The 288,358-nt window shown below is 38.1% G+C and overlaps 2 protein-coding genes and 1 pseudogene across 4 annotated transcripts; 1 reads left to right on the plus strand and 2 right to left on the minus strand.

The window, feature by feature from the left end:
- Nucleotides 1-7,093: 7,093 nt before the first annotated feature.
- PTPN4 (protein tyrosine phosphatase non-receptor type 4) lies at nt 7,094-226,398 on the minus strand. 3 transcript variants are annotated; one of them, XM_059166618.1, is made up of 27 exons: nt 225,800-226,398; nt 187,721-187,875; nt 140,192-140,299; nt 124,800-124,842; nt 124,623-124,722; nt 120,227-120,271; nt 119,912-119,964; nt 119,422-119,542; nt 115,411-115,498; nt 98,281-98,369; nt 78,340-78,403; nt 74,844-75,016; nt 66,107-66,175; nt 58,230-58,355; nt 55,325-55,483; nt 45,133-45,292; nt 42,035-42,118; nt 41,887-41,943; nt 38,031-38,187; nt 33,920-34,086; nt 32,785-32,875; nt 32,640-32,701; nt 28,826-28,972; nt 26,648-26,776; nt 24,177-24,325; nt 21,739-21,874; nt 7,094-14,854 (listed from the first exon to the last, which is right to left on the minus strand). In XM_059166618.1, exons 2-27 carry the CDS (start codon nt 187,856-187,858, stop codon nt 14,768-14,770), a joined length of 2,802 nt encoding a protein of 933 aa, XP_059022601.1. In that variant the 5' UTR covers nt 187,859-187,875; nt 225,800-226,398; the 3' UTR covers nt 7,094-14,767. The 3 variants fall into 3 exon arrangements, with proteins under 3 accessions (XP_059022601.1, XP_059022603.1, XP_059022604.1); XM_059166620.1 differs by having other exon boundaries at nt 124,623-124,701; nt 225,800-226,397; XM_059166621.1 differs by lacking the exons at nt 124,623-124,722; nt 124,800-124,842; nt 225,800-226,398 and having other exon boundaries at nt 187,721-187,861.
- On the minus strand, nt 21,933-22,053 carry LOC131828286 (U4 spliceosomal RNA; annotated as a pseudogene).
- On the plus strand, nt 173,009-173,660 carry LOC131826922 (nucleoside diphosphate kinase B-like). Its single transcript, XM_059166631.1, is given in 2 exon segments — nt 173,009-173,164; nt 173,167-173,660. Coding segments are annotated over 2 exon segments (453 nt in total). The 5' UTR covers nt 173,009-173,142; the 3' UTR covers nt 173,598-173,660.
- Nucleotides 226,399-288,358: the final 61,960 nt, after the last annotated feature.

Consider the following 288,358-nt stretch of genomic DNA (forward strand, 5'->3'; position numbering starts at 1 on the left):
AAGTATAATTCCTCTTTCACATCATAACTCTTTAAATAATCAAGGACATTTGTTCCAAACCTGCAAAATCTGCTTCTCTTGTGCTGATTTCCAACAAAGAACTTCTTAACTTTTTTTTTTTTTCTCCTGAATTGGTCCACACTGGTGGGGTCACTCATGCCAACGTATTCTGAGCAGAGTGGAGCAGAGGGAAGTCCAACATAAGACTCTGTTCTCTTCAGAGACTGAAGGACCCCTGCATTCCAAAAATTCTCCATTGAGAAGAAAATACTCTCAGGGGAGTGGGTATCATAAAAAAACTCTTTTATCAGACACTAGATCAAAGAGAGCATTTCCTACTCAAAAAATGCACACAAATAAAATAAATTAGAAAACAAACCCTGTCATCAGGAAACACCAATAAGAGCAAGAATGCTGTAAGCAGACTGCAGAGACTCTCAACTTCAGAAGCTAAAACATCTAAAACAACTTTCAAGTCTGTTACGATAAAGATGATGCTACCTTCCTCACAGGGGAATAATGAGCGTTACTGTCAGAAAACAAGTTATCTGAAAATGTTTTCATAAGTGCACAACACAACATATAAGACAATGTAAATGCCACAGATGAAGGAACAAAAGTACCTGGGAATGCAAATAGAAGATGATGGTCTACGGAATGGACTTAATTGTGCCGAATTTCATGTGATTGAGTCTTTCCCTTTACCTGGTTAAATCTTTCCTGAGCTAGAACCTCACGTTTGAAAGTCCATCTTTTCTCTCTTTATCCCTGGAGGGAGTAAGATCTTAAAGAAGCTCCCACTAAAGTATTAGCCATACAGGCTAATTGAAGGACACCTTAAAAGAATGGGGGATGACTAGGGGGTAGGTATGCAGAAAAGGGACACAGAAGGGTGAATTGAAGATAAGTTACTTCTTTCTCCAAAGTACTCAGGCTTTTTCCCTACATCTGGAGATTCAGGGCAAAAGACCTAAGTATTCATGTTCCATGAATCCATATTTCGGGCATCACTTTGTTCAGCATTATTTGGAAAAGAGTCTACTGATTTGGTGGCCTATGCTTCCTATTTATACTGATAAGGAGAAAACTTCAGAAGGCCTTGGATGGCTTTATGCAAGTTCATAATATTGGGTAATAGGCAGAAATAATAACTTCTTGCTATTTGATTTGCCTAATGGTGAAATGATGATGAGACCAAGAGAGTCAAGGGAAGAAAAAGGAAGGAGCCAAGTCTCAGTGATTTTTCTAAAAGTTAATGTGCATTTGTCTCTGGCATATCTTTTTAGAAGGTTTAAGTCTAGGATGGAGCCCGAGTCTGCATTACCCACAAGCTTGCAGTTTGTTGATACTGCTCAATCGTGGGTACACTTTTCGTAATGAGGTCTTTCAACTGACTGCCCCACACCTGTGACTACTGGCCCGACATCAGAGTCTGTGAAGGCAATAGAAGAAATAGTAGAAGGATCTGTGGAGTCTGTGAAGGAAATAGAAGAAATAGTAGAAGGATCAGTGCCAGTAGCTCACTTGAACAAGGATTCATTTTTTCTGGCATTAGTTTTCTCATCTATAAAATGAGGTAATTAGAACAGATGATAGGTTATAATTCCAATGCCTCATACCTATGAATGTGACTTTGATTGGTCTTTGCATATGAAATCAAGTTAAGATGAGACCACTTGAGCAGATCCTAAACCAATATGGCTGGCATCCATATAAGAAAGAGGAATTTGCCCCCCAACCTCCATATTTATAGCAACATTATTTATAATAATTAAACCCAAGACATGGAAATGATCTAAGCAGCCATCAGAGGATGAATGAATAAAGAAGGTGTGCTATTACAGGGACACCTCGGTGACTCAGTCAGTTAAGCATCCAACTCTTGATGGGTTGTGTGATGGAGCCCAGTGTCAGGCTCTGCACTCAGCAGGGAGCCTGCTTGAAGATTCTTTCCCTCCGCCCTTTCCCCAACTCCCACGAGCACACTTGCATTCTCTTTCTCTCTCAAATAAATAAATAAATCTTAAAAAGAAAACCTATGGTATATATACAATGCAATATCATTCAGCCATAAAAACATGAGGAAATTCTACCATTTGCAACAACATTCATGGAACTTGAAGTTATATGCTTTGTGAAGTAGGTCAGACAGAGAAAGACAAATACTGTATGATCTCACATATTTAGCCATTGATCCATTGATGGACACTTGGGTTGCTTCAACCTTTTGGCTATTGTAAATAATGCTGCTATGAACACGTGTGTGTGTGTGTGTGTGTGTGTGTGTGTGTGTGTGTATCTTTGTGATCTAGTTTTCACAGCATTTGGTCATATACCCAGAAATGGAATTGCTGGATTATATGGTAATTCTATTTTTAAATTTTCAAGGTACAACTATCCTGTTTTCCATAGTGGCTGTACCATTTTACATTTCCACCAAATGTGCACACATCCTCACTAACACTTGTATTCTCTGATTTTTTTTTATCATGGCCATCCTACTAAGTGTGAAGTGGTATCTCATTGTGGTTTGGATTTGCATTTCCTTAATGATTAATGAATGATATTGACAACATTATTGTCACAGACTATATCTGTATATATTGTATGCTCATTAATATAGATTCATTATTACTTTATGCATATGTCTATTACATCATATAGGAAAAAGAGAAATGTAACCAACCATGCTAAAAGTACAATAATATTGGTTTTATTTATCTATGTCAATGTTATTTACTTTTATCAGTATTATTTAGTTTTTCTTATGACTTTAAGTTTCTATCTAGTTTCCTTTCATTTCAGCCTAAAGTACTACTGTCTCCAGCACTTATTTTTGGATAGATTTATGGGTAATGAACTCTCTCAGTATTTTTATTTAACCTGTAAATGTCCTACTTTCTCCATTATTCTTAAATACTTCGAGCGCTCTCTCTCTCTTTTTTTAAAGTAATCTCTACACCCAACATGGGGCTTGAACTCATAACCCTGAGATCAAGAGTCACACGCTCTACTGACTGAGCCACTCAGGTGCCCCTCTCTTTTATTCTTGAAGAATTTTTTCCAGATGTGAAATTCTTGGTTGATACATTTTCCCCCCAGAATCTTAAATGTTATCCCACAGTCTGATGACTTCCTTTATTTCTCACCAGCTGTTGATCTTCTCTAAGATTCCTCTACCTCATGAGTTACTTCTCTCTTGCTGCTTTCAAAATTCTTCGTCTTTGGGTTTCTTAAGAAAAAGATTTTGTTTCTTTATTTGACAGAGAGAGAGAGAGAGAGAAATCGAGAGAGTACAACTAGGAGTGATAGAGGGAGAGGGAGAAGCAGACTCCTTGCTGAACAGGGAGCCTGAGGCAGGGCTCAATTCCAAGCCCCTGGGATCATGACCTGAGCTGAAGGCAGATGCTTAACCAACTGAGCCACCCAGACACCCCTCCCCTCATTTTTTTTCTTTCTCCTCATCACATGAAATGATTTCAATCATCTTATTTTCAAGTCACTGCTCCTTTTTTCTGGCTGTATCTGCTATTGAACCTCTCCAGTGGGTTTTCATCTCAGTTATCTTACTTTGCAATTCCAGAATTTTGGGTTTTTAAAAAAATATTTAAGTAATCTCTATACCCTTTGAGGGGCTCAAACTCAGGACTCCAAGATCAAAAGTCACATGCTCTACTGACTGAGCTAATCAGATGCCCCTGTTTGGTTCCTTTCAATTCTCATTTTGTCCAAATATTGTTCTCCTGGTTTCCTTCAGTTCCTGTCCATGGTTTCCTTTAGCTCATCGAATGTATCTAAGACAGTTGACTTCCCATCTTTGACTAATAATTCTGTGTGGGCTTCCCTGAAGAGGATTTTTGTCAAATTCTTATTATTTTCCCCCTGTGAATGGGCCACAATTTCCTATTTCTTTGCAACTTTGTAATATAATTTTTTTGTTGAGAAGTGGACATTTTGAGTATTACGTTGTGAGAACTCTGAAAACCACACTAGAACCACAGGTACCCATCCCTACTACTGCCTGCAGCAGGGATGGAGGATGGTAGTTGCTACAGTGTGAAAGGCTGAAACTTTCCCAAACTTACCAGTCTTGTCATCAGCAATTTCGTTGATGCTGCAAATATCTCAACTAGATCCAGAACTCCAAAAATATTTACTCCAGAGACTCTCTGCAAGCTAGTCAGTTGTGTAAGTGGAAGGACAGATTCTTGGAACTTTCTACTCCACCATCTTCTAGAACATTACTCCCACTCAGTTCTTTTAAAAAATATTTTATCTCTGCTGTCCTCTACATCCATGGCATATTAATCCTACTTACTACATGTTTCATTATCTTTTTCTTCTCATCTTATCTTCTTTGCCATTTCCGAGTCTGTTTCTCTTAAATGATTTTCCCCCCTGGGTCATATTTCCTTGCTTCTTCCTATCCATAGTTTTTCTTTGGCTGCTGATCATGACAACTTTTATTTTCTTGACTGATATTTATCTTTTTTTTTTTTTTTTTTTTTTTTTTTTAAGAGAGGGACAGCAGCATAGGAGCAGAGAGAGAGGGAGAGAGAGAATCTTAAGTAGGCTCCACACTCAGCACAGAGCTGAATGCAGGGCTGCATCTCATGACCCTGAGATGATGCCTGGAATCGAAACCAAGAGCCAGGTACTTAACTGACTGAGCCACCAATCGTCCCTTGAATGGTGTTTTATATAGAAATATCTGGGGGTGCCTGGATCTCAGTTAAGCTTCTAACACTTGGTTTTGGCCTGGGTAGAGATCTAGGAGTTGTGGTACCAAGTCTGGGAGGAGCTCTGTGCTCAGCACAGAAGAGGAGTCTGCTAGAGATTCCCCCACCCCTTCCTCCTCCTCCTCTACTCCTCCCCACAACTCACAGCCTCTCTAAAATAAATAAAAATCTATAAATAAATAAATAATGACATGGACTTAGTATGTTAGGCAGTTAAGTAACTTGTGGATTAATCATTTTGAAGCTTGTTTTAAAATCTTCTAAATGAGTCCAGAGTAGTTTCTACCCTACAGCTTGGTTAGCCTCATTTCTGAAGTTTAGCCTTTCTTGGGTTTTGGTTGACTACTCTGTATTTTCAAAGAGGCTTCTCCTCCTCCACTCCATCTGAAAAAAACTTGAATTATTTTCATCCTTTGTGGCCAGTGCTAGAAATATTCAACTTACAACTTGGTAATTATCTTTCCTTAGAAGTTTGTCTGACCTAATGGGATTTCACTGTATTCCAAAATATTATTCATTCTAGGACACAAAGTGACTTCTATGTAAATTTATTGAAATCTTTATGTGGTTTACTCCTCTCTGGAATTTTGCTCCATACCTTCTAACAGCCCCAACTTCCCAAGATTTTGACACCTGTCTCCCAGGTAAATAGATTATCAGTCTTGTTTGGGCTCCATATTCCTGCATCAGTTTTTATAAAGGGCCTCGGCAAAGAAAACCTATCTTATTGTATGGTTCACCTCACTTGTTTGTCCTTTCTCAGGAATTATAGTCTTCTTCAATTTTTGTCCAATATTGCAAATTTGTTTCCTATATTTTGTCTTATCTTCCAGTTGTTTACACCAGGATGACGACTCTGGACTCTATTACTCCCTCATGGCCCAAATAGCTTTTTGTTGTTTAAACAGACCAAGTTGCACAAAGGATCTGAGTAAGCAATTCACCAGAAAAGAAAAATGCATGGCCAATAAACATATAAAAATGTATTCAATTTTGCAAATCATATTTAATGTTATTACATGAGAACATTTTTAAGAGTCATAATATCCACTATGGGTGAAGGACACAGATGCATTATTGTTGAGATTATAAAGTGATACATATATATCACTTTATAATTGGAAGCCAATTTTGACAGTATCAATAAAAAGTTAAGATATACTTAATGAATCCAGCAATAGCACTTCTAGGTATTTACTCAGAAATGAAAGCATGTGTTCACAAGCAGATTTGTAAAGGAATGTTCATAGCATTTTTTTTTTTTAAGATTTTATTTACGTATTTGAGAGACAGAGAGTGTGAGCAGAGGGGAGAGGGAGAAGCAGGCTCTTCAAGCATGGAGCCCAACATGCAGCTCAGTCTCAGGACCCTGGGATCATGACCTGAAAGGCAGGTGTTTAACTGAATGAGCCAAGCAGGTGCTCCACCATTCAGTAAGTTTTAACAAATGTGTGTATTTACGTAACTCAAACCCCTATGAGATCAACAGATACAAATTTAACAGTTATAAAATGAGTAAGTGACGGGGATATACGGCAAGGTGACTACAGTCAATAATATTGTATTGCAAATTTGAAAGTTGGTGAGAAAGAAAATGTTAAAAGTTCTTACCATAGGGAAAAAGTATTTTTAACTCTGTATGGTCTCAGATGGTAAGTAGACTTATCGAGGTGATCATTTCGCAATGTATACAAATGTCAAATCTTTATTTTGTATACCTGAAACTAATATATTGTATGTCAACTATACTTCAATTTATAAAGAAATAAAATTATAAAAATTATTTTTTTACTTATTAGTAAGTAATAGCCCATTTTATTAATATAATACAGTTTGCTTATCAGCCTCCTTTTAATGGGTAGCTTGACTTAGATTTTGTGGGATTTTATCAATAAAAGCGCTATGAACAGGGTGCCTGGGTGGCTCAGTCAGACATTTATGACTGTCAAGTGACTAATTTCCAACATCTCATATGAATAAAACATTAAACAACCTGATATAAAAATAAGCAAAAGATATCAAAATGGAACTTAGAAAGGTCCCTTATTTTGACAAGACCTTATGTTAAGGAATACAAGAAGAGCTAGTGCTGGGAGAAGAGAGGAGTCAAGCTGTGGTCACAGTGAAGGAGGAGTATTTCCTCAGACATCCTTTAATCCTCTAAATCCCTTTTAGTTCCTTACTTAATAATCCCCCATTCCTGCCCCCATCCCACATACAGGCACCAGTGAACCAGGAATTCTAGAAATAAATTTTGTACTTAGTATATTCTGTTCCTTCTGATCACCCATTAATGAATATAACCATTGTTAGACAAGCCCAACAACAAAAAATAATCTTCAAGACTCCTATACTTTAAATTACTAAAGCACATCTTTATTTTGCAATTGAACAATTAAAAGTCACAGCTAGTTTTTTCACGTTTGTACCTGAACAACTATTTTTCAATCAAAATGAAATATGGCCAACAAAGTATGTGTAATAGCATTTCACATAACGTAAATTGCTCTTAGGACAGGAAGAGTTTTAATGCAAACTGGCCTTTTTATCCGTCTGCTGTTAGTGTTCATAGATTTCTTTTTACATGAATAAACTGCAGGAATTCTAATTTTTCACTGAAATTAAGACAAATACACAAGGCCTTTCAAGCATACAGTAAGCTGTAGTGACAGATGCAGAGTAGAATTCCAAATTATCCAGTGCTGACCAAATTCAAGCTTGCACGTTTTAAAGAACCCTAAGCTTCTTTGCCTCTTTTATTTATGGAAACAAATCATATAGAAAGAGCTATTTTTGTGAAACGGGGGAAGATAATTTAAAAGATTAAGGGGCTAATTCCATTTTGCTACTAGTTCAGTACAATCAAACGTGAAATGACAGCAGAAATGCAAAATCATATTTTAATTATGAAATAAACTAAACTTTAAGTGACTTTTTGCCCTTCATATTTACATATAGCACCTGTTACAAGAAAAAAAAAAACCAAATTAATACTCCCTCTACAAAGAAATTATTTGTAAAACTACTACTTAAAAGTTTTTTATCACTGATGAGTATATAGTAAATTATGTCCTAAAATTAAGCCTACACTGTAGAAAATAAAGACTAGCTTTTCTCATTTGAAAAGAGTACAATATGGATTGTAACTGCAATGTCCTGATGCTGTGAGAACACTGGGTGGACAGTTTTTATTTTTTTAAGCACATATATTCTAATGATAGAAAATGAAAACAGCTTAATGTAAACTGTTTCTAGTGTCTTAAATCCTGCCCCTTGACATGTATATGAAGTGTCAGGACTTTGCCCTCTTCAACTTACTTGTGGTGCAGTATTGACTTGACCCCTACCTACGACTTAAAACCAAACAAATGGATATCCAAGTATACATGTAATGTACAAAAAATGCAAAGCAGAACCGATCACTGTAAACCAAACCTGGTTGAAACTAGCTGAAAACTCAAGAGTCCAGCATGACAGTCAACTGGGTAGTCTTAACTGTACTAAATAAATTACAGAAAAGTGGCAAAGCTAACATCACACAAGTTAACTTTTAAATATCAAAAGATCAAGACATCACTGTAAAGCATTTTACTTGGGTCCAATCCAATGAGCTCTACAAACTAAACCATTAGAATTTTTTCCATATTTACAGAACTCCTAGATTTTATTTTTAATGTATAAATTAAGTCAGTAGTAGGTATGAAATAAAGTGCTACTATTTAAAATTCAAGAAATCATTTAAGCTTTGAAATTTGACCTACTCTACAGGATACAAGAAAGACTGGATGATCTTGTGAACTCACCAAAGGGTTGGAAAAGATGGGTGCCAGAGAATTTCAGAACTGGATTGGTATTGTAAGGCAAAAAACTGCAACACAACTCAGGAGGAAAAAGCTTCTTTTAAATAAAAGGCAAAATGGGCTCAGTCATGGCTATAGATCTGGGGAAATCAAACGTCAGCACCTATTTGGGTTTAAGGTTGTAAACTGGGCTGACCCTCCTTGATGACTTTATGGTGACGATTTCATTTAGCAAGGTGGCATTTCAGTTAGTTTATCACAAGTAATATTTACTAAATTTTGGAAACTCTGAGGGTTGAGGGGGGCCCAATTGTAATCTTTTAACAACAGTTAAAAAATAGGTTGTGAAGAAAGCTACCACCTTATAGTTGTTCAGGGTATTTACTTCAAAAAGGCTACCATAAAATGAAATTAATTAAAAAGTGGGAGGGATGGAAGCAGAAGTCAAATAAAGGCCTCAGGGAGTCGTTTAACAAGTGATAATTAATAAATACTGCCCTTTAAAGAGATGGTTGAACAAATTAATCATGCCTAAAAGATGGTTAAAAATGTAGGGTTTTTGTTGTTCAGCTGAATTAATAAATCCTTAAGCATCTAAGACACCACTGTTACAAGTCAGAACTGGGCTCAGTGGTCTTATCTGTCCAAGATACAGATATAAAAAGGCAAAACTATTTGTCAGTGGCCTCTATACATATTTACTGTAGTAAATCGGAGGCACAGATTTCTGGTTTCACCAAAGTCACACTTAAAACAATGTCCTCATTTGTGGCTGCCACAGCTGACAATGCCTGAGAACACTCCCTCACGGTAAACACATGCAGCAGAATGTTTACCCTCACATACAAACACCCTTCCACACTCCAGAAGTCTGCAATTATTTTACACTTAAAAATAGTAAGCACAAATTTTTCTCCTCTAGAGCAAAACGAAATGAAAAAGAATGTACATTATATTTGAAATATGCTTCAGTGATGATTGCTCTTGTTTATAATGAAAATTACATTTTTCTTCTAAAATTGCATTTTTTATAATGAAGTAGAATATACTCCTTTACTTTTCTTCAATCCCTTGCTGACTTTTTTAAGCAAAGAGTATCCTTAGAATCAAGTCATAATTCAAATAATATTTCAAAGATACATTCATTTTTTTACAGCATGAAAGACATACAAATATTTTTTCTTTTTACACAATAAAGCAAAAGAGGTTAACAGTTTCAATCTCTTGTTCATAGAAAAATATTTTCTCTATCATTTACACAACAATAAGTAGGAAAATTCTACAGTGCTTAACTGAAACTTCTATGAGCACAAGGCTTTTAAACACTTTCATTCTTTTATTTGAAAATTTAAAAGGTTTCAGGAAGTTAAACATTAGGACTTCCAACTAAAATTGTAGTCTTTAACTTGTAATATTATTAATACCTCTCCCTTTGTAAATTAAAAAAAAATTTTCTCCTTTATGCATTGAACCATATCTAGGCAATGGATTACACCCCAGTAGATAATACTTATGGCTGCCCATTTAGCTTGGATTGCTAAAATAAAAATAACAGTGACTATAAAACTTTAGAAATCAACAGTAAACCGCAGCAGAAAAACATACAAACAAATAGCAGCAAATTTAGAAATGGAAACAGAAATAAATATTTGGTTACCCAGGACAATTTCACAAGATTATGAATTAAAATGTCTAATTTCTGGCTGATACAGGACTTGTTTTTGATAATGCTGAAAGGCTTACTGTACTAATTGCTACTACAAATAAATGAAGTCAGAAAATAATAAATGAAATTGGTATATAATAAAAAATTGTTAAAAGCTGTAGACATTGTAAAGTAAGCTGAACACCCCCCCCCCCCGATTTTAGGGATTAATTTCATGGGCTCTTTATAAAATTGCTGAATTTATCCATAAGCGGTTAGCTTTCAAAATGTTTTATTCACTAAGAACTTTATAAAACAGTTGCTGTAACTTACGTTGTGATCACACTGAGATACCAATAAACCTTTGCTAGCAGATCAATAATTCTGATATTTGAGAAAAATCCAGTGGGTTTTAATAACATAGCTGTTTTACTTGGAGGAAAGAACACACACACAAAAATGACTGCAGAAATTGTGGTTGGATAGTTAAAGCAAATGTGGGAATTAAGCAATGATAATATAGTTACTCTGTTGATGTGGCATAAAAGCCAGCTGTGACATAATTCATCTTTTTCATGTCATATTATTAAGAGATGTTTATTCCAACAAATATTTACCATAATGTATTTACTCTAAGTGACTTAAATGTAAATTCACCTAAACTACAAAATAAAAAAGATGTAAACATATCCCACCTTACTGTGGTATAAATAATTTTTATGAATTCAAAACTACTTTGGCAACCTTACTATCAGAGTATCTTAAATATTCAAAACACAGGTATTAAATAGAACATTGTTAAAAATTCTTGTTTCTTTCTTTCTTCCTGATAAGATTATAAAATAAGTAATGCTTTAGTTCTACTACATGTTCACATTATGAACATAAATTATTTGATAAGTGGTGGACATATATTCTAAACTCTAATTCTATGTTTTAAGTACTTTTAAAAATTAGCCTTCTAATTTACATTTCGTAATGTTTTCATACTGCATGTGTATCAGCCTAAATACTTTACAAAAGCTTATGTTCTATCAGGGAAGCATGACTAGCAAACTGAGTCAGGGTCCTGATTAGGATCACCTTTTAAAGCCTACTTATTTTCTAAATTAAGTGACATTTTCTAGGGTCATCATAGTTATTAAATGAAAACACTGCCTGAGTAGAATTCTTGAGCTTAAACAGACTAAAAATTCACAAGAATTTGTGATATCATGTATATTGCCTAAAATAATAGAAGGGGAGATTAGATAAAACCATTCAAGTTCCTTTCAGCTTTCAAGTTAGAGTATTTTTAGCAGAGACAGGAGACTCGCTCAAATACGTGATTAGACCTGATCAGATGTGCTAACAGATTATAAACGACTCTGTATTTAAAATAATCCTTTACTCCTGTTAGCATCAGCCTTTATGAAACATGTAAATATATAAACACACAAAAGTGTGTGTTTTAATGGCTTACCATACCTTTGTAAGTTTGACCTCAGTTTTTATATATACATTTTCTCTTTACTCTTAATCAAAATAACCAACCCCTTTTCCCCTCCTACTTGTGCTAGCAGGCCACACGAAGGAAGTTATTTCTTACACTGTTTACTCAGCCTCTATTTTGAATGGATACACTTGTTTAACAAATACTACCAATTCTTCTTGTGAATGTAAAGTCTATTCCAAAATATTCCTCATGCTTGTACAGTGTTGACACAAATCTGATGCTCAATAAAGTATTTTTAAATTGAACATGGTAAAACCATCTTAAATCAGAGAGGAAAGGTTTTCACAAACATTTCTTAGCATGTACAAAATCCCTTGATTCATCAATACGTATTTCCACTTGTGAGCATTGACTTCTAGAGTGTGTGTGGGGGGGTGAGCAAACAGGGGAGTTATGGGAGAAGGGGGAGAGTAGTTACAAGAAATCTGACATTTTATTATACAATTATTACAGTGATATGAATGGAATCTAGAACTACTTGGCATATTAAACCTAGGATTATTCCCAGAACCCTATTTATATTGATAAACAGGTTAAAAAATTCCTAGGTGTAATGGATGAAGTCTTATCTGATGGGTGAACAGAAGTATTATTAGCATATCCATTTTAAGAAGCTGTGAAGTATAATTTAAATTTAAGATCCTAATAAATGTCTTTAAAAATGGATCTTTCCTCTGTACATAAAAATATTGACAGAAGGTGGCTTCCAGATGAAAAATCCATGAGAAATTTAAATGTAATTCTAAACTTCTAATATTTATCATTTAAAGACCGGAAATAATGATTTAAAAAGGCAACAGTGCTCATTGCCAACAAATTATTAGAGTTTATCTCAGAAGTGTAAACAGAACTCTAAGTTAAAGATCACACCAACCATGACGTTTATCAGTTTATATCTATACAACTGTATCTTTTTATCTTTTTACTCAGTGGTTGTCGTATTCTGTCCATACAGTTAGAACAGATTTTAATTCAGGTAAAAACTGTCAAAAGTTTTTGATTATGTAGACCCTCAACATGATATTACTTGTTCACTTTCCAACTTATCATGATGTCATACAGCAGCCTAAATTATATTTATCTGTTGGTAGAGAATGGAATGTTCAAATAAGATGATTACTTACTAATTTATAGTTTCTTGGCTGTTGAAATCCAGAGATAGGAGAATTTCTGACATAAAGGTTATGTTACTTTTCTCTTAAAAAATTAAAATATTTGTAGTAATTTATTTGATATCTTAGCCAAGATATCAAATAAATCAAATAAATCTTGGCTAAGATATCAAATAAATTATTACAAATATTTTAATTTTTTTACAAATATTTTAATTAATGTCAGGACTTAACTTCCTAAAATTTATTATTATGGATTTGGAATATTTGAAATATCATTTTGATTACCCTGAAGATTTTTAAATGTGCATTCCCTCCCTCATACTAAATGGCATTCTAAAACTATACAACTCCAAGTTTTATCAAGACTGTATAGAAGTATTTGGAAACCACTAGGAAATTAATCAGTTTTAACCATAATCCATATAATTACGCAACATGACATTTCAATAGGTGAACAAATTTCCAATTGTATTGAAGTTGGGCAATTTTGAAGTTCTATCTCTCTATAGACTTAAAAATCCTGAAGAGGAAAATACACAAATCCTTAAAGGGAATCAGATCCTCCCCATCAGGCTGAACAATCAAAACTCTCCATATTAACATGCTTATAACTTAACAAGTATATATAAACTGGAGTAATATAATTGTATGCAAAAAATGACAACAAAATCCTCATTTCAATTATCAAGGGATTACATTTAGAAATAAGTCAATAATATTTCATTCCTTGTTTGTAGTATCCTAACCAACAGACCAGTGTGAAAAAACCTGAAATAAACTGAATGTTTTAGAGTAATAATTTAGACAGTGATAAAAATAATTTAGCTGAAAATATGAATATGCTTAACTTTAATGTGCATATTAGGTGTCATTTCTAAAGGTAGGGATAAAATAAATAGAAAATTTGAGTAATAAAGCATCTTTTGACTTGAGCTGCTAAACTGTAACACTTGTCCTCAGGAAAAGAGCAGCAGAGTGCTCACTCAGTAGAACACAAATTACCTTTTGCTTCTTGTTGTAAAATACAGGAAAACTGAGTAAGAAATAGAATTTCCATACCCTTTTTTGACTGTGTAACTTGTCATACAAGAAGCTATGTTTTAAAATGTGAACTGATTCAAAATGCATAAAAATGTAAATGTACAATATACATACATACCTCCTAGTGGGGTCAAATGAGTGCCTTTTCATTAGACATACAAAGACGTCTCAAGGCACTTAAGGGGTTAAGACACAATGCATGCATTCCTTTACAACAAGTATGTGAAATCACATGATTTGGAGTAAGCCAACCTTATGATAAATATAAGTTACATTATTAAATTCAAGAAAATGAGTAGATTCATATTTATATTTTCTATAAGATGCTGGTAAATGGACAATGTGCAGCATTTCCTGGGAAAAGCGAATTCCATCTTTCTTCTCATGGACAGCAGGTCTCTGCAGGGGGAGTACAGGGGAAGTACAGGGAGAGATGTGCTGCATCCAGAGGCAGTGTATTGGCCAATACTGAGAATGATATTGCTAAAATTTAAAGAATAAAAATCTGGTAGCCAGTACAGTAATAAGTACATGAATCACTGGGAAACACCAGAGCTGATTTCTGATGTTTACTTCTTTTTGCTTTCAAGATACAGGTGTATAACAGAGATGATGAGAATTCTGAGCCTTGTTTGTGGCAATTCTACCAGAAGGGGACTGCATGGCACCACCACAATTTTCATAGATTACCCTGAACATACTCAGTTATTCACTATTTGTTCGGAGCAAAGCATGAAATAGTCTTCAAACATGGGAATTATAGATTTTGAGAGAGTGACATTTTAAACATAAAGTGCAACAGTGCTGAAGTTTTCAGTTTTTGTTAGTTCTTCATTTGTTTTGTCTCAATGCCATTTCCTGCAAGCAGAATTATGGCACAGTGAATATAACAGAAAGCGGTTTTCTGACACATGTCCTAGACTTTTGTTTTCTTATTTATTTGATGATGTCGTTAAGGGTTTAACAAATCCTTCTTCATAAACTTTCAAAATAGCTTCACATACAAATCTGTATTGACTCTGAAAAACAAAAGAACAGAATTGATCAGAAAAAGGAGAAAACAACAAAAAAGGAAAAACATCTCACTTGTTTGCTTATAAAAGAAAGGCAAATAAAACTGCACAGAGATACCATTTTTCACCAACAGAATGGTAAAAAATAAAAAAGTCTGACAACATATTTTGTTGGCAACACACTCAGACATTGCTAGTAGGGATGTACAATACTACAGTTTGGCAGCATCTAATAAAATAACATTAATTTACCTTTCACCCAGCAATCCCACTTCTAGCAATCTATCCAAAGATAAACAAGAAAAAGAAATTGAAAACATACATTCATAAATAAGCCTATCTGCTGCTAGATTATTTATAGTAATGAAGGATAGGGACAATCCAAATGGCTATCAGGAAGGTCCTGGGTGAGTAATGCGTGCCACATTCTCACAGAGGAATATGTGGTGGAAGACTGGGAGGGGAAGGAATAAAAGTCTACTGGGGATCATTATAAAATAAGTCCAGAATACTTGTTTTTCTTTTTTAAAGATCTATTTATTTGTTTATTTATTTGACAGACAGAGACCACAAGTAGGCAGAGAGGCAGGCAGAGAGAGAGGGGGGAAGCAGGTTCCCTGCTGAGCAGAGAGCCGATGTGGGGCTTGATCCCAGGACTCTGGAATCATGACCCGAGCCAAAGGCAGAGGCTTTAACCCACTGAGCCACCCAGGCATCCCATAAAGATTTTATTTATTTATTTGAGAGAGAGCACAAGTGGGGGGAGGCAGAGGGAGAAGCAGATTTCCTGCTGAGCAAGGAGCCTGATCCAAGACTTGATCCCAGGACCCTGAGACCATGACCTGGGCTGAAGGTAGATGCTTAAATGACTGAGCCACCCAGATGCTCCCCCCCAACCCCCAGAATATCTTGTTCAGTCAAAATAGCACGGCAGAGAAAAGTGCACACAATATATTCTCTCTATAAAAGAAAAGGGGGCATACAAATGTCTATCTGTCTCAATATATATGTTATAAAACAAAAGGAAGGACAAATCATTAAAACGTGGTTTCCTATAAAGGGACAGACAGAATAGAGCACAGGAGAGGGGTAGGGACAAGATTTCATTGAATATACTTCCTTATTTTATAGATTTTATTTTGGAACCACATAAATACACTCCATAATTAGAATATTAATTTAAAAAATCTCTGTAAATTGAAAATAACATGGAACAAATCAATGTGTCTATCTAGTTGACAACATAACCACACAGAAAGGAGCTATTTCAAGGCACTTTGTAACAGTACTACGAATACCTCATAGACTATATTCAAAAAGTGGAAAGAAATGAAAATTCTTTTTAGTAACTATTTTGTCGGTAGCAGTAGTGTTAATTTCGTTATTCTGAGACTGCTATTATATCACGTGTAATAAAACAAATGAGTATTTTTGACAGTCTAAACCTTTCATTGCTGATATTGTAGAGAACCATGATTCTTGTTAAAGATGAATGGGTGTAAGATGTAAAGTAGACCATTAAAAATGCAGTCATCCTGAATTTGTACTGGAAGCATCAGTAAGCATCAGTATTAACTCCTGAGTTTGTTTTCTTAACTCTGGCAATGAAAGATTTCTACAGACAGATTCTAACACCAACCGAACAGCATAAAAACACCTACCGCTCAGAAGGTGGTCAATTTCTCAAAAAAAAAAAAAAAAAAAAAAACCCCAGTACTTTTGGGGGGAAATTATGGATTCTAAAACGGGGGGAGAAAGTACAAGCTGGGGCCTGGATATCTTTACTAATAGCAAAGAAGCTAGGGTCTTGGCAAAAAAGCTTAGGAGCCAGGCTGAAGAGGTTCCTGCTGGCCCAAAATGGGGCAGTTTAGGCATCATTAAAAAAAAAAAAAAAAAAAAACTACAATGGATTGAAATATATCACATATATTTAAATCTATGATTTCAGAATAATATCAAAACAAACTAATTATCAGGTCACCACTGGAAGAGGCAAGTGGACCAACTCATTATATTAAAAACTTATAATGGGAAAGCATTAATTGTTTATCTTGCTTTTCTTGTACTGCCTGTATGTACCACCTGTTAACCAACAGCCGATGAAAAGTTTCTCTTTAAAGAAAGCAGTATTAAGGTTAATAAAGACAGAGGGAATAATAGACTATCACCACTTTTCAAGCCCCATAAGTTAATGATGCAGGCACTTATCGCCCAAGGCTACTAACATCATAAAAAGAAAGACAACCAGACATTAAGTGTCTCTCTCTCTCTTTTTTTTTTTTTTTGAAGATTTTTATTTATTTATTTGACAGAGGGATGAAGAGAGCACAAGTAGGCAGAGCTGCAGGGAGAGGGAGAGGGAGAAGCAGGCTCTCTGCTGAGCAGGGAGCCCGACGTGGGGCTCGATCCCAGGACCCTGGGATCATGACCGGATCCAAAGGCAGAGGCTCACTGACTGAGCCACCCAGGTGCCCGTAAGTGTCTCTTGAAAGAACAGAATATCCCCTAATTTGTTCAAGTCTATAGATCCATTTACCACTTTTAGGAAATACAGAGAATACTCAGTTTGTTTATCAAATAAACTGCAAGAAAAAAGAAAGAAATGAAGGAAGAAGTGATAGCTTAAAAGAGATTTAGAAGACATAAAAACCAATCAAAATTTTGTGAATTGTATCTGAATTCTGACTTTATACAAACGGTAAAAACAAAACCAAAAACTTGTTATGTACGATATAATCCAACAATTTAATTTCTATATATACATTATCTATCCACACACACACACACACACACACAGAGACACACACACACACATAAAACAAGATCTCAGAGAGACACTCATATATCCAGGATCATAGCAGCATTATTTACAATAACTAAAGGGTAGAAACAACCCAAATGTCTGTTGGCAGATGAAAGGATAAACAAAATGTAGTCTATACACAATGAAGTATTTTTCAGCCTTAGAAGAAAGGAAATTCTTACAGACGCTACAACATGGATCAACCTTGAGAATATTATGCTGAGATAAGCCAGCCACAAAACAGCAAAAACTGTATGAATCTACTTATATGAAGCACTCAGAGTAGTCAAATTCACAGAAACAGGGACTAGGAGGAGAGGGATATGGAGAGTTGTTGCTTAATGGACATAGAGTTTTAGTTTTGTAAGATGAAAAAGTGCTAGAGATAGGTTACCCAACAGCGTGAATATACTTAACACTACTGAACTGTACACTTAAAAATGGTTTACAGTGTGTATTTTACTATAATTAAAAACGCATTATGTGTGAATATAGATATAAAAACCTCAAGGAAATACTAGCAAATCAAATCAAGCATCATATAAAAAAAATTGTACACTATGTCCAAGTAAGATTTATCCCCAGAACACAGGTTAGCTTAACATTGAAATCAATATAATATATAACACTGATAGAAAATGAAAACCACACGATCATTTCAATATATAAAGAAAAAGCATTTGACAAAACCGAACACATTTTCACAACGAAAACACTCAACAAACTTGTAACTAAGGGAACTTCCTCAACCTGATAAAAGACATACCTAACAAGACACTTAGTAAGTGAAAAACTGAAAGCTATCTCCCTAAGACCAAGAATAAGACAAGGATGTCTGGTTTTACCACTTTATTTACCACCGTACTGGAGGTTTTAGCCAGGCACTTGAGAAAAAAAAAAAAAAAAAAGAAAAAGAAAAAAAAAAAAGAAAAAGAAAAGAAAGGGATCTAAATTGGAAAGGAAAAAGTAAACTACCTCTATTTGCAGATAACTTACTGTATATAGAAAATCCTATGGAGTCCATTTCCACACATAAAAAACTTTTAGAGTTAAATGATTTCAGAAAGGCTTCAGGACACATGATCAACACACAAAATCAATTTTATTTGTATACCCAAGCAATGTATACTCCACAAATAAGCAAAAACATTTTCCCTTAAAATAGCACCAAAAAGACAAAACTTAAGAATAAATTTGTCAAAAGAAGTACAAGACTTGCACACTGAAAACTATAATACATCACTCAAAAAAATTAAAGAAGACATAAATATATGAAAAGAAAATTTGTGTTCTTGGATTGGAAGACGAAATATCATTAAGATGGAAACACTCTCCAAAATAGAGAGGTAGATTTAATGCAATCCATATCTTGCTTTTCTTGCAGAGAAAACAAACTAATTCTAAAATTTATACGGAAATGCAAGGGACTCTGAATAGCCAAAACAGTCTTAAAAAAGAGGAACAGAGTTGGGATAATCACATTTCTTGACTTAAATTTTATTACAAAACTACAGTAATCAAGACCGTATGATACTAGCATTAGAAAAGGCATACAAATACAAATCAATGGAAGAGCTGAAAGTATAGAAATAAAGCCTTACATCTGTGGTCAACAGATTTTTGACAAGGCGCACAGAGACAAGACAGAATGGCCTTTTTCAACAAATAGAGCCAAGACAACTGGATATCCACATGGAGAAGAATAGACTTGGAACCCTACCTCAAACTATATGTAAAAATTAACTCAAAATAAATCAGACATATGTATGTGACAGTGAGACTATAGAACTCTTGGAAGAAAACAGAGGAATAAACCTTTGAGACCTTCAGTTTAGGCAATGACTTCTTAGATAGGACACCAAAAACATATGTGATTAAAAAAATATATAAACTAGACTTCATCAAAGTTAAAAAAAACTTCTGTGCTACAAATGATATAATCAAGAAAGTGAAAGAGCATGGAAGAAAATATTTGCAAAATAAAGATCTACAAAACACTTTCATTCAGAGAACATAAAGAAGACAATATAAAGAAGTCTTACAGGTCAATAAAATGACAAAAAAACTGAACTGAATAAAAGGCAAGGGGCAGCTGGCTGGCTTAGCTGGTAGAGCGTATAACTGCTGTTCTTAGAGTTTGTAAGTCTGAGCCCCACGATGGGTACAGAGATTATGTAAAAATAAAATCTTTAAAAAAAATAAAATGGAAGGGCACAATATTTAGACAATTCTCAAAAGATATACAGATGAATGGCCAAAAACACATGAAAAAATGCTTGAGATCATTAGCTATTAGGGAAAAGCAAATCAAAACCATAATGAGATACAACTTTACGTTTAGTAGGATGGCTAAAGTAGAAAAAAGACAGGGTGCCTGGCTGGCTCAGTCAGTGGAACATGTGACTCTTATCTCTGGGTTATGAGTTTAAGACCCATGTTGGTGTAGAAATTAATTAAGTAAAAAAAAAAAGATAGTAACATGTGTTGACACCCAAGAAAAATGAAAACATATTCACATAGAAACATATACACAAATGTTTATGGTACCATTATTCATAATAACAAAGGAGTTGAAATGATTGAAATGTCCATGAACAGATGAATGGATAAATAAAATACAATATATTCATACAATGGAGTATAATGTAGCAACCCACCCAAAAAAAGAGAGAGAAATGAAATACTGATTCATGCTACAGAATGGATCTTTAAATATTATGTTAATTAAAGAAGCCAATTACACAGAAGACCAAGCTGTACGATTTCATGCATATGAAAGGTCGAGAACAGGTAAACCTATAGAGACAGAAAATAGATTAGTGGTTGCCTTAGGGCTGGGTGGAGGGGAGGGTGAAGACTGTATCAGGGAAAACAGGTATGGGGTTTCTTTTTGAGGTGATGAAATGCTCTAATACAAGCAGTGATGACTGCAAAACTCTGTGATATACTAAAAACAAATGAATTGTACACTTTAAAAGGGAGAATTTTGTGGTATGGGACTTATATTTCAATAAAGCTGTTCTAAAATTTAAAAAGACCTAATTTATAAGAGACAAATAGAAATTTGACTACAGGTTATTTGATAACATTAAGAAATTATTGTTAATTATACTTATATGTGATAATGGTATTACGATTTTGTTTAGAAGATACACTCTGAAATATTTATAGACAGAATGATCTGATGTCTAGGATTTGTTTCAAATACCAGGAGAGTAGGTGAAACAATATGGCACATGTTGTTGGGTCTCAGTATTCAACATAGTGTTCTATTTTATTTATTATCTACTCTTGTGTATGTTTGAAATTTTCTATAGTTAAAAGCCAAAAAAACCCAAACCAAATGAAAGGCATTTCTTAGATCACATAGGTTAATTCACTTCAGTAACCTTAGTGCCACCAACAATGCTAACATTTCACGATGGTTTAATATAAAATATAATCTTAAGGTTAAAATTTCATGATTCCCCTTTTGATTCCTGGAATGTAATTCAGAGTCTATGTAGAATACAATAAACTAATAGCTTAACTTTCATGACTTTTGTTGTTGTTGTTGTTGCAGCTCAAGTTCTTACATTAAAAAAGAAGGTGATTTCACCACAGCGGTTTTCATCAAGAACAGGTCTACCAGGATTCTCCAGTTCAGAGATGCTATTGTTCTTGGCATCCCACCCCACCTGACTAACAAACAGATGGAAAGCTCCCCTGTACCTGATAAGCACTCAAGAATTAATATGATAAGGTGGTACTGGCAAACAGTTTCTGTAAAAGACCAGTTAGTAAATATTTTGGGCTTTGCGAATCATATGGTGCCTGTTACAACTTTTCAACTCTGGTATTTTAGTGTGAGAGCATTCACAGACAATATGTAAACAAATGGGCATGGCTGTATTCCAATAAAACTTTATTTACAAAAACAAGTAGCAAGCCAGATTTGGCTTACAGGCAATATTCGCCAACTCCTGTGCTAGGGATTATTGGCTCCTGTCAGGGAATTAAAAAGAAAAAAATACGGTTTGCCATATACACTGATAACAAAAATCATCATGTTGAGAATACACATATGTACATGAAGTACAATACTTACAGGTGTCTGGATCATCATGGCTCGTTGATCTCTCATTGTTCTTACAATGTCTAGTGGATAAACTGGTTGATTGCATTCAATGAGACACATGGCTGTTTCCATAGTAATAAGAACCCCAGTTCTTCCAATTCCAGCACTAAAAAAGACAAGTAAGGGGCAGTCTCATTGATACTATTCTGTTAAACTTCTTGTGGCTTTTGTGCTGTACATTAAAGTACTGAGATACAACAGAAGAATTACTTGATTTTTTTTAATTAGCAATAATTGTGCCTTGAATAAACCTCATTGGCTACGATACTGCCATGGCACAAAGCTTATTATTTTATTTTTTTTAAAGACTCCATTTGTTTATTTGACAGAGATCACAATTAGGCAGAGAGGTGGGAAGCAGGCTCCCTGCTGAGCAGACAGCCCAATGCAGGGCTCCATCCCAGGACCCTGAGATCATGACCTGAGCAGAAGGCAGAGGCTTAACCCACTGAGCCACCCAGGTACCCTATTAATATGATTTTAATTTAAAGTTTTATATTATAAAGTAGAAAGCCAACTAAAAAATACTTTGTGAAATTGAAATACATTTCATACTTAATACAGATTAAATGGTTTGTATCTACCCCTTCCCCACTTTAGTTGTAAAAATGTTACTGTAAAATTACATTTCAGTTTTAAAAATCTGAACAAGGTATATATGTTTACTGGAGCAGCCTCCCTTTAAAATACAAAATAACAGGACACCTGGGTGGCTCAGTCATAAGTCGTTGCCTTTGGCTCTGGTTATGATCTCAGGGTCCTTGGATGGAGCACCACATCCAGCTCCCCACTCTGTGGGGATTCTGCTTGTCTTGTCCCTCTGCCCCTCCCCCTGCTTGCACTCTCTCTCTCAAATAAAGAAAATCTTAAAAAGAAAATAAAATTCAGGACGCTTGGGTGGCGCAGTTGGTTAAGCATCTGCCTTTGGCTCAGGTCATGATCCCAGGGTCCTTGCACAGAAGAGAGCCCACTTCTCCCTCTACCTGCTGCTCCCCTTGACAAATATGCAAAATTAAAAAAAAAAAGGCAAAATAATAAAATTACAATAATAAATCATTAACAAATGTACAAAAGACAGTATTTTCCACATTCAAATCAGTTTTTTTTTTTTAAAGATTTTATTTATTTATTTGACAGAGAGAGATCACAAGTAGGCAGAGAGGCAGGCAGAGAGAGAGAGGAGGAAGCAGGCTCCCCGCCGAGCAGCGAGCCCGATGCGGGACTCGATCCCGGGACCCCGAGATCATGACCTGAGCCGAAGGCAGTGGCTCAACCCCCTGAGCCACCCAGGTGCCCCTCAAATCAGTTTTTAAAAGCAAATCTAATTTTTATTAAATTTTATAATGGGATAGTCAAGAACAACTTTTTGAAGTATTCTCTGTGAACAAAATAGCTATAGCAGCTGTTGGGAACTTAGAATAATAAATGGCCAAATGTGTTAATCAATCCCGCTTGTTGCCTCTCAGACATTTTTCTTTTTTTAAAGATTTTATTTATTTATTTATTAAGAGAAAGAGAGAGAGAGAGATCACAAATAGGCAGAGAGGCAGGCAGTGGGGGAGGGGGAAGCAGGCTCCCTACCGAGCAGAGAGCCGGATGTGGGGATCGATCCCAGGACCCTGAGATCATGACCAGAGCCAAAGGCAGAGGGGCTTAACCCACTGAACCACCCAGGCGCCCCTACCTCTCAGATATTTGGTCTACAATCTGTTTTGATGATCTAAAAGACTGCTGTTAAAAAAGTGCTGGGAAGTTTAAGGATGAGGAGATACCTTTATTTATTCAGAGGCATCAATACAGCTTCTGAATAAATCACTCTAATAACACAGGCAGCTAGAATTAAGGATAATTTCAGTTTTCCAATCTGGGTTATAGGAGTGAAGGCTGGAGTCACTGTATCCAGCTGTTTAGAAGGTAGAGTATGAAAGGAAGAAAGGACGGCCTACCGCTGTTCACCTGGAGCTCTTGGGAGTGGCCAGTCCGAGAGAGGAGAGGACTTAACAAATGTCCTGGGATGGGCCACAGCGTGGGTTGGAGTAGTACACTGTGAGGAGGAAATCTAAACCTTGGGCTGCAAATGAATGCCTAAATATTGGACTTCATCAAATCTAAGCTACCATCCATTGTAAGACACCCAGTGTCTGAGATGTTAAACTCAGAAAAACTTAAAACTTAGAAAAGCTTCTAAGAATCAGTCAATGAAGTATTATTTTTACTTTTTATGATAAAGATTCTGACAATCACTTGTTGGAACATACCCTTAGCTTTCTAGCTTCAGATCATAGCTTTGGGTTCCCTCTAACTACCACAGTGAGGATCAGAAGTTAAGGGCAAAATAAAATACCCATTCCCTTTTAAAAGTGACTTATCAGGTCAACTATTCAACCATAAAAGAGAAAATAGCATACCTGCAATGAACAACAATAGGTTCTTCCTTGCCAGCCCTCTTATTTCGTACATGACAAACAAAATCCAGAAAGTCACTTGAATCATCAGGAACTCCATGGTCAGGCCAGGCTATGTACTGAATCTGAGTGAGTTGACGACTCTCATTTTTCTAAGTGTAAATGAAAAATTATGCACCCTAACTTATGAATTATCTTTAAAATATAAATATTCATGTCTTTAATTTTAGAAGAAAAGCAAAAGAAACTATTCCCAGTACCCCCCAAAAGTAATGTATAACTTTAATAAAACCCAAAATTTCAATGAAAAAGAAAGAAACTATTTTACAGAAACAGTTGTGTCTATTAATTGTCAGCTACTCGTATCACTATTCTTCTTACAACTCAATCTCTCTGCATTTGTATTTTTCAGATGAGAAGGTAATAAACAGGCAAAAACAAGTTAAGATACAGAGAAATGTTTAAAGAATAAACTAAAAAAGTGTTAGGTGAGCAAAATTGTAGGGAAAATTTAACAACAAGCGAAGTTGGGCTAATTCTAAAAAGTACCTGAAATAATGAAGATTAAGAAAATAAAATCTCAAAATAAATGTAGATTAAAAACTGGAGCTCACAAAAACACAAAGTCAAATCAAGGCTTAATTATTTTTTGGGAGCCAAGAATCAGTAAAATAGAGTAAGGTATTATTGAATGCATACATCTTGGTTTAAATATTGACTCGGCTGGTTAAGGCACTTAATATTTCAGAGCCTTATTTTCTTCAACTGAAAAACAAAATAACATCTATACATCACAGGAATAGTGTTATGTTGAAAGGATTCTATGAAAGGATCTCTGAATCACCTAATTCAGAGTGTTTGGAACCATAGTCTCAGATTTCAACACTATGAAATCTGGTTACTGTCATTTACATTGAAGGAGGCTTCCAGAAAAGACCATTAAAGTACAAAGTAATTAAGAAAAGGACTAATGAATGAATTCCTAAAGAGACTCAGTACAACTTGATGACTAATTTTTCAGAATCCTGAGTAATGAATTGAAGGTATCTAATACAGACTGCCTTTGATTATTACTGTTAACAAAAGAAATTAATGGTATCAATAATTGTAAGACTGGGTAATGTTAAATGGATATTTATTATGTTCTGGGGTATGTCTGTCTGTCCATCCATCCATGTATATATGTATTTGGTATGTAAAGAAATGTATATTCCCAACTGTATTTGTCTCAAACTTTAAAAATTAATTTGTGTCTTGGCATAGTTTGCAAAGTACTTAGCGTTTGCAAAGAAAAGCCACTGTAAGTTTATAAACTGCCATGGGTAACCTATTGGTGGAGCATAAAGAAATTACACTGAAGATATAAATATTATTTTGTAGGGCCAATATACAGCCTTTGATACCCATTTGGGAAAATGAAGAAATGTCTTATTGACTTATCTTGTTACACTGGACCATGAGCTAGCTACACAAGCCCTAAATCCATTCTGATGGAATCTCTAGTTCTTAAGATTTTGGAAATTTAATTTTTTATTTTTTGTAACTTTGCTTTATTCAATGCCAGATTCCTTTATCATAAATCTCCACAACTTCTGACTTCCTCCCTTTGGGTCAGTAAAGCTCTGTCTTGCTGGGCTCCTTTACTCATACTCAGGGAAGTGGAGTGGGATGGGGAGGGGAATATGAAGCTTTCATTTCCAAAGGCTAACCACAGATGGGACAGGCATGGGTATTCAAAGTGTGTGCTATTTGCTCTTCTTTAGCAATTACTTTTTCTTCCTCTAACCCCCTTCAAAACCAAAGGTGACTACAGGGAAATATGTAGCTGCAAGCAGTGAAAGTGGAATGTACTATCTTTAACAGCCTGACAAGACTGGCAACATGCCATGCTCTTCACTCATCTTTCAACTGAGTTACTAAGTCATCATTTACTAATCAGTTTCTATTTCTGGCTCTGGATTTGGAAGCCAAAGAGGAGTGACTCAGGTGGCAGTAGAAATTAGCAATTACAAAGCTATAATCTGCTGTCAGAGGATTGTGCCTACAATCATTTCCTTCTTAATACTGGGGAGACTGTGAGATTGCACTCCTTTACCCTTATACAAAAAGGACAATAATTTGATAACGCTCAATTATTCTTTGTATTTCCACAGACGTACTCAAATACTTTATTGATATTACTGGCAGGAAGAAATCAAACAAAACCCTGGCATAGCTTTTATGAATAGCCAAAATAAGAAGAGTTATAAGTATTATTTACTAGACTTTTTTTACTGACCATATTTATCTGGAGAAACTGAAAATACATTTAATATAGTAGAATATACCTCATAAGATTCCAAAGTGTTCCAATGAAGCAAATTCAATAATTTTAAATATTATTTCCTAGTAACCAGGACTCAAAACATTTTCAGCTTTCAAAGTTTTTACCTTGAACATAACCGTTCCACTGAGTGGATATCCTGCCTTCCTACCTCTTGGTTAAACAGTGTCATCTTCCTGAAGATATATGCTGTGTTTCCTTCTTCTGAGTGGCAGGTAACTTGATAGCATCCATAGGATGAACTTTCTGTGGGTTCTGGCCAATACTGGTGACACTTTACCTGACATCAATAGATTTAAGAAAAATATATAATTTACGTTCTCCAATTTTAAAATGCTTTAGTTTTTAAAAACTTTCAAGCCTACAGAAAAGTTGTAAGAAAAATTTGATGAATCCTCATATATCCTGCACCTAGATCTGCCAACTATTAAAATTTTTCATTTTTTCTCTTTTTAATAATAATCTGCTTGGATATATTTTGAGACTGCATATAGCCTGTTAATGACAAATTTTCACCCAATGTTTTATCATTCTTGATTAATGCCTGCCTGAATATATACTACTATGTGAGTGGCAAAATAATGAACTAAATCTGATTAATTTTTAGATTTAAGTAAAAATGAGAAAGAATTTCTAATTAAAATGCCTATCTATTTATTTCCATAATTAGGATATTTTTAAAAAAAAGTTTTACTGTCATACAGTTCAAATACCATATACTTCTCTCACTTAAAGCACACAATTCAACTGTTTTTAGAACTGTGCAACCTTCAACACAGGCACTTTTAGAACACTTTTCACTCCCCAAAGAAGTCCCATACCCACTAACAATCACTGTGTGTTCCTCTATCCCAACCCCTTCTTTTACTCTGAACCTAGGCAAGTATTAATCTGTTTTCTGTCCTCTATGAATTTGTCTGATCTGGACATTTCAGATAATGGAATCACATAGTGTGTGGTCTTTGATGACTGCCTTTGTTCACTTAGCAAAAATGTTCTCTAAGGTTCACCCATGTTGTAGCATGTACCATTTCTTCATTTCTTTTACTATCAAATAATATACAATTATGTGATTACCTCACATTTTATTTGTTATATTTGGGTTGTTTCCACCTTTGGCGATCATGAATAATGCTGCTATGAACGTCTATATACAAGTTTTTGTGTAGACATATGTTTTCTTTTCTCCTGGGTATATCAAGGAGTGAAAACTACTAAGTTATTAACTCCATAGTTTAACCTTTTGAGGAAATGACACTATTTTCCAAAGTGGCTGCATCATTTTACAAATCTACCAGCAGTATAGGAGGTTCCATTTTCTCCACATCACTGAAAACACTTAATAACACTTAGTATTACCAATCTTTTTTTTTTTTAACTTAAATTGTTATTTATTTTTAAACCACTTCCCACCTCTAAAACATTTTTTTTTGGTAAGGTGAGTGCTCATTTTTTATTTTTTTAAATTAACATATAATGTATTATTAGCCCCAGGGGTGCAGGTCTGTGAATCATCAGGCTTACACACTTCATAGCACTCAACATAGCACATACCCTCCCCAATGTCCATATTATCTATCATTTTTATTTTAGCCATCCTACTGGATAGGAAGCATGACCTCTTTGTGTGTGTGTGTGTTTAAGATTTTATTTATGTATTTGTCACAGAGACAGAAAGAGACCCAGCACAAGCAGGAGGAGCAGCAGGCAGAGGGAGAGGGAGAAGCAGGCTCCATGCTGAGCAAGGAGCCAGACACAGGACTAGATCCCAGAATCTGGGGATCATGACCTGAGCCAAAGGCAGACAGATGCTGTGCCACCCAAGCGTCCCTCTCTTTGTGGTTTTGATTTTGTATTTCCCTGGTGACTAATGATGCTGAGCATCTTTCATGACGTTACTGGACATTTAAATATCTTCTTAAATAAATGAATGAGTAAATGAATAAATGAATAAATAAATATCTTCTTTTTAGAGACATCTACTCAGAATGTCTGGCCAGTAATTAAATTGGGTATTTATCATTTCATTGCTAAGCTGTAGGAGTTCTTTATATATTTACATACAAATCCCTTATCAAATACATACTAATTCATTTAGATAACTGATAGTAATAGTGGCTAACACTTACATATCACAATCATTATGTGTTAGTCACTATGATTTTAATAATACCACAAGAAAGTTTAAAGGTTACAAAAAAGACTAAATCAATGTGAATATTTTGACCATATATGCAATGTAAGTTGAAAAAAAGTCCAAGAAAAAAAAAAAAAGAAGGAAAGAAAAGAAAAAAAGCCAAGCAATGTGTAAGATTTAAGTATGACTTACTCTGCCACGTTCAACTTGTGTGGTCAACATTACAACCATAGAGGAGCCTTGTTCCCAAGTCATCTGCCAAAAATCTGTACAGGTGTGTGGTAATGGCCCTTGACAAGCAATATACTGATTTATAATGCTAGAAGAAGGGATTTCCATCTAAAAAAGCAAAGGACACAGAACTCAAGTGTTTTCATTTTTATTTTTTGCCTTGATCAAGTATATGAAAGTCATCCACCAAATAATAACTGAATATAACTAATCTCAATAAACTGCAAAGTCAGTAAAATAAGCCTTTACCTAAAAAGACAAAAGAGGGAAACAAACCATAAGAGACTCTTAATGATAGAAAACCGAGGGTTGATGGAGGGAGGTGGGGGGGAGAGGCTAAATGAGTGATGGGTATTAAGGAGGGCCCTTGTTACAATGAGCACTGTTGTGCTGCACGTAAGTGATGAATCACTAAATTCTACTGCTGAAGCCAATATTATACTATATGTTAACTAGAATTTAAATTAAATTTGAAAAAGAACAACCCCCCCACTATCTTTATTAATAATTTATCTGTAGAAGAAATTTCTCAGTATTATATATCTTTTATTTTTTTCCAAAGCACCCTTAGAGGTTTAAGAGCAGTTTTATAGAAAACCCTCTTTTAGGGTGCCTGGGTAGCTCAGTGGGTTAAAGCCTCTGCCTATGTATGGCTCAAGTCATGATCCCAGGGTCCCAGGATCGAGCCCTGCATTGGGCTCTCTGCTTGTCAAAGAGCCTGCTTCCCCCTCTCCTCTCTCTGTCTGCCTCTCTGCCTACTTGTGATTTCTCTGTCAAATAAATAAATAAAATCTTGAGAAAAAAGAAAACCCTCTTTTTTTTTTATTTTTTAAAAAATTTTATTTATTTATTTATTTATTTATTTATTTTTAAATTTTTTATTTTTTATAAACATATATTTTTTATAAACATATATTTTTATCCCCAGGTCTGTGAATCACCAGGTTTACACACTTCACAGCACTCACCAAATCACATACCCTCCCCAATGTCCATAATCCCACCCCCTTCTCCCCAACCCCCTCCCCCCGGCAACCCTCAGTTTGTTTTGTGAGATTAAGAGTCACTTATGGTTTGTCTCCCTCCCAATCCCATCTTGTTTCATTTATTCTTCTACCCACTTAAGCCTCCATGTTGCATCACCACTTCCTCATATCAGGGAGATCATATGATAGTTGTCTTTCTCTGCTTGACTTATTTCGCTAAGCATGATACGCTCTAGTTCCATCCACGTTGTTGCAAATGGCAAGATTTCATTTCTTTTGATGGCTGCATAGTATTCCATTGTGTATATATACCACATCTTCTTGATCCATTCATCTGTTGATGGACATCTAGGTTCTTTCCATAGTTTGGTTATTGTGGACATTGCTGCTATAAACATTCGGGTGCATGTGTCCCTTTGGATCACTACATTTGTATCTTTAGGGTAAATACCCAATAGTGCAATTGCTGGGTCATAGGGCAGTTCTATTTTCAACATTTTGAGGAACCTCCATGCTGTTTTCCAGAGTGGCTGCACCAGCTTGCATTCCCACCAACAGTGTAGGAGGGTTCCCCTTTCTCCGCATCCTCGCCAGCATCTGTCATTTCCTGACTTGTTGATTTTAGCCATTCTGACTGGTGTGAGGTGATATCTCATTGTGGTTTTGATTTGTATTTCCCTGATGCCGAGTGATATGGAGCACTTTTTCATGTGTCTGTTCGCCATCTGGAGAAAACCCTCTTTTAAAGGCAGAGACTTGGTACAGAAATAAAAATACTTGTTTCTAAACACCTTATTGGTAAAATTTGCAAGGAGCAAAATTTCTGCCTTTTGTTTTAGTTCAGATTTTACATATATATAATACACGTAAAAATATCAAAGAAGTATTTTAAATTCATTATTTTCAGAAAGAGATGAGTCATCATCCTACTACATTTTGAGACTTAATGAATAAAGAAGTAAGATGACACATGCACCATGGCACTAGAAGAATACTAAAGAGTGAACAGGTAAAAAGTTCTTCCTTCCTATTCCCAGCCTCCAGTTCACACCTAGGAAAGCAATCCTTTTTTTCTAATTTCTAGTATTTCCTTTCAGAGATACTCTCTATATAGCACACAAATGTAAATGCAAAACTGTTTTCTGTAAAACATAAAAAGTAGCTTATAATGTTGTTCTGCACCTTGTTTCTCTTTTTATGCCTTATCTTTGAGATATCACATTAGTACATAAAATTTTATTTTTAAAAATTTTAAAAATTTTATTTTAAATTTTATTTTAAAGTACATAAATTTTATTTTTATTATTTATCTATTTATTTGACAGAGATCACAAGTAGGTAGAGAGGCAGGCAGAGAGAGAGGGGGAAGCAGGCTCCCTGCTGAGCAGAGCGCCCGATGTGGGGCTCGATTCCAGGACCCTGAGATCACGACCTGAGCTGAAGGCAGAGGCTTAACCCACTGTGCCACCCAGATGCCCCTAAAATTTTATTTTTTCATGGCTCTGTGTATTCCATAATTTATCTAATGAACACTTAAGTTGCTGGTAATCTATTTGCTACCATAAACAAAGCTGCACTGAATATTTCTGTAAACTTAACATTTTTGTTAGTTACCTCTCTGAAGAGGCTGTACCTATTTATACTTCCACCAACAATGTATGAGGAATGCTTATTCCCTGATAGTCTCCTTAATATACTGATATTCTCTCATCCACACTCCTTGTACTCTGAAGTGTAAGTTTGGCCTGTTTTGGGTACACCTGACCTAATCTGGACCATCTGACAGCAGTATCTGACTAATCTAAGGCTACTTATAGTCTTTATGGAGTATAAACAGTTTGCTATTGAGTTTCAATACACAGATTACAGGTTAATGTCTCATAATCTGCTAGGGATGTTACTTATTACAGGCTATGGTATAGCTGCTGAATAATCTTTAAAAAAAAAAAAAAGATTCTGAATCCTAAAGTATATTTGACCCCAAGATTTCAGATAAAGGAAACACACTTGTAAATGATATTGTTACACTCTTTGATTATTTCAAGTCTAAGAGGTGAAAAATAGCAATTCCTTCCAATTTTGATTTGCATTTTTCTTTTTGTGAGTTTAGACAAGAGTTGAAAGTCTTTCCCTTTCTGGGATTTTAAGCCATTCTCATAGATTTCCTCCAGGTACTTACATGATTCCATTTTTTTTAAACATTTATATTTTGATACATCTAAAATCTGTTACATCAAGAGTGAGTAGGTGAAGTCTTTATAGATAAATGATATGAATCATGGATCTGTTTCAAAACAACCTGGATGTGTAAGGGCATGAGCAGTTGACAATTGTTGAACTGAGTGATATATATATGAAGGTTCATTGTACTTTTCTCCTACTTTTGTATGTTTGAAATTTTCTACATTGCAGAGTTAAGAAGTTAGTAATCCTTTTATCCCACTAGAAGGGAAGGAAAACCTCCTAACAATGATATAGTCTAGATTACATCTAGATATATTACTCAATCCATTCACTAGATAATCTATTTTTATCTTCAATGATTTAAAAGACCATCTCCACCATAAACAAAAGTCTAGCAATTATTTCAGCCTATTTCTGGACTATTCTATTCCACGGCTCAAAGCATATGCTAATATGCCAGTACCAAACTATTTTTTTAACATTAATTTTATACTATTTTTAAGTATCTGAAAGTGTTAATATTCTCTCAAGGTTAAAAGGAACCTCAAAGTTTACAGTAGTCCCTCCAACTCCCAATGACAAAGGTATAATAAAAATAAACTTACGTTTATATAATTTGCATTGATATAGTCTTCATTACCCTTTAAAATGACCCGTGTAGCATCATCTGAAAAAAATTGAAAGAAAGAATGTTTTGATAAAGTTATGATAAAAGATTAACCTTAACAAATAGAGATAGTAGGTACTTACAAGGCGAAATATCTCTGTATCTATTTTTGGAAATATTTTGAGGTAATTTGGCACAAGACATTGTCATTCCAGGTTTTTTCCGATATAGTTGCTGGGGGGGGGAAAAAAGGAGGGGGCATATAAGGTGAGTCCAGCAAGCCATTAAGAGATTCTGTTTTGTTTTTCAGGATTATTTCTATGCTAACAACAAGCATTGTTTTTTCCTTAGGATACCTCATCCATAAAATGATGTACCTTAGGCTAGTAGGAAACTGCACCAAATCTGCGAAGCTGAATTCTACACAATTTCTGACATGAATTATATATTGTATTTTTTTAAATGATAAAACAATTGAAAACAATTTTGCTTACAGAAAAGTACCTGAAGTTATGAATAGCAAATCTGCAGAGAACATTTAGGTCCCATTTAATTTGGAGAGGTTTACATAGTATATGAACCAAGAACTTCTTTTTTTTTCTTTTTAAAGATTTTATTTATTTATTAGAGAGAAGGGGACAAGCGGGGGAGCAGCAGAGGGAGAAACAGGCTCCCTGCTGAGGAGAGCCCAAGTCAACTTGGACTCGATCTCAGACTGGGGGTTCATGACCTGAGCAGAAGGCAGATGCTTAACCATCTGAGCAGCCTGGTGCCTGGAATGAAGAAAGTCTTAAAAGAAAAACTGACAGGTTCCAAATGATTTACAGTCACAAATGTTTTACAGTCACTTACCAATAGCACATATTTTAGAGCAACAAATATTAATGATCACCAACTAGACACAAAAATTAGAGAAGGATGAAATATGATGAGGTACAAAAGTTATTTTCTTTTAACTCAGGATTTTTAGCTCTACCATAACCTATCTTCATCTGCCACCTTTCATAAAAATAGCTACTGAATCACAGAAAAAATTTTAGTTTGATGACAGGCATAAAATCTCCTATTCCTCTCTTTTAAATAGATATTTATATAACTACAACTAGTATTTTGGGAGCAATGTTTAAGACTATGTATTTCAGAACATGTTTTTATGTCAAATATATCACAGAATACCATTTTAGTTTATAAATTATAAACGATAGATTAGGCAGTTAAGAGACCATGAAATTAATTAGAAAATATGGCCCAACATCCCTTCTATACAATATTACTTACATCAAATTGTGTTAGGACTGTTCCAGTGATGAGCCCCTCAGCTAGCTGTATCATTGACTCCCGCAGGGAATGGTCATCCTGATGGACACTATCTAGTGGGGCTTTCTCAGGAATGTACTGGAAGTCTGGCTCATTTTCTAGCTTTTCTTCCACTACATCATATACAGCTAAAAAAAAAACAAAAACAGAAACAAAAAAGCCACATGGGAATCTTAATCAACTGGCAAAAAGAATTTACTAGATGTGTTCTTTCATCTGTGTCAGGAAAAAGAATTCATCAGATCAGAGTCTGGTGTCACTGTGTAAGGGACAAAGTGGCTGTTAAGTTAAACTTTGCTGTACACCTTTAGGGAAAAGAAATGTCATTGGCCATATTGCTGAAAATGTCTGTAACTTGATGAGACAATTAGAAAAAGAGGAGCTGCCAAGAAGCAGCTCAGAACAGACCTGCCCTTAAATTTTGGACCTAGATTAAAAGTAGAAACAGAGACCTATATACCATACATCCAGATATGAAAAGACACAAATAACTTGAATAGAGTGCTAAACAAAACCTTCGACACATCTACAAAACCTGGGAGGCCAGAATACATGATCATGGTAGTAGCTTTCTGAAAATAAAGGACAGGAATTAATTTTTATAGACTCTACAGCAGGAGAACAAAAAGTACCAGACGCCAAACTCTTGGCCTGTACTCTGCCTTACTTTTTTTCCCACCCTGAACTCCATTCTTTAACACAGGAGCATATGAAAATATGTGCGAACTTACCAGCCCTATGTAAGCTTGTACTCCACTCCTCTGAAAACTGCTGCCTCTTAGCTACCCTGCTGGCCTTGGGGTATACACACCATGTGATCCACCCCTGGAAGAATGGGATCCCACCCCAAGAAGTGGGATCAGAGCTATCTGGACAGAGAACTGACAGTCGAAATGATGTGGTCTAGAAAAGCAGGAGTGGTCACAAGTGATGGCTTGGCATACCCCTTGGTCCCACAAAATCCTGATCCCCGCAGATTTAAGGGCAAAAGCTGAAAGACAGCCAGAGTAGAACCAAGCTATGGGGCTCTTTTGCCCATGCTTAAGACATCTGGTTCCTGTTCAGATGTGTGCACTTTTGAGAAGAATAAACTTCTGAAAAGAAAAATGAAAAGAAAAAAAAAGTATGATTGCATTTTGTCTAAGAAGGAGATTTATTTTTTTTTATTATTTTATTTTTTAAAAGATTATTTATTTATTTATTTATTTGTCAGGGATAGAGGGAGACAGAGCGAGCGAGCACAGGCAGACAGAGAGGCAGGCAGAGGCAGAGGGAGAAGCAGGCTAAGAAGGAGATTTAAAGGAAAAAAAAAAACCAGAAAAATAAGCTGTCTGGTTTTTTGGTACTTTTTGTAAATACAGTTTTAAAGTCTGATTATACATTGTTTTAAATAAAAAGGGACATGACAGACTCAAACTGAAAGAAAATACAGGTCCTAGTCCAGATATTTTCTTTTTTAGAGAAAGCACGCACACACGGAAGTGGGAAGGGTCAGAGAGAGTGCATGGGTAAGAACCTTAAGCATGCTCTACCCCAGCACTGAACCCCACACAGAGCTATATCCACCTCACAGCCCTGGGATCATGACCTGAGCGGAAATCAAGAGTTAGATACTTAACCAACTGTGCCACCCAGGCAACCCCCCAGTCCAGATTCTGACAACAAACAACAGAAAGATCTTTTGCAAGAAAGAAGAAAGATCTTTTGCAGGAAAGGAGAAAAGAAAGATCTTTTGCCCTAGGAGGTTTCCGCTTGTAATTTAAAGTATAAATAAAGTGATTTGGAACTGCAAAAAGACATGCCTTTTCCATTATATGGAATTTTGTTCATATTCTGGTTCTGTGTAAATCATTAATTTGTGAGTTGATAACTGAATGTCCTGGTGCTAAAGTGACTTCAACTATAAAATGGGGATAATATATCTATCTCATTAGATGGCTGTATAGATTAAATGAGAATATACAAAATAGTCCAGGTGTAAAACTTAGCATTAAGTTCCTTAAGATCTGTTATCAAAAGAAAATGGAACAAACAAAATTTAGAGAATATTATCCTTAGTATAAAATTTAAGTTGCATTATGTGACAGAAAATGCCTGATAATGAATCACCTAAAATTCAGGTCTAAATAAAGGAGTCAAAATAGAATGTTCTGTTGAAGTCCTTTGAATTTTCTCAGAAAGCCAATTCCAGACCATGAAAGCAGAAAAACACAAAGTAGAGAACATAAAATGAAAATGCCTGTTTGTGCCCAAGAGACAAAATGAGTTCTGTATTTTTCTTTTTAAAATGAACTCTCCTGGGGCGCCTGGGTGGCTCAGTGGGTTAAGCCGCTGCCTTCGGCTCAGGTCATGATCTCAGGGTCCTGGGATCAAGTCCCGCGTCCGGCTCTCTGCTCAGCGGGGAGCCTGCTTCCCTCTCTCTCTCTCTGCCTGCCTCTCCATCTACTTGTGATTTCTCTCTGTCAAATAAATAAATAAAATCTTTAAAAAATAAATAAATAAATAAATAAAATGAACTCTCCTGGAAAACTTTGCAGGGTTGGGTGTGGTGGGGTAGGGAATGGGTCGACTTTAACTATATTTTACATCCTTATGGTATATACTCAACAACTGGTAGCAAGGTATTAACCAATAATTACTCTTATGGCTGAAACTATGATTACTGGCAAACTGTTCAGAACAAAACTAGAAGAATGTGTCTAAGTGCTGGGATATAGGCATGTAAGAATTCTTCTCTGAGGGGACTGATAAAGTGTTATGGAAACTTGAAACAATGCCCTGTGAACGCTGAAGGATGTGGGATTGTTAAACTGGAGAAAGGGGGATTTAACTTATTCTGATTAGTCCAAAGGGACAGAATTAGGAACAAAGAGACTGAAAGAAGGTGAATTTTTAGTTCAATTAAATGTTTAGGCTACCCAGGGAAAGTGACCTGCTTTAGGAGTCACTGAGTGCTGTCCGCTGCCAGGATGATGTTGAAGCTGTTGTAGAGGAAACTCAGGCAATAAGCAAAACAGCTAGAGTGCATGGTATTAAAGCTTCTACAAACCTGGGACTCTGGCTCTGAATTAAATTGGCTGTCCAGATAAGAAATGACATGATTAGGCTACTGGCATTGTCTCCTGCCAACAAAGACAGGATTTTTACTTTATTTTATTGATTGATTGAGTTTTCCCATTTATTTATTTTTAAAAGATTTTATTTATTTATTTGACAGATAGAGATCACAAGCAGGCAGAGAGGTAGGCAGAGAGAGAGGAGGAAGCAGGCTTCCTGCTGAGCAGAGAGCCCGATGCGGGGCTTGGATCCCAGGACCCTGGGATCATGACCCAAGCCGAGGCAGAGGCTTTAACCCAGTAAGCCACCCGGTGCCCCCAAATTTATTTTTCTTTTAAATTAAGTTATTATCAGTTTTATCTAAGATTTTACTTGACAGAGAAAGAGAAAGCCAGAGAGTGAACACAAGCAAGTGGAATGGGAGAGGGAGAAGCAGGCCTCCTGCAGACCAGGGAGCCCGATGCTGGGCTCGATCCCAGGAGCCTGGGATCATGACCTGAGCTGAAGGCAGACACTTAACGACTGAGCCATCCAGGCGCCCCCAAAGACAGGATTTTTAAAAATGCTTTAACTACAGCTTGTTACAGAGTGTTCTAAAAGTGGTTCAAAATATACTCATCTATGTAACGTGTTTGCTGCATACCTACCACTACTAAAGCAACTGAGGGAAGTGGGAGGCCATTTTAGTTATGGTATTCAGAAGAGGACTTTCTAGGGATGGCAACTGAGCAGAGACCTGATGGAAGTGAGGGTAAAAGTCATATCAAAATCAAGATTTAGGGAGAAGGAAAAACAAACAAACAAAAAAAGCCAGCAAAGAATAGAGTGAGCAAGACTGTGGTAGGTTAAGTGGCCAAGATCTCCATTTTAATCCAAGTGTGAATAGAAGACACTGTGCTTTGAGCAGGACACTGCATGACATTACTTATGTTTTAAAAAGCCCACCCTGGTTGTTCTGTCTAGTAACAAACACTAACAGATTATAAAAATACTCAGTGCTGCATAGAGTACTTACCATTAGGTCGAACCAGGAGTACAAGTTCCCCAGAATGTCTCTCACAGCTAGCTTTAATAAACAGGACAACTTGATCATGGGTATGTTCTGCAATGTCCCGACCATTGATCAGCACAACTTGGTCCCCTTCATTCAATCGAGGGACACAGAGGTCAGCCTGTAATGTAACATAAATAAGGTTTCAGATGTGCACATAGCTTTCTGAAAATAAAGGACAGGAATTAATTTTTATAGACTCTACAGCAGGAGAACAAAAAGTACATAAAGAAAAGCATCTATCCATTTATTCATCTCTTTGTAAAAAGCAGAAATCGAGCTTTCCCATGAAGCTTCTACTTTTCTTCCTTTTTCTTTCAACAGCTTTACCCCTGATGCCTTATTAAATGCCTAGATATACAGATAAGACTAATGGCCTCGAGGTGCATAGACAGTGGCAGCCCTTACTCTCCAACTGTCCAGGTATGTACAAATTGCAGTTACTACAGTTCAGTTAAATAATACCAGTCTCCCAACGAAGTTCAAATTACAGTTACCACAACACATTAATTGTGAAAACCTGTATAAAGTACGAGCTTTGCTACTAGCTCACGAGTCCACAAATCACTACATAGACAACAGATACACATCACGATCAGCGACCAATCACATCACTTCTTTCAAAATCTGCAGGTGATCTGTTGTTGTGCCTCTGTTACTCAGCTCATGCAGAGACAGCAAAGCAGGTATCTGCATCACCTCCTTGTCTCCCAGGGACAAACCCATGTAAATCTAAAGAGGCAACTGGCCAGAAAAGTTAAAAAACACAGCAAAGAAACAAAAGAGTGATAGTGGTGGAAATAAAATTCAAGCTGAACATAAACCACTGACAGTGGAGATACTGACACAATTACTGTTAGAGAGCCTCCAGACAGGCACTGAAAGGAATTTGGTGGTCACATTTCACAACACTGAAAATGCACTGATAAAATGCTGGAAGTGAATTCAAATTTAAAAACGATCTGGACAATTTGCCAACATAAGAAAAGCGCCTCCACTGTATTTTAAGTTATATGACAAAAAGGGCAACATTCCACTGTTCAAAGTACTTGTTGTAAGTTTCCACAAGGATAAAGAACACTTTATTTCTCAGTGTTTCTAGTGTAGAGCCTGCTTAAGATTCTTTCTCTCCCTCACCCTCCCTTCACCTCTCTCTACCCCCACCTCTAAAAAAAAATTAAATTAAAAATTAAAAAAAATTAAAAACCGGATCAAATATACATGTGGAACAATATGCATTTTCCATCATTTACTCATTTCAAATGCAAATGTAATTAATTAACATACAATGTATTAGTTTCAGAGGTAGAGGTCATTGATGCATCAGTTTTATATAATACCCAGTGCTCAGTATATTACGTGCCCTCCTTAATGTCCATTACCCAGTTGCCCTATGCCCTCTCCCCTTCCCTCCAGCAACCCTCAGTTTGTTTCATATGATTAAGTTTCTTATGGTTTGTTTCCCTCTCTGATTTCCTCTTGTTGCATTTTCTATAATGCTATCTTATGAATATATTTCCATACTTATATGGAGCTACATCACTCATCATTTCAATAGCTGTAAAGTAGCATACAATTTATTTCACCAACTCTAATGAGGTACATTTTGGTCATCCCATCTTTATTATAAACAATATTACAATGAACATCCTTGTGTATCCTTTGTTTCCTAGTCCAAATTCTCCATTAGAGGCAACTGCTAAAAGTGGAATAAGTGGGTCAAAAGATATGTATTTGATTTAAAAAAACAGAGTTTAAATTTGTTTTTAGTAAAGTTATACATCACACAGCTCAGAAAACTGAATAGGTCTATAAGATTACTAAGACAAGAAACAATTTCTTGTACTCCTTTGTACCATTCTCCCACGCCAGGCAACTTCTTTCAACATTTTACCTACATCTTTTGTATCTAGTTTGGTATCTCTAAATAACATCCTCATTTTGTGTTTTCTTCAGTTTTTTAATTTTATTCTTATTTTTTTAAAGATTTTATTTATCCCTTTGAGAGAGAAACAGAGAGAGCACAAGCAGGGGGAGAGAGAGAGGGAGAAGACGACTCCCTGCTCAGCCAGGAGCCCAGACACGGGGCTCGATCCCATGACCTAGAGATCATGACCCAAGCCAAAGGCAGATGCTTAACCATCTGAGCCACCAGGTGCCCCTTTAATTTTCTATTTTAGACATTATCTACAGGTGAGAATTAGCGATCTTTAATCTTCTCATCTGTAGTCTGTCCCAAATACATATTTCCCATTAAGTATGTACTAATAAATAATTTTGACTATTTCCTCTATCTATGTCCCCATCCTTCACATACAGAATAGGTTCAGGAGGCATTTTATACATCATACCCCTATCCTGTCCCCACTGCCCACAAGTGATTTGTTGAAAAGTGGACATTTGCTATGAGCTGGATCTGTGAAGGACTTACTTCCCAGGAGTCTGTAAAATTGGACTGAGGTTTAATCCCTCTAGGTGGCTGGGCTGGTAATATATGAATCTGGAAGTTACTATTAGCCCATCATTTCAACTGAGGAGACTAATGGTAGCTATACAATTTCTCTTTAGTAGAGATGCAGAGGTCACAGGTCACAATAGAGATGCAGGTGATATTATAGGACTAACCTGAATCTGTTACTAAGAGCACTCTTTTTATTAGACTGAATTTCATTTAGAGGAGCGAGAGAGATGAGGCTGATTCCCATACAAATTGGTTTGCAGTGAGAGAAAAATGGAACATGCAAAAAACTAGAGATGAAATATTTAGAGTCCTGATGTTCATTTTAAAGTTTGTTGTTGTTGTTGTTTTCCCTAAAGATCTGATGGCAATCCTATCCTTGGGTTTTGTGAGAAAACTCTACAGCTATATGATTAGGGGTACGACTTTGTATTTATGCTCAAGCTAGGGATATCGTAGAGTACTCTGTTATTTGCAACCAACAAAGTCCTTAACAACCAGAACCAAAACTATGTATCATGATATCCCTGATCAGTCTTGACTGTGATCTTCAAACTAATTTTAAGGTTGCCGTGAAGCACCAAAGAAAGTATAACTGGCCTTTTTCTCTCAGGGTGCTGGTCTATACCTTTCCTAGGACAGAGAGACAGGTAAATGATAAAAGGTGCTGATTGCAAAGTCCTTGAAGACCATTTAGGTCAAGTAGGCAACAACATAAATGGGAATTTGAAAGTAGTATTTGTTACATACACAAGTAGTAAAGATAACACATCCACAATTAAAGAGTTATCCTTATGATGAGCAGAAAGTTCTTGAGTGCTAAAGGTGAATGAAGGGTACAGACGGGTTCATCATAATGGGTACCTAGACTTCCCTATACTTTTGTTTAAAATGTTTAATATAGTATTTTTCTTTAATATGTTTCAGTGAAAAATTTAAAAACTGTTCTATAGGGAAAACACAGGTATCATTTCTATTTAAAGTAAATTTTTTAAACAAAAAATAGGCACATAGACTGTAGATAAACAATTTTAAATGAAAAAAAAAGCAAACAAAAAAGAAAAACAAATATTATACTGTCTACATTTTGCTATTTGAAGGAGTTATTTTGACAGAATCTTTTAAAACTTTAGAAACACTTTCAGTTATATATAGCTTCTTTACAAAAACAAGGGTTTTTAAAAAACTCCTATTTACTAGAAATAAAAACGAACTTCCCAGCAATTTAAGAGATTTAGCCAACATTTGATACTTGAGGAATTAAAAGAAATGATTAATTTATTCCTTTATTTAAACTAATAAAAATTAAATGAGTACATTTTCTTGAAAACAGGATTTACTTGCAAGATTCAGATAACTCACAGGTGTTCCTGGTGCTACTCGAGACACAATCACAGGCATCTTCTGATCATACCCTCCCTGAACAACAGAACAAGTCAGATATCAGCCAAACATTATAAAATAAACACATCTTAATTTAAAAACCTGTACAATGTAAATTCTAGATTACCTTTACATTGAATCCAAACCTTCCATTTTCATCAGGTTTCATTCTGATTAGAACAAGATTATCTTGTGGAATACCACCATTAGGCTTAAAAAGACAAAAATAAATAACTTGTAATTTTGCCCATTTATAATCTCCCCTCAAAGATATACATGATATACATGATGTATACTTTTTGTGTGTTGATATTATCTGTAGTGTATAAAAATCACAATTTAAATTCCAATGTTAACTTTGGAAAGTAAATTTTGACTAATAACTTGCAGTTACACCAACTAGATATAGACTCCTTGCCCCTGCATGCTAGGCTAAGTTTAAGGAGAAACAGGCATTATGAATTAAGTTATTAACTGCAATACCTCTGGAACCTAACTCAAAGCTCTGCATACAATAAGTGTTCCTAAGTGTTACATGAATTCACACTCCTTCCTCTGCTTTTTAAAAACAGTTTTATTGGGAAATAATTCACATTCTTCCCTATAATCACTTCTAATTATATTACCTTCAAACTGTCTTTCTCCTTGCTCTAGACCCAGGCCCTCTTCCAAATTGCTATAGCAATTCTCTACTCTTCTACATTATCCATTTCCTCCACCCTTCAGAGAAATACTCTTACTTCTCCCCTCCCCAAACAAACAAACAAACAAAACCCTTTTTCTCTGGATTCTACTTCCCTATCTGTCTCCTTCCTCTTGCTGTTAAAGTTCTTTAAAAGAGTTGGCCACATTTGCTATCTCTATTTCCCCTGATCCCAACCTCCCACAGTCACATTTTTATCCCCAGTGGATGGAGCATCAAAACTGTTCTAATTAAGGTCACCAAAGAGCTTCACATTGCTAAATCCAGCGTTCAACCGTCAGCCCTCATCCTACTTGACTTGCCAGTAACACTTGACAAAACTGGTTATTCTCTCTGTGACTTTCTTCCCATCAATCAGTTAGCCAGTGGACTCGTTTTCTTCCTACCTTGCTGTCTGCATCTTCTCAGTCTCCTTTGCTGGTTTCTTCATCTCCCTAATGTTGACATTTTGAAGGACCAAAGGCTCACTTTCTAGAACCTCTTTTATTTAGTCATCTGCACATACCACACTCCCTTGATGTTGTCTTCCTGTCTTGTGGTTTTACATACTGTCTACAAGCCACCAAACCTCAATGTTTTAACTCTAAGTTGGACCACTCCTTCACCTCCAGAAACCTCTCTGTAAGTGGATTTTTAGTAGCCACCTCAAACTTGGCATGCCCCACACTACTCTCCCAATAGTCCACCCATACCTGCTCTACATACAGCAGCCTTCCACATCTCGGAAATTGGCAACTTCATCCTACTAGTTGTTCGGGCCCAAAACTTTACTGTTATCTTTGATTCCTCTCTTTCTCCAATACTCTACACACAGCCCCTCAAGCGTATCATGTTAGCTCTGTTCTCAAACCACCCAGAATACAGCCATGTTGTCCTCCTTCCACTGCTGCCAGCCAGATCCAAATCACCCCACATCCCTGGAATACTGTACTACCTCACAACCAGTACCTTTACTTCTGCCCTGCTTTCGGTCTGTTTTCAAGATAAGAGCCAGACTGATACTGTTACAACTTAAGGAACATCATGCTGCTTTTCTCCTCAAATGTGTCCAACCCTTTTTGCTTCCTATCTCAGATTAACTCAGGGATAAAAAACAAAATCTTTAAAGGTTGTGGGGATTTGGCCCTCTCCTCTTCATTAGCTTATTTCGCTTTGTCCATACTGACTCCCTTGGTGTTCCCTGACCGTATCAGTCACACTCCTTCCTTTGTACCTCTGTTCCCTCAGCTCACCTGCTCTTCCACTAGATAGCTCTATAACTCATCACTGAATTCATGCCTGGCTTCCACTATTATAAGCTGTGGCACTCTACTCTTGAAATTCTCTGACCTCTTCCTGCTTTATTTTTCTCCTTAATCTAATATGCTATATATTTAAATGATTTACCTTGTTTACAGTTTGTCTCACCCTTATCCCCAGAATGTTAAGTTCCTTGAAGGTAGAATTTTTTGGTTTTTTTTCCTCCCTATTTTATTCCGATATATTCCCAACAGCCTATAATAATATATGGTACACAGCAGGTACTCAATAATTAATTTTTGCATGAATGGACAAATTAGACTGTAGATTATTTAACAGCAGGGACCATGTCTTATTTGTCTTTATATTCCACTATCCTCCAAAAGTACCCAGTACATAGAAAAGACCTCAATGACTATGAACGAATTAATGATACATGAGAATCACCACAAAGATAATACCATAGCTGTTGTTCATTTTTGGGAAGGATTCTCATCTTTTTTTGATGTTTGTGATGGTAGAGCAGTAAGTGTCAGAGAATAGAGCAATGAGAATAGAGCTGCCTCTTGCTTTTCAAACTTTAGATACAAAAGGGCGACGAGAGCATGGTCACTGAATCTTTTAGTATTGCCAATCCCTACTGCGGACCTCCAATCCCTACACTTTATTTTATTCCCTGATGTCCCTGTAAGTTTCCTGAAATACACCCATATTTGTCTGTTTTGATACTTCTTCATGAACACAGTGTATCCCTAAAATTTACTGGCAAATCTCACCTTTGCTTTATTTACATCTACTTGAGAAAGCAATGAAAATTCATAAATCAGAGGATTCTAAAAGTTACCATTTTCATGTGGCAAAAGCATATTCTCTAAGGGAAAAATACCAACATAATTCATAAATATATTTTACAGAACAGAGAGTAATCATATACTCCAGGGATCTGTACTCAATTTCAAAAAGTTGATGAAAATGAGACTCTCTGCATTCAGTGAATTATATAAAAAAGTCAGGGGTATTTAATGCATTAGTAGCATTTGTTCTGAAACGTGTGTTTTGCAAGACTAAAATCAACATAAATTTGGCAAGAATGAACTTTTAGAACAACGATAAAAGGAAATCCCACAATTGAGTTATATCATGGCAAATTTCATGAGCAACATATGATGAAAAAGAGGAAGTACACTAATATAATTTACAGACAAAACATACCACAGTATAAATAATTTCACTTCCGATTAAAAAATTTCAAAGAAATGTGAGAATATCTGAAAGGTACTTACAGTAGATTTTTCAGGGGAAGATGGAACATCAAATGTTTCGTTAATATGGTTTTCTAGATCTTGTTGAGAATGTGAATAATGAATTTGGTTCCAGCTATTTTTCTTTGATTGTTTGGGTGGTAAAGCTGGAGGCTGCCCATCTCCAGGGGTCTCCTGTGATCTGGACAGGAAAAGGGGAAAAAAATGAGTATTTGGAAGCTGTCTTCTAGAACTGTTATTTTAAAAGCTAGGGTCAGGGTGCCTGGGTGGTTCATTTGGTTAAGCAGCTGTCCTGGGCTCCGGTTGTGGTCCTGGGATGAAGCCCCACATGTGACGCTGGCTCCCTACTCAATGGGAACCTGCTTCTCCCTCTATGCCCCCTCACCCCCGCTGCTTTTCTTGCTTGTACTCTCTCTGTCAAATAAATAAATATCTTTAAAAAAAAAAAAAAAAACCTAGGGTCAAAAACAAAACAAAATAAAAGCTAGAGTCAAGCAACTCTAATATTTACAATGTCGAGTAGGAGATAAGCTTTAAATACCATGTTTACAAGAGACACCGTTTAATAAACCCTTTCTTAACTTGGAAGTTTAAATTGTACACTGAATTCCCTACTTTATCAAATCTGTAAACAATTCTACATAATAATCAAATACACTTTAAGGATATCACGATGAAGATATCTATTAATCTACTATAACAGTACACACACTTTTCCTAAATACTTTTTAAAAATAAGGTTATCAGTGGAGTCACATGGGTAGCCAGGGAAAAAGGTAGTCAAAGGGAAATCAGAATGGAGAGTTGAACTGTCCCACAGATAAAACACCTGGTACAATCTAGAGAACTTGTTATTGATCCACTTTACTTAGAAATAAAACACAAGGGATGCCTGGGCATCTTGGTCAGTTAAGCATCTTCCTTCCGCTCAGGTCATGATCCCAGGGTCCTGGGAACTGAGTTCTGCACTGGGCTCCTTGTTCGGGGCGGAGAGAGTCTGTTTCTCCCTCTGCCTACCATCCCCCTGCTTGTGTTCTCTCTCTCTCTGACAAATAAATAATAAAATCTTAAGAAAAAAAGAAAAACACCATTCATGAAAGAAATGAACTGCAACAAAGATTAGAATCTGAGTAAGAGTGCTGAGCTCACTAAGGAGATAAAACAGGACAAGACATTGTTGGAGCATGTAATTTAAAGAAACAAAATTCAATTAACATTAGGGAGCATAAGCCTCAATTTGTGATGGCAAAAATTGATAAAAAGAGCTAGGCAGGAGAATCTTCAAGGTAAAAACAGTAGCTTTTTAAAGAACCAGCATAGTGTATGTAAAAATATTACTTACGAGTTTTCCACAAAGGCCAGAAGGGGGAACCAGTGGCTCAGCTAGCATCCTAGGAAGCACACATCCATGGAGGTTGTGAGTGAGAAAAGTGAGGCAAGGGGAAATAGTTGGTAAGAGTAGTGACCATTTCTGAGGTTATTATTTATCTCTGTGACGCCAGGAGGTCTTTGGGAAAAGAAAATAATTACTGTCCCATTGCCCAAGGTCTCAGAGAGCGAAGCTGCTGTGTCAAGTTGCATGGCTGCTGCTATACTATTCAGGAACAGATTTCATTCAGTTTCTGCTTTTTTGTTGAGGGAGAATAGTTGCCTAAGATACAAGCTGTAAGGTCCTGAGGAAGTGGAACTTCATTAGACTGTATTATTGTTTAAAAATCATTCTCCACCCTCTCTGGTTGACATTATTAGGCTTGGCCATATGAGTTGCTCTCTCCAATGAAATGTGAGTAGAAGTGGTCACTTTTGAAAGGACACTTTAGGAAACAGCTCATGATTTATTGTGCTTTTCTTTTTCCTTGGCCATGAGACTAATCATGCCCCACACAAGAGTGTGGGTCTTGGAATGGACATGACATGGAGTAGGGACACAGATGATCCATGATATACATATAATGTAAGAAAGAAACAACGTTTGTTGTTATGAGCTGCTATGAGTTGGGGTAATTTGTCACCACAGCATAATTTATCCCAAGAAAATGGATACAGAAATTAGTGTCAGAGTGGCTCTTTGATACATATGCTCTCCCTAGGTAGAGAAGGTTGTGAAACTTACTTAGAGTCTCACTGCTAAATATCTGGTAGATACAGGTAATGAAGCTAAAAATTTTATTAGTGCCAAGGAAGTCAGCCAAGTTTTGGTTTAAATGTATGGTCCTCCAGAAATGTTCGTCTTAAGAGAAAATACAGTCATTCCAAATTTTCAGAATGTAAAATAAAATTTAATCATTAGGGGCGCCTAGGTGGCTCAGTTGTTGGGCATCTGCCTTCAGCTTGGGTCATGGTCCTGGAGTCCTGGGGTCAGGCTCCGCGTTGGGCTCTCTGCTCGGCGGGGGCCTGCTTCTCCCTCTCCCACTTGCCCTGCTTGTGTTCCCTCTCTCACTGTGTCTCTGTCAAGGAATAAATAAAAATCTTAAAAAAACAACAACAAAAAACCCAAACTTAATCATTAAAAAATAGGTAAGCCATAGTGCCCACTCAGTCTAACTTTCTACATAGACGTCTTCAGGGAACAAAATGCTCTAAATTCTGAAAAGTCTGTAAGGACTGCATCAAAGAACATACTCCCCCCCCCCCCCCCCAGCAAAGCCTTCTTTGAGTCTACCTTGATGGTCAGGGATTCCAGGTACCAAGCCCAATAGTTTTATTCTATTAGTTTCAACTGCCAAGAGCCCAAGCCTTTAAGATCCAATACATCAAGTGTTGCTAATCCAGGAAAATGTTCCCACAGATGAGAACAGGGACATGGACCTTAAACATGGCCTGCCGGAAGGGATCAGGACACAAAGATGGATATCCTCTCACATAACCTCATAGATGTGACATTTCTAAAAAGCAGTTGATCAAAAGCCTCTAAGACTTTAAAAAAACCAGAAGTCACTGGACTCCACATCTATCCATCAACAGGTCTCAATCCCTTGCTTAGGGTTAAGAATGACCAGGTGAATAGAAAGTTTTTTTTTTTTTTTTTTTTTCTAGTTTTGCATATAGCTATCACACCCAGGAAACAGCCTCAAAACTGAAGATCTACAGGGCATAGTATAAGGTTGAGATCAGAAGGGAATGGAGTTAGAGCAACTTACTTTATTCTTAGTCTAGTAAACAGCCTAATATGTAACAATTCTAAAATATACAACAGGGACAAACTCAAGCCTGACTTGTAAAGCAGCATCTTAAGTGAGCCAAATCTGATGGGTATGGGTATAACAGTGACAATGCTCAGTTATAAGATAGGTAAAGTACTGACATTATGGGACATTCTGCTAAAACTGTTTAATCTAAATTACTGGCACTAAAGATTAGGCATATACAGTCAAAAAAGCCCCAGGAGTGATTTTATTATGCACTGCTAATTAGAGATCATTGTCCTGTAACATTGGTTGCATATTCATGGCCGGCGGGCGAATTTTGGCCAACATAATTTAGCCCATTATTTTTTCTTTATAAAATATGAGTTAATTGGCTACATTTAAAAACTTACATATGTATCTGGATTTCCAGAATGGAAAATCTGGAAGCTCTGGAAAAAATGAAACTGCATTATCACTGGTCAAAGCCAAGAATCAGCTGTTGCCTTTAGATGGGCCATGAGCATCCCAGCCCACATAAATCCCACCCAGGGTTACTTCTGAGATTCCAGTAGGTATTTGAGTTGAACCTCTCCTTTAAACATTCAAAGTCCACAGGAAAACAGAGAAAGGAAGAGAGCCAAGCACACAGGCTTGAGCTGGGATTTAAGCCAAATTCTAAAGAAAAGGTGAGCGAATGCAGCATGCACAGCAAGGATTAGTCAAGACAGAACATAGGAAAGAACACTGTAATTTCAGACTTCAGGAAAAGGGCTATCTGCTTTCTCTCATTGTTTTAAGTAACTCTGGTGTTAGAATAACTTCTCAGAGCCTGGTCAGGCTCTCCAGATGTCAGACTGTTGCAGAGGAACAGACAGGTCTGGGAGCTTTTACAAACTAATTATGTGCTTTCCCAGTAATCCCAGTAACTAATTGCCCTTTTTATGTCTCCATGTCCAATAACCAAAGTCCATCTATATATAGCTATATATATCTACTTGCGTCTCTAACCAATACAGTCTATCAAAGTAATCAAGGATGTCAGTACAGAATCCTGAAATTCTTAATTTTTTAAAAAAAGATTTTATTTACTTGACAGAGATCACAAGTAGGCAGAGAGAGAGAGAGGGAAGCAGGCTCCCTGCTGAGCAGAGATGCGGGGGGCTCAATCTCAGGACTCTGAGATCATGACCAGAGCTGAAGGCAGAGGCTTAAACCCACTGAGCCACCCAGGTGCCTCCTGAAATTCTTATTTTGAACAAAGGTCATCAATTACATTTTAAGACATATTCCAAGTGTATTAATTCAATTGATCATAACAAATAACTTCCTACTTCATATCTAATGTAGAAATCATGAGTATAGTTAATTTATTACTTACTCAATTACCTAGGAAGATGACTTTCATAGGTAAACCATGAATTATAAATTAAAATCCATTTAAAATAATTTCATAAAATAAACCAATTCTTAAAAAAATAGCGTTTCTAGGCAAAAAATAAAACCCCCCACAATTGCTAATTATAAAAGAATAAAGAGATATTATATACTTTGGAAGAACAACCAGGCAGCATAGTGGAACACAGCCACATCAGAAATAACTCCCCTGGAAAAAAAAAAAAAAAGAAAGAAAGAAAGAACTCCTCTGAGAGAAGGGACCTATGACTTAAAGAGAAAGCCAGCATCTATCAGATAGTTTAGACAGGACTAGGGAGATGGGAACCAAAGAAAAAAGTGTTCATCAGAGCTCTGGCTGACATCTCATTCAAGTGGAGGTAATCCTTTGGCTTTGAAGATGGGAGCGAGAAAAGAAAAAAGACAGGAGCTAGAAAAGATCTGTTACAAGGAGAGTATAGAAAGAAGTATAATCATAAATGGATTATTTTGTTACTTAAAAAAAGAAAAAGTGGCAAGGTAAGCCCTACAAATTGTGAATAAAAGAAAATAAACAATGCTGAAAATTCAACTCTATATACATACCACTCACAGAAGCATAAAAAGTTTACTCTAATTTAAGACTAGAAAACAAACAAAATCCATATTCTTGGTACAAGCTAATACAAACTTGCCAGGACTGATGGCTCATTTTAAGATTCTAATGTTCGAAGATGTATACCAGGAACTCAGGTCTCATTCAACTATAGTCCCGAGTGCTATCCAAGTTCTCATTGGGGAGTAACCCTACTATACTTTACTTATACCATGAAAGATGCAGATAAAATTCTGATTCAGAATTCAGGCTTCCTGACATGTTGGCTAATTTATAGTGACAATCACAGTATTTAAAAGTAAACATCACTGAAAACTGGTTATTAATTAATGCTCAAGGCAATTTAAACAGTGCATATAAACTCTCAGGGATACGATAAATATGAGAATAGAATTGAAAATGTCATATTACCGTATCAGTAGGAATCTATTTCAGAATCAAGGTCCCAGACCTGAGATACTTGGTTTCAAACAAACTCCAAGTCCCTGACCTTAGCTCTCAAAAGTGAGTACTAGAGATATGTGCCAGAGGTAGACAGCAGGTTAGGTACACTGCAGCTACAGTAGTCCAGTGACCTATGTACCACAAGTACAATGTTAAATACAGTCTGCCCCCTGAGTCCCCAGAGCTCAATCATCTCCTCCCATAACACCTCCTTTGGTTCTTTTATTTCCTTGTCCTCGAATGGTCTGGTATTTGCAGAATACATAATACAGATGACCCTTGAACAACACGGTTTGAGATGCACCAATTCACATACACATGGATTTTTTACACTACAGTACTGTAAATTTTGTTAACATTTTTTTCTCTAGCTTACTTTATTGTAAGACTATGGTATCATATTACATGTAACATATAAAATATGTGTCAATCAACTGTGTATATTCTCAGTAAGGCTTCTGGCCAACAACAGGTTATTAGCAGTTAAGTTTCTGGGGAGTCAAAAGTTATATGTGAATTTTCAACTATATGGGGGTTGGTGTCCCTAATCCCCATGTTTTTCAAGGGTCAAATAATATGTTGCTAGACTTGCTCAAGGTTGGCATGGGAATTAGGTTAAGCTGAGTGATGACATAAAGTTTTCAGTGGTAGTACCTCAGAGGAGCAAAGTGAAGGCAAACCTTTAAAGACTAAGTGAAAGGAACTGATAAAGCTGCGGTGACTCACGAGACTAGAAAGGGACGGTCCAGGCAAAAATAGTTCAGGGAAATGGATTTGATACTTCAGGATTATGAAATCTATAAAGAGTCTCTTGTGATTAGGTCTAAGGATAAAGCTAAGAATTTGGAAAATTCCTCATTGTATTCAAGCAGACATCCACATTTCACACATGTAGACAGATAAATGGCTGATAATATTCTTAAAGGCTGCCAGTATATCCCCCCAAACTAACTAGAATTATACATTATAGTTAACATCTACTAAGCACTTTTTCTCTGCTTAACTATTATACATCTAATTTACCGTTCAAAGCAACCCTATGAGATAGATATTCTCATCCTGTTTTTTCACAGGTGAGGAAATTGAAGCTTACAAAGATAAAATGACTCACCCAAGGTCACATAATTAGAACTGATGGAACCAAGTCTTAAACCCAGCCTGAATCCAGAGCTTTGCTGATGCTATAGTTACACCTTAAACAAAACAACTATAAAAGGCAGTAGCAAAGTTATTTTAAATCAGAGGTTTCCAAACTTTATGTAGCAGTAGACTCTCCTCCAAATAAAACGCTTCTCAGAAGCCCATATATAAGATATACAAAAGCTAAGCAGCTCTCCTGACAGTATCTGAGGCCTCCACAGAACTTACCAGTGCACACCCAGAACAGGACGACCCTCTGTCATGCCATTTGGTCTTAAGTGGTTAACACTGCTCTGTATTTTAAGTTCTAACAAAAACGACTTATATTTAAATGGAGAGAATGCAAGACCAGAAGAGATCTGTGCTCTAATAACATGCATTTTTACTTTAATTGAGAACATATTTCTAACTCAATGGTTTTAATATACTTAAAACCAATAATTTGCCTAAAATGATGGGGGGGGGGGAGGTCTGAATGGGACTGAAGTTTGAAACATGTTGTTCATAATTTACCCACGTGAAAAATTTTGTGGGCAAATCACTATCTATGTTAACTTTTTGACTTAAGAAAGGAGATGGGGAGATGGGACTAAAAGTGTTCCAAAGCCCAACTCTCATATTGCAATTTTTCAATACAAATAACTTGCTTATCTTCAACTTTGACATTTTAAGAAATGTTACGTGAAGAGCAAACAATGAAAATATTAAAGTGCACCTTGTTGTCAGCAGAGCAAAATACTCTAACATAGCAGCAAAAGATTTGTTAAAACTGTCAATGAAGCCAGGTAGGCAAAAACTTTGATTTAGTTGAGTCCAATCAGCATTAAATTTCCTCATGAATGCTTCAACAGCAGCAGTGAAAGCAGCTTTGTCTGCAGTCAAAGCAGCCCTCTGTTGCTGTCTTTAACAACTCATATGAAAATAAATAAAATCTTAACCACCCAACTGACATGCTTTGTGATGATTTTGTAGAAACGTCCAAGCTTCCCTGCTACATATTAATGGGAGTATATTAACATTTGTGCTGTGAATTTACTAAAAAAAACACCTGTTAAGTATTTTCAAATTAATTGAAGGTTATTATTCTTCTCAGAAAATCACAAACTAAAACAGTCTAATTTTCTTTGAAACATTTAAAGAAAGGAAGGAAATGGTAGACTGAAGTCTCAATCGCCCCTGCCTAAAAATGGTAACTTTATACTAAGCAGTATAAACAACTTTCTATTTGTTTCCATAATAAACGTACCCCTGAGTTAATAGTGTTTTCACCTTGTGAAGCAGGTGGCCTTACCCAGTGACTAAAGTCTGGACCCAGGTTTCACCTCAAAGGCCCTGTACTCACTCAAAAAACAGGGAGTGGTGAAATGATCTCAAGATATCTTTCAATACATATTAAAATGCTCTGAGCTTCATCGAACACATTGTCCAGATTCTTTCCACATTTGGCCAAAACTAAAACCTACGGATTCCAAGTTGTAAAATATTTTCTCTGGATTACAAATATCAGCCAGCAAAGCAACCAACCAACCAAAAAAGCCTTGTCTAAGACACAAAGTTCTGCTGGTTGGCTCAGGTAGGGAAGACTTGAATTTCAGTTCTGTAAACTGGGACAAGTGCTATTAAGTGTGTTTTTTCTCATCTACAAAATGGGGATTACATGTCTTCTCTATTTCATTGAGTTGTCTTAAACAGATAATTTCTGAAGCTAATCATTAGCAACTAATTTATTTGTTTACCATTAAGCTTATCTTTTCAGACCTCTCTCATTATTCTTAAGGTGAAAACTGGCTGAATTTTAAATGCAGCATTAAGAGATTCAAAACTGAATACAAACACATAAGCCTCATAAAATACATGTCTGATGAGAAAGGTCCAAGCATCTGAAATTCTTGTGGATCAGGATGGGGAAGCAAGATAATGCCTATCTGTTCTGAACTTGTACCTCCATTTAAAGTCAGGAAGCCAGAACAAAGGTTTTTATGATTGACAAACCTATAAAATGTACACATGGAGATACTCAATTGTATATGTATGTATATGTGTACGTGTGTCTGTATGAAAAGGGCTCTTCAAAAAATGGACTGAGATAATTCTGTTAGGTCCTGGGGAGTTATACTGTTTTATTCTGCAGTAAGATGGGCTTTTGAGATTCCTCTATATGCTTTATTTCTATGTGCAGAAAGTATATCATTTTTAAATTTAATCAATTAACATCTCAATCATGTGCTTAGTTACTATACTTTTTAAAGTTTCAGAATTAGAAAATACATGATTATTAAAAATCAAAATATACAATGATAATTTTTAAGGTAATCAAAAATTAGGGATGCCTGGGTGGCTCAGTCAGTTCAATGTCTGCCTTTGGCTCAGATCATGATCCCAGGGCCCTGGGATAGAGTCCCACTTGCGGCTCCCTGCTCAGTGGGAAGCCTGCTCCTCCCTCTACCAGCCACCCTGGTTGCAAGTGCACAAGTGCTCTGACAAACAAATACATCTTTAAAAGAGAAATTAAATTTCTACCAGCCTTGCCTCCTGTCAACTCATTCCCCACATGTGTCACTGTGTAATGTGTATCTGTCCTATTCCTTCATTCTTTTTACTATACACACGCAATCAAAATGTTTTACCAAAGTATGTTACTATGACTAAAATTCCACTTGTCTTAATAGCTTAGCCAGTCTTCCTTGGCTGGCCCTATAGTGAGGACAACCACACCTCCTCTATATCTTGTCATGTGTTCTGGAGCTCCTATACCTACCTGCTTTGCTAATCAGTCCATCTACTCTTCCACCATCACTCTCAAACCCCCTCTTTCTTCAGGCCTGATATATATCCTACACCCTTCCTTCTCAAAAATTAATCTTTTTACTTCTCTATGTGCCTTACAAGGAATTTTACTTTTTCCCCCTAATTCTCACACTGTTTTTACTTACATATGGACTAATTGCATTATATAAATGAATAAATCAAATCAAGATACTGTATGTTATTGTGAAGGTAAGCATGTTGTACATTATACTGATGGGGTATAAATACTGAATTATGAAGTTGAATTTATATACCAGTATGTAATATGAAATAGGAATGAATTTTAAATAAGATGCGTGCATATTCTCTACAACTTATTTCAGTATGATTGTCATCTTACTTAGTTCTCCTCTGCTACTTAATTTTTCCCATATTGTCTATTTATTCTTATGGTGAATGAAAAATACTAAGAAAACTCTACCTTTAATATTTCACTGCCTGACCATAGTGCTACATTATCTGTAGAAAATAAAGGTTTAAGAACATACTAAGTCAACAAAATAATAAGAGGGTTTTTGGTGGGGGGAGGAGGGGAATACAAAGAACTCTCAAGAACAAATACGCACATCTGCAAATACACAAAAATTTTAAAACACTGCATAAAGAAATGTTTGTATCAAATACCCTAATTTCCCAGATTATTTCAAATGAAACAATCTGGGGCATTATTATTTATAAGAAGGAAGCTAAATGAAAAACGTCTTACGGTGATGATTCCAGAACGATGCTATTAGCTTGGGTTGAAGATGGAGATCTGTGATTCACAAATACTTCACTTGGGGAAGTATGAACAACATGGTCTACCAAATGACCAACTGAAGATGGTCGTAACCGGGTTCCCTCTTGTGTGAATGCAGAATTTCGACTACATAAAGAGAAAGAAAAATTGAGTGAAAATGTGCTTTAATTCAACTTTTTCCAGTTTTTTACTTATATGATTACATTAGAAAGTGGGTATACGTTTTAACACTAACCACAATGATTAAGCAAAATCTCTGACAAAGATAGTATGATGTAAACAGAAATAATACCACATAGGAAGTCTAGGATCTCAACTAAAGTCAGTGATCGACCACAAGGGTTTTACATGTTCCATCTATTATGGCTACCAACCTTAATGTCTAAAGGCTTTAGTCACTACAACTTAGTGTCTTAATCAGCATTTACACCTCATTTCATTGCCCTTTGCTTTACTGCCTCTTCTTCTTTTTAAACATTCATTTCTATTAGAGAGAGAGAGAGAGAGAATGAGAAAGAATGCACTGACAGGGGAGGGGCAGAGAAAAAGAATCTCAAGCAGACCCCCTGCAGAGTGCAGAGCCTGATGCAGGGCTTAATCTTACAACTCCAGGGTCATGACCTGGGCCAAAATCAAGAATCAGACACCCAACTGACTGAACGACCCAGGTGCACTTCTTCTTTAAAAAAAAAAAAAAAAGTATTGAAGGTTTGCAGTAACTACATGAAGCAAGTCTATTGGGTGCCATTTCTTCAACAGCATTTGTTCATTTTGTGTCTCTGTCACATTTTGGTAATCCTTCCATTATTTCAGACTTTATTGTTTTTGTTGAAATAATCTGTGATCAGTGATTATGACTCACTGAAAGCTTAGATGATGGTTAGCATTTTTTAGTAATAAATTGTTTTTAATTAAAGTATACACACTGATTTTTCATATTGCCATTGCACATTTAATGGAATACAGTTGAGTGTAAATATAACTTCTGTATGTACTAAGAAACAAAAAGATTCAGTGACTTGCTTCATTGCAGTGGTCTGGAACCAAACCTGCAGTATCTCCAAGGTATGCCTTTATAAAATAAAGGAAGAGAATAAATAATTCAGATATATCTCTGGTCTGTATTCTTTTTTAAATCCTTACAGAAGTTTTTTATTTATGGGACTTTTTAAGATTCCTAAAAATAAATAACATATTTCTATCCTCATAAGTGACAGTCACATGAATTTTAATTTTCATTACTATCCTTAATTATGACATTTGAATGCTTATTATGTGCTAGGCAATGTTCTAAGCATTTTACATATATCACTTCATTTAATTCTTGTAAAAATACTAGAAGAAAGACAGTTATTATAATTTGTAGATGAGGAAAAAGGGACAAAGAGATTAATTAGCTTACTCGAAGTTCAAACTTTCAGTGATTCCAGGGTCCATGCACTTAACCATCACACTATACTGTCTCTTCAGAATTGAGAAAAAAACCTTTTCAGATCATATCTAAAATTGTTTCTTTATCTAGGAAGTTTAATCAGAGCTACTGCTAATTAACTCACTCACTCATCTTTCCTCTGTGTTCTGTAATCTGCTTTAATTATTTAGTGGTAACTAGTAACAAATGGAGAAATGGTTGGCTAAAAAATGGACCAAAAAAGATGGTTCTGGATTTTCTTCAAATAGTTGATTAGCCTCTGAATATATATGCAGTATTTTATAAAGAAAGGTGATTTAGCAATCTGCAACTGGTAAGAGAAGAACTTGTGAGTCTACCTTTTTAGCAGCTTAGCAGCTAGGAAAACATAAAGGTATGAGGTAATGTTCTCTAACCAAACTTTACTTGTGTTATGATAAAAGTTTATTCTTGGGCTGAAAAACACCCACTGGTGACACAAATTTTAGAATTTAGTATAGGGGTGGGTGGGTCAGCTGGTTGAGTGCCCAGCTCTTGACTTCAGCTTAGGCTGTGATCGCAGGGTCAGTCATGGAATCAAGCCTCACATCAGGCTCTGTGCTTAGCACTGAGTCTACTTATCCCTCTCCTTCCGCTTCTCCCCGCTTGTGTTCTCTAAAATAAATAAATAAAATCTTTTTTAAAAAGTAGAATATAGTACACATTTATTGGATATTAATGTGTTTAAAATATTTCCAAAGTTAGACAACTTCAAATATTATATTCCATACCAAAACTTAAAATATTTTGCATTCCAACCTTTTGGGTGAACAAATTCTATGAATACACTGACATCTATTTATCATTATGTAATTACATACATATATTACATATAATACATTTATTAATTCATTATAAAATTAACATCTTAAACAGTACAAATTGATTATCTTATTATCTATACCAACACATACAGTTTTTGTTAGAAATACTAGAATGAAGTATACAAACAGTAACCGGTGAATAATACGGGTTTCTTAGCGCAAATATGGCTAAGCTTGTAGGAACTTATGTTGGAAACCCATTTTCCAGACCAAAAGTAGAGGAACAGCTGGGATAGGAGGTTAGGTAAGATCCACATTCACTTTGCATTTTCAAACAATATATACTTCCCTAGGAATTCTGAAGAGCCTCATGAAAAAGGATTACATCAGTAACAAACACACTTCCAGATTTTAATTCTACTAATAGATCTCGATTTATTGGGTAGAGACCCATACTCTACAGGAAAGTGAACATATGTGTTCAAATGTTCTAATCCCTCATTCGATGAGACTTTTCCATGCCACTCATGCAGTAAGCTGCAGGCTATGAGGAAATAATGCTCTAGAGCAACAAATATCATATTTGACTAAGATATTTGAATGTAAAGATTTATATATTTTGATCTTCAGGCAAGTCTACAGTTAAGTCTGTACTTACTGATTAGGAGTTCCAGGTGGAGATCGTGATGGAAGGCTCTGTGTTTCTAACCTGTCATCAGATATTGAATTTCTGCTTACTACTTCCCAATCCATCAATTTCCGTGCCAAGGGCTTACTTGGGGATCTGCAGAAATAATTTGATATGTAAAAATTTTTATATTTATACCCCCAACTATAAACCAAATCTTAGAATTTGTCTTGATAGATCATATTCTAGATGAGTAAACATAGTTTACTTGAAAGAAATTTAATGCATTTAGTGGCTGTTTACACCATAACTTCCTAAGAAATTAAATCTGGAAGGAAAGACATGCCAAGGGTAGAAGAGAGAACAGAGAAAAGAATAAAGGAAAAAAGCAAAGGAGTAGTTGGCTACCAAGTTATCTCAATATTTATACTATAAATATTGCCTACTCCAGAGTTTCAGAAACTTAGGTCATCTTGTGATGTATTAAACAACTGCTAGCATATCATCTCCTATATATCCTTAAATCTACACCCTGATCCTCTACCTTAAAAACAGAGGACAGGAAAATGATAATCATATATATTACAATTTTTTACATAATATAAATTATATATAGTAGTAAGTTAGTAGACTGTTTTTTAAAAAAAAAAATTTAGAAGGTTAACATTCTGTTTTGTGGTAGGGAGTAGAAGACTACGTTTTATTACCTATTTATATACTGTCAGCTACCACAGTGATAAAGATGAGAACTAAGTAGTCTTTTCAGAAAAGATATGGACCTTCGCAGAATATTAAAAAAAAAATTCAAATTCCGATAGTGGCCAAAATTCATGACATCTACTTTTTGACACAGAGCGTTAATATAAAGGTTAATATAAGGAATTGTGTGGCTTACATAAAAACACGAAATAAATCATCTTGTAAGCTGATAGTTTTATATTTCATTAATAAAATCCACTGAAGCACATAGAAATAGACTGGACTAAAAAAGCACAGTAACACTTACCAAGAATACTGACTAAAATTTGTAGACATAGTTGGAAACATTAAAATAATAAGTAGAGCATACTAGTTTTTGACCTTCCACAAGACAAAGCATGTATTTATGCCTAAATATCTAAATTTACCAGTATAGCATATGACCCTAGATCCTTTCCTACCTCCTACATTTTATTACTTATGAGTATCTAAATTTCAGTGCAATGTTTCAGTCTATTAATTTTATTAAACCACAAGTATCTTAAATTACTTAAGAATCCAAAGCACACAAGTGCCCCATCATTTTGGTTATTCACTGCCAAAATCTTTTACAGTTTGGCCGAATGACATCTCCTTAATTTAAGAACATACAACGTTTCCTAAAAGAGCTGCAATGCTATTGATTAAAAAAACAGGGCACTGGCTCAGATTTCATTTTTCATGAATTCCTACTTGAAGACAATCAGGACACTATTTAGCCCAACATCCTAATATTGCTGTGCAACCTCATATTCCTTTAGTCATAATAAAATGGAAAAAAAAGTATATCATTTCATGCATTTGATTTTTAAACTGAAGATTACTAAAAGAAACCTTAGCATTTACTGCTCTTCTGTTAGCCAATTATTGAAGATAATAAGCTATTCATTCTCATGTATTAGATTACTAAACGTAAACTGTAGGAGTTCATAATCATTAGGTAGATCAACTACTTTCATTTTCAAAGACAGGGAAAAAACCATTTGAAGGAGGAAAAAAATCTAGTTATACTCACCCAGTATGGAGCATCAGAACACTTTACTGTTGTTAATAAACTAAACATGGTTAGAAATGTTCTGCATTTAAAACTAAATTTCAAGTGTTTTATTAACAGCTTTAACCTCAGAGACCCACCCACTCAAGCTTGCTGTCTATGTTTCCTGTTGAATGTGGAAATTTCAGAGAAAAAAATACCACACTTCATCAGTGTGTTTGCAATGTGGTAAGTATATTTTCTGACCATGGCACTTTATTTTTTTGTTGCATGTGAACATTCTTTTGCTTTCTTCTTAGATTTTATATGACAACTGAAGAAGTGTGAAAGCAATTCAAAGAGTAGATATACTGGGGGAAAAAAATAAAGGAACTTATTTATTACTGCTGAGAAAACAAACTTACATGGAACCTTTAAGGAGAAATCTTTCTATCTACATACCACCAATTAAAATTCTAAGAAGGACAAGAACTCTAAAATTGTCCAATAATTTAACAGAATAACTCAACGACTGCTAAAACCATGAGAATATTTTGGTAGATATGCATCAGGTCATCACAATAAGCTTGTGATATATTATCAAAACAACCCTAGAGAAGCTTAAGTCTTTTGGAAACTGCAAGATCATTAAAACAGTACCATTAAATACAACTTTATCCCTGCTGATGACTTTTTTTGGGAAAGTTTTTATTTATTTACTTGATAGAGAGATCACAAGTAGGCAGAGAGGCAGTCAGAGAGAGAGGAGGAAGCAGGGTCCCCGCTGAGCAGAGCCTAATGCGGGGCTGGATCCGAGGACCCTGAGATCATGACCTGGGCCGAAGGCAGAGGCTTAACCCACTGAGCCACCCAGGAGGCCCCCTGCTGATGGCTTCTTATTCAAAGGCAGATTCACGAAATTCCATATTAAAAAAGAACTGGGGGGATGCCTGGGTGGCTCAGTTGGTTAAGCAGCTGCCTTTGGCTCAGGTCATGATCCCAAGGGATCCCACATCGGGCTCCTTGCTTGGCAGGGAGCCTGCTTCTCCCTCTGCCTCTGCCTGCCATTCTGTCTGCCTGTGCTTGCTCTCTCCCCCTCTCTCTCTGATAAATAAATAAAATCTTTAAAAAAAAAAAAAAAAAAAAGAACTGGGACAGTTACTTGAGGCTTCTCATATTGGAATTTTAGCCCACTATTCATCAAGTAATGCATATTTGTTTTATAAAATAACCTACTGTGGGATGCCTGGGTGGCTCAGTTGGTTAAGCAGCTGCCTTCGGGTCAGGTCATGATCCCAGCGTCCTGGGATAGAGTCCCACATCGGGCTCCTCAGCAGGGAGCCCGCTTCTCCCTCTGCCACTCTATCTGCCTGTGCTCATTCTCTCTCTCTCTCTCTCTGACAAATAAAACAAAATCTTTAAAAAAAATAAAATAAAATAACCTATTGAACAGTTTCTCATTTTAATAATGCATATACAAAATGAAGAATTAAGATGCAGGTATAATTGTGCATATGAAGAATTAAGATGCAGGTATAATTGTGCATATTTCTCAAGGTCACATATGATCAAAATATCAAAACACTAAAACTTCTATAAAGTAATTTGCATGTGATATTAACATTAATAAATACATCTATAATTTGGTATTAATATTAGGATGTCATTCTATAGTGGACCAAATTACCAAATCATGTTTACTATTTTTATAAATATTAAGCAAGAAAAAAATTTAAGCTTGTTGAAAAAGAAGAAAAAAATCTATGTTATTAGGTGTATTTTTAACAAAAAATAATCAGAAATGTATTAACTTTTTTTTTTTTAAAGATTTTATTTATTTATTTGACAGAGAGAGAGATCACAAATAGGCAGAGAGATAGAGAGAGAGAGATGAGGAGAAGCAGGCTCCCTGCTGAGTAGAGAGCCCTATGCGGGACTCGATCCCAGGCCCCTGGGATCATGACCCGAGCCGAAGGTAGAGGCTTAACCCACTGAGCCACCCAGGCGTCCCAGAAATGTATTAACTTTGATTTTAATAAGTCTGAAAGAAATAATGCAAATAAAGTGTAGTACTAAGAACCCGAATATCTTTTATATTAAAACAACAAAGTTAAGAGGAAGTAATTACTTCATTCTTGAGAAATTTCAAGAAAAAGAATTTCAAAAACATTTTCTGTACATTTTAACTTCCAAAGGGTGTTTAGGAGTTTCTAACTGGAAACAAGGGTATCTAAGACTGTAAGAGGAAAGGTTCCGAAAATTTCAGTAGCCATGTCTATTAGGGTACACCTCTCTGGTTTTACTTTCTTCTTTCCTCCCTTCCCTAATAACCAATTTAACCAAATAATCATTACTATGACACTAAGATATATATTTAATAGAGAAGTGATTTTAGATTTAGATTTAGAAGTGATTTATTTCATAATTCTAAAAAACAAGGCATAACAATACATCAAATTCAGATCTTTAAACAAATGTTGAGACAATTTACATCATTCAAATTCAAGTAAATTTATCACAGCAAAATGCTACATAGCCCTGACCAGCTAAATCCTTCATCGCATTTTCAGACAGTCTTCCTCTTGGGTAGATTATTCATAGATAAATGAGGATGAAGATAAGCCAGGAATGAAGAAACACAATGCAGGTAAATTTTATTATTCAAACACATAAAAATCATGGTTGAATAATCTTTTGTTTCAAATGTCCTTACTCCAAGGAACTTAAAATTGCATTTATTATTTATCTTTACAAGCATTCCAGTGCTGGCAAGGAGTCAGATAGGTTTAGCAATGACTGCAACTCCAGAGGCAGGAAAGTGACAGTTAAAAGGAAAAATCATAAAGTTAAATCTACAGTTTAGGATAAAAGGATTTAACTGTTTAAAGATTTACCCTCATAAATGACTAGATTTTTTCAACATAAAAGAGAGTACCTATGACACATTAAGTGACAAAAATAAGCAATAAAAAGTGTGAAATAATTTTTAAATGACATATATATATATACGCATATATCTCTGTGAGGATATACAAGGCAAAATCTTGAATAGTAAGTACCAATTGGGGGGAGGGGCGAGGGTAAGAAAGAATTTTAAGCAGGCTCCACATCTAGCAGAGTCCAAAGTGGGGGTCCATCTCAGGTCCCTGAAATCATTACCTGAGACAAAATCAAGAGCCAGACACTTAGCCAACTGAGTCATCCAGGCACCAACCCCCTCCTCCCACAATTTTTAAAAATAATCATGTTGGGTCATGATTTTTCTTTATATTTTTTGGCATGTTGGAGTTTTTTCCTTTTCTTTCTTTCTTTCTTTCTTTCTTTCTTTCTTTCTTTTTTTTTAAACAGGGGAAACCTTGAACCCAGTTGAGTTTCCCACATTTGGGGAAATCACAGGGGTCAGAATGGCCTGAGTGCAATTTACTAGTCTCCACCTGAGAGAACATTTTTTGTGATTATGGTTATCTTCCCTGCCACATAAGTATTGGTATGCTGGAATTTTAAAAAAATAAGGAAGTATCACTTATATAAGTAGAACAAACAATAAAGCAATTTATATTTTTGGAGAGAGAAAAGAAGAAAATAAATTCCTTTTACTCAAGAAACACAAAATAGGAAGGTCTTTTTGATGAAGACTAAGCAAAATTAAAGTAAAATCAAAAGCAAAATTCGGGGCGCCTGGGTGGCTCAGTGGGTTAAGCCTCTGCCTTTGGTTCAGGTCATGATCTCAGGGTCCTGAGATTGGCCCGCATTGGACTCTCTGCTCGGTGGGGAGCCTGCTCCCCCCACCCCCTCCACCTGCCTCTCTGCCTACTTGTGATTTCTCTCTCTGTCAAATAAAGAAATAAAATCTTAAAAAAAAGAAGTTTAAAAAAAAAAGCAAAAGCAAAATTCTATAATTAAAAATAATTAAAATTCTTATGCCTCCAATGGCAGTAGACACCAAGCAGATGAATTTTTAAATTTTTAAAGATTTTATTTATTTGACAAAGACCACAAGTAGGCAGAGAGGCAGGCAGAGAGAGAGAAGGGTGGAAGCAGGCTCCCTGCCGAGCAGAGCGCCCGATTCGGGACTCGATCCCAGGACCCTGAGATCATGACCTGAGCCGAAGGCAGAGGCTTAACCCACTCAGCCACCCAGGCATCCTGAATTTTTTAATTTAAGGACTTATCCTCTAAGCCATTTCCACTGAAAAAACACTGCTTCATTTAAAACACATCTACCATACTACACACATTACTACAAGAGCTGGAGCTAGTTCAGTGAATAAAACAGACAAAACTCCCGCCCTCATGGAGCCTACAAGCTAGTGGGAGAGAAAGATGATAAAGGAGGTCATCTCCCACAGTTCTGAGAAAGGAAAGCAGCCAAGCATTCACCTATTTCATGCAGAACAACAAGAAATATTCTGTAAAGGTTAAAAGTGTGGGTAAGAACTGGGAGGCGTGTGGGAGAATCCTGCTACATCCCTTACTATCTCAGTTAAATTATTCAAATGTGCAGTGCTCAGTTTTCTCACCTGTAATGGAATTTACCACACTGAATTATGGGGATTGTGAAATCATACACAAAAACTGCCTGGCACAGATAAATACAAAATTCATGTAAGCCACTATTCGGTTCACTGACTATCTTCTGTCCACTCACATCCCCATACAGCTGACTCCATCACAGCAGCTAGAGTGATTCCAACTGTCACTCCACACTCCCATATGTTTATTATGGAACATTTCAAACATTAACAGAAGTACAGAAAGTAGTTCAATAAATAAACACTGCACTCAGGACCCAGGCGCAACAATCATCATCATAGTCAATCTTGTTGTCTCCCTACCATTTACTCAAACTCTTTCACTTCACTGATTCTGAAGCAAATCCTAGAAATCATGGTATTTATAAATATTTCAGTTTGTCGCTGTAAAACACGACAAGTCTGCCAGATTGTTAAAAATGCTAGTCAGTTCATATCCTTTCCAGTGGGGGATCTCAGCCCTTAAATCCAAAGTCCTTACCATTATCTTACATGGGGTCATACAAGTTCTGGCTGCTGCCTACCTTCCTCTCTAATCACCTTCTCTAGGCCTGCCTTGCTCTTTCTGGTCCATTACTGGCTGGCCTTCCTCTAACATGACAAGTGGGCTCCAGCTCCACGTCTTGTGCTGGCTTAATTCTTTACTTACATCAGGTATCTGCTGTACCAATTAGAATTTAAGCTCCATAAAACTAAGCTGTGTATTTTGTTCTTCACTATATTCACTATATTCCCAGTAAAGTACGTCTTTGATAATTATTTGCTGCCACCAATCTGGTCATTCTTCCTCCTTTCATTTATTGGATAATTCTATGAGAATGTAGCTCGCACATCTCAAACTAGACCTGTGCCAGTTTAACTCCTTTTTCCAATACAAATCTGTTCTCTTTCTATAGCCCCTTGTCCACCTTATATCACTCAAATATGATGGCCTTTCCATATACTCCTGTCTCCAACACACTTCCCTCTAATTGATTAACAATTTCTTCTAGTTCTACCTACAAAATGTTCCCCAAATTTGTTCCCTAGTCTCCATTTCATCACTACTGTTTTAATTCACTTGAATTTTTCACTTCTTTTTCACTTGGGTTACTGCAATAACCTTTAATTGGTTTTATAGTGCTGAGTCCTTACTTCTAACCCATTCTCCATCAAGGGCTCTTAAACCTGTTTTCTAAAACACAAACCTGACTGTCATTTCACTCATTAAAAAACAAACTGGTTATAAACAGCTCCTAAAAATACAAAGATAACTAAGTGGTACCCAAAAAAATAAATTTATTTCTTAACAATGTGATTTAAAGAAATGGAAATGGACTGAATAATATATGAAATTAATCATTATGTTTTTCAAAAATTTTCAAAAATGTTTAAAAATGTGCACGAAATCGACTTTCTAACAAAATGTTACATTAATAATAAAATACTTGATTTAGGCTGGTCAGAACTATAATGCTTGGCACAGGGTTAATTTTACTCATGTAAAAAAACAAAAAAAAAAGGGAATGAATAAATTAGACAAATCATTACTCCTTTAACATAACTTATTACTTAATTAAATAAAGGATCATGTGATAATTCTGTAATCACATTGGAAAAAGTGTTTTTAGTAATTTTTATCTTTTACAAGCAATTTAGACACTGAAATAGAAGAGGTGGCTTACCTTGCAAATACCCTGTCTTTATTTGCTTTTTCTTTGCCATACTGAACTGACTGGACTTCAGTTCTCCCACTGAAATACATAAACATGCACAATAATAATATTTTAAAGAGAACACTAAGATAAAATAACAACACACACATGATTATATTACAACTTCATAAGAAACAAATTTCTAGCAGAGAAAAGGTGGCAGAGGATAAGAAGAAAAGACTGGACTAAATTCCAGTTCTACCTGAATGGATGAAGCTTATTTACAGCTCCACCATTAGTGAACAACAATGTATTCCATAGACACTCCATTTTCAGATACTCTGTTAGTTGAAAATGACTATCACCCTCACACTATATGTTGGGTCTGTGGTTTAGTGTCTCTACTACTCCTTGATGAAGGACCCGAAACAGGAAGAATCCTAAAGATTCTTACTCTTTCCTTGGACTTTTCTTTCTTATCTACTGATAATGATAACAGATATGAAGACTGGTTATATCCTCAAATCCTTCCTTGTCCAGACATTGGCAACTCCAGACTCTTGTATACAGGAAGGACAGAAATATGGTTGCAAACTGAAGCCAATCCGTGTAGCAAGCACATAGTTTATGAGTGGAAACTGAGCCTCCTCTGTGGTAAACCAATGTGTTCAGACCAAATCTGTTACTAAAAACTTGGTTTTCGGAGAATTTGCTACTTGACACATCACATTATTTAAGTGTGAATAGATAAATGTCCAATATATCAAATATAACTATTTACATATGTAGATACCTAGTTCATATAAAAAAAGCCAAATATATGTTTCTTTCTCCCCCTCCCCAAATATAGATTTCTAAAGCAAAGTAAGCAATTTTAATAACATCTTCTGTGGATAAGTACAGATTCATGTAAACAGAATGGTCTATCTGTTCAAGTTTTAATGGAAAAGTCAGAAACCTAACCATGATTTTTAAACTTAGGTACACTGAAGTTTCTTAAGAAAATATATTTCCTGTAAGTAGGATAAAGTATTGGGTATTAAGGAAGGCACATATTGCATGGAGCACTGAGTGTAATGCATAAACAATGAATTTTGGAACACTGAAAAAAAATTAAAAAAGGATAAAGTATACTTGCAATTGTGAGCAAGGTAACAAATTGAGGTTCACTATTGTTTTGCATTTCCACTTTAGAACAACTTTAATCCACTGGATGTTTTGGAAGAGAGGTAATAAAGGTTTGTATTTCAGTAGGTTGATGGAGCAATTAATAAATTCTCTGATATATGAAATTCCATCTCTCAGTCTAAATAACGTATCAACATTTTAAGTCTTAAAAAAGTTCTAGTATTTTTAACCATTGCTTATTATAAAGGAAAAAATATTTATTTAATGCATACCCATTAGGGATAAGACCATGTCCAGATAAACATTTGTCATACTGCCATTCCTACCTCAATTACAGTATTATCAACCATTTTGATGACTAAAAGGTGTTTTGGATGTTTTAAAAGTATGTAAGGACTACAAACATAAAATTTAACTTTTACAATGATAAACGTACATGGTTTATTTATAAACACTAATTTAATTTAATGTTAACTGAGCTGTCATAGGCCTCAATCCTCCTCCTATGCTTGGCTAAGTTTTGTAGGCTTGCTAGTCAACAAACTATTTTCTAGGTTCCTTTGTGAGTTGGTTTTCTATTAGGTTTTACATTTTCTCTAATGGGTGATCAGAAAGTAGAGGGAGTCAAAAGCAGAAGACTGGCAGACACTGGTGACTGCTGTAACAAGAGTGGGAACAGGATGCTGGGAGAGACAGCACATACATGTTATGTACCATCCCTGATCAAAGCAGCACCTCTTGGGCAGATCCAGAACTGACTGTGGCAATGGCTCTAATAGTAAAGTAGCAATTCTAGGCTTACGGATTCCAGCCTAGATGTAACACAAGTTTCTGAGCCTTAAGCATGATCCATTTTTCCTGTTTACTTCTCTAAAACTCTCCTTCTTCTCCCTTTTTGTTTTGCTAGCCTCTCTAATACCTTTGTAACTGAGTCCCTCAAACTGCTTTTATTTGAAAAATGAAAAGGACTTCCTATGTGTCTGACTGATAACTTACAGTGAAGAGGATTCAAATGGGAAACTATTACTCAAAAGGCTAAAAAGGCATTAACAAGTTGACTTTTGTAACAAAAACATAAATGCAGAATTGAAATATGGGGGAGCATTAGAGGTTTATATTTCCTATTATCCATAATATTGTTCTTTAGGGGTTTAATATTACTATTATTAGAACAAAACACAAAACTGTACCATAATCTAAAAACACCAAATTCTGATAGTAAGATACTTATTTTTAGGACAATGAGAAAATGACAACTGGTAGAAGAACACAGGTTCATTATAAGTAATTTCAGCAATACAGAGGAGCAAAACAAAAATATTTTTTAAAATCCCAAATTAAAAAAAGAAAATTAAATTAGAAAAAAATAAACCCGCCAAATTTAGTCAGAGTCTTTTTTTTTTTTTTTTTTTTTAAGATTTTATTTATTTGACAGAGAGAAATCACAAGCAGGCAGAGAGGCAGGCAGAGAGAGAGGAGGAAGCAGGCTCCCTGCTGAGCAGAGAGCCCGATGCGGGATTCGATCCCAGGACCCTGAGATCATGACCTGAGCCGAAGGCAGCGGCTTAACCCACTGAGCCACCCAGGCGCCCCCCCCCTTTTTTTTTTAAGATTTTATTTATAGTCAGAGTCTTATCCCTAAGAAATAATCTCCATTATCAGCAGGTAAAAATCATTTAGAATGATATCTATATACATAAAAAATGCTAAAAATAGGGACATAATTCTATTAATACAATGATTATGCTAAATATCCCACTTTTAATGAAAACAGTATTAAACTTATTTCCCTTGAACTAAAAGAATACTGCCATTCACACATAAAGAAAGAAAGATTAGGAAAACCTTAAGGAGTTGGTGTTATAAATATTTAATCTTTGTTAATATGGATTCTCATACTTCCACTAGTCCCTTGCTTCCTCATTTTATTATATTGTTATTTTTACTTTATCAAAGTTTATAGCATTTTAATTTTCTATAGTCATAATTCTGATAGTTGTCAAGGATTAGTTCTATGTTTAAATGACCTAACCTTCATTCTTAGTTCTTTTCCAAGAATCTTTTTTTTTTTAAAGATTTTATTTATTTATTTGACAGAGAGAGAGAGAGAGAGAGAGATCACAAATAGGCAGAGAGAGCAGGCAGAGAGAAAAAGGGGGAAGCAGGCTCCCTGCTAGGCAGAGAGCCCGATGTGGGGCTTGATCCCATGACCTGAGACAAAGGCAGAAGCTTAACCCACTGAGCCACCCAGGTGCCCCTAAGATTCTTTTTGAGTCATGCTGACTTATCTCTTGGATGACTTAATTTTCTTAAAGAAGTTCTTTTCTGGATGCCTGACTGGTTCAGTCAGTAAAGCTTGTGACTCTTGTTCTCAGGGTTGTGAGTCAGAGGCCCACATTGGGTACAGAGATCACCTAAACATTTAAAAAAAAAAAAATTTCCCCCAGATGGGCTCAGAGATGTTCTATTCTCTGAGGTTTTGTATATTTGATAATGTTTATTGGCTTTAGACTTGAAATGCAGTTAAGTTTAGTATTTTTCAGTTGCTTTTTTTCTTTAGGACGTGGCAGACAAAGAGTGGCTCACATTATAATAAAAAAGAATACCATAAACTTTATGCCAAAAAATTCGTTAACTTAGAGGAAAGAGATAAATTCCTTGAAAAACATGAACTGCAAAGCTCACTGAGAAGAAGAAAACCTGAACTGCTTTATATCTATGAAAGAATTTGAATGTGTTGCTCAAAAGCTTCCTATAAACAAAACTTCTGCCATAGATAGATTAATTGGTAAATTGTGCCAAACATATATTTTTTTAAGATATTATTTACTTGAGACAGAAAGAGTGAGCGTGAGAGAGAGCACGAGCATGGGGAGGGGCAGAAGAAGAGGGAGAAGCAGATTCCCTAGTAAGCAGGGAGCCCAACACGGGGCTCCAACCCAGGACCCTGAGATCATGACCTGAGTTGAAGGCAGACGCTTAACCAACTGAGCCACCCAGGTGCCCCCTGCCAAACATTTTAAAAGGAAATAATACCACTACTACAGAAACTTTCCTAGAAAACTGAAAATGAGGCAACACTTCCCAACTCATTCATTGAAGTTGAAATTACCTTGACACCAAAACCTGACACTGATATTACAAGAAAAGAAAACTACAGAGCAGTATCCTTTATGAACATAGATGTAAAATTTCTAAACAAAAATTTGGCAAACTGAATAGAACAGGATAAAAAAAAGATAAAAAATTATGACCAAATGGGGTTTATCCTAGGAATGTGGGGTAGGGTTAGCACTTGAAACTCAATGTAATTTATCATACAAACAAATTAAAAAGAAAAACCATATCATCTTTGTAATAGTTGCAGAAAAAGCATTTGACAAAAACCAGTATTCTAACAAAAACTTCCAGCAATTGAAATATCGAGGGAACTTCCTCAACAAGCATTGTATACAACATCTATGAAGGGCCTACAACTAATACCACACTTAGTAGCAAAAGACTGAATATCTTCCCCCCCCACCCCCCAAGAAAGGAAAAGACCAGGATATTTATTCTCACCACTTCTATTCAGCACTGTACTGGAGGTTTTAGCTGGGGGAATAAGGAAAGAAAAGAAACCAAAAGGATCAGAATGGAGAGGAAGAATTGAAACTGTCTTTATTCTCTACATAGAAAATCTGTTGGAAGCTACAAAAAAGCTCCTAGAAAAAGTGAGGTAAGCAATGCCTTACTACTGAAATCAGATCAACATTAAAAAGATCAACTGCATTTCTGCTTAATAGTGAACAATATGAAATTAAAATTGAAAAAGACCTTAAGAAATTAAGGATAAATTTAGCATGGACCTGTGAAACTTGTAAACTTGTGAAAGACCTGTACACTGATAAACTGAGAATAGTAAAAGATAACTTAAATAAATAAAAGATGTATCATGTTTCATGAGTTTGAAAACTCAATATTTTTAAGATGTCAATTCTCTTGAAATTGATCTATAGTTTCAGCACAATCCCAATTAAAATCCAAGACATGGTTTTTTGTTTGTTTGTTTTTTAAGAAAGAGAGAGAGAAAGTGCATGAGCCGGGAGGTGGAGGTGGTAGGTAGAGGGTAAAGGGAAAGAGAATTTCAAGCAGGCTCCATTGCTCTGTGCAAAGCCAATGTGGGGCTCCATCCCACAACCTGAAGATTAGGACCTGACCTGAAATCAAGAGTTAGACACTTAACTGACTGAGCCACCCAGGCGCCTCCCCCAAGAAGTCTTTTTTGTAGAAACTGATCAGCTGGTTCTAAAGTTCAGATGAAAATGCAAAGGACCTAAAACATTTGAAACAACTTTTAAAAAGAAAAAAGTTGGAGCACTAATACTACTATATTTTAAGATTTACAAATGAATCCAAAAATAAGTCCACACAAATATTGAAAACTGATATTCAACAAAGGGGTAAAGGCAATTCAGTGGAAAAAGAAAGGGCAATCCTTTAAAAAATGGTGCTGGAACAACTATCTATCCATATGCAAAAAAAAGAACTTTATCTATTTTTGTTTATATTTTAAAACATATACAAAAATTATTTCCAAATGGATCAGATTGCTAAGTGTAAGAACTAAAACTATAGAAGTCTTAAAAGAAAACAGAGGAATAAATCTTTTCAGCCTTGGGTTAGGCAAAGATTTCTTAGATATGATGCCAAAAGAAAGATCCATGAAAGAATACAATGGTAAACTAAATTTCACCAAAATTGTGTATTCTACAGAAGAGGTAACAACAGGCTTGATGAAAATGTAATGGAACTCTCACAGCTGGTGGGTACATAAAATGGTAAAAACAGCCTTGAAAAAATGACTGGCAGTTTCTTGTAATCTAGCCACTGCACTCATAGGTATTTAACCAAGGGAAGTTAAACCATATAAATACTTCTACATGAATGGCCACAGCAGCTTTATTTTTAATAGCTCAAACCTGGAAACAACCCAAATGGGGAAACAGTCACTTCATATCCATAAGTAAGTGAATGGATTAACATATTGTAATATAGCTATACAGTGGAGTAATACTCCACAATAAAAAGAAACGAACTACCAATACAGACAAGAACACAGATGAATTTCATCAGAATAATTATGATGAGTCAAAGAGGCTGGACTAAAAAGAGTACGTAATATATACGTTTCAATTTCTATAAAATCCTTTAAAATGCAAGCCAATTTATAGAGACAGAAAGCAGATCGTGGCTGCGGGGACAAAGAAAGGTAGAAGAAAGAGGTTACAGAGGAACATGAAGGAAAAATGGGGGAAGATACGCTTGCTATCTTGATTATGGTGATGGATTCAGGGATGTAAATAAATCTACAAACATCAAACTTTAGATGCTAAACATGGTAGCTTACTGTATACCAATTAGACCTTAATAAAGCTGTTTAAAAATATAAAATTTGCCACTATGAGGCACATATTCCAAGAGCAGTAACAGCCTGAATGGCAGATATTGCTCCTCACCCTGCCAATATTTTTTTTTTTCTTAGATTGATCTTTAGTTTGTTTTTATTAACATCTGTGGTTGAAATTACATCCTCTTTCAGTGATTTTTCTCCCAAACTGGTTTCTTTAACTGTCTATTGTTCTTGTCATTTTGATTAGATTTTGTTTGCTGTGGTACAGATTGGGTAAAATCTTTTATTTTTTTCTCATTGTATCTGACACCAATCTGAATTACAGTCAAAGGCAGGTTACTATACTCTATGCATTTCTGTTACCTAGGAGATATGGTGTGTATACCTTTATGGTATGTCGTATTTTCAAGGACAGAGGGAAGGAAGAATTCTGCTAAAGAAAAGTGTAGTCCTTAGATAATAACCCTGATGGTCATTTAATCAATAATTAAGTTTATTGAGGGACTACTACACTATTTTCTCAATGGAGATTTCTTCTGCCCTTCCCGAGATTTAGACAAAGCTTTAAAAATTTTTTTCTTCACTTTCACCAATGATACAATACTTGTTTTCTCAGTCCGTCCATCCATCCATCTACCCATCCATCCACCCATCCAAGTAGGCTCCAAACCAAGCATGGAGCGGAAGTGTGAGGCTTGAACTCATGACCCTGAGATCAAGACCTAAAATGGGATTAAGAGTCAGACGTTCAATGGACTGAGCCACCCAGATGCCCCATCAGTCTATTTATTTTTAAATTTACAAGTACCATCACCTTACTTTTCTCAAAATTGCTTTTAGGAAAGGTACAGAAGAGTTAAATATGACACCACTTAAGAACCTGCTGTGCCATTTCTGTGATTAAAGTTTCCTAATTCTGTTTAAGTGTCGCTTAAGAGTATATTTAAAAGTTTTATGCTGTTATTTTTTCTGAAATTACAAATTGGGCATTTATAAATGTTTGAGATTTCTGGGGCATTCTCAATATTTCCACATGAATATAAAACATGAATTAATCTAACACATAATGATAAAAGGTTTTATTTACTGAAGATGGAAAATCTTTTTTGAAGCAGAAACAGAAATGGATAACATTTGTTTTAATAAAAGATTATGAATGACTTTGCTATGTAATTTTTTACCAGGTTGCACTTAAAAACTAGCTTTCATGGGTCTTTTAAGAACTCCAGAGGCAAAATTAATCAGAACTTCTCCAAATTTAGAATTATCCCTCAAAGACTGTTTCCTTCAGGAAAAATAAAAGCTATCAAGAATAAATAAAGTTTTAGGAAAAGGAATCTGGGGTTAATATTCAATGACTAAATGTGAGTTTTGCATAATAGGTGCCTGAACTCCTTATAACAAAAGGGTTTAACAAACTCATACATAAAAAGCAAAGTATAATTATTCCCCACTTTTTCAAAGTTTGTGTTATGCCACTTTGCTTTTACAAAAAACAGGGAGAAAAAAGCATTCAGCATTTGTTCTGTAGCAAGCCACTGTAGAGGCTGTGCACACGGCAATGAGAGTACCCCACCAAGATCTTTCCAATGAAGCACACTCAGCATCTCAGCATTAAGCCACCAAAGCCACATATCTGAACTGTGTCTTTGATCATCTGTGCTTTATCTCCATTTATTTTGTGCATTTGTTGGTAAGATGTGTCCTAAGGTGTAAGAAAAAAAAAACTATGAGAGGTCATTCTTGGGGTCTGGAAATGCTAAATAATTTTTCCATATAAACTAATGGTAATGGCTTCTTTATGCCATTTGACTTACAAAAGGTTTAACAGGAACATTCTACTTTTGGATAGTGAGGGAAACTGGCAATTATATGCTCATGCAGAAGATATTTTTGCTTTTACAAATAAAGATGTCTTAGAACAAAGAAAAATTTTCATATAAATATTTAACAAAGACACTATGGAATTCATAACATGTCTAGAATGTAAATAATTAGGTATGACTGATTTACTTTAGAAAATAATGTTATCTTGTTAGAAATACGGTCAATGGAAAAGGTTTCCCCATCTGGTTGGATCACAATAACCTTTAGAACTTTTTGCTGATCTATATACAGTGTCCACGCTCCAGAGATTTTGACTCAGTAGGTGTGTATGAATTATACACATAGTATGATTGATTACAACAGGCCTTTAAAGTGAAGAAAAATCCAGTAACAAAGCATTAATGCACAAGCAATACTCACCAGTACCGAAATTTTGAACCTAATGTAAAATAATGTGCAAAAAAATTCTTTTGAGGTGGAAGTGGTCTGTCCAAACGGAAGAATGTGTGATGTTCTACACATGCTTTCCACAAGTTTTTGCATGCTCTGTAATTCACCATATTAAATCCCAATAACGTTTCTCTAGATTCATGCTGTAATAAACGACAAAATGCAGAGAATACCAGGAAGACATCAGGATCTAATGTTCCATTTAGTTTACTTTCTGCAGATAAATATTCTAGCCTTACAAACAGCTAATCCTTATAGCACAATACTTTTATTTGCTTATCTAATAAAACAGCAGTAATATAAACGTAAAGGTTAGCAAAATGTGGATCTCACCTCATTCTGTAATATTACGACTCTTAGGACTTTTATTTTAGAACACAATCAGAAATAAGTTAAAGACCAATATATATCTGTTTTCAAAACTTTCTAGCTATAATTCTATTTCAAAATATAACCCTGGCCCATGAACTAAACTTTAAGATACACTATCACACCTATTAAAAATATTTTAAAATTCATAAACCTATCTAGATTGTCAGTACATAGGAATATTCATTCAGTACTTCTGAACACTATAATGCAACTCAACTTTTAAGGTATGTGGCAACATAACAGAATCATTTCTTTAATTTTTCTCTAAAAGTTTGGCACAAATTACTATTTCAATGGAATTGAATTCACTGAAGTAAATTATATATAGTAAGGCACACAGGTTTTAAGTATATAGCTCTGGTTTTCACACAATGAATGCAACCATTTAATACCCAACCAGAACAAGAAATGGATTATTACCAGCAACTCTGAAGTACTATTTGTGCTTCCTTTCTACAGGATTATCTTTTCAAAGGTAATCACTCTTCTGACTTTTATCACAATAGATTATTTATAGCTGTTGAACTTTATATACATGGAATCATACATACATGTCTTTACGTCTGATTTCTTTTGTATTATGCTTCTATATTCATCCATACGGTTGTGAAAGTCATTTTCATTCTATGTAACATTCTACCATATGCGTATACCAGTTTATTTATCCATTTGTTATTGATAGACATTTGATGTTTCCAGTTTGAGGATATAAAGATACTGTTATGCATGTGCATTTCTATTGCTGGATTATAAGATATTTGTGTTCATCTTCAGTCGATAATGCCCAAGAGTTTTCCAAAATAGATCAATATATACTCCCTCCCTCCAGCGGTATATCCTCCACACAGTCACCAGCCACTTGCTTATCAATATTTTCATTAATCTGGTGAATGTGTAGAAGTATCACATTTTGGTTATAATTAACACTTCCCTGATGACTAATGAGGTTCCACACCTTCTCAGGTTACTGGCCTTGTGGAAGACCTCATTTCTGAAGTTTATGTTCGAATCAGTAGCATATTTTTGGATTGGGTTGGATATATCACCAACGGTGTGGTGTGTGTGCGCTTGTGTGTATATGATATACATATTCTGTGCTACTTCACTCCCTTAATGATGTCTTTTGGTGAATACAGTTTTAATTTTAACACAGTCCAAGTTATTGATCTTTTCTTTTAAAGTTAGTTTTCTTTTTATGTCCTGTTAAATGTTTGCCTATCAAAAGATATGAAGATATTTTCGTAGCTAAAATACAGTAAGATGCCCATGTATAAACATTAAACTACTATGTGAGAAGATAATATGCTTAAAATACTACTTCTTGATTACCAAAGAATTCTTAATTATGCTTAACTGGCTTTATAGGCTCTAACTAATAGTTTACATATTGTACCACACTCCATAAATAATGCAAAATGATAGAGGAGATCTTACAAAGAGCAGTTTGCAGTAATGCTTCTCAGAAGAGTAGATCTAAGAATCATATATGTTTTTTTGACACTTCGCATAGTTCAAAAATTCTGTGTGATTCTGACTTTCTACTAATCGTATCTGGACAATTTGTAACAAATTTGCAACAAAAAGCACCCCCACATTTTGTACACAATAGATACAAAATACTGTATTGAAAGATAAGTAGTTTGTATAAAGTTTGCTTATTTAAAAATAGGTATTTCAGAGAGAAACATTAACAAGGCAACATTCTGTAGACTATGACTATATACACTCTTTAATCAGTTGTTAGATGACTTTTGTTGATGTTATCTGTGGCTAAACATATTCTTAATGATATACAACCTTGAAGAATAGTTGTGAGGATTAAATGATATGAAAACAGCTGTGCAATTATCACACATTAAGACCTCAATAAATATTAAATACCACAACTATTATTGCTAATAATAATAGTGTTAATAGGAAAAAAATTAGAAAAATTCACTTCTACATTGCATTATACCAATATAATAATTTAAAGTATTTGTTCACTAGTACCCAGATGTTTTGAAACATGTACAAAAATTTTCATTAGCAGCATTAGTCATAATAGCCGTAACAGGGAAATGCCAAAATTGTCCATAAACATAAGAATGAATAACTTATGGTATATTCATTCCATATAATACCAAGCAGCAATAGGAAAACTATTGTTTTGTGCAAAAATATGGATGATTTCACAGTGTTATGGTTAGATTTTATTTTTTAAAGTTAAAAATAAGCAAACTAATCCATGGTGATACAAATGAGAATAGTATTTACCTCACAGGAAGGTTAATAAGACAAAGGGGCATCAGCTCCAGTAGCAATAATACCAAGGTGGTGGTAATGTTCTACATATTAACAGTATTTATTCATTACATACTTACCAAAAACACCATCCTTAATATTTGTATACTTTTCTGTGTAATTCAATAAAACTATAGAAAAAAACTTTTATATTTTTGAGTATAAATAATAAATCAGGCACTTTAGATCATTATTCTGATAAAATGCAGCTGACCCAAATATTTTTAAGGTTTCAAATACATTTTACACATACATGCACACACTACCATCTTGTAATTTGCATTAATTTGTTAAGATTTGTAAGAAATAATTTAAGGATAAATTATTTAAATTTTGATTAAATAGGTAAAATCATTAACAAGGTCAAGTTCTTTCCAAAACCGTATTTTCACAATAACTCAATGTGGGGTGTGTGTGTGTACATATAAAATTCTCGGTTATCACCCTCATGAATAGACCCTGGCAACTGACAACATGACGATGGAGATCAGTTTCAAAGTTCAAAAGAGAGCAAAATGGATATATAAAAGAATTTTAAATCAGGACTGTAGTGACAGTGTGGAAATAAACATAATTCACATAAAATGTGAATTAACTAACTCCTACACAGTTATCAACAATATTAATAACACTTTCACTCATACTAAAAGTTTGGCCATGAATGACTTCATTTCTTAAGACTTCATTTATATATATATGTATTTTAAAAAGGCTTCATTTATATAAATATTATTCATGTTTGTTATTTATATTTATACAAATATTTGTAAGTATATTCATTTATATGAATAATTATTAGAGCACTACTCACCACTTCTTTTCTAAGTTGAATAAAAAACTGTTTGCACTTAAATGAAATTTTTACAATCTTCAACCTGGATAAAAAGAGAATGAATTGGATTATTTAAAATACTGAATAAAAATAAAAACACTAGCTTAATAATGCTTAACTGTATATTCAGTAACTAGCTTAACTGTATATTCAGTAACCCCTAAACATTCAATCATATATACACACATTACCTAAGAAATCTAAAGACTTTGGTGCTTCATGAAAAGAATTAGAATTTATATACTCAACTAAGGAAAGTTTTATCAGAATAATTGCTGTGAACTATGCCTTTCTCAATTTTATATCTAGAGAAATACATAAAAATACATGTAACAAATTAAAATTTCAAGATATACTAATAAGAGATACCAAAACTACAAGCAGTTTTCTGGTTCTGTAAGGAGTTTAGAAATCACCACTCCACTGTAATAAGTAAAAAGCTCAACAGGTTCAGAAATCAACGTCTCTTGGATTCATGAGAGAGGGGAGGCGCAGGACTGCTTGCTGCTCCCAAGATTTGAGAGTCTAACAGGTGAAGACAGAGAATTGCAGCTTACCAGAGCACAGACTCACCGAACAGAAACTGCCAGAGGAACCAGAGCCAGAGGAACCCGAACTGTAATTTAAGAACTGCTGGAGGCTCCATGTGGACAAATTCAAGAGTGAAAAACTCCAGAGGGACTCAGTTACAGGGGAGGGGAGACCTCCTACAATATTGCGAAATTTACCTCTAGGAGTCCAATCAGATTCAGAGAAAAATACCCTTGAGTTTCCAGCAAGGGAAGGGAAAAAGAACGATCTTGAAATATACTAGAGCACTCTGTTCTTAATAAGGTCTGCCTTCAGGGGAAACTAGTTAGCCAAATCCTCACCTGCTCGGGTACTACCAGAGTTTAAGCAACTTGGGGAAGCCTAATTAGCTCACTCATGCCATCCTATCCCACCTAGCAGGGAAGGAAAAAAACAGAGAAACACTTGTGAAGTTCACAGTCTAGAGGCAACGGCTCTCTGAAACACTGAGAGGTAATCACAGGATACAGAACACTTGCCATCCCCCTACACCTCACAACAACATTACTAAGAGCCTATTTATAGCACTTCCTTTCACTGGAAAATCATGTCTGGCTATCGAAAAATTACAAGGCATACCAAAAGGTAAAAACACGATGTGAAGAGACAAAGCAGAATCAGACACGAAAGAGATGTTGGAATGATCAGACTGGTAACTTAAAACACCTATGATTAATACGCTAAGCGCACTAATGGATAAAGTAAAAAGGATGTAAGAACAGATGGACAATGTAAACACAGAGATGAAAATCATTAGGTTTCATTAGAAAGACAGCCCCCGCCAAATGCTATGGGTAAAAAACACTATCACAGAAACAATACTTTACTTTTCTTTTTTTTAAGATTTTATTTATTTATCAGAGGGGGCGGGAGAGAGCGAGCACAGGCAGACAGAATGGCAGGCAGAGGCAGAGGGAGAAGCAGGCTCCCTGCTGAGCAAGGAGCCCTATGTGGGACTTGATCCCAGGACGCTGGGATCATGACCTGAGCCGAAGGCAGCTGCTTAACCAACTGAACCACCCAGGTGTCCTGAAACAATACTTTTCATGACCTTATTAGTACACTGGACACAGCTGAGGAAATAATCTCTAAGGCAGAAGATATATCAATAAAATCCCAAAAGCCCCAAAAGCAAAGAGAACAAAGACTAGAGAAGAACCGAACAGACTACTCAAGAATTGTGGGACAACTACAAAAGATGTGACATACAGTAACATATGGTAATAGAAATACTGGAAGGAGAAGAGAAAGTAACAGAAGAAATGTTTGAAACAAAAATGACTAAGGAACTTTCCCAAATTAACATCAAATGCCAAACCACAGACGAAGGAAGCTTAGAGAACACAAGCAGGATAAATGCCTTAAAAACCATACCTAGGTATACCACAGTTTTACATTACAGAAAATTAAAAATAAAGAGAAACATCTTGAAAGAAGTCAGAGGAAAAAACATCTTACCTACAGAGGAAGAAAGGTAAGAAGAGTTAAGTCCAACTTCTCAGAAATCATGAAGCAGGAAGAGAGCAGAGTGGGTAAAGTGTTGAGAGAAAAAAACCATCACCCCCAAATTTCATATTCTGTGAAATTATCCTTCAAGAATGAATGAAAAAAAAATTCTCAAAAATTGGGGGAATTTGTTGGAACGAGACCTGCCTTGCAAGAAATGTTAAAAGAGAAAAAAAATTATATAGGCCAGAAACTTGAATCTATATAAAGAAAGCAAAAACACTGAAGAAGAACTAAGTGATGGTAAAATAAAAATTAGATTTTTCTTATTCTTAACTGATCTAACATATAAGTTTGTTTGAAATAATAAAAGCAAAAATGTATACAATTATGTATGTTTATGTACATATCATATATACACAATTATATACTTATATATGTTTATGTATAAGTGAAATGATTGAAAGCAATGATACAAGGGACAGGAGGAAGGAATTAGCATACTATTATTTCAAAATAGACTTAGACTAATGTAAATATAATTGCAAACTCTAGAACAACCACTAAAAACAAATAAAAGTAGTAAAACTAATAAGCTAGGAAAAGAGAATGAAACCATATAAAATGCTCAATTAAAACAAGAATGGCAGGAAAACGAGTGAAGCACAAAAATGGAAACAAAAGAACAAGGGCAATAAATAGAAAACAGTAACAAATAAGGCAGATACTAATACAAATATATAAAAAATCCTTTAAAATGTCAATGGGCTAAATTTAACAATTAAAAGACACATTGTCAGAGTGGCTCCAAACACAAGACACAACATATTTTGTTTAAATATAAAAACATAGATAGGTTAAATGCAAACAAATGTATAAAAATATACCATGCTAAAACTAGTTTAAAAAAAGCAGGAGTACTAGGGATGTAATGTATATCACTGTGATTAAAGTTAAATAATACTGTATTATATATTTCAAAGTTACTAAGACAAATCTTAAGAGTCTCATCACAAGGAAAAAGAATTGTAATGGTGTAGTGATGAATACTGACCAAATACACAGTGATAATCATTGTGCAATATATACAAATATTGAATCATTACTGTATACCTGAAATGAATATTCTGTTATATATCAATTATATCTCAAAAAAGCAAGAATGAAAGAAAAAAAGAGCAGCTCTAATATTTACAAAAAGCAAGACTTCAAAGCAAATAGTAATTGAGGATAAAGTAGGGCATTCCACAATGGCAAAGGGGTAAATTCTCCTAGAAGACATTACAAAATCTTAATGAATATGAACCTAACAACAAGAGGCAAAAACTGATAGAACTACATGAATACACTATCATAGATGGAGACTTCAACACCCCTTTATCTGAAATGGACAAATTCAGCACACAGAAAATCATTAAGGACATAGCTGAACTCAACAATACTATCAAATGGATATAACTGACCTTTACAGATTACTTCTTACAATATGGAAATATACATTTTTCTCAAGCTCATCTGAAACATTAACCAAGACAGATCATATTCTCAGCCATAAAACATACCTTAACAAATGTCAAAGAAGAGAAATCACACAATACCTCCTTTCAAAGCACAGCAAATTAATCTAGAAATCTGTAACAAAAGAACTACTAGAATCCTAAAATGCCTGGAGATTAAATAACGCACCTATAAATGAAACAGGAGCCAATAAATCTCAAGAGAAGTGAAAAATTATTTGAACTAAATGAAAATGAAAACACAATCCATCAAATATGTGAAACCTGGCAAAGGCAGAGCTTAGAAGGAACTTTAGGACACTAAATGCATATGTAAGTGAAGAAGAAAGACAAAAAGAATCACTAATCTAACTTTCCACTTTAAAAAAAAGAAGAGTAGAGGGGTGCCTGGGTGGCTCAGTTACTTGAGCGGCTGACTCCGGTCCTGATCCCAGCATCCAGCTCTGCACTTATTGGGGAGTTGGCTTGAGGATTCTCTCCTCCCTCTGCCCCTCATCCCTGCTTCCACACTCACTCTTTCTTTCCCGCTCAAATAAATAAATAAATAAATAAATAAATAAAATATTTTTAAAGGGGGAGCAGATTAAATCTAAAGAAAAAAATAAAAGAAAAATCGTAGAGCAGGAATCAATGAAATTGAAAACAGAAGACCAATAGAGAGTTATCAATGAACCCAAAAGGTATTTTTTCAAAAAATTAAAAATTACTAATATCAGAAATGAAAGTGGACATCAATACAATTAAAAGCATAATAAAAGAACTCCATGAGTAAGTCTATGCCCAGAAGTTTGATAATCTCAATGCAATGGGCCAATTCTTCGAAACAGATGATCTCCCAAAACTCACAAAGAAAGAAATACGTGATCTGAATAGACCTGTATATATTAAAGAAATTTAATTAACAATGAGCAATCATTAAAAAAAGAAAGCACCAGGCCCAGATGTGTTCACTAGTGAATGACCAAGCAATTAAGAAACTATACCAATTCTCTACAGAAGGAAGGAATACTACTAAAGTCATCCTATGAAGTTAGCATTACCTTAATACCCAAACCAGACAAAGACATTACAAGAAAACTAGAGAACAATCTCTCTCATACTCAAAGATTCAAAATCCTCAAAATATTAGCAACCAAATTCAACAAATATGTATAAAAAGAATTATAAACCAAAACCAAGTGGGACATATTCCAGGAATGCATGGCTGGTTCAACATTTAAAAATCAATATAAACCGACACATTTAAAGACTTAAAAAGAAAAATCACATAGATATATATGCAGAAGAAGCATCTGATGAAATCTAACAATGATTCATGATGAAAACTCTCACTGCAGTAGGAAGACAGTGAAACTTTCTCAACTTGATAAAAGACTTTCCAAAAAACACCTACAGTTAACATTATACCTAATGGTGCAAACTATAAGTTTTCCTAGTAAGATCAAGTAAAGAAAGGATGTTTCAATTCACCATTCCCTTTCAAAATCATATGGGAATCCCATGTTAATGCAATTAAGGCACAAAAAGGGAATGAAAGATACTGACTGGAAGGAAGACATAAAAATTTGTTCGCAGGGCGCCTGGGTGGCTCAGTGGGTTAAGCCACTGCCTTTGGCTCAGGTCATGATCTCAGGGTCCTGGGATCAAGTCCCACATCGGGCTCTCTGCTCAGCAGGGAGCCTGCTTCCCTCTCTCTCTCTCTGCCTGCCTTTCCATCTACTTGTGATCTCTTTCTGTCAAATAAATAAATAAAATCTTTAAAAAAACAAAACAAAACAAAACAAAAAAACTTTGTTCGCAGATGACATGATCATTTATGTAGAAGATCCAAGAGAACTGATGAAGAAATCCTGGAATTAATAAGCAATTTTAGCAAGGTGCAGGATACAAGATTAATAAAAAAGTAAACTTCTTCCTATATGTCAATAATGAACAAGTAGAATCTGAAATTAAAAACACAGTAATATTTACATCAGCACCCTCAATTTATAATTTATGATTACAGATTTATGAAATACTTAAACATAGTTTTAAAAAATATGTATTAGGGGTGCCTGGGTGGTTCAGTTGGTTAAACAGCTGTCTTCAGCTCAAGTTGTGATCTCAGGGCCCTGAGATCAAGTCCCCAGTTGGAACCTGTTCAGTGGGAAGTCTGCTTCTCCCTCTCCTTCTACTGCTCCCCGCTGCTTGTGCTCTCTCCCTCTCTCACTCCCTCTCAAATAAATAAATAAAATCTTCTAAAAAAAATAAAAAATACATATTAGAACTATATGAAGAAAATTATAAAAATCCAAAGAATGAAATCAAAGAACTAAATAAATTCGAAGACCCTCCATGTTTATGGATAGAAAGAATGAGTACTGTGAAGATGTCAATTCTTTCCATTTTCAGATTCAATGTAAGCGCAATCAAAATCCCACCATTATTTCGTGGATATTGACAAACTAATTTTAAAGCTTATATGGAGAGGAAAAAGGCCCACAGTAGCCAACATGATACTGGAAAAGAACATCAAAGTTGGAAGACTGACACCATCTAATCTCAAGACTTACTTTAAAGTTACAGTAATTAAGACCTTATGGTACTGGTACAAGAATAGACAAAATAGATCAATGAAACAGAACAAAGAACCCAGGAATTACCCCCCCATAAATACATTCAAGTGATCTTTTTTTCTTTTTTTTTTTAAAGATTTTATTTATTTTTTTGAGAGAATGAGTGAGACAGAGAGAGAAGGGCCAGGGGGGAGGGAGAAGCAGACTCCCTGCTGAGCAAGGAGCCTGATGTGGGGCTTGATCTCAGGACCCCAGAATTATGATCTGAGCCAAAGGCAGATGCTTCATTGACTGAGCTACCCAGTGTGCCCTAAAGTGATCTTTGAAAAAGGTGCTAAAGCGATACAATGGAGCAAAGACAGTATCTTCAACAAATGGTGCTGGAATAACGCAACATTCAAGAGCACAAATATGAATCTAAACAAAGACCTTACATCCTTCATAAAAAATAACTAAAAATGGATCAGAGACCTAAATGCAAAATCAAAATATAAAACTCCTAGAAGATAACACAGGAAAAAACTTAGATGACCTATGTATGATGATGCTTTTTCAGACAGAACACCAAAAACATGATCCATGTAAGAAATAATAAATAAGCTGGATTTCATTAAAATCAGTAATTTTTGCTCTGTGAAAGACAGTATCAAGCAAAGTAAAAGACAAGACTAGAAGAAAATATTTGTAGAGGACACATCTGATAAAGCACTAGTATTCAAAATATACAAAGAATTCCTAAAATTCAATAAAAATTTAAAAACCCAATAAAAAACTAGCCAAAGACATTAACAGACACCTCAGTACAGAAGATATAGAGAGCAAATAAGCATGGGAAAAGATACTCCACATCATGTCAATAGGGAAATGCAAATTTAACAGTAAGATACCACCATGCACCTAAAGAATGGCCAAAATCTAGAACACTAACAACATTAAATGTTGGCAGGGATGTGGAGCAACAAGAGCTCTCATTCATTTTGATGGGAATGAAAAATGATATAGCTGTTTTGGGACACAGTTTGTCAGTTTCTTCATATTTGTACCATACCATGAAGCAATTATACTCCTTGGTATTTACTCAAAGGAAACAGGAACTTACACATACATTTAAAAGACTGCACATGAGTATGAACAGCAGTTTTACTAATAACTGCCAAAATCTGAAAACAACCAAGATGTCCTTCAGTAGGTAGGTACATGAATTAACTGTGGTACATCCAGATAATTTCACCTTTCCAAGTGTATGAAAATTATTCAGCTCTACAAAGAAATGATGTATCAAGTCACAAAAAGATGGGGAAGGAACTTAACTCCATATAACTAAGTAAAAGAAGTCAATCTGAAAAGGTTACAAAATGCATGATTTCAACTACATAACATTTTGAAAAAAGCAAAACTATGGAAAAAGAGAACAATGGGTGACAGAGGTCAGTGGGGGAGATAATTACCCAGGGTACAGAGAATTCTTAAGGCAGAAAAATTATTCTGTAATATATTATAATGATGGATATACATACATAATTATATATTTATCTAAATCCATAGAATGTACAATACCAAGAGTGAACCCCAATGTAAACTACGGACTTAGGGTGATTATGATGTGTCAATATAAGCTCATCCTTAGTAAAAAAATACACCAATATAATAAGTGATGTTAATAGGGGGAGGCTATGCATGTGTGGAGATAGGAGATATATGGAAATCTCTGTACACTCTTCAGAATTTCACTGTGAATCTAAAACTGCCTCTCCCAAAACAAAATCTTTTTAAAAAATTAAATAAACAAACAAAACTATAAGAAATATTTGAGAAGAAAAAATGTTAAAGATTCAAGATCTTATGGAATAACCCTAAAAATATTTTTTTTAAGTGTAATGATTTTTTATTTTTCCTTTCTATGTTGCCTTTCTCCTTCTATCTAAGTCATATAATCCTAGAAGAAGGGAGTTCTCAAAGCTTCATTAGTATAATCAATACCAGGAAAATAAATTCGCCTCATTTTTTTAAACCTTTTATTTTTTTAAGATTTTATTTTATTTGACAGAGAGAGACACAGTGAGAAAGAGGACACAAGTGGGGGGAGTGGGAGAGGGAGAAGCAGGCTTCCCACTGAGCAGGGAGCCTGATGTGGGGCTCAATCCCCGGACCCTGGGATCATGACCTGAGCCAAAGGCAGATGCTTAAAGACTGAGCCACCCAGGCGCCCCTTTTTTAACCTTTTAGTAATACTCAGATCTTGTTTTAACCTTCATACCTAAGAGGCCAAGAGATTCAACCTTACTTTGCAAAACTTGCTTTGGGATCCTGGCCCAATCATCTAAGTAAATATTCACATGGTAATGCAAGTTTGGATATTTATGACTTATCATTCAAGAAGCTCTCAGCAGAAGATAGAACAACGATTCAAAGATAACACTGAAAGTATGAGCTCAAGGGTTATAGCAAAAAAGAAAAATACTACAATAATCAGGGTTCCAGAAGGAAAAAAGAGGGAGAAGAGGGCTGAGAGTTTATTTAAAGACATAACAGTGAACATCCCAAACCTAGGGAAAGACGTGGACACAGAAGTCCATGGAACTAACAGACCACCCTAGTATCACATGCAAAAAGGCCCTCTCCTAGATATATTATAATGAAACCGTCAAAAATTAATAATAAAGAATCTTAAAGGCAGCCAGGAATAAAAGAATGTAACCTATAAAGGAGTCCCCATTATGCTTTCAGTGGATTTCTCAGAAGAAATCTTACAGGCCCGGACAGAGTAGAAAGATGTATTAAAAGGGTTGAAAGATAAAAACTGCCAGAGACAGACAAGAATCCTTATCTGGCCAAGTTATCCTTCAGATATGATGGATAAATAAAGGCTTTCATAGACAAACAAAAGATGAGGGAGTTCATCAACTCTAAAGCTGGTGAAAGGAGTTCTTGAAGCTGAAAAGTTGCTAATCAGTGACATAAAATATACAAAAAGTCCACCATACACTTGGAAAGGTGAAAAATATAGTCAAACTTAGAACATGCACAACATAAGCTCCATTTTGACAATACTAATATAAAAGGGAATAGTAAAAGGGTGAAGGCTTTGTGGGTGTTTGAAGACAAGATGCTACCACCCTAAAATGAACTACTTTATTTCTAAGATAAACTCCACTGTAATCACAAAACAAAAACCTATAGTAGATGTACAAAAGCCAAAGAAAGAGGAAACAGATATACAAAAGACAGAAAAGGGAAAAAGAAAGTAATTAATTTAAATGAAGGTATGCAGAATTCCTATCAAAGTACCATCCATCTTTTTCAAAGAAATGGAACAAATAATTCTAAAATTTATATGGAACCAGAAAAGACCTCGAATAGCTAAAGGGATATTGAAAAAGAAAGCCAACGTTGGTGGCATCACAATCCCGGACTTCAAGCTCTATTACAAAGCTGTCATCATCAAGACAGCATGGTACTGGCACAAAAACAGAACCATAGATCAATGGAACAGAATAGAGAGCCCAGAAATAGACTCTCAACTCTATGGTCAACTAATCTTTGACAAAGCAGGAAAGAATGTCCAATGGAAAAAAGACAGCCTCTTCAATAAATGGTGCTGGGAAAATTGGACAGCCACATGCAGAAAAATGAAATTGGACCATTTCCTTACACCACACACGAAAATAGACTCAAAATGGATGAAGGACCTCAATGTGCGAAAGGAATCCATCAAAATCCTTGAGGAGAACACAGGCAGCAACCTCTTCGACCGCAGCCGCAGCAACATCTTCCTAGGAACAACGCCAAAGGCAAGGGAAGCAAGGGCAAAAATGAACTATTGGGATTTCATCAAGATCAAAAGCTTTTGCACAGCAAAGGAAACAGTTAACAAAATCAAAAGACAACTGACAGAATGGGAGAAGATATTTGCAAACGACATATCAGATAAAGGACTAGTGTCCAGAATCTATAAAGAACTTAGCAAACTCAACACCCAAAGAACAAATAATCCAATCAAGAAATGGGCAGAGGACATGAACAGACATTTCTGCAAAGAAGACATCCAGATGGCCAACAGACACATGAAAAAGTGCTCCATATCACTCGGCATCAGGGAAATACAAATCAAAACTACAATGAGATATCACCTCACACCAGTCAGAATGGCTAAAATCAACAAGTCAGGAAATGACAGATGCTGGCGAGGATGCGGAGAAAGGGGAACCCTCCTACACTGTTGCTGGGAATGCAAGCTGGTGTAACCTCTCTGGAAAACAGCATGGAGGTTCCTCAAAATGTTGAAAATAGAACTGCCCTATGACCCAGCAATTGCACTATTGGGTATTTACCCTAAAGATACAAACGTAGTGATCCAAAGAGGCACGTGTACTCGAATGTTTATAGCAGCAATGTCCACAATAGCCAAACTATGGAAAGAACCTAGATGTCCATCAACAGATGAATGGATCAAGAAGATGTGGTATATATACACAATGGAATACTATGCAGCCATCAAAAGAAATGAAATCTTGCCATTTGCGATAACATGGATGGAACTAGAGCGTATCATGCTTAGCGAAATAAGTCAAGCGGAGAAAGACAACTATCATATGATCTCCCTGATATGAGGAAGTGGTGATGCAACATGGGGGCTTAAGTGGGTAGGAGAAGAATAAATGAAAGAAGATGGGATTGGGAGGGAGACAAACCATAAGTGACTCTTAATCTCACAAAACAAACTGAGGGTTGCTGGGGGGAGGGGGTTTGGGAGAAGGGGGTGGTATTATGGACATTGGGGAGGGTATGTGTTTGGGTGAGTGCTGTGAAGTGTGTAAACCTGGTGATTCACAGACCTGTACCCCTGGGGATAAAAATATATGTTTATAAAAAATAAAAATTATATTAAATGAAGGTATGCAGAAACTGAGGGAAAAAAACAATGGAAATAAAAGAAAACTAGAAAGGAGTAAATGAAATGACATTTTATATAAAGTTCTTACCTATCAATGGTTACTTTAAATGGAAAGAATTGAATTCACCCATGAAAAAGCAGAGTGGCTTGACAGATAAAAATACAAAATTGAGCTACAGGAGTCCCTCAAGAGATTCTTTTCGGCTTTAAGGATGCACATCACCTCAAAAAGAAGGGATAGAAAAAAGATACTCTATGCAAGGGAAAACCAAGACAAAAAAAAAAAAATATATATATATATATATATATAATATATATATATATATATATATATATAGAGAGAGAGAGAGAGAGAGAGATACTCTATGCAAGGGAAAACCAAGACAAAATATATATATATATATATATCACAAAACAGACTTCAAGCCTAAAAGAGTAACAAGAAACAAGGAATGTCATTCACAATAATTCACTATATAATGATAAAGGGATCAATTCATCAAGAAGATATAATAATTTTAAATATATATGCACCCAACATCAGAGCACCGGAACATATTACACAAATACTAACAGATATGGAGAAATAATACACATACAGTAATAGCAAGAGACATTAATAACCCACTTTCAAAAATGGAAAGATCATCCAGACAGAAATTCAATAAGGGAACAATGGACTTGAACCATATATTACATGAAATAGATCTAAAAGATATCTCTAGAACATTCAATCTAACAGCAGCAGAATACACATGATCTTCTCAAGTACATACAGAACATTCTCAAGGATAGATCATATGGTAGGACACAAAACAAGTCTTAGCTAATTTAAGAAGACTGAAATCAAACCAACTATCTTTTTTTCCAACCACAATGTTATGAAAACCGCAATCAACAATGAACAATATGAGGAAAGGTGGAAAAACTACATACAAGTAGGAACTAAACAACACACTCCTGAACTACAAATGGGCCAAAGGAGAAATGAAAAAGATAACCCCCAAGAATATCTTGAAACAAACAAAACATAAAATAACAAAATATATGGAATGAATGCTGTAAAGCAGTTCTGAGAGGGACCTTTACCGCAATAGATGCATATACCGTTAACCCTTGAACAATGTGGAGGTTAGAGGCACCATCCATGTTAATTACTAGTAGCCTACTATCTACCAAAAGCCTTACCAATAATATATAATCAATCAACAAATATTTTGTTTGTATGTTCTATGGAAGACATACTATTTTTTATAATAAAGTAAGCTAGAGAAAAAAAATGTTAAGAGAATCCCAAGAGAAAATACTGTTTACAGCACTGTATTTATCTATATTTATCAAAAAAATCCACATACAAAAAAAAAATCCACATACAAGTAAACTATGCAGTTCAAATCCATGTTATTCTAGGGTTTCCTCTATTAAGAAATTAGATCACTAATGAAGAACCTAACTTTGCACCTCAAGGAACTAGAAAAAGAAGAACAAGTTAAGCTCAAAGTTAGCAGAAGAAAGAAAATAATAAAAAAGATCAGAGTAGAAATAAATGAAATGGAGATCGGAAAAAACAATAGAAAGATCAAAACTAAGAGTTGTTTCTTTGTTTTTTTTTTTAAATAAGATATACAATATTGACAAACCTTTAACAAGACTAAGAAAAAAAAAAGACTCAAATAAATAAAATCAGAAATCCAAGAGGAAAAATTACAACTGATACTACAGAAATAATAGAATAATGAGACTACTGTGAATAAATTAGATAACCTAGAAGAAATGGATAATTTCCTAGAATCATTTAACCTACCAAGACTGAGTCAAGAAGTCAAGTCTGAATAGATCAATATTAAGAAAGAAGTTTGAGGGGTACCTGGGTGGCTCAATGGGTTAAAGCCTCTGCCTTCGGCTCAGGTCATGATCCCAGGGTCCTGGGATCGAGCCCCAAGTCGGGCTCTCTGCTCAGCAGGGAGCCTGCTTCCCCCTCTCTCTCTGCCTGCCTCTCTGCCTACTTGTGATCTGTCAAATAAATAAATAAAATCTTTCCAAAAAAAAAAAAAAGAAAAAGAAAGAAGATTGAATTAGTAATCAAAAACCTCCCAACACAGAAAACTCCAGGGCCAGATTTCTTCACTAGGAAATTGTACCAAATATTTAAAGAAGAATTAATGCGAAGCCTTCACAAACTCTTCCAAACAAATAAAAAGGTAGATTCCCAAACTCATTCTACAAGGCCAGCAACAACCTGATACCTAAGCCAGATAAGGACACACTACAACAAACATACCAATACCCCTGACTGAACACAGATGCAAAAATTCTCAACAAAATTCTGCCAAACCAAATTCCAGAACTCATTAAAAAAATTATACACCATGACCAAGTAAAATTAGTCCCTGGGATGCAAGGATAATTCAACACATGCAAATCAATAAATGTGACATGTTACCTTAACAAAATGAAAGATAAAAATCATATGGTCTTCTCAATAGATGAAGAAAAAGTAGTTGACAAAGTATACCTTTTCATGTTAAAAAACCTCAACAGGCTGTATGGTCAACATACTAAACGACATATACAACAAACCCATAACTAACATTATACTCAACAGAGAAAATCCAAATATTCTCCCTGCCAAATCAGGAAAAAGAACTCAATACTGTTCCTATTCAACATAGTACCAGAAGTCCTCACTACAGTAATTAGGCAAGACAAAGAAATAAAAGGCATCTAAATAGGAAAGGAAGAAGTAAAATTGTTATTGGTAAATGATACAATGATGTATGTGTTAAAAATCACAGAGACTAGGGGCGCCTGGGTGGCTCAGTGGGTTAAGCCTCTGCTTTCAGCTCAGGTCATGATCTCAGGGTCCTGGGATCGAGCCCCGCATCGGGCTCTCTGCTCAGCAGGGAGCCTGCTTCCCTCTTTCTCTCTCTCTCTCTCTGCCTGCCTCTCCATCTACTTGTGATTTCTCTCTGTAAAATAAATAAATAAAATCTTAAAAAAAAAAATCACAAAGACTCAACTAACAGTTGAATCTAATCAATGAATTCAGTGAAGTTGCGGATATAAAATCAAAACATAAGAATCATTTGTGTTTCTATATAATACCAATGAAAATCTATAAAAAAGAAAGAACTATCTCATTCACAACAGCATCAAAAACAAAGAAATACCTACAAATGAATTTAACCAAGGTAATAATGATCAACTCAAGAAAACCACAAGACTTTGTTGTAAGAAATCAAAGAACCAAACAAATGGTAAGATGTTCCATTCCATGTTAAAAGACTGAGAGCTTAAGTTGTTAAAATGTCCATGCTATCCAAAGGTATCTATAGAGTCAAGACAATCACTATCAAAATTCCAATGGTATTTTCCACAGAAACAGAAAAATCAATCCTAAAACTTGTATGGAATCACAAAAGACCATGTACAGCCAAAGCAATAATAAGAAAGAAGAAGAAAACTGGAGACACATAGCACTAATTTCAAACTATACTATAATGCTACAGTAATTAGAACAGTATAGTACTACTATAATAAACACACAGACCAATGGAGAGAGTGAACCTAGAATTAATCTCCAACATACATGGTCAACTAATATTTATAGGGAGCCAAGAACACCTGATGAAGAAAGGATAGTCTCTTTAACAAATGGTGTTGGGAAAACTAGACAGCCACATGCAGAAAAATAAAACTGGACCCCTATCATACACCATTTAAAAAAATTAACTTGAAATAGATCAAAGACTTAAGCACAAGACCTGATTCCATAAAACTCCTAGAAGAAAATAGGGAAGAAGTTCAACATTGGTCTAGGCAGTGATTTTTTTGGACCTGACACCAAAACACAAATAACAAAAGAAAAAAATATAAAACCTTGTGCACTGCAAACAAAATTTCTCTGCAAAGTGAAAAGGTAACTTACAGAATTGGGAGAAGGTAACTTATAGAATGGGAGAAGGTATTTGCAAACCATGTACTACATAATGGGTTAATGATCAAAATTTATAAAGAACTCATACAACTCAATAACAAAGAAAGAAATCTATTAAAAAATGGACAGAGGACCTGAATAGACATTTTTCCAAAGACATACAAATGGCCATCAATATCCTCAGGGAAAGATACTCAACATCAATAATCCTCATGGAAATGCAAATCAAAACCACAACATCCCTTTATACCTGTCAAAAGCCTAAAACCAGAAATACAAGAATTAAATATTGGTGAGAATATGGAAAAAAGGGAAACCTGTGCACTGTTGGTGGGGATGCAAATTAGTGCTGCCAGTTTGTGGAAAACAGTATGTAGGTTCCTCAGAGAATTAAAAAATAGAGATACCATATGATGCAATAATTCCATTACTGGATATTTACCCAAAGAAAACAGAAACACTAATTCAAAAAGATATTTGCAACCGTGCCCCTAGCTTGTTATTGCTAGCTGCATTATTTTTTCATGAAATCCATCTACACCCCCAGACCCCAGTGTTAAACTTCTGCTGCTGCTCTTCAGGAATGCACAACTTTAGGCATGACGACAGCAGTCCTGAGAGGACAGTGGTACCAATCATCCCATTCTTTCAATAAACATATCCAGCTGTAAAACACCCCCAATTACCAATACATTGCTCTACTGTTTTCCACAATGCCCCAGGACATGAATCCTTTAGAAACTAAACCAATTAAATTATGGTGTCTTCAAAGGAACAGTTTGTGCTGTAGGTGTTTGAGGATACTATTTCCTTTAGTTTCCATGTTTTTGTCTCCCCTGTTGTCTTCAGGTTTTTCTAGAGACTTTCTTTAATAATCTGAGCCTTGTAGTTATTTAAGTTGAATTCTCCTGTTATATACAGGAGCCACGCTAATGTGGCAATAAGGTGAGGGGTGGTTGGGGAAAAACTGTTCTTCAACTTATGATTAGGACTCAGTGGTTTAGTGGTCTGTGCTACTTGGTTATAACCTTCAGTGCTTTTCAGCTCACCCTCTCCTTGGGTGACAAAAAAGGTATAACGTAGGCTGGAAATAACCCACTTTGGTTATTCTCTGGTAAAATCCATGCTGGTTAAGTATGGGTAAAACAGATTTCCTTGAGGGCAGACCTTTGCTAAGGAGAAGAGAAAGCTCTGAGCATATTTCAAAATGGTTAATTCCCTGCTCACCCCACCTTCCCCTCCAGAAAACTAGTGGCTTTTTCAACAGTATTCAATTTGGGAACCCAGTGAGGTGCCAGGTGGTAGTGAAACTAATGAAAGTGTGGGGACCTTTGTAACGCTGGGCCTTTAGGAGTTTTCTTCTCTCAAGCCAGTCTTTGCTCAGTCTCTGGGAATTATTCAATTACCCTTTAAGTATTCCTAGCAGTGTGGTAGTATGTTCTGCCATGAGTAGTCAGGATCAGAAGAAACCCTTATGTTCCATGATGATGCAAATATAGTGGCTTTACCAACTTTAAATCTCATCTATTCAGTTTAACTCTTGGAAATATAATTTAAAATTAACAAAATATACTTTCCAATCAGTATCTTAAACGTTGACATCCTTTTTTAAAAAAACCTAACTTGTATGATAAAGACATAGAAGTGTGAGTTTCATTTCTCAACATTAAACTAGTTCTAAGCATATTTACCAAGAAAGTAATATGCCAAATCCTTACAGAATATGTGGGATCCTTCACAATCTGAATCTAATTTCTCTTCTACACAACATCTTCTTAAATTGATTCCTTTGCTTCTATCTTCAGTAAAGACAACTAAAGGAGAAGCCAAATAGCTCATCATTTCCTCAATTTGCCATACCCTTTCTAACCATTGGGTCTCTGCAAATGCTTGTTACCTCTACTTTAATTCCCTAAATCCACATACCTCTTCCACACTTTCTTTTTCACTGGGGAAATTTTCATTCACCCTTTAAAAACAATCTCAAATATCACAGAGCCATTAAAAAGCTACCCCCCCTAGAGAGATTGAATCCTTGTAACAATAAAAAAGGAATATATATATATATATATATATATATACATGTATATATATATATATTCACGTATGTATATATATATATATATATACACAAAAAATAAAGAAAATTTCAGATCATCACTGTCATTTAAATCCACATGACCTGAAAAGAATTTTTTTCAGATTCTGACATTTATATAAAATGTAAAATATAATGTAACTTATTTTTTAAAATTGTCTTTAGCAAAATCAGATATATATTAAAGTCAAAGATGTGCATTTATCATTTTACTGTTGTAAAAACTGATGATAATTATCTTCTCTGAAGATTTTAATTACATTTTTTCCCATCATTATTAATTTTTTAAAAGATTTCATTTCATTATTTGCCAGATAGAGAGAGAGAGAGAGAGAGTGTACACAATCAGGCAGAGCAGCAGGAAGAGGGAGAGGGAGAAGCAGTCTCCCCAGTGAGCAGGGAGCCTGATGGAGGACTTGATCCCAGGACCCTAGGATCATGAGTTAAGCCAAAGGCTGAGGCTTAATGGACTGAGCCACCAGGGGCTCCTTATCGTTATTAATTTTATAATTAATTCTTACATATCCAATAATAGGCAGGGGCTATGCCTTGAATTGTTTTATATCCTCTGAACACACCAGGGTTTGAATTACATAGTTAAGCATTTAAAAGATGTGAGATGAAACATTAAGTGATACTTAGTTTTCTTTTATGGGCTTTACAGAGGTGTTATTTACGTAATATATAATGAAATATACCAATTTTAATGAACAATTCAAAGAGTTTTGACAAATGTATTGTTATGTAACTACCAAGCACCAAAATCATCATATATTATTTGATCACCTCAAAATGTTCCCCTGGTGTCCCTCTGCAGTCAATTGTCTCCTCCCATTTTCAGTTCCTAGCAACCACTGGCCTACTATCTCTGTAAATTGGGTTTTCCAGAATTTCATAGATATAGAAACAGAGTATGTGGTCTTTTGTGTCTGGCTTCTTACACTTAGCATAGTTTTGAGAGCAAGGTCATCCGTATAGTTTGATGTATTAACAGTTCTTTCTTTTTATTGCTTAACAGTATTCCACTGTGGAAATACACCATAGTTTGCTTATCCTTTCACCAACTAGTATTTGTAGGTTTGTTTTGTGTTGCTATAAATAATGTAGCTATGAACATCACTGTAAAAATTTCTTCCATTTAGGTTTTCATTTCACCTGGGTAAGCATCCAGGTATAGAAAAGCTAGATTACATGGTAAATCTAGGTTTAACTTTAAAAGAAACTGCTAGGGGCGCCTGGGTGGCTCAGTGGTTTGGGCTGCTGCCTTCGGCTTGGGTCATGATCTCAGGGTCCTGGGATCGAGCCCCGCATCAGGCTCTCTGCTCCGCAGGAAGCCTGCTTCCCTCTCTCTCTCTCTCTCTCTCTCTGCCTGCCTCTCTGCCTACTTGTGATCTCTGTCTGTCAAATAAATAAATAAAATCTTTAAAAAAATAAAAGAAACTGCTAGTCAAAGCTGGTACTCTAGTTTGCACTCCTACCAGGAATGTAGGAGATTTCAGGTGCTCTGTTTCTTGCCAGCATATGGTATTGTCAATTTTTTTTTTAACTGGAGCTATTCTGTGGGTGAGCAGTAGTTCACTGTGGTTTAATCTGCATTTCACTGATGACTGAACATCTTTTCATGTGCTCATTTGCCATTTGTATATGGCCTTTGGTGGAAATGTGTATTCAAATATTTTGCCTATCCTTTTTAATCAGACTGTCTTCTTATTACTGAGCTATGAAAGCTCTTTATATATTATTAATAGGTCCTTTATCAAATACGTATTTTATGAGACTATCATCGTCTTTAAAGTACCTTTTGAAGAGCAAAAGTATTTAACTGTCTGATGGCCATTTCATTTTTTGTATTTTATGGTTCATATGTTTTTGTGACCTACCTAGGAAATCTATATTTTTTAAACAAAGCTGTGACTATTTTCTACAATAATTGCTTCTGTCATTTATCATATTTCTAATAAAGTATTATGAAAGTGACTAATTACAAAAATCTATTAGATAAAAATCTGATAGTGAAAAATCAGGGCCAAATCTTTTAAAAGGAAGTATCTTAGAGAAACACATTAATAATAATGTACTTCTTTTGTATTTGTCCTGCTAAAGAAAATCATTACATTTATTTTAAAAAACCAGAGCTACTCATATAAGACATACAACTGATGTGATTTTTATGATTTTTATTTATCCCCTAAAGGAAAGTGGCAGATGCTACTTCTCCTTTTTCCTCACTCTGGGATACAAAAGTAACAGTAGATGAATCATCCTGGACAATGAGGACAACATGCTAAGGATAGTACAGCAGTAAAACTGAAGAGAGATGGGTTTTAAACCCCAGGAGCCACCATATTTTCCTAGCCCCAATTTAAAACACTGTGACTGTGGATCATAGATGCAGCAACAATGCCCATGTTCCAACTAATAAACTAGCACCCCACTGAAAGTACTTAGATGGAATACTGATTTAAAGCAATCAACATGGTGTAAGACACAGAGTAAACATGATAGTATTAGCTATTATACTATAGTACAAATTCAGAGATTCTCTAAGAGAAAAATTCATGAAATAGTATTCTCTACGAATACTGCACTGTCTGGATTATGCATACTTTAAAATAAATAATTAAATTATTTTGGTATTCTCTAGTACATCTGAGGTGGGGTAAGTTGCATGACAACGTTAATATAGTTTAACAACCACTTTCTTTCTTCTCCATTTTTTAAGTTTTATTTAAGTAATCTCTATACCCCACGTGGGGCTTGAACTCAAGACTTTGACCAAGATCAAGAGCGCCACACTCCTCTGATTGAGCCAGCCAGGCACCCCAACAATCACCTTCTTTAATATGGATTATTATACTTGGTAATAAAATGATAAAAGCATAAGTATTGATGGAAGTTCTTACCATGGAAAGATATTCATTCGTACCCTGTTCTTATAAATCAGAATTCCTCCTGACATCACTCCAATCATAATTTCATTGTTACTTTGATCCTTCAAAAAAAGAAAATGACAAATCTAAAATACTGGGCTTTTCTTGTTAAAGATATAGATATATATATGTGTGTATATATACATATATTTTTTTTAAATAGGATAAGTTTTTCTAACACAATATAACATTTTCAAAGTCAGCACATAATTGCATAATATTTATAAACCCATATGGTAATTGTTACCTCATAAAAACAAAGAACCTATTTCACATCAAACTTAAATGTTCCATTATTAAAATTTATTAATCCAAAGTAAAAATGATCTTGCGATTTTCCATATCTTTAAACTGAAACTGAGTTTTGAGATAAGGAATTGAAAGCCTTTTCATCTTGTAGAATGAAGAGCTAATACACATTTTTCCATTTCCAAAACTATTCTGACATTTACTATGTAAATATAGTGCTAGGACTGCAAAAGTGAAAAAAACATGGAGAAGTTCAGAGTTTGGTAGAGTGTAACCTATAATAAAACAAGATTCCTAATATAATGATAAATCATATAACTAATATAATACAACAAAAACATCACGGCAGTATATACAGTAGGGAACTACTATTGGAGAGTTTGAAACAAATTCCAGAAAAGAAAATTTGAACTATGCTTTGAGGAAAGAGAGTTTTCATGATAACTGATTCAACTTTAATAGCTAACCTGCACTACTAAAAAAATGAGTAGAATTAAATTCTCTTCTCAGATGCTAATCAACTTTGAAATAGTTTTGCTAATGGCTAAAAGATTCTACAAGTAAGCTAATACAGCAATAATGCTTTTACCCCTTATCTATTCATATGCTTAGAAGAGAGAACTACTTGATGACATTATAATTAACATTTTTATAATTGTGTCCCTCAGGAAAAAAATCCTCTAAAATGTAGTTTCAATAATTTCTACTTAAATAATTCTTTAAGGAACACCAATTAGAAGTTTGAACCAAAATGGCAGGCTTAATATATGCTCCTATTGCTTCTTCTGCTCCCAATCTCATAAGACATGGGAGAAGATACATGACAACAACCTATAACACTTGACGGTATATAATCAATGGACCAGACATTTTGAGGAATTTGTAAAGATGTAAGAGGATAAAATCAGATTTAAGGAAAGAAAAATTAAAGAAGACCACAGCCTAAAGTATACACAGAAGAGAAAGTTCTATTTCGAGGCAGAAAATATAGTCAACAGATAAAATTTCACAGACAATGAATAAACAAAATAAAGGGAGCCCTCAAATTACTGTTAGGATGATCAGGCAGAGAGCAGCTAAGGTAACTAGCTACTACCAACCCTATAATCCTGCCCTGTCTGGATTGAGCTATGGAACACAAAAGTAGGTGCAGCCTAGAACAGTGAATGGTGAATGTAGAAACTGAAATGAGAGCGATCCTCAAAATTAATAAAGAACTCCAAAGTGAGATAGGCAAACTATAGACATGTTCATTCTGGCAAAAATTCCTCCCCTCTTCCACAATCACCTAAGGCAGGCCATAGCAAAGACAACCTAGACAATATCCCAAGCAAGTGAACTAGGAATCACAAATACAAAAGGAAGTACGCAACCAAGGATCACTAAGCAGTTGAGAAGAGCCAATACCATTAAAGAGACATGCAAAACTCAAGAAACAGATAAACCAATCTAGGTGCTATGCTGGCAGAAAAATGTTAGAGGGTTCCCCTTTCTTCACATCCTCTCCAACCTTTGTTGTTTACTGCCCTGTTCATTTTGGCCATCCTAACTGGTGTAAGGTGGTATCTCAATGTAGTTTTGATTTGAACCTCCCTGATGGCTAGTGATGATGAACATTTTTTCATATGTCTGTTAGCCATTTGTAGGTCTTCTTTGGAGAAGTGTTTGTTCATGTCCTCTGCCGATTTTTTGACATGATTATCTGTTTTATGTGTGTTGACTTTGAGGAGTTCTTTATAGATCCTGGATATCAGCCCTTTGTCTGTATTGTCATTTGCAAATATCTTCTCCCATTCCGTGGGTGGCCTCTTCGTTTTGTTGACTGTTTCCTTTACTTTACACTTTACCAAACTCTGAACTTATTCCCAGGTATACTGTGCAGAAAGTTTTGATTTTGATGAAGTCCCAAAAGCTCATTTTCACTTTTGTTTCCTTTGCCTTTGGGGACATGTCTGGAAAGAAGTTGCTGTGGCCGATGTCAAAAAGGTTACTGCCTATGCTCTCCTCTAGGATTCTGATGGATTCCTGCCTCACATTGAGGTCCTTTATCCATTTTGAGTTTATCTTTGTGTATGGTATAAGAGAATGGTTGAGTTTCATTCTTCTATACATAGCTGTCCAATTTTCCCAGCACCATTTATCGAAGAGACTTTTCCCCACTGTATATTTTTTCCTGCTCTGTCAATGATTATTTGACCATATAGTTAAGGGTCCACATGTGGGCTCTACAATCTGTTACACTAGTCTATGTGTCTGTTTTTGTGCCAGTACCATGCTGTTTTGGTGATCACAGCTTTGCAGTAAAGCTTGAAATCAGGCAATGTGATGTCCCCAGTTTTGTTTTTCTTTTTCAACATTTCCTTAGCAATTTGGGGTCTCCTCTGGTTCCATTCAAATGTTCCAGCTCTTTGAAAAATACCAGTGGAATTTTGATCAGGATGGCACTGAAAGTATAGATTGCTCTAGGCAGTATAGACATTTTAACAATTTTTATTCTTTTAATCCATAAGCATGGATCGCTCTTCCATCTTTTTGTGTCTTCTTCAATTTCTTTCATGAGTGTTCAGTAGTTCGAGTACAGATCCTCTACCTTTCTGGTTAGGTTTATTCCCAGGTATCTTATGGTTCTTGGTGCTATAGCAAATGGAAATGATTCTCTCATTTCTTTTTCTATATTTTCATGGTTAGTGTATAAGAAAGCAACTGATTTCTGTACATTGATTTTGTATCCTGCCACATTACTATATTGCTGTATGAGTTCTAGTAGTTTGGGGGTGGAGTCTTTTGGGTTTTCCATATAAAGTATCATGTCATCTGCGAAAAGAGAGAATTTAACTTCTTCTTTGCCAATTTGAATATCTTTTACTTCTTTTTGTTGTCTGATTGCTGTTGCTAGCACTTCTAGTACTATGTTGAACAACAGTGGCGAGAACAGACATCCTTGTGTTCCTGATCTCAAAGGGAAGGCTGTCAGGTTTTCCCATTGAGGATGATATTCACTGTGGGTTTTTCATAGACTGATTTTATGAAGTTGAGGAATGTTCCCTCTATCCCTATACTTTGAAAGGTTTTAATCAGGAATGGATGCGGTATCTTTTTTTTTTTTTTTTTAAGATTTTATTTATTTGACAGAGAGAAAGAGGGATCACAAGTAAGCAGAGAGAAAGGGGGAAGCTGACTCCCCGCTGAGCAGAGAGCCCGATGCGGGTCTTGATCCCAGGACCCTGAGATCATGACCTGAGCCAAAGGCAGAGGCTTAACCCATTGAGCCACCCAGGCGACCAAACGGATGCGGTAACTTGTCAAATGTTTTTTCTGCATCAATTTAGAGGACCATGGGGCTCTTCTCTCTTCTCCTACTGATTTGTTCTATCACATTGATTGATTTGTGAATGCTAAACCATCCCTGCATCCCATGGATAAATCCCACCTGGTCATGGTAGATAATCTTTTTTTTTTTTTTTTTTTTTAAAGATTTTATTTATTTATTTGACAGAGAGAAATCACAAGTAGATGGAGAGGCAGGCAGAGAGAGAGAGAGGGAAGCAGGCTCCCCGCTGAGCAGAGAGCCTGATGCGGGACTCGATCCCAGGACTCTGAGATCATGACCCGAGCCGAAGGCAGCGGCTTAACCCACTGAGCCACCAAGGCGCCCCGGTAGATAATCTTTTTAATGTACTGTTGGATCTTATTAGCTAGGATCTTGTTGAGAATCTTGGCATCCATATTCATCAGGGATATTGGTCTGAAATTCTCCTTTGTGGTAGGGTCTTTGCCTGGTTTGGGGATCAGAGTAATGATGGCTTCATAAAGAGTCTGGAAGTTTTCTTTCTGTTTCTATTTTTTGAAACAGCTTCAGGAGAATAGGTATTATTTCTTCTTTGAACGTTTGATAGTATTCACCAGGGAATCCATCAGGTCCTGGGCTCTTGTGTTTTGGGAGGTTTATGATCACTTCTTCAATGTAGTTACTAGATATTGGTCTATTTAGGTTGTCAATTTCTTCCTGATTCAGTTTTGGAAGTTTCCAGGTTTCCAGGAATGCATCCATTTCATCTAGGTTGCTTAACTTATTGGCCTATAACTGTTGATAATAATTTCTGATGACTGTTTCTATTTCCTTGGTGTTAGTCATGATCTCTCCCTTTTCATTCAAAATTTTATTAATTTGGGTCCTTTCTCTTTTCTTTTGGATTAGTTTGGCCAGTGGTTTATCAATCTTATTGATTCTTTCAAAAAACCAGCTTCTAGTTTCATCAATGTGTTCTACTATATCTCTATTTTCTCTCATTGATCTCTGCTCTAATCTTGATTATTTCCCTTCTTGTGTGGGGTTGGCTTAATTTGTTGTTGATTATCCAGTTCTTAAAAGTGTAAAGAGAACTGGTGTATTCTGGATTTTTCAATTTTCTTTGAGGGAGGCTTGGATGGCTATGTATTTCCCCCTTAGGACCTCATTTGCCCTATCCCATAGGTTTTGTACTGATGTGTCTTCATTTTCATTGGTTTCCATGAATCATTTTAAGTTCTTGATTTCCTGGTTGATCCAAACATTCTTAAGCAGGGTGGTCTTTAGCTTCCAAGTGTTTGAATTCCTTCCATACTTTTTATTGTGGTTGAGTTCCAGTCTCAAAGCATTGTGATCTGAGAATATGCAAGGAATAATCTCAATCTTACACTGTTGGTGGGAATGCAGGCTGGTGCAGCCAGTTTGGAAAACAGTTTGGAGATTCCTTAAGAAATTAAAAATAGAGCTACCCTATGACCCTGCAATTGTACTACCAGGTATTTACCCCAAAGATATAGATGTAGTGAAAAGGGCCATCTGTACCCCAATGTTCATAGCAGCAATGGCCACAGTCACCAAACTGTGGAAAGAATCAAGATGCCCTTCAACAGACGAATGGATAAAGAAAATGTGGTCCATAAATACTATGGATTATTATGCCTCCATCGGAAAGGATGAATACCCAACTTTTGTATCAATATGGATGGAACTGGAGATTATGCTGAGTGAAATAAGTCAAGCAGAAAGAGTCAATTATCATATGCTTCACTTACTTGTGGAACATAAGGAATAACATGGAGGACAGTGGGAGATGGAAAGAAGTGAACTGGGGGAAACTGGAGAGGGAGACAAACTATGAGAGACTGTGGACTCTGAGAAGCAAACTGAGGGTTTTGGAGGGGAGGCGGGTAGGGGGTTGGGTGAGCCTGGTGGTGGGTATTAAGGAGGCACGTATTGCATGGAGCACTGAGTGTGGTGCAAAAGAAATTAAGAAAAAAAAAGAGAGAGAGAGAAAAGAAAAAAAAATTTTTTTAAAAGGAAACAAATGTTCAGATATATAATTCTTAAATTATTAATTTATTATAATTAAATTATAATTATAATTTATATACTATAAAATTATACATTTTAATATAATTTAAAATTAGTAACTCAAAATCTTAAATTATAGCTATCTAGATTTGAAGTGGCAATTCCCAAGGTGATGCCAGAAGTGGGCAAGATCAAACAAAACAAGTCTTATGCCCTTAATAGACACAAATGCTATTCATTCCATTGGACTGGAAAATGCACAATGACCACCTTATTTTAAAATATCTTTGCTTTTCTTTTTATCACTTGCTACAATCTAATATTACACTACAAATTGCCTTGTTTGATTGGTTTTTTTTTTTTTTTACTCTTCTTCACTAGAACCTAAGTAGCAAAGTTTAGGGTGTTTGCTTTTTCCATTATTGTATTCTTAGGTGTACAAAAGTGCCCTGTATACTTAACCCATGAACAACACAGGTTTGAACTCTGTGGGTCTACTTATATGCAGACTTTTTTCAATAAATATATTTGAAAAATTTTTGGAGATTTTCAACAATTTCAAAAAACCTGCAGACAAACCATAGTCTAGAAATACAAAAAAAAAATTTTTTTTTAAAGATTTTATTTATTTATTTGACAGAGAGAGATCACAGGTAGGTAGAGAGGCTGGCAGAGAGAGAGAGAGAGAGAGAAGCAGGCTCCCCACCGAGCAGAGAGCCCGATGTGGGACTTGATCCCAGGATCCTGAGATCATGACCTGAGCCGACGGCAGTGGCTTAACCCACTGAGCCACCCAGGCGCCCCGCAAAAAAAAATTTTTTAAAAGGTATGTCATGACTGCATAAAATATATGTAGATACTAGTCTACTTTATCATTTATCATAAAACACACATGAATCTATTGGAAAAATTTACCAAAACTTCTGCACATTTACATGGCACCATTACAGTTGAGAGAAATGTAAACAAATGTAAAGATACAGTATGTAATCAGAACTGTACATTATTTACTACAGTACACACTGTATTACTGTAATAATTCCATAGCCTCCTGTTGCTATTGTGAGCACAAGTGTTGCCAGTACCTGCTTAAAACTGTGTGACACTAATCATCTCTGCGTGAGCAGTTCCATCTCTTCAAAAAATTGCATATAGCAGTAAAAGTGATCTCTTGTAGTTGTTGCTTATTTTTCAATGTGTTTAGTGGAATACTGTAAACCTCCAGTAACATCATGGGACCCATACAAAGTGCTACTTAGTGATGCTGGAAGTGTTCCCAAGCAAAGAAAATCATGACATTACAAGGAAAAAGCTGAACTGCTTGATATGTACCATACACTGAGGTCCGCAGCTGTGGCATTTATTAGTAAGGAAGAGAAGCAAGCCTATAGATTTTAAGCAGAAAAAGACAGACTAAGTCTGTTTTGTGCACATCCAGTTGGGTTTTTGATTAGGACTGCCTATATCTATAAAGCTGCTAACCTTCCACATTTGAAGGGAAAAGATGAATACCATCTGCCAGTTTTTGGCTGTACAAGAAGGCCTGGACAACGAGAACTCATTTTCTAGATTGGTTCCATCAATGCTTTGTCCCTCAATTAAGAAAGTAATTTGCCGGGACGCCTGGGTGGCTCAGTTGGTTAAGCAGCTGCCTTCGGCTCAGGTCATGATCCCAGCGTCCTGGGATCGAGTCCCACATCGGACTCCTTGCTCAGCAGGGAGCCTGCTTCTCCCTCTGCCTCTGCCTGCCATTCTGTCTGCCTGTGCTCGCTCTCTCCCCCTCTCTCTCTCTGATAAATAAATAAAATCTTAAAAAAAAAAAAAAAAAAAAAGAAAGTAATTTGCCTGTAAGGGACTGCCTTTTGAAGTTCTTTTGATATCGGACAATACCCAGGATATCAAAGTATTCTACTTGCCCTCAAACACATCTCTAATTCAGCCTCTAGGTCAGGGGGTCATAAGGACCTGTAAGGCTCATTACACATGGTCTCTATGGAAAGGATTGTCCATGCTACAGGAAAGAATCCTGGTAGAATATCATACAACTTTGGAAAGCTCACACTATTGAGGGTGCCATTGTTATAAAAAAGGTTGTGAAAGCCATCAAGCCCGAACTAAAAAAAAATCCTGGAGAAAACTGTCCAGATACCACCTGTGCATGACTTTATAGAATTTACAATAGAGCCAGTAAAGAAAATCATGAGAGAGATTGCAGATATGGCAAAATGATGGACGGTGAAAGGTTTAATGCTATGGACCTTTGAAGAAATTCAAGAGCTAACAAACAACATATCACAAGATTACCAGTAGATGACTTGAGTAGAGGTTTAGTGCTTCCAAACCAGTGCCAGATAATGAGGAAGAATAAACAGTGCAGCAAATGAACTGATATTTGACAATCTGGTAGAAGAGTTCTGATTATTTAAGACTGCTTTTGAGTTCTTTTACAACACGGGCCCTTCTATGATATGAGCAATAAAATGAAAACAGTGAAAGGAGAATTAGTACCCTCAACTTCTTTAGAGAAATGAAAAAGTAAAAGAATAAGTCAGAAATTACAATGCATTTTCATTAAGTTACACCAAGTGTGCCTGCCTCTCCTGCCTCTCCCTTCCACCTCCTCCACTTCTTATACCTCTGCTATCTCTGAGACAGTAAGACCAAACCCTCATCTTCCTCCTCAGCATGAAGATGACAAGGATAAAGACCTTATGACAGTTAACTTCCAATTAATGAATAGTAAATAATCATCATGCCATTCAGTTAGTAAACTTATCTGTTATATCTTGTGTGGGTATCTTTGTGCAGAAATCTAACTGCACAGCAAGAACTAAATATTTCTGTGTCATCATCATTGACAATGTCTAAGTATCTGCCTGTAGAACATCAAGCTCAAGACTCATATGGAAGTGGATAGCCTATCCTTATATAAGAATAAACTCAGTAGTATTTAGTATAAAGTTAATGAGGTGTTAGGTTTCTTAAATTTTTTTAAAAGAATTATCAGAAAGAGACAGAGAGCACATGTGTGGGGGATGAGCAGATGGAGGTAAGGGAGAGAATCATAAGCAGACTCCTTGCTGAACACAGAGCTGAATGGGGGGCTTGATACCAGGACCCTGAGATCATGACCTAGGCCAAAAATCAAGTGTCAGTCGCTTAACCAACTGAGTCACCCAGGAGCCTGAGCTTTCTCAATGTTTTATAACTTTGCTTTCAAAAAATTACATTATTGTGCAGTATGCCTCTTTCTCTCATAATTGGAGAGACTGCGTTTCAGCCTGTCATCACAGGTAAGGAGATTTTTTTAAATTAACAATGTTTCCCATATTGTATTAGGACTATAACTGTAATACTGTATGCCATAAACATTTTAAAAGGATTCATTCTTTAGTATATAGGCTACACTACCATATAGCATCCATACTGCTACTTCTTCATTATTAATGTCTGAATCATTACACCTTATGAATTTCTTTTTCACATTAACTTTTCATTTTTGATGTCTAGTGTTAGTAATACATTTAACGTCTACAGTGTTTCATATCTTTAAGTTGATGTAGGTACTGACACATCATCTTATAAACAGAGTACACTTATCAATACAGTCCTGTAAATGTATTTTTTCCTCATGATTTTTTTTAGTAACATTTTCTTTTTTCTAGTTTATTTTAAGAACATAGTATATAATACATACATATAACATTGAAAATGTGTGTTAATCGACTATGTTATCAGTAAGGCTTTGGGTCAGCAGTTGGCTATTAATAATTAAGTTTTTGGGGGCTGCTGGGTGGCTCAGTCAGTTGAGCAGCTGCCTTCAGGTCAGATATGATGCCAGGGTCCTGGGATTGAGCCCCGTATCGCATTCCCTGATCAGCAGAGAGCCTCTTCTCCCTCTCCCTCTGCCTGCCACTCTGCCTACTTGTGCTCTCTGTCAAATAAAATAAATAAAATCTTTCAAAAAAAGAGAAAGTTCTGGGGGAATCAGAAGTTATATGAAGATTTCTGGCTGTACTGGCGGAAGAAGTAAGGGGCTGACACTTGGAAACTCTGTGTTGTGCAAGGGTCAACTGTACTCGTAAGTTAAATGAATGGATTTATTTAACTTATCCTGGATGCCTGGGTGGCTTAGTCAGTTGAGCATCTGCCTTTGGCTCAGGTCGTGACCCCAGGGGCAGGGGCTGAATCTCATATCAGGCTCCTTGCTGGGTGGGGAGCCTCCTTCTCCCTCCACCAGCCACTCTCCCTGCTCTCTGACAAATAAATAAAATTTATTAAAAAAAGAAAAAAGAATGATTGCTATCATCAGTAGGAAGTCTCAGCTATTTAGCTTGGCACTGAAGGTCTTTAAACAACCATCTCATCCCATTTTATCTCCCCCTTCCAACTAGTTAAAAACTGTCTTTTCCTAACAGGCCAGTTCCAGGATGTCTTGTGTACACATAACTACATATTTCATTAATGCAGTTCCCATTACTTCATGTCTCTCTGACACATCAAACTAAACCAGATGGAGACCATCTTCTCTGTGAAAATTTCATTAGCCCATATCTACAAGTTTCTCACCTGGATATTTATCTGTTTCTTAAACCACTCATCTGAAACACATAAATACAGTCAGCTATGTGACAATGGCTGGGATAGTATATATATAAAGGACTGCCTACGGTAAACTACCTGTGGGAAAGGGCCAGTTAGGTTTGTTTGTTTGTTTGTTTAAATTTCTAATCTTTCAGGTATTAATACTTCTAAAAACTTTAGTGATCATACAGTTGGTGTCAGAATGCTACAAAGGTTTCTCAATTTCTGAATTTATCCTGGACTAGTAATAAATAGTTCATAGATCATTGCCAGTCTGTGGTCATACTCTGAGCATCAATGAACCATTATATAATTTTACATTGCTCACAGAGCCTGGTTCTCAAGTAAGTGTTTCTCAATTGATTACTGATGGTAATATCCTTATACTTACTTAGGCACAATACTAGAGGAAATGTTTCATATAATCCCTGATTATAAATACTTATAATGAGCTTTATAGATATAGTTACCTATGGAACTTAGATTAAATAATGATTAAAAGGGAGAGATCACAATATGCAGTGGCTATATGACTTGACAATGTAAATTTAAAGCAACCACAAAAAGTTGGGGAAAATTTTTAACCATTTCAGTAATAAATGATATGGTGATATTAAAATTATAGCTTTAAGTGTAATGTGCGATGAAAACATAATTAATTGTGGAATATTCTAATTCTGGAATCCCTTGGGTCCTCTAAGAATTAAAATATTCTGTGTATCTCAATATAGGTTTGTAGAAACAAAGATTCCAACTCTGTACACTTAAACAGCACAGAAATAATGACAAACTAGTAGGAATGAACATTCTTATCAGTCAGATTGAGATTTTTAAAATATCATTTTGCATTAAAACAAACAAGGACTTCTTGAAAAAATAGCTAATTCCTGGTCTATGGCAGTAAATAGATAAAATGAGCCTGAAACATCTTAAAATACTAGATAGCATGGAAGCTGACTACAAAGGTCACGTCAAAAGGACTAAAGGATCAAAAGAACAAAGTAACAAGAAGGGATAATTTGAGCTTCAATAAGGAAAAAGATGGTAAAATACTGAAACCTGTCAAAAATATTTAATCTATGAACAAACGATACTATTTTAAAAATGTATTTGTATATCTGTAAGGATGGGAGGGAACCAATTCACTAACCTGAAAACTCAGCAAATAGGAAAGAATCAAATAGCACTTTTCCCTGCTTTTCATATACGAACTGTGCTACTCAGTAATCAAAGACTAAAAGAAGGGAAGGAACTCCCTATAAAATATCCCAATGAATAAGTAAAAACAAAAAAAGAATTAAGATTTTCTGTTTTGCTGCCTCCAGTGAATTAATGGATCCAGGCACTGAACATCAATGGTTGTTAACACTAAAAAAGGGAAACCTGGATGTTATGTACCTCCTCACAAAATAATACAAAAAACGGATCAATCTAATTCCAAACATGCCTCTTGATCAAGCTGCAACCTAGAAGAAATACACAGAATAGCAGAACATGTTGAATTATACCATGAATATATATGATCAGTAAAGTCCACACAATAAGAAATTGAAGGTGAAATGATCAAATTCTTTCACAAGAAAATTTTAAGAAAGGAAGGATTAACAGATTTAAAGCTACCAGTTTAAAAAAAACAAAATGCAAAACCAAGTTGTATTATCTAGGAAGGCACACTTGGGTGATAAAACCATAAAAAAAAAAAATACAATTAGGGAAGAGACTGTTACTGGGAGAGGGCTCAAAGAGTGTTTCTGAAATGGCTGGCTAAAACCTACTGCCTATGGCGTCTGGGTGGCTAAGATAAGCCTCTGCCTTTGGCTCAGGTCATGATTACTCAGTCCTGGGATCAAGTCCCACCATCAGGCTCCCAGCATCTCCCTCTGCTTCTCTCCCCTGCTCGTGCTCTCTCTCTCTCTTGCTCTCAAATAAATAAATAAAAATTTTAAAAAATCTACCGCTTGACTTGCAGATGTTCACTAAAATATAGTACATACTTGTAGTTCTGTTCTATTTTAGAAAAGATTTAAAAAATAGCAATGTAAAAGGATGAGATTTCCGATATGAGTAGATCTTCTAATATTTTCCACATCCTCAATTGTTCATTTCATGTTCCCCTGTAAGAGCCATCCCTCCTTTCCTTTGGAGACTCCTGTTGTAAACATAATCTAAACAGCTAGGACTACGTATTATTCCAACCTGTGTATTGTCACATATGAAGAGTAAAGTAACTCAGTCCCACTAAAATTTTATGTATTGTGGATGGGGGCGACATTAATTTTAAGTCCTATGGGGTAGCTATTAAAATAATTCCCTTAATCATTTGTAATTATAAAATATTTCAAAAACAATATAGAAATATCAAGAAGTCAATGAACATCCCTCACCTTCTCTGTCTCATTCCCCAGAGATAAATACTTTGAGATGTATACTCTTTTAGATCTTTATGTTTATTTAAAAAATACGTATTATATATATACACAATTTAATAAAAACTAGGATATATAATTCTGCAATTTTTCTTTTGCACTTAGCATTTCATAGACATCTTTTCATATCTATATACCTCTAACTCATCAATTTTTATTGCTGCATATTATTCCAAAATATGGATTTGTCATAATTTCTTTTTTTTAAAGATTGTATTTATTTATTTGACAGAGAGAGATCAGGCAGAGAGAGAGAGAGAGAGAGAGGGAAGCAGGCTCCCTGCTGAGCAGAGAGCCTGATGCGGGACTCTATCCCAGGACCCTGAAATCATGACCTGAGCCGAAGGCAGCGGTTTAACCCACTGAGCCACCCAGGCACCCTTGTCATAATTTCTTAACCATTTTTGTTCATTCAGAGTGTTTCTAATTTTTTAGTATTACAAACAATATTGTAATAAAAATCCTTAAACACATTAATTAAAACACCTATATAAATATTCTAAAGGATGGAATCTAAGAAAAGGAAGTGATTAAAAAGATTATATTCACCTCTGCTGTTCCTTGAACTGCTAAGCAACCTATTTCATGATCTATGACTGATGTTTCCTCCCCTAGGTATATGCATTATACCTTCTGTTTAATCTTCTCAGTGAGGGTGGCACTGATACCCTACTTCTGGTTGTCTCCATCCCCTTTCTCAGGTAATTTTTCTCCATAGCAGCTATTACCATCTATTATTTATTCAGTTAACTAAAGAAAATTGAGTATAATGTATATATAGTAAAATATACATATCTTAAATGTGCAACCCAAAAGTTTACATGTATACATATACATATATATACACACATCTTTGTAACCATGACAAACTAATACACATATTTTCAAAATCCAAGAGGGCTCCCTCATGAGCCTCCCAGCTAATAAAACCCTTCCAGGAGTGACTGCTATTCTCACTTCTATCAGTACAGACTGGTATTTTGCCTGTTACTGAACTTTACTCCCACATAACACCTGCTATGTATTCTGATGTACTCAATTACTTTATAATCTGTTCTGCCCAACAGAATGCAAGCATCGTAAGGGTTTGGTTTTATCTGCCTTACTCACTGCTGTACCCATAGTGTATCTAGAATATATAGTTTTAAAAAAACAAGAGCAAGAAAAGAAACAATGAACTTAAATAATGGGCAAAACATCTGAATAGACATTCATCAAAGATACAATACTCAACATAATTAGTCATTAAAGAAATGCAAAGTAAATCCATGTAAGATAAAACACACCTATTAGAAAAGCTTACAAAGAAACAAAACAAAATGGACAGCACCTCATATCAAAAAGGATGTGAATAACAGGAACTTACAAATATTGCTAGTAGGGATACAAAGTGGTTCACACACTCTGGAAAACAATTTGGCAGTTTCATATAAAGCAAAATAGACACTTACCATATGACCCAGCAACCCCACTATGGGGTTTTTACCCTACAGAAGTAAGAACTTAAATCCACACAAAAATGTGTAAATGAATTTTCTGCAGTAGTCTATTAATAAAAAACAAAAACAAAACACAACTACCAGAAACAATCCAGATGTTCTTCAATGGGTGAATGACTACACACAAAAAGGAATTAACTACTGAAATACATAATAACTTGGATAAATCTCAAATATGTTACTGTAAAAAACCAGTCTCAGAAGTTTACATAACAAAGGATTCCGTTTATGAGACATGGCGGAAAGGATAAAACTATGGAGTCAGAGAACAGACCAGTGGTTGCCAGGGATCGGGGAAAGGAGGTTAGATTACAAAGGAGTAGCACAAGCAAGATTTTGGGGGTAATGGACTATGTGGTAGTAGTTACATGAATCTACACATGTGCTAAAACTTACACACAAAACCAAAACCCAAATACATTATTTTAAAAAACAAAATACCCTGTTTTCTCCCCCCAAATCTTTTTCTCCTGAGGTTTTCATTCTTCTTTTTCCTCTACATTTCCTTTTCCCTTATTCATAATCTTCTAGATATACAAAATGTTCTTATTTTCTCAAATATGCCATGATCTCTATTGATTTCAGGTCTTTATTCATATTGATGGTCCACAGTGAAAACCACTCTCTTGGCTAATTCTTTTTCATTATTCTGGCTTCAATAAATTACTTCTTCTAAAAAGCCTTCCCTACTCTTTGTTCCCAGGCTGGATTAGATATTCTGTCATATAATCCCATAGTATTCTGTACTTTTCCCTTCATGTTTTCACATATTTAATTGTCAATACATGCTCCATTTCCTTCTCCCCCACCATTCTGCAAGCTCCATGAGGGCAGGAATAATTGATGTTTTGCTCACTAAGCAACTCTTTGCACCAACACCGTGGAAGGGACCTATCAGACCCACCTCAATGAATGCTCTAAATCCTGTTTATATTTTGCAGATTGCTATAAATAACTTGTTCTACTTTCTGATTTTCAATCTACATTTTGAAGCAGTCAGAAAACATCTTACCTAATTTTTCCAAATAAAATATTATTTCAAACACACTTTCCCTTGTGACAGTGAGTTAAAACTTAAGTATTCTCTTTATATTTACTCTCCCTTCCACTTTTTTTTTCCTTTTCCTTCTTGTTCAGGGTGTTGTAAAATTCCCCTTCACATTCAATGAACATCTGCATGTTTTCTTCTTGAGTTCTTGGTATCCACACACAACAGAAACATCCTTTCCTGGCATTTTTTATCAGTACAAATACATTTCTAAATACCTTTGATCACTTAAAACTTAAATTAATTTAATGTTACTCTACATTTACGGCCTTCTTAGAAAGGGTTTTATAATCTAATAATTTAAACAACAAAAATCCTAATCAAATCCTCAATCAAATCAAATCAAACAAAAAATCCTTAATCAAATCAATAAATAACATGGTTAATTATGTATGAGATCCAGCATGTCACTTAAATTAAAAAAGAAAAGTCTTAACACTCTTTGTACTTCATTGACAGCAATCAGTGAGATCAGAAAGCAAATTACACTACCTTTACAAAACTGCTAAGAACTAAAATGACTGAATTTAGTAATTTTTTTTTAAAGATTTTATTTATCTATTTCACAGACAGAGAGATCACAAGCAAACAGAGGGGCAGGCAGAGAGAGTTGGACCTCCAACTCTCCAGGACCTGGAGATCTCCTCCCAGAACCTGGAGATCATGACCTGAGCCTAAGGCAGAGGCTTAAACCACTGAGCCACCAAGGAGCCCCTAGTAGCCTTTTTATTGTTAACCATAGTTTACTTCACATATGTAAAGCTCCACAGTTTTAAACTTTATAATGATAAAAAAACAAAGTCGAGTTATACAAATATTGAACACTATGTTACATTTTGGAGAACAATGTTAAAATATAACAACCCCCAAACAGGTTGAGGGGGGATGGAGCACATTTTTAAAGAAAACAAAAAGTTCAAGAGAGCCTTACCTACACATTTTAATAGGAATCAGACAGATTACCAAGTTACAAGCATTCAGAATTACCAGATACAGTCAGGTGAGGAAAGCAAGTCATTCAGTTTTTTAAAGAAGGGATTGACCTAGCTTCGTGAAATGTAAGAATTAACACTCCTCTCTTGAAGATCATGGTCAGGTGAGGCCCTCAACAATAAAACCACTTCATGGAGCACACACTGAATGTGTACATTAAAATAAATTTAAAATATCTATCTAAGGAAAACTTAACTCCCTTTTAGGCTGTTATTCTTATTAGGCTTAGCAATTTGTCCCAAGAGAATATAAAACCTATTACCAATTGAACCAGTGATTACCCATAATTCCACTTTTCACTGGTCATGTAGAAAAGCTGTACTCCAGTTACTTCTAAAGGACTATAACCTCTTGATGAAGAGATCATGACAGCAATCTAGTTAGAGACACACAAATGAAGAATTGCCACTTAGAAATATGTCTACAACAGCAGAAAAGGGTTTCTGGAAGCAGCAAAGTTTGACACGATAAAGAAGTTGTTACAGAGTGCTGTGTAGAAGAAGCCAATGACTGTAAAATCCATCTTAATAAAGGGATTTGTGGCAAAGGAGAAACACAACCAAAGTATGTTAATATATTTCATTCTGTGCTTTATAAATAAAAATTTATAATGATGTCACCAAATGATGAAAACAACACAAGCCTCACTGAGGTGAAAGCATCTTTTATAATGATAATGAACGCAAAAAAACTCTACTTTTTCTATATAGTTTTATTATCTCTTATGGTCTGCAAAAATCACCTTTATAACGTAGAACACTAGCTTGAAGAAAAATAACATGAAAAACCCACTTCAACCATTCCTCCTCTCTTCAGATATTAAATCTTAAGTGATTGTGAAAATACTTCTATTCAGTGCAACTATGCTGGCGGCACTCACTAGTTATTCCATTTGCTTAATCCTAACAGCACATTAAATAAAAACTTTCATACTGAGTAAACGAAGCCTAACTCAGCAGCATCAAATTAGTTCTCTTTACTTACCCTTGCATAGTGGAATTCAACTCCATAGAGTTCTAAGGTACGTGCTGTGTTCAGGTAATTAAATTCTGCTTCTGCAGGAGACAAACCTCTGTAAAGACATTATGTTTAAAATTAAACCAACCACAAATATGGCCAAATTAGAAAAAAAGCTTACTTACCTGGAAAAATTTTAGCATTCTAGTTGAACCTATTATAATACACCATGCATGACTACTCCTCTTAGTTAATATCTAACTTACCTGGAGGGTACATTTTCAGGACACAAATCATTATTTTGTAGAATTTTTATTTTCCAGAAATATTATATTTTGTAGAATATTTTATTTTCCAGAACGCACCAGGGGATGTAGAGCAAAAGGTACCTTGTGCACTGTTGGTGGGAATGCAGACCAGTGTAGCCATTGTGGAAAACAGTATGGCGGTTCCTCAAAAAATTAAAAATACCAAATGATCTAGTAATTCCACTAATGGGTATTAGCCAAGATATGGAAGCAAGTCAGCATCCACTGATAGATGAATGGATAGGATGTGGTTTACATACATATTACTCAGCCATAAAAAAGAATGAGATCTTACCATTTGTGACAAAATGGACCTAGAGGATATTATACTAAGTGAAATAAGTCAGACTAAGAAAGACAAACACCATATGATTTCACTTACATGTGAAATCTAAAAAATTAAGAAATAAAAAGCAGAAACAGATCCAGAAATACTAAGAAAAACTGATGATTGCCAAAGGGGATAGGCAAAAATGGGTGAAAGGGAACAGGAGATACGGGCTTCCAGATCTAGAATGAGTTACTAATCATAAGGAAGCGCGAGGCACAGCATAGGGAATATAGTCAATGGTATTACAAAAGCGTTGTATGGTAACAGATGGTAGCTACATTTGTGAATGTAGCATAAGGGACAGACTTGCTGAATTACTATCTTATACACCTGAAATGAATATAACTGTATAACTGGCAACTAGATTTAAAAAAAAAAGCATGTGGTTTTAAAAGTCCCTACTTGGGACAACGCCTGGGTGACTCAGCTGGTTAAGTGGCTGCCTTCAGCTCAGATTATCATCCCAGGGTCCTGGGATTGAGTCCCACATCAGGCTTCTTGCTATGCGGGCAGTCTGCTTCTCTTCTGCCCGAAGCTCCCCCTGCTTATGCTTGCTGTCTCTCTCTCCCTTTTTCTCTGGTGAATAAATAAATAAAATCTTTAAAACAGGGGCGCCTAGGTGGCTCAATGGGTTAAAGCCTCTGCCTTCGGCTCAGGTCATGATCCCAGGGTCCTGGGATCAAGCCCCACATCAGGCTCTCTGCTCAGTAGGGAGCCTGCTTTCACTCTCTGGCTGCCTCACTGCCTACTTGTGATCTCTGTCAAATAAACAAAATCTTTTTTAAAAATATTTTTTAAATAGATAAATAAATAAATGAATAAATAAAATCAATAAATAAATATCCCTAGCTGTTCTTATGGCTGATAAAGTCATTTACTCTCTGACTTTTTAAAAGAAGTGTTTTTCAAAAATTTCAGAATTTGGTCCATATACTATATCTGCATTTAAATCACAGTTGCTGCTAAAACATGCAAATTTTGAGATGACTTCCAAAGCAGTGCTTCTTAGAGTATGGTGTCCAGTTATGTGTTGATTCATAACAAGTATAAAAACGGAGAGAGTCAGAGTCTTTTATATCTCATAGCATTCTGGCAGAGTAATTTCAAGTCTATCGAATCTAATAAGAAAAACAAAGACTTGCAATTTTTTATGTCTCTGTCTATTCTACTTTCCTAGTAATTAAATTTTATTATATCTTTCAGAAGTTTCATTCCATGACAGATTGGGGAAAAATCAGTCTTTCATCACAGATAGGCTTAGAAGTACTGCTGTATACAATCTGATATAGAAGAGATAATGTCCAAATTGTTTATATTTAAGAAATGTCCCAGGTGATCCTTATGAACACAAGTCTGAGAACTACTGCTCTAGCAAAGGCTTTCAAAACAGATTTACTCCTATATTATATATGCTTCTAACAATTTTTGTTGTCTGATATTATTAGACTACAGCAGAGCCAAAACAACAAATTACAAAATTACAAACATATCAACCTTTCACTCACTAATGATACCAGAAAAGGAAGCCAACGGCCTGCCAATGCATGATCATAAAAATGGGATTCCTAAAACAAGCACATATACCTCAATTTTCTATAAATTCAATGAAGTTAAACAAATACTCTACCTCCCCACCCCACACCCTACTCCTTAGTTAAACTGGATGACTCTATTTTTTGTTAAATGATCTGAGGAATCATTTCTTTAAATGAAATATAATATATAACCAATATTTTGTCAAACTTTTTCCTGACAGAAGGGATTTTTCCATTACTGGCAAATTTAAAAAAAAAATTTGGCTTATCTTTAAATGCTTGATTTGGATATACTATGTGTAAAACTTTTATTATAAATGGCATTTTTATTGTTAGACCAAAACAGACCCCTCACCAACATTAGGGCAGTCTACCGAAATTCTCATCTTTTTAGTCTTATTTTAGATTAAAGGTCAGCAAACTATTATTGAAGAGCTGAAAGTAAATACTCTGGGCTTTCAGGTCACACGGTCTCGCTATTTAACTACTCAACTCCACTGCTATATGCAGGCAGTCACAGATAGGAGGACAAATAAGGGAACCTATGCTCCGATAAGTGTTCATATATGGACACCAAACTGGAATTTCTCAAAATTTCACATGCCACAGAATGTTATTCCTCTTTTTGTATTTCTCTCAAACATTTACAGTGTACAGATCATTCTTAGCTCATGGGCCATACAAAAATAGGCAGTGGGCAAGTTTGCCAACCTGTTTTAGATATATGGGCCATTACCAAATGAAAGTTAAGTTTCCTTAATATTAAGAACTAATATTTCTTTAATGCTTACCTAATGTGCTGGGCACTGTTCTGAGTACTTTGTATATATAAACTCACTTAATCCTTACATTAACTCCAGAGACAGATACTTTTATTACCCCCAATTTACATATAACGAAATACAGAAACAGAGGTAGAAACCAATTTGGCCAAGATTGTAAGATAGTTAAGTTGTCTTAACCAGAATTTCAGACTAGGCAGTCTGGCTCTCTAGTTCAAACTTTTTCTTAGCCAATGAGCAACACTGCCTTAGTCCCACCACTGAGCATTTTGAATTGCATGTTAAAGCAAGAGTAAACCAATAAACAATATTATTTTCTATTCAATGCAAAAAATCTCTTCTTGAAACAAATTATGTCACAGAAAATTAAGAATCACAAAATATCAAAGTTGAATATTGTTATGAATGAAAAAATGCTACTTATTAAAGGACTTTTAATTATTAATTTAATATTACATAAGGTTACTTTTTTCCTCTTGGCTCATAACCCAACAAATGATTCCTTTCACATAGCTAAAAACTAAGAATGAATTACTAAGTAGACTGATCTGTAACAACTGATCTGTGAACATAATACTAATATTCTAAAATTCCTACTTAAAGAACTGTCAACTTTACATAATAGCAATTTTTTTCTTAACTTCCTTCCTTCCCTCCTTCCCTCCCTCTCCTTGCTTCCCTCCTCACACACCCCTCTTTCTTTCAGTAGGCTCCATGTCAGCATGGAGCCCAACATGGGGCCTGAACTCACAACCCTGAGATCAAGACCTGAGCTGAGATGGAGAGTCAGAGGTTCAACCAAGTCACCCAGGCGCCCCAATAGCAAATTTCTGTTTACATAGTTTTGTGGTTCTCACTAGAAATGAAAGAAAACCTCATATAATTCTATGAAATTAGCAATGATTTTTCTTAGTATAGAAAACCCACATTTCCTTACATTAATCCTACTATTTTAAATAATAGTAAACTGTTCTGTATTAATTAAATTTAACAATCACATTAGAAATAATTTGAAACATTTCTCTAGAAAAGATGCCCTTGGGAAGTTTATGAAATACGCAGAAAAATAAACAAATCCTTACGTATGTTGCTGATGTAATTTTGCAATTTCTTTTTCAAAATCTTGAGGTTGATCAGGAATGAAAGAATAATCTGAGAGGTAGCCTGGCAAGTTTTCTGACTGATTGTAGTCTCCAAGTTCAGCTATTACATGGAAGGAAAGTAGTCACAATTTAATAAACACATTTTCTAATTCTAATAGCCAAATCAGCAATGTCGTGAATTCCATTTTATTTCTGGAAGTAAAATATTTGTTTAACTGCTAGCTACCATGTAATCAAGTTATAACAGCACACTTAACATTCTTCTAGGTTTCAAACGTCAGAAGAACTTTTTCCCCAGAAATCCAAGTAACTGCTAACTAGCTGAATTTCTATTATATTTCCTTTGCAATCACTGTTTTTTGTGATATAGTAACTAATGTCTAAAGAACTCTTGTATTAAAGGCGCTGTATTATCAACACAGACCATGCAATCACATGCTACATGACTCAAGAGAGGATTCAGACTTACATTGAACAGCAAATGAAGCCAAAAGGGCAGCAGTATTATAAGGACAGGGCAATCTAATAAAACAAAACAGAAAATATATAACCAAGGTTAAACACAATAATTTCAAAAGCACTGTAATTTATATACTATCACATATGAAGTTCCATGACTTACATTTTAACTATTAACTAATGAACTTATCTGATGAAAAAAATTCATACTGCATATAACCATCTTTCAATAGATACTTTGTTTGCAATGATCATGAGTTACTTAAGTAATACACAATTAAAAGTACTTTCAAAGTCCATTATTAAAAATTTTAAAATAGCCCACCTTCCAGTAAGAATGTCTTGTTTAATCTGCAAAAAATACTGGTACCTTAAAAAAAAAGAGAGAGCAAGAGATGGCATTTAGCATTTACTGTAATCACAACAATTAGGTTTAAAAATTGTATACTTATATTAACTAATAAAATTGAAATATTTAAATATTTGCTTTTATAATCTATATATTACCACATGTAAAGATATTTTTAAATAAGTTTTCATAAATGCATGAATCCTAATCTTTAAAATTCTTTGATAAACGAAATTCTGTACTTCAAATAACTTGTTTCCGCTAGCTTCTATTATAAAAACTCAAGATCTTTAAAGAGTTATGTAACTGAGAAAGATTAGGGAGAATACTCTGAAGATTGGTGTTTGCAGAAACTAGAACTGGGCAATCGAAAACTTGAGTCAGAGACATAGGAGAGCTGAGAGTAGCAATGCACTAGAGATCAAGTGGAGAAAGTCATCCTTTCTTCAGAGACAGAATGCCAGGTGCAAAGACAGGTCTATGGTCATCTTATTATGCTGCCGGAAGCTGCTAAATGTAGAAAAGCACCATTCCATTTTCATTTGATTTAAGAAAGCTCTTTATGATCAGAATAAAAACAAAACAAAAAACTTAAGCTCCCTTCCCTACCATCAGAATTGCCAAGTACCTAAAGTCCTTTAAAACCAACAAAAATATAAATTTCTATTAAAAAGAATGCTGATATTGCTTATAAAATGGTATTGTCTTCCTGTCCCCACTAGTAAGTTATTCCCTCGGAGATATGTCAATGCTTGCAAGAAGTCATCTGTGCTATGTGACATTGGCATAAGACCAAATTCTGTGCCTTTAAAAAATGCTTAAACAGGGAATTTAAGACTTTATTTTATCCCACTGAAAAAAGTATACATACTCCAATAATCAAAAATCAAGTTTAACAATTTCAATTTCTGGCTGATTAAAATTATTAAAAAGCTCCATGACAATATTCAAATTACCAAAAAATGTAATTAAGGATTTCAGAGAATCAGATATTCCCTAAAAATTTTTTTAAAAGTTGATACAAATATTTGGTTTCACATATTAATGAAGTACATAACTCCCTGTGAGAATATGTAATATTGTAAATATTACCTATGTATTCAATTTAAGACAATATATTTCTACCTAGGTTACTTGGTTTCATAATTAAAAGTTAAACGTTCCTGGTAGGAACAAATCTTATAGTTAAGATTGAAAAGGCATCTATATTCTTTTTTTTTAATAAACTTTTTTTTTTTAATTAGACAAACAGAGATCACAGGTAGGCAGAGAGAGAGAGAGAGAGAGAGGAAGAGAAGCAGACTCCCCGCTGAGCAGAGAGCCCCATGCAGGGCTCAATCCCAGGACCCTGGGATCACAACCTGAGCTGAAGGCAGAGGCTTTAACCCACTGAGCTGCCCAGGCGTCCCCAGGCATCTATATTCTTAACATAATATTGTAAATCTTATATACATAATACCTATGCCTGCTAAATTTTATTTATATACCACCCAGTAAGGGCTGAGTGGAAAGCAGAATTCAAGTCCTGGCTAAACCAGCCAGTGCTCTTTAGAAAATCAATTAAAGGCTTCGTTTCTATATTTGTATAAAAACAACGAATATCACTTGTCTAGTATGTGTATCCCATAGGCCCTAAATAAGGTGATAAAAACACAATTTTTAAAGACAATTAAAACTTTTATGATGGACTTATTTGGCTTAGCATGATAGCCTCTAGTTCCACGCACATCACTGCAAATGGCAAGACTTTTAAGATAGATTAAAAATGTCTGAGGTAAATATAGAAATGATATGTTTAATCTGTGAAAATAATACAACTTTTCTAATCCAGTAATACCATAAGCACTTTTTATGTACTGAGTATACCTAAGCACGAAAAAGGTACCAAAGAAATGTCATCTGTAGTGTCATGACTCCTGAGAAAACTCCAATTTTAAGGATGCCAGCACCTGCTAATACCAAATGACCTGTAAGCTCTGTAGGTCCACTCTTTCATACGACTTATCTAAAATGGGATCTCAAGGTAAGGAGGTGTGGCACGTTTTCTATTTTGTGGTTTTAAACTAGTCCTTAAAATTTAGCAAATGCGGCTGAAGTTGTCATATTATTAATCATAACCACTGCATTAAGGCTATCAAGCACTAAAATTTTAAAGGGGTATTTCTTAAACCTGCATAACAGAATCACCTGGGAAGTTTGTAATAATGTCTATGCACAGGTTCCTTCTGAGACCTAATTAAATCAGAATATCTCAGGGGTATGACCGAGGAACCAGGTATGTTTTTAAGCTCCTCTAAGTGAGTCTAAGCTGTAGTGAGGGTAGAGATCTGATATACTCTATGGTAATATAATAACTCATTTTTACCAAATACCACTAGTTATAAGCCTCTAGGACATTCTATCATAAAGGACTTTCGAAAGAATACATTATTTTGAGTGAAAACAAAGATAATGCTCTAAACAACAGACTGAGTACAAAGTAATTGCTTGATTACTACCAAACTTGGCTTTCCCTTCTTCTACTTCAGGAAGATATGACGACTTAATTATCACTGAGATACATTAATTCCTTGACTATGTTTTAAACACAGGTTATAAAAGAATCAACACATTCAAGCTCTATAGAAATTCAAATACATTATTTTGAGTGAAATAAATTATGAATATGGCTGCAAATGACCGTATTTTAATTGCTTGCTAACAAACTTTTCATAAATATTAAAAACATTAGAAATCCAATTTTAAATTATTGGTCTTTTAATTAACAAATATTTCTTATACATTAAAATTCTGATTACAAAAATATTGATTATGGAATACTTTGCTACTTGATTTCAGATTACATTTACCAGGAAATAGTAAAATGTAATTAAAAATGTTTTATAATTTACAATTTCATTAATTCAGAGTAGTTTCTCTGAAGTTAAGCCAAAATTAGGGAAAGTTTTATAATATTAAGAATTATTTATTAAGATAAAAGATTTTGTTATTTTAATTAATTAACAAAACTTGACTGATTAAAAGCTATAATATTAAACTGAAGATTATTCATATAATAAAGATAAATTACCTTGGAAATATTATTAGTTTTGAATGTTAGGACTGCCTAATCCAAGGCCTACATTCCTAAATTCTGTTATAAAAAAGGTTAACAACCTGTCCTCAACAAACACACAGAAAAGGACTCTCAAGAATGTCAATCTAACTTTTCTTACCTGGTCTACTGAAAACCCTATTTTATAAACACCTGAGGATTGCCAGATACAGCTAAATATCTTTAATTTATTCTTCTGTTGCTTCTTCACATCACCACAGTATTCTAAAAAATGGCCATCACGGTAACAACTCCCAGCCTATCTACAGGAAGCTTTAAGTACAGATTGCTAATTTAGCACCTACCTTTTAGAGTAATTCCGAATATAATCACTGACCGATAGTCTTATATGAGACTTTTATGGAAGGTCTTATATGCTAATGTTTCATTTAGTCATTAAAAAAAAACCTAATTACTAATCCTGTCTTTCAAGCAACACACAAGATTCAGGTACAGATACCACACTGTAATTATTCCCAGTTCTACCTTAAACAGCTCACCTAACATTCATACACTTTCACAATGCTCATCTGAGTCATTCTTGTGTACACTTTGTCAAGCGGAAGTGACAAGAAAAATCAGATTTTGAGTCAAGAGCAGACTTAAAGTGGACAATAAAGTGGGCACATAAAAGTGTACTGTTGCAATCCCTGCCAACATCCCTTAAAAAAGGTACCTGCTCACCTGAAACTAACAACAGTGTATGTTAATTATACTTCTAAGGAAAATGGTAGGAGTGGAGGAAAAAAATAAAAGACTTTGAATCTTAGCAAAAGGTAACTACAGATGCAATTTTCAGAGGCAAAAAAAAGGTACCTGTTGACCATTACTCTTGCACATAATGGTTACATATTTTTCCAAATTCTACGTTATCCTCGATAGAAATAAAAAACATATAGAATATGCTTTTACATGAAAAAAAAAAGCAGACACAATTCTCACTATGCAGCATCACTTGGATACAATTATATTATCATCTGATTATCTCAAGTAGTTATAGCAGTACTTCTTAACCATTTTTTTTACAAGTAGAAAAATCTAATTTCATATGGTTCAGGAGGCTGCTCATGGCTGGATGGGGTGGCCTTGGACCTCCAATCTCCTAAAGCCCTCCAGCCATCCAAGAAGGGAGGAAACATGAAAGATCCATAATCCATTCTGTGTGATCACTGGGAATATCAGAATTACACACCATGACAATATTTCTACCTAAATAATTTCAAAATTTCATAACAGCTCTGACAATATTTTCAGGAAAAATATGCTCCATAAACCCACCTTGTATATTCTTCTTGTAACTTGTTGGGGTCACTTACAAAAAATTTGACTCTAAAGTTCAAATTGTAAGGAGATCCTCCTAGAATTAATAAAAGCAATTCTAATTAATCAGACTATATTAATCCTTTACCTTTAGGAAGTATACTTTTAAAATGTCAAGTAAATATGTATGCTCACTCTTTAGCTGCTTCCTTATTGGTTTGTTTGGATCCAGCCACCGCTGAAAAATAAATAAATAAAACTGATTTCTTTTCCCTTGAGGAAATAATGTATCAATTATTGCAAATTTGTAATATTTGAAGATCCATGGTAAAAACTGCATCTTGAAAACACTCTAGGAGAAAATAAACTACAGATGTTCATATCAAGTATAGCAAAATAACACTAGAAAGTACTGAATATATTTGTGGTAGCTCTGAGTTTTTTATTTGAATTTCCCATGAAATTATACAGTGTATAGTAACCTCTATTCCAAAAAGAAAAATCCTTAATAATAGCAATCTGAAGTGAATCCCGTTAATTTAACTATATTATATAATAGTGTGGCAAGTTTTTAGAATTCTTGGTATCTTTCATAAAAATCTAGTTGACCTTATACTCTCTTTCAGACAAAATCTAACTACCCATCATGAAAATATACTCTTGATCGCTTCTCAGCCTTTTGGCTAAGATCAAGTGAAAATATACTCTTGAGAAAGAATTTCTTTTCTTTTTTTTCTAAAGTAGACTCCACACCCAGCACAGAGCCCAATGCAGGGCTTGAACTCACAACCCTGAGATTAAGACCTAGCTGAAAGCAAGAGTCAGACATTCAACCAACTAAACCATCAAGGCACCCCAACTCTTAAGAAAAACTTTCTAACTTCTACTTATTCCCTCAAAAATAAAACTATCGCCCCTTGCCCAACAACAACAAATTCACACTGATTTTCTAAGAGATAATGTTTAGTTTGCAGGTGTGTTTGGTTGTTTAGGTGTGAGAATTTTAAGTAGCCTCAACACTTCTAATGCCAGTTGAGCTCTACTTTAGGAAAAGTATAACTAAATTCAGACTGCCAACATGTTTCAGTTAAAAAAATTAAAGAACCCAGGGGCACCCGGGTGGCTCAGTGGGTTAAAGCCTCTGCCTTCGGCTCAGGTCATAATCTCAGGGTCCTGGGATCGAGCCCTAAATCGGGCTCTCTGCTCAGCAGGGAACCCGCTTTCCTCCTCTCTCTCTCTGCCTGCCTCTCTGCCTACTTGTAAAAAAAAAAGAAAAAAAAAATTTTAAAGAGCCCAAAATGGTATTAGATGTGACAGTATTTTCAAAGCACTACATAAGTATCAACTTATGTCTTATTATGTATAAAACATACTCCTATCACCCATATTTGATTCCATGCAGAGTACAAAGATTTTAATAACAAATGGCTGAGAATAATCCATAAATCTTCCCTTTCCACTATCCACAACAACCAACATCAAATCCAGCTGATTTTTCCTTCCAGCTATATCCTGAATTTAACAGTTCTCCATCCACTCTGCCACTATCTTTATGTCTGGGATAGCTCTGGTCATAGCCTCTTGTTGTTGTTGTTGTTGTTTTTAAGATTTATTTATTTTAGAGAGAGTGTATGTGCACATGCACACTACGGGGAGAAGTGGAGGAAGAGAGAGAGAGAGAGAGTCCCCAAGCAGACTTGGAGCTGACTGCAGTGCCTAACAAGGGGCTCGATCCCATGACCCAAGATGACAACCTGAGCCAAAACCAACAGAAACTTAACTGTCTGAGCCATCGAGATGCCCCTGGCCATAGCCTCTTAACTGCTCTCCCTGATGTTTTCTTACCATGTTATTCTTCATTTTCCATCGCAAAGCTACAGTAATCGTTCAGAACATGTCACTTCTTTGCTTAATAGCTCTTGATAATTTCTCAAGACAAGATTCAAAGTCCCTGCTAGGGGCTTACATGATCACTTCTTACCTCAACTTACTAAGCTCCAACCGTAATGGCTTCCCATCTGTTTCTCACAGATGCCATCCTAGGGCTTCAAATGAAGGCTTCATTAGGCACAGAATGTCCTCCAAATTTCTCATAGGTGACTTCCTTTAAGTTTCAGCTTAAATGCTACCTCCTCAGATAGACCTTCACTGGCTGTCACTGATCTCCCTACCAGAAGTACATCACAAAGCTCTTATTTCCAGGGCGCCTTGGTAGCTCAGTTGTTAAGCGTCTGCCTTCAGCTCAGGTCATGATCCCAGTGTCCTGGGATCAAGCATGGAGTCAGGCTCCCTGCTCAGCAGGAAGCTGCTTCTCCCTCTTCCACTCCCCCTGCTTGTGTTTCCTTTCTTGCTGTCTCTCTCTTTGTCAAATAAATAAACAAACAAACAAAAAAACCCTCTGACTTCTTTAGTTATTTTCTATAAATAGGCAAGGGATATTAATTTCTTTTATAACATTTTCTTAATCGTAATGTTTGTTTTGTCTTTTTATTGCCCATCTCCTTCATTAGATTATCAACTCCATGAGGTAAGGGATAAAATCTGATTCATTCAAAGCAGACAATCAGCACATCGGCACAAGTCTTGGCATATAATTTGTATTAAAAAAATTTGATGGGGTGCCTGGGTGGCTCAGTTGTTGGGCATCTGCCTTCGGCTAGGGTCATGATCCCAGGGTCCTGGGATCGAGCCTTGTGTCAGGCTCCTTGCTTGGTAGGGAACATGCTTCTCTCTCTCCCATTCCCCCTGCTTGTGTTCCCCTCTTTCACTGTGTCTCTCTCTGTCAAATAAATAAATAAAATCTTAAAAAAAAATTTTTTTTTGATGAATGACCGACTAAGCCTGCTGAATGACTCAGCAATTGATACAGGGGTGGGGGTTGGAGGGGGGAGTCTGCTTCTATCCCAATAATCAGCTGTTTTTCACCACTACTTAACACATTTGTTTCCCCCTGCATTGTCTACCGATCTACCCATCTTCCAACCCATCTATATCACAGTGACTTTATTCTTCATGTTTTCTAGAAAAAGTCATATATTATATTCATTTTAATGCTTGTCTATAATCAAAATTTGGGCTTGAGTTATCTACTCAAAGCCTGTCCTCCACATTTAGTACTCCTGTAAAATATTCTAAAACAGTATCAGAGATACAAACACATTTGCATACACAAATAGATGTATTAAGCTAAGAAAGCTTAGAAGGAGTACAATAATAAGTACTGGGAAATTTAACAGACCTCATCAATGATGTCAAAGAGACAGGATTTTGTTTCTTGGCTTAAACCATGAAGATGGAATAATGCTACAATGAGCACTACTGGACAGTAAAAATACTGTTCCCAGTAAAAACACATCATTAAATCAAAAGAGAAAGTGGAAAAACAGACAACATACACATAAGTTCTACAAATCAGTGAGAAAAAACCCAATACTAATAGAAATACAGATAATGGGTAAGAATAGAAAGTTCACAGGAAATATATATAACATTGAAGAAAAAATATTCAATCTTGACCATAATTAGAGAAATACAGAAGTAATCTACATTAGGTTTTCATTTTTCAGCAATAAGACACTGGCAAGGATTACAACTTTGAATGCCATACCACAATGGCTTCAAGAATGTGGAAACAGGTATATATACAAAGCTCATGAGAATAAAAGTTATACCATCTCATTATAGGACAACTGGGCAATATTTATCAAAATATAAACTGTAAATGACCACAGACCCAGCATTATTTTATATAGCATTATATACTAGATACAGTTCACATAATATAAAATTTACCATCTTAAAATGTATACTTCAGTGCACTTGAGTACATTCACTATGTTGTATGACCATCAACAGTAAATGTCAGAATACTTACATCACCCCCAAAAAGAAATCCCATATCTATTAGCAGTCAGTCTCAGTAACCCCCCACCCACCAAAGCCCCTAGCAACACTAATCTACTTACTGTCTCTATGGATTTCATTATTTTGGATGTTTCATATGAAGGTAATCATATAACAGGTGGTCTTTCGTGTCTCATTTCTTTCATTTATTGTAATGTTCTCAAGGACCATCCATGTTGTGGCATTTAATAGTACCTCATTCCATTTTATAGCTGCCATTTAGGCCTTTTCTATCTTTTGGCTCTCATGAATTACACTGCTACGAACATTCATGAGCAACTTTTGTCTGAACATGTCACTCAACTCTCTCCAATGTATGTCTAGGATTGGTATTATTTGCTTAAATGATAACTTTATATTTAACTTTTTATCAAGTATTATCAAGTATCTATCAAGTATTAATAGCTAATAGGGAGGTTCTGGTTCAAGATAGCAATGTAGGAGAATCCTAAACTCACCTCCTCCCATGGCCACACTGAATCTAAAAGCTAAATATGGAACTATTTCCTCTGGGGAAAAAAACCCCACAAAACTAGATGAATGACTTCCTCCTACTGGGTGAAAGAGAAAAAACTCACGTCAAAGTGGTAAGGACAGGCCAGGACACAATCTCACCATAAACCCCACACCCAGCATGGTAACCCACAATCAGGAGGGAACTTGCAATCCCATGTTTCTCCCTGCAGAGCAAAGGGTTTGAACCACACATCTGACACCCCAACTTTTAAGACCTGCACCTGAGAAATGAGCATCCAAAACCTCCAGCTTTGATAGCCAACTAGAGCCTGTGACCCTAAGACTTCTAAACTACAGTAAACTGAGAAACAGTTTTATGTAAATGAGGCCTATTTGTTTGTGTTGAAGATTTGGCCTTAGGGAAAGGCTTCCAGTTTGGCACACATATAAGAACTTACTTAAGCATTCTCCAGGGAAGGAAGATGGTTGGTACCGTCTTTGTACTCTCTTGCCCCACCCAGGTTGTTGGCGTTGCTAAGAAAGCTTGTGTCTGCTGCCAGAGAACACACCCTTCAATGGTTTGGCTTTGAGGGCCAGAAGGGCTTCGGCTCACAGGTCAAAGGGGGACAGAAGCAAACAAAAAACAGTTCTTAAATGCCTATCATCCCAGGGCTCCGAATGGAGGGAGCAGACAGAAAAGCCCACCTCCTAGTATTCCCCTAAAAGAGGCATATTTGCTTACTTTAAAAGCTGCTGTGGATGGTACTGCTTCCCAATCAGCCTGAATCTAGGTGCTCACTGAGATGCTCCCCTTTGAGACACTGACAGGTCTTGGCACACCTTTAACTACTGGGAGCCACTAAAAATAAAACAGGCACAAGCTAGGGCAGGGGTGCATGATAAGGTTCAATACAAGGCCATTTCTTTGAGACTGGCAGAGGTGACTGATTTACCTAATGCATAGAAACATGGAAAGTAAAGCAAAATGAAAAAATCACAGGAATATTTTCAAACAAAAGAAAAAGAGAAAGCATCAAAAAAAGACCTTAATGAAATGAAATAAGTGATTTACCTGATAAAGAGTTCAAAATAATACAGTTGATCACCAAGCTTAAGAGAAGAACTGATGAACACAGTGAGAACTTCAACAAAGAGACAGAAAATATAAGAAAGTACCAAAAAGAAGTCATAGAACTGAAGAACACAAATAGATAAACTGAAACATACATTAAAGGGGTTCAACAGCAGACTTAAATGAAGCAGAGGAAAGATCAGTGAATTCAAAGATAAGATAGCAGAACTCAAGGATAAGAAGAGCAAAAAGAAAAAAAAAAAAAAAACAATGAAAATGAGGACAGACAGCTTAAGGACTCATGCGACAAAATCTATCCGTTCAGTATTCACATCATAGGGCTCCCAGGCATAGAAAAGAGACAGAAATGAACGAAAAACTTACCTGCAGAAATAATGGCTGAAAGCTATCCTAACCTGGGGAAGGAAATTGACAACCAAGGAAATTGACAAACAGATCCAAAAATCTCAGAGAGGTTTTGAGAAGTTTCCAAATAAGAGGAACCCAATGAGACCCACTGTAAGACACATTTTTTTTTTCAAGGAGAGAATCTTAAAAGCAGCAAGAAGGAAACAATTTGTTACGTAAAAGGGAAATCCTGTACGACTCTCACATTTTTCAGCAGAAACTTTGCAGGCCAGAAGACAATGGCATATTTAAAGTGCCAATGGCATATTTAAAGTGGGGTAAAAAAACAAAACAAAACAAAAAAAACCCTGACAACCAAGAATACTCTATATGGCAGAACTGCCCTTCAGAACTGAAGGAGTGATCAAGAGTTTTCCAGACAAGCAAAAGTTAAGGGAGTTCATCACCACTGGGTGAATGTTAAAGGTACTTCTTTAAACAGAAATGAAAGGGCAATAATTAGTAACAAAAAATCAGAAAAGTATAAATCTCACTGGTAAAAGTAAATACATAGTAAAATTCAAAATAACCTAATGTCATAAAGGTGGTGGATTAATTACATATTAAGCCAGTATGAAGGTTAAAAGATAAAACTAGTAAAAATAACTATAACCACAATAACTTGTTAATGGATGCACAAAGTAAAAAGATGTAAACTGTGGCATCAAAAACATAAGATGGTGAGAGGGTAAAAATGCAGAGGTTTAAGATGTGTTGAAACTTAAAATGTTATCAACTTAAAAGAGACTGAAAAATATAAGTTGCTTTATGTAAGCTTCATGGTAATGACAAAGCAAAAACCTACAGTAAATACACAAATGGTAAAGAGAAAGCAATCTAAACATATCACTACCAAAAAAAATCATCAAATTGCAAAGAAAATAAGACACATCTATCCATATGCTACCCACAAGAGACTCACTTCATGTATTAAGGATATACAGAGAGAAGGTGATGAGATGGAAAATAATATTCTATGTGATGTGGGGGAAAAAGGCAGAAGGAAATGCATATAAAATTAAATTTTTTGGGGTGCCTGGGTGGCTCAGTGGGTTAAAGCCTCTGCCTTCAGCTCAGGTCATGATCCCGGGGTCCTGGGATTAAGCCCCGCATTGCACTCTCTGCTCAGCAGGGAGCCTGCTTCCTTCTCTCTCTCTGCCTGCCTCTCTGCCTACTTGTGATCTCTGTCAAATAAATAAATAAAATCTTTAAAAAAAATTTTTTTTCTTTTTTCTTTTTTTTAAAGATTTTATTTATTTATTTGACAGAGAGAGATCACAAGTAGGCAGAGAGGCAGGCAGAGAGAGAGAGAGGAGGAAACAGACTCCCTGCTGAGCAGAGAGCTGGATGCGGGACTCTATCCCAGGACCCTGAGATCATGACCTGAGCCGAAGGCAGCGGCTTAACCCACTGAGCCACCCAGGCGCCCTTTTTTTATTTTCTTATAACCTGCAGCTCACTAACAAATACTTGAGGCAGGCAGAGTATGACATTCCTCCAGGAAACTCCAAACTGTCTTAATGTTAATGCTTTGCTAGATGGAAAAACAATCTTAGCTTGACTAGACCTCCAGGATCCTGTCAGTCTTCTTTAGTCTATGAAATTCCTTTTTGAAACTTCCCTTTGTACCCCAATTCCAAAGTATAATCAGTTGTATAATCAGTTGTTCCTTACAATCCCAGGGTGGCAGTTATTTCTGCCCACAGACCCTGTCCCCATGCTTTACTAAAACCACCTTTTTGCACCAGGGATGTCTTAAGAATTCTTCCTTGGCCTTAATCTCCAAACCCCACATTCAAACCACATCACATACAAATGGAAACCTAAAGAAATCTTGGTAGCTATACTTACATAAGACAAAACAGACCTTAACACAAAGACTACAATAAGAGACAAAGTTATTATATAAAGATAAATGGGTGAATTCAATAAGAAATAAAATTTGTAAATATTTATGCACCTAACAGAGAACATAAACATATAAAGCAAGTATTAACTTAAAGGAAGAAATAGACAGCAATACAATGATAGTGGTGCAATTTTTTTTTTTTTAAGATTTTATTTATTTATTTGAGAGAGACCAAGATAGTGACAGCAGGAGTGGGGAGGAGAGCAACAAGCAGGCTCCCAACTGAGCAGGGAGCACAGATCTGGGACTTGACTCAGGACCCTGGATCATGACCTGAGCCGAAAACAGATGACCTAACCGACTGAGCCACCCAGGCGCCTGAAAGTAGAGGACTTTACTATCTCACTTTCATCCATAAGCAAATCATCCAGACAGAAAATCAATAAGAAAATATCAGCCTTAAACAAGAAAGAACAAGTGTTGGTGAGGATGTAGAGAAAAAGGAATACTGTTCCACTGTTAGTGGGAATATAAACCGTTGCAGCCATTGTGGAGGTTCCTCAAAAAATTAAAAACAACTCCTATATGATCCAGCAATTCCACTCTGGTATTTATCCAAAGGAAGCAAAAACACTAATTTAGAAGATATCTGCATCCCTGTGAACACTGAAGCATTACTTTACAATAGCCAAGATACAGAAGCAACCTAAATGTCCACTGATGAATGGATAAAAAAGATGGGGTGTGTTTACACATGCACGCACATGTGTGTACACACATAGGAATATTACTGAACCATAAAAAGGAAGGGGATCTTGTCATTTGTGACAACTTCTGGGGACTTTTGAGGGCATTATGCTAAATAAATTAGGGAAAAACAAATACAATTATGATCTCACTTACAAGTGGAACTTAAAAACCCAAACCCAAAACCAAAACCAAAACCCTACCAAAATGCTGAACTCCTATATACAGAGAAAAGTGGCTGCCAGAGGTGGTGCACAGGGTAGGTGTGAAATGGTAAATGGAGTCATACAGTACAAATTTTATATTAATGATAGTTATATTGTACATTTGAAAGTTGCTAAGAGAACAGATCTTTAAAGTTCATTGCAAGGAAAAAAATTATAACTACATGGGTGAATGGTAACTATACTTACTGTGGTGATCACTTCATAATATATACAGATATTGAATCATTATGTTCTACACCTAAAACTAATATAATGTTACATGTTAATTATATCTAAATAAAAAGAAGAAATAGCTGTTAGGGATGAGTACTTTATCATCAACTCTACCAAATTCTGAAGGAATTTCAATTTAGGCCTGGAGTTCTGTTTAGTCTTCTCAAAATTAACTCCTCATTCTTTTCCCTTCATAGAGTCTATTGTTAAATCTTCAAAATGTCTCACACTTGTAAGTTAATTCTGTATCTTCCAAAATGTAGTATTTAAAAAAATAAGGAGGTTGCCTGATAAAACCTGTTTTACTATTAAAATATTCTGTGTTTGTCTTATTTATTTGTTGCTCCTATTAATGTTGAAGCATTGTCTTCTGCAACTCTATTTATCCTAACCTAACCAATGAGCTTTTTATTGTGACAATCATATTTTTAATTTCCAAAATCCTTCATTGTTCCTTTTGCATGGATACAAGACCCTCTCTAATCATGCCAATGTAAATTAGAATCCTTTTCATTTGTTTGCTGATAAATTAATATTTATCAAGTATTTACTATGCTTCAATCATGTTCTAAGTGCTTTCCATATAAAAATTCATATCATCGGGGCGCCTGGGTGGCTCAGTGGGTTAAGCCTCTGCCTTCGGCTCAGGTCATGATCTCAGGGTCCTGGGATTGAGCCCCGCATCAGGCTCTCTGCTCAGCAGGGAGCCTGCTTCCTCCTCTCTCTCTGCCTGCCTCTCTGCCTACATGTAATCTGTCTGTCAAATAAATAAACAAAATCTTTAAAAAAAAAAAATTCACATCATCTCCACATTTACTAAGAATGATACTACTTCTATTTTTATACATTTTTATAAATATTTCCATTATTTCTATTTCTATTTCCCATTTCCATAAGTGTAAAATTTGCTGACTTTAGTAGTTCTCTTTCTGTAGGCTTTCCTCAAATGTTGGTATCTATTTTGTTGAGTGCTTTTTTTTAATTTTATTTTTTTTATTTTTTATAAACATATAATTTATTTTTATCCCCAGGGGTACACACTTCACAGCTTGAGTGCTTATTTTTAAGGCTAAAATTCCCTGCAAGTTCCTTTATGAAATTTTTACATGTCTGTGGAGAAGAGACAGGATATACAGCTTGACTCTAGTAGTTGGTGAAAGACAGACAGATTGTGCTGCCAGTAGGATATTATAGTTAGCTAGTCTCCTGGGCAAAGGGCATCCCCCCACCCCCAATTCACTGAGTGTCACCAGTCCTTTGGGACACTGACTTGCCTCTCTAATTCAAGCACTCACACATGGTAAACTTAGCGGTAAATATTACTAATTGTTTACCACATGGCCTGTGGGTAGGGAATGAGCTGACCCACCTCCCTGCTTCTACAGCAGACCTCCTCCCAACAATCCCTTGAAGTCTGCACACCCTCCCTACCCTGCTCCCCAACCACACCTTGCTCACCACTGAATTAGGAACACCCCTGGAACTCCACCCATTCACTAACTTTATGATCTTGAAAAAGTTATTTCACTTCTCCGTACCTTTGTTTTTTGTTTTTTGTTTTAAGATTTTATTTATTTATTTGACAGAGAGCACAAGCAGGGGGAGCAGCAAGCAGAGAGAGGGAGAAGCAGGCTCCCCACTGAGCCAGGAGCAGGATGCAGGACCCCAGGATCATGACCTGAGCCAAAGGCAGATGCTTAACCAACTGAGCCACCCAGGCGTCCCCAGAGTAAGTTGAATACATGCTAGTAATGTACACTCAGTTTGCCATCTTGCTACAGAAACATTATGCTTTTCAAAATAGGATGCTTGAATATTTTTAAATAACATAAACACAGCATTTTAAAATGTGTGAAAGCTTACCTTAAAGCAATCCATTGAACAATGTCTCTCCCTCTCTCTCTCACACAGACACACACACAAATAAATGAAATGAAAATGAAAAATGAAATGAAATTAAATAAGAGTAAGGGAACCAGAAGTAGGGTATCTACTTGAAATTGGATAACAAAGACTCTTTGTCTTGCTTTCTGATGCCAGGAGGCTCCCATCTCCCAAAATCTTCAGTTTGCAATTCTATATGCCACTGGCCACACTGTAACCAGGGTGGTATGTCTAAAATAAAAGTCTTATGTAACTTGTATAAATAAATCTTTAGGTGAATATAATCTTACAGATTAAAAAATATTCCATGATCTGGCATATCCAAACTTCATCTTAGGCCCACTTTTTCCCCTTGCTCTATATTCCACTGATTATTAAATTTTTCTTTCTGGTCCTCAAATTGAACATTCCTCATTGCTCACTCTGGACCATTACAAATGATGCTGATTCTCTCTGAAACACTTTTCTGCACCCCAAATTTGTCATTCGCTCCTAAAATGGAACAGGGTTAAAAGAGACCAGAAACAAAAATCCAACATTCAGCAGAGTACCAAAGAGGTTTATATAATAGGTGGTAAAAGCTTAACAAAGATATGACAGTAAAGCAGATGAAATATAAAATATGAGATATACTGAGATATGTGAAATAAAAGCAAGCATTTTAGCAATCATATTGTCCTAAAATGCAGCTTGTTGAATTAAGAGTCATCCTCTATGTGACTTTTCCTATAGTTTCTCAAACCCAATGAATTCAAGGATTTTGTGTAAAAGAATCTCCAAAAAACAGACCAAGCTATTTGTTACGAATTATCTCTTACTTCAATAATCTTAGTTAACCTATTAGGGTAGAGCAGTGATTTTCAAATCATAATTCCTTGGATTAGAAGCATTATTATAAGTGGAATTTTTCTGCAGTGAAAATTATTGAGCTTCATTCACACCGGACTTCCTGAATCAAGAATTCTACGATAGGGCTCAGAAATCTGTATTTTAAGACGTATCCAGGTGGTTCTGATATAAGTTAGGTTTGAAAGCCACAAGGTTAGGGAATACAGAAATAGTAGTCAACAGTAAAAGATCCTAACCACAACACAAAGTATCAGAAGGATGAAACTGTAGAAAGAACAAGTCAACAGTTGATAATCTATTCTTTGTCCCACACTAATGGACACTAAGTTACTTTAAGGACAAAACCACAGAAAACAAAAAAATAAATGCACACAAGTAATATAATTGGAGGGTTCCAATGAATACTGTACTGATAAAGGCCAATAGGGAAGAGCCACCTTTAAGTGCTTATAAAGAAATTATGTATAATTGTAACCACATTACTCATTATCTTGCTCACTCAATAAAAATTCACTGAATACTACTATTAAACTATACATTATACTAAAAGCTAAAGCTGTGATAATAGGTTTTAATGAAAACAGAAGAAATTTTGAAAAGTCAAAGCTTTTAAGTAATTTTGTTTGTTGTACTGGAACTCATTACTCAGGAAGATTGTAAGGAAAACGATAACCTACTATGAGTCCATATTTTAAGGTACAAGATCACAATAAAACATTTGGTGCTTTTTTAGTTTACCAATTGTTAAGTCCAATTAAATTAATTTCAATGTTTATGTGCCTAAGGGAGTATTAGCTCTGATCTATAAAACCATTATACACACACACACACACACATACACACAACATACTACATATATAACTAACACATATATTACAGGGGCACCTGGGTGGCTCAGTCAGTTAAGTGTCTGCCTTCCACTCAGGTCATGATCTCAGGGTCCTGAAATTAAGCCCCGCACCTTGCTCTCTGCTCAGTGGAAAGTCTGATTCTCCCTCTATCTCTCTGTATTCTCTCCCCTTCTCTTGCTCTCTCCCAAATAAAATCTTTTTAAAAATACATACATATATAGAGGTATATATCAACTAAACAAACCATGAAATGAAAAAAATCTCAACTAAGGACTGACAAGGATTAATTCTTATAGAACATAACCAAATTCTTTTAGATCTATGCCGGCAATTTTTTAAAAAGTTTTATTTATTTGACAGACAGAGATCACAGGTAGGCAGAGAGGCAGGCAGAGAGACAGGGCAAAGCAGGCTCCCTGCTGAGCAGAGAGCCTGATGCGGGGCTCAATCATAGGACCCTGGGATCATGACCTGAGCCAAAGGCAGAGGCTTTAACCCACTGGGCCACCCAGGCACCCCTATGCTGGCAATTTTATTGCACAGATACCTCCTCTCCTCAACATGTTCATTCCTGTAAGTCCCATGCATCTATATATTGTCATCTCTTGAAAAGCAATATTTTGTGTAGTAAGGAGAGTATACGCTTTGGAGCCAGATACAAGTTCAAATCCTTTCTCAGCTACTTAATTACCTATGTCATTAGACAGGTTTTGTAAGCCTCAATTTTTCATCCTAAAAATATTTTAATGACAAATTCATAAAATTGAGAATTTGGCTTAAAACAAGTCCACAATAGATGTTTTATAAATGTTAGCCCCTCACTTCCTTTCCTTTTTCAGAATGGCATCCCTCCGTCAGTCCATTAATTATACTCAGTCTTGATGGTGTATTTTCATACTGACAATCAGAAACACAACATTACTTACAACATTTGTGTTATCTACAGGCCCTTCCATGGCATTTTGGCATTTCACAGATTCTTCTGAATATTTAAATGCTGAAACTGTAGTACCATGAAAAAGACCTATATGGGGAGCTGTGAGACCCACAACTAGTTTCATTAATGGCAGCAAGTAACTTGGGCTTTATCCCACTGGATTGGGATAATTTCTTATGAAAACTAGTGTGTTAGACAAGATAATTTCTAAGGCTTCTTCTGGGTCTTCGAAATTTTAATTCTAAATTTTGGCAAAGAATTATTTTAGATTATTAACAATTGGACTCTTTGGGAAAGAAAGCTCAAGATAGGGACGCCTGGGTGGCTCAGTTGGTTAAGCAGCTGCCTTCGGCTCAGGTCATGATCCCAGCGTCCTGGGATCGAGTCCCACATCGGGCTCCTTGCTTGGCAGGGAGCCCGCTTCTCCCTCTGCCTCTGCCTGCCTCTCTGTCTGCCTGTGCTGACTCTCGCTCCTCTCTCTCTGACAAATAAATAAATAAAATCTTAAAAAAAAAAAAAAGAAAGCTCAAGATAGAAATGTAAGACAAAATAAGTAAAAGCAGGGGACTGGAAAAAGGTCAACCCAGCTAAAAATACCTATGCTTCCCCATATTCATCCTGCTGTAATTGCCTTAGAATAAAAATGTGTAACTGTATACAAATGTACATAACAGGATTTCTTATCTCTTACAATATATGTGATGTCAGTATTAGCTCTTCTAGAATATTGTGTCACAGTGATGGTTTTTTCACACTCAGGGCAGACAATGGTGATAAGAAGCCACTCTTTCTCCTTTGTTGTCTTATCACTTCTCTGATCAATCTTCAGACAGACTTCCATCTAAAGGGTTGGACCTAAAACTGTCAGCAAGATCATCTAAGAATTATTTATTTATTTTTTTAGCTCAACATTCCACAAAGGGAGGGATAGCAGACACCTCTAAGGAATTTGCCCAGCTCACAATTTATCTTTCTGGGAAAGGTTGCATTACTGACATTTCTACTCACTTCCATTTTCACGTGTATTTTTTATCAAGAAATAATACTCCTCCTCTAGGCTCCTGTAGAAGTTGCAGTCTCTGGTGAAGGTATCAACTTAGAGGAAAAGTTTGTTTTCATTTGAATTCAGTACAAAAGGATTTCCTTGCACCGAGACTAGCTGGCTCTTGCTCTCTTTTATCCACATCATCCCTCAGTTTTTCATACAACACCAGTAAATGATGTCAATAAAAAAGTAATATATAACATCTCATATTTACTTCCCATTAACCATTCAGGAACCTAAGATTCTGACTATGAGAGAGACAGAACAAGAGAGAGAAACTCTACTTTTCACATTAGAGTTATTTTATTTTCTATAGCCATTTTATTAATATGCCTTTATAAAGTCATTTCTAAATTTCTGATCTCAATCTTCTAAACTACATATACAAAAGGTCTCCTTCATAATAGTCACTCTCCTGTATTAATCAAAAGAATACCATATTCTTTTGTAAAAGACCCTATCTGTATAAGTATATACATTTTCAAAGAATTTAACATTTCTCTTATTCATCACACACTATCTTCTATTTCTATAATGTGATTTTTTTCCAACAAAAAGAAACGTGATTGGAATTATTAAAGAATCAGTAACAATCTAAGTAACTTAATGCCTAAGAAATGTAGAGCTGTGAAATTTAATCTCTGTCTCATTTGGGAGGGTATCCTTTGAGTCTTCCTACTTGGAAAATTTACATTTAACAAATTAAGAATTTTAGTTACAAACAGATTGGCATGAATGCCACAAAATACTGATTGTATTTTAATGGAGGCTAATTTATGTAAGAATAAGATACGTTAACATTTTAAAACTACATTAATATTTTAACCTTTATGCCCAGTTTTCTCTTTCAGTCAAGTACCATGAGTTAGCTTTACATTTCAGTTGTCTGAGACACATAAATAAAGAAACTGACACTAGATTTATAAACTGACATAATTACAAAAACCTTAAGGAAATACTTTACAAATTAAAACATCAAGAAAATGAGGAACAAAGGCAAAAAAGAATCACCTCTAATCATTCTAATTAAATCCTTTTAAAAAACCTTACTAATCAGATTAGTAAACATCATAAATCAGAAAGGACTTTATATTATGAACAGAGAGAAAAAGTGAAATGAAACAAAACACAACAATTTAAACTTACTGGGTTATCTGTGGCATCGTCAGCCAACTGTAAACCAAAATAGTCACGCTCAGTCAAATCAAGATGCTTGAAGACTATATCCAACAGAACTTGCCCCTGATCATGTTTCTAGAAGAAAAATAAAAGGAAATCAATACTGGTAGGCAATACACTTTCAGATTTTCGAGTTCCTAAACTTTTGTCCTCTTCTATTAAATTGGCAACTATTTCTAAAACAATGACTTGATTCAGGATAAAGAGTTTATGTGTTAACATACTACTTAAAAATCAGTCTGATTTGGGGAGCCTGGCTGGCTAAGCCCGTAGAGTATGCAACTCTGATCTCTGGGCCATAAGTCTGAGCCCCACATTCAGTGTAGAGATTACTAAAAAAACAAACTTAAAAAAGAAAAAGTCTAACTTTAGTTCAGATGGCTCAAAGAGCAATATAATAAGTATTATGACATTGGGGTGCCTGCCTAGTTGGCTTAGTCAGTTAAGCATCTGACTCTTGACTTTGACTCAGGTCATGATCGCAGGGTCGTGAGAATGAGTGCCACTTCAGGCTCTGTGCTGGTGTGGAGTCTGCTTAAGATTCTCTCTCTCCCCCCATTCTCTAAAATAATAATAATGATGAATAAATTAAATAAATAAATAAGATGCCATTAAGGAAAACCTTTGATTTAAATGGCTTCTGCTTTCAGGCTATTATCAGGGTATTTTTGTAATTGTATATTATTGCCACATTAACTCACGCATATATCTTCATCATTTGTCTTATTGTTTTTATTCTTCCATTTAAATTGTGACTGGAAAGTGATGCATTCCTGGTATTAACTGTCTTTGTAGGCTGTTAACAAGATGGTCATAGCAATTTCAAAATTCATAACAATACATGAAAATGTACCCAAAAAAAACCTTCTTTGTAAGATCATCTTACAAAGAACTTTCCTTCATGTCTTACTGGCCAGACTGGGTCAAAAAGCTACTTGCAAAATTCACTGGTGGCAGAAAACATGTACTTCAAACAGTGCTTCACAATGGTGGCTGTCATTCGAATAACATGTAAGAATTTTTTTTTTTTAAGGATTTTATTTATTTATTTGAGAGAGAGAGACAGTGAGAGAGAGCATGAGTGAGGAGAAGGTCAGACGGAGAAGCAGACTCCCTGTGGAGCTGGGAGCCCCATGTGGGACTCGATCCAGGAACTCCGGGATCATGACCTGAGCTAAAGGCAGTCGTCCAACCAACTGAGCCACTCAGGCGTCCCAACATGTAAGAATTTTTCATATGGACACAATTTACCTCTCCCATCCCTCTTTCATTCTCATTAAATTAGTCCAGGATGACTATCACCACTGCTATTAAACATAGGACTAGAAGGCCTAGCCTCAGCAATCAGACAACAAGAAGAAAGAAAAGGCATCCACTTCGGCAAAGAAAAAGTCAAACTCTCATTCTTTGCAGATGATATGATACTTTATGTGGAAAACCCAAAACACTCCACCCCAAAACTGCTAGACCTCATACAGAAATTCAGTAAAGTGTCAGGATAGAAAATCAATGCACAGAAATCAGCTTCAATTCTATACACCAACAAGACAGAAGAAAGAAATTAAGGAGTCGATCCCATTTACAAAGGCACCCAAAGCCGTAAGATATCTAAGACTAAATCTAATCAAAGAGGCAAAGAATCTGTACTCAGAAACCTATAGAATTCTGATGAAAGAAATTGAAGAAGACACAAAAAAATGGGAAAACATGCCATGCTCATGGATTGGAAGAACAAATGTTGTTAAAATATCTATGCTACCTAGAGCAATCTATATATTTAATGCAATCCCTATAAAAATACCATAAACTTTTTTCACAGAAATGGAACAAATAATCCTAAAATTTGTATGGAATTAGAAAGACACAGAATAGCTAGAGGAATATTGAAAAAGAAAAGCAAAACTGGTGGCATCACAATTCCGGACTTCAAGCTTTATTACAAAGCTGTCATCATCAATACAGTATGGTATTGGCACAAAAACAGACACATAGATCAATAAAACAGAATAGAGAAACCAAAAATGGACCCTCAACTCTATGGTCAAATAATCTTTGACAAAGCAGGAAAGAATGTCCCATGGTAAAAAAAGACAGTCTCTTCAACAAATGGAGTTGGGAAAATTGGACAGCCCACATGCAGAACAATGAAACTGGATCATTTCCTTACACTACACACAAAAAAAGACTCAAAATGGATGAGAGACATCAATGTGAGACAGGAATCCATCAAAGTCCTTGAGAACACAGGCAGCAACCTCTTTGAACTCAGACACAGCAACTTCTTAGAAACATTGCCAAAGGCAAGGGAAGCAAGGGTAAAAATGAACTACTGGGACTTCATCAAGATAAAAAGCTTTTGCAGAGCAAAGGAAACAGTCAACAAAACTAAAAGATAACTGAATGGGAGGAGATATTTGCAAATGACATATCAGATAAAGGGCTAGTATCCAAAATCTGTAAAGAAATCAAACTCCACAACACCCAAAGAACAAACAGTCCATTCAAGAAATGGGCAGAAGACATGAACAGACATTTCTCCAAAGAAGACGTCCAAATGGCCAATAGACACATGGAAAAGTGCTTAGTATCACTCAGCATCAGGGAAATACAAATCAAAACCACAATGAGATACCACCTCACACCAGTCAGAATGGCTAAAATTAACAAGTCAGGAAACTACAGGTGTTGGCAAGGATGCAGAGTAAGGAGAACCCTCTACACTGTTGGTGGGAATGCAAGCTGGTACAGCCACTCTGGAAAACAGTATGGAGGTTCCTCAAAAAGTTGAAAATAGAGCTACCTTATGACCCAGCAATTGCAGTACTGGGTATTTGCCCCAGATATAAATGTAGTGAAAAGAAGGGCCATATGCGGGGCGCCTGGGTGGCTCAGCGGGTTGAAGCCTCTGCTTTTGGCTCAGGTCATGATCCAGGGGTCCTGGGATAGAGCCTCACATCGGGCTCTGTGCTCAGCGGGGAGCCTGCCTTCCCCTCTCTCTCTGCCTGCCTCTCTGCCTACTTGTGATTTCTGTCTGTCAAATAAATAAAATCTTTAATTAAAAAAAGAAGAAGAAGAAGAAGGGCCATATGCACCCCAATGTCTATAGCAGCAATGTCCACAATAGCCAAACATGGAAAGAGCCTAGATGTCCACCAACTGACACATGGATAAAGGAGAGGACACACACACACACACACACACACACACACACACACACAGTGGAATATTATGCAGCCATCAAAAAAGAAACCTCACTATTTGCAACACTGTGGATGGAACTACAGGGTATTATGCTAAGTGAAATAAGTCAATCAGAGAAGGACAATTATCATATGATCTTTTTGATACATGGAATCTGAGAAACAAGGCAGAGGATCATAGGGGAAGAGAGGAAAAAATGAAACAAGATGTACCCAGAGAGGGAGACAAACCATGAGAGACACTCAATCTCAGGAAACAAACTGAGGGATGCTGGCATGGAGGAGTATAGGAGGGAGGGGTGGCTGAGTGATGGACACTGGGCAGGGTATATGCTATCATGAGCACTGTAAATTGTGTAAGACTGATGAATCACACACCTATACCCCTGAAACAAATAATAAATTATATTAATAAAAAGAAAAAAAGGGAAAAAAAAGAAAAAATCCAGGATGGAAATCAAGCATTAGTCTTTTAAAAAGCTATTAAGAGGGGGCGCCTGGGTGGCTCAGTGGGTTAAGCCTGTGCCTTCAGCTCAGGTCATGATCTCAGGGTCTTGGGATGGAGACCAGCATCGAGCTCTCTGCTCAGCAGGGAGCCTGCTTCTCCCCCTCCCCCGCCCCCCCCCCCCGCCTGCCTCTCTATCTACTTGGGATCTCTGTCAAGTAAGTAAAAGTCTTAAAAAAAAAAAAAAAAAGCTACTAAGGGGAGTCTAGTGTATTCTTTTACAGACAAGATGGAGTAGACGTATTCCTCTCTATACCTTCAGCTAAGTGAAACAAAGAAACAAAAAACAGATTTAAAATAAGAAAACTCTGTATGTGAAAAGAAAGTGGCAGCTGGGCAAGGGAACTCCTTTTTTCTTTCCATTTCTTTTCATTGAGGTAAAATTCACATTAATCTAAAACCAACCATTTTGTACAAATTAGTTGCATTTAATATACTGACAATATTGTGTGATAATCACTTCTACCTAGTTCCAAAACATTTTCATCAGGCCAAAAAAAGTACTGTAAACATTAAACAGTATCCCTCCCCATCTCCTGGCAACCACTCATGTGCTTCCTGGCTTTATGGATTTATCTATTATGGACATTTCATATAAATGGAACCAAACATATATAACCTTTTGTGTCTAGCTTTTTTCACTTAGCATACTGTTTTCAAGGTTTATCCATGTTGTATCATGTATCCACCCTTAATTTCCTTTTTGTAATGGTTAAGTAATATTCTAGTATATGGATATATCAGAATTTTTCAGTTGATGGCATCTCGATTGTTTCCACTTTTGGGTACTGTGAATCATGCTACCAAGAACACTGCTTTCAATTCTTTTGGGTAGGTACAAAGTGGAACTGCTGGAGCATATGGAAATTATGTTTAACTTTTTGAGGTACTAAAAACTCCTGATTGCAGCAGCTGTAGCAATTTATATTCCCACCAGCAATGTGTGAAATTCCAGTTTCTCTAAATCCTTGCCAACATTTGTTATTTTCTATTCTTTTGATTAAAGCCATCCCAGTAGGTATGAAGTAGTATACCTCATTGTGGTCTTGATTTCCATTTCCATAAAAACTAATGATATTGGGGCACCTGGGTGGCTCAGTGGGTTAGGCCTCTGCCTTTGGCTTGGGTCATGATCCCAGGGTCCTGGGATTGAGCCCCGCATCAGGCTCTCTGCTCTGCGGGGAGCCTGCTTCCTCCTCTCTCTCTGCCTGCCTCTCTGCCTGCTTGTGATCTCTGTCAGATAAATAAAGAAAAAATCTTTGAAAAAAAAAAAACTAATGATATTGAGGATTTTTTTCATGTGCTTATTGGTCATTTGTACATCTCTGGGAAAATATCTAATCAAGTTCTTTGCCTATTTTATGGGGGGGGGGGGTGCAGAGGGAAAGAGAGACTGTTAAGCAGGATCCATGCCCACCATGGAGCCCAATGTGGAGGTCTCATCTCACAACCCTGACATCATGACCTGAGCTAAAAATCAAGAGTCAGACACTTAACTGACTGAGCCACCCAGGTACCTTTCTGCTCATTTTAAAAACTGGGTTGATGATCATTTTGTTGTTCAGTTCTAGAAGCTCTTTTATTCTGGATGCAAATATTTTCTCCCATTTGTAGGTATCTTGATCATAAACTTGGATACACAAAAGTTTTAAACTTTTGTGAAGCCAATTTTATTTCTTTTGAGGTCATATTTATGAATTAACTTCCAAATCCAAGGTCATGAAAAATTACTTATGTATTTGCTTTGAAACTATTATGGTTTTTGCTCTTAACATGTAGTTCTTTCACCTTTTAAAGCTCATTTTCATATATGATAGGTATATACCTAGACAGAGGCGCAACTTCATTCTTTTGCATGTGGGTATCTACTAATCCAAGCACCATTTGTTGAAGAAACTACTCTTCCCCTACTGAATACATCTTGGTAACTTTGTCAAAAACCTGCTGGCCACAAATATCTGAATTTATTTCCAAATGTATGAATTATTTTTTTCTGAGTCATCAGTTTCGCTTTCATCTCCCATACATCATAGATTTGGTTCTAGAGATTCCTACAACCCAGAAATGTCAACAGGAACTAGTAAAAACAGGCCAAGAAAAAAAAAAAAAGAGAGAGAGAGTCTGCTCTCATGGGTTGCTTGGGTGGCTCAATCAGTTAAGCATCCAACTCTTATTCTGAGGGTTTTGAGTTCAAGTCCCATAATGGGCTCCATGCTGGACATGGAACCTATAAAACAAACCAACCAACAAACCTGTTTTGCCTAGCCAAATGACCAGGAAAACAAGGGTTTCTTTTCTTTTCTTAAGATTTTATTTATTTATTTGAGAGAGAGAGGGAGAGAAGAGAGATCACACATACCCACATGGCAGGGAGGAAAGAGGAAGAGGGATTTACTCTCAAGCAGACTCTGCAATGCAAGGCTCAATTCAACAACCGAGATCATGACCTGAGCTGAAACCAAGAGTCAGATGTTTAACCAACTGAGCCACCCAGGTACTGACCCTACTCCTGCCAAACCCAATGGAAAAACTGAGCCCATCTCCAGTAGTGTCATGGAAATCAAGTAGAAAGCCTAGAGTTCCACATGCCTCCTGGTACTAGCTGGGGGCCAGTGGGAAGCCTGGTTTACTTTCTGCCAACAAAAGGCAAGCTACAAGACATAGTTACTCCTTAGTGGCAGTATCAGTAGAAACTGAGTATACTGTTGAACTTTCACTTCATTTTCATGGTAACAGGCAGTGTTTGGCTTTCCTGACTAGTGGAGACATCAGAACATAAGAGGGAAGCCTAGACTTCCACTAACACCACCGTTAAGCTAGAGCACATGGCATCTATCAAACAGAAAAAAGGAGAGCTACTTGGGAGAGGAGATAACTATGAAAAGGAACAGTTAAATCTTACAGTAATAGACACCCATGTTGGATTTCATGTAAAACTAACCAAAATTAAAAGAGCAAAAGATTTTAAGACTCAATTACAGTGTGTATTATATGCATGGCCTTCAGTCAAGTCTCTGGACAACATATACACAAAGCAGAACAAAATAATAATACAAAGGTTCTGGAAACCAAATTATCATTACAACCACAATCAACAAAAGAAGGCCAGGGGTTGTATGTTACGAAGGTGACTCCCTGCAAAAATAAGACTGAATATGATCCAGAGTCTCAAAACATTGCCCCAAAATGTCTAGAATATGACCTAAGATCATTTATATACAAAGAACCCGGGAAATCTCAACCAGAGTGAGAAAAAGCAATCAAAAGATGCTAATACTGAAGCAACCATCCTAAAAACATTTCAATGAGCCACTAATTAATGCTGTTTTAAAAAAAGAAAAAAATCAATCAGACTCTTTCTGCGAAGAAATATAAAGGAACCAAAAGGAGGGGCACCTAGGTGGCTCAGTCGGTTAAATGTCTGCCTTTGGTTTACATCATGATCTCAGGGTCCTGGGATCGAGCCCCATATTAGGCTCCCTGCTCAGCAGAGAGCCTACTTCTCCACCCCTTTCCCCCACCCTGCTTATGTGCTCATTCTATCTCAAATATATATATCTATATATAGATATAGATATAGATATTTTAATCTTAAAGAAAAAAGAACCAAAAGGAAATTATGTAACTGAAAAATATAGTATAGGAATAAAAACTAACTTGATGTGCTCAACAGCATGAATATGAGAAGAAAACAATCAATGAATTTCAAGACAGATGAATAGAAATTACCCAATCTAAATAAGAAAAAGAAATTAGACTGAAAAAAAGAAAATAACTAGACCTTCAGAGACACTGAAAGAGATAATGAAAAAAGATATAACAGTCTTGGGGTGACTGTGTGGCTCAGTGGGTTAAAGCCTCTGCCTTCGGCTCAGGTCATGATCCCAGGATCATGGGATCAGGCTCCTCTGCGGGGAGCCTGCTTCCTCCTCTCTCTCTGCCTGCCTCTCTGCCTACTTGTGGTCTCTGTCAAATAAATAAATAAAACCTTTAAAAAAAAAAAAGATATAACAGTCTTGTCCCTAGAGTCCCTAGATAATAAAATATTTAAGGAAATATTAGATAAAATTGTCACAAATTTGCCAAGAAGTAAAAGTGCAAATTCAAGAATCCAACTGAATCCCAAAGAAAATGAATCCAAACAAATATACTGCAACACATCATGAACAAACTACTAAAAACAAAAGAAAAAAGAGGTGCCTAGGTGGCTCAGTCAGATGGACGTCCAACTCTTGGTTTCTGCTCTGGTTGTTACCTTGGGGTCATGGGATGGAGCCCTGCCTGGGGTTCTGTGCTCAGTGGAGTCTGTCTATCCCTCTCCCTTTGCTTCTCCCCCAACTTGTGTGTGTGCGCGCTCTCTCGCTCTCTCTCTCTCAAATAAATATATAACATCTTAAAAAAAAAAAAAAAAAACAGAAAAAGGAAAAAATCTTGAAAGCAACTAGAAAAAGAATTAGACATTTACCTATAGGGACTGACAATTCGAATTAGAATAGATAGAAGGAAGTTATATATAATATTTTCCAGGTGCTAAAAGAACTATCAACACAGAATTCTCTATTAAGAGAAAATATGATATAGGAATGACAGGTAAATAACGACATTCTCAGAAAAAGAGAAATTCAAGAGAATTTATCACTAACAGACCATCACTAAAGGAATAGCTAAAAGAAGTTCTCCAAGCCAGAAAGAAAACAATAACATGGAGAAGCTTAGAAAAACAAAAAAGAAAGAGCAAAAGAGTGGGAGAAACTAGGAAAAATATAAAGGCCTATGCTTCTTTATAGGATTAAATTATATTTGATGATTAAAAGCAAACATTTTAACTTTTATCTCACATGCTGCCCAATGCAGGTAGAGAAAAATATTAAGACAATTATAAAAGCAGGAGGGAGGTAAAGGTCCCTAAAGGCAGCTAAGAATTTCTTACTTCACTTAAGGTAGTAAAATACTGTTACCAATATACAGTTGACTCTTGAACAACACAGAGATTAGGGGTGCCAACTTCTACCCCCTGCCCCACAGTTGAAAACCTGCATATAACTCTTAATTCCCCCAAATCTTAACTAAATAGCTTTCTGGGGACTAGCCTTACTGGTAACAAAAATGGTCAATTAACACATATTTTATATGTTATATGATTATATACTGTATTCTTACAATAAAGTAAGCTGAGAAAAAAAAATATTAAGTTGTTAAGAAAATCATTTTTTAAAAATACATGTATGGTCCTGTACTGCATTTATCTAAAAAATTCTGCATACAAATTGACCCATGCAGGGGTGCCTGTGGTTCGGCCAGTTAAGTGTCTGCCTTTGACTCAGGCTCCCGCATCAGGCTCTCTGCTCAGCGGGGAGCCTGCTTCCTCCTCTCTCCGCCTGCCTCTCTGCCTACTTGTGATCTCTGTCTGTCAAATAAATAAATAAAATCTTAAAAAAAAAAAAAAATTGACCCATGCAGTTCAAACCCATGTTGTTCAATGTCAACTACACTACTGTAGTTTGTATATATAAAACCATAAGAGCAACCACCAAAAAAAGCTATGTAAAAATATACTCTCAGAAACACTCAAGTAAAAGTGAGATTCTAAAAAATGTTCACATAATCTATTAGAAAGGGAAGAAAAAAACATTAAAAAAATTGACAGACAGAAAGTAATAAAATAGCATACCTAAGCTCTAATATGTAAGTAACTACATGAAAGTACATGGTCTAAACAGATGAATGTAAAGGCAGAGATTAACATGTAGGAAAAAAACATGATCTAACTACCTACTATTTAAAAAAAACATTTAGTTTTTTTTAAAACATAAATGTTTTTTTTAAATATATATATATATGTAAATAGAAAGCAAAGGGATAGGAAAAGATATATCATGCAAACATTAATTTTAAAAAGTACACTTAAGAGCAAATAATTTTACTAGAAAATAAGACATTAAAAATATTTATGCACAAAAGAACATAGTTGGAAATGAAATAAAAAGAGTGGGAAGAAAATTAGGAAATAGAAAAAGCACCAATATAACTGGCTATGTCAAATATTTAGCAGTTGCTAGAGTTATTAAATAGAAAATTAGAAAGAATACAGAAGAATTCAAAAATACATCAACTAACAGGATCCAACTGACATGTATAGGACACTATCTGGTCAACAATCAGAATGCTCATTCATTTCAATTGTCTACGGAACATTCATAGGACAGGCCATAACCTGGGTCAATAAATAAACCTTACCAAACTGAAAACTAAAATCAGTCCTCTATAATCTCAGTGAAATCAATAAAAACAGTAAACAGGAACAGAAAGTTAAGAAAAAATTAAAAAGTAAACTCTTGGAAATTAAAGAAAACATTTTTTAATACTCCAGAGGATAAAGATGACTCAGGGAAATAGGAAAGTACAATAACCCGGAAAAAAAAAATGATGTGTCAAAATTTGACTAAAGTGTGCTAAAAAGAGAATTTATGATCTAAATGTTTACATTAGAAAAGGTCTCAAGTCAATAATAGCCTTAACTCCCTCCTAAAGAAAACTAAAAAAAGAGCAAAATAAAAGAAGAAAGGGAGTAAAATACAAGTTAAAAGCAGAAATCTATGGAGGGGCACCTGGGTGGTTCAGTCAATTAAGTGTCTGCCTTTGGCTCAGTCATAATTCCTGGGGGTCCTGTGATTGAGCCCCTAGTCAGTCTCCCTGTTCAGTGGAGAGTCTGCATATCCCCCTCCATGTCACCCCCCTACCCGGCTTGTGCATGCACTCTCTCCCCCGCCAATAAATAAAATCTTAAAAAAAAAAAAAAAAAAAAAAGAGAGAGAGAGGGAAATCTGGTTCTTGAAAAGATCAATAAAATTGAGAAAATTCTAGCAAGAGTGGTAAAGGAAAAATAAGAATACAAGAATCACCAATTACAGAATTAAAAGTAAGGATGTCACTACACACTCCAAAAACATTTACAAGGTAAGTAAATAGAAGAAGCGTATCTATACACATACATCTGACAATTCGGATGAAATAAACTAATGCCTCAAAAAGCAAAACTACTAAGCCGAAGGCAGACATTTAACTGACTAAGCCACGTAAGTGCCCTGCATAATTATGTTTTAATGAAAGTATATCTAAGCAAAACAAGACAAAACAAAACTCTTCAAACAAACAAACAAAAACACCTCCCCAAAACTGAAGTCTCCTGGGCCTAATGATTTCACTGGAGAATTCTAAGAAACATTTAAAGAAGAATTAAGAACAATTCCACTTGGGAGTGCCTGGGTGGCTCAGTGGGTTTAGTGTCCCACTCTTGATTTCAGCTCAGGTCATGGTCTCAGGGTCGTGGGATTGAGCCCCACATCTGGCTCCACATTCAGTGTAGAGTCCGCTTGTCTTTCTCCCTCCCCCTGCCTGCGCACACTCTCCTCTCTCAAATAAATAAGTAAAATCGTTTTTTAAAAATTGTATTAAGAAAGGAAGAATTCTACTCAACCTACCACCAGAGAATCAACTTGCTCTATGAAACCAGTATAAGCAGACATCAAAACCAAAGTACAAAAAAAAAAAAAAACTATAACCAAATACTTCTCGTGAACATAAATGCAAAATTCCTCAACAAAATATTAATAGAAAGAATTGAGCAATCCTTAAAGGATTATACACAATGACTAAGTGAGGTTTTCCAGAGATACAGGCTGGTTCAGTGTTCAAAATCAACCAGGTAAAGATGCCCTGAAAGCAGTTCCATTGACCTAGTCCCCAGCAAAACAACTACTGCTATGGAAAATAACTAAAACAAAACAAAACAAAAACAAACACACACACACACAAAACAAACCAAACAAACAAACAAAACCCACACACAAACCTCAACAATTTAACGTCTTAAAGGAATTGTGGTAAGAGCATAAAACAAATGAAATAGCATTTATTCAAAAAAATGTACTGCACTAAATCTTGGTAAGAATAGAGAGCCTTTGGCACTTGAGCCATGATCCACTTTCTCTCTCTTCCTTCCAGGCCAATACTATGTAAGTTCCATTTCAGTGTGGCCAACAAGATGGGAATCCCTCTATGTTTAGATACTAGATTCTAGATCCAATCAAGGGATACAGAATCTTCACAGAAGTGGCAGGCCACCAGCATTTTTTATACATCTCGACTCTGTGTCACAGATTTTAAAACGGAAGATGGTGTGGCCAAAAGTTGGAGGCCTCAACACAGCCCTCACCTATAGAGTGGAAACTAGACTCAAACACAGAGAGCAAAAAGTACCGAAGCCATGTCTTTGCCCAGGATCAGAAGAAAGAGTAAGGAAACAGCTGATGGAGAACCTTGACATGTAACAGAATCCCCAGTAGGCAGAACAGTGACTGCCAAAGAAGGCAATAAAAATATATTTGGTAATTGAATAAATGACAAAATGGCCTACAGAAAAAAAAATTAAGTTTATATAGCTTTTAAGTCCCTTTGCAAACATTCCTGGTTCTTCAGTTTCTCTGACTTCATAAGAGGACCAGTTGAACAACAAGGCATTTGAGAAAATCTCTACAGGATAGTAGTGCATCTGCACAGAAGCTAACTTACTATAAACAGTTCCTTTAAAGATGAAGAAATTGCTCCTAACAGAATTTATCTAGGTTTATCACTAGAACTTTAAGTCAATAACAACTGCTAGGCAAAACTGAGATTCCTGTTGGCAGGCCACGCACAAAGACAAATGTTTTAGACAAGTTTGTAAGAAAACACCAAGCTGCAGCACTACAAAACCTACGGCAGAGAAAAGTCCTGTGGAGGGTAGGTAGTAAAATGGAAATAATAAATAGGTCACGTCCTTATTTGGGCAATTAATATGTAGCCTTGGGTAAATTCTGTTTCTACCTAGGCCAACTCTAACCTATGGGAATAGTCTAATTCATCTGTGCATTGAGGGAGGAAAGGCTAAATTTAGGCTTCCTGCATCAACCATAGTAAGTGTAACTGATCTATCACCCACCCACCCACCCACCCACATACGAGTGTATGTGTATCTTCACGGCAGAAAAAGAAAGAATTTCACACTTTAAAATATCTGAAAACAATAAAATTTGATGATTTCTGAGGCCCTTTGTTTCTAAAGATGTTCTCCTGAAGGTGAAAAAGAGGAATATTTTCACATAAGAAAAAGACAACTGCATAAGAGGTTAGCAGGTTGGAACACTGAAGGGCTGCAGGAAAGTTATTTCCATAATGTTTAGGTTAAAGGCATATTGCTCTTAGAGGATGGACTTTGGTTATATCCCTGGATGAAGTATACACAATGGGAAAGGATTTTCATTAGGAGTCTAAAGTGAGGAGAGATTCTTAACAAACAACATAAACTTTAAGAGATAACAAATACAACAATGTTGACAAGAAATGGAGATAACTTACTGAATTTAAAATTAAAACTTAGTAGGGCCTTAAGGTTTCTTGTTTTTTCTTTTAAGATTTTATTTATCTATTTCGAGAGAGAAAGAGACAGAGAGAGAGCATGCACACAAGCAGGGGGAGCAGCAGACAGAGGGAGAAGCAGTCTCCCTGCTGAGCAAGGAACCCAATGTGGGACTCAATCCCGGGACCCTGGGATCATGACCTGAGCTGAAGGCAGACGCTTAATCAAATGAGCTACCCAGGCATCTCAAGAACTTCTTTATTTGGCCTGGAATGAATTTATAAAACAAGAGGAAGGAAACAAATATTACAGTACTCCAAATGTAAACTATACCTTCTACAGTTAAAAAACTGCTTTCTTTTCCTATACAGAAGTCAGAGAAAAGGTTCTGCATAAGGAGAAAGAACCTCAAGATGTAAGAATTATGGCTAGCAAAGTGAGTAATAATTAACAATAGAGATGGCCAACAGTTACCAAACACTTGATGTGTCAGACACTATTGTAAGTGAACATGTATTGATTCATTTAATTATCATGACAACTCTATGAGGTAGGTCCTGTTAAGACTCTAATTTAAAGATAAAGAAACTGAGACACAGAAAATAAACACAGATTTCTAAAGATCACAAAAGTAGTAGCAAAACATACATTCTACCCAAATTATCTAGCCCAAGAGCTATGCTTATAGCCACCATAAAAATACTGTTTTATGGAATTATTTTGCCATTATCAACAATGGAAGACTATTTATACTTAATCTTCCCATCTGAAAGGAAAATTTTTAAAGCTGAAAATATACAATTGCTTTGTATAATCCATTTAAAAATACCAACTTTCGTTTCCAGCAATATGGCAGAGTAGATAATCTAAGAACTCTTTACAACAAAATCCCTAGAGATGCTGGATAAAATGTAATAAACATTCCTTTAATTGTATAGCTGGGCAGAAAAGAAGCCTGCAGCATAAAGAAAGGAGGAAATAGAACACTTAAAAGCTGTGCTAGGACTGCCATGGAAAGGCTTGTTAAAGAATGAGGAGTCATGGCGCCTGGATGGCTCAGCTGGTTGAGCACCTGCCTCTTCAGTTCTGCTTGGGTTGTGATTTTGGGGTCGTAGGATTGAGTCCCATGTCGGGCTCCTTGCTCAGCAGTGAGGGAGATTCACTCCCCCTCCCTCTACCCTTCCCCATTCATACACACATGCACATTCTTTCTGGAAAGTAAGTATTTTTTAAAAAAGAATAAGCAATTTAAGTTTATCACACACAGGTGAAACAATGAGTAGGCCATGGGCTCAAACAGGGTTAAGATACAGGACTAAGACTTTCCCACTGAAACTCCAAACTCGGATGGTGGCATTAATAATGAAAGTCACACTAAGGGAGAAAAAATCCTCCCACCAGCCCAGGATGAAATTAAAGAAGTGTTTCTGCCTCTACCTGGGATCCCCCTGAAGAGGAAACATCTACCCTGAAAATTCACAAACACAAGGCCCTCACATGGGTCTAAAGTTTGAGTTTATATCATTTATTGCTTGTAGATTCCCAAAGGTGAATAATTATGATAGAATACTAGTCCTGGGTGAAAATAAAACACCCCTTAAGGAACATATCCTTAACCCAGACTACAGACGATTCCCAGAGATAATGCTTATCAGAAGACAAGGTCAGAATCCAAAATTATAAAACACTAATGGAATCAAGAGCAGAAGTCAGGAAAGCTGAATTACATTTCTTTTAAAACTTCAAATAAAGGAACTATAAAAACTATAAACTTAATGAGTAAAATCATTAAAAATATAAAAGGATTTTCTCTAATACAAAGACTTATTATAAAGCTAAAATAATTAAGACAGTGTTGATTGGCAAAAACAGATGAAGAGATCCATTGTGTAGGGGAAAGAGGCCAGAAAACAGACCCACACAAACTTTATTTTCAACAGACTACTACTAAAGGGCACCGGGAAAAGGAAGTTCTTTTCAATAGGATGCCAGTGAACCAAACAGATTTTCATATGGAAAGAATAAAACTTAACACAAATCAACACTTCACCATACTCCCAAGTTACTTATACATGGTTTGAAAAAATTAAGGAGACACAGGCCTCTAATAAGACTGAATAATAACAACAATAAATTAACAAGAACAAAAATGCAAAACAGAGCACAAGGACCTAAAACAATGAAAGGAAATCAGTAAGCTGTTTAAAATCTCACACCTAAAGGGCACATAAAGCATTATGATATCTGTGAAGTTCTAACCTTCAAAGAATACACAATCTTCATTTACCTAAACCATTCCAAAGAACAGAAAAACAGGAAATGTTACCCAATTACTCTTACGATTCTACTTCAAAGGGGAATAAAACAGTAAAAGAACATATAAAGGCAAATCACATTAATGAACAGAGATGCAAAAATCTCAAATAAAATACTAGCAAACTGAATTTGGCATCACAATATAAAAAGATTCAAAGATTCGGGGGAGGATTTAGTATCACAAAAACTAAACACATAATTAATAATGTAACATTAACAGAATGAAGGAGAAAAAGTATACAAATACCTTCTTACTCAAAGGGGGAGAAAATAAAATGAAACCACATAAACAAAGTTTGCTGTAACAAAACACAAAGAAGGGCATTTGATAAAAGGGGGTCAATTCAAAAAGAAAATACACCATTAATAAATATTTACTCATCCAATATAGGAGTACCTAAATGTATAAAGCAAATACTAACAGATAAAAAGGGAGAAAATGACAATAACACAGTAATAGTACGGAACTTTACTACGTCCACTTACATGGAAAAGACTGATCAACCAGACAGAAAATCAATAAGGAAAGAGTGGCCTTAAACAACACATTAGACCAGATTAACTGAGTAGATATATAGAGCACTTTGACACATGTTCCTTTCAAGTGCACATGGAACATTCTCTACGATAAATAGTATGTTGGCCCACAAAACAAGTCTCAATAAATTCAAGAAGACTAAAATCATATCAAGCATCTTTTCTAGCCACAACAGTATAAAACTAGAAATCAATTACAAGAAGAAAACAAGAAAAAATACAAATACGTGTAGATTAAACAACACACTACTAAACAAACCATGGGTGAACAAAGAATCAAAAAAGAAACAAAAAAATACCTTGAGACAAATGAAAATGGAAACACAACCTTCAAAAATCCATGGGATGTCACAAAACCATTTCTAAGAGGAAAGTTGACAGTGATAAAGGCCTACCTAAAGAAAGAAAAAAAGTCCCAGATACACAATTTAATCTTACTCCTAAATGAACCAGAAAAGGAAGAACAAACAAAGCTCAAGGTTAGCAGAAGGACGGAAATAGTAAATATCAGAGCAGAAATAAATCTCCTGGGTGGCTCAGTCGTTCAGAGTCTGCCTTCCACTCAGGTCATGATCCCAGCATCCTGGCATCAAGTCTGGCATTGGGCTACCTGCTCAGCGGGAAGTTTGCTTCTCCCTCTCCCTCTACCCCTACCCCCACTTGTGCACACTCTCTCGCTCTTTCTTTCTCAAATAAATAAAATCTTAAAGAAAGAAATGAAACAGACTTCAAAAAAAAAAAAAAAAAAAAAACAGAAAAGACCATGAAACTAATAGGTTGTTTAAAAAAAATAATAAATCTCTAACAGGAACCATGCAAAAAAAGGGGGGGGACAAATAAAATCAGAAATGATGACATTACAATTGACCCTTCAGAAATACAAAGGATGATAACAGACTACTACAAACAAGTATATGCCAACAAATTGTAAAACCTAGAAGAAATGGATAAATTCCTAAAAACAATGACTTACAAAGACAGAATCACAAAGAAATAAAAGATCTGAATAGACTAACTGCAAGTATTGAAATTAAATCTGTAATTTAAAAACTCCGAAAACCCTAACGCCCAGGACCAGAGAGTTTCACAGGTGAATTCTACCAAACGTTGAAAACTCAGTACCGAGCCTTCTCAAATTATTTAAAAAATAAAAATTAAAAAAAAAAATAAATGAAGAGGAAAGAATGCTTCCAAAATCATTTTATGGAGCCAGATTTCCTAATATCAAAATAGGACAAAGACAAAACAATAAAACAAACATGCCGGTAATCCTTGATGAACATAGATACAAAAATCCTCAACAGCAGATATCTGCAAACTGAATTCAACAATATACTGAAAGGATCATAACCAGGACAAAGTGGGATTTACTACAGGGAAACAAGAATAATTCAACATCTGGGGGCGCCTGGGTGGCTCAGTGGGTTAAAGCCTCTGCCTTCAGCTCAGGTCATGGTCCCAGGGTTCTGGGATCGAGCCCCGCATCAGGCTCTCTGCACAGCAGGGAGCCTGCTTCCCCTGCTCTCTCTGCCTGCCTCTCTGCTTACTTGTGATCTCTGTCTGTTGAATAAATAAATAAAATCTTAAAAAAAAAAAAAAAGAATAATTCAACATCTGTAAATCAATCTAAGTGATACACCACATCAAAAAAGGATGAAAATCATATGGGCATCTTTGTAGATGCAGACAAAGCACTTGACAAAATTCAACATCTACTTATGATAAAAAGTCTCAACATTAAGTGAGCATAGAAGAAACATACATAATAAAGGCTACATATGAAAAACCCATGATGAACTTCGCACTCGATGTTGAAAAGCTGAAAGCTCCTCCTCTAAGATGAAGACAAGGATAACCACTCTGATCTGTTACTCTAATCTGTTACTGAGATATTTTTATAAAAAAAAAAAAAAAGGTAGAAACAACAATCCAAAACAAAGTGAAATCAGGAAGCCTAGCTATTCAAAAATGCTAAAGTCAATTTCTAGCCCTTATGTTTCTAGCTTCTACTTTAACCAAAGGATACATATGGGAATCAAAAGTGATACCAGGGTCCATTCAGGTTGGAAATACAAGAGACCCACAAACTTTATATTGGTAAAAGTAAACAACAACAACAAAAATCATACCATGTAGAATGGCACAGAAAAATGTAAGAAATTAAAAAGTAAAAGTATAACTTGCCTACCTGGTCAGAATTCATGCTACAATGTGGTCTGAGAACCCCAAGTGAAAAATACAAGAGATCCTGGGATGACGGTGCCCTCAACTCACTGGCAAAGGCACATAAAAGTCTTCTCTGGAAAAAAGCAATTTTCAACCAGGACTCAAACAGAGACTGGCAGGCAGAGAAGATATAAAATACATGACCTAACTATATGCTGTCTCCAAGAAATTCCAAATATAAAGATTTGGTAGGTTGAAAGTAAATGATGGAAAAGATATTCGATGTAAACATTAATCAAAAGAAAAGATGAGTGAATATATTACTATCAGATAAAATAAACTGAAATGAGAAAATAAAACTTACCAGAGACAAAGCAGACATTTTAGAATGACAAGAGTAAATCCACTACCAGGACACAAAAGTCCTAAATGTGTCTGCAACTAAAATAATCTTGAAAGAGAAAAACAAATGTTGAAATATATTTCTCAATTTCAAAACTTATTATGAAACGAATTAAAACAATGTTGTGTTCATATAAGGGGAGATACTGAAATAGAAAAGAATATAAAATTGAGAGTCCAGAAAAATAACTCTTATATTTACCACGGATTGGTTAACAAGGGTGTCAAGAGAACTCAAATGGGAATGATTTTGTCTATTCAAAAAATGGTGTTGGGACCACACTCTTACACTGCACATAAAAATAAACTCAAAATGGATTAAAGAGGAATGCTTGGGTGGCTTAGTAGGTTAAGTGTGTCTGCCTTTGACTCAGATCATGATCCCAGGGTCTGGAGCCTGCTGCTCCCTCTCACTCTGCCCCACTACTCCCTGCTCCTGCTTACTCTGTCTCAAATAAAAAGAAATAAAATCTTTTAAAAAAATGGATTAAAGATCTAAATGTGTGACCTGAAACCATAAAAATCCTAAGAGAGAGGACAGGCAGTAATTTCTCTCATATCAGCCGTAGCAACATTTTTCTAGATATGTCTTCTGGGACAAGGAAAATCAAAGTTAAAATAAACTATGAGGACTACATCAAAATAAAAAGCTTCTGCACAGCAAAGGAAACAACCAACAAAACTAAAAGGCAACCTACTGAATGGGAGGCTGTATTTGCAATGACGGATCCGATGAAGGTTTAGTATCCAAAGTATTTTTTAAAAATGATACAACTCAAGAGCCAAAATAATCCAATTAAAATATGAGCAAAAGATGTGAATAGGCATTTCTCAAAGAAGACATACAGATGGCCAACAATATATGAAAAGACTGTCAACATCACTCATTACCATTTGAATGCAAATCATGGCTAAAATTAAAAAACTCTTGCTTGCTCTCTCTCAAAAAAAGAAAAAAGGATATACACAACCCTATATTTATTGCACCATTATTTACATAGTCAAATTATGGAAGCAGTCCAAGTGTCCACTGATAAATGAATGGATAAAGAAGAGGTGATACACACACACACACACACACACACACACACACATTATTCGACCAGAAAAAGGAATGAAATCTTGTCATGTGCAACAACATGAGTGGAGCCAGAGTGTATAATACTAAGTGAAATAAGTTAGTCAGGAAAAGAGAAATACTGTATTATTTCACTCATATGCAGATTTTAGGAAATAAAACAAATGAGCAAGGGGGAAAGAAAGAGAAGGAGAGAGAGACCAATCAAGAAGCAGACTCTTAACTACAGAGAACAAACTAATGGTTACCAGAAGAGAGGCAGGTGGGAGGTGAAACAGGTGATGGAGATTAAGAGTACACTTACTGTGATGAGCATCGGACAATGTACAGAACTGGTGAATCACGATGTTGTACCCCTGACACAAATATAACACTGTACATTAACTAGACTGAAATTAAAATTAAAAACTTAATTTTAAAAATGGTGTTGGGACAACTGGATATCTACAAGCTAAAGAATGAAACTGGATCCCCACCACTCACCATATAAAAAGTGAACTCCAAATGGACTACCGGCATAAAATTAATAGTTACCACCATAAAACCCTTTGAAGAAAACAGGAGTAAATCTTTGTGACCATGGCCAAGGAAATGGTATTTCAGATAGGACACCAAAAGCATATGACAAAAGAAAAAAATAAACTGTAATTCATTAAAGATAAAAAAAGTTTTTGTGTTTCAAAAAAGGATACCGTTAAGAAAATGAAAAGACAACCTATGGCATGCAAGAAAATATTTGTTAATTACTTATCTGATGAGTGACATGAATCCAGAAGATATGAAGAATTCTTAAAACTCATTATAAAAAGGCAAATAATTATAAAATGAGCATGGAATTTGAATAGACATTTCTACAAAGAAGATATACAAAAGGCCAGTAATCTCATGAAAAGATTAAAAGTTAAAAGACAAGAAATCATTAAGAAAGCAAATACCAATCATACCTATCAAAGAAACCTGGCAGAAATTCTTACATCAAATAAAACAGATTTTTAAAAACACTGCTAAGCATCAAGAAAATCGTTACACTACATAATGATAAAAGGTGCAATTTGCCAAAACAATATACCAATTCTTAACTTTTACGCACCAGTGTAATTCCAAAAATACAGTGTAAGCCACAATTTTTAAAAATTACCTCATACCTACTAAGATGGCTACAATTTTTTAAAAAGTGGAAAATAGGGTGCCTGGGTGGCTCAGTTGGTTAAAGCCTCTGCTTTTGGCTCAGGTCATGATCCCAGGGTCCTGGGATTGAGCCCTATATCGAGTTCTCTGCTCAGCAGGGAGCCTGCTTCTCCCCTCTCTCTCTCTGCCTGCCTCTCTGACTACTTGTGATCTCTGTCTGTCAAATAGATAAATAAAATCTTTAAAAAAAAAAAAAAAGAAGTGGAAAATAACAAGTGTTGGGAAATATATGGAGAAATTGGAGCTCTTAAACAATGCTGGTTGGAAGGTGAAATGGTGCAGCCATTATGGAAAATAGTTTTGTAGTTCCTTAAAAGCTAAAAGCACGATCCAGCATTTACACTCCTGGGTATATACCCCATGGAATTGAAAACAGGGACTTATTTAGATACTTGTATGTTACTATTCATTGCAACATTATTCACAACAGGTGGTAAAAACAACCCAAGTGTCCATCAACAGTTGAACAGACAGACAAAATGTGGTATATCTATACAACGGAACATTTTTTCAAGAACAAGAAGGAATAAAGTTCTGATACATACTACATGGAATCTCAAAACATTATGCTAAATGAAACAAGCCATATATAAAAGAACAAATATTGTATGATTTCACTTAGATATCCAGAATACACAAATCCACAGATTTGGTGTCAGGGGAAAATGGGACATTTACTATTTAATGGTTACACAGTTTCTGTTTGGAGTGATGGAAAACGTTTTAGAAACAGTGGTAATGGCTGCAAAACAGTATGATGTAATCAATGCAAATGAACTGTACCCTCAGAAATGGTTAAAGCGGTAAATTTTATGTTATATAGATTACAATATTCAAAATTTAATATTGCAATATACCAAAAACCACTGAATTGTACAATGACAAGGATGAACTGTACACTTTAAAAATGAAGTATATCTCAGTAAAGCTGTTTAAGCATACACAGAACAAAGTTGACAGATCCTACAAAGAGGAACTGACAAATAGTTCCTACGCAGGAGATTTTAGCAAAAGTCAACAAAACTGGGGCACCTGGGTAGCTCAGTTGGTTAAGTTGCTGCCTTCGGTTTAGGTCATCACCCCAGGGTCCTGGGATCTAGCCCCGCATCGGGAATCCCTGCTCAGCAGGAAGCCTGCTTCTCCCTCTCTCTCTGCCTACCTCTCTACTTCTGCTCTCACTCTCTCTCTTTCTGTGTCAAATAAATAAATAAAATCTTTAAAAAAAAAAAAAAGTCAACAAAACTACTGGCAAACCGCAGAGTGAGATTAAAAACTGGAAACACAAGTGGTCAATAATTAAATGGGAAACACCACCACCAACTTTCAGTATTTCATTTCTAGGTATGATGCATGCCTAGGTATTTGTAAATATCTTTTAGCAGTTTATGGAAATTCTTTCCTATTTCTAGTGTACTACGTTTTTGTTTTTTAATATGCTGGGTAATTGATCATATGGATTTTTTCCTTTATACTTTATATTCTCAAAATTAACCTAACTTGGTATAAACACTTAAGAGTATTTTTGTACATGCATATATAGTTTTAATTTGTTAATAATTGGTGTGGAAACTTTGCAAACTTTGCTCAGATTAGTCTAAAATACTCCTTTATGATCTGACTAGCTGTTAATATGGAAGTTATGCTGCTTTGCAAAATGAATTGTAAACTGCTACTTTTTATTCACTGGAAGAGTGAGATTGGTGTTATTTTTTTAAATGCTGAAAAAATTAATTAGTGGAAGGTAAAACTGCAATACTACAACACAAGCATCAAAATGGCTAAAATGTAAAAATAACAAGTGTTGTGATGTAATGAGCACTGGGTGTTCTATAAGACTGATGAATCACTGAACTCTACCTTTGAGAAACCTATAATACACTACATGTTAATTAACTGAATTCAAATGTAAAAAAATCATAAAAAATAAAAATATGAAATGTTGGTGAGGATTTAGAACACATGTAACTCTCGTAAACTGCTGGTGCAAGTGTACATGCAAAACCGTTTCGCAATATCTGACCCAGCCTTTCTACTCTTAGATATCTGCCCAACAGAAGTATGTATGTATATATATATATGAATATATATACGAATATATATGAATATACATATATATGTAAGAAATGCATAGAGCTGCAGCATTCATAGTAGCCCCACAGAGCAAACAAATCAAGGGTCCACAAACAATTCATTGGATAAATTCTGGTATACTCGTGCAATGATATCTCACTATTGTTTTATGGCAAACACACCAAAATATTTTTTAAATAGTATTAATATCTCATGCTTCTGTGGGTTGACGGGCCCAGCTTTGGTTCTTACTTGTGGTTCCAGTTAGATGGCAGCTAATAAATTCATCTGAAGTTTGAAAGTACCATCATGTACAAGATGGCTCACTCACATGGTTGAGAACTGTAACCGACTGCTGGCTAAAATATCACCTGGGGCTGTTAACGAGAAAGCCTATATATATGGCCTCTCCATATGGTACAGACTTCGCACAGCAAGACAGCTGGATTCTGAGACTGCTGCAAGAGTGTAAGTTCTAAGAGACCCAGCTAGAATGTGGAAGGCTTCATGTCACAGAGTCTTCTTTACTGCCATGGACAAAACGAATCACAAAGACCAAACAAAATTCAGGAGTGAGGAATTCTGCAAGTGTGAATACTAAGAGGTATAGTTCATTGAGGGGCCATTTTTGGAAACTGGCTACCAGAAATGGAGTATTATACAGAAGGGGGGTTAATATTTAGGCAGAACTATATATGAAACTGTGGACACCAACACACAAAAACAGCAATTTCAAATGATTTATTCTAATAACAGTAAAAAACAGACAAAATTAATCTATGTCAGTCTGGTGACTGCTCTGGGCTAGTAGTGAAAAGTAACAAGAAGGAAGTACAAAGGATGCTTCTAACATATTGGTAATATTCTATATCTTGATTCAATGGTGGTTTCACAGAAGATTTAACTTCATAATTCTTGTCAATCTTACATTTAGGATTTCTTTTAAGTAGACTCCACGCTCAATATGGGGCTTGAACTCATGACCCCAAGATCAAGAGTTGCATGCACTACTGATTGAGCCAGGTAGGCGCCCCTAAGATTTGATTTTTATTTTATGTATGTTATACTTCAAATAAAAAGTTCATTCTGCTCTTTGTGATTACCAAAACCCTCAATGAAACATGATTCATAATCATTTAGACTGGGAAAATTTTGTTTTACCAAGGAAAATTAGCAAGCAAGTGGCCCAGTGGGGACTCTAATATATTTTCTTTTTTCTTTTAGAGTTTTATTTATCTGTCAGAGAGAGAAAGAGAGCGCGCGCACCAGCAGAGAGAACAGCAGGCAGAGGGAGAAGGCGGCTCCCTGCTGAGCAAGGAGCCTGATGTGGAACTCGATCCGGGGATCATGGGATCACGACCTGAGCTGAAGGAAGATGTTTAACTAACTGAGCTACCCAGGTATCCCATCTAATGTATTTCTTGCTGATGCACACAAAGTTGCAAATAGTAGAAACCCCCTATTTCAAAATTAGTCCCCAAAACATCCTACTTTCCTTCTTTGCCTTCCTTTAAAGGTGAACTAAAATAGATTTTTTCACAGGGAGATGAGAGCACTGGTCTGTCTTAATGTAGTCATTCTCATTTACCCAGTTATTAATACGCAAATGCACAATGCAATCTATCAAATGAAGAAGAAATGTTTGTGTATAGGAGTGTGGTAAGGGGCAAAACAAAATCTCTTGACTCCTAACTTTCACAAGTAAGAACACCTAATTGGTAGAAAACTGCAACTAAAAGAAGATTCTTTCAACAAATAAATGTATTAATCAAAAAATCTTCATTTAACACTAATTTTGGAGCACAGTTTCTCAACCAACTTTGGCACTTAGGACATTTCATGTCAGATAATTCTGGGAGCAGAAGGCTATCCCGTGTATTACAGAATGTTTAGCTGCATCCCTGGTTTCTACCCACCAGATGCCAGGGGCTCCTACCAACTGTGACAACCAAAATGTTTTGACATTGCCAAATGTCCCTTGGGGCAGGGAGAGCAGGTACAAAATCAGTCCCATTTGAGAATTATCACTACAGACGTACACGGGCTCAAAACTCTTGCTAAAGACAACACCTGTAAAACTATACATTAGTTTCACATTTTTTAGAAAAATACTGAACAGAAAACCTACTCTATGAGTGAGAACATCAAATATAATATAGCTGTGAACATGGATTTTCATTATGTCCCATTTAGTACATGTAATGAATAAACAGGAAAATGTGCTCTATAAGTAATGGCTAATTGCAGAATATTAATAAGGCCAAGGCAGTCTTCAATCCCTCCCAACTGTGTTTTTTTGTAAGGACAGAAACTACAAACTGGATTCCAAATTATCTTGTGTACTCTTGTATAATATAGATTTCTGAGCCCCAAAACAGACCTATGAAATTGAGATTTGGAGATAGCAATGTGAACTTCTATCCTTAAGAGCCCACGATTAAATTCCTATACATACAAAATTATAAGAAAAACAGCACCAGGGAATACTTATCTCCAATCTTTCGTGATCACAACTTTTAACATATCTGTAATCTATGTCACTGATCAGAAGAAGATACAGAGAAGGAACACACCAGTCAACCAACAGCAGATGGTGAGGAAGATAAAAGCATCAGTTTGAAGAGTCAGAGGGCCAGGATTTTGGTCTTCGTCTGTGAAAGCTCTAAGGAAAAACAGCATGATTCTGAATGATTACTATTATCTGACAGATACAAAGCTAAAACTAAGACGAGAGCCATACTCAGTAAAATTATCCAACAAAATACTAATTTGGATATACAAAAGAAACCTGTTTCTAGAGAAACATATTCTAAATATTATTCAAACAATAAAAAATAAAAGCATAGTCATGTGATATCTAGGTTAAGCAAGAGAACATACTGACAAGCAGGAAAATTTCTACAGATGAGAAGCTGAGAGTCAGTCAAGTGTCACTTTATAGAAACAAGTATCAAAGTAGGAAAGATCCTACACAACTACCAAAGAAAAACTTGTTCTAGTATAACGTAGCTAAGAAAAGATTTATATTCAATTTCTGGTACAGACCAACATGAAATAAGCACAGTAGAAGCTACTTTTTTCACTGATTACAACTAAAGACTTGAGATAAAAATATATAAAGCAATCCAAAAAAGTAAATTACAGCAGGCAGAGTGGAGAGGCAAAACTGCAATCTGAGATATGGTGCACTTCCCAGGTGTTCTTTTGTTCCCCTTTCTTTAATTTTCTTTACTTCAACCTTTGACTCAAAGATGGGTCGAATTAGGGAACTACACAGTAGGCACGGCAGCAAAAGAAGAGAAAGGAAAAGGAGGAGCCCTGTGAACTGAAGAGTGTGTTGCGGGGGGGACACATTTTCCTCTCTACCAGCTTTGCCCCAGGGACAACCCCAGTTATATAATGGCACGGCCATGGTGATGATACTGTAGGAACTAAAACACCCAAGAGAACACCCATCTCTGTACAGAGGAACAGGAAAAAAGGGTTTTTTGAAGAGTAGGGAGCAATGTCTGCTTGTTTATTTTTTATACTTCACTTTTCTCTCAGCTCTACACCCTAAGGCAATCCTACAGCACTGCCCAACAAAGAAAGACTGCACTACACAGAAAAGAATCTCAACCCTCTGAGCACAGTAATTATGAAAAGTGGCCACCGAATCCAGAAAATGTGGAGAAAAGCCTGCAAAATATAGGAGACTATAAATCAACATAAGTCCTGGGCTCCTGCCAAAGCTGTGCGTGTGCTGAATACACCTAAAGAACCACGGCAGTGACTGAGAACTGAGCTCCAGCATCAGCCTCAAACTAGCCCTTCAATGCTGCATGCCAAGTCAGATCCAAAGATCACAGGCTTTGGAACTAAATTCAGGTTGGAACCAATGCCCCCCAGAATGAGAAGTATTTGAATACTGGGTTAATCACAAATAACAAATATCAACAAAATTACTATTATAGAATGGATTTTTAAAAGACACAGGGTCTCACAAGATTCCAAAATGTCCAGGATACAATAAAAAAATTACTAGGTACACAAGAATCAGAAAAACCTAAACAATTTTCAAGAAAAAAGATACCTTGAGATGTTTCAATTATCAGGCAAAGACTTTTACATAGTATAACCACCATCATGAATAAGGAAAGTATATACTCTTAAAATGAAATAATATACAGAAATTCAAGAAAAAATATATACATACACACCCACATATATACCTGGAAAGTCAATTTAAAGGTCATGAGCAATGTATCTAATCTGAAAGAAAGCCAAAGTTTTTATAAAAATTGAACAGAGACTCAGGACAAAATTTAAAATTCACATTACTGGAGTTCCTGAAGAAGACAAGAAAAATATTTGAAAAAGTAACAAATGAAGAGTATCCTAATTTGTTCCAAGGAATGGATTTAATGATAAGAAAATCTCAGTTAAATAAAACCAAGGCCAGATCCATCAAAATCAACCTGCTGAAAGATAAGCTCAATTTTTAAAAAAAACTTAAAGACCAGGAATATTTTTAAAATATACAATTCACACAGGGAAACAGTTAAGATGAATGACTGCAGAGTTTGGATCAAAACTATGAAGTGGAGCACCTGGGCGGCTCAGATGGTTAAGTGTCTGCCTTCGGCTCAGGTCATGATCCTGGGGTCCTAGGATCAAGGCGCCCATCAGTCTCCCTGCTCAGAGGAAAGCCTGTTTCTCCCTCTTCCTCTGTCACTCCCCTTGCTTGTGCTCTCTCTGTCAAGTAAATAAAATCTTAAAACAAAAACAAACAAAACCTATGGAAGTCACAAAACAGTAAATAAAATCTTAAAACAAAAACAAACAAAACCTATGGAAGACTTTAAATATTTAAAGTCTACATATTTAAAGTACAGAGAAAAAAGAGCTATCAACCTAGAAATCTATATCCATTGAAAATATTCAATTATAAGACAACTCAAAACACTGCCATACAAAGGAAAATTAAAAGAACTTAAGAAATTCTTCACTTAATTGAAATGAAACCACAGGGAAATTGGAAACTTCAAGCCAAAGGAACGAAGTATCTGGGTAAATATAAAAAACTATTTTCTCCTACTAAATTATAAGGGCACCTGGGTGGCTCAGTCGGTTAAGCGTGTGCCTTCAGCTTAGGTCATGATCTCAAGTCCTGGGATGAGCCCTGCATTTGGCTCCCGGCAAAGCAGGAGGTTGGTTTCTTCCTCCCCATCTGCCACTTCTCCTGCTTGTGCTCTTCCTCTTTCTCTCTCAAATTAAAAGTAAAATAAGATAAATTATATAAAATATGCATTACTATTGAAAGTAAAACTTGTGCATGTTTGGGGAGATTTTATTCCATGTAAAATCAAACCATATGACAAACATACCCCAAAAGGGAGAGGGAATAGGGAACTGTACGGATGGAACTGTATAGTTTTATTTGAAGTGGTAAAACATAAAATCCTAACTGACTGAGCCTCCCACACATCCCATTTATTTTTTATTTTTTAAAAATATTTTATTTATTTATTTGTCTCAGACAGAGAAAGAGAGAAAGAAAGAGAGAGATGGAGCACACAAGCAGGGGGGAGAAGTAGGCTCCCAGCTGAGGAAGAAGCCCGATTCCGGACTTGATCCCAAGACCCTGGAATCATGACCTGAGCCGAAAGCAGAAGCTTAACTGACTGAGCAACCCAGGTGTCTCGTAAAACAGGAAATATAAGTACACTGTAAAAAGTAGGTATATATATTATAATCGATATAGCAACCTCAAAAAAACAATAAAGAAAAAAGATACACCAAAACTGAATACTAAAAATACTCAAATAATCCAAATGATGGCAAGAAAGGAAGAAGAAACAAAAAACAGAAGGGATAAACAAAAGAACTTAAAAATGGAAGGACTAAATTGAATGAATTCAATAATTTCATTACATTTAAATTAAAAGACATTAACTGTCAGGCTGTATTTTTAAAGATGACCCAATTATACACTGCCTACTAAATTTCCACTTTAATATAAAAATGTACATATTAATATTGTACATATATGTATGTATATGTATGTATGTAATAATATGTACACAGTAATACATATTAATATAATAATAATACAATGAAGAGACACAATATGCAAACACTACTCAAATGGAAGATGAAGAGTACTGACAAGAAAGAAAGAAAGAACAAACGAATGAACAGAAGAAGAAAGAAAATGACCAGGGATAAAGACAGACATTACATAATGATAAACGAGTTAACTCACCAAGAAGAAGTAACAACCATAAATAGATAATACAACTGAGGTAATACAAATACAAGAGGTGAAACTAACATAATTGATACACAAATGTTCAATTACACAATTATAGTTGAAGACTTAACATTCCTCCTCAAAAAACTGACAGAGCAAAGCAAAGAGAGAAATCAGCAAGGTTATAAAAACACTGAGTCAATAACCTAACTGACATTTACAGACCTCTCCATGCAAAAAAAGCAGAATGTACATTTTTTTCCAAGGGCTATACCATTCACTAAAATATGCCATAAATCTTATCAAATTTAAAATAATCCTTATTAAAGCAAACCTTATCAAATTTAAAAGAACAGAAATTATACAAAGCACACTCACTAAACATAATGAAATTAAAATCAAAATTAGTAAAAGGGGACTGAAAAATCCTCAAATATCTGTAATCCAACATAAATGTAAATAAACCATGAAAGAATGAAAGACACAAAAACAATAGTAAATCCTAAAGGAACATCAATATGTACAAAACTGATTAAGATACAGAATGTGATCAGAGATATAAGAGCTTTCCTTAAAAGAAGGTAGCAGTTCTAACTGTTAGAAGTGAAGCACAGTAAGCCTTGAGAAGCTAATTTCTCAACTACATGATAAACTCTGAGTAAGCAATTTAAGTAGAAGAATGAGGGCTGAGGCAAGGTTGTAGTATCTATTTTTCAACCTTTATTAAACTACAGTTGACAAATAAAATTGTATATATTTAAGAAGTACAACGAGACACTTTGATATACGTACACATTATGGAATAACTAGACTACAAAATTACTACTTACCAAGTAAGTAAGATGACGTTATAGTCTGCCAAAACACACATAAAATAGAATTGGGAAGGGGAGGTAAACTGAAAAAATAAACACCTGATTTGAATGCAAATACAAGGAGGTAGTTTCAAATTTCATTGTAAACAATCATCCATTTTTGTTCTACTTATTAAGGAGAAAAAATAAGCAACTTACTGCTTGAAATGTTAAGGCAAATTAAGTAAACTTCCAAAGCAGAGAGCATCAGAACCAGCCCTGTTCACTGGTGAATTATACCAAACATGTTAGAAAAAAGTGTATCAATTCTCTCCGATTCCTTTCAGAGGGTAGAAGCAGAAAGATTACTTCTAAACTCACTCTATGAAGCCAGCATTACATCTCCATCAGAGCTCTACATGACCAGGCACATTGTCAGTGAGCAGTAATTCTGAAAGAAATCTTTTTCTCTGAGCAGGTCTCAATAATGGGTTTAAAATATTCACTAAACCATGTTGTAAACAAATGTGCTATATCCAGGCTTTGTTTTCCTATTTATGGATCACAGGGAGAATTGATTTAGCATAATTCTTAAGGACCAGAGGATTTTTTAAAAAGATTTTATTTATTTATTTGACAGAGACACAGGGAGAGAGAGACTACAAGCAGGGGGAGTGGGAGACAGAGAAGCAGGCTTCCCTCTGAGCAGGGAGCCCAATATGTGGCTCAATCCCAGGACCCCAGGATTATGACCTGAGCCAAAGGCAGATGCTTAACGACTAAGCCACCCAAGGACCTGAGGATTTTCTGAATAATCAATGAGCACAGGCTTCAAATTAAAGTCATGAGCTGCATTAGTCCCTAGCAAGAGAGTCAGCCTGTCCACTGAAGCTTTGAAGCCAAGAACTGACTTCTCCCTAGCTGTCAAAGTCCTAGATGGGATCTTCTTGCAAAAGAAGGCTGTTTTGTCTACTTTGAAAATCTGTTGTTTAGTGTAGCTACACTTTCAAGTAGCTAGATCTTCTGGAATAACTGGCTGCTTTACCTTGTAGCAAATGGCCTTTACATTACATTAGCAAAATGGCCTCCTTCCTTAAGTCTCAAGAAACTACCTTGCTAGCTTCAAACTCTTCTTCTACAGCTTCCTCACCTCTCTTAGCCTTCAGAGAATTGAAGAGAGTTAGGGTTTTGCTCTAGATTAGGCTTCGGTTTAAGGGAATATTGTGCCCAGTTTGATCTTCTATTCAGACCATTCAAACTTTCTCTTTATCAGCAATAAGGATATTTTATTCTCTTATCATTTGTGTGTTCACTGGAGTAGCATTTTTAATCTTCTTAAAGAATTTTCCTGGGGCACCTGGGCGGCTGAGTGGGTAAAAGCCCCTGCCTTCGGCTCGGGTCATGGTCCCAGAGTCCTGGGATTGAGCCCCGCATCGAGCCCCGCATCGGGCTCTCTGCTCAGCAGGGAGCCTGCATCCTCCTCTCTCTATCTCTGCCTGCGTCTCTGCCGACCTGTGATTTCTCTCTGTCAAATAAATAAATAAAATCTTTAAAAAAAAATAAAATAAAATAAAACTCCAGTATTGTTTGGGGTAGCAATAGTATCTAAAATACTCAGCACTGGGGTGGCAGGCTGGCTCAGTCAGTAGAGGATGTGACTCTTGATCTCAAGGTCGTTGTGAGTTCAAGCCCCACGTTGGCGTCAAGCCTACTTTAAAAAATTTTTAAAATAAAATAAAGTACCCAGCCCTTGCAGCCCCAATGAGGGCATGTGACTAAATTTTGGCCATTAAGACATAACTAGAAGCTACAGGGTAGAATTTATAAGCAATGCTCCTTAAGACTCGGGAACAAAACTGGCATGTGCCCTTTCTGCTTCTCCATTTTCCCCTACTTATAAGCAGAAAGAGTTAGAGGTTTCTTGGAAAATGAAGAGAGACAGAACTTTCTTGACATAAGAAAAGTCATTTTAGGCTCCCAGCCATCTTGTGAAAGGATTGAAGAGCAAAGAGCCACTATCAGGACAGGATATAACCTATGCATATCAGGGATAATAAATCAATGGTAAGACTCCCAGTGCCAACTCAAAAGTTAAGACTGACCTGATATATACATCCTTGAGTTATCTATGTAGGATCTAACCTCTCTGAGCACTCAGATACGGACCAAATGGAACCAAAGAATTGATGACTGCTGGCCCTCATGACTTTGACCTGGACTCAGTCACCCTCAGATGACTTCTTCCCCCCTTCCACACTATACTCCCCATTGTGCAAGCCCCTACATGAATATGTGCACACTCTTAGTTTAAAACTTCCTTCCTCAATTTTGTTGTTCAGGAAAAACTGTTTTGGGAAAGATCCCCAGTGTTCTCTACTTACTGCAAGTAAAACCCTTTCTTTTCCTGTTCTTTGGCTTAGTTGTGCCTTTTGGTTCAATAACCACCAACAGGCAAACCCAGTTTTGGTTAACACTGCCACCTACCAAAAAGCTGACAAGCATGGCAGAGCTCTAAAAACTTTCCTGAAGCAAAGGACAAAGAGGGAGCCTTACTCCTTGCTAACTATGAAGTTGCTATCCCTTTCCTGGACTGTCAATCTCTTTTATGTGAAAGAAAAATGAACTTTAAGCTTGTTTAAGTTATGGTTATTTCCAGTTTCTTTTATTAGAAATGTAATTCTGACAAATATAAGATACATAAATACTAGATAGAGAGGGATAGATAAATAGATACACAGATTTAAATAAAAATTATGACAAAAGAATTTGGGGGTGTGTGAAGATGTAAAATGGACTAAATATTAAATCCTCATCTTGCATAACAGGAAGTCAATATAATGTCCAAAAGAGACTGGGGAAAGAGTGGTAAAAAATAATAATTATGTCCAAAATAAAAAAAAAACATAAACCAGCACAGAAAAAATGGAGTAAATGCCTAAAATATAACTCCAAAGGTATTTGGAAACTAGCACTAAAAGAGCGAGAGTTGATTCCAATCCCATCAAGCAGGAGTGCACAGCCAGCATCCTGGCCATGGCCAATCTGGAGCGGAGGATTATGCTATCAAGCTGGACAGTGTATAGTGTGCCCTGGTGGGTGAGATCATCAGGCACTTGGAGCAGCAGGGGTTCCATCTCATGGCCATGAAGCTCCTACAGGCCTCTGAGGAACTCCTGAAGCAGCACTCCATTGACCTGAAGGACCACCCATTCTTCCCAGGGCTGCTGAAGCCCATGAGCTGCAGGCCAGTTGTGGTTATGGTCTGGGTGGGACTGACTGTGGAGAAAACAAAGCAAGTGATGCCTGGGGAGACCAACTCAGCAGATTCTAAGCCAGGCACCAACCGGGACTTTTGGATTCAAGTTGGCAAGAGCAACATTCATAGCAGCAATTCAATAGAAAGTACAGAGAAAGAAATCAGCCTGTGGTTTAAACCTGAAGAACTGGTTGACTACAAGTCTTGTGCTTTTGACTGTATCTATGAATAAAATGTGACCAAAGCAGCAGTCCCCTTTTTCACTATTTGATGTGTCCCTAGACATAGCTCTTCAGTCCAGTGACTTGAAAGTAACAGAATCAATCTTTATTTTCTAAAACATACATACCAATATAGCCTTTGGCACTGGGAAAATAAATAAATAAATAAGAAGGTGGGAGCATGTCATTAAGCTTTCATTATATGCTTTGTCCTGTTTGGTTTTGAAAAACTACTTAAAATTGTATGTTACTACGTAGATAAAAATTAATAACCGCAATATTAACTACTGAATAATTTAATCAGCTACTACAAATTGTAGCACTAACATGAAGAAACGACCTTTTCCAAAAAGAGAAGCATGGCCTTTGCTCTTCAATAATGGGAGGTGATCTCTAGACCCTTGGAAACAGTCTGTGTGTGGCCAGGAGAAGGTAACATCTTCTATGACTCCTTGAAGAGGACTTGAAGTCCTTGGTTTTGACTCCTCCTAGACTCTGCGCAATCCATCTCTTTCCTTGAATGATCTTAATCTGTATCCTTTCCCAGCATAATCTATATTCCTATAATCATGAGTGTAACAGCTCTTGATGAGTTCTGTGAATCCTAACAAATTGCTGAAACTCAGGGTGGTTATAGAAATCTCCCAAATGGGGACACCTGGGTGGCTCAGTCAGGTAAGTGGTTGCCTTCAGCTCAGGCCATGATCCCAGGGACCTGGGATCGAGTCCCACATCAGGCTCCTTGCTCAGCAGAGAGCCTGCTTCTCTCTCTGACTCTGCCTGCCATTCTGTCTGCTTGCACACACACACAACCTTCTCTCTCTCTCTCTCTCTCTCTCTCTGATGAGTAAATAAAATCTTTAGAAAGAAAGAAAAGAATAAAGAAAGAAACAAACAAACAAACAAAAAAATCTCCCAATTGTGCAACTGATGTCAGAAGTCAGGGCAACTGGGTGGATGCTGTGTTTGGCTGACTCTGGGTTACTAAAGAGGAAGGAGAGAAAAGAAGACAAAGGGCAGGAAGGGATATTACATTTCTAAAATGACTTAATAGAATCCTTATTGACTGTTTCATATATATTCATTTAATCCTGATAACCTTAATAGATGATATTATTTCCACCTATATAAAAGGAAATTATATATATATGAAGCTCAAGTAAGTGGGACAATGCCACAGAGCAAGCATATGATAGGTCCAGGATACAAATCTAGCCTGTAATATGTGATGTGAATTCCAAGGCCCATGCACTTCTCATTATACTATGCTACTACCTCCCTACACCACAACTTCGTTTATCAATTATTCATGGTGCTTAATCTTAATTTTGACATCACTATATGTTTAAATAATCTGTGTGGAGTAATCTAATAGCTACAATCCATGACCAGATCTATGTAGTTCTTTGTAAAACTAGCACAGTTCCATTCAAGTTATTCTTTTTCTTTAAAACATTTTATTATTTGAGCAAGAGAGAGGGAGCATGAGCAGGGGGAGAAGCAGACACAGGGAAGGAGAGGAAGAGAGAAAAAAATCTCAAGCAGACTCCACAAGGAGTGCAGAACCTGACACAGGGCTCAATCTCGAGACCCTGAAATCTGAGCCAAAATTAAGAGTTGGATGCTCAACCAACAGGACAACCCAAGTGCCCCTCAAGTTATTCTTGATGAGGAAAAATGAAAGTCACTTCACAGTAAGTCAAAGTTAAATAATATCAAAAAAATGTGCAGTGAATTCATCACTGTAAATTAACCTACTACTAAACTCAAGTGCCTATTCACTTCCAGATTTAACACGGGGAAAAAAATTAAATGCAAAAGAAACAGAGAAAAGCACTATCAGCACTCAAGTTTACTATTAACAAACCAAAGGAAGCATGAAAAAGAAGTGTCTGCACATTCAGAAAAATGTTTGTCATAACAGTATTACTGATTCATCACATATTACAGCTGTTGCTTTTCTTTGTGGAAACCAAACAAGTTACATTAAAAATTATGTGTAGAATTCAGAAGGTGAATGAAAAAAGTAAAAAAACAGTTACTAGGAAAATATTTAAAGGGAAGACATATTACTATACTGAATTCACAAGGAGGAGGAGAAAAGAGTTTCAGGATAAGTGAAGATTTCTGAAAGTGAGCAATCTGCTATACTGTACATGCAATGCATGAATATATGGGTTGTTTTATTTTGGAAGCATAATTATTTTAAGTCTTATTTTAGAAAAGAATATTAAATAAGGACAAAGACTCAAGTAAGACTAAATGGATGCTACCTTTAATATATAACCAAATTTCTAATATATAGATAAGAAACTATATAATTTTGAGTAGGAGTAACATTCAAAATGGGTACAAAGATGAGAAGCAGGTTCTTTTCTACACTATTGTGATCATCAAAGTCCATCCACCCACACCAACCCACACCAGCCCCTGGGCAGAGGGTCATCCTGGGCACCAAGGATTCCTCCAGGGGATTCTTGGTTCCACAGGAGACTCAGAACAAAGAATTACTTGGGAGAAGGGGAGAGGCAGTGGTGCATCAGAAAGGGAGTCATGTAGCTTAACTGTATGGTAACAACTACATCTCTACGGTCACCAACAACATTTCAACGAATACTGAAAGCATGTTTGCAAGTTTTAGCACAGAAACAGAGCTGTGGCATATATTCTTTCTCAAAGAATAGGACTCAAGTAGCTGAGAAGGGCATGCTATATTCAACTTCAAGAAAGACACACAGAGCAAAAGCAAGAAAGTAGACCCCAAGCTAACTACCTAGTTTCATCAAATTACTCATGGTAACCTGTGGCCTAGACAAACAGCCTTTACTTTCAGTACAATACAAAAAAAACATTATGAGAGCAAAAACATTTAAATGATTATTCCCTCAAGGAATATGAGATAAGGTAATAAAATAGTGTGTTACCAGGTCTGTACTTCATATACACTGTTAGTATGGTAGTTAAGAGAGGAACAGTGTGGGCTAAAATATTTAACAATGATTTTGAAAATGCTGGATATGTAAACACAAACACAAGATAGTTAAACAATTAAGAGCCAAACAAAGTTTCTTTGATAACAGGTGAGCCCAGACCAACTAGGATTAAGGTGTATCTCAAATGTGGCAGATGACTTGAGCTGAAATCTTCTAAAATAACAAACCCAATGGTCCATGTACATAGGGCTTCATCTTTGGAAATCAAATGCTATTTTATCCCCGTCACCAAATCAATAGATTTCAGACTAACTTGATTTTATAGGGTACATACATTCACTATTATTATTTACCATTATTAACTGAAACCTGAGTTTTTCTATTTGGCTCAACTGAATATTGGACAAAAAAACACAGCCCGCAACATGTTAAGTATTTCAAATCAAAATCCACTATTATATAAGGGGCTATATTCTCACATTTTAAAACAATCAGGATTTTCAGTTCTTGTCATGATGGAATACCTAATGTTGGGATACCATTCTGCTATAAACATCTGTAAAAGCTAGACCAAATATACCAACAAACAAACAAACAAGCCCATTTGTAGGCCTTAGACAATAACCAACACAGCACTGTGATCCTTGATAGAAGAAAACCAGATAAATCAAATCCCATATTCACACTGGCTTTCTCCTTAAGGGCATTTTCCAAATCATGGTGTAGAGAAACAGAGCCCAAGCAGTGTGGCAGTCCTGTTGGAAGCGAAGACTACAATTAATGTTCGGGGCTGCTAAGGTAGCTGAATGGGGGAGTTGGGGGGCAGATTATTAGAGAGAAAAGAGCCAAAAAGAAAAAGTTACAAAACTATATAAAAATTTCCCTCTGGTGGGGGGACACACAGGACCTCAGTGGTACAATCAGTTAAGTGTCAGACTCCTGGTTTCAGCTCAGGACATGATCTCAGGGTTGTGAGATGGAGCCCCATGTTGAGCTCTGCTCTGAAATGGGGTCTGCTTAGTTTCTCTCTCCTTCTCTTGCAAATAAATAAATAAATCTTTAAAAAAAAAAAAAATCCCTTCTGGGTTCTCATCTGCCTCCTAGGCAGAGATGAACAGTGTGGGTTAAAATACTTAACAGTATTTTGTTAAACAGGGTGACTCCTAGAAGCCTAGGAGCCTAAAAGCCTCCTATGGGAGAGGCTTTTAGCTAAACAAAGAGTTCAGAGCTTGCACAGTTCTGAATAAATGAAGTATAGACTAATCAGAGGAGAGAGACCTTGATGAATGCCACAGGTGTTTAGGTGAGACCCTAGATAATCCAAGCCTTAGAATAAAAACAAAATTGAAACAGACATTCCTTAACAAAGCCTAAAACTGAACTTCACAGAATCAAAGTGATCCACTGGCAATTTAACTGCCCGCCCGAATAAAATGCAATTTTACTTAAAGGAAGATAACAACCCAAAGCTTCTATAATAGGGGTCAGCAAACCTTTCGAGTAAACAGCCAGGAAGTAAGTATTTTTAGGTTTTGAGGGTCACAGTCTCCACTGCACATTCTCTTAAAACAAGAACAAGACCTTTAAAAAAGTAAAAACCATTCTTAGCTCCTGGGCCACACAACGGCCACCAGGCTGGATTTGGCCCGTGGGCCAATCTGCTGCCCACTACTCCACATTATACTCACAAGTATCCATCATACAATGCAAAATTAGTAGATATGTGAAGCAGGAAAACTGTTTGATAATCAAGAAACAAAACAATCAAAAGAAGACTTAGGAATGATCTATATATTGGTCTTATGTAAGCACTTTAAAAATAAATGACAACATATAAAGACAACAGAATTAAAAAACAGAAAATAGATTAAAACAGGATACATTTCACTAGAGAATTAGAATCTATGAAAATGATCACAGAGATATTCTAGAACTGCAAAACATGTGAAATAGAGGAACTCCTTGAATAGGTTTAAAAGCAGAATAAGCACCATGAAAAAACCCCACAGAATCAGCACATGCAAAAACAAATTAACAGTCACTCAAAGGACAGAAAAAAATTATAAGTAGAACATATATTAGATGTGATATGTAGTCAAACAATCTAATATATATGTAACTGAAGTATAGAAGGAAAGAAGAGAAAATGGATCAGAAGCAATAACTGAATCAGTGAAAGATGAGAACTTTTCAAATGTTATAGACATCAACCTACAGATTCAAGAACATCAGTAAATACTAATCAGGAACAACACACACATAAAAAACCACATATACCTATATTACAGACAACTGACTAAAAATCAAAGAAAGAGAAAAATCTTAAAAACAAAGAAGGAAAGGACCTCTCTCCTGTCCTTCAGGTGAATACAGTAAAAGTGAAAGATGACTTCTCAAGAGAAATATGAAAGCTAATGAAGTGGCATCATTAAACTACCGAAGGAAAAACCTATCAACACAAAATTCTATTGTCCGCAAAAATATCCCCCAGAACGTGAGGAATAACAAAAGATAAAAAGTTGAAAGAATCTATCATAAACAAACCTTCTTTAAAAAGTAATAAAAGTAGTTCTTTAGGATGAAGGACGATGATTCTAGATGGAAGCATGGATATATAAGAAATGCATAAGTGCAGAGTACAGATATAAAGACAAATATACAGATTACTGATTGTTTAAAGCAATAATAACAATGTCTTACAGGGTTTATAACATATGAGGGGATGTTAAAATACATAATAATAGCAAAAAAGTAGGAGGCAGGTAAACGTATTTAACTGTTTTTAAGCTTTTTGTATTGGGCGGGTGAACATGTTACAAGTATTAAAGGTAGACTGATAAGTAAAGACACATTTTGTAATTTCCATGGTAAACACTAACTGTCAGATATTAAGAGGTTACCCCAAAAAAGCTAAGAGAGGAAATAAAATAGAGTAGGAAATACTTAGAAGGGCACAAGAGAATCTTTTTTTTTGGTGAGAGCATCTTATTGTACCTCCACAGATGTATATATATGCAAATATTCACTGAGTTTTATACTGAAGATCTATGCACTGTACAATATATAGCATGTATATTATAACAAAAAAAAATCTGTATATAACTTCCAGGGCACAGGGAGACTGATCTGCAGTTACTTTCTACACAGAATCCCCAAAACTAGTTTACAGCTACTTTCACAATTATTTTTTCCCATTATACTGGGCACTCAGTAATTACCATCATTAAATGGGTATATGAACAACCCACAATTTACTGTACATCTGCCAAGATAATAAATACCTAATTCTCAAAACTATAAACTTAACAATTATTTTCTTCTTTACTTTTTAAGAATAAACTGGCATTTTTATAATTTCTGTGTATATGTATTTTTAATCAACACTGCCAGGAAATACACTAGGTGCTGGAAACAGTACATAGGTGAAAATATACATATAAAGCAATTAGCATACTGCTCTTTTATGGAATTTTAATTATAATATTCTTCTAAGAAAACATCTGGAACTACAGAACAGATTAAGTCTATTAAATCACAAGCAACAGAAGAGAAGAATCAACCATTTTAAATGTAGGAGTCAGGGGCGCCTTAAGCACCTGCCTCAGGTCATGATCCCAGGGTCCTGGGATGGAGCCACACATCTTCCTTTCCCTCTCCCACTACCCCTGCTAGCATTCCTGCTCTCATTGTCTTTCTCTCTCTCTCTGTCAAATAATAAAATCTTTATTTTTATTAGAGCAACTAATGTATAGTTACAAGTAACAAGTAACAAGTAGAGCAACTTGTGTATAATCATTAAGCTAAAGACTTACAAGTTCATTACTGGATAACTGTCCAGGAAATCTCTCAGCAGAAGTAAATGTCATTATCAGTAACAAACTTATATATGACAAATGTGCTACAAGACCTAAGAACCATATATATACACCTCATGAAACATAGTGGGATTAAGGGGAAAAAAAACAAGAAATAAGATAATCTTAATTGTGCATAATTATAAACCTGATTAATAGTTTCTTACTATAATATAATTTAGGGAAAAAATTTTTTAACAAAATCTTTAAAGATCAATGACATACTACAACGTTTGCATTTTCAAACACTATGGTAACGGGCAAATTATCACATATTTTTGCACTCAAGATGACCGGCTGCATTTTAACATGCGATTTTACTTTAAAAAAAAAAAATTCTTGGTAAACAGTAAATTCTCTTTCAGGGTAGACACTGTCGAAAATCAATCTGAGCCGTATCAAGGTTAAACAAGGGAGACTGGACACAATGTTTGCTTAAGACACACTAAAGTAACAGTAAAGGCAGTAATCAAAGTGAGTCTGTATAAGTAACAGTCTCCTCCATGACCATCTCTCACACCCTTCTTGGAACTACCCATCACTGTAAGAACCAGAAATTTAAAGAAAATAACCCAGTAAGGCTCTGGACTCAGGGACAGCTGCTGATTCATGTTTACTGAGCTGAAAACAGGGAAATCTATGTAAGTGCAAGTCTACATACTCAGCTGAGAGCTCTCCAGTCCCTTTCTCTCACTCAGTTCCAGGAAGACAAAGCAAGGCTACAACTCGAGGCAGATGATCAGAGGATTCCTCTCTGGGGAAAAGAAATATTGAACTAACCAAATATTATTACATGATTATTTTGTTTGGATGAAGTATCTGTGTATGGAGCAGGGAAAAGAAATATGAGATTTTTTTTTTTTTAAGATTTATTTATTGATTTGACAGACAGAGAGCACACGTAGGCAGAGAGAGAGAGAGGGAAGCAGGCTCCCTGCTGAGCAGAGAGCCCGATGCAGGGCTCGATCCCAGGACCCTGAGACCATGACCTGAGCTGAAAGCAGAGGCTTAACCCACTGAGCCACCCAGGTGCCCCAGAAGTATAAGAGGTCTAAAGTCTCATCCTTCAAAGTCAGTACAGAATATGAACAAAAAAGTCAGGAAAAAACAGAAATAATATAAGGACATTTCTTACAACCTGAGTAATAAATATGAGAGAAAAACTAAATGTGCTGAAAGTGATTTATTCTAAGGCAAGAATCTGCTAATTTTGCTATAACATTCTTAAAACTATTTGGTTTTTTAAATTATATACATGAAGGGCAACTGGGTGTCTCAGTTGTTAAGCATATGCCTTCAGCTATGGTCATGACCCCGGAGCCCTGGGATAGAGCCCTGCATCGGGCTCCCTGCTTGCCAGGAAGCCTACTTCTCCCTCTCCCAATCCCCATGCTCCTGTTCCCTCTCTCTTTATGTATGAGGGACGCCTGAGTGGCTCAGTCAGTTGAGTGCCCAACCGTTGGTTTTGGCTGAGATCACGAACTCATGGGTCATGGAATCAAGCCCTGCATTGGGCTCTGTGCTTAGCAGGGAGTCAGCTTGAAAGATTCTCTTCCTCTGCCCCTCTCCCCACTCACTCACTCTCTCTCCCTCTAAAATAAATAAATTTTAAAAAAATCTTGGGGTTCCAAGTGGTACAGTTGGTTAAGCCTCCAACTCTTGGTTTCAACTGGGGCCATGATCTCAGGTCAGTCGTGAGATTGAGCCCAAGTCAGGTTCAGCATGGAGTCTATTTGAGATCCACTCTCACTCTCCCTCTGCCCCGCCTTGCTTGTATGCTATCTCTCTCAAAAGCAAATAAATCTTTAAAAAAATCTAAATTATAGGGACACTTGGGTAGCTCAGTCGGTTAAGCTGCTACCTTTGGCTCAGGTCATGATCCCAGGGTGCTGGGATTGAGCCCCATATCCGCTTCTTGCTCAGCAGGGAGCCTGCTTCTCTCTACGCCTCTGCCTGCTTGTGTGCACGCTCTCTCTCTGATAAATAAAATCCTTAAAAAAGAAAAAAATCTTAAATTGTATACATGAATAAATGAATATATGTAAAACAAAACACTTCTGAGGGAATCTGAGTGACACATAAATGACAGTATTTTAAAAGAACTAACATCAAATTTAAATAGGGCTAGAAAATGACATTTAATAAAATAATAGTTAAAATGTTGACAAGAGGTGCTAACAGACCTTCTCTCTCTCTCTCTCTCTCTCTCTCTCACACACACACACACACACACACACACTCACTCCTGGCTCTGCAATTGCTTTGGCAAGTAACCTAATGACTCTAAACTTATTTTCTCACATATACAATATGTAAAGTCAATGGAACAATAATCAGGGGAAAAAATATCCTTAAAATTCTATCCTTTTTTACAGATATAGGACTAGAGAGTGATTATAAATAAGTCAGGGCACCTGGGTGGCTCAGTCGGTTGGGCATTCTCATTTCAGCTCAGGTCATGATCTCAGGGTCATCAGATCCTGTGCTGGGTGTGGAGGCTGCTTAAGATACTCTCTCAAGGAATCTGGGTGGCTCATCTTGGGGTCATAACAAGAAGATACTCATCTTGGGGTCATAACATCAGGCCTGTGCTGGGCTCTGACCTGGACATGAAGCCTGCTTGGGATTCTCTCTCCTCCTCTCTCTGACTCTACCACCTTACTCACGCTCTACTCCTTTAGTTTCCCATCCTAATCCACATTCACCTGCTAACCCTACCTTTATAGCTTGATTTACACTACTAAATTGTTTAACATATTATTTAACAGACAAAAAAAGTATAAGGATCAGCCAACTAAATATTCATCAACCCAAATTATCACATAACTAAAATATGTATTAATTGAATTTCACCTTAGTTTAAGAGAAAACAAAATCTATGATTTATGGTATCTTTCATCAACAACTGAGGTACTGGTATCATTAAAAAATTATCAGTTATTCTTAAGTACATAAAGACTGATAACAAAGAAAACACTTTAGAGAACAGCTTTAGTACTTTAAAGGTAATTTTATTTCCAAAAAATAAACTGAGGGAGGAGTCACTGGTAAGATCAATTGGTAGACCATGTGACTCTTGATCTCAGGGTCATGGGTTCAAGCCCCATGTTGGGTTTGGAGCCCACTTAACATAAAAAATATTTTTTTAAGATTTTATTTATTTATTTGACAGAGAGATCACAAGTAGGCAGAGAGGCAGGCAGAGAGAGAGGAGGAAGCAGGCTCCCTGCTGAGCAGAGAGTCCCATGCGGGACTCGATCCCAGGACCCTGAGATCATGACCTGAGCCGAAAGCAGCGGCTTAACCCACTGAACCACCCAGCCACCCTCTTCAAAAATTTTTAAAAGAGTCAAAAAGTAAACTGAGGGAAAACTCAATGTGGGCAAAAATAAAAGCCAAAAAAAAAAAAAAAAAAAGGAAAGGAAAGAAAAAGAAAAAAGAAAAGAAAATCCCTGAATGCAAAAGCTTTGTTCTCTGTCTTCGAACAGTGCTATCTATGAAGCACCTTAGAACTATACACTGAATAAATTTCCCTTCCATTGATCCTGAGCGTGACCTTGTGATAGAACTGACAAATAGAATATGGTGAAAGTGATATTATGTGACTTCCAAAGCCAGATCACAAAAGGCAATATGGCTACAACCCGGCTCCCACTCTCTCTATGGATGCTCACCTTTGGAATACAGCCACTGTGCTATGAAGAACCTCAGGGCACACAGATAGATCATAAGGTGTTTAAGCCTCAGCTAAGGTCTCAGATAATAGTCATATGAGTGAATAAACCTTCAAATGATGCTAGCCTCCAGTCTTTCAGGCTTCTAGCTGAGGACCCATACGCGGAGAGTACTACATATTTTAAAGCATTTAATGTTTCCATTAAATACTTTGTGACTGACAATGAATTCAAGGACATGGGAGAGAAAACACACTCCACAGGCTGGCTACAGTAAAATAAATGATTGTGCCAAAACCACAGTGAAAATGGAACTTCAAACTGAAGCAATGCTAACAGGCTTATCTCAATCCTGTATATGCAAGAGAAAGAAAAAAGGAACTAATGAAGTTATATCAACTCCTTCATTACATCATGGGGGGGAATACAGAAAAGGTTTTGATGAGATGAATACCAGATGGAAAAAAACACACTTTGGCAACAATGAACATTTCATTTGTGGTACAGAAATCCTGCAGGGAAGGGAATGACTCCAAAAGCTAAGATGTTACAAATTATTGCTTGGTTAATCTCTAAAGGAAACTGAGCAGTTCTCCTTCCCAGTGAATAGAGAAATGCTGGTGAAACTAGCAGCTGCCCACAGTGTCTATTTCTGAGACTTAATGGTACTTGATGGACACAGAGATCAAATACCAGAGATTTGAACTTCCCTCTTAATGTACACAGCATAACTAAAGAGCAATTCACATAGATTAAAATATGCAGCATCTACACAAAAGTACAAAGCAACTCGGACATTCTGAATGACTTGGGTCCAAATACACAGAGGAATAAATATACTACATATCCAAGAGTCAATTTCTCACATTGTTCCTCTTAAACTGTTGATAACCTGAAGTAATGGTAGAAAAGTTTCAGTACCATATAATATTTATCATTCTAGTAGTAATGCACTCAATTATATTAGAGCTGATATTTAAATATATATAATAAAAACCTATAAATATAGTAAATATATGTTTCTCTAAAAGAGCAATTAATACACTGTTTACTATATTGAAAAATACAACATTCCATTATTAACCAAAGTGCCCAAAAGAAAATATTTTGCTAGATGGGAAACACAGTAAATCCACCTGCAATATTTTGAAACAAATATAAAACTGTAAGTTAAAATGTAAAATAAACATTAATATTAAGAATTATTATTTAAAACCTCCCAAAAGAATTTTAGTGAATCAGTAACAGGAAAAGGGACTCATTTTCTTTTTTTTTTTTTAAGATTTTATTTATTTATTTATTTGACAGAGATCACAAGTAGGCAGAGAGGCAGGCAGAGAGAGAGGAGGAAGCAGGCTCCTGCCGAGCAGAGAGCCCCACGCAAGGCTCAATCCCAGAACCCTGGGATCATGACCTGAGCCGAAGGCAAAGCCTTTAACCCACTGAGCCACCCTGGCGCCCTGGGACTTCTTTTCTTGTATCAATTCCTAAAACATGAGTTTCCATTAATAAAAACTTTTTATGAAGAACTTCCTTCATTGAATATTATCCCTTGTTGGCAACCTATACCACTTATCTATCAACATGACAGAATACAAAAAAAATTAAAGCTTAACATTTGGAAAAACACATTAGTTGAGTAAGTTAGATAATATCCTTAAACGTACTGCTCTGCAGTCCCTTTTCCAGTGTGAAATGGCCTGAAGTTTCAGTAAAAAAAGATAAATTCACAACCATATTATATGGTAATACAGAAAAATTTAAGCTTAAGAAACTGGTAAGGAAATAAGATTAATATTTTATTTTCCCCAACTTTACGGACATATAATTGAGATATGACATTGTGTAAGTTTAAGATAGGACAAGATGATCTGATACACACACACACACACTGTGAAACAATTACCAGGATAAAGTTAGTACCTTCATCACCTCACATACTACCTTTTACTGTGTGTTCTGAAAACATTTAAGATTTATTCCCTTAGCAATTTTCAAGTATACAGTACAGTACTACTGACTACAGTCACTATGCTGTACTGGAAGTTTATACCACTTATTACCAACATCTCCATTTCCCCTACATCCCAACCCCTGGAAACATTTTACTCCCTGTTTCTAAGAGGTCAGCTTTTTCAGCTTCCATTCAGGAGTAAAATCAGACAGTATTTCTTTCTCTCTAACTTATTTCACTAGGTATAAGCCCATATCCATCCAGGCTGCTATAAATGGCAAGATATCAGCAGATTAGTATTTTATATCACTAGCCAGGTAACACAGCAGGAAACAGATGGAAGGTGTTATTTTGGAGATACAAAAATGAGAAATGAGGAATCCAGTTTGAACATGGACTATATACCAGCTACTATTATTTTTATAATGTTTGATTTTTTAAAATATTTTATTCATTTATTTGACACAGAGAGACACAGGGAGAGAGGGGAAACAAACAGGGGGGTGTGAAAGAGGGAGAAGCAGACCTTCCACTGAGAGCCCAATATGGGGCTCCATCACAGGACCCTGGGACCACGACCCGAGCCAAAGGCAGACATTCAATGACTGAGCCACCCAGGTGTCCCATAATGTTTGATTTTTGAGGGTGACAGTAGTTCTGTGGTAATTTATGAGATTCCTAAGCTGCAGAAGTACTAAACTTTCAGAAGAAAACACAGAAAAAGGAAAATAAAGCAAATGTGCAAAATGTTAACAACAGAATAGTCTAGCTAAAAAGATGTTGGTATTCATTTTTTTTTAAAGATTTTATTTATTTATTTGAGTGGAAGAAGAGGGAGAAGAAGGTTCCCCACTGAGTAGGAAGACTGGCACAGGGCTTGATCCCAGAACTTCTGACTCATGTGAAGGCAGACACTCAGCAGACCGAGCCACCCAGGAGCCCCTGTGGGTATTTATTGTTCTATTCTCCCAACTCTTTTGCAGGTTGGAAATTTTTTAAATAAAAAAAAAGGAACACACTCTTGTATATAATGAGACAGACACAAGAATGTTCGCAGTAATGTTACTGACAAGGGCCCAAAGCAGAAAAAAATCCAAATATACACCAACAGTAAACTGGACAAGAAAATGGTGACCAAAAAAATGAGTAAATAAACTGTGGTATACTCATACACTAGAGCACTATACAGCAATGAAAATGAACCAACAACTGTTAGCATGCCACATGGGAGAGAGAGCCCCACGCAAGGCTCAATCCCAGGGTTCTGGGATTGAGTCACAATGTTAAGCAAATGAAGACAGATACAAATAGGATGAACAAATATTTGTTAAGCAAATATTTCAGAGAAGACTCAGGTTAAGATCTGGACTGTATTTATCTTTGTTTAGCAAGTTTTATTCACAGAAAATACAAGGAAGATTATAAACAAGATGTATAAATTATTTAGGAGAACACCTTGCAAGCACATTTATAAAAAACCTCCCATATACTATTGATCTGCTCCACTAATCAGAATGCACTGTTGTCTGTCAACTTCTTGAAAGACCCAGTTTAAATCAGAACTTATACTAGAAGCTTACAAAGCCATACTAAACAGACTTTCTTCACTGAATAAGGCTTTCAAACTGTACTACAATTAAAGTTTTAGTTTTAAAATACCATCTAAACTCAGATCTATAACCAGAAATTATTAGAAGAAAAAAGAACTAAAATACTTACATTAACTTTGAAAGCTTGTACAGTGTTATCCAGAAGAAGGATGTTGCAAACCACCTCAGTATGCTGTCTGTCTCGGGCCAACTCTGATGCTCGTACATTGTAGGTTCTGCCAGCAGGCAATCGGAAACGTGAGGTCATTACTGTCCACACTCGGACTAAGTCGGAAAAAAAAAAATTCACTAAATAAAAGAATAGCTGAAGATATGAAGTAGTGTAAAACACCAAGGTTATTATATAAAATTTGCAACTAACACTTAAGTAAAAAGCAATTATAACTTTTGAAACACTAATAAAAATCATATGAATTAAAAAAGGTACTGTATATAATTCATCACTTGAACTACATATTCAAAATGCTTGGAAGAGCTTTATTTTGAACTGTTCCATTGAGAAGACGATACACAAATTATTCAGGAAGTCATAATCCAATTCAAAATATATAAATTTGGGAGTAGCCAAAAATCGGGTAGGAGAATATGCCACCTTAGGAAGTTGGACATTACTCACTGATACAAATATTTAAAAACACTATAGAATGGAAACAGGAGGGAAGACTGTTTACCTCTAAAGGACCTTTACCTTTACTAAAATTAAGATCTGGGGGAAGCATAGGAGTTTGTTCAATTTTTTTAAATACAATAAACTCTTGATTTTAACTATACTCAAATTTAAACTAATTCTAAAAGGATTATTCTTATTATTCTCAAGAAAACAAAAATAAAATAGAAAACATAAGGCTACAGATCTTTGCTTCTCAATTTTTAACCTAAAAGGGAAAAAAACAACATTGCCTATAAAAGAACAGATAACACACTGATATCTGCAGTACTTGATGTTAAAAGGCAATGAAGATGGGGAGGAGACAATGAAGATGTAGCTTTGAAGTTTTGAAAATTATATGAAACACAGAATTATATACCAAAAACATCAGCATTCATGTGGGGAATAAAGCTAAAGATATTTTCAGACATTCAAGAATTCAAAGTTTAAAATCCACAAAACTTCCCTTTTAAAGACGATTAGAGAAAGGAAATAGGATGTATTAGAAACACAAGTACACAGAATTTTTAAATATGGCTAAGAAATAAGTAAGATATTTGAACAATGAGTAAGCAAAAAATAATCAAAGAAACACCAATTCAAATCAGTGATATTCAGTAACTGCAGCTGACATCACAGACTGTTCACGTCAAAAAGATTAAAGCTAAAAAAAAAAGTCAGTGTTATACAAGTATGAGATCTGTATAAGGAAAACAGCTTTAGCAGTTAACAAAGAGGGGCTAGCCAAGTAAGATTCACCAATTAAAAGACAGGGATTGGTGGTTTCTGGTGCCACATGTTAAGAGTTTGCAAGTCTCTCTATTCCACTTTCACAAGTAAAAAGTTGAACAGACTGGAAAATCACCAAGGCTGCTTTGATTCACAAGAGAAGACACAGGGCAAACAACTGCCCCCAAGACAAAAGAGATAGGCAAATACAAAGGATCTCAAGTAGAGACTCACAAGCAGAAACCACCAAGGAGCCAGTACATGGGTAAGAAAATCTGAACTGTAACCGGCAAATTGCAGGAGGCTTGATGTGGTCAATTCTGAAAGTTAAGAAGCCCAGGGGGCCCAGTCATAGGAGGACTCCCACAATATGGTGAAATTTACTTCCAGGAATCCAACTAGACTGCCACAGTAAATATGGAGAAAAGTAGCCTTAAGCTTTCTGCCGGGGATGAACACACACACACACACACACACACACACTCTAGCCTTCCAGTGGGAGAATGGAAATAATCAACTCCAGCCCACTTTAGCCATTTTGTCCCATTTGAAAGGAGAAAAAAACCTGAGAAACCCAGTGACATTCATAGTCCAGAGGCACAGGCTCACTAAAATACTGAGACTTAACCAGAGGATTACAGAATGTTTTTCCTCCCTACCCATTAAAGGCCTATTTACATCAGTTCCTCTTACCACGACATCATCCCTGCCTATCATGAAAAATTTACAGGGGTACCTGGCTGGCTGTCAGTTGGGCATGTGACTCTTGATCTCAGTGTTGTAAGCTCGAGCTCCACGTTGGGTGTAGAGATTACTTTAAAAAAAAATTTTTTTTTTTAAGATTTTATTTATGACAGAGAAAGATAGCAAGAGAGGGAACACAAGCACAGGGGAGCTGGAGAGGGGGAGCCTGATATAGGACTCAATCCCAAGATGTTGGGATCATGACCTCAGCCGAAGGCAGACACTTTACAACTGAGGCACCCAGGCAGCACTAAAAATAAAATCTTTATTTAAAAAAAAAAGAAGAAGAAAAAAAGAAATATTTAGAAGGCATACTAAAAGGCAAAAAAAAAAAACACTACTTGAAAGGACAAAGCAAGCATCAGAACTAGACATGAAAGGGATTTTGGAATTATCATACAGACAATTTAAAACTATAACTAATATGTTAAAGGCTCTAATGGATATTGTAGACAGCATGCAGAACAGATGGGCAATGTGAGCACAGAAATGGAAATCTTAAGAAAGAACCAAAAAGAAATGCTACAGGTAAAGAATACTAACACATAATGAAGAATGCTTTCTGACAGACATGTATTAGGCACAACAGAGGAAAGAATTTCTGAGCTAGAGGATATATCAAGAGAATACACAAAAAACAGAAAGCAAAAGGAACAAAGACTAAAAAAAAACAAAAAACAAAAAAAACAACACCTGAACTCTGTGGGACAAAAACAGGTGTAACATGGATACATGAAGAGAAGAGAGGGGCAGAAAAGAAAACATATTTGAAAGAATAATGAACTTACATGAACAATAATGAATTCCCCAAATTAATGTCAGACATCAAACTACAGATACAAAAAACTCTGAGAACACTAACAAGGAAAAATATTCAAACAAACAAACAAACAAACAAACAAAAAACCCTGCCTATACCTAAGCAAATAGTTTTAAAACTAAAAATTAAAATTTAAAAATCCTCAAAGTCAGAGGGAAAAAAAAGCTTGCTTATTGAAGAGAAAATGTAAGAATATATCTGACTGCTTAAGCATGCAAACTGAAAGTAGGGTGAAATATTTAAAATATTGAGGGAAAAAAATCTTACAGACGTAGAATTCTATATCCTGCAAAATCATCCTTCAAAAAAGAAAGAGAAATAAATAGCTTCTCAGACAAAAAAAAAAAAAAAAAGGAGAGGGGGGGGGATTTCTTGCCAGTAGACCAGCCTTGCACAATATTTTAAAAGAAGTTATTTAGAGGGAAGTAAAATAATAGAGGTCAAAATTCAGATCTACATAAAGAAAAGCATCAAAGAAGGGAATAGACCTGATGTGATGAGCACTGGGTGTTATATGTAACTAATGAATCACTGAACACTACATCAAAAACTATAATGTACTATATGTTGGCTAATTGAACTTAAAAAAATTTTTAAAAAGCTACGTGAATGTTATTTTAAAACTTTTTTCTTATTCTTAATCAAACAGATAACAGTACAATACCCTCTACATGAGTGTGGCAAAGACTTAAGAAATTTGATGAGATTTTTTTCCTTCCACAATTAGGAGAAGGGTGACGATTCTGCAGATGTGATTAAAGTCCCAAGTCAACTGAGTAAATCAAGAGCACCCTTGGTGGGCCTGACTTAGATGGAAGCCCTTAAAAACCAGGAACTTCCTGAAGTAAAAGAAATTGTACTGCTGGCTTTAAAGACATGGTTTGCCATGTTGTGAGACAACAGTGAAAGGGCCTCTAGGAGCGGACAGCCAGCAAGAAACTAAAGACCTCAGCCCTACATTTCATTGTATTCATCAACAATCACATGAGCCTGGAAAAGAACCCAGGCTCCCAAAGTTCAGTCAACATCTAGACTGCAACTATGTGAAATACAACCAAGCTGCGCCCATCCTCCTGACCCATGAAACTAGAGGAAAATCAATGTGTTGTTTTAAACCGCCAAATTTGGGTAATTCATTATATATCAATAGAAAACTAATACATGTTTCACGACAGTACTACTCAATCAACAACTATTCACCAAAGATAGAAAATATGAAACAATGAGGCACCTGGGTTAAGCATCTGACTCTTGATCTCAGCTCAGGTCATGATCTCAGGGTGGTGAGTTCAAGCCCCACACTGAATTCCACACTGGGCGTGGAGCTTACTTAAAAAAACAAAAAGAATCTTCAAATAGAAAAGACTATACACTTACTGATTAAAAGCATTATAAATTTAATGGATTTTCTCTCATACAAAGACTTATTGTAAAGCTAAAAAGAAAATATGAATCAACACACACAATCACCTCTTTGTGCATGTTCCACTCTTGCCTGTAATGGATATATGTATTTCTCTTCTCCCCAATCCTGCCTTCCCTTCACCTGGGGTGAGTGGTCCAGACAAACAAAGTGGGCAAAGACCTTAGAAATTCATAAGTAACAGCAGAATCAGCAAATCAGTTTTAACAGTAGGGGGAGCTACCAAAAAAAGAACACTGGTTGATATCACAAAGGTATCACAATGTCAAAGAATGGTACAGGAATGACAAGATCAAAGATATCAATGTATTCTGCCAAAACCAGTCTTCCCCATTTACTGGCACATCTACTTTTGACATTTGCACTAGAACTTAGATTAATGGTTTCAATGAAATTTCTTTTTTGTTTGCTTCAATGAAATGTCTATGTAACTCACCCCAGATACCATATGAGAATCTTCCAGTCTTGAAAAGTACCTACTTTTAAGATACATACTACTTTACAAATGGCACAATTATGCCAGTGACAACCTAACTGCCCATAAGTGATAAGAAATATAACAATAAGCCAAATAAGTCTAGGCAGAATTTTCATTATATCTTGAAAACACACTCCCGAAAGGTTACGAAAGCCTTAATATATGACATTTGGCTTGCAGGTAAGTATCTGCCTTTCTCAGAAGAGACACCTTTTCTAGAGCACTTCCAACGTTTTTTATTCACTTATGAGAGCAAAACGTTCTTTTAGAGATGCTAAGAGAACATAACTCCTTAAAGTCCCGTTGAGCAAAATATCAAATGTTTCTAGTGGGCTCTTCTGATCATCCTCTATGCTACATAAAAACTTTCAAAAAGTCACTGAAGGAGACTATATGAACAAACACAGACTATCCATTTTTCAAAACTCTTTATTACTTTTCTCCTTAATGACTACTCACCATAGTCTAGTTTATGTTATCTCACACAACTTTCTAATTGCTGTCCAGGGAATGCTAATATCATGCTTTTTTTTTTTTAAGTTTATTTACTTATGTAAGTAATCTTTACAGTCAACATGGGACTCGAACTCACAATTTCAAGACCTAAAATTATGATAAATCTTTTTATGTCTATATGCATTAAAAATCTGTACATATTAAGTTAAAAGAGCTGAACATATATGGTGATACTCGAACTAAAAAAATATGGACACATATAGTTAAGAGACAGAAAAAGCACTTGGGCTATTCACATAATGATTAGTGAATTAAAACTGTCAGATAAAATTGTTTTCTATTTAGAATTCTATTTAATGTTAATACAATGTTTTCTGTTCAACGAAAGCACATTCTTTCTGACTTTAACTTCAAAGGACAAAATGGCAAACAGTTTATTTTTCAATCATCATAAATATAGATTAAAGGGTTTGGCTGTCACAGAGAGACAAATGACATGGCTCAGCAGTAGCTAGAAAGTAGTAAGAAAGATGAAATGGGTGGTAGAGAATCAAAGCAAGGACAAATAAATCTTCCTTGACCTGATAAAGGCCAACATGGGAAACACAGTTAACATCATACTGAACACTAAAAAATGAATGCTTTATGAGTAAAAATCAGGAACAAAACAAGAATATCACAGTCCCGGGGTGACTCAGTCAGTTAAGCGGCTGCCTCCAGCTCAGGTCCTCATTTCAGGGTCCTGGGATTGAACCCCACATCAGGCTACCTACTCGGCAGGCAGTCTGCTTCTCTCTCTCCCTCTGCGCCTCCCCATGCTCCTACATTATCTCCACACACACCCCCAAATAAATAAAACATTTTTTAAAATTTAAAAGCAAAAACAAGGATATCTATCAGCTCTCATCACTGCTATTCAGAATTATACTGGAGATGTGAGCCAGAGCAATTTGGCAAAAAAAGGAAATACAAGTCACTACGGTTAGAAGAAGGAAAACTACCAATATCTGCAGATGACATAACCTCCTACATAGGGAATCTGAAGATATCTACAAAAAAAGCTTCTAGAACTAATAAGTGGGATTACCAAAGCAAAATGTAACATCAAAATGTAAAAATTAATTGTATTTCCACAAACTAGCACAACTTCCACAACAAAAATTATAACTTAAAAACAATATAATTTACAATAGCAATGAAACTGAAAACTTCAAAACATTACTGAGAGAAATTGAAGAAAGAAAATATGTAAAGAGATATGCTGTGTTCACAGGTTAGATGATCTGTAGATTCAAGGCAATCTCAACAAAAATCACAGCAGGCTTGCTTGTAGAACCTGAGAAACCAATTCTAAAATTCACAAGAAAATGAGAGACTTGAATAGAAATTGAAAAGATTTGAATTGAAAATAGTTGAGGGGCACCTGGGTGCCTTAGTCGGATAAGTGTCTGACTCTCGGTTTCAACTCAGGTCATAATCTCAGGGTCATGAGATCAAGTCCAGGATCAAGGATCAGGATCCACACTCAGTGAGGAGCCTGCTTGAGATTCCCTCTCTTTCTCCTTCTGCCCCTCCCCCTACTCGCATAAACACATACTCTCTAAATAAATAAATCTTAAAAAAAAAAAAGTTGAAAACAACTTTGAAAAAGAAACACAAAATGGGAGACTAAATCTACTGATTTTAAGACTCATTATAAACTACAGAAACTAAGACACTACATTGTCATCAAGATCATCTTAACAAACAGAGGAATGAAACAAAACAGAGTCCAGAATAAGGCCCACACATATACGGACAACTCAATTCTGACAAAGATATACAGGCACACATCATTTTATTGTGCTTGGCAGATACTGAGTTTTTACAAATTGAAGGTTTGTGGCAATCCTGCATCCGGCAAGTTTACGGTACCACTCTTCTAACAGCATTTGCTCACTTCATGTCTTTCTGTCACATTTCCATTAACTCTCTCAATATTTCACATTTTTCTTTATTACTATAGTTGTTGTAATGATCTGTGAGCAGTAATTACAACTCACTGAAAGCTCAGTAATTGTAACTCACAGAATTTTTTAGCACTGAAGAATTTTTTAATTATGTATTTTTAAAATGTTATTATTTATTAGAGAGAAGGAGAGTACAAGCAGAGGGAGGGGCAGAGAGAAAGACCGAGAAGTAGACTCCCTGATGAACAGAGAGCCCGACATGGGGCTCAACCCCAGGAGTCTGGGATCATAACCTGAGCTGAAGGCAGACCAACTAAGTTGGTAACTAAACTAACTAAGTTACCCAGGCACCCCAAGATATGTTTTTTTTTTCCTTAGAAATAATATTACTGCACACTTAACAGACCACAGCATAGTGTAAACATAATTCTAATATGATTTAGGAAACCAAAAAATTCATTTGATTTGCTTTATTGCAATACTTGCTTTATTGTGGTTGTCTGGAATGGAACCCATAGTGTATCTGGGGTATGCCTACAAAAATTCAGTAGAAAAAGGCTAGTAATGTCAAAAGATGGCTGAAAATATGCAAAAAAAAAAAAAAAAAGTGCCCTTCAATCCATACCTTGTACTGTATGCAAAAATTAACACAAAATGGATCAAAGATCTCTCCAGAATCTAACACAATAAAATTTCTTAAAGAAATAGGAGAAATCCTTGGTGACCTTAGATTGGGCAAATTATTTCTTAGAAAAACCACCATAAGCATGACACTTAAAAGAATAAATTGATAATTTCTAATTCATCAAAATTAAAACATCTGCTTTTCAAAAGACACTGCTAAAAGAATGAAAAGACTAGCCGGAGAGTGGAAGCATATTATCAGATAAAGGAGTTGTACCCAGAATATATAAAGAACTCTCAGAACTCAGTATTAAGAAAACAAAACAACCTCATTTAAAGACAGACAAAAGACTTAAAGGGATATTTCATCAAAGAAGATACACAGATTGCAAATAACCACACAAAAAGATGTTCATCATTAGACATTAGGGATGTGCAAATTAAAACCATAAAACAATTTTCCTACATACTCATCAAGACCGATAAACAACAGAACATCAACTGCTGCCAAAGACAAGGAAAAAGTGGGTCTCTCATTCACTGCTGGTAGGAAATTAAAGTATTACAACAACACTGGAAAATAGTTTGGCACTTTCTTACAAATTTGAACCTACTTCAACTCTATGAGCTATCCAGGTAACAAATACAAATGTCCGTATAAAGACTTATATTTGTTATAGCTAACCACTGGAAACAAAATAAATGTCTATTAATAGGTAAATGGATTTATTCACATGTGGTACATGTTTATTCACCTGTGGTATATTAATAAAGTAGAATACTAGTACATAATAAAATAGAAGTATTGATATTCACAACAATATGGACAGGTCTCAAAATACTTGCTCAAAGAAGCTAGATCAAAACAAGAGTACATAGGGCGCCTGGGTAGCTCAGTGGGTTAAAGCTTCTGCCTCAGGTCATGATCCTGGGGTCCTGGGATCGAGTCCAACACTGGGCTCTCTGCTCAGCAGGGAGACTGCTTCCTCCTCTTTCTCTGCCTACTTGTGATCTCTGTCTGTGAAATAAATAAATAAAAATCTTGGGGGAAAAAAAAGAGAGAGAGAGAATACATACTATACAATTCCATCCATATAAAATTTAAAAATCACAAAGTAATCTTTGGTGACAGCAGAACAGCAGTTGCCTAAGGTCCAGCAATATGGTGAGAGAGATTACACTAGGGGCAAAAGGAAACTTTTGGGAGTAATATGTTCATTATACTGAGTGTGGTGATGGTTTATGGATGTATTTTATGGATGTATAAATATGTCAAAACTGATCAAACACTATTTTAAATATATACACAGTTTACTATACACTATTATACTTCAATAAAACTGTTAAAAACATACAGTCAAACCACTTAAGAGACAAAATATGTAGAGAATTTTCACATTCTGATTCATAATCTGGTATATAACAAAATTAAATTTAATTTAACAATGCATATTTGGGTCAGGTTCTTCATCATGTTAACATGACTGATTTCTTCTAATAGTGGCAAATGCTGATGATGCAAATTAAAATTTTTATTCACTTTGAACCTCAGATGTCACAGGATTGGATACAGAGATTGTTCTATACATTACAACATTAAGACCTGTTATTAAGAAAATAAAAGATGACAGAGCACCTGTGTGGCTCAGTTGGTTAAATGTCTGCCTTTAGCGCAGGTCATGATCCTAGGGTTGTGGGATCAAGCCTGGCACTGGGCTCTCTGCTCAGTGGGGAGCCTGCTTCTTCCTCTCCCTCTGCCACTCCCCCACTTGTGCTCTCTCTCTCTCAAATAAAGTGGCTCAGTCTTAAGCATCTGCCTTCAGCTCAGGTCACGATCCCAGGGTCCTGGGATGGAGCCCCAGGTCGGGCTCCCTGCTCGGCAGGAAGCCTGCTTCTCCTGCTTCTCCTCCTCCCACTCCTCCTGCTTGTATGCATTCTCTTGCTGTCTCTCTCTGTCAAATAAATAAATTAAATCTTAAGAGAGAAAGGAAGAAAGAAAATGACTAGATGTTTATTCTCTTTAACTCATTTCTGCCCATTTCCTTCATCTACAGAAATGTCAAAGTAATAGCATTCACCACAAAGGGTTATTTAAGGGACCACGATATAACACAGGTACTACACTCTAAGCAGAAATACAAACTGATTAATCTTCAAGTGGTTAATTTACTCCCAAAGAATAATTTATATAATTATACTAAATGGTCCTACACAGAATAACCCAAATATAAAGGAAATAACTTTTTGTTTTCAATTTAGAAATTTTGTGAAATAAAAGGGCACAGCTTAAAACTAGATCATAATTTCCATAATCCTAAATCAAACCTTTTATTAATGTCATTAATTCATGCTTGCAGGAACAAAATGTCACTGAAAATAAAATATATTTATATGATCAAAGCAACAAAAGGAGGAAACAAATAGGGAAGAAAAATTAACTTGGAAACTAGTCCAATGGTTCTTAAAGTATCAGTTTCTAGAAAATATGAACATGTTTCATGTTAATATTTCATAAACTTTACTTATATCAGCCCTGGTTACACTATTTGCTACATAAAATGTTCATCCAATTAAGAAAGTAGTGAATTGGGTTCAGACTCACATTAAGTATAAACCAGAGCATGGAAAAATTGGGGGTATCAATTAATTGAAAGTAATTATTTTAACTACCTTTTGTTGTATTCAAATTTCTGTATTTCTACCCATCTGATGTTTTCAAAGTAATTAACTATCTTTTAAAAGTAACTTTCTAATTTTAAAAAAAGGGGAAAAAATGGAGGAAGCACTTCCAGCAGAGTAAAGACCTCTGAAAATCCACTCCTTCATAAAAGCAGAAAGAATACCTGTAAACTCTTGATTTTGGCTAAGGTCGTGAGATGGAGCCCCATGTGGGACGTGCTCCGCACTCAGCAAAGAGTCTACTTAAGACTCTCTCTCCCTCTGTCACTCCCCGCTCTCACACTCTCTCTCTCAAACAAATAAATAAAAGAATAAATCTTTTTTAAAAAAGAATTCTGTAGCTGAAGGTAAAATAATTGAAATTAAACATTCAATAAAAGAGCCCAACAGAAAGCTGAGTTAATACAAAAAAGAATTAGTGAACTCGAAAGTCAGTCAGTTGAGAATATCCAATTTGAGGAATAGAAGGAATAAAGAATGAAGAAAAATAGTCTGAGACCTGAGAGACACCATCAAATATACCAACATATTCATAATGGAAGTCTCAGAAAGGTCAACTAGAAAGGGGCAGAGAAAATATTTTAAGAAACAATGGCAGATAAATCCCCAAATTTCATGTTTAAAATTTAATCTACACATAAAAAAAAAAAAACCTAAATAACTTCCAAAATAGATAAACTCAACCAGATCCTAGACACTTCACAGTCGAACTATTACAGCACAAAGAAAAAGAAAATCTTGAAAGTAGAAAGAGAAAAGTGATTCATCACCTACAAGTGATCTTCAGTAACATTAAGAGACAATATCTAATCAGGAAACAGGCAGGTCAGAGGGCAGTAAATGACACATTCAAAGTACTAATAGAAAAAGACTTATCAACAAAATTTCAATATGTAGCAAAACAAAACTTCAAAAATATGGAATTAATAATCATTCCAAAGAAACAGAAACTAAAAGAATTTGTAACTAGCACATCTGTCCTAGACAAAAAAACTAAAAGATGAAATGAAAGAACATTTAGAGAGTAACTAAAATCCACAGGAAGAAATGAAAACCAGCAATAAGGGTAACTACATGGCTAATCATAAACAACACAATAAATGTATTTTGTATTTGTAAACTTTGTAATTTTTTATTTGTAAATACAATTTTTATTTGTAAATTTGTAAATGAACAATTGCATAAGGCAATACTTAAAATGTGTTGACAGGATTATATCCTAAAGATGTGATCTAAATGACAATACTACAAAAAGAGAAGGAAAGGTGAGCAAAATTCCTATATGCTATTTAAATTAAGCAATATTATCCCCAACTAAAACGTTATAAATAAATCCCCAGGGAAACCACTAAGAAAGAAACTCAAAATACTACAGTAAAACAAAAAACAAAATTAAAATGACAGCTTAGAAAATACCTGTTGGAAAGAAGGCTATTAATAAAGAATAGAGGAAGAAAGGGACAAAAGATTAAGAAAACTAGTAAAACAGCACTACCTTATCAATAACAGCATTAAATGTAAATAAAATAAACACTCAAATCAAAAGGCAAAGATTCACACAACAGATATTTTAAGCCCTGCTCCAATTATATGCTCTCTACAAAGGACACAGCTCAGATTCAAAGACCAAGCTAAATGTAAAAGCATGTAAAACAAGATATGCCAAAAAACAGTACACACAACAGAGCTCATGTAACTGTACTAATATAAGACTGGTTGAAACTAAAAAACAATTTTAACAAAGTTGCAGGATATAAACTCTACCTGCAAAAATCAACTGGGTTTCTATACCTTGACAATGAATGATCCAAAAAGGAAATGAAGAAAACAAATCTTAGTACAGTTACTCAAAATTAATTAAAATACTTAAATTAGGTTAAGGAGGCAAAAGACTTATATACTGAAAATGACAAAACACTAACGCAAAGAAATTAAAGGTGATACAGATGGAAATCCTCTGTTCATAGACTGGAAGACAATATTACTAAGATGTTGAAACTACCCAAAGCAATCTAGAGATTTAATGTAAAATTATCAAGACGCCATTGGCATTTTTTACAGGAACAGAAAAATTCATCCTAAAACTCATATGGAATCTCAAAGGATTCTGAATAGCCAAAACAAATCTTGGAAAGAAGAACAAAGTTAGAGATGTCATATTTCCTCAATTCAAAACTGACAAAGCTATAGTAACCAAACAATGTAGAACTACTGGCATAAAGACCAAGGGAATAGAATGGAGCCCAAAAATAAATGCTTGCATATATGTTCATGATTTTCTACAAGGGTGTCAAGACCTTCAATGTGGAAATGACAGTCTTTTCCCAAACAGTGGTGGGGAAAAATGGATATCCACAGGAAACTGGGCCAATCAGCACAGGAAAAGTTGATCTTTATCAATGTTTAGGTAATTGCATATTAAATTCACAGTGAGATACGACGTCACATCCAAAAGGATGGCTACTGTCAAAAACAAAACAAAACAAAAAAAACCCAGAAAATAACAAGGATGGGGAGATCCTGGAAGCCTTGAAAAGAAAACAAACTCAGAGGGTCACACTTCCTCAATTCAAAACTTGATAAAAAGCTACAGTAATCAAAACAATGTACTGTTGGTGGAGAGTAAAATGGTGTGTTGCTATGAAAAACAATATGTGGTTCCTCACAAAACTAAAAACAGAATGATCACATGATCTGATAATTCCACTTCTGGGTATATAACCAAAAGAAATGAAAACCAGGTCTTGAGATATTTATACCCCCAAGTTCACAGCAGCTTTATTCACAGTAGCTAGAAGGTGGAAGGAAGCAAGACTAGTGCCCATCGGTGGATAAATGGGTAAACAAATATGATATATCCATTAAACAGAATATTATTTAGCCTTAAAAAGGAAATTCTGACACATGTTACCTTGGGGATGAACCTTGAAGACTTCATGCAAAGTGAAATAAGCCAGTCACAAAATAGCAAATACTGGTTGAGTCCACTTAATAAGGTATCTACAGTAGTCAAATTTATAGACAGAAAGTAGAACGGCGGTTTCCAAGGAATAGCAGGAGGGAATGAGGAGTTGTTTAATGTGTACAGCCTTTCAGTTTTTAAAGCTGAAAAGCATTTTTGGGATGGATGATAATGATGACTCCACAACAATATGAATATACTTACCACCACTGGACTATATACTTAAAAGATAGTTAAGATGGTAAATTTTGTGATGCATATTCTACACAATTAAAAATAATGTTTTACGAACTTACATTTATATGAAGAGATCTGTTCTGTTTCTGTAGTTAACAAATGTTATTTTAGAGGTGTGATAGGCCATTAATTAGTGAAAATACTCATATTTTTGAATTTCAGGAAACTTACGTCAGCTTTCATCATCTATCATGTCTTCTTATTCTAACCTTTTTTTTTTTTTTAAGATTTTATTCATTTGTTTGACGAGAGAGAGCACGAGAGCACAAGCAGGGGGAACGGCAGAAGAGGGAGAAGGAGAGGTTCTCTTCTCCTCTGCAAACCAGAGAAGACGTGAGGCTCTGCAAGGCTCAATGCAGGGCTCCATGTGAGGCTTGATCCCAGGACCCTGGAATCGTGAGCGGAGCTGAAGGCAATTACTTAACGAACTGAGCCACCCAGGTGCCCCTCTTTTCTTATTCTAAATAAATACATTCAATTAGCATTCTCACTCCAGCATTAAAAAAAAAAAAAAAAAAAAAAAAGAATATGCTTATATTTTTAAGAGCCCTGACAAACTCTGAAAAGGAAAGTGAAAAATAATGTAAGGCCCAACGAGTTAATTTGCAGGAAAAAAAAGAGATCCTAAATTTTCTCATGAGTTCATGTAAATAAAAGTACAATAACAAGAGTGAAAATTAAAACAACCTGAACTAAACCAATATTATGCTTACTATATCAGATTCATTCCAAATATAAATTTATGTTGCATGAAGAAATACTGAAAAAATTCAACAGTTAATCTAATATTGTACTGCCTCTAGGGATATGCCTTTTTTTTAATTTTAGTATCTAAAATTTCTTCTAATAGTTTGCAGCACCAGTAATTTTTTCTACTTATCATCACATACACTGGACTTTAAAACGACATGTAGAAAACATACACTATCCTAGGAGCTCATACCCAAAGCTCTCAACCTATTTTTATAGAGTACAAAAAGAGATATCAACTTTGCTTCCACAGATGAAGAAACAAACTTATCAAGATTATATAATCTCACTGCAAGAAAGTACAAGACCTACTGTGCCAGATGCTAGCGACTACAATTATTCTATTATACCTCAAAAATCTGTTTACTTAATCAAATATTAAGCATCCACTATGTTCCAGGCACCACGCTAAGAACTGAGGATTAGAGCTCAAATAATAGCTAAGAAAGGAGAAATTACTTGAAAAGTAATTTGTAATTTTTAAAGTGCTATATAAATGTCAGATGATACTACTTCTAGTAGTAGTATTACTATTAGTAGTAATAAAAAGATCTTGAATATTAACAACACTACTACTTAAGCATTCAAGTCTACCAAAGGTATATTTTCCTTTATAATACTACAGGTTCCTAATGGCAGAAGTCCTGTTTACTTTGTATTTCTCTTAGCACCTAAGACTTAACTTTGTACTCTGTAGTATTCAAAAAGTATGTGTTAATTATATAGAAGCACCAATGTCACTTGGGCCTCTTTCCCTTGCTCTGTTTTCACACTAGATTCTTGAACACTAGTAGACAGATTTTTTTGCCCAGGCAAGACACTGGGAATCCCTTTCAGAAAACCATCTACCAGGTTAGGAAAAAGACATAAATCCTAGAGTCTACAGGCCAACAAAACCACCAAATACTCACAAACTCATGCACTAAGAGTGTCCTACCAGGCTTTTTTTCTCTTAAACATGAAAAGGGTGATTTAAACTTTGGAGAAAGACATATTTTAATGAGCATCAACACCTAGCTGGGGTCATTATGGAGGATAAGATCAAACTAACCCACCAATGTACCATACTAAGTCAATCACATTAAGTTATAATATGTTTACATTAAACTAGTATACTGATAAAAGTGCCAAAAAAAGAAAATTATCATCTAGGACTAGGTCAGGGAGGCTTCTCAATCAAAGCCATCTTTGTAGACAGCTTGGTAAAGAGCCAGTTTTTTTCAATTTCTAGTCCATCATGGATTGTGGCAGATTATATTTTCCAAAAATGGCAGAAACAATACTTCTAGAATTTTACCACTCCATCAAGAGGTGGAGTCTATGCCCCCTACCACACAAATCTGGAAACACCACTGTAGCTACCTTAATGAATAACCGTATACCTGAAAAGATATACTGACTACTGAGCCCAGGTCTTAAGAAGAGATAGAGCTTTTACCTGACTTTGTCTAAGGACATGTACACTGTAAACCTAGCCACCAATATCTGAGGAAGCCCAGGCCACATATGGAAAGGGACTCAGGCCCCCAACCTCAGCCCTAGTGCAGGTCCCAACTGATAGTCCCAACTCGCCAGCTAAGCAAGTGAACCAACCTCAGGCAAGCCACCGCAGTTGCCTCTGCATAGAGCAGACAAGTCTTCCCTGCCAAGACCTGACCAAATTAGATTTGTGAACGAAATAAATGACTACTGTTTTAAAATACAAAGTTTTGAGGGGCAACTGGGTGGCTGGCTCAGTGCGTTAAAGCCTCTGCCTTCTGCTCAGGTCATGATCTCAGGGTCCTGGAATCCCGCAGCTCAGCAGGGAGCCTGCTTCCCCCTCTCTCTTTGCCTGCCTCTCTACCTGTCAAATAAATAAATAAAATATTTTAAAAAGAATACTAAGTTTTGAGATGGCATGTTTCTCAGCAGTAGGTACCACTAGAACGCAGACCAATATAGTCCTTTTGTAAATCCAATAAAATTAACTAGAAAATAGAATTTTTAAAGACACACAAAATACAAGCTCCAATGTTTTCTTATTAGATTTAACAGAAATCAAATTCTCTGTCAATTATTATGAAGTGTCTAAACACTTACTCTCAAGTTACTGTACTTATCTCCTCCAAGGCCTGGACCAATCCACAGTCACTTAAGTAGCACTACTCCAAATTATGTTAAGAGAAAAGAAGCATAATTTAACTAGAGTGATGGTAAAATAGGTAATACAGCAAGGAAAGAAAGTGCTCAATTATTTCAAAAGCTTTGCAATCCATTATACTACATTAATTTCCCTAAGAGTAAAGGTGTCCTGATTAAATACCATGGGAGGTAAATGGATCACTATCAAAATGGGAATCATTATACTTCAGAATACTACATCCAGCCCTCCCTTACTTTGATATCATACTCACATGAAAGCTTCTGATCTCTCATTTTCTCTCTCCTCCCCCACCCCCCTGTCTTCTTATACATGTGCACACTAAACAAGTATGACAAAACTGTAACAACTTTGTCCCCAGCTTTCTTGAAATATAATTAACATAGAAGACTCTGTAAGTTTAAGGCTTTATACATGTATATTTTGTGAAATGGTTACCATAATAAGGTTAATTTAGTTAATACATGCATTACTTTACATAATTATAATTTTTTGTATGTGATATGAAGATTTAAGATCTACTGTCTTAGTAACTTTCAAGTATATAATACTGTACTATTAACTATACTCATCATATTGAGTATTAGAACACCCAAACTTGGGGCACCTGGGTGGCTCAATGGGTTAAGCATCTGCCTTCGGCTCAGGTCATGATATCAGGGTCCTGGGATCAAGCCCTGTGTTGGGCTCTCTGCTCAGCAGGGAGCCTGCTTCCCTTCCTCTCTGCCTGCCTCTCTGACTACTTGTATACGCTCTCTCTCGCTCTCTCTGTCAAATAAATAAATAAAATCTTTTAAAAATAAAAAGAAAAAAAGAAAAATAATAAAAAAAGGAAAAAAAAAAAAGAACACCCAAACTTATTCACCCTGTAACTGGAAGTTTATACCCTTTGACCAACCTCTCCCCATTTCCCCCACCCACTTCCAGCCCCTGGCAACCACAACCCTACTTTCTGTTTCTTTGACTTTGGCTTTTTGAAGATTCTGCACGTAAGAAAAATAAAACATTATGTTTATCTTGTCTCACTTATTTCTCTTAGTATAATGTCCTCAAATGCCATCTTTTAAATCTTTTTAAAAAATTTTATTCATTTATTTATTAAAGAGAGAGACAGCAAGAGAGAGAGCACAAGCAGGGAAAGAGGCAGAGGAGGAAGCAGCAGACTCCCCACTGAGAAGGGAGTCCGATGTAGGGCTCAATCCCAGGACCCTGACCTGAGCCAAAGGGAGACACTTAACCAACTGAACCACCCATGCGCCCTAAGGTCCATCTAGGTTATCACAAACAGCAAGATTCCTTTCTTTCTGATGGCTGAGTAACATTCCATTGTGTGTGGACGTAAATGACACACACATATACACATCTTCTTGATCCATTCATCCATTCATAGACAGTTAAGTTGTTTCCATGTCTTGCATATTGTGAATAATGCTGCAATGTACACAGCAGTACAGGTTATCTCTTTGAAATAGTAATTTCATCTCCTTTAGATAGATAACCAGAAGTGGGACTGGGGGCTCATATGATAGCTCTATTTTTAACTTTTTGAAAAACCTCTATTCTGCACATTCCCAATAGTGTACTAGGGTTCCCTTTTCTCCAGATTCCTGCCAATACTTGTTATCTCTCCTCTTTGCAGAAACAGCCATTCTAACACATGTGAGGTGATACCTCATTGTGGCTTTCACTTCTATTTCTCTGATGATTGGTGGTGTTAAGCATCTTTTCATATACATGCTCATTTGTATGTCTCCTTGGGAAAAATGTCTATTCAGGTCTTCTGTCCATTTTTAAATTAGAAAGTTTTTTTGCTACTGAGTTCCTTAGAGATTTTGAATATGAGCCCTTACCTGGTTGTTTGTAAATACTTTCTCCCATGCTGTAGGTTAATTCTTCATTCTGTTGTTTCTTTTACTGTGTAGAAACTTTTTAGTTTGATGTAGTCTCTCGTTTATTTTTGCTTTAACTGCTTGAACTTTTGGTGTTAAAAACCAAAGAATTATCACCAAGACAAACATCAAAGGTTTTCTTCTAGGAGTTATGGTTTCAATCCTTACAATTAAAACTTTAATCTATTTAAAGTTAATTTTTGTGGGTGTTATAAAACAGGGTTCAAATTCATTCTTTTGCACCTGCATATCCAGTTTTCCCGACACCATTTATTGAAAAAACTATCCTTTCCCCACTGAGTATTCTTGACTTGCTTGTCAAATACCAGTTAACTGTATATGCATGGGTTTACTTCTGGACTCTCAATTCTATTCTATTGGTTTATGTGTTTGTTTCTATGCCAGTACCATACTGTTTCGATCACTATAGCTTTGCAGTATAGTTTGAAGTCAGGAAGCATAACGTCTCCAACTTTGTTCTTTCTCAAGACTGTTTAGGCTACTTGAGGCCTTTTGTGATTTCATAAAAATTTTAAGATTTTTACATTTCTGTGAAAAACGACATTAGAATTTTGATATGGATTACACTAAATCCATAGATGGCTTGACAACATGGACATTTAACCAACATTAATTCTTCTGATCCATGAATACAAAATATTTTTCCATTTATTTGTGTCCTCTTCGATTTTTTTCACCAATGTCTTCAAGTTTCCAGTGCATAGATCCTTCACCTCCTTGATTAAATTTATTTGTAAATATTTTATTTATTCCTGGTTTTGATGCTATTATAAATAGGAATGTTTATTTCTTCTTCGGATATTTTAAGTGTAGAGAAATCAACTAATTATTGCATGTTGACTTTACATCTTGAATCAGTAGAAGACTGAAAATCAATAGCAGAATTTTATTGCTTTATTTGGTTTAGTATAGGCTATTCTTTCTAACCTCTCCCAACAGCTTCCTAAGTTTATAAATCAATATTCAAATGGGATCCTACTGCAAAAAATGAACGAATGGAAATGAGTGCAAATGAGTGGGCAAGCAAAAATCAAACACCCATTTAGCCAATTATTAAGCTCTCAAAATGCAAATATTTCTGTTACTCTGCTACACTCATGGAATTTTGCAAGGAAAGGCTTCACAGCCTAAGTAAGGCAAAGGTCTCATTCTTCTCAACAACTACTGTTACATTAGTGAACCTGATAAACCACAGTTTCACTAAACTTATCCTAATTCTGTTACTTTTTAGCTCTGATTTCCCTTGGAACAGTCACTACATCTTTCTGAGCTCTAATTTCTTCATCTATAAAATGATAAAAACCTTGTGTGATCTATAATCTGCATCGTTCTATAAACAGCCACACTACATAGACCAACTAAACACTTGAACTGTGGCTCATCTAACAATTTTTAAAATTAAGTTAAAATTTAGGGGCACCTGGGTGGCTCAGTGGGTTAAACCTCTGCCTTCGGCTCAGGTAATGATCTCAGGGTCCTGAGATTGAGCCCCACATCGGGCTCTCTGCTCAGCAGGGAGCCTGCTTCCCCTTCTCTCTCTACCAGCCTCTCTGCCTACTTGTGATCTGTCAAATAAATAAATAAAATCTTAAAAAAAAATTTAAGTTAAAATTTAAATGGCCACATTTAGCTAGTGGCCTACCTACTGGGCAGGGCAGGACTAAATGATATTTAAGTTCCCTTCTAGTTCTAAAATTCAACCATTTTTAAAAATTGCCTTTCTACGGCATGGAGGTTCCTCAAAATGTTGAAAATAGAACTACCTTAAAACCAGCAATTGCTCTATTGGGCATTTACCCTAAAGATACAAACATAGTGATCCAAAGGGGCACATGCCCCGAGTGTTTATAGCAGCAACGTCCACAATAGCCAAACTATGAAAAGAACCTAGATGTCCATCAACAGATGAATGGATAAAGAAGATGTGGTATATATATGGAATATATATGGAATACTATGCAGTCATCAAAAGAAATGAAATCTTGCCATTTGCAAAGATGTGGATGGAACTAGAGGGTATTATGCTTAGAGAAATAAGTCAATCGGAGAAAGATAACTATCACATGATCTCCCTGATATGAGGAAGTGGAGATGTAAAGGTGGGGGGGCATTAGGGGTGCAGGAAAAGAATAAATGAAACAAGATGGGATCGGGAGGTAGACAAACCAAGAGACTCTTAATGTCACAAAACAAACTGAGGGTGGCTGGGGGAGGGGTGTAGGGGAAGGGTGGTGGGGTTATGGACATTGGGGAGGGTATGTGCTATGGTGAGTGCTGTGAAGTGTGTAAACCTGGCGATTCACAGACCTGTACCCCTAGGGCTAGTAATACATTGCATGTTTATAAAAAATTTTTTAAAAATTACTTTTAAAAATTGCCTTTCTCCTTAAAATGGAGTAAGTAAACTGTAAGTCAAGTCAGTAACACAACCACACAAGGTGGGCAGGCGGGGGTCCTAGTAACTACCAAACACAATATCCTTGACTAGGGTTGACAAAAAAAATTTTTTTTCCTTTTTTTTTAAGAAAACATTTTATCTATTTGGGATGTCTGGATGGTTCAGTCAGTTGAGTGTCTGCCTTTAGCTCAGGTCATAATCCCAGAGTTCTGGGATCAAGCCCCACATCAGGGTGTTTGGTCAGCGGGGAGCCATCTTCTCCCTCTGTCTGCTGCTCCCCCTGCTTATGCTCGCTCTCTCTCTTTGACAAATAACTAAGTTAGGGGTTTAGTGTAGAGCATTTTTTAGGCAGAAAAATCAAAAAAGAATGCTAGCCTCTAGGATTTTCACCCTTCCTTTAGAAAGCAACTATTTCATATAAGCAGAGTTTTCTCTGTAACTGAACACAAACAACAGAGCTTATAGCACCTAAATGTTTAATGAAATGCTTCAAACTGTTGGTTGTGACTCACTGGATATGAAATTGACTTAGTGAGTCAAAAGCAGTAATTTTTTTCAACAAAAGAGAATACAGATGACTCTTGAACAACACAGGTTGGACTGTGTAGGTTCAATCTCATGCAGATTTTTTTCAAGAAACACAGTACAATGCTGTAAATGTATTTCCTCTTCCTTACAATTTTGTTAATAACTTCTTTTCTCTAGCTTACTTTATTGTAGGAATACGGTATATAAGACATAGAACATACAAAATATGTGTTGAGACTTTATCAGTAAAACTTCTGGTCAATGGGCTAAAAGCAGGGAAGTTTTTAGGGAGTCAAAGCTATACATGGATTATGACAAGGTGGGGGGTCAGCACTTCCTAATCCCCATGTTGTTCAAGGGTCAGCTGCAGAACAGGAATTCAGTTAAGTGTCTGCCTTCGGCTCAGATCATGATCCCAGGGCCCTGGGATCAGGCCCCATGTCAGGCTCCCTGCTCAGCTTCTCCCTCTCCCTCTGCCTCCTGCTCCCCCTGCTTGTGCTCGCTCTCTCTCTCAAATGAATAAAATCTTAAAAATAAATAGAAGCAAAAAAATAAAATAAAAATAAATAGAAGCTATCAAGAGAATGACATAAAGGTAACTCTTAATGTTGGGTAAAGTCTAAATAGTGGGAAAGCCACTAACTTTATTATCTGCTCATAATACTATATTATTACCTCATGAGTCCTTATGGCTGTTGAAAATAACTGAGGGTCAGCCTTTCACAAATAAAGTCAGGTTAAAAAAGAGAGGATTTGGGGCGCCTGGGTGACTCAGAGGGTTAAGCCTCTGCCTTCAGCTCAGGTCATGATCTCAGGGTCCTGGGATCAAGCCCCGCATCAGGCAGGGAGCTTGCTTTCCCCCTCTCCCTCTATGCCTGTCTCTCTGCCTACTTGTGATCTCTGTGTCAAATAAAATAAATAAAATCTATTTTAAAAAGTTCTCTTAAAAAGCTTTTTTAAAAAAAGAGAGAGATGGGGCGCCTGGGTGGCTCAGTGGGTTAAAGCCTCTGCCTTTAGCTCAGGTCATGATCCCAGGGTCCTGGGATCAAGCCCCACATTGGGCTCTCTGCTCAGCGGGGAGCCTGCTTCCTCCTCTCTCTCTACCTGCCTCTCTGTCCTACTTGTGATCTCTGTCTGTCAAATAAATAAATAAAATATTTAAAAAAAAAAAAAAAGAAAAAGAAAGAGAGAGAGAGAGAGAGAGGATTCGGGGCCTGGGTGGCTCAATGGTTTAAGCCTCTGTCTTCGGCTCAAGTCATGATCCCAGGGTCCTGGGATCGAACCCCGAATCGGGCTCTCTGCTCGGCGGGGAGCCTGCTTCCCCATCTCTCTCTACCTGCTGCTCCACCTACTTGTGATTTCTCTGTCAAATAAATAAATAAAATCTTTAAAAAAAAAAAAAAGAGAAAGAGAGGATTCTGCAAAGGTGCCAATACTATAATAATATGAGCTATTAGCATCCATGGAAATAATACTTCTAATAGAAGAATATAGGCTCAGTAATCAGACTGTTTCGAGGTTCAAATCCTCATTACCTTTATGACCCTGGATAGTTACTAAACGACTCTGTGCCTCAGTTTCCTCATATGAGTTGCTAAGAACATTAAATGAGATAATACATGAGAAGTCCTCAGCACAGTGCCTGACACTTAAAAGCACCTTATAATGTTGGCCATTATCATTATCATCATCATCAATGGGTCCTACCTCTCTAAATATTCAAAACTGACTTTAGGAAAAATCTGGAAATACTTTTATGCTTTTATCAAAATATTCTAGTTACACCAGAATTAAAACAGAGTACTGATTATTAAAAGCCTCGGAAACCAGAAAATGTCCAAGGAACACCAGTAATGCGGTTGGGTGGAAGACAATTCATCAGGATGACAATAGCAATTAAACCTGGAAAGATATCTGGGACTCTAACATGGAGGAGTTTACACAAATTTGGGCAATAGTGGCATAGACCAGAGATCAGTAAACTATGACTCACAGCCAAATCTGTTCACTGTTTGCCTTTGGGCCATGAATAAAGAATGGTTTTTACAGAGGCACCTGGCTGGCTCAGTCAGTAGAGAATGTGACTCTTGATCTCAAGGTCATGAATTCGAGCCCCATGTTGAGTGTAGAGATTACTCTACTTAAGTGAAATTTATCCCATAAAAAAGAATTTTACTCTTCTCACCAGTAAACCAATATGACAAAAAAAAATCTATCATTACTGTTATATTTTTATTTCATTAATAAACATCTGTGAAAAACTTTCTAAAAGCCTCAATTCGTCGGTCAATTAGATAAATGTTCTCCTTATCTTCCTCTAACCCTCTACTTGTTCAACATTATCTACCAAATGTCTCAAAATGTAACAGATAAGGAGAAGAAACACAAATATCTGGACAATTTAAACAAAACAAAAGCCCCTGTCCTTATGAAGCTTCCATTCTAATAAATAAAGAAAAATATTATATAGTAAGGTGGTAAGCAGGGAATGTGGAAATAGAGATGTGATTTTATTTTATTTTTTAATTTTATTTATTTATTTGACAGAGATCACAAGTAGGCAGAGAGGCAGGCAGAGAGAGAGAGAGAGAGAGAGAGAAGCAGGCTCCCCGCTGAGCAGAGAGCCCGATGCGGGACTCGATCCCAGGACCCTGAGATCATGACCCGAGCCAAAGGCAGCGGCTTAACCCACTGAGCCACCCAGGCGCCCCGAGATGTGATTTTAAATAGGATATTCAGAAAAAGCATGACTGAGAATTTCATTTTTGGGAAGACTTGAAAGGAAGTAAGAGTGAGCCATGGGGATACTCTGCTTGGAACACTTGGGAGAAAGGTATTCTAGGCAGAGGGAAGAACAAGCAGAAAAGACTGAAGTGTCAGCACACCTGGGGTGTTCCAGGAATACCAGAGAGGCCAATGCCACCTTGAGAAAAGTGAACAAGAGTGGTCAGAGATGAGGTCATAGACAGCAAAACCCACAGATCACGTAGGGCCTTATTAGCCATGGTAAAGACTTCAGCCTTTGAAGTAAAACCAGAAACCATCAACGCACTTAGGGCATAGGAGAACGGTCATCTCCCTTACACTATTAAGAGATGAGTTTTCAACTCACAGCATTTCCTACTGATTATTAGATATAAAAAACTCAGAATATGTCATAAGTGGCTACTGTGCTAAATAAAAGAACCAGTTAGTGTCTATAATACTGTAAACTGGTAAGAAAAAACATTAAGACCCTACCAGATTAATGAGCAAAAAACTTGAAGAATGTATGCAACAAGAAATGAAATTAGTAAATACACATGAAAAAACATTCAACTACATTATCACTAAAAAGAAATTCAAATAAAACAAAGTACCACAGGGTGCCTAGGTGGCTCAGTGGGTTAAGCCTCTGCCTTCAGCTCAGGTCATGATCTCAGAGTCCTGGGATCCAGCCCTGCATCGGGCTCTCTGCTCAGCAGGGAGCCTGCTTCCCTTCCTCTCTGCCTGCCTCTCTGCCTACTTGTGATCTCTGTCTGTCAAATAAATAAATAAAATCTTTGCAAAAAGAAAAGAAAAAAAAAAAGGACCATTTATCACCCATTGCTAGAAAAGGACATTGGTAGTAGCACAAACTGGTTCAGGTCTGTAACTCTGTATCTGAAATCACTGGTTTGAAAACAGTTCTGAATTTCAGAATACTTGGATTATAGAGAGGTGGTACTAATATAAACACCTCAAATTAAGTAAGATTCATGGTTAGGTGAATAACACCCTGTATTAACCATAAGACTATTTAAAGTGTCCTTAGAGTACCTTAGGAATGTTTGATGTAAAGTCTTAGTAGCCTCACACCAGTTTAGGTCAAGTTTGGCTATCAAATTAGTTATAAAAAGTTTTATTTTTCAGGGCCTTAGGGATCTCAGAATTGCATATAACTGTTGACCTAAATAACTGCTTTGTAAATAATTACGTGAACACAGATAAAAACCCATAAAAATAGTTACATGCAAGGTGGGTTACAATATCACAATCACCGGGCGCCTGGGTGGCTCAGTGGGTTAAGCCGCTGCCTTCGGCTCAGGTCATGATCTCAGGGTCCTGGGATCGAGTCCCGCATCAGGCTCTCTGCTCAGCAGGGAGCCTGCTTCCTTCTCTCTCTCTCTCGCCTGCCTCTCAGTGTACTTGTAATTTCTCTCTGTCAAATAAATAAATAAAATCTTTAAAAAAAAAAAAATCACAATCACCTAAAAATTTTTCCAAATCACAAAACCTTAGAAATAGTTGTTTCTGTAGTAAGCACAGTAACTGATCACAGTATGTATCAGGCTGGAACAGGTAAGTTGGAAATGTAAAAAAACCAAGTACAGAGATTTTTAAAATTCCAAAGTAAATAAAACAATCTGGAAATTCTTGGAGTTTGTAAAAATATATTACTTCCATGCACTAAGAAATAACTAAAAAAGAAAAAGAACATCAACATTACTTTAAAAATATTTCCTAAATAATTTTCATCTCTTTGGAAAACTCATTCATTCTAATCAAAGAATACTCTGTATTAAATTAGCATTTATTATATGCAAGGCACTGTGAATACCATGCAGTATGGGAGTGAGGCTTGGAATGGAAGCCAGGAGCTGACCATGAGTTTATATTTTATCTTAGAGGCAGATGGAGAGGCAATAAAAAATTCTGAGCAGGGTGTACGTAATGTGATTGGATGTGAATGTCATCACTCTGGCTACAGTGCAGAGGAGGATTAAAAAGGGCAAAACCAATGGCAGAATGCACTTTAAGGAGACTTATTTTAAAAGTTCAAACAGACACGATGAGCTATTTAAAAAATCATCCCCCGGGTGCCTGGGTGGCTCAGTGGATTAAGCTGCTGCCTTCAGCTCAGGTCATGATCTCAGGGTCCTGGGATCGAGTCCCACATCGGGCTCTCTGCTCAGTGGGGAGCCTGCTTCCCTCTCTCTCTCTGCCTGCCTCTCTGCCTACTTGTGATCTCTGTCAAATAAATAAATAAAATCTTAAAAAAAAAAAAAAATCATCGCCCAAAATTTCAGGGGTTTTGCCCAAGCTTCTTATTGCCAAACTGAAGCTCAAGTGGTAACAGGCATACAGCAGGAAAAATTAGAGAAAGGGAAACTCAGCAATAACAAAAGGCAATCTAGACAGAGAGCTAAAAAATAGTATCCACAGCAACAGTAGCAAGCAATAGGCAGCGATCTGGGCAAGCACGGCCTGTGTGGTAGAGGTCTGATAAGGAGGTGCTATCCCAGCAATCAGGAAAAACGTAATAGGGCAACATGCCAAATTTCAAGGTTCTTGATGAAAGGCACAAAGCAGATAGCAAAGAGGTCCAGCTATAAGACTAGAATTCAAGAATTCAAAAATAGGAGACAGAAAATAGGACAGCAGCAGAAAAGATACAGATTCTGGACTCAAATTAACCTACTTTCAAAACCTAAATCTGCCATTTTCTAGCTGTGAAAGTCTAAACAACTAAGCCTTTTGAGCCTCAACTTCGTCTACAGATAGGGGATAGCACTACCTATTTACAGGGTTGGTGAGGGAATTAAATAAATGAGGTATTATATTTTAAAACACCCAGCAGAGTTCAACAAATACTAGTTTCATCCTTTTTATTTCCCTTACATCTAAGCTACTACAATAAGTAAGTCTTCTGCTTGGCCACAAAGTCAGAAAGGCTTCTCTGACTAGGCATTAAAGGACTTTAGGTACAGAAAATAACATCCCTGAAGCAAGATGCCTCATGGGAGCACTAATTCATATAGAAAAGGTGAAAGAAAATGAGTTGCACAAGTAAAGGGGCTTAAAAAACTGAAGTAGAGTAAAAGTTTAAATAATTAGAATCAGGGATGCCCAGTGGCTCAATTGGTTAAGTGTCTGTCTTTGGCTCGGGTTGTGATCCAGGGTCCTTGGATGAAGTTCCATATCAGGCTCCATGCTTAGTGGGGAGCCTGCTTTTTCCTCTGCTTGCCATTCCCCCTGCTTGTGCTCTCTGACAAATAAATAAATAAATCTTTAAAACAAACAAAAAAAAGGTATGTAATTATAATCAGTTAGCCTAATAGCATATCCACACAAAAGAATACGTCATTATATAAAAGAAAAAAGGGGAGAACTCCCTATATTTTGAAGTCAAAGGACCACCAACATACAGTTCAAATGAAAAGGCCATAATATAAAACATTAATATGGGGCGCCTGGGTGACTCAGTGGGTTAAGCCGCTGCCTTCGGCTCAGGTCATGATCTCAGGGTCCTGGGATCGAGTCCCGCATCATCGGGCTCTCTGCTCAGCAGGGAGCCTGCTTCCTCCTCTCTCTCTCTCTGCCTGCCTCTCTGCCTACTTGTGATCTCTGTCAAATAAATAAATAAAATATTTAAAAAAAAAAACATTAATATGCTGCCTTTTACATAAAAACTAGGGGAAACAGTTTCTATATATTTTGTTTCTATTTGCAAAACTACTGGTAAAATACATAAATAATAAATAACCTATAGAGAGCAGAGAAGGCAGGGACAGAGTAGTAATAAGACTCTCAACACAGACATTGGAGAAGGTATGTGCTATGGTGAGTGCTGTGAAGTTTGCAAACCTGGTGATTCACAGACCTGTACCCTGGGGCTAATAATATATTATATGTTAATTTTTTTAAAATGGAAAAAAAAAGACTCTCAATATATACCTTTTTATATTATTTTGAAATTTGAACCAAGAAACCGTATTACCAATTAAAAAATTTTTACACAAATTTTTAAATACTTGAGAAGCCTGAGTTTTGTAATATATTCTGCTACACTTATTAATTAGAACTTACCTGTACATATTTTACTATATACTGACATAGTTAATGATGACTTACCTGTATACATTCCTAGCAGTATAACAGATTTTAAATTCCCCAGAAGAAAGAAGCATAATCTCCTTGAAGATAAAGATCATGTCTTATTCATTCTATAACCTCACTGCGGAGCACAGCGCCTGATGCATAGTAGTTCAAATAACCACTATACAGTTTCTTACTCTTAATCCCCCAAATGTTAAGGTGGATGTGAACCTTTAAAAAAAGGGGGGGGGGGATTTTTTCTTGATTCTGTCCCCTATTCCACCACGACCCAAGAGATATTCCTTCTTCCCTTTATGACCAAATTTCTAGGAGTTGTCTAGTCTACACTCATTCTATGTCTATCTTCCTCAATCTAGTTTTTCACTAACCCCTCTATTATAACTCTTCTGCTAAGACAATGAATCTCAAACTTTATATATTTCAGAATAATGAGAGCAGGATTTAAGCGATTTCCTATGTAGCCACTTTCCCATTCCTTACTTGGCCTTTTAATAATCTATAAGGTCGAGGGACAACTGGGTGGCTTAGTCAGTTAAGTGTCTGCTTTCAGCTCAGGTCATGAAAGATCCTGGGTCCTGAGATCCAGCCCCGCATCGGGCTCCCTCTCCCTCTGCTGCTCCCCTCAAATAAAATCGTAAAAAAGAAAAAACAAAAACCTGTAACAATCTATAAGGTCTGAAATGAAACATGGGGAGTTGATTTTTTTTTTTTTAAAGATTTATGTATTTATGAGAGAGAGCGGGGGCGGGGGGGTGGGGAGGGGTGTCAGAGGGAGAGAAAGAATCTCAAGCAGAACTCCCCACTGAGCTCAGGGCCCAATGCAGAGCTTGATCTTAGGGCTCCAGGATCATGACCTGAGCCAAAATCAAGAGTCAGATGCTCAACCGACTGAGTCACCCAGGTGCCCCTTAATTCTGATATAGGTAGCCTGCCTAAACATATCTGAAAACCAATGGGCTAAGGTCATCAATAACTTTCCAATAGCCAAATTCAACTTTTGTTCCTATCTCTCAGCATTGGATACCTGCCTAAAACTCCTTCCTTCATCGCCCTCTACCACACAAACAGAGTCTCCTCTCTCACCACCACTTAAGTTTCTTTACTTCTAAAAGCCCCTAACCCTTAAATGATAATGCTTCAGGGCTCTGTCAGTGACCCAATTCCTTACTTTTATTCACACTTGGTTAAATAGTAACAGTCATACCCACATCTTCAACTACCACTAATACAACCCTAAATCCCGACACTTTAAATTCCAGAGGCTATAAAGTATAGGAGGGGGGAAAAAAATGCTTTAGCATCACATAAATCTGAATTCAAAATATTTACTCTGCTATTTACATGGTAACATGCTTAAAGTCACACACTTTTCTGAATTTCCACTTTGTCCTCCTTTAAAACTGAAAACACCTAACAAGGTTTTGTTCAGATTAAAAAAAAAAGAGAGAGAGATTAAATGAGAGAAGTTCCTTTCCCTTCCTCACATGCCCAGAAGACCCCATGCCATGGGCCTCAGAGGTGGCAAGCAAGGGACAACTAGCCTAAGGTTGGGAAACTGGCAGATACAAGGTGACTGAGCATGTAAGTAAATATACTAAGGATAATGGTAGCCAATTTCTTACTGTGTAAAAGGATTTACAAATACAGAAAGGGGAAGACTAGAAAGAACCCTGGGGTGTTGGATTGGAATTGATATATCAATGTAAAATACAAATATAAATGTAAAATATAAATATATATAATTAAATATAGAAACAAATTCAGGTGTTTGTGTGTGCATACATTTCCTAGCTATGTCCACTCTAGAAGTGATTATACTCCAACACATTAATGAGCACATTAAGCATAAAAATCTCAGTTTCCAGATATCACCTCTACTAGAAGAAATCAGAATTCCTTGAGAAGATGCACGATTCCAGAGCTGGAACAGAAAAAGTACAAAATGAGTTTGGAACATCTCATGCCAGAAAGTAAGAAATGATTCAAAGGATGGGGACATATCAAAAAGATTCAGGAGCCCTCCTGAAGGGGGTCCCACTAGCCAAATCTAGGACAATTTAAACATTTAAAAAAAAGTCAATAATAACAATAAAACACACTGAAAAGGAATAGAAATCCACGAGTACATACTGATATAATTAAATGAATGGGTAAATAAATGCATGGGGAAGAAGGAAGACATGTGTTTTCAGTAGAAAATCAACCAGTAAGTACAGATGGCAACCTTTATAGTAATGGCTGATTCAGGCAGAAGTCATCATCAGTGGCCCCAAAGACTGGTGAATGGAGGTTTGATGAAGAAAAGCCTTCTTGGAGCGTTAGAGCTCTTCCCACAAAAGAGTTACCAATTACAAAAGTAAAAAGGATGACTTTACAGTGTAGAAACCTAGTAGAGAGGAACATAACGTGTTCAGGGTAAACATCACAGTGATGGGACAATACTGTATGCATCCTAGTGATACACTAAGATGAGCACATCATTTCTTTTTTTTTTTTAAGAGTTTAATTAATTTATTTGACAGAAAGAGATAACAGGTAGGCAGAAAGGCAGGTGGTGGGGGTGGGGGTGGGGGGAAGCAGACTCCCTGCCAAGCAGAGAGTCTGATGCAGGGCTCAATCCCAGAACCCTGAGATCATGACCCAGAGCCGAAGGCAGAGGGTTAACCCACTGAGCCACCCAGGTGCCCCCAGCACATCATTTCTATGGTATACCTGCCAACAACGCACACAAGCAAACCACTGGATGAACCGAAGTTAAGGGATATCTTACAGAATAAAAAAAGTCAAGGTCATAAAAGACAAATACTGAGGAACTGTTTCAAACTGAGGAGACCGAAGAGACATTATAATTAAATGTAATGTGTGATCCTCAACTGGATCTTAGACCAAAAAGAAAAGAGAGAAACTGTTGGGATAAAAGGAGAATTTTGAATGGCATCTGGGGATTTGAAGGTAGTGTTGCATCAGTGTTGATTCTCTGATTTGGTGATTATGTAAAAGACCATCCGTGTTTTGGTAAAGACACACTTATTACTTAGGAGTGAAGGGCATCATGTGTGCTACTTGCTCTCAAATGGTTCTCAAACAGCCTATTGAGATAAAAAAATGGTACATTTCTCTGAAATTACTGGAAGCAGGGATAAAAATGAGAGGCCAGAAATGAGATGACTTGGTACTTTCACTAAAATTTGAGAATCTAATAAGATGTAGCAGAAAGAGACAAAGGGTCAAAGATGATGTTCAAGTTTTTTCTAAGGCATCTGGAAGAAAAGTCCTCACTGAGCCCACTACAGTGAGTCACACAAAAGAATGCTGCACACTTATCTTGTATACACACAATATATATATGTAATATATATATATATATTAGAAAAATTATTTAAGGAAAAGGTTTTTTTTAAGATTTTATTTATTTATTTCACAGAGATCAACAAGTGGGGGGGGTGCTCCCCCGGGAAGCAGGCTCCCTGTTGAGCAGAGAGCCTAATGCAGGGCTCCATCCCAATCGTGACCTGAGCTGAAGGCAGAGGCTTTAACCCACAAAGCCACCCAGGAGACCCCAAGGAAAAGATTTTTAATTGAAATAATTCAAGGGAAAAAAATTGGTTGAAGGAAATTCCAGAGCTCTTTGTGCTGGATTTGCAACTTTTCTGTAGGCTTGAAATTATTTCAAAATAAATTAATTTTTAAAATTCAGTAAGAACTCATGACACCCTTGGTGCCTAGCAAAATACCTGACTCACTACGTGTACTCAATAAAAATTATTTGGCTTTCCCTTTCCAGCTGCCCAAAGAAGAAATCTTTTCCTCTTTTCCTCTTATATCCATTCTAATGAAACTGCCTAATTAGTTTTCACTTCTAGCCCCACATCCTTATTTTGATTTCCCCATTTCCAACCATAATCTCTCACCTGGACCACTGCAAGAGCATCCTAACCAGTCTCTCTATGCCATTTCTAACTTCATCTTTGCATGTCCTTATCTCCTTCCAATGAAATCATGATCTAGAAGTTAAGAGTTACCTTTCAAAACTTGTACCTAATCTTATTCCATTATTTAAATACCTACAATTGCTTCCAAATGTAAATTCTGATTTCCCAAGAGGCAGACTAAACACCTGTGTCCGGAAGAGCATTGCAGAAGCACCAAAAATATATTTCACATATACGCACAAAACAATAAAGTAATTACTGGGAGGAAAGGGAAGAGAAAAAAGGCAGGTTAAAAGAGGGACTTTAATCTGACCACCTTTGTGTTTATTTTAGGGTCTGGTATTGGTTATACATATATTTTTTTTTTATCACATGTGGGAATGCCAAGGCTGAGTGGGTACTATAAACTTTCCAATACTTAAAGCCAGTAAAACAGTGCTTTTCTCATTCCTTTTCTCACCTTGGCACCAAAGAAAATATTTTTTAGCACAGTGGGATAAGCCAAGACTGTTTAATTAATGTCAAAGGAAACCATCTGGGGGTTCCAATATGCCCAGGTCCAATAGGTTGATGGGTACCTTGCTCTCTGGCGCATAGGCATGGCACTCCTGACACACCAGTTTGGAAGTTCTAAAGTTCTTACTGTAATTCCACACATAGCCCAAACAAGGACCTCAGAAGGTTTCATCTCCTAAGTAATCAACATCCACATGCAGGAACACAGACATCAAGACTCATTCCACAGACAGAGCCGACATATACAAGACAACTTGCATTTCTCCAAACACACTAGGCATCCTTTCATACTTCTGACATTTTGTACATGCTGTTCTCTCTACCCAGATCAATTCCAATCCATCCTCCAAGACACTACTCAAATGCCACTTCTCATTTCCCCCAGTTCTTATTACACTTGTCACTCTGAATCGTAATCGTTTGTTGACATGTGTTACCATCCCAGAATTAGGTTGGTAAATGAGTGTTTACTACATCATTTCCCAATAAGCCAAATTTTCCAAAATAAATTAATTAAAACCATTTAGGTAAAATTAAATTAAAACCGGGTAAAATTTTATAATCAATTAGCATTTCCCCCCCCCAAACAAAAATGCTCATTGTTCTTTAAAATTTCTCTTTAAAAGAAAACCTAGGAAACAACTAGCTGACATTTTTCTCATTTTTCCATTTCTATCACAGTGAATATAAACAACTGCTTAGCAATTCACTGTGATTTATCAATCATGTGATTGCTTAAGTTTCCATTCTTAAAATCTGCAGTGTATCTCTCTGTGCTTAAAGTTTGTTTCCTCAGTTTAAAATCCTAAACTATTTGGATAATAGTCCAGTGGTATGAATATTTTATGCTAGATTTTCTTTTATTTATTTATTTAAGATTTTATTTATTCATTTGACAGAAAGGAAGAGTACAAGTTGGGAGAGCAGCAGGCAGAGTGGGAGGGAGAACCAGCTCTCTGCTGAGCCAGAAGCTGGTTGTGGGACTTGATCCTACGATCCCTGGGATCACGACCTGAGCAGAAAGCTGCCGCTTAATGAACTGAGCCACCCAGGTGCCCCTCAAATATGGTCTTTAAACATTCAAACTTTGTTCCAAGGAGAAGTACAGTCTTTTGTTAAACAATGTTTTATAACGGGGGCGGGGGGAATATTCCACCATTCTTTACCTGTGCTTTATACATATTCTTCTACAAAGGAAACTGACTAAACAAACAAAATTGTTTACATAAGGGGTGAGTATTTTGGGAAGAGGAGTCCTTTCAGAAATATTTAATACTACTGTACATTTTATTTTTATTTTTATTTTTTTAAGATCTTATTTATTTATTTGTCAGAGAGAGAGCAAGCGAGAGCAAGCACAGGCAGACAGAGTGGCAGGCAGAGTCAGAGGGAGAAGCAGGCTCCCTGCCGAACAAGGAGCCCGATGTGGGACTCGATCCCAGGACGCTGGGATCATGACCTGAGCTGAAGGCAGCTGCTTAACCAACTGAGCCACCCAGGCGTCCCAATACTACTGTACATTTTAATAAGAATCCCAGAACTCTAGAGCAAGAAGGGACAGTGGACATAATCTTATAGTGACAACCTCTTCATTTTCACAACGGATTAAATTGAGGCTCAAGAACTAAATAGGGGCACCTGGGTGGCTCAGTGGGTTAAAGCCTCTGCCTTCAGCTCAGGTCATGTTCACGGGGTCCTGGGATCAAGCCCCACATCAGGCTCTCTGCTCAGTGGGGAGCCTGCTTCCCTTCCTCTTTCTCTGCCTGCCTCTCTGTCAAATAAATAAATAAAATCTTAAAAAAAAAAAAAAAAAACTAAATAAGGTGTCTAAATGTCATATACAAACTAGTGGAAGATTCACTACTAAAACTCAGATTTCCTAGGCAGCAAGATCTAAAGCTGTGCTAACCAATATTAATAGCTTCTAGCAATATCTGGTTATTTAAATTTAAACTGGTTAAAATTAAATACAATTTACAGTTCCTCAGGCATGATAATCACATTCAAGTGATCTATGCCACACATGATTAATGGCTACCATACCTGACAGTGCAGAAAGAGTATTTCCATCACTGTAGAAAGTTTAATTGGACAGCATAATCTACAAAATAAACTTGAGTCAGACAGACCTCATTTTAATTCTACTTATTAGTAGTGTGATCCTAGACTAGTTAATTTCCCTTTGACCCCATTGGGGTGGGGGGAGGAAGCAAAGGATTAATACTTCTCTCACAAAGTGTACTTGATGATTATGTGTGATAACATGAAAAGCCCCTTTACTCTGTCAGGCACAACAGACAATTAACACTTACCCTTTGGATACTTTTTTCTTTCTAATCCCCAAATAACATCTTTATTAAAAGATACAAACACAAGAACACCCCAATTAATATCTTCCCTTCAAGATAATTCACAGCATCTAATTTTCAATCTGTTCCTATCAATTTCTTCAAATACTTGCACATTTCTTCCAGGGTTGCTACTCAGGAATAATGAAAAATGAAGAACAAAGGTAAAGGGAAATGCCTTGAGTGAAGTAGAAGAGAATGTAATAAATTTCTTGCTTATTTCCCATCCTATTTTAAATATGACTATACTAACTGATCATGCAAAGGAAAAGAAAGAAATTACACTGTCTCTAGATACTGCACTTCCACACCAGTAAAGAAGATTCTACAGTACTTCTACATTACATTCCTTCTCGCCACCTGTACTACTAATTGAATATTAGATGAAGGAATAACACTTTCCTCTTACAATACTTTTCCGGTAAACAGTAATAAAAAAGATTTCCAGAATGTTAAACCAACCTTCCAGGTTTCATAGCTTAATCTAGTAAATGGACAAATTTAACAAATCTAGACTACAGCACATAAAAAACTTCACACTATGCATGCTATTACACAGAAAAACAACAAAATTCAACTCAGTTTGTAGCCAGTGATTTTCTGCCAACAGTAAATTTTATGTAGGAGCAACAACTCATATTCAGCCACATCAAGTTAGAAACTTGCCATTTCTCATGAGATCATCAATTTTACACTCCTAAAACTAATAAAGAATTAAAGAACTTTTAAAGGTTCATGTTTAGACATCCACCAAACAAGACCTCTACATATATATTTTTTAAAGCTTTCTTGTTGCTTAAAACTGACCATATTAACTCCCAAAGAGCAGGGGAGGAGGACCCCCTCAATGTCTCCTTGAAATATGTCTGGCATTCTCTTACCTTGGTCCTTAAAGATAATTCACTCAAAACATGACCAACAATCCCCCTTAAAGAGTTCAGAACAACTCACATAAATGCTAAAGATAAACACTGCATATTATACTGTTACTTTACAACTCTAATTAATTTTATTAGATAAAACTAAAATATTTTGAATATACAAATCAGAGAGTAACAATATTCTACGGAGTGGGTCACATAATTTTTTTTTTAATGAAAAGTTTAAAAAAAAAGTCTTCATCACTATCCTACATAAAGTACTTTATACATTAAAAAAAGTCAGGCTTCTATGCCTGAACTGATGAAATTTAATTTGTAAGAGTCTATAATTTTTTAAAGTCCTTCAGTAATAATGAAGTGTACATTGGTTGCATTAGAATAGGTCAAATGAATTTTCCTGAGGCTGCACTCTAAGTACATCTGACCCAGAAAGTATTTTTAGCAAGTGTGTTCAATCAATGCTGGTTTTATGCCTAGCCTAAATTAGAAATTGGGTGTCACAAATTTAAAGTAACCAAGTTAGTAGGGACATTTTAAAAACATATTTTACGTTTAAAAACCTAAAAGATACTCAGAACATAAGAAAAAACCACGGGTTTGAAACAATTCAATACCCACAGCCCCAAAGCTAAACAGATTAGGAAACAGGCAATAAGAAAGTCATATCCTCTTCATTACTACTTTTCAGTTAACATGTGATTTCCTAGCTTAATAAACTTTAACCTACTATTAATAAAAACTACAAAATAGTGATGGCTTTTTTTTTTTAATCTCTTGCCAAATATTTAAACCAGATTAGCTAAATCATAAATATTCCATGGCCTGAAAGACCATGTTTGTTTGTTTGTTTTTATTAAACCAAACCACTCAGGAACACAATATTGGACCATGCGCATGTTTCAGTGAAAAACAGTTAACAAAGATACGTGTGTCATTAAAGTAAAACAAAACAAAAAACAGAAAGAGACATAAAAATAAATTCTGTGGTAACTGGAGCATAAACTTATTCTGTCAAAAAATGGTGGGGTCCACAAAAGATTGCACTCTTATTTTGAGTCAGTAAAATTCTATACAAACTTAGGCTTATGAAAAATCTCCTTCGTAAAAATTCGCTGAATTTATATTCATCAAATTCAAGATCTAATTGATATATCTAGCTCTATTTCAATAAGCACACTCTGGACTCTGATCATTTATTTAAGGTCAGTTCCTACTCCCCTAAAAAAAAAACGAAAAATCGTTCTCTCTGGCAAGTTAAGGTTCCAAAATCAGGATAAAAAAATGTCCGGGCTTTTACTGTTCCATAGTCTTTTTACTCAAACCATCTTTTAGAAGTCGGATATACTGGCTTTGGGTGATTTTTTTCTCCCCCTCCATAAAAATGTGTTAAGCTGTAGTTTTCAACCAGACCCAAGATTTGGTCACATAAACCTAATATTACTCCAACTCTGATTTAAAAGCAGTTGGTATATTGAAGATATACAGGTTCCCCTGGAACAAGCGCTTGAAAAATCCTACAAAATCGTTCTTGTCCATAGTGGTGTCACTATAAGAGGCAACCCTAGACATAAAAGCCTCCCCTTCCAAATTTCGCAGACACACCAATATATGTATCACAACAATATATGTAGGATGTAAACTGTTTCATTTTAAGGAAACCCTGGGAAATGCATCAGTACATCTACTTAGCTACATCTCAACTTTTTTTGGCCCAACTACAGATTCCTAAATACAAGTATATGCCGGTAGACTCACAAGAGCCTTAAAACTTCAATAGTACGGACAATCTGCCCAGGCAGCATATGTAAGAAGCACTCATACAACCCAATTTAAAATTAAAAAAAAAAAAAAAAAAAGGAATCCTACCAACAATGGAAAACTCAGAAGATTCTAAAATCGTACCTAGACTTTAAGTCCTGTGGAACATTCCATCTCCGCACCGATTCCATCCCCTCTCCCTTAGCTCACCCATGTTCCAACTATAACCCCCAGGAGCTGCGAAAGCTGAGGTCCCGGGAAGAAAGGGGGGCGGGGGGAACAAGCATCATTTTTCTCCTTCTCTTAAATCAACCTTGCTGCCTCCGGCAAGCCCTACCTGGCTCGCCTCCCACACCCAGGTAACAGCTCCGCGCACAGCGCAGGGCCGAGAGGCCAGTCGGGACCCCAGAGCCTCTTACCTTCGTAGCACAGCCGCGTCCCCTCGGCTGGAGAAGAAAAGCCTCGAGGCCCGGGCGCGCCGGGGGGAAGCGCGTCCGCCGCGCTGCTCCCGGGGGCTCCCTCAGCGCCCCCCTAGCAGCCGCCGCCGCAGCGGCCGCGCCACGGCCCCGAGCGGCCAGCACCACCTCATACTGCGGGGCTGCCGCGGACCGGCGCCGCTGGGGAGGCGGGCGGGAGGCTGGCTGCAGGCGCGCTCTCCCACCTCCCTGCGGGGATGAGATAATCCACACCCCCCAAAGTGCCGTGGGGGAGGGGAGCCCCGGGGCGCCAGGGGTGGGGGCTGGCCCCAAACCTCCGACCAAAGCCAAGTCTCTCCTATCCCCGGCTCAGGCCCCCGAATTCAGCCCCTGGGGACTCAGGAGTCCTGAGAGAACAATGTGGGGGGGGCGCGAGGAGCGGAAAAGCGCGCAGCGCGGCAAGAGCAGGCGGACAATCCTGGCCAGCGTTTGTGTGTGAGAGTGCAAGAGGAGCTCAGTCTATCCACTCCTTGTCCTCCTCCTCTTCCTCCTCCTCCGTCTCCTCCTCCTCTCTCAAGCACACCCCGTCTCCCAGGCCACAGCATAGCAACCGAACATGGCGGCTGCGCAGACGCCGCCACTCAGCGGCCAGGAGCGGCGGCGGCCACAACTTGAGGCGATCTCGCGAGAGGCGAGGCCGAAATCCTCCCAGCTAGCGCCCGCAGAAGAGGTTGCACCAAAGCGGGCGCCGGGGGGACACGCAGGTGCGATGGAGGCCGGACCTGGGTAGGTTGGGAAGGAAGGGCTGGAAGAGGGGCGGGGCGCTGTGGCCCCGCCCCATGGCCTAGCAGCAATTCGTTACTTGAACTGCGACCCCTGCTGGACCTACTGACCTAAGGAACTCGACGGAGGGGCAGAAACCCAAGTTTTAAAGGGGAAAACCAGACTTCTTGGCCCAAGGTCTTTCCAACTTCAGTACTAATAGAGGATACAGGTTTTAGGATGCAGTTTTGAATCACTTCCTCTCCTAAATATAGACACTAAAACAAAAAACAAACACTGTTCTTTTATAAAACGAATGGTCTGGGTGCTTTCTGTGTGTCAAGAATGGTGTGCTTTAAAAATTGAATTAATTCATTCGAATAACACATATGAATTTGGTGTTGCCATGTCAAGTGCAGTCGTATTTTACTGATGCTATAAACTCATTGTGATAAAACTGATGCCTACGGGCTGAGTGATGCCAGCTGAAATGATGGGAGGAGGGATTTGGGGACCAGCACACCTCCTTTTGCAATCATTTTTGCCAGTGCCCACTCCTGTAGCCTGGTCCTTTCTTGCTCTTCCTTGCTTTTATCGTTAGTACCCCACCAGCGCTGAATTCATATAAGCGTTCTTTCAAGTATCACTTTTGCTCCAAGTCAACAAAATGCCTAATTAATCGGGGCTGGTTTTTACAAGATAAAATCTTGCAAATTTATACAAATCTGTGAGAAACAGAGATTTCTACTATCTTCTCCTTCGCATGCCCTCTCAATTTTTCCATCTTAAAAAGACAGCTTGTCAGTCCATATTCTTCTTGCTTTACCTCTTCAACTTACTTTCCTTCCCAGAACTTAGTTCCAACGAGTGCTCATTCATCCTTCCATAAATGCTTTCGGCTCTAGCTCTCCATTTCCCATATCTTTGTTCATACTATTTTCCCTGTTAAAATGCTCTTCACTTCATCTCCACCTATCAACATCCAGGATCTCCACCTATTAACACCCAGTATCCTCCAACCAAAGATCATGTGGGACTTCATCAGAAGTAAGAACTCCTTCCTCCTTTGACATTTATAGTTCTTGGTTTATATACCTCCCTTTCTTTCTGTCTGTCTGTCTGTCTTTTTTTTATTATTATTTTTTTTAATACCTGATACCCCCTGGGTGGGTCTTATCACCACTACTACCTGGTAAAGGTTGAGGGCAATCATCTTGGTATCTGACTTGTAACATAAACACAGCTGGAGTCTCAACATTAGAGAGGCTGGAGGGGACACACTTTGTTTTGGGAAACTCCGCAGGACGAGCCCTTTAAATACGTGTAAGCCTCATATCCATCTACAGTTCTTTAGGAAAACTATGAAGTCACTTTTTAAAAACTGATATAAAAATATCTCACAGCCATCATTCATCTGGGGGGAGGGGAAATAAACACTCCCAACCACCCAAAAAAATTGATATCTAATTCACATACCGTAAAATTCATCCTTTTAAAGCATACAGTTCAATGCTTTTTAGTATATTTGCGAAGCTATGCAGCTTCCAGAACATCACTACCAGAAGACACTCTTACCCATTAGCAGTCACTCTCCACTCCCTCCTCCCTCAGCCTGACAACCACTAATTTACTTTCTATCCTTATAGATTTGCCTTCTCTGGATTCTTCATATAAATGGAATCATATATACTGCAAATTCACTATAAAAATGTGTAAATTTTTGCTCTTCTTTAAATTAATATCTTTCAAAACTAAAAATGCCTATTCTAGATCATTTTGATGACCACCTTGTAATGAAACACTGCCACTTGATTTTGCATTTGGCACCAAGAACTGTAACTTTAATTTTCTTAGGCAAATGAGAAAAAAATCGAATACTTTTTGTGGCAATAACAGCATTCTGGCTAAGTGAAGATCAAGCGTCCTCATGGCACACTGAACCAAAGTTTCACAGAAGTTCAGAGAAGAATGTCGGATAATTAAGTTAATTATAAGCATGCCCTTAAAAACCCATACTGTAGAAATGAGTTCCATATTCTCATCACAAGGGACATTTTAATTTCAGCAAAACAACATCATCTACTATATTACATAAATAGTATTAATTGAATTTTTAATTTTGCTAATTTGCAAAATTTTTCTAATTTATAAGTGTAGAAAAGCTGGGAGAGTAAGGACTTTATGCCTAGTCTTATGTTTACACATGATTAAGAGACATAATTTAAATAATTTAATTTTACATTTGAGGGTTAGCAAGATTTTTCTTTTCATTTAAAAGTGGTCCCTCCAAAAAATAAAAATTAAAAAATGGCCCCAAACATTGCTAGATTTGGTAGACACTGCTATTGACTGTGATTTTTTTTTTCTCTTTGTCTACAGCCTACCCTTGGCTGTACTTTGGGAAAGAAAGAGCAAGGATTGTGTCCATGCTTGGAGGTTATTGGCAAGAGAGGACTTGTCTTTTTGCACTGTGTGGTTAACATTTGGACCTCTTCTAACCCTCGGTAGCCACAGCCAAGAAGGAATAGGCATTTGTTCTAGCCTGTGCAGCCAAGGACGCTGCTTGGACCTTGACAGTGAACTTTGGCAGCCACAAGGCAACAGAGAATGAGGTTTGACTAGGCACTGAGACTGAGTGGCCCTGCCATCAGCAATTTGGGAGGATCCCTTTGGAAGAAACAAATGACGCTTAAGTCAATGGAGATATCTAGGGAAGAGAACCCCAATGGAAATCTGGACTCAACTTGCTAGGTAGAACTCAGACTACTGTGAATTTTAAATATTAAAAAACATGTGACTTGGGGATGCCTGGGTGGCTCAGTCGGTTAAGCCTCTGCCTTGGGCTTAGGTTGTGATGCCAGGATCGTGGAATAGAGTCCCACATCAGGCTCCTTACTCAGTGAGGAGTCTGCTTCTCACTCTGCCCCTCCCCCTGCTCAAGCTGTCTCTCTCTCTCTCTCTGATAAACAAATAAAACCTTTAAAAAAAAAAAGTGACTTGATTTTGTTGCCTAAGCTGATGAGGTGAAACATACAAGTCACACAGGTTTTCAAATACCTGATCTCTGACATGGGACCTTAATTGAGTATCAATCTGTGTTAGATTGACAACAAAGGGGCAAAGGGAGAATTTCATCTTTTTACCTATCTGAAATCTTCCAGAATAACTTTAAGCAAAACAAAACAATTTATAGAGTTTAAACCTTTAAGGAAGTCTTACGCTTTTTTCCAAGTTCAGAATTCTGTGGATTGGGCTTCTTTTAATCATGGAGCTGCTTTAAATATCTTTTTTTAAATTATTTTTTAAAGGTTTTATTTATTTGACAGACAGAGATCACAAGTAGGCAGAGAGGCAGGCAGAGAGAGAGGAAGGGAAACAGGCTCCCCGAAGAGTGGAGAGCCCAATGCGGGGCTAAATCCCAGGACCCTGGGATCATGACCTGAGCTGAAGGCAGAGGCTTAACCCACTGAGCCACCCAGGCGCCCCATAATTCCTTTTTTTTTTTTTTTTTTTTTTTTAATTAGATAGCACGTATTTCTGAAGCAGTTCGCCCAGTTTTGGTCACTCTGTCAGCATGGCCCTCTCTTCTTCACTTGCCAGCAATTCTTCCATCTTTTCTTCCTTCCTTTCTAAAGCAGCAGAAGGCCCAAATTAGCAATCCCTAGTTCTATAGAGCAAGAACTCTATAGAAAAACGTAAAACTTTAAAAATCAAAGACTTCCTACTCCCAGTCCCACTCTCTAGAAATAAAACTATTTTTTAAAAAAGATTTTATTTTTTTGAGAGAGAGAGAGACAGCGAGAGAGAGGGAACACAACCAGGGGGAGTGAGAGAGGGAGAAGCAGGCCTCCCGCTGAGCAAGGAGCCAGATGCCGGCTTGATCCCACAACACTGGGATTATGACCTGAGCTGAAGGCAGCTGCTCAATGCTTGAGCCACCCAGGCAGCCCAGAAATAAACACTATTAACAGCTTCTTGTATATACTTCTAGAATTCTTTCTTGACTGTACACCCCAGACCCCAAAACACATCACATCATGCCCCAGTCCCCGATGCCAAGCTTTGTCGCCATTAAAATTTCTAATCAGTTTTAATACCTGGAAAAAAAGTTAATTTCTCCTTATGACTTCTTTTTTCCAAGATGAACATGTTTTTAGCCATTTGAATTTAAAAAATGCATGAGCCCTAGAGTGTGACTAAAATATTAAATTACATTGACAGTATATATTGTGTGCCTAGTGTATAATCTGTATGTTATCTGAAAGAAATATTATTTGTAGATATATATAAATATAATCTGTATATATGAGTACATTCTTCGGACTTCTCCATATTATCCATATTATAGGCACTTTAGATCTATATCTAAATTATCTTAGTTTACTTAATATTAATGTGAATTCGTTCTCATAATATTCATTCATTTAAAAAAATTCAAACATTCATTTGTTTAAAAAAAGTATTGCTCACTTACTATTTGCCAGGCATCCGAAATACAGGTAGGAGGTGGCTTTTGCCCTCAAGGCAAGTATTTTTTGTTCTTACTTTGTGACTTATTAATGCATTGCAAAATCAGTGTGGTAGATCATAACCAGAATCTTGAAAAAAAGAAATGAATTAGACTAGCCTAGAAAATAGAGCATATCACACAAAGTGAAGGTAAACCTGGTACTATGAAGTTTTAACATTAGTTGTATGTTTGTGTGTTTTGTGTGTATGTGGGTTGTGATGTAAAATGTTTCTCTTCCTTTGTGTGTGGTGGCCAAAAAAGTTGGAGAGCCTCTGGTCTGAGGGAGAATTATTAAGTAAATAAACAATACAAATTAGTATAAGTGCTTTCATAGATTAAACTCCATGGACAGGATCCATGGCTCGCCATTATTTCATCATGGCTTAAGGTAACATCTTGTCTTAACACCAGCCCTCAGTTACTGTTCTCGAATACGTGAAGGAATGGTGGGTCTCTGATGCTAGGGAAAGCAGTGGAAGGAACCCAGTCAACCAGTACATGTTGTGGCCTCAGTTTTGCCTGGCTGCCTTTGAGAGTGTGGACTGCAGGGATGGATGGATGCAGCCATCAGTTCTCTGATAAAGAATTGATGGCTGGGTGGAGCCTTGAGAGGGAAGCCTGAGGGACCTTGAGTGACATCTAGTGGCTTCTTGGACCAAATGGAAAGCACCAGGCTGAGGAATCTCCCATCAGGTGGAATATTATTGGATGTGCCCTCTGCTTAAAAGAAAGACAAGGAAAAGAAAAAGATGGGCTCCATCCCTTCATTGTGTATAAATTGTTCCTTTGTTAGTAGATGAATACTGTGTTTTCTTAATGGTCTGTACTCTTTGTGTTGGCTTTGTCTGTAGGAGCCTTAACATCAGATTAGAAAACCTTGATTAAGGGGCACCTGGGTAATGCAGTCAGTTAAGCCACTGACTCTTGGTTTCCACTCAGGTCGGGATCTCAAGGTCATGATCTCAGGGTGGTTGTCTCAGGCTCATGAGATGGAGCGCCCCTTGGAGCCCCACGTGGAACCCCGCCTCCAGCCCCACTTTGAGCCCCATTTCGAGCCTGGAGTCAGGCTCTGCACTCACCCTGGAGTCTGCTTAAGACTCTTTCCCCCTGGGTGCCTGGGTGGCTCAGTGGGTTAAAACCTCTGCCTTTGGCTCAGCTCATGATCCCAGGGTCTTGGGATTGAGCCCCGCATCAGGCTTTCTATTAGCAGGGAGCCTACTTCCTTCTCTCCCTGCCTGCCTCTCTGTCTGTCAAATAAATAAATAAATTTTTTTTTTTTGGAAAAAGACTCTTTCTCCCTTGGGGTACCTGGGTGGCTCAGTGGGTTAAGTCTCTGCCTTCAGCTCAGGTCCTGGTCTCAGGGTCCTGGGATCAAGCCCCACATCGGGCTCTCTGCTCATCGGGGAGCCTGCTTGCCCACCCCCCTCTCTGCCTGCTTGTGACCTCTCTCTCTGTCAAATAAATAAATAAAATCTTAAAAAGAAAAAAAAGACTCTTTCTCTCTCTTCCTCTGCCCCCTGCCCCCACACGGACTTGCTCTCTCTCTCTCTCTCTCTCTCTCTGAAATAAATAAATCCTTTAAAACATCTTGATTAATCCTCACACCTTTGTAGTATGTTACTCAGCACCAAGTACAGCACTGCAATAAACACCTGCTGTTGGCTAGCTGACATGTTTTGGTCATTCATTCAACTTGCGGTCATCAGTTGGCTACCACCCACATTAATAGTCTCATTCCTGGCCACACATTAGTAATAAGTTTTAGTAAGTGCAGAAGACTTTGGCCCACTCTGATCCCACCTCTATTGTCACCTAATTGGCCGTGGTGGGCTCCAGGCTTCTCTTACAACTATGGGTGTAGACAAAGATTTTCTCAGCTCCCAAGTTGATTCTACTGGGCAACAATGTTGAGACCCACAGCTCCCATTTGGACAGGCACCGAACATAATACAGCGTCTGTGCAAAATGAGGATCTCTGCCCTCTTGATCAGCACCTCTCAAACTGCCTCAAGTGAGGGACCAATCTGTTATGGCCCAATTATTTTTGTAAAATATAAATAAAAATAAATTACTAGAAAGTTAAACGAGAAGACAAACACATACAAATAGAATACAAAGGTCAATTATTAGATTCAACGGAAATCAATTTCTCTGTTAAATTTCTCTAACAGGTTCTATCTGCTTAATCTGCATTTTGGTATTTCTTTTACTATGAACTGGGGATAGACCATCTACGGAGAGGCACCTTGAGTCTTACCATTCTAGATTATATTCCGGAGGGAGGTGAGGGCAAGGAGAAGACAACAGACACGCAATACGTGCAATAGTAACAGGACACACAGGTTGTTCTTGTTGCTTTTGAAGGGGAGGCCCACTGACTACTCAGAGCCCCCAAGGCATCATAGCCTCGTGGAGCCACCAGGTCTGAGAGCCCTGTCCTCAGCTTTGCAGAGGGCATTTAGCACTGTACAGATGCTCAAAATTTTTTAGAAACTGATTACAAACCAAGGTCATTCTTTTTTAAAGCAAATATGCATTACCAGGGACCAGAAGCTGATTATAAACCAAGGTCACTCTTTTTAAAGCAAATACACTTTCCTAGGGACCAGACACTGATGTTTGCTGTAAGGTTACCTTTTTTTCCAGTATGAAGGTCCACAGGCATGAGCAAATTATTTAGGGAACAGAGAATGAAGATCTTTCTCTACAATAGAGCACTCTTCTCCGTGAAACAGTGCTCACGCCCACGCCATGCCTTTGTCACCCCCTTGGATAATGCTTAATAAATACTGACAGCCTCTGACAGCCTCCCACACTTCTGGCATGTCCCCTCTGTCCATCACGCTTCCAGCAGCTGGGTTCAATACACCAGATTAAGTTACCACTTTCCTTGTTTTTATACCACTTTTGAGAATATCCTGTCACCTTGATTGGACTTGAGTTAATCCCTGGTTTTTGTTGGCAATACGTTTATCAACTGTATCCCACACATGTTTCACCCACAGATGACTCCTCTATCATAAGGCGATTATTCCTTCTCATCTCATTACGTGCAGTCTTTTCCTTCCGCCTATATTGCCCTGCTTTTCCTTTCTTTGCCAAACGCTTACTCACCTTTTAAGATTTCAGCACTCAGGTTGACTCCTCTGAGAAGCCTGCCTTGATCTCCCCCCCCCCCCCCCGGGACTTAACTCTGCATCTCCAGAAAAGCACATAGCCCATGACACTGCAATGGGTCAGTTGCTCTCTTCTCCCCATTTGACTTTAAAGCTTCTGAGAACATTGATCCTGGCTTTCATTTATTTTTAGATCCCCAGAAATACTTGGTGAAATAAAGTGATTTTCTAGTTCCATTCTCAAAGGGTAGTGTTAAGGCAAGGAGCAATAGGATATATGATAAACTTTTTTTTTAAAAGATTTTATTTGACAGAGAGAGATACAGTGAGAGAGAGAACACAAGCAGGGGGGTGGGAGAGGGAGAAGCAGGCTCCCCACTGAGCAGGGAGCCCCATGCGGAGCTCAATCCCAGGACCCTGGGATCATGACCTGAGTGGAAGGCAGACGCCTAACAACTGAGCCACCCAGGCGCTCCTATGATTAACTTCTAATCTTAAAAAGCCTTGGTGGTGGGAGTGGGGATGGGAGGAATTATTTCTTGAAAGTCAAGCTGGAGAGTATGAACATTAAGTGGCAGATGATAAAAGTGTGTAAGGAGTATGAAGAGGTATTCAGTGATTTAGGAAAAATTAATTTCATGCTCCCGAGGAAGGAGAGAATAGGCTTGGGCAGACTGAATCTGGAAGAACAATGAAAACAGTAACAATATCTCCCCATAAGGGGCATGTCAGAATTACCAAGCTCCTGTGTCAATACTGTGTCTCATCCTCCCTTCCCTTCCCCGTTCTGATATATCACCCGCACCCTCCCTAGGTCCCATCCCTGATCAACAATCACAGCTCTGGGGAAACTTGATGCTGAGGGGAGTTTATCTTATGCCTCAGGTGCAAGGGAAGGAAATTGAAAAGTCTGCTTTAATAGTCGAGATGTAAACTGCTAGAAACTTGATGTATGATTGTTACATATTTAACCAGTTTAATGATGATTCCAAATTTATATCTAAACTTTTGATGGAGGCAAAGCAAAACATCTAATGGAAGGCAATGAATGGTTTTCTTAAAATTCATTACTAGTCATCGAAATTTGTATTAATTTCTAGTAAGGGCAGTGAGCCCCTGGATTGGATCTAATTCATGTCTATCGTGATCTTTGATGGAATGTTTGATAAATAACAGTATGTTACTAATGGTATGGTAATTTTCATTGGAAAAACTATACTGTTCTTTAAGGAATTTGGCAAATTATACATTTTTTCCCCTTCAATCTCAAAATCCAGTAATATATTAATCCCCAAATTAAGGTCATGCGCCATTCTCTTCAACTCTCTTTAGGCTGAACTCAAATGAAAACAACTACCCACCATGAGCGAGACAAACAATGTTTCTTTGACCAAAATCAGCCAATTATAAAGTTCTATAAATACCAATCCAGTTTTGCCATTACTAGTTCCTCCTCTTCCTCTTCTTCGTCTTCTTCTTCTTTAAAGATTTTATTTTTAATCTCTCACCCACCTGTGGGGCTCGAACTCACAACCAGAAGATGCAGTCTCATGTTCTACTCACTGAGCCAGCCAGGAGCCTCTTTAGACTCTAATACTATTAGTTGTTCTGGGGATGATGAAAGTCACACAGTCTTGGACACTTTCCTTCCTACCTGGGCATCCGGCTTGAGACAGAGAAAGACAGAGGCAGGTGGAGGACAGGGAAAGCCTTATACCTGGAGCTTAAATCTGTATGCATTGTTCCTTCTTTTTAAAGTTAGTCTGGGGCACCTGGGTGGCTCAGTCAGCTAAGTGACTGCCTTCAGCTCTGGTCATGATCCCAGGGTCCTGCATTGGGCTTCTTGCTCAACAGGGAGCTGCTTCTCCCTCTCCCTCTGCCTACCACTCTACCTGCTTGTGCTCTCTCTCTATCTCTCTGTCAAATAAATAAATAAAATCTTTAAAGTAAAATAAAATAAAATAAAATAAAAGTTAGTCTGACGGGGAGCCTGGGTGGCTCAGTTGTTAAGCGTCTGCCTTCAGATTGGGTTGCGGTCCCGGGTCCTGGGATCAAGTCCTACATTTTGTTCCCTGCCCAGTAGGAAGCCTACTTCTCCCTCTTCCACACCCCCTGCTTGTGTTCCCCTTCTCACTGCCCAAGCACTTCTTGGACCAGTCCAAGCACTTCTGTGTATCTTCCTTAAATACAGACTCAGGTGTCCCCTGGGGTGTAAAAAAGACACTCTAGAAAGAAGAAAATCACATGTAAAGGGAATTTGCAATTAGGGAAATTTGAAAGTTCTGATGAGCCATAAAGACTAATTCAACAGGAATCCATAGTCTATTAAAATCAAATTTAAAATTAAATGAAGGAATTTAGAAATGGGCAAAAGAAAATAGAGAATATTTGAGAAATCTTTCTCCAATGGTATCATTTGCCTTGAGTGGGCCTCTGGGAAAGCATGACTAGTAATCAGCCCATGTCTGATGTGAGAAGTCAGGTGGCAAGAAAACTTTATTGGCATTTTCTACTTGCAATGATTAGTTTTTTGAGAACTGAGGAAAACTTAGTCTGAAAGCCAAATTGGGGGTAGGGGTTGGGGAGAAGAACACAGGTGAGGAGAAGGGTAGAACAGCTATACTCACAGGCTAGCAATCACTTACAGAATCCAGAGCTTCCAAGTTTCTAACAGAGAATCTTAAAAACCACAGCAGTTGTACCTATTTGTGGAAGCCAACACACTTCCCTGGATAAATGCAGCTTGAAATTAAGGATGCTGGGTTGAGCTTCAGGAGTCCCTTACCAACACCCCCCCCCAACCCAGGACTTAAAATAAACAAACACAGACAATATTACCCAAGCATTAAAAACTGTGTTTATTTTTTAAAAAATTGTGCTTATAAAAACTTTTACTGACATAGAAAATGCTTATTAGGTAATATTAATTAAAAAAAATAGGATGCAGGGGTGCCTGGGGGGCTCAATAGGTTAAGCCTCTGCCTTCGGCTCAGGTCATGATCTCAGGGTCCTGCATCAGGCTCTCTGCTCAGCAGGGAGCCTGCTTCCCCCTCTCTCTCTGCCTGCTGCTCTGTCGACTTGTGATCTCTCTCTCTGTCAAGTAAATAAATCTTTTTTAAAAAAAGAGAGAAAAAAGAAAAAGAAAGGATGCAAAATTTTTTAAAAATCTGCTTAAGAGTGACACGCATCAGAGGCGCCTGGGTGGCTCAGTCAGTTAAGCATCTGCCTTCAGCTCAGGTCACCATTTCCAGGTCCCGGGATTGAGTCCTAGTCAGGCTCCCTGCTGGGGGGGGGGGGGACGAGGGGGGGAGGGGTCTGCTTTTCCCTGTCCTTCTGCCTGTCCCTCACTCGTTCTCTCTCTCTCTCTCTCTTGCTCACTCTCTTCAAATAAATAAATAAAATCTTTTTAAAAATCTATCCATGGAAAATACATATTTTGTATTAGTTATCTATTGTTGTTTGACATAAAACAACAGCCAACAGGGGCACCTGGGTGGCTCAGTGGGTTAAGCCTCTGCCTTCAGCTCAGGTCATGATCTCAGGGTCATGGAATCGAGCCCCACATCAGGCTCTCTGCTCAGCAGGGAGCCTTCTTCCCCCACCTCCTCTGTCTGCCTCTCTGCCTGCTTGTGATCTCTGCCTGTCAAATAAATAAATAGAAAATCTTAAAAACAAACAAACAAGCAAACAAACAAACAAAAAAAAAAACAGCAAACATTTATCATCTCATAGCTCCTATGGGTCAGGCATCTGAGAGTGGGCTGCTGTCGTCTGAAGCTGAAGGCTTGAGTGGGGCTAGAGGATCCATTTCCAAGATGGTTCATTAGGATGGCTGGCTGATTGGCTGGCACAAGCTGTTGACAAGAGGTCCTAGTTCCTCACTGGTGCGAAACTCTCCACGGTACTGCTGGAGCGTCTTCATGGCATGAGAGGTGGCTTCCCCCAGAGAGAGCAATGCAGAAGCCTCTGTGATTTTTAGGGCCCAGTCTCGGAAGTCACTCACCATCATTTCTGTGTATCCTATCAGCTGTACAGGTCAGCTGTATTCGGTGTAGGAGGGAACGACATATGGGTGTAAAAACCGAGGGGCAAGGATTGGGGCCCATCTTGGAAGCTGGCTATCCCATATATGTATATGTGTATGTGTATGTATGTGTGTGTGTGTGTCTTTTTCTGCCAGCTGAAGCATTTCCTCAGTGTCTCTGTGTGCACATTCTTGTCTTGTTTATTTTATTGAGACAACCGTGGCTCTCTTTTTTGGCTGCCTATTACTCGGAGTTTGCAACTCTTCCTTTTCTTTCCTTTCCTCCCCACCTCCCTCCTTCCCTCCTTCTTTCCTTCCTTCCTTCCTTCCTCTCCCCTCCTCCTCTTTCCTTCCTTCTGCCCCATCTCCCTCCACCCTTCCTTTCTCCAGGAGATACTTATAGTAGACCTACTATGTGCCAGTGAATCACCTCTGTCCACCCCTTTGACCCTATATTCCTCTCTTGCTCCCTGCGCTCCTTTTGGGTCCCCAACACCAGACGCTGTGGACTTGGCCAGCTCAGCTTTCACAAGAGCACCTAAAGCTTCCATCTCCAGGTCTGTGCCTTTTGAGATGTTACCAAGCTCTGGCCCCAACACACTCTCCTCCCATCACCAACTCCACTCCCTTCCGGGCTGGCCTGTGCAGTCCTGGTTAAAGGCTCAGCTTGCGGATTCCTTGTGACGCTAATGACAGACAGCTGAGTCTGAGGTGGTGCTCAGCATAATAGCTGGGAAATTCAGAGGAAAACACACACAAAACAGTTCAAGAGAGGGACCAATGAGCTTCCTGAAAAATCCATTAGAAACCAAAAAGCCTCAGATTTTATTCTGAGATTTCCATCTCCCTGTAACTAGAAACCTCTGAAGATTCATACAAACTCAGTTTGGATAGCTTACCACGGTCATTAACAATAGACCGCTAATAAGTACATGGTCTGTAAGACACTCAGGGGCTCACAGAGAGGAACAATGGAGACTCTGGCTCAGCTTCAGCCCCCTTGGCTTAGCAGAGGGGCTTCTAAGAGACCTTATGCATTGGCAGAGAGGAAGCAGAAATAAATAACAACAACAACAAAAAACAAGAGAGGCTGACATGCTCCTTCTCTGTGCTCCCATGGCCCAGGTATCCATCCCTCTCATGGTCCTTTTTACACTATTGCAATTGCCAGCTAATTTGTCCCTGCCCCCCCCCCCCCCCAATATAGAGAGTATAGCTTGTGCACTGTTAATATCCAGGCACACTCAGTACTGAGTGTTAGATTCTGGGAAGGTGTCCCCAGGGCTGCTGGGGTTTTTTGTTGTTGTTGTTGTTTATAACGTGGAGATAATGTGTAGGATCGTTGTTTGGTGGGGAAGAGGAAGGAAACAAATGGCTGCTGCTTTAAAAAAATACTTGAAACCAGTAATGTAGGTGTTGGCTTAGGTTGCTTCTAAATGTAACCTGGAATCTGCAGGAGGGAGACAGGTTCGAGAGGGTTGGATCACACAGACACATGGGAGTGCCTACTAGAATGCTCAGCACACAGTAGGCCCTCAGTAGGGTGAACCTGGACTGGAAAGGGAGGAATAAAAGGGGTACATTTGACAGAAAAATCAAAATACAGTGGTTCATACAAGGAAGGATTCATTTCCCTCTCCTGTGAAAAACTGAAGAGAGTCTGGCTGTCCTGGGGTGGCATGGACCTGTCCTATTAGGTCTTCAGCTCGAGGCTCTTTCCAGCTCCCTGGTCAGCTATCCCGAGGAGGTCACTGTCATCTTTATGGCCGAAATTGGTGACTAGAGCTCCCACGTATCTGTAGTTCAGGAAACCACTGAGAAAGGGACAAAGAATATGGGGGCACAGCCAGTTGCCTGCCGTTTGAAGGATTCCTGAAGCTGCCACATGTCCCTTCCTCACCGGCTTGGGCTTAGTTTGGTGGCCACACCTAGATGCAAGGGAGCCTGGGAAATGGGGTCTTTATTCCATGGCTGCCATGTTCCCAGCTCAAATGTGGCGTGCCTTCCATATTAATCCCAAGGGAGAAGGGGTGGGGGGGAGTGGGACCTGGAAGATATGTAGCAGTGTCTGCCACTATGGAGAATGACAGATTGCCTCTGACACAGGTGTCAGGGCCCCTCTCTCTCCTGTGCTTCTCTTTGTCAAGTATATTTACACTGTGTGTTGCAACTGACAAGAAACTTACATACACGATCCATGTTTAATCTATTGCATTCTGGTTACATCAGTATTAAAATAATATATGCTCCTTGTTAAAAAGAAATGATAGGGGTGCCTGGGTGACTCAGTAGGTTGGGCCTCTGCCTTCAGTTCAAGTCTTGATCTCAGGGTCCTGGAATCAAGTCCCACATCGGGCTCTCTGCTCAGCGGGGAGCCTGCTTCCCCTCTCTCTCTGCCTATTTGTAATCTCTTTCTCTCTGTCAAATAAATAAATAAATAATTTTTTAAAAAAGAATAAAGAAATGATAGTGCACAGAGAGCATGTGTCTCCATTGATGGCCGGGCAAAAGCTTTGGCCTTCCCCATCTCTCAAGACTTGACTACTGTCATCAGATTGGCGTGTATTCTGCCAAGTGTCCTTCCATTGGGGATACTTTGGAGAGCTGCTGCTAGCCTTGGGAAGATTACTGAAGTTTCCTATAAAAGGGGCTCTACACTATATGCCTGGCACTCAAAGACAGTTACTGAAACCATCAAATTACTTTGACTCCCCCTTCCCACATGCTCCTCATTGCCTTCCCCCAACCCTCCTGGTCTTCCTCGTATCTCCGCATGGCCGCAGTCTCCAATGGCACTGCCAGTTCAGAGATCTGGACCAATTGCTCCTGCCGAAACAGGTTTGTATTCTGGTTTTTGTTTCTCCTTCCTGTACCAGGTGTTTGAGCAGACAGCTGTGGGGACAGCACATGCCCTATGGCCCCATGTTGACCTGTGCTCCGAGCCTCCTCTTCTGAACCCTGCACCCACTCCAGGAAACACTGAGCTGTCTTCCTCCGTGCAAAGAGTGACTGCAAAGAGTAGCAACCATCCACGAGTTTGCCGCACACTGCAAACACTGGCCTTCGTTCCTCAGCAGTCTTTAAATCCTGTGCTGTTCTCAGTCCTGTAGCTAATGAGCACATCTTTCCCGACAAAGCCAAACCCTTGTGCTGTCTGGGAAGTTCAGGTTCTGTGGAAGGAAGCTGGGCTTTGGGGTATGGCAGACCTGCCATACGTGCTTAGACAAGTGTCTCGTCCTCGAGGAGGATTGTGGATGCTTATGGAGCTGTAAACAGGAAAAGAGCTACTACTAAATCAGTGAACCCATTGCCTGGCACAGGGTGTTACCAAGTAATGGTTAAGACTCGCTCTGTAGATGAGAAGTAATTCATTCCTGCCTGATGGAGAGTGGGTTATTTGGAGGCCCTGCCCAGGGCTCAGCCAAACAATGGCAAAGTGTCTGGGTGGGGGGTTGGGGGGGGTGGGGGTGAGGTGATGGGGGGAGGAGAGCTTCCCCTCCAGGGTATCTCTCTTCAACAGCTAGTTTTATTTGCTTCTACAACTGGGCGTTTGCCCTAACGTGTTTGCTTAATTAATTAACTAATTAATTTTATGCTTTAAGATATTCCTGATTTAACTGTGGCAGTGCATTGAGAATTTTTCCAAAGCTGTGTCTTGTTTCTGTTTTGAGCTTGTAGAATCTGGAATGATAGCACATATCAGAATCTTGTCATATGTGGATGTTTTCTCCGTTTAGGTGGTAAGGAAGGATTTTACGGAATCACAGATCTAGTCTTCATGGGAAAAGAGTAGGGGAAACATCAACCAACAGAGGAGATAGTTGGAACTGTACCTCCATTTGGTTTATAAGGAAGAGGGAGCATGCATTATTATAAACTTTATGTGTGATAGCTATAAAACATATCTTTTCTCTTTAAATGAACATATCAACAACATCTACACATTGAATTTCGTGTCCTCCAACTTAGTCATTTTGGGAAGTTAGATGTTTTCCCAACAACTTGACTCTTGCAAATACTGTCAAACTCCATCTAATATCATCTGTACCACTCAGGTTTCTCTATGAAAAGATGGTTTCTGTCCCTTGTAAATGCTCTGCACCACCACCCCAAACACCAACCCCTATTCTGAATGAATCCCAGTTGAAGCAGGAGGTAGGCTTCCATCTAGCTTGATGGAATGCTATCTGTGTGCCCAGCACTATGCTAGGATCTGGATTTGCAGAGATGAGTGCAACACAGCACCTGCCCCAAAGGACTTTGTAGACCAATGGAGAAGGAGATGACCTAAAGGTGAAACCGAAATAGCTAAGTGTTCATGGAATTGAGGCCAGACACGGGGAGACCTGTTTGTATTAACGTAAGGCACTTGCTCCAGTTCCTGGCATATACCATTAAAGTTGTCCTGAAGCATTGCTGTTGGAACTTTGGCTAAAATATAACAGAAGAAAAACTAGGTAAGTACTGCGAGCGCTGAGTACTTTGCTCTAGCTAAAAGTCAAGTTAACCCAAATGGGAAGGCACAAGTGTCCTTGTTTTAGAGCTCCTGTGAAGTGAAGAATGTGAAATGGTAATTCAGAATAGAGCTAAAATGTCAAAGTCTCTTTGAAGCGATTTCCAAAGGACTTTATTTACAGAATAATAGATTTAACTTTGATGTGAATTATTTTGGTATCAATGACATCAAACCCTTTAGTTGCTGGATGAGTTCAGTGGACAAGAAGAGCTTTCAAATTATTGAGAAGGTGGGGGTTTTTTGGTTTTTGTTTTTGTTTTGTGGCTGAGGACATCCTATTGGCTTTATACTAATATTCCAGAAACGAGTCCTTATATTTGCGTATCTCTCCCCAGATAATTTATAACACATTTGTTAGGAACTCAAGCGCCTATAACTAAAGCCAATGGATTAATTTAAGTCATCTCCAGTCATGAAGAGGTAGAGTTGCTTTGTGTTTAAGGGCACAGTACCTTGTGCTGTTCTGCCAGGATTCATATCCTATCTATGAAATTCACTATTGTGTGATATTGAACAAGCTTCTTGTTATGGGCCGAATTCCGTCCCCTCCCTTTCATATGCCAAAGTCCTAATCCACAGTATCTCGGACTGTGACTGTATTTGGACATGGCACCTTTAAAGAAGTAATAAAGATCAAATGAGATCATTATGGACCTAATTGAGTATGACTGGTAAATTTAGACACAGACACGTACACTCACAGAGGACCATGTGAACACACAAAAAGAAGGTAGCCATCTGTGAGCCAAGGAGAGAAATCTCAGGAGAAAACAAACTGCCAACGCCTTGACTGTGGACTTCTAGCCTCCAGAACCATGAGGAAATACATTTCTGTTGTTTAAGCCCCCAGTCTGCTGTACTTTGTTATGGCGGCCCTAGCATATGAATTCACTACTCAAATTCTCTGTGTTTGTTTCTCCATCTATAAAATGGGAATACTCCCACTTACCTGGAAGGGTTGTTATGAAGATCAAGGGAGCCAACAAACATAAAGCACCTGGAGCTGCCCTCACACAGAGTAGGACTGCTCCATAAGTAGCCACTGTTATCACAGATGGGGCCCTGACTAAGCGCCATGTCTACTCTACACACTACTGAATTTATGCTTCCAGCTCTTCTCTTGGCATGTATTAGGGTCCCCATTTTACAGGTAAAGAAACTCCAATGTGGAGGTTTCAGGAAGTCTAATCACATCTAATTTTGACCTCCCACAATGGAGCTGTAAAACCAGAAAGTGCTTTCGACCCTCATAATAAGCCAACAGGTTATGATAAGTGTTCAACCAGAGTGGAAATTGTGGATATAAAAGAGAACAGAGATACTTAGAGATATTAAATAAATAGAAACAAGATAACCTGATTGTTTCTTATACGATCCAGGTGGGATCCAGTTTTCTGGCTTGGCCGAGCGGCTGGATGGCCAATCGCCAGGATCAGGAGCACAAGATAAAAAAGAGTAGAATTAAAAGACATAATGATGAGGCCAACTTAGAAGAAACTGAATTCAAGGTGCTTGTGTGATTCTAGGTAAAACTGTCCAAAAGTCAGTCAAACTTCTAAGTCTGTACCTCGTGTCTTCAGCCGTCATGGAAGCTAGATATTGGAGATAGTAGTGCATGTCCTCAGAACAGTATCTGATGAAAGAAGAGAAGGAAAAGAAAGAATCCTGGGGAGTGAACCCCAATATTTGGAAATAGATCCTATAGTAGACCAGTCAGGGTGGGGACAAAGTAGGGTCTCGGGCCTCAAGGGAGGAGAGCTTATCAAGACTGTCTGAAGGATTCACCGTGCTGTGTGTCACAGAGCTGCGTAAACCATGGGTGGGAAAGTGTGCTGGGAATTGGGGGTTCAATGTTCATTCATGACCTTTGCTAGACAGTTGCAAGGAAGAGGTAGGAGTGGAAGGCAGATAACATGAGTTGAAGAGGGAGTGGGAAGTAGAGACAGAGTAAAGATAGGTCACAAGGAGTTTAGCTGATTAAGGAAAGTAAAAGAATTAGGGGCGGTGGTGCACAGAAGCTTTCGTTAGAACACAGTACTAACAATACTATTTCGTGAGATTCAAGTCTCCGTAAGAATCCCTTAATGCCCTCATAATGCTAACCCAAGGCTGTTATTTGGTACATGAGTGGTCCATGCTTCACTAGTTCCCCAGTGATGCTGGAGCATCCAGAAGTGTTGCGATAGCTCCCCTGATTGCATACTCAACAGCCATTGTCCCCTTCTTCTTGCTGACCGAATCCAGTTTTATGGTGTGACAATTTGCCCTGCTTCATAGTATAAGTTGTGATTATTCTAAGACAATTAATGCAATGCTGGTTCCCTTGCCAGTAACTCATCTGGGTGGGGGGGTGGAGGGGGGGGAATGTATGTGTGACCCTGTCCTAGCCAAAAGATGATGGAGGAAATTTGCTGAAGGCTTCTAGAAAATGGTTCTTTCTCTCCCCTAGCCCCACTAAAGCCGAGAGGAAAATGGGAAGAAAGCCATTTTTTCACCCTCCCCCTTCCATTCCATTTAAGACATCAAAACAATTGTAAGGAAGTCCAACAAAGTTCTGATGTTTCCAACAAGGATTGCTTTGATGCATCCTTAGAAAATTCAAATTGACAATCAGTTTAAAAAATGGTGCTTAAGTATTCATGCTTTGCAAATCTCCTAAGCAGACTTTTAGTTGGCTTATTTGACAATCTAACACTGACCTTGAGCATTATTATTTGACTTGTATGAGCCTCAGTTTCCTTACTGGTATCCTAGAGGTGGGACTAGCTACTAGATGAGCATGTGGTAAGAACAAAACCACCATGTGTAAAATGCGTTGGGTGAAAGAGATAGTGTCCAGCTCCTATTTTCATGTGGGTTCTTTATACATACCCTTACCTCCCACTCCTACACCCTCACTAGAAGAGTCAAGGAATGGCCAGAGCCATTATTGAGAGTCAGCCCCCTCCCTGTGATCCCCTAAGAGAAGCAGATTCATCTTTCATGGCTCCAGGTCAACTCATTGGCTGTAAGCTCCATGGTTTTCTTCCAGCTCAACCATAGCCTGCTGACTTGGGCATATCCCCCAGCAGCCTGCCTGCCTGACCCCATAGTCCAGACCCTCCTGGACTGCTAGCCTGTTGAGCCCACAGACATATTGCCTAGGCTTTGTACTCACTCCTGTACCAGGCCTGTGATAACCCAGTTGCCCGAACCCTTGCTGGTCTAGTCCCAGCTTCTAGCCCTGCCCACTGCCAAGTCAGCCAAATTTTCTGAACATCACAGCAGGTTCCAAAGACCCAGGTGTCCCACTTTCTGACCAATAAACCACAAAACCAACCAATCAGCCAATCAATCAATGTTGTGGTCAGGAGGTAACATGGACCAAATGCATACCTTTAGATACCTTGATTCCCCTTGAGGGGCGAGGATGGGTGTCTCTGTCTTTCTGTCTTTCATCCTCAGCTTAGAAAGAGTGCTGAGTAATGAGGAGAATGTACTTTGGACTAAGACAGGGATGTAAATCAGCATTAGCACTTGATAGCAATTGTATTTTTTATTTTTGTAGAAGATTTTATTTATTTATTTGAGAGGGAGAGAGAAAGAGAGAGCGTGTGTTGGGGAGGTGGAGAGGCAGAGACAGAGGGAGAAGCAGACCCCCTGCTGAGTAGGGAGCTAAATGTGGGGCTTGATCCCAGAACCCTGAGATCATGACCTGAGCTGAAGACAGATGCTTAACCAACTGAGCCACCCAGACGCCACTAAAAAGCAATTTTAATTTGAGCAAGCTACTTAACTTCTGTAACTATAACAATAATAGCAGTACTTGATATTTATTGGTCACTTATTTCTCTTTGGCCAGAGATGATTTGCAATGTGTTCTCTCCATGCTCTCAGAGGAATTTTCTTATTCTTCCCATTTTACAGCTAAGGAGCTCAGAACATAGAGAGTGAAGTAGCTTGCCAAAAGTTACAGCTAGTAGGTGGAGAAGTTAGATCTTCTTGATTTGGAGTCTAGACTCTAGGACTCAGTTCTCTTATCTGTGAAATGAGCGCAGTAACAACCCCAAAGAACTGATCAAGAATAAGTGACAGTGAGATAACTTCGAGAAGGCACTTAATAGACACCCAACCATGCTAGTTCCCTTCTACCATCTTCCCTTCTTTTTTTTTTTTTTTTTTTAAAGATTTTATTTATTTATTTGACAGAGATCACAAGTAGGCAGAGAGGCAGGCAGAGAGAGTGAGAGGGAAGCAGGCTCCCCGCTGAACAGAGAGCCCAACTTGGGACCCGATCCCAGGACCCTGAGATCATGACCTGAGCTGAAGGCAGCGGCCCAACCCACCGAGCCACCCAACCCACCGTGCCCCACCATCTTCCCTTCTAAAGGAGTCAACAGAGACCATTAGGACAGTGGGCTTTCAGCAAAGATTTGTCCCCAAGGCAAATATTCTCAGAGAGGAACTGATTGGCAATGAGGAATCACTATTGTCATTTGGGGGAGCTCTTCAACAGCCCTTTTGAAAGAGTTCTGGCAGATATCAATCCCTTTTCAACTCAGTATGTTGGACACACAGAAACATAGGCTGTTTTTACATTCTAGCACTTCTGACAGCAAATGTGTGGGTTTCCCTTCCAACAGCTCCCTATTATCCACCTCTCCAGATACCAACTGGGTACCTCACAGGTTAAATCAGTTCTGGCCCTGACAATCTAGACCCCACAGGTTAAAGCCTCAGTCCCACAAGACCACCCTGGCTTCAGAGGACAATTACAAGTCACCAGCCTCCTGTAGTTCTGACCGACTAGCCATAAGTAGGAGCTCTCATGCCTCCATTCTTGGGTTTGATCATCTGCTAGAAGAGCTTACAGAACATAGGAAAACAGTTTACTTACTATGAATGACTTATAAGAAAACTACACCTCAGGGACAGCCAAATGGAAGAGATGCATTTTATAAGAGGGGCTTGGGGTTTCCACGCCTTCTCTGGGTGGGCCATCTTCCCAGCACCTCAGTGTTTTCACCAACCAAGAAACTCTGAACCTTGCAGTTCAGGGGCTTTTATGAAAGCTTCATTATGTAGGCATGGGTGATTAAATCTTTGGCCAGAGATGATCAACTTAATCTCCAGCTCTCTCCCAACCCTGGAGGTTCAGCTGACAAAAGTTCCAAGCCCTCTAGTCCGAGCTATGTAGGAGTCCCTCAGTCATCTCATCAGTATACCAAAGACACTCTTAACACTCCGGAGATTCCAGGGGGTTCAGAAGCTCTTTGTGACAGGAACCAGGGACAAAGACCAAATATATATTCCTTATTCTATCACAACATCACACAGAAACACTGCTGTTGAACCTGATGTCTGCCAGAAACACACTTACTCTTAGAGGACTACCCGTATTAGTGGGAACAGGACACAGGTCTGTGGAGAGGAGGGGAATTTAGATACTAATCTTGTGGGAAGTTCCTCAGAGTTGACTTGAGTCTATAATTTAGAACCACATATAAAAATTTCTTTTTTGAAAAAGCCTCAAAATTACTTCAGTGAAATTTCTTTCTTTCCATAATATGAGAGCAAAGTACTCACAGACCCACCCACACTCTGGTTTCCTTTACCTTCTCTAACAGTCACTCAGGAGTTTGTTCTCCTCCCTGCTCATTCATGTCTTTCCCGGCACCGTTAAGAATAGTATAATTTGGGGTCGGACTTTTTTTCCCCTTTCTCTTTTCGTCTGTAAATTGTCTGTGGATGTATTTCTTTCCAGATGTTTTCCCCCAACCTGCCTTTCATAAAAAACCCAGAATTATTTTTAAATGTAATTTTGGGGCTTCCAAACAAAACAAATATCCTAATTGCCTGTGGGTTCCTGAGGTACAAGTCTGTGCCTGGAGATGGGGAGAACAGAACATGGGGGCCAACAGGACAAAATGGGGCCTCTGATGCTCACCCTGTGGGCTGGCCTATCTTTGCCTTCTCTCTTTTCCACTTCTTGGGCTCTGTCATGGACTGAATGTTTGTGCTCCTCTCCCATTTCATTTGTTGAAGCCCTACTAAGTGCCCCTGTGACTATGTTGAAGATAGAGCCTCCCAAGAGGTAATAAAGGCAAAATTAGGTTATAAGAATGGAGCCCTGATCCCATAGGATTAGTGTCCTTATAAGGAGAGACACCAGAGAGCTCTCTCACTCTCTCCATACACACTCAAAGGAAAGACCAGGTGAGGGTAGAGTGGTCATCGCAAATCAGAAAGGGAGCTTTCTCAAGAATGGAACCTAGCTAGACCTTGATCTGGGACTTCCAGAAATACATGAAATACACCACATAGTCTTCTGCTGAATTTTATCTATAACCCTGGTCCCCAGGAGCTAATCTGAGAGAGTAATTCATATAAAGATAACACCAAATCACCGCCTTTCCCAGGTAATACATTAGCTGGGACCCTTAATGCCTCAACCCAATGGTTCTCAACTCTGGCTGCACTTGGAATTGTACGAAGAACTTATTAAAATACAGATTTGTAAGCTCCACTCACGCCAGATCTGTAGGTAATACCTACGAAACTGGATTTTTAAAAAAGATACATTTTTTATTATAAAGGTATCACATGCTCATAATTTTTGTTGTAATTTTGTTGATATCACAGACATGTTTTAAGGAAAAAGTAAAAAATTTCCCTCCTTGTCATACCAGTCCCACTCCTCGGGAAGCAAACGCAGTTAACCGTTTTCCATATCTCTTTTCGCAAGTTACCTCTGTGTGTTTTGCTAAATCGTACACATTTATTTTTTACAAAATTTTTTTACAAGATTTTCACACTTTTTACAATGTGATCAAATTGTCACACTTGCTAATTTCATTTTCAATCAATCTTGGAGAACTTTCACATCACTACAAAAGAAATAACTTCATTCTTCCTAAGATTTTCACCACATTTTAAAATAAGATTTTATTTATTTATGTGAGAGAGAGAGAGCGAGCTTGAGCTGGGGGTGTGGATGGTGGGGTGGGGTGGGGAGGTGGAGTGGAAGGGGTAGGGGGAGCTGGAGAAGCAGGCTCCTTCCAGGACCCTGGGATCATGACCTGAGCCAAAAGCAGATGCTTAACTGACCGAGCCACCCAGGTGCCCCAGATTTTCATCATATTGTCCACGTGGACAGGCTCACCCCTCAGTGGAGGGTCTCAGGTGGTTGGGGAGGGCCTGTGGGGAGTAGGAGAGCTGGGTCAGTGCTGCCAGGGACATTCTCTAACTTCAAGATCCTCTTAAAGAAATATATCATTCGGAAGGGAAGCTTTTCCTCAAATTGTACTGTGAATGGCTGCCTGCTTGTGTGAGAATGCTTCTGTAGAGATCTTGGGTTTTTAAAATTTAAAAAATTTTTTTTAAATTACTCTCTACACCCAACATGGGTCTTGAACTCATGACCCCAAGATCAAGAGTAGCATGCTCTCCTGACTGAGCCAGCCAGGCTTCCAAAGACCTTAAGTTTTCTGTTACATTTCTTGAGCAACCTTTCTTCCTTAGAAACTAATCTAAATGATTATCTAAAAGGTAACACTATAGCACCAAGACAGCACCAGAGCATAGTACTCCTCCCAGGTAATATATTCAAGAAAGTCTGTGTAAATTGGAGGAAAAGATGTACAGTTGAACCTGAACAACACAGGTTTGAACTGTGTGGGTCCACTTCATTTTTTAAAAAATAAGGACTCTATTTATTTATTTACAGAGCATTCAAGCAGGGGAAGGGGCAGTGGGATTGAGAGAGAGAGAGAATCCCAAGCCGACTCCACACTGAGATCAGAGCCTGATGTGGGGCTCGATCCTAGAATTCTGGAATCATAACCTGAGCTGAAATCCACAGTTGGACGCTTAACCAACTGAGCTACACAGGTGACCCTATGTGGGTCCAATTCTGTGTGATTTTTTTTTTTTTTGATGTGGTAAGTAAATGCACTTTCTGCTCCTTAGGATTTTCTTAATAACATTTTCTTTTCGCTGGCATACTGTATTGTAAGAATGTAGTACAGAGTACGTAGAACATATGAAATATGTGCTAATTGCCTATTTATGTTACCAGTACGGTTTCTGGTAACATAAACAGCTTCCTCTTCAGCTTGGTTTCCAATAGTAGGCTATTAGTATTTAAGTTTGGGGGGAGTTAAAAGTTATACAGGGATATGGGGGGCTGGCGCCCCTAACCCCCATGTTGTTCAAAGGTCAGCTATACTTCAGAAAACTTCAGCTACTCCCTGGTTCTCAGCAATGCTTTGTTCACTTGAGTATGGGCCTCAGGACACAGTAGCAGACTCTGGGAGGTGAGGTTTACCTGTAGAAACAGAGGAAAGAGTGGGTGCATCTCAGGGGGAGCATCGTGAGAATGAACCTGTGACTTCACAGAGACAAAAAGACTAGAGGAAGTGTGTGATTTCATTTCTTAGATAATTAAACTCATACTGTAGTTCCCCATTGGATAAGGAGGACTACCCTCCGGATATTTGGACTCTCTGTCCTCCTTTCACTCGGAAGAAAAAAGAATCCTCTAGCTCTGGTTCTGTGACTATCTGTGTGTGTGATAATAAATAAGTATTTTAACTTACCTGGGTACTGGTTTCCTTATCTATGAAATGAGGTGAGAAAGTTAGATGATTTATTTTATTATTCTAGTTTTTAAAGTAAGCTCCACACCCAGCATGGAGCCCACCACAGAGTTTGAACTCATGACCCTGAGATCAAGTCCTGAGCTGAGATCAAGAGACAGAAGCCTGACCAACTGAGTCACCCAGGTGCCCCCAAACTAACTTTAAAGTTAGGTGACGTTAAAGTCCTTTCTGGCTTTAGAATTCTGGGTTCCGAGATTATGGCCATACCCAGACCATATAGGAATTTTTTATAAATTGCAACTGAATGCAATTATTTGAGAAACAGGTGGTGGAATCACATTACCCAGATGGTGCTCCCTATTTACACTGTCGTTTTCCTGATTTGCACTTTTCCTTTCAAAACCTTCCTGTGAGGGTGGAGACTTAGAGCATGTGACCTTGATGGGGCCAGTTTGCTTTCTTCCAGAATTGCCCCCACCCTGTCACTTATTCTCTGAGGATATTGTCCACACTAATGCCTTGTAACACTTATTATGTCTTCTGTGCATATAAGCTTTCACTGTGCACTGTGAATGGTAGTGTTGGAAAGCACATGGGCATTTCTGGAAAGAAATACCTGGGTTTGAATTCCACTTGTAGCAGCCAGGGATTGGTTTGCAAATAGAAACAGTTTCTGCTTAACTTAAGCAGAGATTTATATGAGGAACAGTGGGTAATTCACAGAATTATTGGGTGGTGGGAGGCCCCAGTTGGGGCAGGACCCAAAGAAAGTGAGGCACAGTGGAGAGGCTGCCTAGGGAGACACCTCAGACTGATGAGGTGGTGGTAGTGGGGCTCTTGTCTCTGCATTTCAGGGCCATGTCAAATAATCTTGAACTTAGCTATCTATGCTTTGGCTTGTCTTCCTCAAGAGTTAAAGTTTTGAACAACCAAATAATGGAAAGAGGGAACATCTTCCCCTTCAGCTTGGTTTCCCTAGTGACCAGTAGAACATTTCCTCCCACTTACCTTGATGTTCCTCCCCGTCCCTCAAAAATCTATCCTCAATTGGACATCCATACGCAGAGGAAAAGAACCTTAATTATATACAAGTGGATTATATACAAAATTAAGTCGACTTGGACCATCGACCTAAATATAAGTTTCAAAATGACGAACCTTCCAGAAGAAAGCATAGAATAAGGATATCCTGATGCTAAGCAGCCAGAATGACAAAGGCTCACCATAGGGCCCTACCAACTACGGCTACCCATAGAGTGACCTGGGTAAAATAAGCAAAAGGACAATGCCCACCTCTGGGGGAGCCGTGTGGAGTCAATGGGAACTCTGTCAGACCTCAGCCCAGGGCCTGATGCTGCACCCCTGCCCCTCTGTGTAGCTGTATTCTCTGAGTGTATCCTGAAGCCCAGGCATTCCTGGATTCCTGAGCAGGTCTGGTGTGTTGGCCACACTCCCAGCTTCCAGGTATCATTCTGACACATAGACGGTACAAAGGGTCTAGAGCCCTGAAATTCACCTTCTCTGGGGGTATGGGTCATTGTATGGAGAGCATCCTGGGCACTTGAAAAGCTTATGTGGGGGTTCTCCTGAGACACACCCAGTGGGTTCCAAAAATTTCTCTTGTGAAACGTATGTGGAGAGTGCTGTGTGCTATACATCGGCAGGTAGGAGGCATGAGCATCTGTTAATGGGGATTCATCTGTCCTCTGGCTGCTAGCCCCTGAGGAAATGTGGGCTACACAGATACCCTCTCATTGGATTCTCATTGCAACCCTTTGAGGTCAACAGTACAAGTATCAATAGGCTCAGTTTTTCCCCCTGGAAGAATCTGAGGCTCACAAAGTAAAAGATACTTGTTGAGGCCACTCGGCTTGGGCCATGGGGCTTGTTTTCCTGATCCTGAGCTCAGCATCCTTTCTACGATTTGAAACTTTTTCCTGGGTTGGTACCTCCATTATTAGAACACCTGGATATTCTTAGCTAACAATGGGTGACATAAATAAACGCGTGGCCATTTCCCCACATTTCCGCACAGATCCCATACAGATGGCACAGTCCTTTCAATGAATGCACTGCATGAAAAGGCATTTCACAGAGTCGAGTTACCGCATTAATCATCCTGGAGCTGCGGAAACTGGCCTTTTGGGGGATGGAATGGACTACAGGAAAGATGGGCATCCCAGGCTTATTGTCAGGGGACCTCTAGGGATGACAAGTCTGGGCTGCCATTGCAGGGTCTGGGTGGAGGGCTTCTGCTAGACCCGAGAACAGGCGTTTGCACCCAGTCCCCCAGGGAGAGCGCTGTCTGCTGCTGTCCCCTGCAGAAACTGGACTGAAGCTCTGAGTGCTTTATCAGTAGATCCGGATCCTGCCCTGGCTCTGAGGCCAAGACCCCAGGGTGGGAGGGGTGGAGTGGAGAGGGGGGACTGCCTGGAATTCTCTATGCATTTACTGAGCCAAGGAGGAGGATGGAAAATAAGATGCTGGAAGAAAGCAAAGATCAGAGCTGAGAGAGACCACTTTTTGTGTTAGGCTGGAAGGTTGTAGTAGAATTGGGGTACAGAGGGGAGGCGTCAAGATCCAATGAGGATGCAGATGAAAGTGAGAAGCCCCGCTGTCCTAGGACTCTTGTGTCTAGCAGATGGTAATCAATGACTGTTGAAGTAATGAATTTAATTGTTCAGCAGCCAATGTCTTTTGGGGGTGAAGGTGGTCCCTCAAAGGACTTCAGGAGACAGAGTGGAGCAGGAATATCTACATGGCTTTGGGACCTTCCAAGTCCAGTGTAGAGGCCTCTCCATCTCAGAGCCCCAGTGACCTCCCTGTCCACTGTTTTTCAGCCTGCCATTGTCCCCAATGGCAGGCCTTCCACAAAGTGCATAGCGCCATGAATGAGGGGACCTGAGCAAGCCTTCATTTGTCAGCTGAAAAGGGAAAATGGGCCTTGATCTAATGCTGTGAAATTTTAACTCACAGTCTAGAAAGCATGTTTTAGATGGAGAGAGGAGAAAGAAAGTTGAATTCGCTCAGCTGCTCAGGAAATTAGCAGGTTGACCTTAATTGATGTGTTTAGATGTTAACCTTTAGAGAACAATTCGTACCTGCAGAAACTGTGTGTACATTTAGTAACTCTGAACTCATGTTTATGATCATGGAAGTTAATGGCTGTTTTGGCAGAATGACCTGTGCTCAGTTTGAGGTCCAGGCGGCTCTGTTTATCTGCTGTGTGACCTTGGTCATTTGGTCCCTTTGCAGGAGAGGGTGGGGGGCGGGGAGTGACAGAAGCAGACCCACCAGCTCTTGCACTTCCCTCTCGGCCCTTGGGCACCCATCTCGGACCCCTGATGGATACTGGGTGCTGATGGCTTTATTAGCCCTCTTGGTTAACTGGGTCCAGCATCCTTTAGCTCTCAACTCTTGTTGCCTCTTAATTCTACTGTCATGCCAACCTTTGGAATCCTGTTGGCAGGAAGGGGCCACTGAGATATCTAGATAGGACCCCTCCTGGAAGCCAACGAGATGGGTGTGAGTTCCCCTTCTATGTCCTATGAACATAGGTTTTCTCTATGAAAAGAGTTGAGATGGCTTTCTGGATGCAGTCCGAACGCCAAATGAGCCAGCCAGTGAGCCATGGAAAGTAAAGGCAGGACAAAAGGCAAGTATTCAAAGACCAACATGCCATCTCAAAGGGCCTGCCCATCCGACTCAGGGCACTTTGCAAAGCGGATTTGTCATCCCATTCTCCCAGGCTGACAAGCAGCCCATTGTTCTCAGCAAACAGCAGCTGCTTCTGGGGAGTTTCCAGCATCTGGGTGTGACAACCTAGGGAGGCTAGCATTCTGCATCAGGTTCCAGGCTTCTGACAAGGAAGGGGGAGTTCCTTCTTGGCAGGGTATTTGTTTTCTGTTGCTGCTGTAACAAATCACTACAGATAGAGCAACTTGAAACAACGCAATTTATTATCACACAGTTCTGTAGGTCAAAAGCCCGACATGGGTCCCCCACATGGGTCTCTCCGGAGACTTTGAGGGAGGAACCGTTTTCTCATTCGCATGGTTGGCAGAACTCTGTTCCATGCATTCTGGGGCCCAAGTCTCCATTTCCTTGCTGGCCTTTCACTAGGGGCTTTCTCTGGTCTGTGGACATAGCCCCCTGCATCTCTGAAACAGCAACAGCACTTCTCATGCTGCCTTTTCTCTGACCTTCTTCCACTGTCGCATTGCTCCATCTGACCACAGCTGGGAGTGTGGGTCTGTGTTCAGGTGGTTGCCCAGATGACCCACGGTGATCTCCTCGCCTTGACTTAATTCCATCTGCAAAGTCCCTTTGGCCACGTGAGGTCATATTCATAGGCTCTGGGGATTAGTGTATTGACTTCTTTAGGGGTTATCATTATGCATCCCACATTCAAGTTAGGCTATGTGAGTTGCTGACCGGTTTCTCAGTGTCACACCAGGGTAATAGACCTTTATCATCTGACTCACACCTTTTCAGTGTGTTGAGAGACATAGAGTTGTGGGACCTGCTGCAAGGCAGTGCTGGCTGGGCATTGTGCAAAGTAAGACTTGAACGTATCCGTCCCAGGCACTTTATGGTCAAGCCATGAGATTCACTCAGTAATTAACGTTCACGGGGCTTTGTGAAATACAATTATATAGGCTAGCTCATAAAGTGTTTTTTACAAGATCTGACACAAATGCAGCCCACTCAGCCTGCTTTTCCTGTTCTTGCTTTGCCGTCATAGTTAGGACCCTTCTGGAACTTCTACTGCCAACGTCCCTTCCCCCTCCCACCAGTGCAACTCGGTACCTACAGGCTAAAGCCACAAAGGCAATGTTGACATGACCTGAACTCCTCTGCATTCGCACTTGCTGGTCCCTTGTTTGCAACGCCCAACCCTTCCCTTCTCCCCCAAGGCCTTAGCAACTCCTCCTACGCATGTCTTTCTAGCCCCTCACTGTTCAAAGTGTATGTGAGGACATCATCTGAGAGCTGTGGGAAATGCAGACTCTCAGGCTCCACCCCAGACCCACTAAAGCCAATTCTGCTGTTTACTGCCATCCCAGGGGATCATGGGCACCTAAGAGCGAGAGCAGCCCCGGGTGAGGGCCTGCTCGGTGACTCCTCTTCTGTGAGGCCCTTCCTGACTGCCCCAGACCCAGCCAGAAAGGCTCTTCCCACAGCTCCCATGGTACCCCACTCGGACTCCTTTCATAAGGAGGGAGGGTAACTGGATGTTAAAAGGGACTTTTCCTGTTATCCAGAAATTTCAGTAAAGGCCTCAAAGGCAGGGAACAGAATAGTCAGTGCCAAGGAACTCCCCATCCACACAAACTGCTGAGAATCCCACACAGGACAAGCTCAGAGAATGTGAAACTTCTCTCTGTCAGCCTTATTAACACTTCCCCATTTCCTGCTATGAATGACGGGCAAGAAGGTTTCTGTGGAGAAGGCTGACTGAGGGCTGTGTGTTCCCACCCCACCCCAACCCTGTGGCCTTCCTTGGGGCAGGGGAGACAGGCGCTTCCTTCTACCTCAGGCTAAGTGAGAAGGACATAAGAAGGAATTTCCTTATAACTGTAAGGGTTTGGGGGAAAGGGCGGACTGGTCCCAGAAAGCGAGATGGCACTGAACAGTGTTTCCCTGCTCTGGAGGGCAATGAAGCAAGTTACCATGGACTAGATATGGCTCAAGAAGTGGGAAGACTGCCTGGAACCTCCTTAAAAGGAACTTTACCCAGGGTGCCAGGCTGGCTCTGTCGTCAGAGCATGTGACTCCTGATCTCAGCATTGTGAGTTTGATCCCCATGTTGGGTGTAGAGATTACTTAAAAAAAAATTTTTTTTTAATAAAGCAAAAAATAAAATAAAATAAAATAAAGCAGAAAGGAACCTCACCCAAGAGGAGACAAAGGGACCCAGCAGAGAGACGGACTACTGGAAAAACCAGAGGCTGAAGAGTTACCGCAATCTCTGTCCCGAACATACACACACCCCAACCTCATAATGAAAGCTGTAGCTGGGATAGGGTTGCCAGATATAACAAAGGAAAAATACAAGATGACCATTTAAACTAGAATTTTGGATACACAAAGGATGAGTTTTTTAGTCTATCACATGTAATATTTGTTAAATATGAAAAACTTATGTATTGTTTATCTGAGCTTCTAATTAGCTGGGCATTCTGTATTTTATCTGGCAACCTTAGGCTGGAAGCTTTGGAGCAGAGGTTCTTGTGGCTTCTCCAAAAAACCCACAGAAATGCCATAAATAGATGTCAGTTGTCAAACCCCGTTGTCAGGTCACTACTGACGCAATCAAGTAAAATCTTTTCTGCTCCTTTATCCTTGCTCCTTTCCCCTTCTCTCCCTCCCCCAGCCCTCACCAATAAATAACGCTGGCTAGTGAGTGGGAGATGGAAGAAGGGAAGGTGTCTGGGGGAGATGGCCATACCCACACCTTTCTTTTCCATCGCTGCCAGCTCCCCAGCTGGGAGACAGAGACACTTGACCTTTGGGTGAAACTGAGCTTTTTGACTATTACCTGAACCAGACTCCTGAACAACTCTTGTTCTTGTGACTTAAATGGACCTATGCGTGATGCCTGCCTAAGATGTCATGCTGGGATGGAAGGAAGGAAGGAACCCCAGATTGAAGGGCTTGGTGGAAGTAGAGTTGCTTAATGATTACACCCTGCTGAGTGTCACTGGTTCACAAACTGACTTCTTGTTTGCATATCCATCTCTCTCACCAGAGTCCTATTATTATTCATCATTATTCAATACAGTGCCTGGTGTATGTAGTAGAGAGGCTCAGTAAATGTTTCAGTGTTGAATGTCAAAAGCTGAGTGACTTAACCTTATTTTGTCACCCATAGAACCTCCAACGAGGTGTTTCTGGTAGTGTCCAGTCCTTCCCAAAGGGACTTTGGCTGTGGTAGGTCTTGTTACAAAACACACCATGTGGGGTCCCTGGGTGGCTCAGTCATTAAGCATCTGCCTTCAGCTCAGGTCATGATTCCAGGGTCTTGGGATGGAGCCCCGCGTCAGGCTCCCTGCACAATAGGAAGGCTGCTTCTCCCTCTCTCACTGCCCCTGCTTGTGTTCCCTCTCTCGCTATGTCTCTTTCTGTCAAATGAATAAAATCTTAAGAAAGAAAAAGATATTTGTAAATCTAAAAAAAAAAGTCACAAAACCCCCCCAAACATGCCAGGTATGATGATGAAGGTAACCAAAACTAGATTTGGGATCTTCTCTAAGTATGTGTGTAGGCTCTATGTTCACAGAAGGGGCACATCTAGGTTTTTGAGAAGCTGAGACCTGGGACCCTTTCTAAGAAAGAGAAGATCAAATTAGGCATAAATGTGAATATTCAACTTGGGGGAAATCACAGCAAATTTTAAAAAGCTGACAAATACCACAAACATCACAAAATCCAGAAAACAGGGGCGCCTGGGTGGCTCAGTGGGTTAAAGCCTCTGCCTTCGGCTCAGGTCATGATCCCAGGGTCCAGGGATCAAGCTCCACATTGGGCTTTCTGCTCAGCGGGGAGCCTGCTTCCTCCCAACCCCCACACCTACTTGTGATCTCTGTCTGTCAAATAAATAAATAAAATCTTTAAAAATAAAACAATAAATGATGGGTTATCTAAATCACAAAATATCAAGTTGATGGGTGATTACTACTGTAGTTTATAGAAGATTTGTTGGATGGTGCAAAACAGTTCTTTCATGATGTTGAGCAAAAAAGGAAATAGCAAAATACAAAATTACACACATATATATTTTTTTACTTCAACTATATTATAATAATCCCTATGCTCAGAAAAATCCTGGCATATTTGTGATTTAAAAATATATACACTTTCTAGGGGTACCTGGGTGGCTCAGTCCGTTAAGCGTCTGCTTTTGGCTCAGGTCAGGATCCCAGGGTCCTGGGATCAAGTCCCATGTCTGGCTCCCTGCTCAGCGGGGAGTCTGCTTCTCCCTCTGCCCCTCTACCTACTTGTGCTTTCCCATGCGTGCACTCTTCCTCGCACTCAAATAAATAAATGAAATCTTTAAAAAATGTACGTTTTCTAAATGTGTATACCATTCACAACATGAACAACTTCTTATGTCAATAACTACAGATTTAAGATTTTCTTAATTAGTTGCATGTTATTCCATTACATATAAGAATCAAAATTTAACCAGTTTCCTTTTTAAAGATCTTTAGATTATTTCCTATCTTTTTCTGTTTTAAAGATCTTTAGATTATTTCCTATCTTTTTCTGTTTTCAGGGCATTGCAATGAATAATTTTGCGCACTACCCTTTAGCCAGTTCTCTAATTATTTCCCCAGGATAAATTCCTAGAAGTGGAATAGCTGGGTCAAAGGCATTTTAAGGGCTTTTGAAACATATTGCTAAATGACCTTCCATAGAGACTATAAATTTACATTCCCACCAGCAGTGTACGAGTGTTGACTTTTCCCTGGTGTCTTTGTAACACTGACTCATTAATTTGCTTTAAAATTGAGAAAATATCTATGTCTGCAATAGATCTGAAAATTACTAAATTTTTTGTTACACCATCCTGGCTTGCTATACTCATGTTGATAGCAGCTAGCATTTCTTGTGCCCTTATGGGGTCCCGGACACTGTTATGTGATTTAACTTTGATAATCCTCTGACTAATTCTATGAAGTAGGTACCATTATCAACCCATTTAATGTGTGAGGAAATTGAGGCACAGAGATGCTCAATGATTGCTCAAGGTAACACAGCCTCAGGCAGAAAGGATGAGCTAAGATTGGATCCTGGACCAAGGCCTACACAAAGCTTCCCAGCTTCTCTCTTGAGGATCCCTGCTGAGATGCTCTGAACACCCAGGGGGACCACTGAGTTCAGGGTTCACCATGGCACTGGAAATTCCTCCAGTTTGTATCTGAGGATGGGTTCCAGCTTTAAATAGAGGTCTCAAAGAGAACCACTTAGAAGCTAGGAATCTACATCTTGGAGCCAGGTGGACCTTCTAAGCAGGACCTGCTAAGGAAGCATACAGCCAGCTGGTCTACCAGTTCTCCCACCCTGGTTACTCCATGCTGAAGTGTCTCCAGAAAATTATTGCTTTGGAGGAAGCTGGGGCATCTGGTGTCCCTGGGTAAGGTGACCAACTCCTCCTGGTTTGCCTGGGGGCTGCCCCAGTTTTAGCACTGAAAACCCTGCATCCTGGAAAATCGCACAGTTCTGGGCAAACTGGGACAGTTCCACTCTGGATCCAGAGGTAACTGTCATGTGTCAGATACCCAGGGGATGCCGTGCCAGGTCACGGGGCTCTGCTCTTCTTCCTCCACCCTCTCTCCCTATGAGTCTGACCTCAGACATTCGAAATCCAGCTAGTGACCCCAGGGGGTCAGGGCTGAGCTGCGAGAGAGAAGCTAACCACACGGACCCCCACCCCTCCCCTTGGCCGCTTGGAAGCCTGAAGTAGGCCTCCGCCTGCGGGAGGAGGGAGCAGGAGCCTAAAATCTAACACAGTTTAGAGTTTGGTTGTTATAGTGGCTTGGATATTTTAGTCATTGCAGTGAGACTTGAAAGGGCTCAGAAGCATGATGGGAGGTTGGGGAGCCGGTCCCCGGGGAAGGGTAAGGATGATTGCAGAGGGCGGTCTGCTACATGATTGCATGCTGCTGACTCTGGCCCTTTCAATAATAGGGTTATATGACTGTGGCACGGTGGGCCCCGCCCGGGGTCTCCCTCCTGTCCTCCCCGGGTGGAAGGAAGAGCAGGAGTCACCTGGGGAGGTGACTCCTGCTCAGTGGACGGAGGGCAGAGGGGCAAGAATCTGGGTCGACTCACTGTCTCCTGTCCACCACGCCTGGGGCAGAAGCCTTCCTCCACCCCAGAGTCAGCCTTCCCGAACAGGACATCCCAGCTCTCTAAACAGCCAGAGCCCATCCTTCCACTCTCCCTGAGCAGCAACAGTAATAAGTGATAGCTTGTGATGTTTGCAAGACACTTTAATAGGTCCTCTTGATGCATTGTCTTCTTTTGTTCTGATCACTTACCTGGGAGGTAGGATAATGATCCTGATTTGTCAGAGGCGCAAAGGGGTTAAGGAACCCGCTCAACTCCTAACTGGAAACTATTCCATCGTCCTGCAAAGGCCATGGCCAGTTTTGGGTCTGTTGGGACTCCCCAAGCTCAGCAGGGAGGGGGCATATCTTCCTGCCAGGGCCGTGGGACACTAGCTGTGTTTCCATTCTTCCCTCCCGGAACTTGGGACACAGTCTTGCTGGGAAATGGTATGATGAAGGGCGGCTTCAACTCCGGTGTGGTTGCTGACTGGTTAAGTCGGCCTTTGTGACCTGGCCGGGGGTTCTACCCACACTGGATCATGTGATTTCCCGGGAAGAACACACATCCTGCGTTCTAAATAGCAAATTCTAAACACACTGTTAGAACGCAGCGTCTTTGTGAGCTAGGGAATGTCTGCCTGTAAACTATTTTATTCCGGATGACAAGAAAAATAAGCTGGGCTCTGGGGTTTTACTATTTGGGCTGTTGGTTTAAAATAACATAGAAGCAGGGGCGCTTTTCTGCAATTTGGCCTTCCTGCAAGGGCATTGTCTATCTGAATTATGAAATCGCTTACAAGAGTTTGTGGAAATGGTCTGATGAAAAGGTCTATCATGTAGGGAACAAAGGCTGGATTAGAAGTCAGGAGATGTGTGGGGCACCTGGGTGTCTCAGTGGGTTAAGCCTCTGCCCTTGGCTCAGGTCATGAACTCAGGGTCCTGGGATCGAGCCCCGCATCAGGATCTCTGCTCAGCAGGGAGCCTGCTTCCTACTCTCTCTCTCTCTCTCTCTCTCTCTCTCTGCCTGCCTCTCTGCCTACTTGTGATCTCTGTCAAGTAAATAAATAAGATCTTTAAAAAAAAAAAAAAGAAAAGAAGAAGTCAGGAGATGTGTATCTGGTCCTGCCCCGTTGCCCTTAACTAGTTGCGTGATCCTAGGTGAGTCTCTTTACCTCTCCGATTAACTGCTTCTCAGTGAAACAGAAGGGTTTCCATTAGCGAATTCCCAAGTTCCCTTTCTGTTCTGAGTCCACGACATACAGCCCCTCAGGTACAGAATTACAAATGAGAGGTCTGCTCTCAAATCTTGTTTCTTCTTTCACTTCCCTTTGCAATTTTTTTAAAATCTCTTAGTGGTGGTGTTCTCCTTAAGCAACGCAGAAGAGAAAAAGGGAAAGTCAAGTTCTTTTGTGTTAAATGGAGCATTTAATGATGGATAAGCAAAAAGATGCATGATGGGTCCTTTTCTCACGTTGGCTGTTTGGCTAATAGATCAGAAGATCCTGGCATCCGAGTGACAACCTGCATTGAAAAGAGCAGAACTTGGCTCTCCTGCCCTTCCAGCTGTGAGAGCTTGAAAGGGAAGCTATAGGGGGAATGCCTTTCATTTCCCCCTGGAAGCAGAGAGAACGCTCAGCTTCGCATTGCCAAGTGTGTAATGTAGGCTCGCCTCTAAATGAAACCTTTTTCCTTGGACCCCCTTGGAACAAAGCCTGATACAAAGTCTGGGTGCTACTCAGACCAGCCCAGGAAAAATTCGCTTAATAATGGCAGAAAGTCCCCGATGTCTTCAGTGGCTTTTTTTTTTTTTTTTTTTTAAAGCTAGGATTTGCTTTGTCTGCCTGTTTGACTTTGCCCTATCTCTTTGAACAAAAATGGCTTAGGGCAAGGACACTTACAACGAAATTCTTCTGGAAAAAGAAATGAAAACAGAGTTAAACATTCAGGCCCCAGGAAAATAGAAAATAGAAAATCAAGATCAGGTCAAAGGAGCTCAGATGCATGGACTATGAAAGCCAACTCATTGTTACAGCTGCAGTTCAAATTTAGCTAGCTAAAATTTCTTAGTGTCAAAGTAAGAATGGGGTCCACAGTTCATTGCATAATTCTTCACATTAGGGAAGAGAAGAAGGTTCCAGTTACTCAGAGGAATGTTCTTTTGTCCTTTCATTTAGCAAAGGTCTATTAAACACCCGCCATGCACTGGGCAATCTTCAAGGTAATCAAAGATGAAAGGTTGCACTCAGCTCCCAGGAGCCCAGTGGCTAAAGGAGGATGGATGAAGGAAAGATATCTGTGCACCTACTACATGTCAGTTACAGTGCGTGCAATTATGTGCCTACTGTATGTCATGTACTGTGCATATAATTACGTATCTATTAAATGTCAGGTGCCACACAATTAATTATGCACTAGTATATGTTATGCACTATGCATTTTTGTTTAATGTAATACTCATTTACAAACACTTGTTCAGGTAGGCATTGTATTTCCTTTTTACCCTGATAAGCAAACAGACTCTTGAAGTTGACCCACAACCAGTAAAGATTGAAGCTGGGACTCAAATCAAAAGCCATTCTCTTTTTTATATGGCACTATACTGTTGGCGGTCTCCCTGACATCCATTGTTCATGGCCCCTTCTCTTACCTAACAGAAACTTCATTTTGTTTAATTATTTACCGCTCCTGAAAAAATAGTTTATCTGGGTTAAGGGACGATGACCCCATTTCAATTCTTCTTTTTTCTTAAAGATTTTATTTTTATGTAATCTCTGTATGTACCCAATGTGGACCTGAACCTACAATCCCAAGATCAAGAGTTGCATGCTCCACTGACTAAGCCAGTCAGGTATCCCACCCCATTTTCAATTCTTGGTGGCAGGGTGGGAAGATTGATTAAGCTAAACCAGTCACAGCAAACTCCAATGCTTGCCAGTAATTGCTTTAAGAAGTTGGGTTTAGGCACACCTGGGTGGCTCAGTTGTTAAGCATCTGCCTTCGGCTGCCCAGGGTCCTGGGATCGAGCCCTGCGTCAGGCTCCCTGCTCCGAGCAGAGCCTGCTTCTCTCTCTCCCACTCTGCCTGCTTGTGTTCCCTCTTTTGCTGTGTCTCTCTCTGCCAAATAAATAAATAAAGTCTTCAAAAAAAAAAAAAAAAGAAGAAGTTGGGTTTAGGGTTGCCTGGGTGGCTCATTGGTTAAGTGTCCGACTCTTGATTTGGGCTCAGGTCATGATCTCAAGGTCATAAGTTTGAGACCCACCTTGGACTCCACGCTCAGCATGGAGTCTGCTTGAGATTCTCCCCTTCCTCTGCCTCTTCCTTTGTCCCTACTCTTTCTCTTTCTCTCATAATAAATAAATAAAATATTTTTTAAATTTTTAAAAAGAAGTTGGACTTAAACCAATCAAGCTGTGACAGTCTCCTGGTGACTCTCTTAGATCTAGTCTGATATAAATGGGCACAATAAGATTGAAGGAAAGATGATCTAGTCTATGTCTGGGGGATAATTTTCTCCCTCCTTGCTAGAAATAAACTAGTAAGTATATTGCTATTGACAGTCTTTTTGTGACTCTGGGGGGAGGCTGACTATCTTGATACCAACGGTTCTGACATCAGCTTGTGTACTGCAGTATAATCCCCCAGATAGAACTTCAAATCCCGCCTGGAATCAGTGGGGACTGCCTGTGGACCTCTCAAGTTAAAAAAGCACAGTTCCCGGGATACCTGGGTGGCTCAGTAGTTTAAGCCTCTGCCTTCAGCTCAGGTCATGATCTCGGTCCTGGGATCAAGCCCCACATCGGGCTCTCTGATCAGTGGGGAGCCTGCCTCCCATCTCTCTCTGCCTGTCTCTTTGCCTACCTATGATTTCTGTCTGTCAAATAAATAAATAAAATCTTAAAAAAAAAAAAAAAAGCACAGTTCCCTGCAAAACTTTCCGCACTTCAGATGCCCGCTGCAAGTGGGGTCCCAGCTATTTGCATTTCTGACCAACTGGCTATAGATCTGAGGGTTCCCATGACACCCCTCAGTTTTAATAATTTGCTAGAATAACTCATAGAAGTCAGGAAAGCCCTATCCTTATGAATACGGTTTTATTACAGAAAGGATAAAAATCAGGAACTTGGGGTAAAGTCTGGGAGAGTCCCAAATATGGAGGACCTGACCTCCTCCCCTGTGGAATCAGAGTGCGTCACTCTCCCTGCACATCAGTGCATTCACCAACAAGGCAGTTCTGCTGAACTTGAACTTCAGCATCTGGAGTTTTTCCTGGGGTTTCATTCCATAGGAAAGATTTATTGAACACTGGCCACATGATTGAATTCAGTCTTCAACTCCCCTCCCCTCCTTGGAAGTGGGGCCGGCTCAAAACCCTAACTCAGCCCCCATCTTGAGCCACCTTGTTCGCTTAAACTCAGGTGTGATCCCAGGGACCTATGAAAGACAAAGACAATCCTATCACCCAAGAAATCACAACCCTTTTAGAAGGCCTGTGCCAGACAAAAAAAAAAAAAAAAAAAGAAGAAGAAGACCTGTGCCAGGAACCTAGGACAAAGACCAGATGAATTCCTTTTTTTTTTTTTTTTAAAGATTTTATTTATTTATTTGACAGACAGAGAGCACAAGTAGGCAGAGAGGCAGGCAGAGAGAGAGGAGGAAGCAGGCTTCCTGCTGAGCAAAGAGTCAGATGTGGGACTCGATCCCAGGACCCTGAGATCATGACCTGAGCTGAAGGCAGAGGCTTAACCCACTGAGCCACCCAGGCGCCCCAGACTAGATGAATTCTTGGTTATATGATACTCACCTTCAGACAAACCTCGTGGAGGAGAACGTTGAGAGCAGACTAGGAGAGGCACAAAGCCGGAGCTCTGGTTAAACTATGTTTGGAGTCCACCATGATTTGGATTCTATGAAATATGAGTTAGCGCCTTTCTCATAATTTTAGGCAGTATCAGTTGTTTTTGTCACTTGCAGCTAATTGATCTTGTATTCCTTATTACACTCTCAACTGGAGCAAACAGAAAACCCATCTAAAAATAACATCTACAATACAACTTTTATTATTTCACATAAAGAAAAGTCTACAAGTTAAACCCTTAAAGAGCTTTTTTTTTTTTTTTAAAGTTTATTTATTTATTTATGTAAGCTCTGCATCCAACATGGAACTCAAACTCACGACCCTGAGATCAAGAGTCCCGAACTCGTCCGACTGAGCCAGCCAGGTGCCCCTAGAGTTTTCATTTTAACTATGGGCTGGTATTATTAAGTGAGATGTGTGAGGTACTTGGCTTGGATATAAAATTTAAGGGAATGGGAAAAATTCAGTAATAAAAATAAACAGTATTTCATGCAATATTTTTTTAAAAGATTTTATTTATTTATTTGACAGACAGAGATCACAAGCAGGCAGAGAGGCAGGCAGAGAGAGAGAGAGGAAGCAGGCTCCCTGCAGAGCAGAGAGCCCGATGTGGGGCTCGATCCCAGGACCCTGGGATCATGATCTGAGCCAAAAGCAGAGGCTTTAGCCCACTGAGCCACCCAGGTCCCCTTTCATGCAATATTTTTAAGAAATGAAAATTAACAGACACATTCATGATGGACAAAATATCAAACTTTTAAATAAAAGTGGGATCAGCATTACTGATTTTTTCTTTTGCCTCAGCCTTCCTTGTTGCTTAGCTTGGTGTTGATACTTTCCTATCTATTTCACAGTTTGATATTTTGTTCATTGTGGGTTTTTAAAAAGATTTTATTTATTTATTTGAGAAAGAGAAAGAGAGAGAGAGAGTGCAAGTGGGGAAGAGGGGCAGAGGGAGAAGCAGGCTCCTCGCTGAGCATGGAGCCCAATGCAGGGATGGATCCCAGGACCTGGAGATCATGACCTGAACTGAAAGCAGATGCTTAACCCACTGAGCCACCCAGACGCCCCTCATTGTAGGTTTTCTTTTTCCCAAAGATTTTATTTATTTATTCAAGAGAGAGAGAGAGAGAGCACAAGAAGGGGGAGAGGCTGAGGGAGAGCGAGAAGCAGGCTCTCCTCTGAGCAGGGAGCCCAATGTGGGACTCGATCTCAGGACCCAGAGATCATGACCTGAGCTGAAGGCATAGACTTAACTGACTGAGCCACCCAGGCACCCCCACTGTAGATATTTTGCATTAACTTTCATTTTCAAAATATTGCATTAAACATTATTCATCCTGACTGCTGAGATTTCTGATACCCCCTTAAATTTTGTACCTCAGGTAAATGTTTCACTCACCTCACCCTTATCCCAGCCCTATTGTCACTATTTCATCCTTGGAAGTTGATTTTAGATCTCAGATATTTCCCTTCCTTATTATAGAGCAACTGCACCAATTCTGAGAACAACAACATCAAACTGAAACGGAAGAATGTTTCTGTCTGCGCATCTTTTTCAGAGAAAGGATTTTCCCAGAAGCCTCCAGCAGTCTTTCCCTATAGGTTAGAATGGTACCACATGACCACATCCAAACCAATCATTAACAGGGCTGTGGAAAGCCCATGTTCGGCTTAGAGAAATTGCCACCTGGTGCTGCAGTGAGTGTCGTGGTCCCCGAGCCCATGGCCTTGCAGAAGCTGGATGCCCAATCAAGCTCCGGGCTTGACCTCAAAGAATACATGCTATGTTACTTAGCTCCGACTGCGGTAACAAAATCCCACAGACTGGCTGGTTTAAACAACAGAAATTAATTTTCTCACAGTTCTGGAAACTGGAAGTCTAATATCGAGGCTCTGGCTGATTCGGTTTCTCAAGGAGCTCTCTTTCTAGCTTTTGGACAGCTACCTTCTCTCTGGGTCATCATGTGGTCTTTCCTAAGTGTGCTGCTGGAGAGGAAGAGGGAAATCTCTCAGGTCTCTTCTTACAAGGATGTGGATCCTATGGGACCAGAGCCCCGCCCATATGACGTCATTTAACCTTAAGTACTCCCTGGAGACTCTATCTCCAAATACAGCCATGCTGGAGGTTAGAGTTTCAACATACTAATTTGAGGGAGACAACGTTCAATCCATAACAGGTGCTATATGAAGTCCAAACACAAGCCTCACTAACTTATGGTGGTAGCAGTCAGGAGAGGTGTCGCCTTTGTTATTATCATGGGGCGGGGGGAGGGAGTAGTGATCAAAGGAGGCACAAGGCAGCTTCTGGGACCCAAGTTACGTTCCATTTCTTAATCTGGATTTCAGTTACACGGGCGTGGGGCCATCAGGCTGTAGGCTATGGTTTCTGCATTTTTCTGCACGTGGATTACAGGAGTGCTTCCCAAAGTGTGATCCCCAGCCAAGCAGCATCCCCATCACCTGGGAGCTTGTGAGAACTAAAGAATCTCATGTTCCACCTACTCAATCAGAAACTGTATTTTAATAAGACTGTTGGCCAATGCACTCATGCTCTGAAGTTTGGGAGAACGATATTAAATGTCAGTTTTTAAACTTCTTGCTTAAAAGTTTTGGTTTCGGCTCAGGTCATGGTCTCATGGGTTGTGGGATCGAGCTCCATGTCCCTCTCTTTGCTTAGTGGGGAGTCTGTGTGAACGATTCTCTCCCTCTGCCCCTCCTTATGCTTACTCCCTCTCTCTAAAAATGAATGGATAGATATTAGAAAAAAATACCTTTTTTTTTTTTTTTTTGCAGAAAATACAAGAGCTTTGCCAGCAGTGAGGAAGGTGGGGGAGAATGGACTCGGGCAAAAAAACAAACAGCGATGGCCTTCTGTCCGATACACATGCTCTCAGGCTAAATGATAAAGTTATTATGGCCATGAGCTGTGCCTGGCTCCTTTCTGCCCCTTCACGGCGCTGACCAAGTGGAACTTACCCTTCCCTATTCAGGGACAATTGTTCCTACTATTTCTCTCCCGAGCTGTATCTATTTTTCACTTCCCTTCTGTCTTAGTCTATTCGCTGCTATAACAAAAAGACCTCAGATGTGATGATTTAAACAGCCAACATTTATTTCTTACAGTTCTGGAGGCTAAAGTCCAAGACCAAGGTGCTGGCAGACTGTATGTCTAATGAGTGCCTGCTTCCTGATTCATAAAGGGCCATCCTCTCTCTGTGTCCTCACATGGTGGAAGGGCAAGCTAGCTCTATGGGGGTCCCCTATTACCAGGGCACTAATCCCATTCACGAGGGCTCTCCCCTCATGACTTAATCAATGCCACATGCCCCTCCCTTAATACCATCACATTGGGGATTAGGTTTCAACATGTGGATTTGGGGGGTGAGCGGGAACACAGAACACAGAAGGGGTCCATAACCCCTTCCTTGTCCCTTCACAATCAGTTTTTCTATACCCTTTTGGGAGCTCAGACAGCAACCAGAGACTGAAGACATCTTGGATGTGGACCTGGTCTTATGGCAAGGACAGCGTGAAAGTGCGGAGTCAGAGGGCAATTCCTTTGAAATGTGATCCCCATTCCTTCAATAATAGCAAAGAACTCTCCAGAGACTCTGGAGAACTGGTAAGAAAATCTTATCCTTCTCTTTAAAAAAAAAAAAAGAATGGGGCACCTGGGTGGCTCAGTTCACTCAAGTCATGATCCCAGGGTCCTGGGATCAAGCCCACATCGGGCTCCCTGCTCACCAGGGAGTCTTCTTCTCTCTCTCTCTCTCTGCCTACTGCTCTGCCTACTTGTGCTCTCTCTCTCTTTCTCTGTGTCAAATAAATAAATAAATAATCTTAAAAAAAAAATCTTGCTCTCCGTGAGAAACATGGAAGCCAAAGGCCCCAGGTAACCAGTCCCATGGACTGTGACCAAACCCTCGCCCACCTCGGCTAAAGTCATCAGATTAAAAACAGAGCCCTGGTCCTTGGTTGAATGGCTCATCTCAGGGCCAGCTGCAGGGGAGGGGTGTCCCTGGAGGGGGGTGTGTGCCACACATGGCTAAATCTTTCACTCACACAAATGGTGGGGTGGGTCGTAACCACTCAAAATCTACATTTACCTAACTGGGTCCCGAAACGCTACTTTGTAAGGGATGTTGGTTCTGTAAAAATATATGTTTTGCCAGAAGGAACATAAACTGGGATTCTAAACTCCAGAAACATGGGCATTTTAGGAACTGCACAGTTTATTCCTTTTGCTCTGATTAAGGATAAAAATGCTGCTATGGAAAAAAAAAAAAAAAAATTCTGCGTTCTGACTCCTGCCTGTGATTTGAGCTCTCTCAGATCCATCTGAGACAACCTCTCCCCATGTTGGTGCTAGAGCTCCTGGCCATAGCCAAAGGAAATACTCAGATTTTGCCAGGCAGGCAGGAACAAAGAAAGAGGCATCTAGTAATTTGTATCAGGCACGCCCTCCTTTTAAAGTCTTAGGTCCGAGGCAAAGGTCTACACTGGGGCCACAGGGAGAGAGGTTCCAGACAAAAAGGAGTATCACCAGTGGAGGCCCACATAAAGGTTCTGGAGTAACTCAGGACTACTTCAGGGAGGTGGCACAGCACCACCAGACCCCCAATAATGATGAGCAGCAGTGTCCCCATGGGCATGTGACTTGTGTGGCCACAGAGCACCCCGGGCTCAGAGGAGCCCTGTCACTGTCTCAAAACTCCTCATGAATTTGAACAAAGGGCCCCATATTTTTCCCTTTGCACTGGGCTGTACACATTATGTAGTCCGTCCAGAATATGACAATGGCCAGCAAGGGGAGCTGTCTTATGTCTCCTTACCCTGAGGTCCAAAGTGTCCCATAAAGAACCCAGTTCAACTTGTCCTGTGTCTTCCTATCTCCAGAACCCACTGCCTTCTTGTTCTCCAGCTCACTGCTTCCTGCCATCTCTGGGTCTTGTTTTTTTTTTTTTTTTTTTTTTTTTAAAGATTTTATTTATTTATTTGTCAGAGAGAGAGAGAGTGAGAGCAAGCACAGGCAGACAGAGAGGCAGGCAGAGGCAGAGGGAGAAGCAGGCTCCCCGCGGAGCAAGGAGCCCGATGTGGGACTCGATCCCAGGACGCTGGGATCATGACCTGAGCCGAAGGCAGCTGCTTAACCAACTGAGCCACCCAGGCGTCCCTGGGTCTTGTTTCTAATTTCTGATTTACATCCCTATGTATTTTTTTCCTGCTGGTGCTGTAACAAATTATGGTACAACTGGCTGCTTAAATAACATGAATTTATCATCTTTCAGTTCTGCAGGTTAGAAATCCCATGTGGGTCTCACCGGGTTAATATTCAAGTGTCTTCTTGATACTGCGAAAGGAGAATCCATCCATTTCTTGTGTTTCCCAACGAACTTCTTGAGGCCCCCTTTATTTCTGACTGACAGAGCCTCTCTCCATCTTCAAAGCCAGCACCGGTGGTTGGAGTCCCTCTGTCATTGCAACACCCTGTCCTCCCTTCTCCACTTTCAAGGACCTTTGGGATTCCAGTGGGCCCTCCTGCACAATCCTTCTATTTTAATGTCAGTTGATGAGTGACCTTAATTCTCCTTTGCCATGCAACCCAATGCACTCCTGGTTCTGGGTCTTAGGATGTGGACATCTGGTCACTCTTCTACCTACATCACTATCTTTATCCTTCTTTCTCCAACCTGGGGTCCCAGTTTATCTTGTCCCTAGACGTGCTTTTTTTTTTTTTAAAGCTCCTTCGTCTAGCCATAAAGAGGAATAGATGCAATAAGGAAGGGGAGAGAAAGAAAGGGGGCATGGAGGGAAAGGAAGAGGTAAACATTCTAGTAGTTTCTGAACTTGTAATTTCACATTTTCCAATTTTTTCACCACTTCTCTTCTTTAAAGTAGGTTCCAAATCAGAACATGGGGCTTGAACTCATAACCCTGAGATTGAGAGTCATATGTCCTACTGATTGAGCCAGCCAAGGAACACACCACCTCTGTTGTCTTTTAAACACTGCCATGCCTGATATGTTGGAAGATCAGTACAATCTTAAAGTTTGGGGGGGAAATTACTTTGAGAAAGTGGTAGGAATTCTATCCATTGAGCTGGCACAGTTAAGACCCTTAAAAAGGTCTTTTTTTTTTTTAATTTTATTTATTTATTTGAGAGAGAGAGAGAGAGAGAGCAAGAGAGAGAGCATGAGTGAGAGAGAGAACATGAATGGGGTGAGGGGCAGAAGAAGCAGGCTCCCCTCGGAGCAGGGAGCCTGATGTGGGGCTCAATGCAGGGCTCAATCCTGGGACTCTGGGATCATGACCTGAGATGAAGGCAGACACTTAATGCACTGAGCCCCCTGGGCGCCCCTAAAAAAGGCCTTTTAAAAGGAGGTTATAGGAGAGACACTTGATTCACTGCATTGCCCTTTTCCACTTCTGGATATGAAATCTATCCTCTGGAACGGATGGATGGTCCGAGACCCTCATGTTTCCCTGGAAAGTCTCGGTCCCATCCCTCCTTTCGAGGGCAGGACCCCCCTTCCTTTGGGGAGATGGGGGGACCCCGGGGTAGGTATGAATTGACCCCCCATGCCTTCCTTGTACCGCATCCTTCCCCAGCTGGGTTTCGAGCGTTGCAAACAAGAACTCTTGGGCAGATTGCAGAAAGAGGATCCTGGCTTGGAATGCATTGCCAGCTGGTCTCATACCCACATCTTTTCAGTAAATTTCTCTCAAGCATATGTACACATACAAATACGCCTTCTGTTGAAGGCAATGAAATAATCTCTCACCGTGGAGGCTGGAGAAAATATGCTGAACCATGAAACTGAAGCCGTGCTTTTGGTCTGGGCATGTTTTTTTCATGGGGTAAAGACCGTCACCACTGTCTCTGAGCAGTGTAGGACGTGTGGATATTCTGCAAATTGGTGGGACCCCTGGAGGTGTAATTCTGAATGTGGATGTCCCCTCTGGGCCATGATTATCACCTTCCCTGGCACCCTGCCCCACCCCCTCAGCTAAGGAGGCCCCACAGTCAGCCCTGGCATCGTCCCCTTTCCCTACCTTCACAGCACAGACCACTGTTGGAAATCACTGTACAGGTGTGTTTATGTGTGGTCTGTCTCTGCGTAGGAATGCACATACCACCATCTGCTTTGTTCACAGATGAATCCCCAGTACTGAGACCTAGGTGCTTGGTCCAGACCATCTTTGTTCTGGCTCATCAGTTATTTGAGCCTGTCCTGTCCACAGGGAGACCACCAGCTGGTCCACTTGGGTTTACCCCATCCCTCCAGCCCGGGCAGTGGCTTCTGACCTGTCAGCTTCTCCTCTTGGGAATCTGACCCAAGACACTGGGAAAGGCTTTGTCAGTTAGAGCTCACTCCATGGGAGACCTGGGGCAAGCCTAAGTCCCAGGGAAGCAGCGGAAGCTTGTGCTGACCGGGGTGGGAGCCAAAAAGGAGGAAGCCCAGAGTCTGCCCCAAGGGCATGTGCAGTCCAGGCAGAGACAACACGCCACAAGAGCCTCCAAGAACTCCACTCCGTGCGCCCTCGCGAAGGAGTCCGCTCTGGGCTGGGGGGAACACAGAGGAGCAAACTACTCTCCACTCTGGGGCAGTGCAGGCTGGCTGCCAGAGGAGAGGCACTTGGATAGAAACTTGAATGACAGGGTGCCCGGTTGGCTCAGTCATAAAGCGTCTGCCTTCAGCTCAGGTCTTGATCCCAGGGTCCTGGGATACAACCTTGCATTGGGGTCCCTGGTTGGTGGGAAGCCTGCTTCTCCCTCTCCCATTCCCCATGCTTGTGTTCCTGTCTCTTTCTCTGTCAAATAAATAAATAATAACTTTAAGCAAAAACAAACGAACAAACTTGGAGAACGAACGGGAGCTTGCCAGGAGCAAGGGGATTTGTGCAAAGGAATCTGGGTTCAAATCTTATCACTGCCACTGTGCGAGACCCTTGCTCTTGGTGTCTTGCTCTACAGAAGGGTGATAATAGCCTCCATACTGCAGGCTTATAGAATTTCAACTATGGTTTTGGGTGTTCAGTTGCAGGTAGCTCTCATTCAAGTGTCCCGGGGCCCATACTTCCTATCTTCTCTTTGCCCTCATTCTCTCCCTATTGCCTGGTCTGGCTTCAAACCTTCCTCCTGCTCCCAAGCTTGGGCCTGTGCCAGTTTCACCAGTTAAACCCCCAAGGTCTCGCCCAAGGCCCTACCTTGACTCTCATTCAGCATGACCCTTGACCAGTAGCCTCAGCTTGCCTTATCACCTGGACCTGGATCTTAAAACATTTTTTTGGTAAGATTTTATTTATTTATTTGCCAGAGAGAGAGAGAGAGAGAGCGCAAGCAGGGGTGAGCAGCAGGCAGAGGCAGAAGCAGGCACCTGGCTGAGCAGAGAGCCCGATGCAAGACTCGATCCCAGGACCCTGGGATCATGATGGGAGCCGAAGGCAGACACTTAACCGACTGAGCCACCCAGGTGCCCCTGGACCTGGATCTTTGTTTGCTGTGCCCCACCTGGCTGTTGGTATGTTTTATGCAGCTCTACCTATCCCCCGGCTTCCCAACCCCGCTTTGCTGCTGCACATTCGAGTCCCCAAGCAGCCTGGGTCTGAGGAACAGGGTGGAGAAGCAGACAGAAGTGAACATTCAAGTGGCATCCCATGATAAAAGCTTCAGCTGCCAGTTTTGCTACTTTGGGGAAGTCACCCACACTGTGTCCCCACCGTCCTTTCCCCCTCTATTTCTCTCAGGGCTCTGGAAGGAGGATTCATGACCTCATGTTTCAGAAATGCTTTGAAGATGAGAAGCACTGAGCATTTTCCCAACAGCCCTCAATTTACTTTTTCAGCATTCTCTCTGGGTTGTCAAGCCTTTGTAGTTATTTTTATAAATAGCAATCGCTGGCTGCTTCCATTTTTACCCAGGAAACTCCACCTCCAGCTGGAACTGGCTACCATCCTACAGCAGACCAGCCACGGGACTGGATTTGCCCCATTTCTCCTGCCAACCTCTTCTTTCCACATCTCTTCCATTCCTTCAGACTCCCCCTTCTCCGTCTCTTGTGTGTTTCCAACATCACCTGTCTCCCTGTGACTGAGCTGCTGGCCTACCCCAATCACTCCCCTCTCCATGCAAAGCTCAAGTTCTCCTGTAGGGGACCCAACATCCTCCACGATCTAGGCATGGCTCAACTACTCGGCCACACCTCTTGCCTTGTCTCCCACCAGGCCCCCTGAGCTCTCCTGCTCTTCACGGAGGAAACTCCAGGCTCAGTCAAGCCCCCAGGCAGAGAGAGAAGCCGGTTCACAGAAAAAAAGAAAGGCTGGTAGCAGCCCTTGCCCCAGCATGGAAGGACAGTGGGCTCCTTGACTGATCGATGTGCACTGTGTAATGAAACATTTAAACCCTACAAAAATATAGAGAGGATAATAGAAGGAAACATACAGCTTATGAAATGAAATGCTACCTTTCTGTCTAGGAACCTTTTTTTTTTAAATTTCCAACTTTCCTCACCAGAGAAAACTTCTGTCTTAAACTTGGTGGTGGTATTTCTAGGAAAATCTTTATGCTTTGGTTAGATATGTATGTATATATATCTAAATAATATATAGTATTGTTTTGTGTGCTTTCAGACTTTGTATCAGTATTACCTTACTGTGGGTATCCTTACGAGATTTACCTAGTGATATTTTAGTTGCATATCCAACAAGCTAACTCTTGCTTTCTTGCTGATTCAAGTTCATCACCATCCTAACAGCAGTCATGTCAGGGGTCAGAGCGGCTTCAGCTGCAGAGGACTATTTTATCATTGACATTCTTCAGAATACCAGCATATATGCTGGTAATGAAAGCTGACTGAATTTGACTGCTGTCTCAGTTCAGCTCAGGCCGCAGCAACAAAATACCATAGACTGGGTGGCTTCAGCAATAGATAATTATTATTCATGGTGCTGGAGGCTGGAAGTCCAAGATCAAGGTGCTGACAGTTTCGGTTCCTGGTGAGAGCCATCAACTGTTTTGCAGATGGCGCCTTCTCGCTGTGTCCTCAACGTGGCAGAGACAGAGTGGGGGGGGGGGTGGACAGCTCTCTGATGTCTCTTCTTAAAAGGGCACTAATCCCATCCTGGGGGCCCATCAAAACCCAATTTCCTCTGGGACGCCTGGGTGGCTCAGTCAATTAGGCGTCTGCTTTTGGCTCAGGTCATGGTCTCAGTGTCCTCATATCAAGCCCCTCCTTGGGCTCCCTGCTCAGTGGAGAGTATGCTTCTCCCTCCCACTCTGCTCCCCATATTCTATATCTCTCTCTTTCTCTCAAATAAAGGCACAAAGTCTTTAAAACAAACAAACAAACAAAAACACCTACCTACCTCCCAAAGGAGGCCCCACCTCCAAATCTCCAATACCAGCACACTGGGAATCTAACATATGAAACTGGGAGGGGGATACAATTAAGTCCATAGAAAATGGTGTTATTGTTTGTTTTGCAGTTCTCTATAGACAATGTGCCCCTTCTTGCCTGCACCCAGGCAGATCACTGCCCCACTCCTGCCCCTCTGTGTGCCACTGATACCAACACATTCCCCTTTAAAAACCTTAGGAAAGGGACACTTTCAAAGAACATGTTTAGAGAGCACATGACTTCCCCTGCTCTGCTCTGCCTTCCATCACTCCCCTATAAGATGTGCCCCAGTGTGAGGGCTCTCTTCTCCTTGAGCATCGTCTGGGTTTCGCCTCCTTCCTCAGGATCTGGTGAGCACCTCTTGTCTTTCAAAGGCCAGCTCCAGCTTCCTCTTCTCTGCAGCATCTTTCCATGTGTCTCCAGCGCAAGGGATCTCTACCCTTGTTAGAATGTCTCTTGGTAGTGTGCCCTGGTAGCGTTCACCCAGGAGGTGAACATATTTTGGAGTCAGACAAACCCAGTTCCCAAATCAGCTAGCAGCTGTTTAGCAAATGACTTCTCTGAGCCTCAGATCCCTCACCTGTAAGATGAGGAAGGATGATGGCCATGTCAAAGGAGAGTGGTGAGGATTTAAGTAAATGAGATATCATATTGTTCAGTGCCAAAATTAGAAGGCGGGTTGAGGGGCACCTGGGTGGCTCAGTGGGTTAAACCACTGCCTTTGGCTCAGGTCATGATCCCAGGGTCCTGGGATCGAGTCCCGCATCGGGCTCTCTGCTCAGCAGGGAGCCTGCTTCCCTCTCTCTCTCTCTCTGCCTGCCTCTCCGTCTACTTGTGATCTCTGTCTGTCAAATAAATAAATAAAATCTTTAAAAAAAAAAAAAAAAAAGAAGGCGGGTTGAGGGAAGCGGGAAGGCATGAGGAGAACGTCAAAAGCCCTATTTGTAATCAGTCTTGGCCCCAACAGGTGAAAGCTGATAAAACTCAAGATATGAACTGGGTAAGGGATTGCCTTTGCAGATCGAAATGAAATTGTCAGGGGGCGTCAAGAGGGCCATGGGGACACCAGCTTCTCCTAGGGGCTAGGCCACACCTAGGGCGCAGACGCATGGCAACTGAACTTTGATGACTGTCAGCCCATCATTTACGTTCGTATGTAACTCAAAAGTAAGACAACAGTTTCTTTGAAAAATCACTGGTAATCCAGATTCCTCCCGTCATGTTCCTCCTCAGTGAACGCTCATTCCATAGCCACCGTTCAAAGAATGCCCCTAGTTCCCTCCCCACCTTGATGGCATAAGGCTTGACCTCCTTGCTAAAAAATAATATTTATGTCTTGCCTTTGCTCAGTCTTTTCGTATGTTACGTTTGTTATTCTCACAACAGATCCACGCTGGGGTTTCTTTGTCATAACTTTTTTGTTAGACCTGGATGGTGTAGGACAGCAAGTGTGCGCTTCCTTCTGATGGGACTGAGGTTGATTGTCAGGTGTCTGGACCAGGTGGGACTCAGGTGTGGACACTTATTCTTGGCTTGGCACTCAGGGCCGATACTGCCCCTTGGATTGATGTCCACTCCACAACACTCTGCTCCTCCTTGGGCCAGTGGGTATCTGGGGCCAGTTCTTCTCATGGTGTGTATCAGGAGCATGAGTGCATGAGCAGAAGCGTGTGATGCCTCTTCAGGGCTTGGGTTGGTGGCTGTCATTCTGTCCTGTGTTCTGCGTTCCATGCGACAAACAAATCTGAGTTCTCGTAGTCAGCTCGGGCCGCCCTGACAAAACACCACAGATCAGTGGCTTAAACAACAGAAATTCCTTTCCTTGCGGTTCTAGAGGCCGGACATCCAAGATCAAAGTGTCAGCAGGCTTGGTTTCTCTGTGGCTTGCAGATGGCCTCCTTTTCTCTCTGTCCTTACATGGTCTTTCCTCTCTGCAGCTTTTCAATTCATGGAGGAAGCTGTCCTAAGGGGGGAAAAAAAAAAGCCGAACCATATTTCAGATCCCAGGGTACAAGAAAATCCAAGCCTTGCTTCAGGAGCATCAGCATCCCAGGAAGTGCATGTTTCTGCCCAGAAGAGCAGCTTGCTTTCGGAAAGCTGCTGTTCCGTTCCACATTTTATGGACTGCCTGTGCGCTAGGGGCATTAGGAATATTAGCCCAATGACCATTTGCAGCCACCAGCATGACGTCATCATTACCCTCATCTTAACAGATGAGAAAACAGATTCGGTTGAAGCAAACTGACTTCACAGTTGCGACCCTGTGGGGCACAAACATGAAATGGTTTTTTTTTTTTCCTCCAAATCTTTTAAAGATATATAGCGAATCTCCTTTCATAATCTTCAGGAAAATCTTGGGCTGATCCCATACTCATAGCTTTTAGGTTGCTTTCATGTATTAAAAATATCCTCCCGTCTTGTCTCGTTCCTTTAAAAAAAAAAATCTTAAATTTTGGTGCTGATGTAATGCTCCCTGCCTGTCCCTGTCCCAGCACCTGCTGGCCTGCAGGGGGGAGGCTGAAAGTGCAGAGGTTGGGAGTGGGGGGCTGCTCTTCACACCTCTCCTCACTCCCCGCCCAACCTCGGGGACTTGGAGAAGGGGTGGGGAGCAAGGATAAGAGTCTTTCTGCTTCACTGGGCCACGAGTGTAACCTCTTCTTCTGTGGCTTTTGTGGCTTCTCTATTGCTGTTCTCAGGATGGCAGGGGTCCAAAAGTCATGTCTCAAGAGGAGTAACCGTGGGCCCCTCCCTCTGCCTCTCCTCAGCTCTCTGACAGCTGGAGTCCCTTTGCTTGGGGTTGTCTTTCTTAGGAGAAGTGCTAGTAGGGAAGCTCAAGGAACCCAGCATCCCAACGAAATTCACGGACCCCTCTTGGGCACACAAGCCACTGCACTGCGGCCTCTCCATCTTGCCGCCAAGCCTCTCTCCAACCCTGGAATGTGCTTCTTGCAGGCACCCCCTCCCCTAATCTCAAAGGGCAATTCTCTCTCTGTGCCTCCCCGGACTGAGGAGAGGAGAGCAGAATATTCCCCAGCGTAGTGCTGGGGAATCTTGTCATCCCTTACACTGTCTGAGGTTGCGGGGAGGCTCAGGTGCGGCTGGGTCCGGCCGGACTGAGTTGGAATGCTTAATCCTGTTCGGTGTCGTGTATTTATTTTTATTGCGGTGAAATTCACAGAACATTGACCATTTTAAAAGTGAAGAATTCAGTGGCATTTAGTACACTCAGAATGTTGTGCAACCATCATATAGCTCTGGTTTCCAAACATTTACACCACACCAGAATGAAATGCTATCCCACTAACGGATTACTCCCCATTCCTCCTTCTCCCAGCCCCTGGCAGCCACCAATGTGCCTTCTATCTGTGGTTTTACAGGTATAGTGTGAAATTTTTTTAAAGATTTTATTTATTTATTTTTGCGAGACAGAGAGAGAGAGAGAGAGAGAGAGAAAGAGAGTGAGTTGTGGGGGAGAGGCAGAGGGAGAAACAGACTCCTGGCTGAGCAGGGAACCAGACTCAGGGCTTGATCCCAGGATCCTGGGAGTATGACCCGAGCTAAAGGCAGACACTTAACTGACTGAGCCACTCAGGTGCCGAGGTATAATGTATTTTGACATCTTCTGGGGACTGCTTTCCCAGAGATTAGCTGGCTGACTCCAGTAGCCACCGCTAAAAGGCTCCTAGCACTCAATTGATCAGACTCCCTGAAAATTCAAAGACATGGTGGTATGGGGGGCGATATTTTTAGCCAATCATTTGCCTTCAACAACCATCTCTAAGAGGTCACAACTGCTCTCACCTCAAGTAGTTAAAAGGCAGATCCATAGCTGAAAAGATCTGTTAGGCAACAGCCATTCGGCAAGCATTTTCTGTGTTTGACACACGGCGTTCAATGCCATCAGAAAATGGAAAGGCTGAGGTGTGTGGTCCCTGCACCTCAGTTTCCTCATCTGTGAATACAGTGATGTTCTACTGACGCAAGTCGTAAAGCTATAAAAAGGAAAAACCAAGGCTTAGATGAGATGACCTTTAAGATCCCTGTGTGGCTGAAAGTCACTGAGAGGTTTAGGTTTTCTCTCCATCTAGTTTCATACACTGTTAGGGAAACAAAACAAACAAATGTAGAGACTGTTAAAACGAGTCAAGGACCAATCTGAGTCATAGGACTTCAACTCTGGTGGTAGTCCAGAGGGCAGAGAGGGTCTGTCCCTGGGAGAGAAGGGGGACAGTTTGAATAGGGGGTCTGTGAGAAGCAGGCACAAACAGGGCTAGTCAGTGGCTCAGTGCGGCCGTGCTAGCCATCACTGGTGTGTACATGTCTGTGTGCACGTGTGTGTGTGTGTGTGTGGTGTGTGCGTGTGTGTGTGTGTGTGTGTGTGTGTGACACCTTGTGCAAGGACTGTTCAAGCTTAAAAGACACTCAGGGAAACAAAAGACACTTAGGAAACATACCAACCAAATGCAATATGTGGACCTTGCTTAAATCCTAATTCGAACAAACCGACTGTGAAATAGACATCTTTGGAACAACTGGGAGAACTTGAATATGAATTGGGTGTTAGATGACCAGAAGGAACTTTTGCTCATTTTGTTAGGGATGCTAATGTGTGAACATAACATGGGAATAATTTAAATATACTTGTTATAGCCTTAATTTTTTGGAGATACATCCTGAAATCATTTAGCAATGGACACCGCCCCCCCCCCCCGCCAACCCATAAACATAAAAATAGATAACGGTTTAAAAAAAAAATAGATGACGGACTTATGGCAGATTGCTAATCATTGTTAAATGTACGTGATGGGGGCAGGGTGGTTCCTGGGTGCCTCAGTCATTTAAGTGTCCATGTCTCTGGTCAGGATCCCAGGATCCTGGGATGGAGCCCTGCATCGGCTCTCTGCGCTGTAAGGAGTCTGCTTCTCCCTCAATCTTTCTCCCTGCTCATGCTGTCTCTCTCTCTCTCTCTCTCAAATAAATAAAATCTTTAAACTAACTAAATAAATGTACATGATGGGTGTTTGTTGTTTACTGTACAGCTTCTCTAAGTTGAGATCTAACCAGGAGGCAAACAGCCCCTGAGCCTTTAAGGCACAGGGACTCGAGGCCAACTATTGGTTACACAGGAGCTGGGAGACTGGGGAGGCCAGCTGAGCACCCAGAGATTAGAGTCAGCCACCACCAGCCCTGGGTTGGAGGGACAAGACAAGAGGATGTTCTCATGGGGAGCTGCTTAGCAAAGTAGAAAGCCCAGCAGGCCTTTTGTGGGGGAAGGGCGTGGGAGCCACGGAGCAGCCCCACCTGCTGTGAGGACACTCTCCAAGGTAGAAAGGGAGAGACCAATCCTGCTTCTCCCTTCCATCCATGTTCCAGCCTCCTGCGGGGGCTCCCTCTCAGTCAAGCCCACTGTGCCACCAAAATGAAGACCCTGGGGTTCAGCCCCCTGCAGCACAGAGAAGAGTAGGGTCAGGACAAGGGGCATGGGTCTGAGGGCAGACAGCTAAAGGGCCCCCACATTGTTCTCTCTACATCTGTGCATGTTTTGAAAAACAGAAAGAAAGGAGACCTCCAGCCTAAAACATTGCTTGCACAATGACAGCAGGGCTCTTGGGGAAGAAGAGCCATTAGTTCCATTTTAAGGCATCTCCCAGTTGCTCAGATGATGCCATTCCAGCAAATAAACTGAGTGTATTGACAAAGAACCCAGAAGGAATCAACAGTTGTCACTGCAAAAACCATCGACTTTGAGAAGCCATGAAGATTTGGCCTACAGTAATCCTGCTGGTGACCCCACAGTAACCCTGCTGGTGACCTTCCCCAAATACATTTCCCATCTTTCCGCTAATAGGACGTTGATTTTGTTCCTGCTGGCAATGGGCCCCCAAATTAATTTCTCCAGTTCTCTTGGAGTTACTGCTAACTATGTGATTATATTCTGGCCAATAGGATGGAGGTGGAAGTCCTTGGGGAGGGTGATCCTTCCAGAATAAAAGGGCAAGTCTCTTTGCTCTGCCCGCCTCTTCTTGTGTGAAATATGCATGCAATGCCTGGTAATGTTGCAGCAGTCTTGTGACCATGAGAACTAAAGTTATATATGCTGGAGGAACAGCTGCACCAGCCCTGGACTGCCTGCCTACCCCTTGGCTTCTTGCTAGATGCTTAAAAGAAATCCCTCCTCCTCAAGTCACTGTTTTCTGGGTCTTGTGTGACTTGAAGTAGAATACATACCTTAACTCAAAGCAACGAAATATGCTTTTACTCAACAAAAGTAAATGAGTGGGTGACCAAGGCAGAGGCTAGCAGCATTATCTCTATGTATAACATCAGGCACACAGCAGAAGCTCAAGAAATATATGCTGGTAAGTACCATATATGCCACTTTATCAAAAGGGTGACAGTCTGTCCCCTATGCCGCACCTTGTTGGTGCCAATACATGGTTGGGTCAGTGTGGACAATGAGTGGCCGCCTGAGTGGCGAATCTGAAGAGTATAAAGGCTTCTAGAGGTGAAGCACCTCTTCCATCACCTCAAAGGAAGCCGGTGGCAGACATCCAGGAAACCTGATGTTAAAACAGTGATCTGGACATAAGGAATTTCTTCCTGAACATTCTGGGAGAAAGGCAAATAGTGTATATGTAAGGAAAATATATGTGTGCTCATCGCCCAACAGATAACAGGACTCTGAGAGGATAGGTGTGGTGCACATACACTAAGGTGACCCCCCAAGGAATCACACCCTGTATAGTCCCCACCCTCTCCCAGTGGAACCTGAGACTTGCTTCTGAACAGTAGGAATACGGCAATGTGGTGGACAGTCATTCCTTTGACAAAGTTACATTATATGGTGAAGGTGATCATACACACACACACACACAAACACGCACACACATGCACACACACCTGGCCCTGAGCAGACCGGTGTGAGAGAGATATTCTTTCGTGCTGACTTTGAAGATGAACGAAGGGCACCACTTGGCAAGGAACTGTAGCCGGCCTCCAAGAGCTGAGAGGGGCTCTTTCTGACAGCCTGCCAGAAAACGAGGACCTAAATCTATGACTAAGGAGACGTAATTCTGCCAACAATCTGAATGAGTCTGTGAGATCTCCAGGATGGGCAGCACTGCATGCCCAGGCTCTGAGGCCGCCCCAGCAGAGCCTCCAGATAAGAAGGCAGCCCGCCATCTCCTCAGGCGCGGCCTGTCAGTCCCCTCCCTGCATACCCAGCTAGTCTGGGCCCAGAAACTCCGAGATAATAAATGTGTACCGTTTTAGGCTACTAAATTTGGGGGGGGGGGATTTCTCACACAGAAATAAACAACTAATATGCGGGGATAGAGAATAAAAATTCTTCGGTGAAAGAGTGGAGGCTGGGAAGAGTCTTCCCGGGACACAGCTTGGGGAGGGAGATCCCGGAAGAAGTCTCCCTTGTTCCTTCACTGATTTGTCGACTTCTCCTTGAGGGCCATTGCTAAGCTCTAGGCACTAGGTGACAAGAGGAAGCTGTTGTGTCTCACGCCCCATTTCTTCTTCCCCACGCAGTCCCAGCACCGAATACCCTCTCTACACGTGCCGGAAGGGATAAGACGGGGACTCACATGTGTTCGGTTCCCATGACGACCTGGGCGCAGGGCCAGACCCTTCACACACACTGACTCATCCATCATCACAGCGCCTCTTAAGATAGGCATTAATATAATCACTCGACAGATTAAAAACGCTGAGGTCACACAGTGTAGTGCCGGGAGTCCAAGAACGGGAGTTGGCTCCGCCCATTTTAAGTTCGGTTGGAATTTGCCGCCGGGAAAAATCAGGTCATCTGAGCGCCTGTGGCCTACTTTATCAAGCAGCCTCCTCTTCCTCCTCCTCCTCCTGCTCTTCTTCTCAGAAGCACATTCTTAAAGAGTTACAGTATTCTGCATTAAAAAATCTACAATCTGAGAGTCGCTTTACAGAAATAAGCTGAAATGGAATAAATATCTCGTGGGCCCTCTTCACTTTTTTCTTTGTCAGCATATTCTTCCCTGTTTGTAAAGACATTATTAGAATGTTCCCTCAAATGTTTTTTTTTTTTTTTAAAGATTTTATTTATTTATTTGACAGAGAGAGATCACAAGCAGACAGAGAGAGAGGAGGAAGCAGGCTCCCTGCTGAGCAGAGAGCTTGATGTGGGGCTGGATCCCAGGACTCTGAGATCATGACCTGAGCCGAAGGCAGCGGCTTAACCCACTGAGCCACCCAGGCGCCCCCCTTCAAATGCTTTCTAAATTTGAATCTGGTGTCAACCCTTCTCTCCACTGCATTCCACCGCATTGCTGTGAGCGCTCCGTGAAACAAGAGAGTAAAGCCCTGGGCCCTTTTTTTTTCTTTCTTTTTTTCTGTACAAAGCTTCCTATTCTCTTTTCACTTAACCTGTGTATTAGTCAGGATGCTGGCAGGAAACAGCATTCACGCTGATGGTTCAAATGAAAAGCCATTTAGTGAGCTATGATTTACAGAGGGTGTGGGAACTGGCCAAAGATGCTGAGACATCCAGGAGCTGGCCAGAGCAGGAAGACCTTCTCACCCTCAGATCCCAAAGGGAGAGCAGAGAAACTGATGGGAAGAGAGTCCAGACAGCCCAGAGAGTGCTTCGGTCTTAGAGGGGACTGACCAGTAGGAGCTATAGTCCTAGAGGAGTAGAGGCAGGAGAATGGGGAAGACACATCCTAGTGTGTCTCTCCTCCTGCCCTTCATCTCCTGTTCACGTCCTTGCATTGGCCAAACCCACGCTGCAGCCAGAGGGCAAGGGAACAGGGACACGTCCTGGGGTGCAGAGTGGGGCAGAAAATGATTCTGGAAAGAATGGAATTCTGGAAAGATTCTGGAAAATGGAGAAGAACTAGCATATTTATGATGAGCACTATCCCATGTCATTAAAGACTATTCTTTTTTTTTTTTTTAAACAGGCTCCAGGTCCAGCATGGAGCCCAACATAGGGCTCAAACTCATGACCTGAGCTGAGATCAAGAGTCAGACACTGAGGCCCCTGGGTGGCTCAGTAGGTTAAGTGTCTGCCTTCAGCTCAGGTCAAGATGAGTCCTGCATTGCATTGCATTGCATTGGGCTACCTGCTCAGTGGGAAGTCTGCTGCTCCCTCTGCCCCTCCCCCTGCTCATTTTCTCTTTCTCTCTCTCTCTCAAATAAATAAATAAAACCTTAAAAAAAAAAAAGTTGGTCACTTAACCCACTGAGCCACCCAGGCGCTCCTGAAGACAGTGTTCCTAATAGCTACATTATATTTCATCATTCGGTGAGTCTATAATTTATTATTAGTAGTTATTAATATTATTAGTAGTAGGGGCATCTGGCTGGCTCTGTCTGTAGAGCATATAACTCTTGATCTCGGGGGTAGCAAATTCAAGTCCCATGTTGCACATAGAGCCCATTTAAAAAAAAAAATTAGTAATGGAAGTAATAGCAGCAGTAAATTGGAGGGTACTAAGAGTGGTCTCTGTCCATTAACAGCAATGGTGTCTTTGCTCATAATGTTTCCATTTTCCATACCTGCCATTTTAAGTGACAGAATTCATGGAGGTGTCTCCACAGCTGGAAGGTTTGCAGCCTAGGGAAGAAACCAGCCCAGCCTCCCACCCCAGAAACCACCCCAAGGCCAGCAAGATCTGACCTTTCTTTGCCCAGTTGTGTGCACGTGGGAAGGCTGGGGGTGGGGGTGTGCACCTGAAAGCACTGTTCTTCAGAAATTGCAGGGTTTAGAGAGGATGGATGGATGCCCAGGGGTGGTTTGGACGCCCACAAAGGAGCCCACTCCCTAGAAGACAATTAAATGCTGGGACACTCCCACATTGGTTTTCCGCCCACCCTTCTCCTCCTGGGCTTTGGGCTGTGGCCAGCTTGCTCCCCCTGCTGGCCAGCCAGGGCATCTAACAAGAAATGGTGGCCAGCCGGATTCCAGTGGGTCCCGTGCGTTAGTCCCCCTGGGTATAGTCAGCAGTTTGTACCCAGGCTCCACAATCAGCTCCCTTGAAGAGTTCACATGGGATTTTGAGCGTCTAGGGTATGTTTGGACCCACTTTCCTAGAACAGAGAGTTGTCTTAGCTACAACAGAATCTCTTGGACACTGGTGGAAATTTAAATTGACCCACATAGGGAGAAGTTTCAAACTCTTCCAGAAACCAAGTTTGAACCTTTCAATCAGGAATTTTCTAACGAGGTAATCCGTACAAGAAGAACTTCTTCTCCCCCACCTCTCACTTCCTTCCCCCTAAGGGAAAATGACCTAGCCAGAAACAATCCTTTCCTTTTGAGAAGAACGTTCTTGCCTCACCCTCCTTCCTATAAATACCTCCCATTTTGTACAGCTTCTTGGAGTTCCCCTCCATGTGCTAGGTGGGGTCATGCCTCTTTGTTTAATAAAGCCAATTAGAACTTCAAATGTACTTGATTGAGCTTTGGGTTTTTTTGTTTTGTTTTGTTTTTAGATTTTATGTATTTATTTGAGAGACACAGAGCACGACTAGGGGGAGGGGCAGAGGGAGAAGCAGGCTGAGCTCCCCACTGAGCAGGGAGCCCCAGGACCCTGAGATCATGACTTGAGCCCAAGTCAGCCGCTTAAAGCTGTTTTTTAAATACAGGTTTCTCTCTGTCCTAGAGGGAGGTGGAGAGGGAACGCTTACATCGCTGAGGCCTTAGGGGACAGGGAGCTACCAGGCTTCTTGGTCTGTGGGCACTGGATTTTCTGAAAGAACAGCTAAGGAAAAGATAAAGCTAAGCTCTTTACAATTTATTCCCTCCCCCCACCTGGTGCCTCCCAGGGAAATGATGGCCAGGTCCCCCCTGCTCTCACATCCTGTCACCTCACCTGGTCCTGCCACACGGCAGGGTATCCCCTCAGGAAGCAGGGCCCTGCACATCTGCCTCTTACCTCCTCCCCTCCAATTCGTCCCCTTGACCCCTCCTCTTGCCCACCCCAGGGAATCTAAGCTAGGGCAGGAAACCTTGCTCTCCTTCCCGGCGATTTACTCCCTGGTCTTTTGTCCAAGCCCTTAGCGACTCTCTGCCCTTAGTGGTCTGGGAGGGCTTTGGAAAACAAAAGCCAGGAAGTGACCGCTTTTATTCTGCTCTCTCCGCTCACACACACTTTCCTCTTCCCAGAGGGGAGGAGCCCAGCTTAAAGGAAGAGGTGAAGGAAGGCGGGAAAAGGGGGTGGGGAATGGTGGAGAAACCACCCAATGTTTCAAAAAAACGTCATACCAGCCCGCCTTCTGGCACTGGATCTGGCCTCACCTGTCCGCATCCATTCTGTCCCCCTGGGAAGGGGGATTGCACAGGGTCTGCTGTCTCAGGTAGAGGAAGCCAGAAGCCCTTGCATGTCCAGCACAGGCCCGGCCTGCAGACCCTCAGTCTGTCTCTGTGAAGTGCCTGTCATTGGGGAAGATCTTCAAGAGGCCAGAAAAAGTGAAAAAGGGAAGCAGAAGGGACTCCATGTTAGAAACACTCTGTCTCCGATGCTTTCCTGCTGGGCCCCACTGACTCATGTTCCACATTTTGCTTCTGAATAAGCCCAGAGCTATGTTCCCACTTCAGCATGGAAGTAGGAAAGTGAATCACTCTGAGTGCGGTCCTAGGCCTCAAACACCTGCTAACACTCAAGAAGAAACAGATCCCAGACATGTCCCGGGACGTTAGCTTCAAATAAATTGGCTGATGTTGGTTGGCATCAACACCCCCACAGCAAGGGGAAACCAGACTTCATGGTGGTAATTTTTTTTTTTTTTTTTTTAAAGGAGAGAGAGAGATGGAGTGAGCCTGTACATCCAAGCTGTGGGGAGAGGCAAAGGCAGAGGAGAGAGAATCTCAAGCAGACTCCAGGCCCAGCGTGGGGCCCCAAAACAGAGACCCATCTCACGACCCTGAGATCAGAACCCGAGCTGAAATCAAGAATCTGATGCTTAACTTAACCCACTG

This window comes from Mustela lutreola, chromosome 3, assembly GCF_030435805.1.
Source record: "Mustela lutreola isolate mMusLut2 chromosome 3, mMusLut2.pri, whole genome shotgun sequence".
Classification (NCBI taxonomy): Eukaryota; Metazoa; Chordata; class Mammalia; order Carnivora; family Mustelidae; genus Mustela; species Mustela lutreola.

Coding starts and splice junctions, on each gene's coding strand:
- PTPN4 (XM_059166618.1), bottom strand. CDS start 187,858: ATGACCTCACGTTTCCGATTGCCTGCTGGCAGAACCTACAATGTACGA. Junction 124,843..140,191: donor ACGATGCCACAGATAACCCA/GTAAGTTTAAAT, acceptor TTTATTTTTCAG/CGGTGGCTGGATCCAAACAA. Junction 26,777..28,825: donor CACAAGTTGAACGTGGCAGA/GTAAGTCATACT, acceptor TATTGATGTCAG/GTAAAGTGTCACCAGTATTG.